Source organism: Rhipicephalus sanguineus, chromosome 2 (assembly GCF_013339695.2).
Source record: "Rhipicephalus sanguineus isolate Rsan-2018 chromosome 2, BIME_Rsan_1.4, whole genome shotgun sequence".
NCBI lineage: Eukaryota > Metazoa > Arthropoda > Arachnida > Ixodida > Ixodidae > Rhipicephalus > Rhipicephalus sanguineus.
This window is the reverse complement of record NC_051177.1, coordinates 94,949,620-95,168,998: the sequence shown is the minus strand read 5'-3', so window position 1 is coordinate 95,168,998 and position 219,379 is coordinate 94,949,620. Positions and strand designations below refer to the sequence as shown.

The following is a 219,379-nucleotide window of genomic DNA, read 5'->3' as shown; positions in this document are numbered from 1 at the left end:
CATAATTCTCATCGAACCTTTAGTATAACGCGCCCGATCTCACGTCGGTGATGTTTACTGGGCAGAATTCACGGAAGATTCACGGTTTACGATGAACCTCCGCAGCTTCGCCCACTCATCATAATTCACTCCGTGGATATGCTGTGATTTTTGAACATCCCTCTACAGGTACTCGTAGCTCGACCGATATAATACGAGCGCTCACGCCAAGACTGTTGCGTGTATAGTAAACGTTGCGTTAACGCATGTAAAGTTACGCGCAGCTGCGTCTCGATCACGGTGTAAGATATATACTCTTTAGGTGAGGACACTCGCGAGACGCGATCGACCAGATAAAGTAACAACGCCGAGAGCCCGTCGGACCGCTGACGGCAGCGGATACCTACCGGCGGGATGATGCAACTTCAACACAAAAACGCGTTCCCGCAGCAACTGGCGCTTCGCGGGAAATCTGAATTTCCTAGTCAGCGAACGCGGCTACGGCACGCCAGCAACTCAAGTTAGAAACGCATACCGCGTTTTTCACGAGCAAAAAACAAGACATGCAGCGGACGCCGGCGTTGCCGCCGACTGCGTCGGTTGCTATAGCAACGGTGCAGAAAGCATTTTCTCTCTTTAGGTTGCGTCTTCCCGCCGCTATCCGCCTCATGCATCGGTATGGTGGCGCCACCGCTCGGCTCCCCTGGTGACTAGCGAGGGAAAGGAAGATGTGCCCTCTCCCACCCCCCAGGATCCATGCATTTTGAATCAAGTTTGCGATTTCGTTGCGCAAAACAAACTAGCGCCATCTCTCGACAATACGCCACACCGACGACGCAACACGTCCTCTTGCTTCCACCGACTGGCCATGCTCCAAGCTAACTCCTCTCTCCACTTTCTTTTATTTCTTTCGGTGGCCGTGAGAGCGCGCGCTGTGCACTGTGCTGTACGTACCCGACAAGACCGGCTGGGCTCGTCGCGTCTTCCTTGAACGTTGCAACGTTAATATTGTGTTAAGGCGGTGGCCACACGTCGGACGACGAGCCCTGATTTCGTTCAGCTGTCATCTCATCAACGGCAATGTTTCAGACGCCGCAGTTGTGTACTTTTGTCCGTTGGTTGCGGGACAAGATGGCCTCCTGCAAGACCGCGTTTTTCCAAGTCAGCTGTGTGCGTAGTTCTCGGCGTCGTAGACGTTTGATGACGCGAGGACGTCAACTGGTGCTACATCGTGGGAACCGCTGAAGTGACTGCAAGCTTGACGACATTGTGCCAGAATATTCTAGCGTACTGTACGCGCACGATTGTGCTACACTTAAAATACCGCGCTTGGCCTCGAGCGTCAACCTGGTACGCTTGTGTGCAACAAGTGTGTTGTTATCGTTGTTGCGTCGGTTAATTTGAATTGCAATTGGAATACCGTTTTTGCAAAGGTGAGTGAAGCTGTAAGTAGTTGCCTGCTATACGCTCGCTACTCCACGAACATTACTTCTAGAATCGCATTTTATTTTGAGCTGCACGTACCAAAGGAGAATCTAGCATACGAGATACATTGCACGCGTGCGCATTTCCTATATAATCTGAGTAATGCCACGCGTGCGCATTTCCTATATAAGTCTGAGTAATGCCATGCTCAATTTAAAGCGCATGTGTTAGAGGATTGTGGCTTCAATGGTGAAAGTGATTAGATTTCTGAAATATGTGATTGCAATGCAGTTAGAACTTTCTCATATGTCAATACGGTCTGTGAACAAAAAAAAAAACGCTGTGCGAATGTTTGTTGGTCATTTGCTACAATACTTTCACGCATTATTATGCAGCTGTGTGACGGCTGTTAAAACGTTCAGTAAGTTAGATTTTGGTTTTCTTGGCCTAGTTGAGTGCTACGAGTGTTGGGCGAAGATAAAATCGCGTGTCTTTTGTGCGTTTCTTAAGCAGGCATACAGCCGTAATAGTCAGTGTTGTACTGTTTGGGGTGTTCAATAAAACAAGAATGCTGTTTTGTACTGCAACAATTTTTATTTCATCTGTGTTAACAGATCACGCAAACAACTTGGACACATGCATGTAAGAAACGTACGCAGTGCATCGCGCGCACGCATTAAAAAACGGGCCTGTCATTTTAAAACAAATAATATAGAACAATGGACGTAACAGACGGCATGGTTGTCTAGTGGAGCAGCGTCGGCAGTACAAATATCAAACCAGAATGAAACATGAATAGAAAAACGGAGAGTAACAGGCGCTTTACCCGCGGCTTCTCTGAGCCGCGCAGATCCACCTATCGCCACCGTCCGCCGTTGGTGGCGCCACCAGTACCACTGAAAGCAGCAGCGCACGAGGCGGATACTCGCGGACAACTTTTCTTGGCAATGAAGGGAAAGCTACGGGGGCGGAGCGTCTGCACATGTACTGCTACGCGAAGTAGTCCGGTTTGGCGCGCGTCTCGTAACGCCGTGGAAAGTGATGGCTAGCGTTGCATTTTGACGCAAACGCTGCTTAGCGTCTAAGGTACGGGTAAAAGGCACGACTTTTTCACGCACTCAAAAACGCAAAGCGACAACGTATAAAGTAAAATAAATACATATATCTCGCTTGTGAGTGCTGCGTTCCGTCTCAAAAAGCTACATGTAGAAAATGAAGGAGTATTTTTTATATCTCACGCAGAAAATATGGACGCAATTGTGGGACTACATTCATTAGCGGTAGGATACGTGCATTGTGGCTCTGTACCTTCGCTTCATTGCCAAGAAAAGTTGTCCGCGAGTATAGATACCCGCTGCGGTCACCGGACCAACAGACGCGCGCCGTTGTTACTTTGTCGAACGCGCTCTGCATGCAAGCCGAGAAGTGTCCACACCTAAACAGTATATATCTTACACCGTGGTCTCGTACACCTTGTCGCTACGTGTTGCCACGGCGAGGCTCGCATTGGCAAGGGGTTCCGAAATCGCACGCTGTGACTGCCTTCTGTGTGTAACTTCCCTGTTGGTTAAAACATGATGCAACTCCTCCGCCCTTGTCGAGTCGAAAAAATACGCTACCTTATAAACCGGTGATGATAAGCCAGAAGTTGCTACCGACAAATACTAAGGAAGAAAGAAAAGTGCTCCAATCATCACGATGCCGATTTGTTTGGCCAGCCCAGTTGTTCACTCTAAGAAAAAGAGTCTTTTGACTCTTTTTCGCGAGTCCTCGCTTGCCACATTGATGATCGTCTTTCAAGAAACACGCGAACTCACGTCAGAGAGTCGTGGGGCTAGAAAGAGAGTTAAAGTGTGTCTTTTTTAAAGCGAGTATATACGTGACGAGTCAGGAGTCACCGGAAGGAGTAGGGCATTCATAGTATTTGGTGTCACCTGATCCGGCAGATCAGGGTGACGTAGCATTTAGTGAATGGGCAATGCGCATGAAATGACTGTAAGGCTTTTAACGCGAGAGCGTTAAAAAGCTCGTTTCGCAGAGATTCCGATGTGAGCGTCGGGGTCGGCGTCTGCAGAAGCGGCGTCGTTGATTGTATGCGGAAAATGCGTTGTTCGTGAGAGAAAATTCTAGACAGATGCAAATGAATAAATAATATAACTCTTCGGTGCTAGTTAGAATGAAACTGAGGCCTTCTGCGTGGCAAGCAGGTGTTCTACCATGAAGCCACGTCAGTGCCTAAAACTGCTTCGTAAAAAAAACGCTATAAGAATACGATGTAGTGGGGGGACTCTCCTTAACCCGTGTAATATTGCATGGTGTCAGAACATGTTAATTGCGCAACGAGTGGGTAATAAGAGTTGAAAGTTGGGCAAGTTGGTCTTCACACGCCTTCACATGTTCCCGTACCATGGCTGAAAGAAATGACGTTTTCGTCAATTCTTGGTGTCGTCCTGCAGCGCGGTTTTTAGGGGCGAAGCTCCTTAAGGCGGCACCCGTTCGTCCCTCGTCGTGGTCGTAGTAGTGAGTAACAAGTCTTACGCTTTGACCTCCAAGGTGGTGCCGGTGGGAGATTTCTCCTGTGCGTTGTTGAACAATAAAAAATTGGCAGCGTGCGCGTTAACTAAAAGCCGAATTATTCTGTCTCTCATTCCCCATTAGCACCATTGGCATGTTCCAGTAGGAAACGTTAGTAGAAGTAGAAGTGTAAGTGTTAGCTAAAAGCCGACTTCTTCTGTCTCTCATTGCCATTAGCAGCCATTGTTTACCTCCAAGGTAGTGCCTGGTGAGATTTCTCCTGTGCGTGATTAAACAATAAAAATTTTGTTCAAAACGCCGTTGATTGATGAAATAAACCAACGAAAGACGCCAGATGTTTTGTAAAAGCAGAACGAAAGAACGCCAGATGTTTTTCTTAAAGTGTAGTAGTTCTATGTAGCCACCTCGCCCGATCGTCAACGGGCGAGGTGGACCGGCAACGGCGCGAGGACCCTGCCGTACGAGAGTTAAATCACACTAAAAGACATACTTTGCGGGCGATACACTCTAGTGAGCTTTCAACTTTTCGTCTTAGTGTACATGATAAAGAAATTATTTCTACGAAAAACGCAAGGCACACCTTGAGCAATATGTTTGGTTTTGGGACGCTAAATGGAACCATGAGGCGATGCGAAGCCGGAGCACTTGCACGATCGCGTTCCGTTGGCTTTCGTTGGGCATGCTACCGACCTCGAGTCGTGGAACGCGCGTCCTGTCTTCCCTCTAGCCTTGCCTTTAATTCGCACAGGGCGAGCGGGGAATGCGGTCGCTCTTGGCGCTCTTTCGCTCGGGAGCGGACTTCTTCTTGCATTTCACCGATCACAAGTGATAATGAAGGGACCACGTAAACCAACTGTACAATAAAAGTTTGATGTTTATATATACACACGATGTTTCACACTCTTTATATATGTACTGGGCGCATTTCACGGAAGAGTTTCACGGTTTACAGATGATTCCCTCCGTAGCTTCGCCCCACTCATCATCATTCACCCCGTGGATATGCTGTGATTTTTTCTGAAGAGCGGTAATGCTGCCCACTCATTGCAAGGCGTTCAGCTGCGCAGTAACTCGTGGTACTTTACGGATATGTAGTGGCTACTTCGCTAATTTGCATAAGGTATAATTATGGCGTAGTCGGCACTTTGCAACTGCCCTTGCAGTAGATATTCTAGGATAGCTTCAAACGGCCAATGTTACGCGCAGCAACGTTCCTATTCATGCGGCATGGTTAAAGGAGATGCACAAGGGGCCCGATTACGCTATCGTGTTCTACTCTTAAAGGCGAAGCTCAAGCGTACTTCAAGTTTTTATGATCTTGTACCTTGATGTTCACGCCACACTCTGGAAGTCTTAAGCAAGGAGGTTTAAAAGTGATTGTTTTAAACCTCCTTGGTACTCACTGGGCGTGCCCTTTCAATGGATATGTCACAATCAGTGCAAGTGGTGTGGTTTGATTTGCGGGTGTTTCTCATCATGATAAATGCATGCGTCGAAAGCTACGTGCATCGTATTGTTTGAAAGCGCCTGGTCATCTATCATGATGCTTTGACACTCATCTTTCTATTCCTGGTTTTAGGCTGAAACATTGAATGTCAAGGCTAACTTCTGCGAAGAATGCTTCAACATTTGGTTAATCTAAGGAGTGTATATTATAGAGTGGGCATTAAGGTGTGTCATCAATAAAAATTAGAGTCACATAATCACTTGGAGTTAGTATAACGCTTTGTCAAAGTGGCACGAAAGTGATGTTTGTGGTTCAAGTGATGAGGTATCTTGTAAGGCAAAATCCTCAGATGACTGATGAAACGAGAAAAATGACCCTAGGCGGCGGTGTCAATACTGTTACGGGGAAAAAGGATACTTAAAACAAATATAGCACTCGGAGGCAGGCATACAATATGGAGCCAAGTCTGCACGAAAAATCACCAAGCGTCGTCTTCTACCGTGCTGTGCACATCTCTGGCGCCCCGTGGCAATACGAACGACAAAGTCAGGTGATCAGTGATTAAGACTTGATGACGTCATGATGTGACACCGTGATGATGCTAGAATGCACCAAAAATTGTGATGTCACTGTGACGTCATCGTGTCATGACTGTGACGTCACGCAAATAATAATCGGATGGTCAAATGTGCACCGGTCACGGAGGCATCGCTATATCAGGTCACGCGCAAACAGCTTGCAATGCTTCCGACCCTCGGGGAAGTGCAAGGCCACGTTTGGTGCAGAAAAATTTAGGGGTGAGGTGGGGGAGCCAGGATAGTTACTTCGACTGACAAGAACAGGGAAGTTCACAGATTACTAACACAGGCATTGCGAGTGCCATTCTCTGACCACCGAGTCTTGCATTGCGGTCGCTTTTTGTTCGCGCTTATGTGGCACTGTTATGATGTCATTTTAATGGTAGAGAATAATTTGAAACGTTGATTGAAAGCATTGCTCAATTTGGGTCGATCCTGCAACAGATATAAAACTTTGCCTACACTATAAGAAAAAAAGAGTTTAGCTGACTCTTTTCGGAGAGTTCTGGCTTTCCACATATACGACGCTCTTTAAAGAGTCACAGTGACTCTCTTGGTGGGTCAGAGTCGGCGCGCTCTAGGAGAGTACCTTGACCCTCTAGGAAGAGTGGAAAGACTCTTATCCGAAATATCACAATACCACTTATGAGGGAGTCAGACGACTCCTCCCGGTAACACTCTTACGGGGGTCAAATGACACGCACCGAAGCGTCAAGCGACTCCACAACAATTTTAAGTTACTCAGTTGACCCATTCTCTACTTTTGCGCGACTACTGTTGGAAATAGTGAAGTATTCATTTTAAGCAATTCTAATCATACTTGCGGTTGTGCCTACCTATTGCAAAAAAAAAGAATTGTTCAATTTTAGCATTCTTTTAATGAAACTCTTCAAAACAACACACCTTTTCCAGCAGAGTAATTCAGATCAGAAAGCAGGAAAAGATGGTCTGTGATTTCTAATTAAGCCGTTGAGGTATTCCTTATTTACGTGCTTGTATGAGTATAGCCAACTATGATGTGTGACAGTGACATGCATAGTGTCATATGGTGCAAAATCAACTGAAGAGATCGGCATCATGTTTCCATATTCATTCCTTATGATTAAGAATAAATCAAAAAGTGGTGATGGCTGGAGGCATCAGACTTGTGGCTTGCTAGGTTGTCGCTCCTGTTCAGCGTGAGCACCATGAAAAACGGTATCTGACAAGCAGAACGTAATATTATGATGAGAAAACGAAGTTGCAGTAAGAGTTTGCAAAGCCTGCACAATAAGTGATTTGCACAGGTATAATGAAGGGTCGCAACAAAACAACAAATGCGAACAGGCATGGTAAGGAACCGAGTTTTTTGCCGTTATCGTGTAAAACACAACATGCAAATAGTAGCTTTTGTAACACGTCACTTCGCGACAAACTTGTGGCACAAGATGATGTCAGCCTCTCCTAAACAACAAACGAAATTAGTTTAGGCTCCTTTGCCTGGGTGCCACTCACCTCTTTTCGTACGTCGTGTTGTCCAACCAAAGGAAATCTAGCACCGACTGCCTCGTTGAGAGGGCAAACGCCGCTGTTGAATTTCCCATCACAAGTGGTGAGATTTTCCCATCACAAGTGGCCCCATTACCATGACGACACCTTCGTTTCCTCGAGTGTGGCTGTCGGGTGGAGTGAACATGAATCCGGGATTCTGGGAATAACCAACGCACACACACGCACAGACGCACACACACACACACACACACACACACACACACACACACACACACCACACCCACACACACACACACGCACGCACACACACCACACACCCACACACACACACACACACACAGAGAGATTTGTATTTAAAACCGCCCTTTGTTCAACATCGTTACCGTACACACATCTGACACGTTTGTTTTGTTTTAAATAATTTCGAAATGAAAACAAATTTTCACGTAAAAGAAGGCGGGAACTTTGTTTCCCAAGTGGCTATGCACGAATGAAAGCACTTGTTTTCTAAGAAATCGCTTCACAAATGGCTTTTAGAATAAGCCCGGCTTTGTGCCGGCATATTCCAACACCCAGGCGCATCTTCCAGCAGTCGGGGGCACGCTGTGAGCGGTTACTGACCGCATGTTTTACAAACGTAACTGATCCTTAAGTACAAAGATGAACACATGCCAGTGCGAGCGCCCGAACGACTCCCAGCACGCGCGGACGCCGTATACATCGAGATCACACATGTCATATGCTGGAATTACCGAACATAACTCCCACAGTCACGTACACTCACTCGATTCTGTTATAACGTCAAACGTAATCGCAGGTGTAGACAAACCACAAAAACAGCAAACAGAAACGAGGAAAAAGACTGCACGGCGGCGTCCGCAACCACGCGCGCCGTCAAAAGTCTCGAACTTTTCACCTTACCGGCAAGGCGTGTCCAGCTTAAGTGACTACCGCGTACGCGCTGGAAACATCGTACTATATCTGCATCTTAAACTGCCATCCTTCAGCCAACAAAACCATTACATATAGCGCGTCTAAGTGTTTTGTACACAGACTTTTTTTTCACGTTCCCATGCGCGGAAGCATGCTGCACACTCAACGTGGATAGAAATGTCATTGTGAAGTAGACTATAGGGCATCTCAAAAGGACATCTTGCCCCTTCAGCAGTGTAGACACAATGCACAATCAGCAAACAATGACTATCTGCACCGCTCATTTTATGGGAGCTTGCACAGCAACACGCATAACGGTGTCAACTCGTTAAGTGAGAGTTTTAGTTAGGCATCCGCAACAGCCCCGCGGACGCAGGCTGCTGTTGGAAATGGCTGGCAGCCTACTTCCGCAGAGCTGCCGCAGACGCCCAGGTAAGGTTGTATCATCAGTACCTACGAAAGCAGTACCCCAGGCAGCACACAACGTCGGGCCGATATTGGTTTTACGGCGGCTGTGCGCGGCCCCACCTCGGGCCAGCATTGCCAGCCTGGCGCCGATATCGGCGGAGCCGTTGACCTTTGCCGGCAAAATAGGGCCGATCTTGCCGCCTTCAGCCGATGTTGGTCTTTCACCGGCAACATTGGGCCGAGTTATCCTGCCTTCTGCCGCCTTCCGGCCGATATCGGCTTAGCCGATTTCTTTCACCGGCAAGATTGGGCCGAGTTTGCCGGCGTTTTGCTGTTCTTCCGCCGATATCGGCTTATCCGATGGCGTTCACCGGCAACATTGGGCCGAGTTAGCCACCGTTTTGCCGTACTTTCGCCGACATCGGCCGTGCCGATGGTTTTCACCGGCAACATTGGGCCGAGCATGCCGTCATTCTGCCGTGCTTCAGCTGACATCGGCGTAGCCGATGGCTTATCGACGATGTTGGAACTTTCTTGTCTCCCTTCAGACAGTTATACATGCCCTGTTGAGAACGTCCTCCTGCGTCGCGGCGCTCGAAAAGTCCTCGTCACCGACAGAGGTACGGCTTTTACGGCAGAGCTAACGCAAACCATCTTGAAATAGAGCCACACAAGTCACCGACGGACATCACCCACAGGCGAATGGCCTCACCGAGCGGCTAAATGAAACCCTCGCCGACATGCTGGCAATGTACTGTACGTCGAACACATGACACGGGACGCCATAATATCTTCCGCACATAACCTGAGGTTAACACGGCAGTGTAAGAAACGGCGCACTATGACGCCGTTCAAACTAGTTCACGGAAGCCCCTCAACGACGCTGGACGCCGTGTTGCCGGCCGTCAGTGACGAGAATAACCTGGACGTTGCGCTCTACCTTTAGCCCGCCGAAGAAGCCCGGCAGCTCGCCTGTCGCGTTACTGCCACCGTGTCGGGGCAGACGCGCAGAAGAAAAAGACAAGAGACGAGCGTTCAAGCCCCAAACCAGAAAAGCCCCCCGTTTATTGTATGTCCTGCTTTTATAGCCTCAGTGGGCGGAGCAGTCACCGGTGTGTTCAGACGCCGCAGCCGTCCAGGAACGCGGGCGTCGCATGGTCGTATGGCGTAGCACGTCGATGCGTTCTCAACGCGTTCCTCGAAGCGCTGGTCGCGTTCGATGCAACGCCACATCTTCCCTTTTTTTTTTTGAGTCACTGTACTGTATCACTGCACAAGTGGAAAAAGTCTCTCACTGAAAACACAATACATTTCAGGCACTGGATACGCTAGAACCACTCACGAATAACGACGCCAAGAATTTTCACTACTAGTAACCGTAACGTTTCGGTGCAATCACTTTTCTTCCCGAGCGTGTCACGTAATCAGCTTGGTTCTTCCGCTGGCAACGAAACAGTTTGTCTGTCATCAGCGACATTTGACTCAGCAGTCTCCTCACTTGGCGGATGGAGCAAATTTTTGGCTGTGCTTGGCGAGCTTACACCCTGTGGGAAGTCATAACTTCCGGTCTCGTCATCAGCCTTCGGCTCGAGCCGCACGAGAGCCCTCCGATTTCTCTCGATTTGTGCGCCAGAGTCCATCCTGACAACGTAGGACCTTGGTCTCCCGGCGTTCCGTATGACTACGCCTGCAGCTTTACAGTCGTTGACCCACACGCTGGTTCCCGGCAGCAGGGGTGGAATATTACGAGCAGCATGCCGGCGATTGAAATTCCTCCTCTGCTTCTCCCTCACAGCACGATCTTTGTCACGAACTCTTTTCATGTTGCTGGCCTTGGGCGAAAGCTTTTTGGGGTGCAGGGGGATCGTAGTACGCAGTCGCCTGCCCATCAAGAGCTCAGCTGGAGTTTTCCCCAAAGGTCCAGGGGTATCCCTGTACCCTAGTAAGGCGAGATATGGGTCACGGGATTTCTGAATGAGGCCTTTTATCGTCTTAACCATCCTCTCTACCTCTCCGTTGGCCTGTGGATATCTCGGGCTCGATGTAACATGCCTGAACCCGTATTCTTGAGAGAAGGAGTGGAAAGCTGATGAGCTAAATTGTGTTCCATTGTCTGAGAACACCATTTCAGGAATACCGTGCCGTGCAAAGATGCTTTTAAGATGGTTTACGACGTGATCGCTAGTAGTTGATGCCAGACGGGCTACTTCTGGATATCGAGACAGGTAATCGACAACGACCAGATAATCTGCACCCTTGATTTGGCAAAGATCAATGCCAACTTTCTGCCAAGGCAGCATCGGGGTATCGGACGGAATCATTGGTTGCGCAGCCTGTTCGCGCGACATACTGCACTCTCGGCAGTTCGTTACTAGCTTTGCTAGTTCTGAGCTTAGTCCCGGCCACCACACCGACTCGCGCGCACGCGCCCGACATTTAGTGATGCCCTGGTGACCATCATGTAGGTGACTCAAGACTTCGGCCCTTTGACGCTGCGGTATGACGAGGCACATGCCTTTCATCAAAACTCCATTACAAACTGAGATTGCCGCCCTGGATTGCCAGTATGGTTGCATCCAGACTTGAAGGGAACGATATCGTGGCCACCCGTTTCGACAGAAACGAACCAAGGTTTGGCACACGGTATCTTCTGCCTGGCCCTGCTTAACTTTCTCAAAGCCGCTAACTTCAGCCACGGTATCCATGCAACCTTGGGCAAAGCGCTCAATCTCGGACACAGACAGAGCTTGAGGATCTTTCTGACTCGATTGGAGCGGAGCCCTTGACAAAGTATCTGCCAAGACCAGATTTTTCCCGGGCACGTACTCCACCTTGAACGTGAAGCGCATTAGCCTCATTCTGAAGCGCTGAATTCGCGGAGGGAGCAAATCAAGCGGCGCTTTGCCCAGCAGCGTTACGAGTGGTTTGTGGTCAGTCTCGAACTTTACTTCGAGTCCTCTGATGTACCCTTCAAACCTCTCCGCAGCCCATGTTAAGGCTAAAGCTTCCTTCTCGATCTGTGCGTACCGAGACTCCGTTGGCGACAATGACCTGGAGGCAAACGCCACTGGACGGCGTTCTCCATCCCCTTGCTCTTGGAATAATACTGCGCCGAGCCCGAATGAAGAGGCATCAGCGGAAACTATTGACGGATGCTTTGGGTCATACTTTGCCATGCAACGATCAGAACATATCTGTTCTTTGATGCTACTCAGAGCAATTTCCTGAGGTTTACCCCATGTCCACTCGCGACCCTTTTGCAAAAGTTCACGCAGTGGTGCGCTTATCTGTGACAAATTTGGAATAAACCTGGCGAGGTGATTAGCCATTCCAAGAAGTCTACGCACACCGCTTACGTCACGAGGTGGATCTAAATTTCTAAGAGCATCCACTTTCTTCGGGTCCGCTTTTATGCCTTCTTTATTGATAAGGCATCCTAGAAACGCCACTTCTTTGACGCCGAAGCAACACTTCGCTTTGTTAAGCGTTATGCCTTCTATTTCCAGCTTTTCCAATGTTTTCTCGAGACGCTGATCATGCTCTGCCTTCGTGCTCCCAAAAATTAATATATCATCAATCAAATTGACAACGCCAGGCATGCCAGTCAAGATTTCTGACATCCTCTTCTGAAAGTACTCTGGCGCCGATGTGATACCAAAGGGCAGCCTTTGAAAGCAGTACCTTCCGTACGGCGTTATAAAAGTGGTCAACAGCTGACTCTCTCTTGACAGCTTAATCTGGTAAAAACCAGAATTCGCGTCTAACTTTGAAGACACTGTTGCTCCACCCAATAACCCTAGCGTCTCATCCACGGTGGGCAGAACATACCGTTCTCTAAGTATATTTTGTTTAGGTGCGTTAAGTCGACACAAATTCGTATTGCTCCTGATGGTTCCACACCGGAACCATTCCAGCGCACCACTCTGAAGGCCCTTCTACTTTCCTTATTACGCCCTGTCTTTCCATGTCGTCCAACTCGTGCTTTACAGCATCTCTCATGGGAAGAGGAACGCGGCGCGCCACGTGAACTGCATAGGGCACAGAGTTCGGCTTCAAGCGGATCGTATACTCTCCCTGATAGCGTACCTAATCCCTGAAACAGCTGAGGGTACCGTGCTCCCACGATCCTGAAGACGTTACGCCGTCAACAAATTTAACAACCCCTAGCCGTTCTGAGGCCTCTATACCGAGGAGAACGGATCGCAACGAAGCAACGACAAATACTGTTTGTTGATAGCTGCCTGCTTCCAACTAATAACCGCGGTGAATTTTCCCAAAACCTTTAGTCGATTACCGCTCGGTCCCGTTAGAACTATACCAGTTCTCTCTAACTTTGATGGGATGCCAGGGAATGTTGGAGGAACTACTGATACCTCAGCGCCCGTGTCTACCTTCGCGGAAGCTGGCGTTCCGTTAATACGCACTTCAATAAACTTGGCACTCGCGGCGCAATTATCAACAGTACCGAGAAAGTACAATGCATTGTCTCTCTGAAGGGAAGACAGTCCTACCTTGCTCGTTGTGAAGCCCTTCTTGCGACAGACCGCAGCTGAAGGTGTCCCTTCACGCTGCAGTGGTAACACTCTGGCTGCCTTCGCCGGGCACATCGGCCTGGGATGCGACGCTTGTCCGCAGGAAGGGACACCGCTGACCTTCAGGTGCCGCGCCCCCGACGCGATGCGTTTGATGCTCCTTTCGAAGAGGGTGTGAAGGCGTGCTCTTCTTTTCGACCGTGTCCACGTCGGTTTCCATTGTAGTAACGGACGAACTGGCGTTGTTTCGCAACTGATGCTGTTGCTCGTGTACTGTTTCCTTGAGACGGGCCTTGGCAACGGCACTTGCTAGCGTGAGGTCGGCGTCCATTTGCAGCGTTTCGGAGAGCTTCGCGTCCCTGAGGCCAACGACAAAGCGGTCGCGAATCATTCTCTCTTTGAATGTGCCGAAGTCGCACCTGTCTGCAAGCGTGTGCAGAACTGTAACGAAGTTGTCGACGGACTCTCCGGGATTCTGGCTTCTGCGGATGAAAGCAAGCACTTTCGTAGACAATGTTGCGAGCAGCAACGAAGTGCTTGTCAAACTTGCTCTTGACGACCTCGTATTTCTTGGCGTCGTCTTCCGACAAGTTGAAGGTTTGGAATATTGTCCTCGCTTGCCTTCCCATTGTGTAAAGCAGCGTCCTGACTTGAGCTTCCTCGCTGCGCTCGTTCAATCCCGAAGCAAACCGGTAGTCGTCAAATTCTTGCGACCATGCCGGCCATTCGGACGTTCTTCGAAGTTGAAGTTTGATGGCGGCTGGATGGCGAACATTCCGGAGCAAGTCCCTGTTGACTCGTCACCAGGCATGTTGGGGTCGTCGTCCTCTGTGCAGAGCGATCCTCAGAGACGAAGAAATACTGCGTGATGCTACTTCTTGACGTCAGCAGAAACTTCTGACACCATGTCGCGTTACTGCCACCGTGTCGGGGCAGACGCGCAGAAGAAAAAGACAAGAGACGAGCGTTCAAGCCCCAAACCAAGAAAGCCCCCCGTTTATTGTCTGCCCTGCTTTTATAGCCTCAGTGGGCGGAGCAGTCACCGGTGAGTTCAGACGCCGCAGCCGTCCAGGAACGCGGGCGTCGCTTGGTCGTAGTGGCGTAGCACGTCGATGCGTTCTGCAACGCGTTCCTCGAAGCGCTGGTCGCGTTCGATGCAACACCACAACCCCCATCTGTTCGCGTTAACCTGAAGAGAAAGTCACAGTTTCGCTGCAAGGGAGAAGCAGTGAATGCGACAAGAAATTCCAATATTATACTGAGGGAGGCTAGCCCCTTACTCTTTCAGCATCCCAACTCACGTAACTAATCAAAACAACGGTGAGAACGCAGCACGTACACTCTAAGAAAAAAAAGAGTATACGGGACTCTTTTCGGACAGTTCTGACTTGCCACGTATAGGACTCTCTTTAAGTAGTCACGGTGACTCTCTTGGTGGTTCAGGGACGGCTCGCTCTAGGAGAGTCCCCTGACCCTCTAGGAAGAGTGCAAAGACTCTCATCGGGAGGATCACGTTACCACTCATAGGGAGTCAGAAGACTCTTGCCGGTAACGCTCCTAGGGGGGTCAAGGGACCCACACCAAGCATCAAGCGACTCCACAAGTATTTTAAGCTACTCATTTGATCCTTGCTCTACTTTTGCGCGACTACTGTTGAAAATAGTGGAGTATTCATTTTAAGCAAGTCCAATAATACTTGCCGTTCTGCCAGCGACTGTAAAAAAGAATAGCTCAGTTTTAGCATTATTTAATAAAACTCGTCAAAACAACACATATTTTCCAACAAAGTTATATAGAAAGCGCGAAAAGATGGTCTGTGATTTCCAATTAAGAAGTTTGGGTATTCCTCATTTACATGCTTCTATGAGTATAGCCAACTAAAATGTGTGACTGTGATGTGCAGTGTCATATGGTGCTAAATGAACAGCAGAAATCGCCATCATGTTTCCATATTTATTCCTTGAGATTAAGAATAAATCAAAAAGTGGTGACGGCTTGAGGCATCAGACTTGTGGCTTGCTAGGTTGTCGCTCCTGTCCAGCGTGAGCACCATGAAAAACGGTATCTGAAAAGCAGAACGTGATATTATGATGAGAAAATGAAATTGCAGTAAAGGTTTGCAAAACCTACACAATAAGTGGTTCACACAGGCATAATAAAGGCTAACAACAAAACAACAAAGCACATCCTCCGGCAGCCAGGGGCATGCCGTGAGCGGTTATTGACCGCACGTTTTACAAACGTAACCCATCCTTAAATACTCAGATAAACAGATGCGAGTAATAGGGCCCGAACGACACCCAGCGCGTGCGTACGCCGTCTACGTCGAGATCAGTCATGTCATATGCTAGAATTAGCGCACGTAAATCCCACAATCACGTACACTCACTCGATTCTGTTATAGCGCCCAACGTCATCGCAGTGTATGCAAACCACGAAAACAGCAAACAGAAACGAGGGAAAATAGTGCACGCCGGCGGCCGCAACAACGCGCGCCGTCGAAAGTCTAGAGCTTTTTCACTTTACCGGTGAGGCGTGTCCAACTAGAATGACTACCGCGTACGTTCTGGAAGCCACCGTACTATATCTGCACCTCAAACTACCGTCTTTAAGCCAACAAAAACCATTACATATAGTCCGTCTGAGCGTTCTGTACACAGGCTTTTTTTTTTTCACGTTCCCACGTGTGGAAGAACGCCGCACACTCAAGGTCGATGGAAATGTTATTATGAAGTAGACTAAACGGCATCTCAAAACGACATCTTGTACCTTCAGTAGTGCAGACACGACGTGCGATCAGCAAGAAATGACCCTCGATTATTGTTTGCATCGCTCACTTTATGGGAGCTTGTACAGCAACGCGCATAACGGTGGCAACTCGTTAACTGACAGCTTTAGTTGGGCATCCGCAACAGCCCCGCGGATACAGGCTACTGTTGGAAATGGCTGGCAGATTCCGCAGAGCTGCTGCAGACGCCCAGCTAAAGCTGTATAATTAGTACCTACGAAAGCAGTACACTCACCGTTAACTGGCGCCCGTTGTCGGTGTCCGCAGCTCCATGAATATCGCCCTCCAAGCGTCACTTCGTGCACGGAGCCGGCGTCAATACCACCGAAGACGCGCAACCAACTCGTCCACGCAACGCATTCCAATAGACCAGGAGACTGAGACGACTGAGACAACTGAGAGAGGAGAGCGGCGCGCCACCCCGGCGCCAACCCCGTCTGCGTCGCCGAGCAAGGCGCCACAACGGCGCCAAAGGGCGAGCGTGTGATATGTATGGCGTATAGACGTCAGACAGGGTTGCCGTTGGTGGCTACTTTGCGCCAAATTGGCTACTTTACGACCCAGTCTGGCGACAAATATTTCAGGTTGGCGCCATGGCTACTTTCTGGCTACTTTGAACCTCTATTTTAGCGCATTAAGTAGCCATTTTTCTCATTATCTGCAGATAAAATACCAAGCAAGCCTGACGACTACGCTTTGTTTCCAAGCTTTTCTGACGTGTCAGCCAGTGTAAGCGCGTGTCCTAGCCTCACCATGAGTCTGGTGCTCATTGAGGCACCTGAACGCAACGCGCGGTGCGCCTGCCGAGACGGAATGATGAAGTTCTTGTTCGCTTAGTCAGTGTCTCACACCCACTATGGGGGATAGGCCATGAATTCGGTGGTTTTAAGAATTTCAATAAACATTCAGAAATTGGAAATATAACTTACAAATAAATTAAAGATGAAATTTAAGTACACCTTTTGGCTGAGATCAAACTGACGAAGTTGCGCGCATGTTGGCAAACGCGTGCCTAGCACGCTGTTCACGCTGCCCGCCATCGATGCTGACGCTACGAGCCAGTTTTGTAGTGCTGATGCACGGCGCGTGTTTTCGGGTGAACTTGACAGACACAGAGATCCGCTACAAAATGAAGCTGGACCGGTCATCTTCAAGCGGATATCGCTACTTGAAGCTGGTCGTGCTTGAAGTCGCAGACTTCAAGCACAACCTTTTTCTGCCATTAGTATTCCTACTGACTGGTTGGCTGGAATGTTTCAATCTTACTGTCTCTCTGGCAATTACTATATCTATTCTACATGAAATGTATACAGGTGCACGGAACTTATAATATGTTCATTTATTTGCAACTTGCTTACAGCTTGAAGACCAAGCATGAAGGAGAAAATAACTGTGCTCGTATGCTATTTTATTGCTGACACAAAATGGTATTATATATTGTTCAATGATAAAACCTCTTTTCATAATACCGCTCTTCTGCCATTTGGCTACAAGTTTGGCGATAAGATTAAAAGACCTGGCTACTTTGGCTACTTTTAGCTTGAATTCTGGCTCCTTTTCAAATCTACCCAACGGCAACCCTGACGTCAGACTCTGCCCAGGCGGCGCTGCGAAAAACACCGCCACCAGCGCCCTCATCGTAGCCCTGGCACTAACTGGGTAGTGCAAGGAGAGCCGCCCGCAAGCGAATGTGCATAGGCCGCAATATAACCCTCCTCTTTCGTTGGTGTCGAGGCGCGGTTTCCTGAAAATCAAGGACCTGGAAAGCTTCTTCCGCCAATCCACGCTTCAGAAACAAAGGAAGCTGATCAAAGCGAACTGGGAGTACAATGCAAAATAAGTTTTAGTTATTCCCGCGCGCTGCAACTCGCAAGTACAAGCGAGCATCACACGACACCGAGTTCGAGGCAAGCCCTCCGACATCCGTTCTCTAGAGCCTAAAAGCGTTAAAATCGGGTATATACGTATGCCACAGCGATAAAGTACCTACATACACGATCAATTTACTTAGCTATGCATCTTACGATCAGTGGTACAAAACTCGGTTCATCAGGGGCGAATGGCTCCGGCGATTTTCGCCTTTTCAGTTGCATTCTCCCTTAATTCATCTCTCGCTCCCTGTGCATTGGAGTGTTTTATTACTCATCCTCAAATGGTCTCTTGATGGTCGTCTTCCGTTTGTATGTACTGCAAATGGGGATACGCGCGTGTCCGTTTTCGCGGGGTACAACCAAAGGCAAAACCATGGCCTCCGAGATAGCTACGGCAACCGCGGAGGAAACGGCCGAAACAAACCTGAAGGGGGTCACGACCAACATTCTGCGATTTACTTGTATGACGCACGTGGTGTTAGCTAGTTAGAACCAGAACTCTGAGCCTTCAAAACGTACATGCGTCCGCGATGCTGTGTTGTGACGACTAAAGTCACTGTAACGGGAAAAGTACCGCGACCGTCCTGCCCGCCGCCATATTTGGTCCAGCGCGGCCGAAGCGGCGGCGGTGCGATGTTGATTTCATGTGGAGTAACGCATGTTTTACGCATTGCGTGCGCTTTTGCAGCCCCGAATGAAGCATACCGTTGTTCTATGACTGATTAGGGAAGAAATAGCGGCAGTTTTCACTAGCCTACATGCGCACGCACGCGTATTAACGCGATAAAGAAATGCGAACTGCGCGGCATTTACGCGCTCGGCTGTCTGCATTTATTAAATGCGAAGCATTTCTTAGCGAATTTTTGCGACTTTGTACGTATCTATCTATCTATCTATCTATCTATCTATCTATCTATCTATCTATCTATCTATCTATCTATCTATCTATCTGTCTGTCTGTCTGTCTGTCTGTCTGTCTGTCTGTCTGTCTGTCTGTCTAGCCGCCCCCGACTTTGTGCTGTCTTGGCTGTTTCGTGAATGGGATATACACCAAATTTTGTATGCATAACATGACTCTATGACGAATATATATTACAGGTGATAACATGAAAATAATGACATGCATGCCATGTATGACATGAGTTACATGCCACGCTCATGGTGCACTCGCGGCCGTTTTGATAGCTTGATAAACAGCAAAATTGGTATGACGTGACAAGAGTGTATGGCGAACATAAGTGACTGGTTATAACGTGCAGATCATCACAGACATGCCATGTGAAACATGATTTACATGACATGGTCTCGGGCCGCTCGCGGTCGTTTATTGAAATGCATATATACAAAAACTTTTATGGCGAGCTATTTCTGCATGACGAACGTGTGATAGGCGGTAACATGAAAATCGTGACTTCCATGTCATGTACGGCATAACTTACTTGCCGTGCTCATGCTGCGATGGCGGGCTGTTCGCTAGCTTGAAATGCACCCAAATTGGTATAGCGTGAGGTGACTGTATGACGAACAGGAATGACAAGTGGTAACGTGAAAATCATGATTTGTGTCATGTATGACATGACTTGGATGGCACGCTCTTGGTATGCTCGCGGCCATTTCGTTAGCTTGATGTATACCAAGATTGGTATTGCGCGCCTTGACTGTACGACGAACATGAATGACAGGCGGTAGCATGAAAATAATAACATGCATGACATTTACGGCATGATTTGCATTACACCGTCTTGGCGCGCTTCCGGCCGTTTTGTTAACTGGATGTATAGCAAATTTGGTATGGCATGACATGGATGCGTGACGAACATATATGACAGGTCATGCGTTGTATATACCATAATATACGTACGTTTCATTCGTGTTGTGATTCAACATGCATGCATGTCAAACATGCAATGTATAGTGAACTAGACCTTGTATGACATGCGTACCAATTTTTCCATGTTACCGCACGGTATTTATGTTCGACATACAGTCACGTCACGCAATACCAATTTTGGTGCATATCAAACAAGCGAACCGGCCGCGAGAGCATCATGAGCATGGCATGTAAATCATGCCTTACATGACATGCGTACCATTATTTTCATGTTACCGCACGGTATTTATGTTGGTCATAGTGACATCACGCAATACCGATTTTGGTGCATATCAAACAAGCGAACCGGCCGCGACAGCATCATGAGCATCGCATGGAAATCATGCCTTACATGACATGCATACCATTATTTTCATGTTACCGCAGGGTATTTATGTTCGTCATACAATCACGTCACGCAATACCGATTTTGGTGCATATCAAACAAGCGAACCGGCTGCGAGAGCATCAGTCATTTTTTTCATGCTACCACCTGTTATTTGTGTTCGTCAAACAGTCACGTCAGGCAGTACCAATCGGTAGCAGTCCGTTTTCATGGCACGCTGAATATTATATGTCAGCCAAAAGGCGTCAATTTTACGCCAAACATAATAAAGAGCCACCCGGCAATGTTATTGTGCGTGAACCTCCTGCGACAACCACGCGAAATAAGCTGCACTAGTGCAGGGTAGCCGCAAACATTCCCCGAAACAACATTCGCGAGTTCTCAATGAAGCGCTTACCTCACAAAGGCGGGTATCAGTCGTGGGAACAAATTTTTCCCGCCTTATTCTGTGCAGCCACACAGCCCGTCGCTTGGCATCCTTTTTCTCGCTGGGAATGGCAAAGAGGGCCTTGCCTGTTTCCCGCCGGTTGGTGCACCCAAAAGCGTAACACCCGGGCATTTTTCGATGCCTCGATAGGCTTTCAATGAAGTCTCAAAACGATACGGGTGTCGTAATGTTTCTGCACGCTTTCCTGAGCCTATAAAAACAATCGCACTCCAAAGCGCCGTGCGTCTGCGGCCGGGAGACACTAGCGAGGCGAGCGAGCTGGACCATTTATGTGGCGAAGCCGTCGAAAGGGCGCGGCGGCGAAGAGAAAAGGAACGCGGTACTTTTCCCGTTCCAGTGACTTTAGTGACGACCAACTCGTCGCGGTGTGCGTATCACGCGTCTCCAGTCTGCCTCTAGCTGCTCACTTCGTGTTACACGACAAGCACCGCAGTCAGAGCCTCTGCTGAGCTTCATAGTCAAGGTTACCACGGTTTTGCATCAGGGCTACGCAAAACAACAGCAGAGCCGCACATTCATGCCACCGGCTGTGGAGAACGCGGGTACTTCGCTTACCCAACACGCTCGCAACGGCCCGTATCCAGCGCTCTCGCCTTTCTTCTTCGTACGACAACTATGGAAATCGGTAAAACTGACCGTTGTTATTCAGTCTTTTACGTCCGTGGCAATTCACAACGCAACAGTGCGTCTTTTGCGGAGTTTCTTCGTAGCGTGCGGAGGGCTCTCGTCTGCTGCTGTTTTCGCCGTCGTCCAGGCGAGTGATCCAGCAAGCACTTCACGACGGTTCGGTGGCGCGTCCGACTAGCGGAGAGCAATTCACAGCTCTCGTTCTGAGTGCTAAATGCGCGAACACACGCGATATTAAGCTCAATCGTTGTCTCGCACTCGCTAGTTGCACCTGGTCCCATAGCAAACTGTACGAGAGAGTCGGTCTATGCACTACTCAATACTTCTCCGACAGGTGGCGCCACACATCTTGGAAACTCCAGAGTCTGACGTCTATACGGCGGCTCTTCCGTATACCGAAGCTGGGCTGACCCTCTTTTGACTCTCCTTTTTCTTAGAGTGTAGTCTGCTGACCCACGTGAAGATAGAGCGCGCGCGACCGCGACCGCGACCGCGACCGCCCATCAATGTACGCGGTTCCTGCTTGAGCAAAGCAGCCTCCCCTTCGATACGCGACGGGCATTTCACACCACGAAAGACGGCAGACACGTTTCCTCTTCGCTTGAGCCGCGATAGTCAACAGCCCTCGCATGCTTTGACTCGCGCATAGAACATATGACGTGCGGGGCGAATGTTATAGTCTTGGAATTTATACGGAACGTGACGGCGACGGCAGAAATTTGCCTCGTCTGTCCGTATAATTGCTAGCGCAATAAAATGTGTGCACAGAGAGGTATACCAGAGGTATAGTTCCAGTCGGCTAACCTTCACGAGGTGGAAGATCCTGTAAACAGTATAATGGAATGCCTCCGTTCTCATGCGCGCCGCCCTTCTCTCTCTCTACTTTTTTTTTTTTTGAACGTAGATGTTCCAACGCCTCAAGCAAGAACAGCCGGGAGCTCTAGAAAAAGTGACTGCAATAGCCGGTGATCTGTCTCAGCCAGGTTTGGGACTCAGTGAATCTGATCGGGACACCTTAGTGAACAATGTGTCTGTCGTATTTCACTCGGGAGCCACGGTGAACTTCGACGAACCTCTCAGGCAAGTAGAATAATGCTTGTAGTTATGCTACAGACACCAGCACGACGGTATCACACGACGGCACAGTTGCATTCTTTATCCATATTCTTTATGCCATCAACATGGCGTGCGTAATACCAAGTGGTGAAACGAATATCACCATGTTTATTTTTTTTTTGCTTATGATTACCGAAGTGTACAAGCAGGCGTCAAAATGTTCACACGTCACGTTTGGTCGAACAGCCGTTCAAAAAACCAATTCATGTGAATGTTCTAAAAGAAGCCTCACATGAATAGATTGACAAGAACAACGCGTAATTCAAAAAGAATAATAATAGTGATGCGTGCATTACAGGGGAAAGTATCTTTCCCAGCTTTGCGAGTCAAGGATATTGAGATTGCAGAAAAAAAACAAGTGCCTTGTATAGTTCCGAAATTGTGGTATGACTTTATTCTAGGAACGCATTCGAACTCAACGTTCTGGGCACTAGAAGACTTCTGGAAATATGTAGGCAAATGCCAAATATTTGCGTAAGTTACAGGTCATATTTCTTCATCTTAATTCAACTGTTTTGAATCTGCCACAGTTTATTTCTCACGCTGCCTTCCTTAGGTATTCGCCATAAGCCTGTAGTCTTCCTTACAGGCCCTTGTCCACGTTTCAACGGCATATTGTAATTGTGACAAGTCGGACGCTGACGAGGTGATAAATCCGCCATCTGAAAATATTCTGAATTTTTTTCAAGAGTAAGTATGTCTCACAGCCGCATTGCTGCCCCCCTTTTTTTTCTCTTCTTACAGAACAAGGTAGTCAATCAGGTTCAGTCGGTAATTTTACAAAGCTAACTGTCTGACAGCTACGCAGCCTCGACGGTCACTGGTTCGACGGCCACTAAGAAGGAGTGCCTGTTTGGCCATCCGAACACGTACACTCTGACCAAGAATATCGCCGAGTCACTGCTGCTGGAAGAACGAGGAAAAGTGCCGGTCGTGATCGTCCGACCTTCCATCGTCACCGCCGCCCTGAGTGAGCCGGTTCCGGTGAGCCGTAACCTTATATCGGTTCCCCGATCAAAATTAGATCAGGGGTATTCGTAGCTGGGTAATCTTGTCGCCTTTCTGGTCAATGCAACTTCTATAACTTTACACAAAAGGGATAACTGCGCTACCTGACGCACACGTAACAACCATACACACACACACAGGCGCAGGTAGCGTGTGTGTCAGGTGTGTGTCAGGTAGCGCAGTTATCCCTTTTGTATTGAGATGCACCAACTCGCCCAGCAACAAGTTATTCTATAACTTTATCGCCTTCCTTAAGTTATCACGCAAGTTGGGCTCACAGATGTGTCGTTTCGAGGTCGAAACACCTCGCGAAACTTCCTGTCTATCGTGTATGTTTGCGTATCGAATGAAGGGGCGGCGTTCCAAAGCTCCCTTCAAGATAAGGCAGTGAGCTACACGACACCCATCACTCTGCTGAACTTCGCGATTTGTCCCGCACATTACGGTGCTAAATCGCAATGAGATAATTGTTCTAATGAGTTCGCTATCGCAATGAATCTTGTGCTTGAGATGCGTATGTAACTAAATAGTCAAAGCATTACTGTGCAAAACATCGACGAGGCAGCTTTCTGACGGCGCACTCGTGGTGGCTAAACTCATAGATTATATTATTATTTTTATTTTTATTTTAGGGCTGGGTCGACAATTACAAAGCCTGCACTGGCATCGTCGTAGCGGTAAGAAACGATCGAATGTTTGAATGGTCCCAATAGTGAGGTCTTAAACTTACACAGTGGACCTTTAGCGAAAGAGATTGCGCTATTGGAGGCATGAAAAAAAAAATGATGTGTTTGTTTTGAAACCTTCGCAGCTAGGTACGGGCCTGCTGTCATCGTTGATTATGGAAAAGAAGTGCCTAGTCGACATCGTTCCAGTAGACATTGTGGCAAATACACTCATATGCGTCGCCTGGCACACTTCTACAACAAGGTAAGCAAAGCCTACATACACCATAGTTAGCCGATATCGCTCAATCACAACATAGCTGATGAGGATAAAATGCGAGAAACTACTTGACCGCAGAATAAAGAGGAACCCGATTGTCTTTCTTTTTTCCTTTCTGCGCTGTGATATACCGTACAGTATGCTGTAAATATTGTGCAAGATACAAATTTGACGCTGAGTTCAAAGGAAGTCACATTGAACAAAATGGAAATTGATTTAACTATTCACATTACGGGCAATGTTAAGATGTGGACCCTTCTTTCGCTTGTAATAAGAAAAACAAATGCGAAGTTGATATAACGTTGAAATTTAACAGTGTCCCTTTGAGCTTGTGGGGTAGCTGCTGTAGCTCATTACACGAGGGGTGGAAGGGGCGGGAGCTGGAAGGTGGTGTACCTCGCTGCCTGTATCTCTTGGCTCAATGTGTTATGAAGATCAAGACGATCTACGTCTTTTGGACGTGTATGTACAGGTAAAGCACGACGCATATTAAAACTAAGCACATGAAAAGTTCTACACCCTATAAGCGGCAGCTATGGCAACTACCGATTCCAGTGGGTTGGTTGAGGATGGGTAAATAACTGTATTGTCGCATATAAAGTGACCTATGTCGTCTATTAATTCCGAAACTTCACTTATCTACGGCGAAACCCAGCAGCTCGAGGAAGTAAAACTGAACGTCAGAGGTGACCGGTGGCTATTGTGTAACAAAGAAAACGTGCGGCCGTCAACTTCGATCGGGTGCATCCAGCTGAAGATAACATCAGGACAATGTTCTCATTTGCACATTTGATGTGATGAAAGAGAGCTTCCGTTATGCGTTTGTGAATTTGTCCATGTTGAACAGAGACTGTGCAGTCATAAACGCAGTCAACTAAGGAACGGCTCCTAAGGCTTGACTGTGTAGTGCTCGGAGTACCCTTCTATAAGTGCAAGTAGGGAGAGTCGGGAGGTTTGCGACAGTTGGAGGAATGGGACAGCTCGTCTATCTCTCCTGCAGTTACTTCAAAGACATTAGCCTCATGAGATGGTGCTAGCATACCGATTGCCTTGCTGTAATGGCGGGAGTCTTCGGCGGATGGAGCCTTCTGTAACTGGAAATTGCCTTTTCCACGTTTCAAAAGTAAGTTTCTGCTATCTCAAATGTAGCTCTCTCAGATTTAAACCGCTTTGCGGACGCTAATGCGAATTTTTCTCTGAAGAAACGCATGAGCGCCGCATTTTTCAAAGATAAAGTTTAGGCCTGACGACTGAACTTTAGCCGTCGAACGTTGTTTAGTTTGGGCAATGTAGCTTCGAAGGAATGGGACAGTCCAGTTGACTGAGGAACGGGACACTGTCCCATTCCTCCCCTCAATAAGGCTGGTGCAGTGATCGGCAAATCAGCTTCGTAGGTAAGCCACATTGGCACATAAAGCGGTTCATTTTATTTATTTCGCATTTTAAGTATATAATTATTTGGTGCCGTGAAAATTAAATTAGACAACACACAGGCTGGTTAGACTACAATTCACGTTAAGAAAGCTAAAGGGGTATTTTAATAAAAAATGTCTCTTTATTTAAAATTCTTTTATTGCACATTTGCGAGCGCTCCGGGATAAGCGCGTGAATTGTAGGCTACTACAGGACTGCTGTCGATTGCCTAAATGAGGTTAAACGAGTTTAAATAAGGAGAACAAAGCTTATGCGCGCTTTGTGTGTGGGAACGTTTACATTTGCAAGTCATTACTTCATTTTCAAGATACCAAGGGTGTACAATAGAGACTATTCCCTTCAACAACCAAACACTTCTCCCCACCCCCTCGACAACCACCACTGGAATTCTTCACTTTAGCATATACACGCACACATACAAACGCATGGACGAACACACATAAAGCTAAGTTGAACACCCCCCACCCCCTTAACCGAAAAGAATTTCTGGCTACCTCCCTGTCAAACAGCATGATACTGGATACTGTGAGATTAATGTGCAACGAAAAGGCATAGGAGACATGACAGAGGCTCTTACACTAAAAACTCATCACTCGGCCGAACAGTGGCGAAGTCCAAGGATTGCGGTGAGAGACGGCATCTTATTCAAGTGTAATTTGGTCCGCGGAATGGTCCTCAAAGCAGATGATGAAGTGCTCTTGAAACAGTATTTGGTGATGGCAAGAAAGATGCATTACGGTCTTACGAGAATTCAGGTGATTTCACAGGCGGACCATTTTGTAACAGCCTTAAACAGGAAGTATCAGGCGTCATGGTAGGTGAACAAATGAACTTGAAACGACTGCTTCATGGGTTTTACAAACCACCATCCTGAGATATCACTTCGATCACCGCAAGTTTTGGACTCCGAGACAAGCACCGACAGATCTCGAAACATCTCTACGGATGTTTTAAGGCCCGCTGTCCACAAAGCCGCCTCGGCGTCAACTGCTTCTCCAGGCAGTACTGTTTCAAATGGCGTTAGGATCCCGCCCTACTGCCACGTGCACCGCGTTACACAGCGCAAAAAGGAAGAAATGTGGGACAAAGGTCCTTAAATATCCATCGGGGAAACATACGATTAAACAAGAATTCGCAGAGGTTAGTACGACACTGTCAGAAAAAAAGGAGGGCTTAAAACAGTCCAGACTGTCGCCGCTACCCGTCCAGAAAAGAAACAGCGTTTGCTGAAGGACTCCAGTCGTTAAAGTGAAGAAGACACACCTGCCGTTGACTTTGATGATTCTGACAATGACATCTCAGGTTTTGATAATGACAGGCATGACATTTGTGAAATTGACATTTGTTACATTTGTCGCCTAACGAATCTATTTAAGTGACAAAAGGCGATGTTGTTCTTGTTAGTTTTAGTAACAAACAATGCGACGTTCATTAAATGGGTAGTCAAGAGCCGTGATAACATGTCAGTGTAAGTGTGCAGTTCCTGTGGAATAAAGAAGAGAGCTCAAAGTTTTACTTTTTTCTTGAGAAAGATATGGGCACTTTACCAATGACGGACATTCTGATGGAGCTGCCAGTGTCAAAAACTATCGGGTGAACAAAGTTTGTGCAATCCTCTTTCAAGCTTGGTGTTGAACTATCGACATATAACCGTCGCTCAAGACGTTTCGACCATTACGTTACATACGTCCTACTCATCCCAAGTGATCGCACTCCACCCACAGAGGCGGTTGGAACGGAACAGATTTTAGATACCATAAACAATTTTTTTGCAGCTGCACCAGGAGTGGCAGGAAGCGCGTCTCAGAAGTTTTGCAGCTTGTTTAGACTTGTATTATAATCTATCAAACATCTTTCTACGTTTATTTAAAGAAAGCTAATAATATAATCGTGAAAGTGTACCAATACTCCCGACTCTCCCTACCATCCTTTCTGTTACCCTTTCGGTACAGTTATAGCCACAGCAATAGAGTGATATGCCGTCGGGACAAACGGTGTACTTTCTCGGGTTAATGATATTCATAGCGGTGCTATCAGCCGCCATGATAATCACTACCGGGAAACAGCTATCTTATGAGTTGTTAATTCACGTTGGTGGCCCTCCTAGTGCTTGCTGTCTAGATGTCCCGATGCGGCATGCGTGACGTTTAGTTTATACGAACTACAACTTAACGTAACAAATCATCAAAATGTTACAGTCACTTTAGGCAACGCTTAGGAGAGCACAGAGGAAAGTCTATGCTATCACGAGAAATTCATTAAACTACTTTGATACGCGTTCGGTCGATTGCACTGTCGCCTATGACCTTTCAGCACCGTACCTGGTGCTACACCGCCTCCAGCATTGGCCCACGAAGATGTCAGGCGAAGACATCATAACATGACGTCATGTGATATTTTTTTATCTTAGCATCATTTGATGCGTCTGTTAGGTCGTGTGACTTTTTGTATACTATTCGCGTTCACGCCACCGACGGTCGCCGGCTGGACATCGGGTCTTTTTTTTTAATCATGAGACATATAAGGCTAACAAAAAAATTAACACCGTCTTGCCAAAGGGAACCCTGATGGGATGCGAAGCAGTAGCGTTGCGCACGGGTGGCGTCACGGGTTGAACGGCGCTAACGCGGGTGTTGCGGTGAGCGCTGGAAGATTCGTTTGAAGCGATGGCTGGTGTAGGTCTTGTCGTTTCTTCAGAGTGGACACGGGCGCTGGATCGGAGCTGGCGCGCGTTTCGCCTTGACTACCCCGGCCTTGTCATCGGTGAAGTGCACGCTGAGAGGTTCCTGCAGACATTCGACGTCGAAGTTGGCAAAGACCAGATCGATGCACGTTCCCCTTATCGTGGTGGGTAGTTTCCGTTCCGCCGACACGCACTTCAGCGAGTGCACGTCACGCATGTAATCGACGAGCCATTCTCCTCCTCCTGCGCTGACGTCAACTTTGAAGTCTCCCGCGACTATAAGAGGCGCGCGTCGACACGCCTCGTCAGTCAGCGCCTCCTCCAGACAGCGCTGAACCTGGTCCTTCGGCAGGTTGGGAGCGAGGTACAGCGCGAGGATCGCGACGTCGCCAACGCGCACGGCAACGCACTCGGAGCAGGAGCGTCTTCGAGAGGTTCCGGGTCGTTCTTCCAGGTCGACGTTAAACGCGCGTAGCGCACGCCGACTCCGAGCGTAAACGACGACTTCTCCCGCCGCCGAACGTTCCAGTAGCGTTCCGGTAGCGGCAGGTGTTGCGGGCGAACGGACGAGGCAGCAGCTGCGGGCGCTGCGGCGAGCGCGCTGCAGGTGAGGGAGAGAGCGACGTCAGCGCGCGCTGCGAGGGGAGCGTGACGTCAACGCCCAGCTGTGGCGTGACCTACTTGGCACCGCTCCGACACCTGCGGCGAGGGGAGCGCGTTCGTACGGACGCACGGAGGGACAGCGTTACACAGGCAAGACAAAGAGCTGCTTCGCATCTAAAACTCACAGGGTCACTTTTTTATGCACCCACCAAAGACTAGTGGCAGACGAAAGCCATCTCCTTTTTCTTCTAAGTCGATGTACTGATCCTGCCCCGCCACCCGCTGAAAGCTTTCTGCAACTAAGGTGGTGTTGCAATGCCTCCAGGATCGGAGACACCTTTGACCTAGCTACAATTTCATGTTATCACGTCTTCATGTGAAGGTATGTCACGTGATATCACGATGACGTCACAAATGTGGTTATTAATGACGTCACGATGACGTCTTGGTGTGACGTCATCTCGCGATCATGATTTCTTGCATCACTTGTGTTGAAGCCGCCGACGAGGGACGCCGGTCATGTTTCGGGTTTGTTTAGGCATTAAGGCTTCCGCCTTAATAACTGTTAGGGTTTTACGTCCCAAAACCACGATATGATCATGAGGGACGCAGTAGTAGAGGGCTCCCGAAATCTTGACCATCTGGTGTTCTTTAACGCGCTCCTAAATCTATGTACACGGGCCTCTAGCATTTCGCCTCCATCGAAATGCGGCCGCTATTCGATCCCACGACCTTCGGGTTAGCAATCCAGCGCCATAATCATTGGAGCATGCACCGCGGCAGGTTGGACATATAAGGCTTTCATCTTAAAGGTACCCACAACTGCCCAGAATATGAAATGAGTTGACTCCATTGATGTAAAGATTGTCCGTCGCACTGATTCAAACCAACCCTGTATTTTTCGTGAGAGATGGATTTATATTTTCATTTCTTAATTGAAAGTCGCGAAAAATGATCTGTGGCGTCTCTGACGGCAAAAACATGAATAATCCGATGAAGGCGGCCACGTGACCGTTGATTGCTGTACGCGGTTGACGATTTTTTGTTAGTATTGAAATATTGTTCGTTTCTTTATATTAAAAGGTATTACTCCATAATAATGTACATATAGGCCTGCGTTATAGTATGCATTAAAGTGGCGCTGCCTTCGCATGACGTAATGATCCCATACTCGTCAGCGCGTCTTGAGCAACTTTTCAGCGTGCTCATGCAACCGTGCACGCAGTTTCCCGGTCGCTAAGATTTTGGAGCGACATAGTTTTGCTACCTACCCTTCGTCTCAGAAATGACGCGCGCTGCTACTCGGTGCGGCCGTGCATATGCACAGTTACGTTTTCGATTACTTGGCTTGGCTCGTGTATCGAGAGAGTAACGACGCCGGCACAAGCCATCCATGACACAGGCGCAGGCAACCTTGGGCGCAGGCGCACACAACGCTGTACAAATACCGGGAAGCTGTATAAAGCCACACATCTCATTGTAACAGCTTGCTATTTTCAAAAATGGTTGGAAAGCTCAAAATAAAGGTGGTTCAGCATAGTTACAGTAACTCCTGCGAAAGCAGAACAACGACAGCTTTCACAACGGCTACCGGCATCGCTATCAATTCTCAGCGTTGCTGGAGCAAGCCTCCATGCGTGTTTGGAGCCTTTCAGATTGAAAAATACTGCTTATAAAATAACTACGTGCTTTTCGGATAAACCACTACAGCTACAAACGCTACGAAGGGTGAGCTTCCTGTCGCGCCGTAAAAAAACTGTGTCGGGAAAAATCAGTTGTCGGTCCCTTTAATAAAGTTGTCGGCTGAGCGGTGACAGTTATCATTCAAGAAGAAACTATACCAACGTGGTGACCGTTTCCCAAATATAAATTAGGCATTTCGCGATGTCCTCACAACACTGGAATGGTATGCGTTACACACCCCTTCACATAGGAAAAGGTCAGGCGAATTGTTATTCCCATCTGCCGCAACGCTTCTCGTAGAAACCTCACCGTGTCGCACATTGTAAACTGGTGTCTTGTTTCAGGCCAACTAGCGTGAAAGTGTACCACTGTGCGAGCGGCACCCTGCAGCAGTACAAGTGGGCTGATCTGGCTGACGCGATGCAGAAAGCCATCCTGCGACACCCGCTGCCAAATATCGCCTACTACCCGAAGTTCGCCGTCACCAACAGCTATCTGTGGCATAACATCAACCTCTACTGCTTCCGTTATCTGCCAGCACATGCCGCAGACCTGGGCTTGATGCTCATCGGAAGGGAGCCAAGGTTGGCATCACTTACCGCACTCTCCTGCGCGCGTTGCTATATTAATGATTCTACCCCGCAAAACAATTGTGGATAACCATTAGTGTGATCAACTGTTCAGAATACAAACATGGACTTTCCGCTCTCAACTTGCTCATTGACCACATCTGCCTCATGGCATACCCGATTCAGTAATGTAATTGCTAATATAATAATTGCTGGGGTTTAACGTCCCAAAACCACGATGAGGGGCGCCGTAGTGGAGGGCTCCGGAAATTTAGACCACCCGGGGTTCTTTAACGTGCACCTAAATAAAAGCACACGGGCCTCCAGCATTTTCGCCTCCACCGAAAATGTGGCCACCGCGGCCGGTCGACCCTCGAGTCACAATTCGAGCACCAAATGTAACGGCTAATAAGTAGCGCACGTATGACAAGAAAAAAAGATACTGAAAGAAATGCACAATAGCTGCACTGACCTTACCCTCCCACCTCCGCACAATTTATTCCTTGCTTAATTTACCTTTCACAGGTGTACACGTGCCGTGTTGGAACAGTGTGATCTGTTTACCAGTATTCCGGGTGATTACATCAATAGTTCGTTTGGACCTTGGCGCTTTGCAATGGTTGTGCGAAGAATGCAATTTGTCGACAATGCTGAGCTCGTCGGCATACTGTTTGCTCGGTTTCTTTTGACTTTATTGTTCTTTGTTCTGCAGATTCGTGCAACGTTACAAGAGGGCTCGCAAGGCCATGGATGTTGCACAGTACTTCATGACCCGCGGCTGGCTTTTCAGAACGAACAACATTGTGAGGCTTGCGCGTGACCTCTCTCCCAAGGATAAGCAGGCAAGTCCAGATATGGAGAGAGAGATAGAGGTTCATATGCCAGAAAAGCTGAGAGGTCGGCCTGAATCCATTTTCTGGCCTGCTACTCAGCTTAGGAAAGAGGAGGGATGGAAAAGATGGGTCTAGAGATGGAGATTTACGAGCATAGTTCTGAAACGAGAATGGTAGAACGAGCAGGAAAAAAACCTCCTCAAAGGTTTGGTGCTATTGGAAATAACTAAGAGTGGTGCTGGGCGTCTACCACGTTCTGAGTAGACGTTCTATCGCGGGCTCTAAGGAGTCTTCAAGGACTCAGCCGCACTTACAGACGTAATCTGCCGTCAGTCATATTGGTGATTAATGAAAGCCGCTGTATTCACGTTGCAGTTGTTCAATACTGACGTGCGGAGCTTCGAATGGTATGCATATTGGGATCTTTACTTGTTGGGAATTCGCAAGTATCTCTTCAAGGCCGAATGTTCGGATCTTCCAAAGGACGGGAGCCGCTTGAACAGGTGAGCACATCTGTAAACACAAATTGCTGCCCGTGTGCCGCCCGATTTGTTCGAAGACGATCTCTTGACTTATTAGTATTAGTAGGGGGAAAGAACGGAACTGAGATGGTTGAAATGATGCAAGAAAAATGAGCTTGCTGTTGTTGATACATGGCGAAACTTGTAGAGCACTAAGAACGACGCGGACGAAGACAGTGAAGACAGGTCGATGCTCATCGACCTGTCTTCACTTTCTTCGTCTATGTCCTTCTTCATGCTCCGCTGATTCCGCCATGAGATGGCTGGATGGTTTATTGATTCCGCCTAATGGATGAATATGAAGGTGAACGGGAAAAAACTGTCCATCGAAGATAATAACATAGTCAAGCAGGCAATTTATATTAAAGTTGCGTTTAACATTCGGCACGGTAAACTTGCTCTGAAGTGTCACCGATGTGCCCCTCTCCCACAGAATGGTTCGACTAGAACAGCTGTTTTTTTTTTTTTTTATAAACTTGTAGGACTGTATATATATAAAATCCTACAAGTTTATCCTCACCAATGTACACAAGGCGGACACTTAGCTACATACATTCTCGATACATATTGAACGAGATAGCGTTAAGGAGCTCGTTTCGCAGAAATTGCGGCACGGTTTAGGTGTTCACCGAGAAGAGAAGCTAGGCTAGCGATTGAGAAGGCGATGCGAAAAGATCCGATTACGCTATCGTCATAGGCGTATACGTAGGGTTCCCCGTCAAGGGGGGGGGGGGGGCGAGGTTCATCGCAGCGCCCCCCTCCCTATTAAGTCTATGTATGGGGCAGATTTTGCCCCCCCCCCCCTTCTTATGTGACTAGGGGGCGCTCCCCCCATCCCCCCGTGCGCACGGCTATGGCTATCGCGTTCTACTCTTGAAGGCGAAGCTCAAGCGTCCTCCAAGCTTGAATGAAGGAAACACATTTACGACAGACATCATTCATCTTTCTTGTCCATCGCAGGCTCTACGTCCTACGCTTGTCCACGCAGGGGATGCTGCTTGCGTTAGCGTGTCTACTGCTGACGACGAAGACAGCATGGAACCTCGGATCTACCGTGGTGACGCTTTCTCTAAAGACATGTGAACTGCTGCTTGACCGGTTGGGTCTGCAGCCACGATAGCAGCGAGCAGTACAAATATACTGCGCCTCATAAAATCATGTAGTAGAAAGTCTACAGAAGTACTTATAGATGTCTAGAATATCTACGTGGACAAACTGTCCAGTGAAGAACCGGTAACTTGGGCCAGTGATCATACTGTTTAAAACCTACTTTCGTAAGCCATTACGCAACAACTAAATGAAATAAATTTCGATGCCTTGAGGAGACAATTGGTAGATTTTATGTGCACTAAGCGACAAATCTACGAAGGAGGAGCAGGAGTGTTCGCGGCAGGTGGATCTAGCTTCATTGAAGTCTTGCCATGCAAAAGTAAAGTCAAAAGTCCACACGAGTGCCGCCTACCTGTATCAAACGCGGTATGATTTGAAGATACTCACCTCTGTAGTACCAACACGTCGCGCCTTATCTAAGTTCTACAGAAGGCAACACAACCTACTGGATTAATATAAAAAGTCTTGAAACTTCTACATTAGCACTATAAGGGACAGCCTCATCGGCATAAATGTACAGCCGCCCAAATCTTTAACTATCGTGCGCGAGCGCCGACTTTTTTGTGCGTCAGCGCCGTACGACGGAGCCCAGTTGCAAACAGGGTGAGAGTAAGCGCAAAAAAAAAAAAAAAGAATTTGCGCCACCAGATAACAAATGAACGATCCACATTTGTCAGCTTATCTCATGCGCAGGGGCGTGTGACGTATCTGCGGATTTCATTTTCTCGGTTGCTTGCTGATCTTCGGAATATAAGATACGAGCAAGACGCGCTGCCTGTTCGTCTGAAGCGAGTTAATGCAGGGTGACGTTCTCACGAAGGAACAGCCAAGCAGACGATGGGCCCAGCTGAGCGCGCTTCGAAGGCATGCGTTTACTCTCGCCCTGTTTGCAACTTGGCTCCGTCGTAAGGCGCTGACGCACAAAAAAGTCGGCGCTCGCGCACGATAGTTAAAGATTTGGGCGGCTGTACCTGCTGTAAACCGCATATTAAGATGTATATCTTAATTTTTGTTGATCAAAAAAATCCACGCATATCCACGAAGTGAATGATCATGAGTGGGCGAAGCACTGGGGATCGTTCGGTAATCGAGAATCTTCCATTTGACGTTTTTGCCGTTTTGCCGCCGCTTCCGTCGCTCTCGCCTCCGGAGTAGTAGCTTGTCGTCGGCGTTCCCGTTGAGCCGCCGCATGCCGCTCCTTACGTTCGTTTTCAACCATGGTACAAAGAGAATGTGTGGTCTGGAGCGCACTTACATACGCATTTGCACCGCAGCATCCTGTCGTGTATTTTCACCCCAGCGTGTATTGTGCTGTCATATGCTTGATTGATGGGTGCTTAATGACAGTATTTTATGGTGGTTTGACCTGTTTATATTGTGGCAGAAAGAGAATGTGTGGTATGGAACGCACCAACAAGAGGTGAATGATGAAGAGTGGGTGAAGCTAGGTCCTAAGGTCCATAATATCTACGTTGTAGTTGCCGACCAGTATAAAAGGTTTGTGCTTGTAGGAATTTTGTATTGTTCTGTCAGTATTGTGATTGATATTAGTGTACTGTTCAACCTTTTTTTGTGTCTCACATATGTTACCCGAGCGTTGCCCCATATAATGTAAATTGAGTGACATAAAGAGTCGTTGACAAAGCTCGGTCAAGGTCGGTGTAGTAGGTGTTTTATGTTGTTTCGTCCCAATTACGATTGTTGATCGTCTATTGTAAACCTTTCTTTTTATCCACATACACACATCTGTTTCAACTATAGCAACTGTTTTCCAACCACCACGACCGCGAACAGTCATCGTCGACGACAAAGCTTGGTCCTAAGGTCCATAATGTCTACGTTGAAATCGCCGACTAGTATAAATGGTTTGTGCTTCTAGGTGTTTTATATTGTAGAGTTAGCTACACTTGCTTAACCGGAGCCGATTTCGCGTGGATCCTCATGAGCCGTGCTGCGCATGCGCGAGGATCACTGATGTCACACAGCTGGCTCACCGGAGCCGGCATCTCACGCGTTCTCCGCCACCACCGCGCGCGGCTCGCCGCTGCTTGTCTGCGCGTTCGGGAGGAGTGGCGTCGTAGCCGCGACAGACAAACTGGCGCCGGAGCGCGCGCAGACTCCGCCACTGCCGCGCGCGACTCGCCGCCGCCGGTCTGCGCTACCATTGGCTTAGATGCCGATATCCCCCAATAATGAATCGCGTTACTTATTGCATTGTTTACGCACACCGGAGGCGGCGGCGGTGGCGGCGGACAACTACGCCGCGAAATTAGGCTGTTGTGATCTCATAACCGCTGTAAAACAATGCATGTTACCGGACAGACAAATTCTACTTTAACCAAAACCTGCTGCCTGCAACCATTCAAATAAGAATGTGAAACATAAAAAAGATTGGGGGACCCTTCAGCTTCGCCTTAAGAGTTGAACGCGATAGCGAAATCCGGCCCTTAGTGTGCACTTCAACCACTAAGTGCATACTTATTAATGTGTATTGTTACACACACACGCACACAGACGCACACACGCGCGCGCGCGATGTATCTATAATAATGCTACAGGTTTTCGAAGAGTCGAGACATATTTCTCACAATGCCTCACAGATATCACATTATCTAGCGTTTGCTGTAGAGGTCCTTAAGGAGCACAAACTGGCACATACAGACCAGGCTGGCGGACTGATCTGCTGGTGTTGCGGCCCCCTCGGTCCCAATCTAACCCCCCGTGCAGCCTGGCTCCCCCATTCCCACTCCCAATTATTGTCAATAAAGTTTATTCCTCCTACTTGCTTGATCAACGCCTCTAGAAAGCAGGCGTCGGCTTGATATGTTTTCCGCTAGATGGACATAGTTGTCCATTTTTAGAGCTGTTTGAAACTTCGTGTGTGTTTTTAGCCCGGCCTTTTTCGTCGCGCAAAAAACGTAGCTTGATGACCTCGCCAATGCGCCTACAAATCGCCGAATGGACTCATTTTCGTCGTGACACCTGCCGAACAAAATACGTTAAGGAGACTCCTTCCACTACATGGCATTTATGTAGTGTTTTTTTTTTTTTTTTTCGAAGCAGCTGCAAGTAACATCGTGGCTTTGTGGTAGGACATCTGCTTGCCACGCAAACGGCCCTGGGTCGATCCTCAATGGGACTGAAGGTTTTTATTTTATTTGCATCTTTCTCGATTTTTCGCCCATGGACGATTTTTCGCTCAAAAGCGTCAGTGATCGGTGCTCGTAAAATTAAGCCGCGATTACAAAACATGTTCAAAGAGGTCGCCATCTGCTGCAATACAACTCTGGCATCTCTTTATCAAATTTTTCGTGACATTCTTGACCATGGTTTCGGGAATGGAGTTGCAAACTTGTCTTATTTTTTTCTTTTAGTTTACCTGATGTTGTGGTTGGTGCCTGGTATACCCGACTCTTGACGTACCCCCAAACAAAAAAATCAAGGGGGTTTAAATCTGGAGACCTTGCTGGCCAATCAATGGGCCCGTGCCGCCCTATCCACTGCTGTGAGAAAACTTCATCCAACTAATTGCACGCTTTGCTGCTTCGTGCGCAGGAGCTCAATCATGCTGATACCAGATATCTTTAATCCTAGCCAGTGAAACTTTGCACAGAAAATTTTGAAGTGGTCCATCCAAGATATCGTTGACATATCATTCGCCTGTAAGTGTGCTGTCGAAGAAGACAGGTCCGATTATAGTACCACCGTAAATGCCACACATTGAAAGACCACCGAAGAACCCTCACAAACCCAGTGAGAGTTCTTGTCACTCCAATAGTGAGCGTTGTGGATGTTCACTTGAGCTTTGCGCGAGAAGTTAGCATCGTCGATCCAAAGTACCTTGTTAACGAAGCCTGGGTCTTCTTCTGTGTTGATTAGGATCCAGTTTGCAAAGTCTGTGCGATTTTGGAAGTCGCGAGGCTCCAATGTTTGGTGCAGCTGCACGTGGTAGGGATGAAGTTGTCTCTTCTTTAGTATTCTCCACGCCGAAGCTTTCAAGACACCAGCTTCAGCACCCACACTACGGACACTTGCCAGGGGGTCTGCAGAAAACTTGGACAGGATATCTCTCTCCACTTCCTCGCCCAAGACTGAAGATTTGTGCCGTTTCGTGGTAAATGTCCCATTCTCTTTCAGCGTTTCATATGTACGCACAATGGTCATTGAACTTGGCCACGTACCTGGATGCCAGCGTTGAAACAGCTTAACTGCCTGCCTTCTGTCTCCGCGTGATGCACCCAGGGCCAGAACCATATCGGCCCGTTGCTCATTCGAGTACGGCATGTCAGCTGCTTACACAGATTAAAACAATGTAACTTTGCTGTCCAGAACTCGAAGGGTTACGGGTGTCTGAGGAGCACCTGAAGAAAGAAAACTCGTCAGGAATAGTTCGCACGACGCAGACGCTTTGTGGGTTTTGTTTTTGTTCAAACTGCGAAATTGCAGCAGCCGTCGAGGCCTCTCATCGTTATGTCGCGCTCCGCCCTATCTACATGAATCAGAATCCAACTGCTGTTTTTTTTTCCACGCAGTCGTCACCGCTTTATCACCGCGGTAGCGCTCGGACAGCAGCGTGTATTTGCACCGTCATTCAACGAAAGACTGACGCCCAAACATCGGCCACTTTCAAAGCACCCTGTCGCTTCCCCGTGGCAGCCGCAGGCGACCTCGTTCACCGGTTTCACGCTTGAGAGCAGCACTATAGGCGCTGGGCTCTCTCCTGGGCGCTCTCCTGGTCTCTGGGCGCTCTCCTGGTCGTCTCCATAATTTGCAATCTACCAAAATTGGCATAGCAGGGGATCAGTGTATGAAGATCACGATTTCCTGGTCATGACATGAATAACGCAAAATACCTGTCGCGTACGTCATGAAACCCTTTCTCTCAGTCACGTGTGGCACATACCCGAATAACAGAACATGTTTGCGGGTAAGTGCCACAGGTGATACAAAGTCTCAACCAACACAGTAACCGCGAACACCCACATTGACACGCAAGGGAAGTGACAACAATAATAATTGTTGGGGTTTTATGTCCCAAAGCCACGATATAATTATGAGAGACGCCGTACCGAAGGGCTCCGGAATTTTGACCATCGCACAGTACACGGGCATCTAGCATTTTGCCTCCATCGAAATGCGACCGCCACGGCCGGGATCGAACCCGCGACCTTCGGGGTCAGCAGCCGAGCACCGTAACCGCTACACCACCGCGGCGGACGCAAGGAAAGTAAGGAAGCTGAAGACAGAACACCCCTGCAAGGCGCTGAACTACCATGCACTCGTTCACGTGGTCCGCAACGTGAACCATGTCGATTTCGCAAAAACCGGGGTCAATGCTTACAATAAATCTGCCGAGAAAACCAGGCCTCTCATCATTACCGCTGACTTCCACATTGATCTATCAAGACCCAATAACGCCTGGTCTTTATACGGCGTGAAAAACCGCTTGAATGCGGACAGGGCATCAAAAGACCTCGCCGCCACGTCCAGACAGGAGGCGTCATCGATCATTTCATTGTAAGAGGCATCCAGGATTTCCACCAGCTGTGCTATACCTCGCACTTCACTACACTTAGACCCCTCGTAGCCGCGATCACGAACGGATCTGATTAACAAGTCCGGTCCAGCTGCTGGTGCTCACTGATCATGGTGGTGATGACCTTGCTCAGGAACTGTCAAGAACCCCTTCTACACATACAGTGATACACACGGGTTCGTGAAACGTGCGTGCGTTCTCCGTCATAACGGACAAGTATAAGCATAACAACTATAACGCAAATGTAATAACTGTAACGTGCGTGCAGTGCGCCTGCGCGTGCCACTCGGGTGTGTGTATGTCCAGGGGAACTTTCCTGAATGAAGCTTAGTTGCGAGTAACGCCTGTCCTGTGCATTTGGGTCTTTTCTTTCTGCTGTTCGGATTCGCGCTATCCAGTATTGAAGAATATAAGAACTGCATATCAGCGTACTGCGTCTGGTGTTGGTAACACCCATGTTGCTGTTGGCATCGTTACGCAACTGTAAACAACTGGTTATATAATACATATGCGACTCTTCAGCATGTGACTGTGTGTATACCACTTCCACATTTCTTTAGCGTCATTCCGTAACGTTTCGCTCAATATGAAAAATTACGCCACAGTCACCATCCCGCGCATGCTTTGCATAACATCGATTCCCAGGGTACGTGGGATCTGCCGAATTTTTTTCCCTTTACACTACTGTTTCTATAACGTCAATGGATGGATGGAAACAACCTTATTGAACATCCGGCTATGTTTAATAGCCCGGGCTCAGGTCTCCCGTGAGGGGACTTCGAGGCTTTGCCTCGTCGCCGCCTCTCGGGCCCGCTGGACTGACCACTCTTATGCGAGGAGCTGCGCAGAACGCCGGCTTTCGACGCAAGAACCTCCGCGGAGCTACTGCCATTTTAGCTGCTATAACAGGACACTCCCACATGTGCGAGTAGATATATTGGTGAGCAGCATCGCCGTCGATGAAGACGAGGAGAACGGCAGCCCATCTGGAAAGCTGTGCCGGTAAAGCGATAACCACAAGAGCGCCGACATCTTGGTACGTGGTTGTTGCCATTATAATACTTTAGAGAAGCGCTAAAATTAGCGCTACACAATGCTCACAATAACAATCATAAATAAGCATTTGCACGAGGAAAGATACAATGGCTGTCTATGCAATTTACTGTGCGCAGAAAGGAGCGTTTTCAGGCCTGTTTGCTATATAGCGCCTTCATATCAACATGAACATTCGAGAGCGCGTGAGTGTAAGCTCGCGGCCAATTGTGCCGGTTTGCACATCGTGCATACATAGCTTGCATTGACGTCACCGTGGCCGACATCTTGAGGTACCAGCTGGTTGAGACGCTGCGTGAACGTTTGCTCGAACACGCGTTGAGCAAGAAACGATGATGGCTCGCCATCAGATTAGTGCCGCGGTGCCCCCCCCGCATCTTTCATACCCAAACCCTCACGTTCCTCTGTGTTCCCCCTTGGCGCGGCTGGCGAAAAGAAAGCGGGGAGAGCACAAAAGAACGCGGGAACCGAACGACTGGGTGTTCTCCTCTGCACTCTCTAATGAGATAAAAAAAAAGGTCACGGTGGCCGCCATCTTGGGGTACCAGCGCAGAGAACCTGTATATGACGTCACGTGAAAGCTATGTATATTGTAGTTGTCGTAGTGTCTCGTCGTGTGCGTTTTATGTCAGCACGTGAAAACTTCAGGGCAAACCAGGACGAAGCACAAAGAAGAGATGAGACAAGCACTGAAAGTTATGTACCATGCTAGTCGCAACGAAAGTTTTTTAAATGCGAAGCATTTCTTAGCGAATCTTTTGCACTTTGAGCTTTTCTATCTACGTATCTATCTATCTAGCCGCCTACGTCTGGAAGCTCTCATGTTCGCCTCCTTAACTTGGTGTATACCAAAATTGGCATAGGAGGGTAAGAGCATTTGACGAATATGACTGTCGGGTCATGAAATGAATAACGTGAAAATCCTGTCGCGTACGTCGTCAAATCTTTTCCTCCAGACACGTGTGGCACACCCGTTTACCATGAGCCGCGGTGTACGGGTATGCGCCACAGGTGATTGATAGTTTATATCTACCCAGGAACGGCGAGAACAAACATTGGTAATTTAAATGCGAGAGCGTTATGAAAAACCGACATGAGCAGCGTTGACCCGACTAATGGAAAGAATCGAAATTGGGATCCCAGCGGGAATCGAACCCAAGCATTCTGCGTGGCAATCACGTATTCTACCACAGAGCCACGCAAGGTCTATAAACATGCTTGTAAAAGCAGCCTATGCAGGCGTAATGTCTGTGCAAGGTCAATTGTGGTTGTGGTGCTGGCTATCTAATTTTACAAGATCACATATGTACTCCTACGATACAGGCGTCATATCAGATTAACGACTGTGGTTCCGGTGTTGGCTACGCTTTTGTAGCAGTCTAATAAACATAACATTTGTGTTCCTATGATTCAGCAAGCTACATTGAAGCATTGCTCGACCCAGGAGGAATACATTAATGAAAGCCACGTATGATATTCACAAGACTGCACCATAAAGTGCATGATACTGACGTATGTACTCTAACGTGAGGGCTCGCACTATAAATTATCCTTCAAACGCCTGTCTCTCGCTAGAAAACGTACTCAGAATTTCTCGGAAACCACTTTCCCGCAAAGTCTTCCGCTTGTGAGATCTTGCAACATTTGAGCAATAAATCATGCGTACCTGAGACTATTTACGAAGAATTGTTACTGATAATTGTTCGATTCATATTATACCTATAGATATATGTCGCGCAAATAAATAGTACTTCACGACGCGCAAATAAATGCGCTCAGTACCTTTATAAATAAAATACACATTTAGTTGACACTGAAGTCAGAGTCGCTGCGTTTTAATTATCCACAATATCATAACAATGTTGAGTTTCCGTACGAGCGAGAGCAAAGAGGAGGACCATGCGGTTCCTCGCTGCCTGAATCAGACAGCTAAAACTCGCCGCGTGCATCTAATTGAGTGCATGTATAAAGAACACTCTACCTCTCAAACAGTTAATCGTTGCGCTAGTTAGTCTGGCATAACTGGCTTAGACATATTAGACACTGATTCGACAGCGCAAGCATTATTATTATTATTATTATTATTATTATTATTATTATTATTATTATTATTATTATTATTATTATTATTATTATTATTATTAGACACTGCTTCACTTCTTACACAACGCTGGTCTAACGGTGCACGTCTATACACATGTGGCGTTTTTTTTTTTGGTTTTTTTTTCCTCTGAAAGATCTACGTGCCTGGTAAGTCCACGATGTGCACACAGCTACTACACTTCCGAAAACACATCGATCCACCTCGTAACGCTTGGCTCAATGCCACAAAATACAGCATAGAAGTACTCGCTGACTGCTTCGCATGAAACCGATTCCCGCAACGCGTGGGATCTGCCGAATTTTTCACCTTTTTCAACGGCGATAAGACCATCGCGCGCAGTGTAATTTTCGTTTTGACTGAATCTTTCGGGTGACGTCTCACACGTTCGCCACTGCATGCTGCAATCGACATTTTTTTTTTTTTTTTACAGCGAAAGCTGTTATGAGATCATTTCAGCGGCCGTTTATGGCGCCGTAGTTGTCCGCCGCCGCCGCCGGTGTCCGTAACCACTATCGCTCGAAATAAGAAAAAAAAACGAAATAAGAATGGAACCAGGTTCGAACCTGGGCCCTCCGCGTGAAAGCCCAGTATTCAACCTCTGAGCCATGCCGGTGCTTGAAATTGCTTTAAGGAACCACATTAACATATGCAATATAGCGTGGTAGAAGAGTACAATAAGCACCAAGCGTCGCACAACGCGAATTCTGTAACCAGGCGTCACACAATGCGAAGTGAACGACGAGTAGGTTGTTGAATGCTGCCGACCCATTACAATGGACTCAGCCATCATTCTTCATCGTCATCAGGCACAGCATCAGCAAAGTGCGTATAATGCCCTACATGCGTTTAGCAGGTACCGTGGCACTCCGTAGAATGACGAAAAATGTCATAGTGCCTGCATCCCTAGTTCTCAAAAATTACGATGATTTATAGCGTAGTGGGCTCCTCGCAATTGCACTTGTATTGGTTGCCAAGGAATCCCATAAGCGCATGATCCATTTCCTCGGGGTCTCAATAAGGTTCTTCGCCCCCCCCCCCCCCCGCATGTTATACAGCATGGCAGGAGAGGGAAATAGCGACCGGGCGTCACCCAATGCAAATTACGTAACTGGTGGGCCATTTAAAGCTTCCAACTCATTACAAAGGGCTGAGCCATAATTCTTCATCGTCAGCAGTCGTCGCTTCAACAAAGTTCACATAATGCCTTACAGACGTGCAGCTGGTGCCTCGCTTCTCCGCAGAATGACAAATAATGGCTTAGAAGGTGCTTCCCACTTTCACAAAAATTGTGATTTATGGCGTATGGGTACCTTTCTAGTGTACTTGTATTGTAGCCCCAAGAGAGCTTACAACGGGCTCTAGAAACGCCGCTCTTCCAGCTTTCGCTGTGACTGTGCTGCGGTTTCAGCGCAGGCCTGGCGTTTTTATTGCGATAGCAATTATATGGACAGTCTCGGCTGGATTTTGCCGTCGCCGTCGCCGTCATGCACCGTATATGTATAAGTATGTATATATCTATAAAGTCCCCACAGAAAAATAACTCAGAAAAATGCTTCCGAAGCGCGGAATCGAACCAGGGACCTCTTGTTCCGCAGCGAGCGGCGCTATCCACTACGCCACGAAACGCCGATCCTCCACGTAGCTAACGGCGAGCGTTATATACACACCATTTAGCGCTGGACGGACTCAGAGACAGCAGGCGATAATAAGCGTTTCTTCAATACCAGCGAGGTGGCGCTAGGAGCCCCACGGGCGCATTTAAAAGTCGTCGGCGAGCTCGCTCGCTTCTTCTTATATTTGCGCATGGGAGAAGCTTGCCCTTCCGCCGTCTGCTCGCGCGGTTTTCTCGTGGCGAGGGGTAGAGGAATGTTTCACCCTTTCACCGTGATGTACGCGCTCATGTTACGGCGCGTACGAATGTCACTCGAGCTCAGGGACGCCGCTAAACGAACAAACAGAAGATGAGCGCGAACTATCAAGTGCCACAGGTCGACACTTGAAGCACGCTAGTTTCCTTCGCTGCTCCGGCCGCCTGTTGCAAGGCGGCCGCCTTCGGCCGCCTTGCAACAGAAGCGCTGTTCAAACTGAGAGTATCCATTGGCGAGCCTCACTTCGTATAGCATTAGTTCCTTGCTATCGGATTCATTGCTTCGCCCTTGCGGCGAAACTGTGACTTTTTTCTCTTTCATGGCTCTCAGCGCTGAAGCACGGCAGCACTGGGGAGAAAAGAATGCGGATACACGCGTCTCGTCATTGCGAGTCGAAGTACCGCGCAACCACGTACGGCCTACGTGTTGTTTGCTTCGAGCTGTGAATCCGTCGAGTGACCCTTGTTCTAGCAAACGGAGAAGCTCTATTCGTTGCGCATTATTGGCATTGCGTGCCCGCTAAAGACCATGCATAAACAGCTGCAAATTTTAAATTTTAACTGCTATCATTCGGGCCAGCTGCACGGAGAACACTACACGAACACACAGCTTCACGCATCACGAAAAAAGGGCGCACAGGTAACTGGAATAGGTTGGCAGAATAAAAGTGAATACTACCGTCAAATCTAGCAAGCGTCTCAGAAGCTGGCAACGTTTGTATCGTTCCATCATGGCGGCACCCAGCCGGTTATGGGTTTCAGGGCATGGGCCCTATGGGGAGCTTTACCTCTAAAGTCAGTATATTAACTCTATGACACAGAACCGTCAGTTTATCAGGTCCGCCGAGGCAACACAACTGCACTATCAACTACTGCCATCTGTTTGGCAAAATACGTTTGTTGCTACTGCGGCTGGAATTTATCACCAACTTTCCAAGCCACAGCATCATCCGCGATTGTGTTCGGATCCCATTTCGGAGGTGTCACGTACGTCCCTATCACGAAAAATATGGGTTTCACAGGAAACGCAGCTGTGGCATTTTCCAGAACATTGAAAAACGGCGTGTCAAAGCACCAACTGTGATGGGCGAAGCATGCGCGAAGATGTGACGTGATGCACGTCACGTGCCAGGCGCTGTGAGCCTGCATCTGTTCGTGAACTTAGCCCGGCTGTAGCGGTCAGATTGGCATGAGGAGGTCGAAGTCGCAAAGCGCGGTGAATAAAGTGTAAAAGCGCACACACAGACAGGTAGTAAAAAAACGCACGCATTTAATCCCGCAATTGCAGTCTGCAGCAGTTGTAAGGGTTGAGCGAACCGAGAGGGCTGCTACTTCCGCTTGCCGAATGTTGCAGCTCATACCATCTTAAAGAAGCGAGAGCAACTACCGTATTTACACGATTGCGTATGTCGACGCATTTTATCTAACTTTGAGGTCTGAAGTTGGGGGGGGGGGTCGACTTACAATCGAAACCTAAACTAGTGCCACCAGTTACGGCGAGACAAACAAGAAATCGGGGATGCTGTGGCATGGTTACGACATTACGCTTGCGTTCTGGCTCTACCTGTAACATATACCATATTTTCTTGCGTATAACCCGCACCGTCAGCAACAATTCGCGGAAAGTTTTCTAAAAATTATCCCCGCGCATTGCCGCGAAGCTAGCTTTCCTGCACAGCTGTAAAGCACTGCCGTGAAGCCGCTTTTGTACCCCGGAATTCGAGTTTTTTTGTCTCGTCCTTACAAATGATGTTTCGGGGCTAGTTGGTTCTACGTTCATAAAATATTCCAGCGCTACCTTTTACGAGGACAGGCCAGTGCGTGACAGCACTGGCGCCCAACTATGGTGTCGCGCCCGCCCTGGCTGCATGGATGAAGCTCCCCCCTCCCCCCCCCTTTTTTTTTGCGCCGTGCGATTTTTGGGCGCATCGACCTACACTCGACTCGCCTTACAAGCGTATAAATACGCTAAATGAATTTGCTTGCTGCTGTTATCGCTGTTCAACAAGCCTGCGTCGTGAATGCCAGAGTTCGGCGGATTCATCGAGTGAGGCGAATTTGTGTCTGCCTGTGCTTGTCAAGCACACAAACGTTTACTGGAATATACGGAACTGATAAAGCTACGAACCCTTTTAGAATAGATTTAGAAGCAATGCTGCCGCTATCGGTGCTTTGCCTTTCGGGCGGAGTTGCCGGTTCCGCTTATAATAAGCGGATTCAGGATTCTTTTTTTCACCGAGTCACTTGTAGAATTTTACAGTCGCTTGTCGCGCTTTTTGGGCTTTTTTGCACTTTTTTCAGCAAATATTCAGTGAGCACCACGTTCACCAATAGTGCATTTGTCGTTCACTAATAGCGCAGTTGTCGATGAATTTGTGTAGCTGAGTGTTGATGTCAAACATACGTTGGGGGAATCAACAAGTGTCGTTAATCATGCACTAGCATACGTGTATTCAACCAAATGGAGACTGCCCTGGAGACAATCTTTAAAGTAAATATGTGCTTTCCTTCATAGTTGCACATATTTTCGCTGTACAAAATAATAAGTGATTTTTTGAACTCCCCTTCGTACTTGAGTGACATACTTTATTACAATTAAAAATATTTTCAAGAATGGGAAAATTAATTAAATTTCCGCTTCTTTTGGGCTTCTTTGTGAAAGTCGCGCCGCTTTTTTGGGGGGGCTTCTTTTGTGATGATTATTTGCTTGTTAGCTCGGTAGCACATGGCAACTCTGCTTTCGGGTGAAAATTTTTGTTTAATGTTAAAATTGCATCTACATAAAAAGGGATGTTCAACATAAAGATAATATTCCGTTTATTATGGACATGGTCAGTTTTATTAACATGGAAGCCCAAAAGTTGAATTCAGTGTGTGAAATCCAAGCAGAAACAGTTCAAAATCATCATTTAGCATCGCCACGTCCATTGCGTCGTGCTCATATCTGTGACACCATTTTCTTGAGAATCTTGACTCAGTGGTGCATGCAACCTCTAAAGGTTTTTCTCATAATTTTTAGAAAAGCCAGCATACTTAATAAGCGACATGCAACATAAACATAATTTTCAATATTTTATGGACGTGGCCAGGCTTTATCAACACCAAAGCCTAAAAATTTAAGTATTTCTGTTCAATCAAGTGGCAACAGTTCACAGATGTCATTTGGTGCTGTCAGATGTGAATGGCGCAAAAATACATTTCACTTAGTTTTTTATTAATAGTGTATTCCTACATACTAAATATCATTTAGTGGCATAGAATGAAGTGAACTTATTTGCTAAACATCAAAGTGTAACATAGTTGCCCACACAATTTGTCAATGTCTTGGCACAACGTAAAATAAGGAAGCAAGTCACAAACAGAAGCAAGGGACTAGACATTATAATTACATTATTCAGCTTCAACATCATCAGATCGGCAGAACTGTCATGTCACAGAAACATCACTGCAGTGGTTGTGACATTGGTACAAATGCAAACGTCACGATAAACTAGAAGAAGAACTTAGATTTGTACTTGCTCGCGACAATAACAGCTACAAATGCATCAATGAACCGTATAAAGCGACGCAAGATAAGGCATGCAACAAAATATTGTAGCCTTTCTTGCAAATGATGAATGCATCAAAAAACAAAACACTGAACCTAGGAGTCACATCAAAGCGTTAAAGAAAATACGTCGTCAAATTACGAAAAATTACGTACGATATACACCAGAGGGCACAACATTCACCACAGCTAGTCACCAGGGTCCCAACACTTGCAACAAGACCCAACATACTGCAAGGTACAAAAATATCAACTTCGAAGTCAAAAATCAAAGTCATGTCACAGGACAATTTCAGAGCTCAACCTGCTGCATTGGCTTCAAGTTTGGTGACACCTAGAAAAGAAACAAAAGAAGTCGGTCTTCATTAGTGGAGAAAGGGCAAAACAGACGGGTACTCTAAAAAAACAGGGTTATCACAAGTAATTCACTTCAGAATTGTTTTATGCTCAAACAGGCACTCATAAACATATGAGTTCGGGTCTTGAAACTTACACCTAACTTGGCAATGTCACCACTATACTACACACATGGCACAGCACAGAACTGCCAAAACTGCATCAGGTTTTTCTCTTTAAAAGGACACCCAAGACATTTTTTTGAAGCGTGGGAGTAACGCATTCTTAATCTGTAGACAACACTGCTGTGAACACACGAGCCAAATATTAATCCTCCGCATATAGCGGGTAACGTTGCCGTGGCCAGTGCCACAGATGGTATTGCATAAAGCACGGTGCCCCACGGATGGCAAAAAGAGGGAAAACATGAACGTTTTTGATTTTCTGGGAAACAGGGAAGCAGTGGCTGTTAATGGATTTCACACTCTTACTGCGCTCGGGCACCTCTGTCTGATGCCAGACTCAAGAGTTGCTGTAGTTGCCATAAGAGCACCATTGAAAACAGAATGAATTAATGAATGAATGAAAATTTTATTGGTGAAACAGTGTTGAATGCAGGACAAAAAAAAAATTAGCAATGGGCATAGGATTAGGCCCTACCTCGGCTGAGTGGGACCAGTGAAGGAACAAGTGAAGCATATATTTCACTATTTAATCAATTTATCTTCAGTTACGCTAAGTCTACTTTTTAATACATTTAACAGGGTTCTCCCCACAGTGTGCGGCAATGGTAATGCCACCCACCACTCCGCATCACCGTCCATCACTCTGATTCACCGTCCACCACTTTTGATAGACTGCCTACTGCTCCGACTGATCCCTTTGAAATGGGCGCCTGAGAAACCAAAAGAATCGTACAGTGCATGCCCAACGCCAGCGAGTAGAGAGCTTACATAAGGGACTCGTATTACAGTGACGTAGTCATACGTGCGCTCTTTACTAAGCAGGCTGTGCCTACCGCCACCTGGACACCTAGAAAGGAGTTTGAACACACAGGCATTGGCCTGGTGTTCTCAAAGATTGCCAACGCCCATGTGAGCACTCAAACACAAGCGTCGTTGCTTCCGTTTTCTATGCACGAATCTCATAGTAGACACTTGTGCATTGGAATTTAATTGGCATAGCATAACAGCTTCTTGTCTCGCTCATTATCTGTAGGAAACCTTACTTTCCCAAGCACACAAGGGTTACCAAAAGCTTCTAATGCACAGAGCCACTGTTCCAGACCTTTATGATGTGCCAGTGCACTCACCTCAAATGGGCAGGCTGTACTATTGGTGATGTCATCTACCTTAAGACCATCTGCAATCTCAACAAGTGTCAGACCTTTCTTTTCACACACTTCAAACACACACTGAAAGTAAAGAGAAATCGGAATGCAACGTCAGCGTTGATTTCAAATGGCAAATTGATATCAACCATAAAAACTAATAAAGGGACATTATCTTCTATAACAAACACCATTTCCACAAGAGTTTGCGATTCGATACTTGAAAGAAATAGGAATTCAGAAGCAGTCATTCTCTTTACAAAATCTGTGCCTCCACACGAGGATATCAAAAGAAAAAGAAATGTCAATTATAAGTCATTATAACGGGCATATAGTTACAGCTGCGAATCAATCACTGTGGCATAATGAAGTGACTGGACAGCTGGTTCAGTCAAAGCACAGAACATACTCTGCCATAATACTAACGAAATTCTTTCTTTTCACTCACTACCTAATGCATGAATAAGACAATTAAATTTGATTGCAATAATGCCAAAGAACAGCTCACAGCATAAGGCAGAAGGGTACATTTAGAAGTAAAGAATGCAACACATTCTCTTCGCTAAGTGAGTCACTTCTCTCTTATTTTTTTTTTTAATTACCCAACCTTGACTGCCGATTCCTTCAAGTACTTCATCAATGTAACCACAATTTCTTTTAATGTTGCACCACAAATTAGCTTGTTTTTGTTTGCAACACTTGAATGATTATTCCATTCACAAAAATGTTTGCTTTGATTGAACAGAGAGGCAAAAGTTCTAAAGAAATAACGTGATTAAAGAATAACGTAATTAGCACCTTCTCAGTGATGATGAGGTCAACACAACGCTCTCCAGTGAGCGGCAATGTGCATTCCTTCTTGATCTTAGGCTTGTTCCCTTTTGCCGAGTGTTCCATGGTGACGACAATTCTGGTGCCAGCTGCCTTGCTGGACACCAAGTCCATGGCACCTCCCATGCCCTTCACCATCTTGCCCTGCACAAAAAAAAAAAAAAGTCAGGAAACGTGACACCAGAAAATACAATGCGCCCAGAACTTTCCATCCGGTTTAATTTAGTAAGGAAAACCACAAGGATTGTGACAAGAGCCAGCGCCGAAAGGTTTGAACTGATTTTAACTACTCGGGGCTCTTTAAAGGGGCCCTGCAATACTTTTTGAGCATGGTCAGGAAACGCTACCGATCGGTAGTCGAGGCTGCTGAGAAGACGCGAGCCAAACATTATAGCGCAGCAGGCGGCCTGGAATTTACAATTAATTCTCAAAGTCAGCTAGAAATCGCTCCCTCTTCTCTCTACAAATGATGCCATATACCCAAATTACTGTGCCATATACATAAACTCCGCGGCCTGATTTGAGCATCGTGAGCTGCATACTTACCGTGGCTGCCACGGGATGCAGCCACGTGCTTGCACGCGCTCTTGTGATCACACTGAAAGTAAGCCATGTGTTCGAAGAAACAAGGTGCTCAAGGTCATGGCGCACGCTGAAGAAGGGACGTATCTTCTTGCCCCCTTGTCATCCCCCTCCCAACATAGCGTTCAGAGCGCTTGCTAGTACTAAAGGAGAGAGAAAGTGCTTGAAGCATGCAAGAAACCCTTGTAACTCTGCTTGTAATTAACGGATTCTAAAAATGTTGGCGGCAGTCGATTCGTGGGGCAATAAGGTCTTTTAATGATGTCATTAGACGATTACCTGGAAAAGTGTTGCAGGGCCTCTTTAATATGCACCTAAAGGTTGGTACAGGCATGCTATTTCATTCTGTCCCATCAGAATGCAAGCATGGTGGACACAGTGACGAACACAAGGAAGGGAAAGGAGGATGCATCCCGAGAAATGCAAGCCATAAGGTGCCCGTAGCACACAGCATCCTAAGCATGCTGCAACTCAACAGGCACCACGGTTAAACAAATCAAACCTTTGCAAAAAGAATGCACTTATCAATTATGATGCCTTTTATACATGAAAAAGACCCGCCTGTGAAAACCCGAGGAAAGTTTTAGCTCTGTGGTAATAAGAATTTTTGTTCCCCGGAATTTTTTTATACTTCAATGAAACCTGCTGGTGTAACAAACATTGCTCAAGAATGTCAAGTTTTATTACCGAACAGCTTTAACTTCCAAAGACATTCTCAGATGAGGTTCTGTTTTTTTTGTCATGGGTCAATCACATCTATATTGATAACTATTTCTTGGAACAACTCGATTTTTTTAAACACCCATTTAGCTGAGTAGCATAGGAAAGGTGCCCACTGACAGAAGTTGCTAGGCACATCACACATCCCATGTCCTGCATTGGCTGCAAGAGTCAGCAGTGCGATGCCACATTAAACAGTCACAAATGCAAAAGCACAGAATGGTACTGACTATCTTGATGACTGAAAGGAAGGAGAAGGCACGTAGCAAAACCACAGTCAATCACAAATTGAGTGACAAAGACAACCAAGCCTGATTTGGTAGATGCTATCATAAACTTTCTTTTCTTTGTAAGATAAAAATTTTACACCTTTACCTACCTACATGACACTGCATGCCACATTGCCAGGCAAAGGCTCTGTTTTTTTGTTAATACTAGTACCACGACACTTTTGAACAGCGAGGTAGTCGAAAAGTTCCCACTAGCGTTTGCAGTCACATTTCATTCCCGCTTTCATAAGCATAGAATTTCAACCCACCGGAATCATCCAGTTAGCAAGGTCCCCATATTGTGATACCTCCATGGCACCAAGCATTGTAAGGTCAATGTGGCCTCTGAAATTGCGAAAAGTAGAGAGGGCAAAGGGGTATCTCAGAATAGAGATAGACTACTTAGCGGGTATTTTCTCGCTGCATAATGCATGATACAGTAACTGTTGGGATTTTATGTCCCAAAACTACAATATGATTATAAGGGACGAAGTAGAAGAGAGCTCCGCAAATTTTGACAACCTGGGTTTCTTTAACGTGCACCTAAATCTAAGGACACGGGAGTCTAGCATTTCAACCTCATCGGAATGCGGCGCCACAGCCGGGATTCGATCCCATGACCTTCGTAACTTAATAATACAGTGGCGGGCAAACACAACTGTTCTCTGCTGCATCATGATCATGAAAAGCCCTTAGCGTGGCCAATTCATGTGCTGCAAAGCCCATTAAAGAACTTGCATTCCAGATTTTAGCTTCACTAGACTTCTGTGCTCTGGTATAGCACAGCTATTATTTGGCATGAACTACCAGAATAGGAGGAAGCTGCACATCTGTCTTGATCACGTAGTTGCCCCTACTATAGACAGATTCACACAATGGGACGTATTGCGAATTCAGTGTCTGTGGACCTTCAGTGAAGCCCCAGCCGTTCTAATCATGCTGGAGTAATTTGCTCATGATGTGATTCAGTGCTCTCTGAGCAGTCATACTCAGTTTCCATTAGTTAGTTCATCAACTTAGTTACCTTCACCATCATTAAGTGGTTCATCATCATTAGTTAGGTTCACCAAGTGAATTTACTTTGGCCAGCTCACCGAGAGAGCTGCACGAGTGGGACTCAAGTGCAGTCATACTTGTGACAATTGACAAATTCTTTACCCTCTAATCATAGCAAACGACTCATCGCTGCCGAAGTAGGAAGCGCCGGGCAGTGCGGTGACCGTCTCCTTGCCTGCGTTAATCAAGTCGGGGTCCACCTCTTCCTCTGTGGGGTATGGACCCTGAAGAAAAAAATGTGTTACTGGGGCAGGTTTCAAATACTTCTTCTTCTTTCATTTATTTAATTATTTAACATAGGCTGGAAGGGGCATAAAGTGAAAAGGACGTACATGTATAAACACCTTCTATGAATATATTGTCACGTGGTCGTGACGTCGACGAAGACAGTAGTCGGCGTTTTCAAGATGAAACTGTTTATTTGGCCGAACTTGTGGCCGGGAAACGGAAAGTTGATTTACAGCAATACACACGGTATGCACTGATAGTGACGAACAGAGCGTCAGCCGTCGATCAACTGACAAGCAGTCAAGCGCGTCGGCTTTCATACAGGCACTATCGAACTTTCCAGCGATATCGTTGGTGGCGGCATTATCTCTTGACAAAGCTGGAACCTTCACGTGCGGCGCGCAATCTTAACGGAACGTTCTAAAACAATCGCAAGCTTCTTACACATCGCGGCGTGGCCTGTACAGCACGTTGCCCACAGTCCTTGTGGGTGAAGCTTCAACTCATGAAAAATTAGACGTGCGGCAATATGATTAAGCATCATTGCTTTTATAAATATATTTTCCTTGCCATAAATGACTGATTAGAAACCATTCAAGAAACGAAAGTGATAATAAGTCATCAATTAACTCAACTGCTTGACTGTCCACTGCAAGAAACAGCACACTGTTATTAATCGAATATACATCCATTACTTCGAAGTACAATTGAATGACGAAGCCGAATAGCCTATTAGTATAGCTTTGATCATAAAAAGGTTGGCTTACGACTCCAAGGATTCCATTTTCACTGTGAAGCACCACGTGAACTCCTTTGGGAATGTAGTTGCTTGCAAGCACGGGGATACCAATGCCAAGGTTGACTGTGCCAGACACAAGCTAAGGACTGTGCAATTCAAGCGTACATTTTTCAATGCTATGACTACTTGGATAAAGGAAAATGATAATCAACACACTTATCATGCAAAAAAAATAAGCAATAAAGCTTTTGAACCCTATGTAAATATCCACTAAGTGACCAACTAAGCAGTGCCGATTGATTGATTGATTGATTGATTGATTGATTGATTGATTGATTGATTGATTGATTGATTGATTGATTGATTGATTGATTGATTGAGTGAGTGAGTGAGTGAGTGAGTGAGTGAGTGAGTGAGTGAGTGAGTGAGTGAGTGAGTGAGTGAGTGAGTGAGTGAGTGAGTGAGTGAGTGAGTGAGTGAGTGAGTGAGTGAGTGAGTTGTGCTTAGGAGGCATTGGGCCAAGGTGGCCATCACGCCACTCACTGGGCACTATTTGTCCATATCGTTCCATCACAGTGATGGAGGCAGATGAGTACCACCCAATATGCACATGTCCAGGCTCTCAATCAAAACGCTCCCTTCCAATACATACACATTAAGAATTATGCCTTAAGGGCAAGTCTTTGTTGCAATAAAATAAAAAGATTGACTGATTGATTGATTTGGCTGAGAAAGGCTAGAAGCCGTGCTTAAAAGCTGCACATCAGCTGCGCTATAGTAGAAGCCATCCTCCAATTAATTTTGGCCACCCCAATATTTTGAGCCAACATATGTTTCTGTATTCCTGTCAACACAGAACTTAACCTGTAGACTAGCAATCAGCAGGAGAGTTAACACATATCCTGCTGAAGTGCTGAAGTACTCCTGTAGTTTCTGGTCAAGCAAGGGAATGAAACACAGCTGCTGGACCTAACACTCTACCTATATCTAACATCCAACATAACAATGCATGTAAAGATTCCACATCGCCCACTTTAAAAGTGAAGATGCTCACATACTTATATAATGCAGAGCCAAGGCATAGCAACCATAAAAAGATACCATACATGCCGTCCTGGAATTCTAACGCTGCCCTTCGGATAATGCGGCTTCTCAGGTCATCTTTTGCACCAGCACCAGCGCCAGCCTTTTCCCTGAGCTTCCTTTTCTGCAATGCAGTGACAAGTCCAAGTTTAGAGACTGGAAAACACAGACAGGGTGGCTAGAATGCTTAAACGGATGGTATATTACCTGTCTCACAATACCCATACAATAAAATAATTCAAAAGCAAATTTGCATGGCTCGGAAAACATGCCTTTAACCTTTCTAGAGCGTTATTCAAAGAAGTATCATGCAACATCTATTCCAACCACAGTGAATGGTAGGAATTCTGCTGTTGACATGCTGTGAAACAATCCGAACATTGTTGCAGTGGTTGCATTATCCCTCATATGAGCAATCCATTCTTGGCATTCCATTATAATACCAAAAAAAAGTTAAATTAAAGAGCACCCTGTGTTTATGCATAATGTTTTATATTTCATGCCGTGTCAATGCAGCAAGCTTACAACTGCACATGGAAGTATTTCGCTACACACTTTGCACACATATTTTTCCACCATATTTTATCACCAACTACAGTATTTTAAAAGTTTTGTATGTGAAATGTTATGAGGAGAAATTCATCTAGCGATAAGCCTAAGTAATTGCACTATATATTCTCACCACATTTGTCTCCTTGCTAAACTGGTTGCCTAAAAGGGGCCCTTCAACACTTTTTAAGCATGGTCAGAAAACACTGCCAACCGGTAGTCGGGGCTCCCGAGAACATGCGAGTCAAACATTACAGTGCAACACGCGGCCTGCAGTTTACAATTAATTCTGAACGTCAGCTAGAAATTGCTAGTCATTCTCTCAACAAATGATGCCATAAACCCAAATGACCGCGCCATAAAACCAAAGTCCACGCCCATTGGCTGATTTGAGCATCATGAGCTGCATAGCTACTGCGGCCGCCAAAGGATGCCGCAACGTGCCCGCACACTCACTCGCGATCACACTGAAAGTAAGCCATGCATTTGAAGAAGAAAAGAAAAGGAAGTGCTCAAGGTGATGACATGCGTTGACGAACGGAAGCCCCCTTGTCATCCGCCACTCCCCCCACGTAGCTTTCAGCGCACTCACTGGTATCAAAGGCGAGAGAAAGCGCTTAAAGCGTGCAACAAATCCTTGTAACTCTGCTCGGACTTCCAAGGATTCTAAAAATTTTTGCGGCAGTCAATTTCTGAGGCAATAAACTCCTTTAATAAAGCCATTCGATGGTTACTTGCAAAAGTATTTAAGGGCCCCTTTAAAATTTTAAATCAGAACAAACACTGCAATGAAGTTCATTAGTAAAATTTAGCTTGCTAGTTGATTCGTCCCAACTGCCAGATACATCCCGACATCAAGTGATTTGCTGTTAAGCACCGGTACATGACATTTGCAGTGAAAACAGTTCAGAATGATTTCCTGCTTCTAATCATTGTCTCTTTAGTCTGTGATATTTCCACTGTCTCCTTAGTCTGTGTAATCCCTACATCAAGATGCTATGATCTGTTTGGTCCAAATTCTGAAATAGTCACCTTAAAAGATGACATAACTGGCTATTTTTCACACACTCGTGACACTGGCATGACACTTTAGTTACGAGCAGCAGCTATCTGAACATTCTTTACAGAAAGAATTGATTGCATTCCTGAAGCAGCTAAAACATGGTTGCAAAATTGGCAATCGCATTACACATAGTACCTCAATCCTCTTCTCAAAGCTCTTTCCTTTATACACGGCATCTACATAGATGCTTGGAATGTGGATGTGGTCGGGAGGCAATGCACCAATCTCGACAATCTCTTCCACCTGATTTGGAGAAAAGAAAAACGGAGACATGCAAATAAGGGCAAAATGTTGAGTAACACATTTTCAGACATGCAAATGAGGCTCGAGAGAAGATATAAATATGGCAATATGGACTTACTTCAGCTATTGTGTACTTTGCCGCTTTGCACATAACTGGATTGAAATTCGATGCTGTTTTCCTAAAGAAGCGCGAGGAACAACATTTAAACTGGTATCAATATAAGCAGTACAAAAGTGACAGCCAATTACAGCACACAAGACTATAAAATGACCAAATCTACAATGGCAAACAAAAGTGACAAAAAATATAGTTACTGCCTATATGCTCCCATTCAGTTTCCAGAAAGGTACGAAGATAACCAGAAGTGGAATTCTATAACAATCCACAAAGTGCACTGCCCATTTTAGAGTGTTCCAACTGGATAGGGCTCAACAATAGTGGTTACGATTGGAGCCAGTCGGCCAGCCTTCGAGCTCTATCCAATCAGCATGCACTGAAATGAACAGATTATCTTAGTTGACTCTTAAAGAACACTCCACCAGCTATAACATGTAGTGTAGTCAAACCCAGACATGCTGAATCTGAAGGGTAACACAGACACAGTTCGATATAGGTAATGGTAATACCATCTGAGAGATACAGGCCTTGGGTAGTATGCTTCACTGCACAACAGCTAATCCTTTCCACTAGTGCAGGCAACTGCTGATGCTCGTACGTTAATCAGGCAAACAGTTAAACAGAACATTTCAACATGTTTGCCACCTTTGCTTTCAGTTGAATATGCACATAATTCAAGTAATGCTCATGCTCCCGTCAAGAATGAGCAAGTGTAGGTCCACAGTATACTGAAAGCTGTTTATAATTGAAATAAAGAAAGAGAAATATGGGGAATAGAACTTGCCTAAAGACTATGTTACCAGCCTTGTCTGCTTTCCATGCCTTAACGAGAGCGAAATCACCTGTGATGGCTTCTTCCATGATGTAGTTCTTGCCGTTGAATACCTGGTGCTGTAAAGTGGAACACAATTCTCTTTGTACAGTCAAACACTGTTATCTCACCTTTACAATTAAAGCTCCTATACTAAAGTCAACAGAGGTGGTCTTGTATTCAGTTTGTTGCTATAAAATGCCATCCACTTAAGGCAGCATTTGTTTCAATCATGCAACATATTTTAAGAAAGAACTTGTTCTAGTATTTCCATTCTCAATAACAAGACAGCTTAACACTGAATGCCAAATGGGTGTGTGTGTTACACATAAACTGGTTCATTCTAGACTGACGTAAGAATCTTTAAGACACATTTTGCCTCGACAGGTCTATGCAGTACAGCAAAAGCTACAGGTCTCATCAGGCAAATAGGCCTCAGATCCAAGAGGAAGGCTAACATATTGTCTGTCGCTAGTCCTTCTGTTGCTCAGATTTGATGAATGGAGGATAATAGGCGCACAATTCACAAGCCCATCTTCTTTTTCCACCCGCAACACGCAGCTAGTCCTCGTTCCTGGACGAAAAAAATTTTTTATTGTGGTGTTTTACATGCAAAACAAGTAGTCTTATTATGAGGTGCACCACAGGGAATGAATTCTGATCAAGTGGTGTTTCCAAATGTGCAGCCAACACACAGTATGCAAGCATCCGTGCGTTCTCCCCCTACTGAAATATGGTCGCTACGGCGAGGACTCAACCTGCAACCTCATACTCAGCAGCACAACACTATGACTACTGAGGTACTACAGCAAGTTATTAATTGCTGGTTGGCTAAAGTTAACAGCAGCCTTCATTGTACTGCACGGAATCACCAAAGCAACTTACTAAGGCGAGTGAACGGTTTTATTGGTTCTGCAGGCCACCTACAACGGTTCCCCATGCCCCATGCTTGCAGACATTTTTAGTTCAATGCGTCTCACCTTCCTCAGTTCACTCTTGATGGCAACATTGCCATTAGAGTCGTATCTGATGGGGGCTCCACCTTTGTGAATCAGTGTGCCATAGGCGGTGGGTGTGAAGAAAGCTGGTATGCCGGCTCCACCAGCACGAAGCCTCTCAGCCAGCGTTCCCTTCAATGAGAAGACACACAGAACGAACATTCAGACATGTCACAGGGTACTTCCACGTACTACACGCATTCTAAACATTGACTGGGTAACTATGTGCTGAAGCTGCACAGTAGGCTACGAAGGGCAGGAAAGTATCGAAAGGCCAAGCTGCTAAGTTACAAGGGCTACTCCAGCAGCCTGTCCTATGCATTTTGCACATCCACTGTTTCTTTCTTTTGTGTGAAAAGGCAGCTCAGTCCAGGGCGACTTCTTTCAGTGCTATTACAAACAGTTGTCACACAGAGGCATCAAGCAGCTTCAAACAGCGTTGTCTCAATCTTCAACGAATGCCCCAAGAAGGGTAAAGACTAAAAAAAGGCCAGGAGGTGATATATTTAACACCAAGTGCAGCATACGACTTACAAAAAAACTATTCTATACGTGTACTAAGCAAACAGCAAAACAACAGTATGTTTCTACGTTATTGTACCAGTCACCACAGATAGAAAGAGAAAACATGAGGCTTCACAACAGAAACGGCAATAAAATAAACAAATGAACATGTAGGATACAGGTAGGAAAAAAAAGTGACGAACCTGCAAAAGAAAAGTTAAGCCACAGATATTTCCCACGCACAGCATGACATCAACACAAGGTCACGGTACGAAACAATGACTCGCCAGCAGCTTTGGTATAAATATGCAACAAATTAGTGCTTCATAAAAGCTCATCTCTTGGGGCAGAGCCACACGAGTTATGACAAATAAAACCCAGAATATGGTGTACACCAACTTCATCCACCACGGTAGCCTATTTGTGGACTTACCTGCGGCACAAATTCCAGTTCTAGTTCGCCCGACAGATACTGTCGCTCAAACTCGGCATTTTCGCCCACATACGACGAGATCATCCGCTTCACCTAGCCAAGAAAAACAGAAATTAACATTTATTGTAATCGTACGACATAAAAGTTCGCACTGTCTGATCGTGCCTGCACTTACAAGCAAATAAAGTGGGCAGGTGCAAGATGCGCAGTTAAAATGCTATTCAGTAGGTCAGCACCTGTGCTCACTCCACAGATGAATGGTATACGATCTGCTGTTAAAGATAGTAACTTTCATATAATGAATTACCTCAGGTGTTCACTACATTACTGAGGTAACAAACACAAACACACAAACGGTGTCACAAAATACACAACGCTTACCAGCGAACTTTTGGCTAAAGGTCCTTTGTAACTCCTGAAATAGGCAGAGACTCCCTTCAACAATTAAAGCACAGGCATCTACAGCGAAGGGTTCGCATAATAGTACACATAATGATGACTACATAGACATAATTGACAATGTGTGAATTCTGAGCATGGTCATAGGTGGAAGTGGGCTGGAGGCTTTTGGAGCAGCTCAGAAAGCATGAATAATGCTGTGTTGGAGCAATAAAAAGGGAGTTCCGGAGCAGCTTCAGAGCACTAAAAGGTACATTTTGGAGCAGTGCAAGCCTATTTTCGAGCAGATTTGTAGGGTCAAACATCACCACTAATTGCAATTTTTTTTTATTTCTGGCACACACAACAAACTAAAATTCAAATAACTTTTTCAACACTGAACCGGCCTCGCTTTCGACATATTAAAAAAATATATGTTACCATCATCGAAACATCACAGCTGACAGAGCAATAACTAAGAGAAAACTCATTTAAACATAACAGCTGTCAGAGGGAAAACCCTAAAGGAAAACCAGAGATAAGAAATGCTTTAGATAGCTAAACCTGACTAGAATTTAGACAAATGAAAAATAAATGTTCATGTTATTAAAACACAGCCGACACGAGCAGAGGCTAGAGATAAGTGAAATGCTTCTGCTATGATCGGTTTCCTACCTGAATACTGCAACCCTGTTCATCTCTCAACAAATAGAACTCCTGTTAAACGGAATATATTTTCTTGGTCCCTTTAGTTTCCTTTTAACGAGAGTCTACTTAAATTTTTTCTCCAAGTTTTGATTATTAGTTCATGTACATATATTGATGATTACTTTAGATATATTTATGGAATATTCAGTAAGCCACATCTTAAAAATGAGCCTTTTGTGATTTCACGAAGTTTTAAACTTTCAATAGCCTGTACAGCTATCTTGTGGATTATAGAGTTCTAGTATGTTACTTTCGGTAGTCATCCACATATATTAGTATGCCATAACGAAAATGTGAATAAGTAAGAGTGTAATGCAATTAAAAGTTTACTTGAATAAGTAAAATGTAACAAAATATATTCAATAAGTTACAGAGCAAGCTACTTAGGTGGAAATAATTTATGTGTCCTGACCACAACATATTTTATGGACATGTGTACAACACCAAGAAACTTGATTTTTGGTTCGTGTGTAGGGTAGGTGGTGCCACATTTCGGGTAGAAATCATTTGCAGTTTCATTCTTCAGTCTCAACATCACACACTTCGTTTTGCTAACATTTAGTTTAATTGATTTCATTTTGGCCACGTTGCGATTTCGGATAACCATACATGGTCACAGCAGTTTGTTATTTAAATCTATTCGCAGCCTATCTGCAGTGCACATCACTTGCACAGAACGCAGGAGTCTGAATGCTTGCGCAAGTTGAGGTTTCAAAAGCAACAGCATATTTTTCTTGAGCTTCCTGACCCAAACAGGGAGCTCTTGCTGGGAGGAATGGCTTGGGCTCTCTGCCAAGAACGTGCGCTGCCGTCCGAGACAGACTCTTATGCACTAGAAACTCGGCAGTATCTACAGTAGATAACACCGTTCACAGTAAGCTCAAGTGGCTGACAATCCGATGCTAACCTAATTTTTTTTCTAGTTTACTGGAGAGGCAAAAATACTGAAACAAGCATCTTTGAATTGGTCAACAAACGAATAAAATAACTGCATGGTCACACTCCATCGAAAGGCACATTCTGAAAGATCTACTTAGGCCATGAGAGACTGCAAAGAAATGAAAATATAATGGATAAACCATTGAGTTTTGTTGTTAATTGTTGGTGAGCTAACCAAAATAGGTGGAATTGTAATCATTTTTCATACCTAAACAATTACTACAAGAGCACATTGGCACTTCTGACATCACAATTTCAGCATCCAAAAAACTAATTCCAGCAAAAAAAAAAAGTTTTCTACCTGTCGTGTGTTGAGGAGTATCCCGAGGCCAAAGCCGTCCACACCAGCATTGTTGCTGACAACAACAAGGTCCTTCACACCCGTCTTTGAGAGTGCGGATATCAAGTTTTCAGGGATCCCACAGAGACCAAATCCTAAAAGATACATCAGGAACTTGTGTGACAGCTGAAGATTTTTCAAGCACTGGCTTTAGGCAATGTTATAGGTAGCAAATGAGACAAAATGTACAGGCTGCACACTGTTTTTTCTAATATACGTATGTTTTCTCACTTATACACTTCCCTTGCTGATACAAGCATTTTGTGATTATATGAATTACGTATACCTATACTTGAAATGAAAACAGCACAAAAGACAGAGGACCGGTAAAAGAAGGACACAGATTGATTACGTGTCATACTGGCCAATTAAGCTTGCACGTAAACTTGTCTTATGCAATTTCTTTAGTTGTGCCAAATTTTCTGAGAAAGTTTTGAGTAAACGTTCAGAAAATGTCCCTTCCTCTACTCCCTGCAAGTGGTGTAAAGAAGCTGCAGTTCGCCCATTATACTCCGGTTTTACATGTGGCTAAAATCACGAGACACTGCAAGGAGAATATTTCATTTGTTCCGCCTATATTCAAGCACATTTTATGAGCGCGCTTTATACAAAGGCTCTTTTTAAACAAACACGCCACGGTGGCGTTTTACGCACCTCCTACAAGCAGCTTGGAACCGCTCTTGATTTCCTTGATCGCCTCCTCAGCCGAGTTGCAAAACTGGGCATTTCTGCTGGATGTTGTACTGATACTCCTCTGTAGTACAAGAGGGAAATATTGGAGAGTCACTAATAATGTTACTAATGTAGACTGCACATGACAGTGTCGGCATGCACACAGAATCACGCCCTTTTTAACTCTCACCGTACGAATATGCAGATACCACTTCGACCAGTCATTAAACAAACCAACAAAACCATTCTGGCTTCAATTTTCATGTTGCGCTGATAAACTAACCAGCTCTTAATTACGCGACAAACGCACACTGAAATCTTCGTAGTACGCTGTGCTCTTGTGATTCGGATCTTGTTCGAATCTTGCACAACGTGCGAAATGCAGATCTTCGAACCCATGGATTTGTGCAGCAAAGCAAAACAGTACCAGTCTTTCAGATATCGTTTACGTATTTCCCATTGTCACTGTTTTGTTCTCCGCGGAAACAGTTGTGCGCGCGTAAATAAGATGCGGGTAGATGTTATCACACGCTAGGCATCTCGCAACGTGCAACCCGAGAGGATGGTAACACGACGTACCGCAGCAAGATGCTGGTTTCTCCCGAAAAAAGGAGCGCAGATCCTGCACAGCGCTAACCTTGCGGCCATCCTTCGTGTATGTGGGCAAACAGTCAAGTTAGCGCTTCCCGTATTACTGCAAAGGCACTCTACGTATGCACATATCTGGAACCGCTCTCACCCGATCTGACGATCATCCGACAGCGCTGGCGGCCGTGTTGTGCCCGCAGGGGGGGTTGGGCCGGGTACGTTTCATAGTACGCGCTTTATCACCTAGATGGCGCAACAAAACTGCACCTATCATCATCATTTGTATACAACACGGCTGCTATCATCATCATGCCATTTTAGCATTTGCAGTATACAGAAGCATAGCCTTAGAGATTTGTAATTACGACTCTCTCTGGAGCATAGTTTCATGCTGTGGAGTAATAGTGAAACATTTTTTTCCTGCTCAAATAAGAATTCTCTTTTTCTTTTCTTGCAAATTTTTCTCGTGGCCTACAACTAGTGAAGTATTCACTGCCCAACTTGCCTTTCTTGTCCAGCGCTCAAAATGTTGGTGAAAAACTCAAAAATGTGTGACATTTGCAAAAACGCAGTGCTTGCGAATGACACAACAAATTATATGGGACTCTGAAAGGTGTGCTGGTTGGTTGATTACTAATGCCAACTTCCCAGCGGAAAAACAGAAGACAAAATGATGAACATCAAATATGCTGGACTTACTATCAATTAAATGGACTGAAGTTAAGTGTGTTCACAAGAAGTAGGAAAGAACAAAGCAAGGAACAAAATTTATCCCATGAATTCATGTCTACTTAATCTACAACTTCCTTCGGTCTTTTTAAGAAGTGTGTTACATGTTTGCTTCGTGTAAATTAAACTGTGGCGGTACAGCATTCTGATATCATGTAATAACTTATGCTGGGTGCTACTTTTATCATGGGTCTGAAAGGGCACTGGGCATGTCAAAATAGCTGCAGTTGGTGAAACAAAGCACTTCTCTGATTGTTTCCAAAAATGTTTCTCTCTGCTTTTTGATAACACTCTCGTGCATGGTATCATATACACGTCAGAATAATAGATCACACCGCAAAAAGCTTTCCACATGAAAAAGAGAAAGAAATAATCGTATTAATATACAACTTCATTATAAGGCGAAGGCGCATCACCTCAGTCAAAGTTTACGCTGATATGCATGTCTGACAAAGTCAAAACTTTTTTCTGTTTTACCTTCCTTCCCTACAACAAGTACTTGCAAATTCATCATCTGGTAAACTTCTTCATTGCTGGAATACATAATGCAGAATACCACAAATAGTTTCAAAAGATACATAGATGTCATCAAACAGAACTTGTATTCCCTGCTTACGTAATTACTTTCCAACTTAATAAGTGGACAATCAAAAGGCCTGAGGTAAGGACAGTCATATTGCACCTTGGTCCAGAAAAGTATTAACACGCATCAATATTATTTTGGGTTCTTTTGTACATGTTTCTTTCAATTTTCAAACAACCTTCTTAACAATCAAATTTTGTGAAAATTGTGCAAAATTTCTGAAAATTTTATTCGATAGTAGTTATGAAAGCAGGGGAATTGTCCGAGGGGCTCGTTTTCTGTGTTATATACAACTAATGAAACCGACAAACAATTAAGCCAAGGAAAGCATAGCGGACATTACTTGTGGTATCTTAACTGTAGTGTAATGATTCTCACTTAAATTGAAAGGAACTAAAAGTGGACAAAAATCATCCTTTCCGTTCATGGATCCGTACCCAAAACCTTCAAATTACACGCCCGCTGGCCAACACTCCCAGGTTTTAAGCACACATAAATACCCCACAAAGAAGTGGACGAGGAAGCGCCCTCCATCATAGTTCAAATGGCAGAGCATTGGACGCGTAATTGAAAGGTTGTGGGTTCAGATCCCACCGACAGAAAGGGTTATTTTTCGTCCACTTTAATTCCTTTCAATTTAAGTGAGAATCATTACACTACAGTTAAGAAACCCCAAATAGTGTTTCCTACGTTTTCCTTAATTGTCTGTTAGTTTCATTAGATCCCATAGTAATGGGATAGAAGGTACTGAAATATTCCATCTTTATTTGAACCGATGCGCTATTAAAAATTGAATTGCATAGACACTGGTTTGTAATGGCTCAAAGATGGCCCAGCGTGTCATCATCATCACTGCCTGAAGCCTTTTCGTACTCACCAAGCCAGACTTAGTCTCCAAGACAAATACAAGGTCTTCAGAAATTCTGAACTCAGAGTGTGAGTCAAATTCAATATCTTCAGCACTGCTGCTGTCGGACTAGAGCCCATTCTGGAGATATGTTTCTCTGACTTCTACACCGCCCTCTAGGGCAGAAAACTGAAGCAAAGGTCAATTGCCAACTGCCATTCATCTCTGGCACTTATGGGAGCACATGTCGGACTGAACAAGTGCGACTCGTCATAGGCGATATTGGTGCAACCTCTGATGAATAGTACAAGGGCCTGGGAGTTAAAAGGTTAATGCAAGGAGAATACATATATCCGCAAATGAAGGCATTCATATGGTAAGAAACCAAAGCATAACTACTAACTATTTCACTAGTCTATCCACAACTGATGCTTAGGATATACATGTGCATATGACAACACGCTCATGGTGTTTAGATACCTGTGTGCATATGCGTGCACTTCTGGTCTTGACTTCAGACTGCCCGTCTAGCCTGTGAAAAAAACAATGATTGCATTGTCTGAAGGTTTCTAACCTTTGCTCACACCTACAAGCCTGCTATATGCAATCACCATTAGTGTTTAAAAAATTGAAACACAATACCTGAAAAACACTATAACAACTCTTCAATACTTTATTGCAATAAATTGCAGCAATTTATATAAAAGTCATATTGCTGCTGCATTTCAATACCACAGGGCACTAAAGCTGCCAGTTCAAAATAGATGTTACCAAAATATTTTACAATTTAACATCCGGCTAACAAACTTTCATTTGGCACTTCAACTGACGATATACTACAATTTAAAAAATAATAATTTGCAACTGCATGCAACAAGTCGCTTTGAGATAAGAAATTTCATTAAATATTTGCATAAATATGACTAACAACCGGTTTCATGTTGGCTATGGCAGTGGCACCACTATCAACAACTGTCACTGTATATAAATATATAGTATCGATTATGTTGGCTGAATCACAAGTTTAGCTCAAAAGCAAAGCAGTGCAAGTGTTTAACAAGAGTGTTGGTGTCGCTTGCATAGAATTAGACATTAATCATGGAGTTTACTACTTAAATCATTTTCAACCATCTATCAATCCCTTATACAAAAGTAGCAGTACATTTAATTCAGAACTTAATTTGTCATTTAATCATTCATAAAGGCTTAAAGGAGCAAACAACTTGGCAATGCAAACCTTTTTTTGTTTCAGTAACTATGTTTCAACTCATTCTATTTAAGCTTTACAAATTTCTGTCATAAGTAGAGAAAGGCACCTCTTAGATTAAGTATCGGTTCTCCACCAGTGGAACTTAAAGCTCCAATAGAAACACACCCCATGACAATATGAAAAAATACCATTCTCTCAAAGCAAGATTCAACTCCTCCCATATACTTCTGAAGCGGCTTTGAGCTAACATTAAACACAAACAAAACAAACACATCCCTGGTCCTGAAGCTGCACAATAGGTGCACGAATATATGAATAAAAACAAACATGCAAACTGTACATTATTCACACTCTTAAGACACAGCAGTGAAGAAAGAAAATACAGCAATGTCAAGAACGCCATAGTGAATTCAAATAGCTCGCAACTTCTCTCTCCTGCTCTTCCGTATTTCTTCCCTTCTCATCATCACAGCACGGCATCGTTTTTAAAACAAGCATCACGGAATTTCAGTGAAGTGCTCGTTTACGTTACTCGAAAGCAGCAACCACGAAACAATTCGGCAAGAAACATCATAACGACTACAGCCAATTAAAATATGTTCAACGCTAATGGGAGCTGTGGAAAAGTGTCATTTCGCTCAGCATGAACCGAAAGCCTGAGATAAAAAAAAAAAGAAAGAGGTGTGTGTGACCAGCACTACATGCCGAGCAGCTGGACTCCAGAAAGCATGTTTCAATTACAGACCACTTTCCTCTGCTCTGATGAAGTAATTCTTTTACACGACAACCTCAAACTAGTGCTTCACCATTATGACTTAAAAAACAAAAACTAGCACAAACGTCCACTAGCAAAAAGCACCACAGTCATGGAGCGACCTCAGTATCTGTCACACAGAATGATGGCCACACAGCGGCAAAAAAATTTTTATGTACCATTAAGCAAATCGATATTATTACAAATACTATTCCTGCCACCTAGTTCTTACTGCTGCCATTCCAGTATGGAAAGAGAGACTTGATAAAGGTACAGCTCTATTATAATGCCTTTTGTTCCTGTTGGCTTGTAAGCATATCACAGTTCATGCCGCTACAATAAGTTTTCAAAAGCTGCATGACAGGTATAAATGTACAAATATCTGTAGCGTAAGTAATTATGCAGATGAGTCGTCATACTGAGAAATCTATCTGTCAGCTAAAATGTGCTGACAGGTAAACAACTTTCAGATAAAAATTGGCGTCTGGCATCAAGAAGTGTCAGCTGATCAACCACAAGATAGCAACGAAGCAACCGCAGTAAACCTACTCAAGCTGCTTTTTTATCTACGAGTGGTTACATACGTTGCGGCACAGGTGTTCATGTATATCAAACTCCATGCATTGTTAACACAAGAGTACAGTGCTCAACAAATGAAAGGAATAATTAGATCACACTATGTTTGGCATATGATGCGACGCAGCGAATACTATTACACCGGGATATGGCAAGCAAAACGTCCACCCTATTCTAGCCGCAATGGGAAGCAGCCAATTAAATTGACATAGGTTTCTGGATGAACCAAAGGCCATGTATGTGCGCTATCACATTTCGTCTGTTGGGCACTTCACAACACCTTAATTTAAGTCTAACACAGAAAACGGTGGTTGCCACCGCAGGGACCTCGCATTGCTACTTGCAAAAGCAAGAATATCCCCCACAAATCTGAAAATGTCTGCACTGCCATCCTATTGCATGACCATTACTGGCGTGCTTCCCGTACGATCGGCAAATGCAAAGATGTGATACATACACCGCATGATAACAAGTGTCACAAAAGAAAGATGCACCTTATGCTGTGAAAACAGCTAAAAGCACTAGCTTGCAGGAGGCGGCTGGCTGGCATCTTCTATCTCTTCGGCTCCAAGCTGGCAACCTTGAGCAGTGCCGTATTTGGCAACGACTTTGAACTTGTTGTCAACTCCCCAACTCTGAAGTTCTGCAGAACCAAGCAAGATAAACTCCAGGGCTGTGATAATGCCTATTGCACTGCCTATGTAGTAAAACAGTGCCCATGCCTCGAGGGGAGTCTGAAAGCAGAAGCAGAGGCAAATTGAACTATGAGCAATGATGTCACTGCAGTCTAGTATTTTGTTTGTAAGAGCCTGCGAAACCAAATGGTGCGACTGATGGATATATGCGAAAGTAGTAAATCCATCCCATGATGCAAATCTGCCACCTACTACATTCTGCCGGGAGCTCCTCGTGCATCACCGTAATGCTCTTTGGACTGTCGTGAAACTACAAGCTCCTACTCAACAGGCCTGAAAAAGCAGCAGCACATGCGCTCTATACTCGCACGAAGCAGCGAAGCGACAAAGCTTTCCCTCTCCGCAACAGAGAGGACCACACAAAAGCGCTGCTTTATAAGACATTTCGCTGGAAACATTAAAAGGCCTAGCACATATTTCCGAACACAACCTAAGACTGCATATGCTGAAATGCTGATGTCCTGTGCGAAATTAATTTTCTGATGCCTGTCCTTGGTGCTACAAAAGATAACACGTGAACATGAGCCTGACAGCCTTGTCTGATATCATCAGACGTTAAACATCCGGCAATAACACTGTCGACACGTACAGCAGCTGACGATTTGTCATTACATCGCAGCCGTAGAATAAGCTGATGTATAAATTTTATTTGTCACACAGATGCCCCTCTGCTACCTTTGCCTACAGATGCACATGAGTATTGTATAACTAGATGAATGACAGAGCTCTGTATACAAGTTATTTATCGCAAAGCCTCTGCGACTCTTAGTCCAGAACTATAAATTGAGCCGGCACTTTCACAGAAGAGAAGTAGGGGAAAGTGAATACCTTAACGGTCTCAATTACTGACCAAATTTATTCTGGACATATGATGTTACAGTATAACGATGGAGTGAACCTTGCGTGAATTAACTTTCAAATTACAATCACGACAGTCACGGGTGTCGGCAGGATTTTGTCTTGGGGGGTGCAAACCCATGTTGCATCGAGGGTGGAGTAGGAGGGGAGCGCTGGTGTGGCTAGGGCGTGGGGGAGGGGGGGGAAGCAATGCCCCTTTTGCACCTCCCTGCAGACACCCACGACGACAATGATTCTGCATGCCTCTCCGCATGCTCTGTGCATGCTCCATTTATTCTGCATGCTCTATAAGAATTTATGGGTGACGATTAGACCGAATGCACACCCAAAAAAATGTGCAACACTAGCTGTATACCTGTTCCTTCAGCAGTTCACCAAGCATGGCTGGTATGGCAAATCCCGGAATGCTGGCGATGACATTGGATATTCCCAGAAGGGTACCTGGTGGAGGCAGACAGTGGTTTTTTTTTTCTTAGACTACTGCTGCTTTTCCTGCATCCTTGCATTTCATTTGCGGCCTTCCCAATATGAAGAGCATGCATGCTATCAAAGTACAACGTCGAATTCCTGGCGTAATTTTGAGAAAACTCATTAATGGCATACATGCAGTCATTTCTGTGATCTCGTTAAGATGTTGCATCAATGAGCCTTTTTGGGAAGGAACGCTCAATCTTTACAGGAACAAAGGAAGTGTTTCTTAGATGTCAACGTAATGATATATATTTTTTTGTTGGTGCATACAAACGTGCATTTTCACATACATACATGAAACATGTGTCCCAATTTTAAAGGGGCCCTTTAACACTTTTTCAGCGTGGTAGAGAATGCTGTCAATCGGTAGTCGTGGCTCCTGAGAACATGCGAGCCAAACATTATAGTGCAGCACACGGCCTGGAATTTGTAATTAATTCTCAAAGTCAGCTAGAAATCGCTCCCTCTTCCCTCGAGAAATGATGTCATGTGCCCAATTCACTGTGCCATATACCCAAGTCCGCGTCCGTTGGCTGATTTCAGCATGGCGAGCAGCATCGTTACCGTGGCCGCTGCAGGATGCCGCCACGTGCCGAAGCACGCTCTCGCGATCACACTAAAAGTAAGCCGTGCGTTCGAAGAAAAATTAAAAGGAAGTCCTCAAGGTCACGATGCGCGCTGAAGAAGGGATGCATCTTCTTACCCCCTTGTCATCCCCTTTCCCTGCGTAGCTTTCAGCGCACTCGCTGGTACAAAGAGAGAGAGAGAAAGCGCTTAAAGCGTGTGGCAAATCCCTGCAACTCCGCTCGTACTTTACGGATTCTAAAAATTTTTGTGGCAGTCGATTCGTGAGGCAATAAGCTCCTTTAATAAAACCATTAGACGGTTACTAGGAAAAGTGTCGCAGGACCCCTTTAACGCAGTTAGTACACGGAATAGTCCAGATCGTTTATTAAACAAGAAAACAAACAACAAAACCTGCAGAAGAGCGGTTACATGCAAGGGATGGACAATGCAGAGGTGATGAAAAGAAATGAAAATAGAGACATGCAAAAAACCCGAAATAAAGTAATAAGCAGTGGAAGCAGAAGAGCAGCATATTTACCTCTCCCGAAAAAAGCAGCCATTAGAAAAGTTCGCTCACTCGCACCCTTTATTTCTTGCAAGGGATGAGGTCAATCTTGTAATCTTTCAGCTTCATATTTAGATCGAGGTGAAATTCATTAGCTTATGTGATACTGAGCAACTTGTTGTTGGGCGAGCGTTAGAACAACCTGGAAGAAATGGGAGATTTCTGTAATATGCTGAGATTTTTAAATGTTAAGGTTCATAAGGAGGCTGTTGGATCGTTTCCATGCTCAAGCTATATAAAAGCTGTTAGAAATCTGTCCATTAAACCGCTTTACATTAACGGCATTTGACAAGTTTCAATATGTCTGCTATGTCACCAGCCCACCCCTACAGTTAAAGTGACGACAGAACCTTTTTTGCAGCACTTTCCCGCATTCACCTCCTTTTTTTACACAGCCAATTTTAGTGAATGTGGCCAACAGAGTAAACAGGGCCAATACAGTAAATGGCTAATACAGTAAAGGTTGTCATACTCTGCAAAATGGGCACACTTTTTCCCTCGTCTGATCCCAGTGTTGAAGAAGTGTTTTCAGTTGTAGTTGATAATAATAATAATAATATCTGTGGTTTAACGTCCCAAAACCACGATATGATTATGAGGCACACTGTAGTGGAGGGCTCCGGAAATTTCGACCACCTGGGGTTCTTTAACGTGCACCTAAATCCAAGTACACGGGCCTCAAACATTTCCGCCTCCACCGAAAATGCAGCCGCCGTGGCCGGGATTTAATCCCGCGACCTTCGGGTCATCAGTCGAACGCCATAACCACTAGACCACCGTGGCGGGGCTCAATTGCAGTTGAATAACCCCTTGGATACAACACATTTCCTTCGTTACTTTATTTTTTTGCTTGCTTGATTGTCGCTCTCTTTTTGAAATTACACTTGAAAATTTGACGAGTTCAGCCTCCACCTAATTAGGTTTTGCTGAAAAGCCGGCTTCTCAATGTGCGAGAGGGGATACAGATGCACAGGCGTGAGAGGGGACAAGATTTTGACGTAGCACCGAAAGGTAAGAAAGCTGGGGCATATCTATAGATGTGGCAATGGGAATGAGTGGTCTAATAACTAGACATAACACCTGACTTTACTACTATACTCTGCAGAGCTTGACTCGCACAGTAGCAAATCGTCTCGGTTACAGTATCATTCGGTGAAACCTGGTCTATATGCTCCAGTTTGTTGCACTTTCTAGGCTAATTAATTCTCTGAAATGCCAGTCTCGCATAATTTATGTAGAGAAATGTGCGTTAACTTCTCATTTTTTACATTTCTATACCTGGTTGTCAGGTCCAAAAATTGTGACGGTGCCTACGCTGACTGCCATGTGTCACTGTTGAAAATGGTCACAGAGGAACAGTCTTTGCGAAGAAGAGCAAAACTGCCTGTCGTTTTTTTTTAATGAGCCTCTAAAAAAACTTAACAATTGGTTTCTACTGTAGTTATGTAAATATATCACTCTAAGCTTTTTGGGGCACTCTGCTACTTTCGAGGTGGAAATCGGTGCAGAGTGGGGGGAGAGCGCGAGTATTTGTGTCAGGAGAAGGTTAGTCGCTCAATGGCAGCACCAGCAGAAAGACAAGATGCCTGCAGATGTCACACAAGGCAAAGAACAGAGCAATGCAATAAGAGTCACGAAAAAGCAATAGGGAAAACAGCAGGAGGCAAGGATGTCAAACACTTTTGACTTCTACAGTCACAGATCTTTTCATACAAAAGGAAAGCAAGTTATTGTAAATATTATTTATTCTTAGTAAGGGTAACAATTCTCAGTTCTGTTAACAAACAGAAGAAAACTGCCACCCATTTTTAGACACCACACAACGCAACTCAGTAAGGACTCGTATGTGTAATTCCTTGCATGTAACTACTAACTACAGTAGAACCCCGCTGATACGTTTTTGAAGGGACCGTAGAAAATAAACGTAAGAAACGGGAAACGCAAGAGCCGAAAAACAGGAAAAACGACAAAATATTTAGTGGTACAGAATTTTATTTCAATGCTTACGAGCAGCACGAAAATTGGCGCGCTCAGCCTCGATCTGGTCGACGGATAGAAACGCGGAGCTGGGGACGGCCTCATCCACAGAAATGTAATCAACGTATGTGATTTTTTTAACACCAACAGCTGTAGGCATGAGAGAACTAAGCACACGCAATCACGACCAGCGCAGCGAGTCCGACCGCGAACCGCGCGCACGACCATGCGAGCTCCAACCAGCTCGAACTCCTCCCATCCTCCAACAAATAACGATGATGATGAGTCTACGCCAACGTGATGGCAGAAGTGAATGCCAATCTCAAAGGCCTTACTTTTTGCAAGCAATTACGTCATAGACGTCATGTTTGTGAAATACAAATCTCAAAGGCTATGCTTTTGCCAATAGTAAATGCCAATCTCGAAGGCCTTGCTTTCGCGAGCAATTACGTCATAGACACCATCTCTGCAGTACGAATCTCGAAGGCGATGCATTTGTTTGCATCAATCGAAAGATCCTGTTGCTTGCACCTCTCATGCGGCTAATGTTACGGCCAAACCAGGCCAAGCTGTGTGAAAATGCACCAATGACCGCTCTCTTCGGTAGTCACTCGGTCTTCTCCAAGCGCACTTCGCGACGTATCATACGGGAAAGGTCCAAGAGTTACGACGTAACAGCGGGGTTCCCAAGACATTTTATCTTATGGGAGCTATGCCGGGACCGGCGGAAAACGACGTAACAGCCGGGAAAACGCAGCAGGGAGGAACGTAACAGTGGGGTTCTACTGTACTAGGTATATATGAATGCTATGTAAGATGACACTGGCTTCCTTCGCAATGCTATGCAATGCCTGGTGTAGGTAATGTGTAGTAATCGTAGCGGGATGTGATTTTCCAAGGTAGCACAGGCATGGGTATTCACATGGATGTACTCGAGTGGTCAATGTTAACCACAATTATGACATTTGAAGTCAGGGTTTTAGTTGCAGTGCCATTCTAATTGACATAGAGACGTTCAGGCTATTCTCAAACGTGCACCACTCTGGGCTCAACAGTCATGTTGAAAGTTTAGACACAGGCCCAGGAAAGGACTTTATAACATGCAGATATTGGTAGAGTAAACAACAGTAGACTTTGCATTACAAGCAAAGTTGTTGGTACATTGATAAGCATGGCACCTAACTCGTAAACCAATCATACTTTTGATGGATCCTAAAATCAATCACACTTTTGATAGAAACTAGCCAGGATCTTTGCCGTGAATTCGCACATGTGCTCGCACTGCTATACTTCTTCTAAAGAAGTTCATTCAGGCAGTCCTTGCTTTAATGCATTCGGTCATTCGTGTTGCTGCAGCACCATTTGTTACGTGAACAAGAGTGCTACCCTAACATTTGTGTTCCACACCAAAACTGTCTGTTCTAGAACAGAACTGTTTTACACAGTTCTGATTCAGAACAGACAAGTCCACTTAACCCCTTAGCGCAGCGTGTGTCTTCAGGCACACAACTGTTGAGATTCCAAGATCTGGCAAACACATCTAAAGACACACAATGGCCACATAGGGGCATGCAACGTATGTCTCCCTGAATGTGTGACAAGCTTAATACATTGTTGCTGCCTATTGTAGCCGACGGCTATGTTTAGTCGTTATGTCAGCCAAGACAAAAGAAAAAAAAAAGAATGGCCACCTATGAAACATTTGCAGCAGGTCCCCACGACATGGCTGATTTGATGAAACTATAACTAAAGGTTCTAACTGCAAAACATGCATTTACGTAAACTCTAATGCTGCAATGGGAACACCGAGTAGTGCTCAAACTCAATGCCAACCTGCAAAGTCTGGTGCGAGGTCAACAAAAGCAGCCATAAAACCGCTGTGTCCCATTCCATGAAAGCCACCTGCCACGGCAAGCAGCACCATGTTCCAAAAACCATTGCAGCCAGCCAAGGGCACCAGCAGCAAAAAGAGGCCTGGGACCATCCCACCTGCAGTTGGAGAGTTGCGAGAGTAGCAGAGACAGTGGAGGGTGATGAGTGAGAGGGATAAACCCAAACAAATGAAGTACACGCTACGTAGTCGCTCCACAGGCACATATCAGAAGCATGTTTTTGTTTTCCCAATACATGGCGAGTGCAGTATTGGCCTCGAGGAGTTACGGAGTCGCCCTCTATCGGACGCGCCTCGATTGCGTGCTAGACAGGATACCGCCGGCGCGCTCCCCATAGGTTTTGCTGTCGGCGCTCTACAAAAACACCTCGCGGAAGCCCTCCAGGGCATTTCTGTAAGTACTTTCGAAATTAACAGTCTTCTTTAATGTCAAAATAATCATTTTCGACGAACTGAAAGCACAAGATAGTCTACAGTCGCTGTCTCTTTGCAGAAAACAGAGCACCCGCTTCACACTGTCACCGCGTTGGAGACCCCTAAACCGGCTTCTTGCGTGAAAGGTAGTCACTCGCTGAGTGCAAACTACGTGAAATATCTCGTTAGAGTAGACTGCCTGTATAACCAAACGGAGCATAACAGAAAGAAGTTTCAAGCCAGCGATCGCACGGGTTCGCGATGACTGACGATGCCTCTGCATGTATGAGCGTCTGCATGTATGTTCGTACTGATGGTTTCGCTTTTGCTACGAGCGCGTTTCGGCACCGCGCTGTGAACTTTAGGCCGCAAAATATGAGAATTTGTGAGTAAACAAACAACTACTGTTGTGCGGACGCTATCAGATCAGTTCAAAAACAATTTCCTTACAACTGCGGCTTCGGTGAGCATGGCAACTTTGTGATCTGCCGTCCCGACGATTCAGTGTTTTTTTTTTTCTTTTTCGGTCTAAATTCGGGTACGTTTCAATGTCATTTGACAAGCTGTCTCGCACTGCGTATTGATCGGACTTCTCAGCGGGCAAATGCCGCTGCTTCTGTTTCTTTATTCAGCGCATTCGTTTTGTTTGGTGCTCACACAAAACGTGAGCAAATGCGACGCCCTTTTTTAATGCTCCTTAATTATCGTTCCGTTTGCATTCCAGTGAACTTGCCGCTCTCTGTCATCAACAAATTCATGGACCAAAGCTTCACCACTTCGAGATTGCTGGTGGAAGAAGAACCAGTCTACGAGACCGAGCATGTAGTAGCATGCGACGCCTAGGAAAAGAAAGAAAATGCAGTAACGTTTGCCGGACTTGTTCTGCAAACGTCGGCTGTGAACTAGGACCCACATGAACTTGAAATAGCGGTGAATAAAATAGAAGTTATTGCAGCAACCAGCAGCCGCAAAACAGGACAGTAATTATTTGGCGAGTACCCCAGCAATTTTGGCAGCAGTGTCGTGTCTAACGCCAACAGGGTGGCATCTTTCCCACGTAAATAAATGAGGTTTCAAGAAAATACATGGGGTTGGCCGGTGGGCCGATCACGGAGGCAATGCAAAATTAATGTAGCTTATGAAGCAATGCATGCCTCATCAAATGGGAAGGTTGCCCGTCGGCGTCCCGCATCGGCGGCGTCAACACGAGTGATGCAAAAAATAATCGTCACGTGATGGTGTCACCATATGACGTCATCATGACGTCACAGATCGTCAAAATATGTAGCGTCATTATGACGTCACATAATGTGACGTCAAATGATGACGTATTCACACGTCATAGTCGCTTTGCATTGCCTCCGTGATCGGAGGGAGGCGCGGGAGAATCAGTACATCGACTGACAAGAAGAAGATGGCTTTTGCCTTCTAGTCATCTTTAACGAATGCATAAGGGACCCTGTGCGTTTTTTTTTAATTTAACGTATCTAAACAATGACTTGCGCATGTGCAGCCGATTTTGTGGACGCTGAGCACGGGGCCAACGATCAAGAGGTCGCATTGGAGGGTTCTGAGATGGCATCGCACGTGGTAAAAGGTAGCGCTTTTACCATCCTGTGGCAGATAAGCATCATTTGCCGGCGGAAAGCACGCGCGAGCCATCGTCTCAGTGCGCACTGTCTGCTACTCACCGAACATCGCAGGCCCGACGCAGTAACAAAAGTCTTCGTCGCGGAAGCGCTCGTTGCACACGAGACTCGTAGCGGATGGCTACTTGTCGGTTCTTAGCTTTACAACCCATGCTTCATGCTGTTTCTTGTCCCGCGGTTACCGGTGCAGGCCGACACTGGGCTCCTTTGCGTAAGCGCGGCACTGCGGCACCGAGCGGTAGAGCCCCATGTTCGTCGCCTTCGGAGGCAGCCACTCTATTACAATGGTTTCAATTGAGTAGAAAATGAGAGAAAACTTCCGAATTTGAACAGACCGCAACGCATGTGGGACTTGAAACTCGTTTTCAAAGCACGCGGCAGTGTGCCACAAGCAGCCAACGCGGCCGCTGAGACCACGTGATCCTGCCAAGCACGTCACGCCGACGGTGGCGCCGGCGCTTCCAGTGGTGGGCCTCGAGGCCAATATTCAGTGTTCACAAAAGTTGAGATCATGGCCCAGAAAACGTGTCAACAAAGCTGCACTATTGCCACCAAATTGAAACAGTGCTCCCACTTGGCCTTTACACTTTGACAGCATAATTGCTGGCTTATTTAACATATCCCCCTCGTTTGATTGTAAACATATTTAAATCATCTGTAATGAAGTTATCATTTAATGGAGCAAAAATAATGAAGCAAATGTTCCACCTCAACATGCGCAAAGCCAGAATGATGTAGACAAGCAAGGACACTTGAGCAGTTCTGAGAATAATGACTAAGCCTGCACTAGTCACCATCTCTGCCGAGTTGCAGGATCTACTGGCCCTCGTAGAGCAGCGAGTCATCTGCATTTTAATGTAGGCGGCGTTTATCTCGCCCCCAAGACCCTCATGCAAGGCAACAATGTTTGCGGCTGCCAGGCAAGAACACACGCACCTAAGGTGTTGAAGAGCTTCCTGTTGTTTGTGATGGACATGGAGCCACGTTTTCTAAGGAAATCGGATGCCACGCTGGCAACGCAGCACAGGAAGGCACCAAGGACGTATGGGACGGAAGAAAGCATTCCATTCTGCAAGACAACACAAGCCCACTTGCGTTCATCAATTATGATAACAAAAGAGCTGCATTTCATAGTGTTTTTCTGCAGGCACGTGTTACGGCAAATCCAGATATTGTATAGAAAGCTAGCTTCACCCTGTGTTTAACAGCTCTAATGCACAAAGACTGCTGCATCAGTCAGGAATAACCAACGCAGTCTCCCATATGTGCACCCAACAACTCAACTTTTGTAACACATATAGTTGAAGCGACAAAAGTCGACAAACAATACAAAATGGACAATACAAAACTTTCATTGTCAGCTGGTATGGACGACATTACATCTAAACTTCTAAAAGACACTAAACATGTTTGTGCAACATATCTATGTCTACTATTTTCACCGTCAATTTCAACAGGCATGCTGCCTCCTGATTGGAAACACAGGAAGGAAGGAAGGAAGGAAGGAAACAGAAAAAGGAGAAGGCAGGGAGGTTAACCAGAAACACTTCCGGTTGGCTACCCTACACTGGGGGGTCGGGGAAGGGGAATAGAAAGACGAGAAATAGAAGGGAGGAAAGAGAAAAAAAAAATAAGAGAGAGAGAAGAGATGCAGTGCATTCACTACAGCGTGCGGGATTGCACCACAAGTCAGAGGCGTTCGCATAAGCCCGTCGTTCTCAAAAAACACAAGAGTGCTTTCACTGCCTTGTGGGCCGCCGAGAGATGTGGACGGTGCTGTAGTAGCACCTGCACGGAAATTGGCCTATCATCCAGTCGCCGCAGTGCGTTGAACAGTACTTGTCGCTCCGAGGAAAAACGAGGACAGTGGCACAGCAGGTGTTCGATGTCTTCTTCGGTGCCGCAAACACCACACGCCGCGCTGTCCGTCATTCCGATTAACATTCTATATGCCTTCGTAAAAGCAACTCCCAACCAAAGGCGATAGAGAAGCGAAGCTTCGCGTCGATGAAGGCCGGATGGAGGTTGGAGTTGCAGTGAAGGGTTCAGTTGATGTAGTCTGGTATGTCTGATGCTTGGTGCGTTCCACTCCGTAAGTGTGAGACTGCGGGCCAGTTGTCGAATCTGCCTTGCAGCGTCTGTCCTTGAAAGCGGAATTGGGACAATGTTTGCTTCCTGGTGTGATGCGCGAGCAGCGTGATCGGCGGAATCATTTCCACTGATTCCACAGTGGCCAGGTAACCACTGGAAGTCAATATCGTGGCCTTTTTGAATTATGTGGTGGTGAAGTTTTACGGTTTCATACGTCAACTGTTCGTGGCATCCTCGTCGGAGAACTGACCGCAGGCACTGTAACGCCGGTTTTGAATCAGAAAACACAGCCCATTTACTTGGTCTTTCAGTATCAATAAATTCTAGTGCGCTGCGCAGAGCCGCGAGTTCTGCCGCCGTAGACATCGTCGCATGTGAAGTTTTAAGACGCAGAGTTATCCCTTGTGATGGTATAACCACCGCACCACCAGAACTGGACGACGTAGTCGAGCCATCCGTATAGATGTGGACGTGGTTACCGTAGTTTTCGTAGAGTAGGAGTAGGCTCAATTGTTTCAGTGCATGTGTCGGTAGGTCTGACTTCTTCCGCACTCCCGGAACCGTTAGGTGAACAGGAAGGTGGTTCCAGTTTACCAATCGGGTAAAAAACACTTCCCATTAAATTATTGCCCCATATTAACCATTGTGCCCTGCAAAATGCTTGAACATATCACCTACACACATATCATGGACTTCATTGATGCTAACCATTTTTTTCATCCAGCGCAGCATGACTTCAGAAAAGGCTTTTCCTGCAGAATGCAGCTAGCTATGTTTGTTCACAACCTGCATGTAAACGTTTATTCTAACTTACAGACTGACGCCACCTTCCTAGATTTCGCCCAAGGTTTTGACAAAGTTCCGCATGAGCGTCTACTACTAAAACTTGCCACGTTACATCTAAATGTTGATATCTTAGCATGGATTAAAGGGTTCTTAAGTAACCATTCACAATCAGTCTTTGTCAACAATCAAATATCTAATGCTACCCCCGTAACTTCAGGCGTCCCTCAAGGGTCCTTACTTGGTCCACTTCTACTTTTGATTTACATTAATGACGTACCAACGCATGTATCCTCTAATATCTGTATGTTTGCAGACAATTGCATAATTTATCGTAAAATTAACAGCGCTTCCGATAACACGTCTCTTCAAAACGACTTGTGAAGTGTGCCAGAACGGTGTAACCTTTGACTCATGAAACTAAACCCCAACAAATGCAAGACTGTCTCCTTCCATTGCCATAGAAATCCACTTACTTTCTCTTAACAAACTGCTGGTGCCAACCTTGAACTAGTTCCTTCCTACAAATATCTCGGAGAGACCCTCTCTAGTGATTAAACCTCGGCAACCCACATTACAAACATCATTTCATCTGGTAAGGAAACACTAAGGTTTTTAAAATGCCATTTGCATTATGCACCTCAAAATGTAAAAAAAAACTAGCCCATTAGTCTCTCATCAGGATGAAATTAGAATACGCATCCCCAATTTGGAACCCGCATTAAGCATATCTCATCAATCCACTCGAATCGCTTCAAAATCGAGCTACAAGATTTATTCATTCTAACTGTTCATACGACGTCAGCATTTCAGCACTGAAAACAGAATTCGGATTATCATTACTCGTATCTCGTTGCCACACGGCTAGTATTTGTCTTTTCCACAAGACTTTCACAGCTCACTTAGCAAGCCACGATACATTCTCCCCCCAACACGCATCTCCGGTAGCCCGGTTCACCCGCAACAAGCTGCGCACACACATGTACACGAACCGTCACTTTTTTTTTCATTCTTTTTTTTGTGCAGCAACAGACGGGAACAATACTTTTTAACACCACAGCCATAACCTGTCCCTCCACATTTTACACCTCCATAACAAATTACTTAGCACTGTAAATAAATATGACTCAATTTTTCATGTATGTGCCCAACCCTTATGTAATACGCCTTAAATGCGGTCTTTATAAGGAATAAAAATTTGGCAGATCCCATGCCTTGTTGGAATCGGTTTCATCCGAAGCAGTCAGTGAGTAATTGTCTATGCTGCATTTTTTGGCTGTGAGCCAAGCGTTGCGAAGTGGATCGACGTGTTTTTGTAAGTGTAGTAGCTGTGTGCACGTCGTGAGCTTACCAGGAACGTCGACTACACAGGCATTCAAAGGGTGACGTATGGTCTGACGTAACGTCAGCACTCACTTGAGAGCATAGACGTCAATATTCTCGAAACGAAGTGCACATTATGGTGCGATGATGTGAATATCATACACAACTTTCATTAGCGTATTCCTCCAGGGTCGGGCAGCGCTTGAATACAGCTTGCTGAATCATAGGAGTATAAATGTAATGTTTATTAGACTGCTATAAAAGTGGAGGCAACACTGGAAACACAAGTGGCGTTAACCTGACATTACGCCTGTATCATAGCAGTACATATGTAATGTTTATTGCTTTGTTATAAAATTAGATAGCCAGCACTGCAACCATAATTGACGTTGCACCGACATTACGCCTGCATAGGGCCTTTTTCCAAAGCAGTTTCAAGACCTGGCGTGGCTCTGTGGCACAATACATCACTGCCACGCAGAATGCTTGGGTTCGATTACTGCTGGGATCCTGATTTTTATTCTCTGTATTCGTTGGGTCAACGCTGCCAATGTCAGTTTTTCTTAAGCTCTCGCATTTAAATTAGCAGTATCTGTTCTCGCTGTTCCTGGTTAGATTTAAACTGTCAATCACCTGTGGCGCACACCCGCATACCGCGGCCCATGGTATAAGGGTATGTGCCAAAGGTGTTTGGAGGAAAGGGTTTGACGACGTAGGCGACAAGATTTTCACACTATTCATGTCATGACCAGACAGTCACATTTGTCAAACCCTTTTACCCTCCCATACCAATTTTGGTCTACACCAAGTTAAAGAGGCAATCACGAGAGCACCCAGATGTAGGTGGCTAGCTTAGGCAAAGACGAGATAGATAGATTTTATAAGGGCCCTTCTTCTATGTAACATCTGCAAAATAAAGTATTCGGGTGTACTTTACATAAATAAATAAATACTGCACACAATGGGTGAGTTTCAACTCCCCGCCACAGTCAGTGGATCAATAGACACCATTAAAACAAGGAGATTATAATATGACTCCCCTCTCATAACTCACATAAATAAGGATAACACCTAGGTCTGAAGAGAAACCGGTGAACTAATTTCCATTACAAAGGGCAACTCACTGCTCCGAGGCTGTAATGCAGCACGGACGTCAGGTACGTGGGCATTTCAGAGAGAAAGATGTAGTGAATCCAGTTGAAACCAAAGTGGGAGAGGACACTGGACCAAACAGGGATGGACAGCAATACCTTGAGCCACGGAACCTTTCGCTTCTGTGGTAATTAGAAACAACAAGAAAAAAAAAAGAGCGCAGTGAACAAGAGCTGCAGAGGCAAAATCAACACCATGGTCGCCGAGAAAAGCATAATGACCTTCATAAAATCTTTGTTCTCTACATAGGCGTGCGCACGAGGCGGGCAGGAGGGTAACCACCCCCCCCAAATCACCTATGAGGGGAGGGCGCGCGAAGCCTGCCCTATACGTTTACTCAGTTATGGCCACACAGGTTTTCAATGATAATGGCAGCCGAAGGCCCTTGATGTTGCATTCCAAAGACTGCTTACTTCCAATCTTTACACCCAGAGAGCCAGGGACCAAAGGCGGGGCATTCACTGCCAGAAGCACGTCATCGCCTCATTTTCATTTTTTAGGGGTGAAGCTCCTTAGGGTGTGGGTCATTCCCTCCACTGTAGTAGTAGTAGTATGTAGCCACCTCTAGTTTATGAATTGCTTAATAGATGGCGTTGTGTGTCCGTACGTGAAATAGACACCGAAGCGTGTCGTCAGGCTGCTACCTCTAGTTTATGAATTGCTCAATAGATGGCGTTGTGTGTATATGTCCTTGGAAATAATATCACTAGATGGTGTTAGTGGTTTTTCGTATACGTTGATGATTAAAGATGATAGATGGCACTGTTATAATAAGAAAAGGGGCTCGCTCTTGGCGCGCTTTTTCTTTCGCTCGGAGTCGCCGGATGGAAGACAAGGCGGCGGAGCGATGAGCGCGCAAGGCGGCGGTAGCACGCGCTCGCAGACAGAATCCGGCCGTGCGAGAACGAGAGGCCGAAGCATGTTGTCAGGCTGCTCGGCGACGCCAGGAAAACCCCCAGTGCTAGAACGGGAGGCCGAAGCGGCACGGCAGCATCGCGAAGATCCAGCCGTTCGAGAACGGGAGGCCGAACGCGCTTTCTCTTTCGCTCGGAGTCGCCGGATGGAGGCAGACAAGGCACTCGCTCTTGGCGTGCTTTCTCTTTTGCTCGGGAGCGGACACTTTCCCTGCATTTCACCGATCACAAAGCGGTGATAATGGAGGGACCACGTAAACCAACAGTACAATAAAAGTTTGATGTCTAATATATACACGGTGTTTCACACTCTTTATATGATGTACTGGGCGAATTTCAAGGACGAGTTTCACGGTTTACCGACGATTCTCTCCGGAGCTTCGCCCCACTCATCATCATTCACCCCGTGGATATGCTGTGATTTTTTTTTACATCCATTCTGAAGCATATTTTTCTTTGGACTCCACCAACAGGGAAGGGGGGGAGAGAGTCCTTACCCACCCCTAACAGGGAATCCTGTGCACGCCTATGGTCCCCTACAACAACTTCAGCTTTGAATGGAGAAAGCAGCAAGCTGGTTCATGTTAATATGCTACCTGCAACATAACTTCGGCTTACGTATGGTTATAAAATACAGCTGTGTGCTACCAAAGTGATCTTTACAAAGCTGCAGAATCAGTAAATGTTATTTACTAAAAGCCTCCACATAACACCTGCACAGACAACACAGGCACATGGTGACTGGTGGATAAGACATATATGCAATATCCCTGGTCCCACTTGAACCGAAGATTTTTTTATTATTTCTTATTTGCATATACCTCGAATTTTCGCTCACGGACAACGCTGATTTTTTGCTCACAACCAAAGCCACCGCCGCCGCCACACCAACACAGACACCGGAATTCCTGTGAAACGAGCTATTTAATGCTATCGCATTAAAAGTGTGGACAGCATGTTAGCTGTGCTGCTGGATGCAGTGATGCTATCACTTTCAGCACTTTCAGCAAGCAGCACTGACGGTTAGTTTCCTTTTCTTGTCTTTCTGTTTCCACTCCGAAAATTGCCTACCTTTTATAGTTTTCTGTGATTACTCCATTCACATTATTATTTTGCAAGAAGTCTACTCTGCGCCTGCATTATCTGGAACCATATACTTCTTGCGGCGCCTTTCTCATTTTGCAGCTGGCCTCCATGTGCCCATTTGAGCTCCATTTGAAGAATTTTTCCCTAAAATTGTTATACTAACAAATTTTGCAGAGGCAGCAAATTTTTTTTTAACGAGATGCTTTGTACATAATTGTGTCCACCACTTGTTTTTGCTTGTCGTATCGACTAGGGGCTAAGAAGGAGTAAGATACATTGACTGTTGGATGAATTGAACCACCTGCGCTTTAACTGCGTCTTCATATAACTTAATTTTGCACTGCACTGTTGCATATGATCACTTTGCTGAAGGCACTATCATGTTCGACGAGTTGCTCGATGTGGTTCTTCCCGGGAGCCACGACAAAAGTATAAAGCCACGATAAAAGTATAAATTTTCTTTGTTAAAATTGAACTAGCGCTGTACTTCTAGCCTGAGATTTGATTCTATTTATGCAAAAAGCAAAGCACAAGTGACTTCAGGATAAATGGATATTTAATGACAATTCAATTTGGATTACTTATTGTAATGCACATAAATCAACATGTTATGACGTTATTTATGTTACAATAGAATACCGGGTGACTTGCAATGATATTGCGGCAATACGACGCATTACAGACAGTTCTCATAGGTGGTGTCTGAAAGGGTTAACTAGGGGTACTGCTATCAGTGACACTGTAAAGCTGAAAATTCTGCCTTTCAACTCTGAATAATGAGAGACATGCCCTCTACAAATGAAACTGTCCTTCAGTGAGGTGGGAAGGACGTGAAGGCACTGTGAATAGAAAAAGAAAAGCTACGAACCAGTTGTGCCTGTTCATTTCCCTGGTTCGCAATTATGAACTCCAGTTCTTCACTTGAGATTCTGGGGTGCTGGCTGGGTGTGTCAAATGCTAGTAAACTCCAGGCTACGAACCAGACAATACCTGCAAAACCTAAAGCAAACAGTACGGTGCACATGTAATGTTTCCAAGTTCAGAACAGACCATTTCAAGGTAACCACACGCCAAGTTATTTGCTCCATAAATGCTAGGCATTTTTAGGAATTTCTCAGCTGTATTATATGCCTTAATTCGATGGTGCAATAACAAGTCCTCTCCAGAGTGCACAAATAAAAAGTGCACATGCTCACATAATAAAGAAAGTGCTGCAAATTAAAAACTTCAATGCAAAGACCTAATTTCCACAAACATCATAATGTAGACTGCAGAACTGCAGGAATGTAAAGGCTGTGCTAGCTTTAAACTATGTGCACTCGCATTTGTCAGAAACTTCCACCCATTCATCTAATAAGTGGTACATGTTGTGCAGAAAAGCTAAGACGGCTATCGCATTCGAAGAAGTAATAATTGTCTCTGATAAGAAATTAGCAGCATTTCACATTAAAATACAGTAACAACTCATTAAAATGAATGCAGTTAAGTCAGCTTTTTCAGTATCAATTACGTAGTGTGTGAACACTTGAACACATCTAAGTTCAAAACGATTGTTTTTTGCATGAATCACTAAGTGAGTTAATTAAGTTTCCATTGTCACCACTGATGCATGTTATTCAGCTCAGCAAAAGGCTTGCCAGACTTGAAAGCGGTGACTGCTAACTAGCCAAGAAGAAAATGGAGTTTCTAGCGGACAAAATACAGCTGTACAAATGCTGATAATTAAGTCAAAGCCTGTAGGGCTTAACACCTGGCCCAAAACCACAAGAATCCTACTTTGTATGAACCTATAATTCAGTCAATTAAAACTTCCACAGTCACCAGTGAAGTCTTATTCGGCAACACTTGAAGCTAGTGACTTCGTTATCTACCTAAGCAGCAAATGGTGTTTTCATAGACAAGAAGAGAGATCAGCCAATCAGTATACACGAACAGGCATTTACACTGACTGTCTTCTGAACACTACATTACCAATCACATGCAAGGGCATCTTCAGGGCTTCAGCACATCACAGATACATCAAGCTACAAGGAACAATGCATAAAATGGCAGCTTTGCATGGAATAAAACTGAAACAATTCCTATAAAGCATGACTCTACAAGAGCTGCATTTATTTGATACAGGCATGCTAAAGTGGACATGCTGAATCATCATGGCAAAAAGCCAGGCATACGGAAAGAGACACCAGTGAATGAAACCAGACTTCACGAATGCCTGTTTCCTTCACTTTCGTCTGTGTGACTCAACTTTTTTTTTTTCCCAGTAAACTTCTAACAACAACCAGCACCACAACTGCAAAAGCAGATTCCAGTGGCAAGCATACAAAAGGATACTTGAGGAAATAATTGCAAGATGCCATTCAGGATGATCTCATAGCTATGAATCGGAATGAGAAATTATTAAGCAAATAGCGCAATGCGAACAAATCTCGCAAAAACAGACCAACATAAAAGTGCGATCTAACTAACGACACCCACCCTAGTCTTAACCGGTTGTCAGGGAACCCGTTGCCTTGATGGTGACCCCCATTTGCCTCTGGGCACAAAAAAGACTTTTTGTCTCTCCACACTGCAGTTCGGCACTTGCCTACTAGTATACTACAGTGCTGGACAGATAAACCATCTCTCACCCATTCAAGACTGTCTATGCTTTACAGACTACCACAACTTCACAAGATGCGCATACGTCTATGCACCAACGACACCCTCAGACATAACAGACCTTTCGGTTCTCACTTCTGTGTCTTCAAACCGAAATGAAAGACCATCAGAAAACAAGAGATACAATCCGTACGCAACGCTTACAAATGACCATTTTGAAAGCCTACTCACCAAAGACATAAAAAATGGAAGGCCATCCACCGAGAAATGTTGATTCAGCTAGGACACCAGATGCCATCATCGCAACCACAGCACCAACATCAGAACCGGATTGGACGATCGAGACAACGCGGCTCCGAGATGTGATTGGCGTCCACAACGCAATCATGGTGTGCATGGCAGGGAATACAAGCCCCTGTGATGTGACACAGACATCTATCACATAAAGTCTTCACATCAATCAGCTTTGCCTCCTGTTTACCCTTTTTAATAACCACGGCTACGCTCCTCCTCCTTCACCAGAACTTATTGTAGCTTAGCCAACCTGTTTGGTACTGTACTGTCTCGTGTTGCCTGTCCGTTAGCTACCATATCAAGCACACCCCTAATATTAGTAGCACCTATAATGTACTGTATATACAGTGAAATCTCGGTATAACGAACTTCAGGGGACCGCGGAAAAATGTTCGTTATTCTGAAAGGTCGTTATAATGAAAGCCCAAAAATTTACCATAACAATAGAATTTCAGTAACGCAAACGTCCTACCTTTGCAACGGTACGTCCTTGAACTCGTTTCTCACAACAATGCACACGTGAACGTCAGACAAGGCACGTTTATTTGAAATAGGCCGTGATCGTTTTTTTGACGGGTGCAGCACAAACTCTGCGTCACGAACGATTCTAGACCGTCCGCATTTTTATCCGCCGTTTCGGTCGCTGTTCCGCTTTTTTCTATGAATATGCGGAGTTTCCTCAAGTAGTCCAACGCATCTGTGGCCGACACGGACTCGTCGCGATCTTCGGGTGCTACCGTGACATCGTCGTCCATGTCATCGCTGCAATCATTTAAGGCCCAACTGCATGCACGCGAGTTTTGAGCGACGGCCGACAGGATTTGCTGTCGCGGAGGGCCATCCATCGCCGTCGCTTGTCGCAGGGGTGCAATAGCGAAACGATGCTATTTCCGATTCCACACGGCTGGCTGATCGCGCTGATAACGCGGACGGACCGTCGTTCTGACCACTGGCCAAGCGCGAAAAGCACGAAAGGCATTGGAATCTGAAATAGAATCGTTCCGCGATAGCATCCCAGGTTTCTGGAAAGCCAGAAAACATCGCTTGTCGCCCGGAAGTGAGCATGACGATATCCAACATGGCAGCATCTCTGACCCTTGCTTCGGTTGCAATTTCCTCGTGATGCTTTCAATCGGCGCGTACTTCAAGGAATGCAAGTTATAGACTACCTTATTTACAGCCCCATCTCACGCGGAGAGCGAGGCAGCGGCCGTATTTTGTCGTTATTTATGATCGACGGTTCGTTTTGATGTTTCGGTGGTAGCTTGCTGCATTGGTGGTAGCTTGCTGCAATGTCAACATCGTCGTCGTGTGAGGTAGCCCTTCTCCCTGCGAAGCAACGATATGAGGCGCTGCGGCTTTTCTTAAACGTTCTATGACAGCAAGAGGAAACTTTGTCGAGATGCGCCTCGTGGACTAACCCCAACATAACGCAGTTTGCAAAGGGCGACGTAGCGTAGGCAGCGGAGGTCGTGAGGCAGCGTACGCTTCCGGGCGCCCCATGGGATCACAGCAGATACTACTGCCGCGGTTAAACATAAGATTGCGAAAAAAGGAAGTCCCGAAACGCTTTTATGGCATCATTATCTCAAACAAGACAATAATAAATTTGGCATGTTGTCATTCATCTACTCTGTAATTTCTTTTTCGTAATTTGCCTGCGTGCGCGCAATAGTTTTCAATCGAGCAGCGCGACGGAGCCCGTTTGTCGCAGTCGCCTTCGCTCGAAAGTCGCGTGCTATGCAATGCATGCGGTTGGGCCTTTACAAAACCTGATGCGTTGTCGCCTCCGCAACGAAGGGGAAAAAAAAAAAAGTTCTCCGCCCGCGTCTTTCTCCTCCCGTGCCATCTCAGGTTTTAGCGGGAGGGCGTCCGCTCTTCGCGCTGCGTCGTCTGCTACCTTACAGCTCCGACTGCCATGACCGATACACTGAAATCTAAGAATCCTCGCATTTCGGGATATAAGTTCGTAGTACTGAGGTGTTGTTAAGATTACACGGGAATTAAATAACGATCGTTATTCTGAAATGTTCGTTATTCTGAAGTTCGTAGTAGTGAAATATTTTTACATTGAAACTATAAGCAGTCGGCACGGGATTTCTTAAAAGTTCGTTAATTTGAAATGTTCGTTAATGTGGTGTTCGTTGTAACGAGATTTGACTGTAGCACTACCAGCCATTTACTCTGTTAACAGTGGTTGAACAGCACATGTCCCAGTCCTGAAGCCAACGTTTCTACAAAGGAACTTGTCTGTGATAATCATTGACGAAGGCAAGTTCACTTGTTGATACATTGGGTTTATGTCATCCTCTGAAACACAAGCCTTGCTTTGACAGCACGTTACCGGTCATTCACTCAGTTTAGCCTGCCTGCTGAGTGGAACATTCCTTAACATTAAGGTGAAATTTTAAAGGGACACTATAATGAAACGCTAGGTCAGTTTAGAATGCGATTCAAAGAATTATCGAAGTTATTATATGATAATTCTATTGTAATTAATTTCACCATCACCGGTTCATCATTAGAGGGTCCAATAAAGGACAAACATTCATTTTTGAATTTCACACCGAAACCACTGCACTGGAAGGTTTGTGTGACATCACGGATTTCAAAGTCTTTTTTTGCATTTTGGCCAAATTGCTTCAATGAAGTTTCCTAAAGCTTACTATGTTATCCTTTTGGGTTCCTTACAACCCACTCTAATTCATTTGTACCGATAAGGACTTACTAATAGAAGAAGCAAGAAGGCTTGCACTCACATGCCAGCACCATTATGCTTATTAAAGGTAGGTACCAGAGGCACAGCCAGGGGGGGATGGGGGGGGGGAGGTGCTCTTTACTACTACTACTACTACTACTATTACTACTACTACTACTACTACTATCTTAATGAAAACCAACAGATAATGATGCCAAGGAAGGTATAGGGGCTGTTAATTGTACTATAATAATAATTATAATAATAATAATAATAATAATAATAATAATAATAATAATAACAACACAACTAAAATACTAAGGTGTGTAAACACTCAAAGAGAAGCATCTAGAAATTTTTCCATAAACTCTACCATAAAATCTACAACTGCCATAAAATCTTGAGCAAGTGCCCCCCCCCCAGTTAAAGATAATCGGACAAGGTTTGGTGGGGCGGCCCTTGTTCAGCAACGGACCAAAATTCAAGACGGTGGCGGAACAGCCTCTACAAAGAATGAACAACCATGCTTCTAGTGAAATGCTTTATTGAATATGCATGCATTTACTGTTTTTACTGAACAGAAGAGAATCCTTTAGTAAATTTCATGTGTTATGACAAAGGGGGGAAAGACATTCCTCCAATGTTCCAACAATTTGTGAGAACTCGGAATGAAACGTCAAGGCACCACAACATAAAAGTGCTAAGAAATCTTGCACATGTCTAAAGACTCTCAAAACTTGGGCTCCTAGAAACCCCTGCTGCAGGATTCTGCAGCGGAGAACAGGCTGAAAAAAAAAATGGCGGGAGGGAAGGGAGGTGGGGCACTTGCTCAGTCATTGGCGCATATTTCAAAACTCCCAAAAAGGAGAAGAGGGCGCATGCTCAGGATTTTAGAGTATACTTTCAATAATGTGCAATTCACAGGCAACATTAGCTGATGTTATTTATACTGTGCAATTGGAGTGGAGTTTAAGAATGCAAGCTTTGAATTTAGTTTATTCCCTTCATATTCAGTTTCTTTTTTTTTCTCAATGAAAGTATAAGTACAGTTTCAAAATAATGTTGTTTGATGTCATAGAGGCTGGAAATCAAAAGTGACATGCGTTTGGTGCCTCTCAGCTTACCTCTGCAAGACCCTGAAGTATGCGGATAACAACCACTATTATGTAGTGCGCATGCGCGGCTGCTGGCAGCACCATCGACAGCAGGCTGGTGATGACGACACCGAGGCCAATGAGCCACTTTGGCCCGAACTGCTCTGCCAGCACACCTCCGGGCAACACTGTCAATATGTAGCCGTAGAAGAAGGAGCCCAGCACCAGGCCTTGCACCTGAGCGTCCCAGTCAAAGCGCTCTGCCTGACCAGGATGCTGCTCTGCCATTCACAACAAGAAAACGGAGGAGAAAAAGCAACGTTCATTGTATGCACAGACAGTGCGAAAGCAAGAGGTTCTCAGTGTTTTAACTTGACCAGTTGTCAGGTCAAGGGATCTGCAGTTTTGCAGATCCCTTGACCTGACATTCAGCACACTGTGAAGTGTGGCTGTAAAGCGCACATGTGCCTCAAGGTCATAGGTCGGCAAACTCACTCATGAGTTGACTCACTCAGACTCAGATCGAGCCGTGAGTCTGTGTCTGAGTGAGTCCAGCTGAACCATACGTTGGTGAGTTTGAGTCCAAGTGAGTCCGGTTGAAGGAAATTTTAGTGAGTCTGAGTACGAGTGAGTCTGGTTGAGGAAAATATTGGTGAGTCCGAGTTCGAGTGAGTCCTAAGCGCGAAATATAATTATTGAGCGAGTCTGAGTGAGCTCCACTTTTCATTGCCGACCAATGGTCCTATCTACTCACCTATTGGCATTACTATGAGCCTTATGGCGGCTTACGTTTATACTCAAATCTCACATGCCTCAACGCACTAGCACTCATGTTCCACCTCAATGTTTATTGATAAGAGGTCTGAGTGGGTGGCGGGGGGATGGTAGGGGGGTGCCCTGACCTCCCCCCGCAATCTCTTTCACGGGAAGTTCTTGATAGAAATATGTCGTGTGAGTCGCACATTTCATAAAAAGGTCCTTACTGGATTGCAACCACTGATAACTCGTATTTCAAGGTATCAGATCAAAAGGTGTATCGTACAGCACCAATTATGTGAGATATTGGTGTTAAAGAGCATTTACACCATGATCGGAAAAGCTAACTTTACACCAGCGGACTCATGAGTCGACTCACTCAGGCTCAGGTCAAGCCGTGAGTCTGAGTGAGTCTGGCTGAGCAATATGTTGGTGAGTTTGAGTCCAAGTGAGTCCAGTTGAGAAAAATTTAATAAGTCTGAGTCCGAGTGAGTCTGATTGAAGAAAATTTCAGTGAGTTTGAGTCCGAGTGAGCTCTCAGAGCAAAATATATTTCTTCAGTGAGTTTGAGTGAGTTCCAATATTTTTGCCGACCTATGCTCAAGGTACATGTGCAGTTCACAGCTGGCATTTACTAAATAATGTTAACCCTTTATGGTCCATTGTCGGGCAACATGGCCGCAGTTTGTCAGTGGTCGGGCACTGCTGGACAAGTTTTCTTCGTGGTTTATTCATGTGCGTGTTTTCTCACTACACTATGCACCGTCTGTAAAAGAGTAAGTAAACTTGTTTTACTTGAACTTTGAGTTTTTTAGTTTCGAACCAGAACGAACGCAAGGTGGGAAAAGATTTCGGACCGCAAAGGGTTAAGGAAGGCAACGAGAAACCCTTTTCAACTACCTATTTCAATGAGAAAGCCCTTTCAACTACCTACTGAAATCACTAAGCAGACCATATTGTTTGCGTTCTTAACACAGCAGGCGACTGCAGAGCAGGAACTGCATTTATCTTCGTCCTTACATGTGAGTGCGCTGCACTGAGCACTATACTCAACAATGCCTGACCAACCTGACCTAATGTCTCTAATGAAGGTCTCTAATGAAGGTCTCTAATGAAGGTCTCTAATGAAGACAGTTAAGTGAGGATGCAAGTGACGCAGACTCTGCAAACAATATGCAGTTCTTCAACTTCACCGCGGTCAACATCCCGTTGTAAACAATGTTTTATGGCTCACATGCATCTGAACATCCAATCATTGGGCACATATACAGTCTCAAAAGCCACACTCTTTAAGCCATCTCCCCTGTCTACATAGGCATGTGCCCTGCACATGCTTATGTAGACAGGGGCGAAATGGACAAAGTTTCAAATGGACAAAGTTTCCCCCGCTCTTTTCGCAACCCCCTCCCACTAAGGCCCTTACATTCGGTACACAGAGCAAAGACGAGGTATTAGGTGGGATGGCTGCCCCCCTGTGCACACGCCAATGCTTGTCTACCACACAGAGGCATACTCAACTATCTGTATGATTGGTGCAGGTGGCAGTGGGGAAAGAATCATGAGTAGCAGTGCAGTTTAACAATCTATAGCACAGTCTATTGCTCTTGAGGAGGTTCACTTAAAAAAAAAGAAAAAATATGCAGAAGAACAGACATTTTTTTAAGGGGTATAACTTGTATCATGTATATCAGCCTTCATTCTAGCTGTTTGAAACTTCATTCAAAAGTTCATGATCGATCAAACAGGCAAAGCTGTGTGCCATCAGTGGGACTGATGCCACAAATAAGGACGGCCAAAATCCAAGTGCTTTTGTTTTATCTATTCTACACTTTGGTTCTGGCTACACCCGAAAAAGCAAGCATGGTTTCATGCAGGTGGGTTGTCACAAATGCCTTGTCAAACATTTCCCTCCCTCTTTTGATAAACGGCCGGCACACATCAAAGTTCCCATAATGACCCCAACATATCCTGTTGAACTCTCTTGAAGAACCCTGAGGCGACGTAAGTCACAGTTTGGGAACAGCTAAAAAGTAAGCTACAGGTCCAAATATTGTGATTTCTCAAAATGAAAAGTGAGAAAAAAAAAAAGATTATCTTAAACCTTCTTATTTTACACATAGCAAAACATAAAATTTAGCTTATGCCGTACGGCATACTGGTGCCAATAAACAAGAAAGAGAGAAAACTTTGGCTAGAATACAACAAATGTTTAATTCAATGCAGTCGAGGAGCCAGGGACATGGTTTTACAAGCCATAGCCAAAAGAAAGCACTAAGCTGGCAGCTTTTTTTTTTTTAACTTGGTCAATTACTGTGTGACATAATAGTGCAAAGAAATTAAATGCAAGCATGTCATAGTACCATTTCATGCAGATGCTGCAAAGGCAACTTAAAGAACCTGTTGTCCATTAGACATCATATATGGTTTTTAGGTTGTTCACCTCTTTCAAGTTTTCAGCTAGCACAGTCCACAACAGTGATGGCTGTTACAACAATCAAGCTTTAGAAATGGGATAATATGTTTCTACTCTAATTATATTTTTTCATTCCATAATTCATCAATAGTCCAAGCAATGCTAGAATATATTTTTGCTAAGATCAGCCAATTGTGAGCAGTGATCCATAAGAAATAGAACTGAGTTAACACTCACATTATAATAGGTTACTGCGGCCTTCCGTCTTCACTGTAGGAAAATCATACTCAATATATACCTTTCATATATTGTACCGACTTTTTGTATTGTCCTCCTGCTACGCTCTCAGCTGAGAGTAGCAGTATTGAAAGTAAAAATAAAAACATCGACAACCATTGTACAAAATACATAAACATGATTACGATAGTCGTAGAAAACACAATGGTGTTGGATGTTGTTAAGCAGTACCTGCTAAAGCACCAGAAGTGCTTAAACGACCATAATCCTCTGGTTGGCACTGGGTGTAATTGACGAAGCTTGTTCCGTTTGTAGGGGTCACCGCATCAGCAGGATGCTTCACCATCGCCACGATGGCCACGCTAAGGCTCACTCTTAGAGTGTAGACATTCACGAGGGCTAAAAAGCCCAGGAGGACAAAAACATGCCTCGCAGGTATCGACAGCCATCCTGTTGGGAGCAAGAAGGAAGGAAATAATAATATGAGAAGGAACATATTTTACGTAAGTGAGTCCACATGTGTATACAGCAGAAATAACGATACTTTCCAGACTACAGCCTGCAAAGCTTGATCATGAGCTAACGACGATGTATTCAACAGGGGTAAAATGTGGCGCATGGGTCCACAGTAGAGAGACGTCCATCCATACACAAAAGTGATGTCATTCATACTCCAACTAGAAACAAGTACCAATCCTCCTGATACAAGACCAGTCACCCATGCCCTAAAGAATCCATGCAGCGCATGTATTTAAGGCTTGAGCCTCCTTGTATCCTGCAATTGCTAAGTAATTTGCGAACAAACTAGAGCTCTTTACTGAAAATGATTAGCAGGTGTCCTCAATGAATGGAAGTATGACCAATGCACCAGCATGACCATGAAGACAGTGGTGCAAGGCACCAAAGCGATTCACCATGGGCACTAATATTAATTATGTGACTCTGAAAACAGCTCCAGTATTTGAAGCCATTTTCAAGTACATTGCTTCATAGCAAAACTCTCAGTAGTACACCCAGCAGCCAACACTACTATGGGAGTCAAAGAAGTGCTGACATAAGTGTCTTTTTTTGTTGTTGTTAAATGAAGGTCCTTGACCTCGGAACCTTTGGAAAACACTGGCAGGCCCCAGAGTGGCCTAAATAGTTTACTACGGTGCTTTTTGCCCCGAAACAGTTTTGATTTTAACGTCAAAGAGGTCGATGCCTTACGACGTAACAATGCACCAGCTCACCTGGTTCCTGCATTTCCTGCAGCTGAAACAAGAGCAGCGCACTCAGTAACCTACCTTTATGGCCACACAAAATCAGTAAATTTTCCTCCACGTCATGTCACAGTGATGTCGATAATGCCAGGCACGCCAGCATTCTGAGACCATCCTTAGTACTAAGATATCTCATTCACCGAACAGCGTTCTTGATACCTGTCACTTGTTTTACATGTAACTTTTCCTAAGGTCTTTCTAGAACTTTATTTGCCATTTCATTCAGCCAAATATTGTACAGCATGATTACTTCTGAAGAGAGTGGAACAAAGACAAAATGGCACAAAGATATCTGACCCTTCCTTTAAGCATCGCAGTCCTAGTCAGCAATGTTTCGTTTACACAGTCCTCCAAATACCTACACATTTGAACTTAAGCCCTCTTTTTTTCTGGTGGGGTAGCTGGAATCTTCCATTCCCAACATCCTCAATATGTAGCAATATATTTTGTACCGTATTTTTTACTGCATGCTGAACAATTTGTGAGATACTAGAAAAAGTAAGTGAAACCTATATTTAATTGTAATTTAGGATGCTTATATTATAAGCAACCTGAAATGTATGTCCTGAACAATTCAGTCTCCAAGCATGAAGCTTCTCATGCGTCCAATTCCTCTGTAATCATTACTTAATAAGGCCTGAAATAACACAGCTCTGTTTCACTGTGCAATGGATTGACAGATTTGGCACACACATGTGCACGGGCAGAAGCCAAAACTCTTGTCGGCGGTACAGACTCCAACATAGTCAATGCAAAGACTTCTTGTGCCTATATAAAACGCTAGCCTATTTCTTACATAACATCAGGGTGACTACCCGTCCCAAAATTCACGAGACAATCCTGCACTAAGGGCTATCATCTCGCACCCCTTAAGAGATGCAAAAAAATCGCAGCATTTCCACGGAGTGAATGATGATGAGTGGGCGAAGCTGCGGAGGTTCATCGGTAAACCGTGAATCTTCCGTGAATTCTGCCCAGTACATCATCACCGACGTGAGATAGGGCGCGTTTATACTAAAGGTTCGATGAGTTATGACGACTTGCAGCTCACTTTAATTTTACATGTACGCTGTGAATTTTCATTGTTTAGAAAACCATTGCTTTAGAAAACATCTGGCGTCTTTCGTTAAGCAGCTGGCGTCTTTTCCTCTTGCTTTAGAAACATCTGGCGTTCTTCCGTTTTGCTTTTACAAAACATCTGGCGTCTTTCGTTGGTTTATTTCATCAATCAACAGCGTTTTGAACAAAATTGTTATTAATTAATCACGCACAGGAGAAATCTCACCAGGCACTACCTTGGAGGTAAAGAATGGCTGCTAGTGGGAATGAGAGACAGAAGAAGTCGGCTTTTAGCTACCGCTGCGAATTTTTTATTGTTCAACAACGCACAGGAAAAATCTCCCACCGGCACCGCCTTGGAGGTCAAAGCGTAAGACTGGCTACGGACTACGACTACGACTACGAGGGACGAACGGGTGCCGCCTTGAGGAGCTTCGCCCCTAAAATCCTCAGAAATGTTCCGCATTTCACATATTATTGTTCAGTATTGTTGAGCACCAACAATTCAGTTGCATATGGCCACCCTGTGTGAGGATAGGTTAGCTGCAAGTGCTCCAAGCTTCCGAACAAGTCAGCTAGCCACGCAGTTGACGAGTGCTTCTGGTGCCAGCTGCGTGCGCCGGCCCACCTTTACACTCGATGTGAGCAACAGTAAGCAGCGAACAGCTAGTCGCAGCGAAATTAAAAGAATTTTCAGGAAACATGAGGAGCAGCTTGCTCAAAAAGGCTACTTTTCAAAATGCGACTGCACTGCTGTCAGTTGTGCCGAGCATTCCAGTGACAAATGCTTTCATGCAGTGAGCTTTTTAACTTGACGGAACTTGCAGCACTGAATGAAGCCGATGCAGCGTGGGCCTGATGAAGGTCGAAATAATGGTAAGGGCAAACTATGAGCAAACCTGCCAGGAGTTGTACCAATTCATGTGACCAGACTGAGTCATTTTAGAAGCGATTCAATCAGACAAGATATACACGACTTAACGAAAGTAAAATAAGCAGTGTCGAGTACTTTTCAGGCTTTTAATCGGTTATGTGTGAAAACTACCCACAGCTGTATTGTGAGCATCTATTGTTTAGTCGCCGAATTGTACGTTGACATTAATAACCTTGTTTCGCATCCCAGCATATTACAGCGATGAATAAATTAGTTTTGTTTAGACAGATATGTAGTTGAACTTCAACTTGTATCAGTTACTCTATTTCCCTGTTTCAAAGATTACAAAATATAGCAGGAAAAAAGCTCTCGCCAGAAGTTAAGCAATTAAATTATCGCAGTTAATTGCTCATCCTGCAGTGTCAATTCCCCTCCCCACTGGTCAGTATGTCCCGCATTTTGATGGTATGAGGGTACCCTAAGCAACTCAAGTTTCTTTTTGTGCATTACATGAATCACTACACTTAAAATTTACAGGTGAAACCAGATTCGCTTTATGCACTATTTCTGTGGCAATCTTGGACACATGAAAGCTAGAAAGTTCCCTGCAAGCGGCTGATACATCGTACATAAGCATTATGTTATGACTGTTATGATGCGGTCAATACAAATTGTACAGTCACACCTTCAGCAGTGTAAGCTCTGTGTGGAGAACAGAAGGATGGCATTTAAATACGTTTCAATCGCAGACCTTGATAAGTTAACAGCTCGTTAGCATATGAATGGGAAAGATCCAGTGGATGTTCTGTGGACACTGTCTTTCATAGGTGCACACTTGTGTCCAGCTAAGATAGCCATCCAATGTTATGCATATACTATTCATGGAATGTGCGCAATGTGTAAACCATCACGTGTGTGTGTGTGTGTGTGTGTGTGTGTGTGTGTGTGTGTGTGTGTGTGTGTGTGTGTGTGTGTGTGTGGAACGTAATAAAGGATATTTGGGTTAATTCCCTCTCCTGGGTAAACGCGATACAGTGGAGGAAACAACAGCAGCAATGGCGATAGTGCGGAAGATTTTGTCGACCTGACAACTGGAATGTTCATAACAAAAGGCAAAAAGTAGTACCAACATGAAAGTGAACTCACCCAGAATGCGTTGCAATCGTCCATGAGTCGGTTCTCTGCTACCTTCTTCCATTTTCGCTCGATATTACGAAGTAGTTTCACTTAAAAGCGCGTAGTAATACGTACGTCTCGACTCCGCTAAGAGCACAACAGAGTCAAATCAAGTAAAGTGTGCCGCACTCCATCACAAGCGGAAGACGCTAAAAAGGCAAAGCCGAATACATGCCCCGACAGCTGCGGTTCTACTAAACGTAGCTAAAAGCCGGTTTCAAAAACGCACAGCCGCGCATGAGGCAGCGCAGACGCAGAAGCTTAATTTGTGAACGATTTTTATTTTTTGCGAGTTGCCCATCCTGCGTGTAAAGCCGCCACAGCTGCTTTCGCTTGCTGTCCTTGACTGGTTCACAATTGCTCAGCGCATTGGGCCAATTGGGCTCCGTAGGCACAGGCTGGTCACACGCATTGCTGCCACATTCACAGAGGCGCGAAAGCACCACAAAACCAAAAGCACAGAACGTATCGCGGTCGATCGGCAAGCAAACGAAACACATGCAATAAAGCGCGTTTCAAGTGTTCAAGCACGAAAGGGGGCAAAGCCTGGCAAAGCGGCGAAACAAGCACAAACACAGCCAAGCAACACAAACACACAACATGATGACACCACGTGTGTGCACCGGTTATGACGTAATCGTCACTTCGGGGCATGATTCGGGGTTTCGTTTGGTTTCGTCAGTTTCGTTTCGCCAATCTCCGCCCCCACGAGCTCCTCTATCAGCCCTTCTGTTGGTTTCGGTAATTTTCGACATGGTGCCGCGGTGTAGTTAGTCGCAAGCGCAGAATACCCAAAAAAATCTTTACGGCTGCTGCGTACCTCGGTATTGTGCGTTTTTCTCTGCTTTCAAATGGCAGTGAGCGAGAACGATGCGTTACGATGTGAGGCAGCTTTTATCGCAGCTCGTTGCCGCCTCGTGACAGCAGCAACGCGATGATTTCTTGGACGCGCCGATCAAAGATGGAAGACGCGTGAGCGAAGTGGATTGAAGGAACAGCCTACTACAAAACGCCTAGAAATGACTGAAGCAAGCCAAGGAATGCGAATGCGCTTGGAGCACTTCGTCGTCGCTGCCGGTGTGGCTCTCACCGCTGTTCGACTCGCCATGGTGGCACAGTCCTTGACTGTGGTGGCTGTACTGATTATCCTGCTCCTACTACTGCGCTGGCAACAGTCGGAAGCGCCAGACTTCAACCAGAGGCCGCACGCCGACAGCGGACTGTGGCTGAGCCTTCTACTGCCTTTCGCATTGCTCACTGCCGGCAACAGCTACGAGCACGGAGATGTTTACACTTTCGCCGAAGTGGTCTGTAGTCAGGCGCTCGTACTGTCTCTCGCCGTCGTCTTCAGGATCACGAACATTTTCGTCTACAGCCTTTCGTCTATATGGACTACGACACTGCTCGTTGCGGCAACTGGGGTTTCTTTCCTGTGGAGTGCAGCGGCTGCGGTGACAACCGCAGGGACCTTCAGTTACCTCGTGACTTCGTTACCGGCTTACTCGCCTAAATCTTTTACTCACGGCGAGCTGTTGCTTGTTTGCCAAGGTATCACTACCTTCGTCGTTGTCGCAGGATGCAGCCTGGCATGCAAAATCGTCTACAGAGACAACTGCGACCTCAAGTGTTCCGCGTCGGCAGGGTTCCTGCAAGCGGGACTCTTCAGTCTTGCCGTGTTTGTGGTGGCTGTAACCAAAATACAAGCGCTGCGAAGACCGACGTGGTTTTACGCGAGTCTTTTTGCTGCGGCAGTTTTGATCGTCTATCCTCTGTGCTTTGCCATGGTAAATGCGGAACCAGTGAGCTGGCTTGCATACCACTGCTTCAGCAGCTACAAGAGACTTTGTCTTATGGTCTCGTGGGTTATCTTGCTAGTAATGGCCGGACTATTCGTGTACTGGTACACTACGAACTACAGCGAAAGTTCCACCGTAGTGCGCAAAGTTTTCCACGCGGCAATTGTGTCAGTGTTTTTACCCGGAGTGATATTAGATCCAGACCTCATGTACCTTGCGTGTGGGGCCACTCTCGGGGTATTTGTGCTCCTGGAGGTATTTCGGACGTTGTCCATTCCACCAGTAGGGCCACACGTACAGAGTGCGTTTGCGATGTTTGTAGACGAGAAAGACGCTGGTGCGTTCATTCTGACGCCTGCCTACCTGTTTATTGGGTGTGCCACAGCCCTGTTACTCTTTCCGGGGCAGTTGGGAGAGCCAGGCAAAATGCCGATTTTACTTAGCGGCACGGTGGTACTCGGCATAGGGGATACTGCGGCATCGGTTGTTGGGTCGAAGCTCGGAAAGCACCAGTGGCCTGGCACATCAAAGACTGCGGAGGGGACTGTTGCCGCTATTGTTGCGCAGTTCGCATTCTACTTCCCACTGCTATTTGTGGCTGTGCCAACTGTGTGGCATTTGAACACGCTACTGTTAATTGTGGTTCTCTGCCTTAACTCGTACCTTGAAGCATTCACAACTCAAGTGGACAATTTAGTGCTTCCGATATTTGTGTACCCTATGATGACAGCCTTGTATGCTTTGCAATGAAAACTTTTAAATGGTAAAGCATTAAGGCTGTCCAGCAGTGTTACTATCTATCACAAGAATAAATGCAAGGCTTTCTTTTCGTGCAATAAAATGATGCGAACTACTGCGTACTTTTATTTACACAATTACACTGCGGTTTTTGCCGCTGGACCCCTTCCTTATCTTGAGGGGAAACAAAAAAAAAAGAGAGAGAAAGGACTGAGACATGCCTACGCAATGCAATCAAACAACTCTGAAAGAACACTGTCATAATGACTAACGTCCGTGGAGGTAGACAGCTCGGAGACATAGCGGTCTAGCTCCACACCAACAGTGGCAGAAGCAGCTTCAGTTGTCGGCTTAGCAGGTGTCACTGCCCTTATCCGTCTACGCTTTGATGCTATCACAGTTGACTTCTTGTCCTCGTTGTAAGGTGGACGAGTTGCAAGTACAGGGTGGTACCCAGGGAACCCACTCCCACTTTCCTCCACTGGGAAGAGACGGTTTTTGATTACTTCCACGTATTCCTCGGCAGACTTGCAACTGCTAATTGATCGCCAAACAGAGTTCCCAGTTTTACAAGTCGATACGGAGCTGGCTGCATTTTTGGAAACCCCAGAAAAGCTGCTTTTGCTTGGTTTTGAGCTTATGGAACTGAGATCGCTGGACGCGGGGCTAAGGACGGGCTGCAAGATGTCTGGAACTACCTGCTCGCTCGGGGCACCACCTTTCCTTTTTCTGCTCGAAGCCTGTTTTGCTTTTTTAGGTAACGCTAGATGCCACTTCTTAGGCTTCTTCTCCTTTTTATTTGTGCAAGTTCGGCCACTTCGCCTCGGCGCTTTTGCATTTATCTTGGAATTCTTTGGTGCACTTTCACTGGTTATCGGTACTGCCAAGGCTTGGTTGATAGAGGCCAACTTATCCATTACTGCACAACCAGTACGACTGACCTTTTGTATCGAAGGCGGAGTAGATTTCTTTTCCTCTTCTGTTGTCTTACTCTTACATGATTCACTTGTAACTGTACTCTCAACTGTGGCAGACAGCTTCTGCCGTTTTGCCCTTGCGTTCTGAGCACGTGCCCGAGTGCTCATTGGATGAACAGCTTCGGTCTGTGTGTCTCCACCTTTGACAACATTGGATGGTATCTTGAGTACAACATTCTGCATGCTTTTCTGTAGACCCGTAACAGAGAAGACAACAGCCTTCCCTGTAGCAGTCGTGCCTATGGTAATTTTCATTGCTTCGCGACCTGATCTAGCTCGCTTAGATACTGTCGTGCCTCCCTCCTGCGCATCAGCACTAGATGGTTTGTTGCTTAAAGCGCTTGTTGATGGCTGTAACAATGCAGTTGAGACGCACTGCTGCAAAGTGCCCGAGCCACCTCCTACATGGGTAGATGGTCGGACAGTATTGCTGAAGGTTGCACTTGGCGAGGGACTCCTCGTTCTCTTGAAACTGCCAGTATGACGCTGAGGTGGGGCAGTAGCACCTTCACCACCTGCATCACCCTTCAACACAGTGTAGTGCTTAACGTTAAGGCCACTGGACTGCAATGGAAGTTTTTGTGTCAATGAGGTATTTGTACATAAATCTTCAGCGCTAGTGGCCTCTAGCATGACAATGTGATGGCCCATATTTGACATGCTCTCTGCAATGGATAATGATGCTGCCAGGGGATCCTCTAAGGGATCCTCTACTGGACCTATTGCACTGTCCCCACTTCTGCCAAACGAACCAGTGGCTTCAGTGATTGCGTTTGGTGCGGAAGAAGGATCAGCGTGATTTATGACCGCCCTCAAAATGTCACTATGTGCAGTCTGTGAAGGCTCCAGCAGCCCCACTGAATAGTATGTTTCACTTGCAACTACCGAGCCTTCCGGTAAGCTTGCCTCACTTCTACTCGGTGAACTGGAGCAATAACTGGCAGCACTCGAGAAATTTTCATCGTGCATGTGCACACCCTCAGTATCTGCTTGTTCATTATGCGAGGTTTGCGACAGTGGTATGGTTTCACTTGCTGCTGGGATATTACCTTGCGAACTTCCCTGAATAATGTTGCTTTCCTTCAATACAGGTCTTGCCGGCTCTGCTGAGGGTGCTGCATTCGTGGCCCCTGGAGAAATTGGTAAGCTTCCCTCAGTTCTGCCTTCCAAAATAGGCAGTCCACAAGGAGCACATGCTGAAGCACCAAGGTCGAGGTAGCAATAAATATTTTCAGTGCTTCTCCAAGATTCTTTCGATGACACAGGCAGATCTAGTGATGCAGTTCCACCTGTTACGGCAGAGGTTTCTGATAAACTTGCCTCGCTGTAGTTCTGTAGGTAAGGCAATTCATCGAGTGTAACAGACGAATCAAGAGAGTTGTTGGATGCAGCAACAGCTTTAGAGCCCTCTCCTTCCTGCGAAGGTCCAACTTGGTCAGTCAAGGTTCCCTCCAATGCTCTCAGGTTTCCCGGTGAGTTTGCCTCACTCCTACTTTGCGAGTTGGAAAACTCACTGTTGGTATTTTCAGTGCCTTGTCCCTCTTTCGCCAAAGACCTGGGCAGCTCCATTGAGGGGATTTCATTCACTACAGCCAACTGTCCTTGCAAGCCTGCCTCACTTTCACTCGGCGATCTGTTTGGGGAACATGAAGGACTAGGAGGAATGTGGCTGGTGACGACACTTTCAGCATCCCCACATTTTTGTGAATGCTCCGGTGGCTCTGTCGACGAAATTTCAATTTTGCTCGCTACTGTGACGTTTTCCATTAAGCTTAGGTCATTCCCATTAGGTAAAGTGAGCGAAGAACATGGCAGATGATGATGAATATCATTGCCCGCAACACTTCCTGCATGCCCACTTTTCTCTAAAGGCTCAGGTGGCTCTGTCGATGAAATTTCAACTTCACTAGCTATTCCGTGGTCTTTTATTAAGCTTTCTTCATTGATGTTATGTAAACTGAGCTGGGAACGTGACAGATGATGAAGGATATTATCGGTGACGACACTTTTCGCATCGTCACTTTTCTGCAAAGGCTTGGGTGGCAATGTCGATGAAGTTTCGATTTCACTAACTGTTGTGAAGTTTTCTATTAAGCTTGCTTCACTCATGTTAGGCAAGCTGAGCGGGGAACATGACAGATGAGGCAGAATGTGGTCGGTGACGACACTTTCTGCAAGCCTGCATTTCTGTAAAGGCTCGTGTGGCGTTGTCGATGAAATTTCAATTTCACTAGCTATTTCGTAATTTTCTACTATGCTTGCTTCACTTCTTGTCGGTAAGCTGAGCACCTTGGTGCTGGAGTCCTTTGCAACAGTGTGGTTCTGTTGATCTGCATTTATGGTGCAGCTTTGCTCTTCTTGATGACGGCCTTCTTGTTCAGCTACATCACTTTCGTCAAGCTGACTCGCCGAATTAATGGTAACCTCTACAACATCAAGCTCATGACTAGTTGTGGGCCCAGCATAAGCCCCAATTTCTTGCAGAGGCTTGGGCAGCTTTAGTGTTTCACCAGCTGGTTGGCCTTCTGTACTTGGCACGCTGCTTTCGTCATCACAATGTCCGGTTGTATCGCTGAAATCAAGAACCACTGCACTTATAGGCTCCTGCTCTTGCGACAAGCCGGACAAACTTATGGAGGAAGTTTCATTGTGTGATGCCATATTACAGCTGTCGTGGAAATATGCGTTCTCCACATTCATTGTATCCAATGCTGCCGCAGAGGAGAAGGCAGCATCGGTCATACAGGCAGTTGAAACGGGTACGACAATATTTTCCTTGTCACTCCATTCCATCGAAGCATCTTCTGTGGTACATGTGCTGCATGCACTTTCGGTGGCAACACCCGTCGATACATGGCCTTCTTCTGAACTTCTTGATGTGCTTTCATCAACTGGTGACACAACGGCTCTCTCCCAATGCTCATGTTCAGGATGGCACTCGACTAAACAAGCAGGGCTTGCAGCTGGTGAGCTCACCATATCCTTGCACTTTACATCTCCGTTTGTGAGTTTGGTTGTAGAGGTGGGGATATTATGACAATGGGCTCTTTTGTGCTCTCCAGATCATGCACATGAATACTATGTACAGCTGGCTCTTGAACTGCATAATTTACTTCATCCTCTAGTTCCTCTGGCAACACCTCTAGCCACGAGTTCATATCGTTTGATGGCAAGAGTGTGGGAGTTGAAACGTTATTGCTGACACCATGAGGAGAAGGCTCCACCTCTGATGTAGCAACAATTTTCACTTTGAGGACTTTCCCCATTCGATGCAAGTTGAACAGGTCACTAGTTCTTTCAATGCGTTCTTCTTTCTTTGACTCTAGGCATGGATTATCAATGGGCAATTCACGCTTAAAGAGAGAGGGACGCCCTTCTGATGAAGCGACAACCTTCACTGCCACCGTCTTAGGCATCAGAGACGTGTAGAAAGTGTGACCTTCACCTGTGCCATTCCATTTCCATGTCTTCACTGCCGATGACAGGTAGGCACTCGGGGGCGTAGTGGGTGGATCGTCAAGATCCGAGTCAGGTGATGAAGCGGTCACCCTCACTGTGGCTTTTACAGCAGTGATAGGAATGTGGACAGCATCATGTGACCTAGACCCATGCTTGTGTGAGTTCACGTGCAGCGCGGCATCGGCACTGAACGAACGAGTTGGCACACTGTCACAAGCAGGAACGTGCACTCTCTCCTTGTCAGCAGTCACACGAATTGCATCACCACAAGTGACGGAAGAATTGTGAGGTGTCCTGTAGACATGCTCCTCTATATCCATGGACACATTAGAGTCTGCACACATCAATCCAGTGTCACAAATGTTGCTGGCGGTCTCCCCTGTATCCACGCGCACATTAGAGTCGGTATAAGACAATGCACTGTCACAAGTGTTGCCGGTCGGCTCCTCTGCATCTACGCACACGCTTAAATCGGCGCTCAGTGATACACTCTCACAAATCTTGCTGGTGGTCTCCACTGCATCCATGGGCACATTAGAATTAGCACACAGCAATGCACTGTCACAAGTGTTTTCGGTCGGCTCCTCTGCATCCATGCACACGCTCAAGTCGGCAGTGAGCGATTCACTCTCACAAATGTTGTTGGTGGGCTCTTGTGCATCCATACACACATTAGAGTCATTACATAGCAACGCACTGTCAAAAATGTTGCTGCTGGGTTCCTCATCATCCGCACACAAACTGAAATCGGCACACAACGATGCACTGTCACAAATATTGCCAGCGGGCTCCTCTGTGTCCATGTGCACATCAGAGTTGGCACACCATGATATACTGTCACAAATGTTGACGGTGGACTCCTCAACCCGTTTGATGAACATCTGTCCCGCATCACCACAGCTGGAGGTAGAAGTTTGACACGCCCTGTACACATGTTCAACCGAGTTAGCGTACACTGAAGGTTCAGCACACACTGCAGCAGTGGATGTGCTGTCACCAATGCTGACAGTGGGCTCTTTGAACGGTTTGGCAGTCACCTGTGCACTGTGACTACTGACGGGGACACCAAAATCTTGACATATTCTGCCAATGTGTTCCTCTGAGAGCAAGCCCAATGAAGGGTTGCCACCTAATGCACCGGGTGCTTTTTCACAAATGTCAATAGAAGTTCTCTGCAGTGGCTCAGTAGCCACTTTTCCCGTGCCAGAGGTGGTGACAGAGGCATGATGTGTTGTGCTGAGATCCTTTGGGCCCAAAGCTGCTGAAGGACTGGCACTTGACGATGAAGTGAGTAGTTTGCTGCAACAGTAGTCAAATTCCTCGTCACTGTCACTCAACTCGTCTGTGAGAGGGGTGGTTGGGTCGGGCAAGAATTCGTGCAGTATGGGCATGATGTCGATCTTGACTATGTCCGACTGTATCTCGCCGTTTACCATGTCTGAACACTGCAGGAAAAAAGAAAAGAGAAGATCAGCGCTTAAACACGTGCTCAAATAAGCACTTTCTTGCTGGCTAGTTGGTTCATTTCGAAATTCGTAAATTTACTGCGCAACAATGTTCTTCTCTTTTCTGCAACTTTTTTCAAGGAGACTGGATTGCGCAGTATGTTACAAACTTGTTTGAAGTAAGGACTGAGAGAACACACTACATAAACTTTCAAAATGTCCGCACTGTGCCTTTGAGTACAGTGATGAAGAAGTAAACCCAAGAATTTCCTCACAATGCGATAAAATGGGATGAACAGCGAAAGGCTTACGCAGTAACAAGAATATGCTACTGTAGTGCTGAGAAATTCCGATCATCTCGTGCTGATAAACTACATACAAAGATGTCAAACGTATCTGCACTCAAATGCTGCATTAGTAAAGACTGACAAACTCTGAGCACTAGTCACAAAAAAAAAAAAACAATATTTGGATCTGGCAGCATTTATGCTGGATCACAGTAGAAATCTCTGACAGCTAAAAGGGACACTAATGAGAAAAAAAAAAAAAAAAGATTTGTTTCATATCACCCTTTCACAATAACAAAAGCACCACTCTTGCCACAAGAAGACCTTTGGTATTCCAGCAAATGCACAAAAAAGGGGAATAAAGGTCACAGCACAGCCTTGACGTTGCCGTGCCACTCACCAAGACATTACAGGTTTTGATGGTGTCTGCTAAGACCTACATAATTCGTAATTGGTAAAAACTATAGTCGGTTATAAACCAAGAATAAATGTAAGCTCTGCCCACAGCCAGCGCTGTCCCACCCAGACAGAATTTGCATAGATGCCCTATCCAGTCGCATTTGCTCATTTCCATGACGTCAAGCAGCTTTCTCGTATTTCACAGGTGATTTTGCCATACAGACGCATGTCAGTGTCACTGGTTCTCACTTGAAAGTTTGAACTTCCTGCCAAATTTGAGCAAGGATTTCGACACCACTGCTCAGCCAAATGTAATATCTTAGGTAGGGGCAATAAACTTTTTATTTTTAGTACGCGTAGTATTTACATTAGCAACCAAAAAAGTACTTAAGGCGTGGATGAAAACAACCTAGCATGACTTGCACAAAGGAATGGCAGGCGTGCCGCAGTTCTGGGGGCGGAGCTTGTACTTTTGTTAGGTTGTAACCAACGATAATTGCATAGCGTTGTAAAAGAGCCACACTTAACATGGGGAGTTTCAGGAAATTGCATTGGGCCACCGTGGCTAAAATATGAAAAAAAAAAAAACCCTTTAAGACCAGCGACAACACGCTGACATACAGAAGCTAGGGTTTTGGTACAAAATCAAAGATTAAACGGTGACTTTATTTTTCTCTTTTAATAATGAACCTATGATGGCAAAATTAGCTACAATATAGTTCCCAAAAAATTATTTATAGGTCCAGACTGATTTATTGTTTCACTTTACTAAAGCCCCATTTAAAGCAGTGAGGCTACACCTGTATTGACATAACTGTATTTGACGTAGCATTATGCCGAATTATACTGAATGTTTCAAAAATGATCAATATACGAAAGACGTAGCCCTTTTTAAGAAAGAGATGGTTCTTTCAAAATTGCAGTGCCACCAGTGGCAAATGTCAAACGACAGGTGCAATACGGTAAATAACAGAATAGTTAACTGAAATCACCATATACTGATGAATCATCATGCATCAACTCATCGAAATTTTGACGTCACCATATAGTATTAACAATTAGTTTTAAGGACCTGGCTGTAATTGAAGTGATTAACTATTGCTTTGGCCAATGCTTTGACAAAAGGACTTCCCTTCATTCTGACAAATGCAGTCCCCGTGGCAGAATGTTAATGCCAGTGAAGCATCTTCTTCAGCCAGGGTTAATCACTTCAATCCTTGATTTTCCTGGGATGTTCTACCTTGCTTGGATTTATTGTAATCGAGATGTTAAAACAAGTTGTCCATGAGTGCTATTAAGGCTTTTATGGGGGGCGAATGCATTTTTTAAAAAGCTGTAGCCACACAAATATGGGTGCTCTGGGCACTGAAACCATAACTTGGTAGCCTGAGAAAATGCATGGCCACATCGGCTGTGGCTGCAAAGCAGAGTACCACAATACGAAGGCCGCCTCATAGATGGAGGCTACGTCTATTGTGATGAAAAACCCCCAAGATCCAACTAAGTGCCACGTACTTATGCATACAAGATATTTCTGCTGCTTCAACTATAGCAAATTAATTATTCTGATCAGACAGGATACACTCTTGTAAAGAAGGCAAGATGATGGGCACTGGCTTAAAGGGGTCATGAAGCACCCCTTGGGCTTGTTGAAAAAACACATCCTGCGGAAAGCTGACACGGCTATGAACTGCTCTGCCAAATACTACAGTCATGCGCGCCGCGTAATGGCCACAAGCGGAGCGCGAAGTTGCCGTTTCCCCAGGCGCCCTCTTTTCAAACAGAGGCCGGTTCTCACTCTCGTCGGTGGGCGGGGCGTCTGGCAGTTTACGTCGCAAGAGACATAGCATGCTTATTGGCCGATAGCCGACGTAAATCGAGAGCGGCGTTCGGATCAGATGCGCTTCTTGCCGCGGGGTGCCGCCACTTGCCGGCGCCGCACTCCTCAGTACACGGTAGCCGCACTCGCGCGAGCGAATCACAGCGGGAGAGCGATCGCGTTTCATGACGCGCGCTGACGTAACTTCTTTCCCCCATGCCATCCCTCCCTGTCTAGCTTCCAGTGCGCTCGTCGGCACAAGAAAAGAGAGAAAGCGCTCGGAGCGCGCGCCAAACCCCCGTAACTCCGCTGATTCTTGACGGATTCGAGAAATTTTTGCGGCAATCGATTCGGGAGGCAGTAAACTCCGATACTGAGGTCATTACATCATTACTTGGAAAAGTGGTTCATGACCCCTTTAATAACAACATTTTCGAGTAATTATGACTATGCTGTATCATTACATCCTACATATAAAGTGCACATAAAACTTGGAGGACGCTTGAGCTTCACCTTCAAGAGTAGAACGTGATAGCATGATCAGGTCCTATTCGCATCTCCTTCTCAATCGCTAGCCTGGCTTTGCTTTTCAGTGGACATCGTCATAGGCGTGCGCAGGGTTCCCCGTCAGGGGGGGCGAAGGTTCATCGCAGCGCCCCCCACCCTACTAAGTCAATGTACGAGGCAGATTTTGCGCCCCCCCCTCTTAGGTGTTAGGGGGGGGCGGCAGACCCCCCCCCCCTGTCCCCCTTGTGCGCACGCCTATGGACATCGTGCCGCAAAGAAAGGAATGTCTGTGCACGTAAAACCATCTTAGAATGTCTACTGAGAGTGGAGTTGCGAAGTGGCCACTACGCCTTTGAAAGGCACCACGCGCACCCACGCAGCTGCATACTTTGTTCATGCTCTTTCTGATAATGATGATTAATTGTGCCTGTGCACTATGTAATTGGCGGGCCTTTAAACCAACCACTCGTTGTGCAATGCACATATTTTGACACTTAGTGCGATTCTACGCGTCTGCCACGCAAAATTACATGCCTTAAGCAGACACTTCGCAGTATATGACATTTGTATGGGGGTTTTTATCCGAAACAGTTTAGACCAGTGGCATGGCTCTGTGATAGAACACCTGCTAGTCATGCAGAATTCCTGGGTTCGATTCCTATTCACACTAAAAAATTTTATTTATTTATTTATTTGCATCAATTTCGAATTTTCACTCACGGACAACGCTGATTTTTCCCTCACAACTAACGACGCTGACATTGGAATTTCTGCGAAACGAGCTCTTTAACACTCTCGTGTTAAAAAAGTCAGACCCGCATAACACAGATTATGACAGAAAATTGTGTCACAGCCCTTTTAATGCATTAGTTCTTCCACCATTCCCTAGAGGGCACCAGAGGTTTTATCACTTTAATGCTTCGAATACACATTTGAAGCATTCAACTGATAAAACTCGTGGCGCCCTCTAGGGAGTGGTGAAAGTACTAATGGATTAAAGTTAGTTCTTCTGCTGCTCCCTAGAGGGCACTAGGGTTTTTTTCAAATTAAGGAGGTGTGCCACATACAGCTCTGTTGTAATAGAGAATCCTTTAGATATTACATATTCGAGATTGTATGCAGCATGTAGGACTTGCACACAAAGTGCCGTACACAACTCAGGTGGAGGAACAACCTAGATTAAAATGGACATTTACGAATAGATAAGCACTTATTGTACAAATGTTGCAATTGATTCGATGACTAAATAAAACCATTTTTGATTCTGACTTCAATACTAATTATGCATTTATTAAAAAGACCTTTAAATGATAATAAATTTTCTGAATTGCATAAAATCAGATGTTCACAGGGAATGTCAATGGTACAGCACGGTTACACAAACTACACAACAACCACTCCCATAGCCACAGCAAAATCTCACCAACCATCTTTGCCCCACATATCTCTTACAGATTTCAATGCTACAAATGACACCTTGAGAGAAATCCTCTCAACTCTGTAGTGCGCGTAAACTCTTTCTAGCAGTGTCTCTTCATAATGCTTAAAGACATGCACAGAACAATCAACACACATAACGTAGGACAGAATGAGTGCCACCAAGTCCTGTGTTGCTGACATTTTGCCAAGTTATGCAAGTATAAATAAATTATGGAATCTTATGCGCCAAAACCACAATATGATTATCAGGCACACTATAGTGGGGATTCTTTTAACATGCACCAAACCTAAATACATGGCTGCTTTCGCTCTTCGCCCCCAATGGCTGGGAATCAAACCCACATCCTCAAGCTTAGGATCAAGACACCATAGTAGCCTTACCAACCACAGGGCAAGGCATGCAAGGGCCCGATTAGGCATGTGGGTCATGTCTCAAGATACTGCTGCGATTTCTTGTGGACTCAGCATAAATGCATTAACAAGACTAGTTTACACTGCTCCAGACAATGTTTGCTTTTGTGATGCTGCCTGCAAGGTAGAATGTACTTGGCGTCATTTATGCATCCCGAAAATGTAGCCTGAGGCTAGAAACAAGACGGAAGAGCTTCTAGCAACTGATCTTTATTTAAAATCCACCCTACATACATGCAGAGATGGGTACATCTTCACACACTGCAATGACTGTGGTTGTAATATTTTATATTCAAAATGTTGCATAGTCAGCAGCCCCAAAGACAAATGCACTCGGGAAATCATAGCAGAGAAAACCATAGCATTACGAAGGGGCGAAATGTGTCAGCACACCATCGATTGTGCTTTCAGAAAAAGAATTGGTCTTTTTAAAGTCGTAGGTACGTTGAAGTTGTCACGTGGCCGAAAAGGGCGGATTTTCAATAAAAATCAGTTGCTAGAGGCGCTTCCGTCTGTGTGTCCGTGTGCCTTTCCCAGTCCAGTCCGTGTTCACAAGCGCTACATTATTCAGAATGCATTTCCAACTCGCCCAAGAAACAGCACTCTAATCAAAATGAGAAGTTCGGGACGTGATTTCTCAACTCACATCCAAATTGCTGCACATCCGTATGGCTTCGTGCGGTCCAATCGGGTACAGCTGTATGGGACTGTCCAGTCCATCGGCCCGACATCGTTCGCACCACCCCACGACCTTCTGAAAAGACATCTGAAAGCAATGACGTTATTAAACACTGCTAAACAGAGCCGAGGTGTCGGCAACCGCGCCCAGAACCTGTCGTACAAGAACCGCTGTTCCGTTTCGTGAACCTATACGCTCCTTCAACCCATTATTTCCAACAATGAAAGCACATATCCGGCAGTGTTCCGTCTTTCGATACATGCTTCAGCGTCAAGACGTTTATCACAACACGCGAGGACGCGACCGGCTTGCAGTTTCTTAAATGAACGCCTACTCGACGCACTACGCGATCTCGCAATTAGGTGAACTGATCTGGCAGAATAACGACACAAAAGGAGAGATGCAAGCAGCGGATCGTCAGAAAAACGCTCAATGAGGTAACTTTTCACTTCTCCAAACAACGCGGGAACGCGAATGCCGGACACGTGCGTTTGTTACAACAAAGTGGGTTTACTTACGATTGATGTTCGTCCCGAGGTACTTCTTGCAGTCACGCAACAGGTCAGTTTCGCTTGCCGACATTACAGCTACCTTTTGGTTAAGGGGACATGTACGTGTCCGTTATTACGAGTCTTAATCACGCGAAAGTTGCGCTCCATGTTTCCAAACGTAAACTCAACGTCGCGGTGCCGGCAGCGTGCGGCTTGGTGCGGCGTCTTGGTAACCACGAAGCTGTGCGCCTGGTGGCGCTGGCATCGCTAGCGTTGTCCGTTTTGGTAGCAGTAAAGCCGGCAAAATGACTTTTTTGAAAAAAAATCTAGGGACTTTAGGTAGCAGAGATGTTCTCTGTCCCCTGAACAAGAGAATACGAATTTTACAGAATTATTAGGCGAAAGCCTTAGATAACTCATCAAACGCGGTAACTGACCGTCGGAGTCTCGCGGCGTCGGAGACAACACAAGATGCGAAAAATCATCACGCGATGATGTTCCCATATATGACGTCACAGATCGCCCAAATTTGAGACATCATTACGACGTCGTTAAACGTCACGTGACGCAACGTTAGGTGATGACGTCATCACATGACATCGTAGCTTGATCAAAGGTGGACCGATCACGCAGAGTGAATCGTCTTATGTGAATGCATAATGGACTCCGTGATTTTCTCCTGGTTGTATCACAAAGCAAATTCAAGAAGTCAAAGCATGTCATAGAAGTCGAACCTTGTGTCTTATTTAAAAGTATTTTAGGTCTTATAAAAAATGATCTTGTGTCTCCTGTTTCTCTTTTTTTTTTATGCATTCACACTCCCACATTCCAGTGAAGGTGCACGAGCACCAAAAAGGTGCTTCAAAAATTACTGCTGGAATGTCAAGCTGTACAGAGTACGGATAGGAAGGGAGAAACGAAAGAGAGGTAGGGATGAGTGTTCAGTGAAAAGGATGGTTTGATCTGCTGTTTTGTGGTCAAGGCCATTTTGGTTCAAAAAATATATCTGCTCACACGTGCACAGTAACATTTTTTTGCGAACTGTCAACTTATCGTCCCTCTAAGAGAAGTTGCCAACAACGAGGACCGAAAAAATGGTGCGTGTTTTCATAAAACGTGCAGTGTACAACGTGGGTTATGTGGGAATCGGAATCTGCATGCGGAACTATTTTTCTGCCAATGTGGCATTAGGAGATGGGGGGGAGATGTGTGTTGCTGGAACTAGTGACTGCGTGGCCAAAAAATTTGCAGCAAGGCCTCTAATAGCATGGTAAGCACGCTTGAAGCCTACAGTGCAGCTTGCTCTCAGAAAGGCTCCAGGCCATCATACCAATCAATTTATGGTCCTGTCAGTGTTCATACCAGCACCAAGAGAGGAAAAAAGATATTTTAACAGTAATAGTGATGACGCTACCATTAAAACGTGCACACTTTGCTGCCATTCGACAATGGCAGTTAACGTGTGCTTGTACTGTTGTAAGCGGAAAAAAAAATGCACACAAATGAGACAAATAATTTAAATCATTTGCCACATAAAAAGTCATTAAAGAGAACTAAATTGTCTTGCGACACTGGGTAACCAAGCCTGTAAAGTGCATTTGGTCTAATGGCCTGTCTGACGTGTATGATCTTGCATGCACATTGGCATGTCATGACCACCACTACTATTTGCTATTCATAAGTCACTGACAAAGTACGTTAAACACAGTTGGGCATTATGGCACCTGAATGCAGCAAAACGCAGGCTCGAATGACATGATACTAGACAACTCACAATATGTCACATGTCTCTAAATCTGGGCAGAGTACAAACACTTGACAGTCTCAATGCTTTGGAGCAGCTTGGTGCAACAAGTCGAGAAAATACCACTTTGGTGCAGTTTGGAGCTGTACCACCCCTGTCAAATGTAGGGGACGTGATGGTACGGCCATCACATACAGGACGTGCCAAATCGGACACCGTGGAACCCTCACAGAGAGATAGGTGGCTATGCCTGTATTCCTCATCAGTAGGCCATAGCAGACACAACAAAATAGGCTTTGCACAAACTGTCCAAACTACAAATATGTTTATTTACACATTTACACATAATGGTTACGCGATACAGCTCAATGATGAATTCACGTGCAGGATCAAGTGACAGGAGGTGCGCTTCACAAGACCGGTTCAAAGTATGCAAATAATTATCTTACACTCCGACAAAACCAAGAAAGCATGATTGGAGAAATGTAAATGGGGTTGGGTAAGCCTTTAAAGCGGATATCCACAATGCCACGCAATGCCTCTCAACTTCAATATACAAAAAAAAAAAGATGACAATGCAGGCAAATTTGATCGAAAGGAAATTTTCTTTTCACACCACAAACACACACACAAACTCCAATGCAACTTGTTCGCGACAATAGTGATCAATTTATCTACAAGAATTTGAAGGAAAGCTTGGGCCGTATATATTTTGTAAAACACACAACTGTTTCTTTATACCACACACACTACATTCCTCTTTGACTCGGATGGTATCATCTGAATGTACGCAAGAAGACAACACTGCTGATGTAGGTGCAGAAAGGAACAACTTCGGGCATCATGACAAAGGAGAGGCATGATTACTGCAGGGGTTTCTCTATTGCAGATGTGAGCAATAAGTCTAATTCAGGTGCTTTGCAGTAATAAAGCCTACTCTGTCAACTGCGCACAATAAGGTAATAAAATTTGCACGAACTTAACTAATCTACAAAGCTGCCATCCATTTTTACTGATTTGGCTGCCCTAAAATGAGATTTTTTTTTTTTCTTTCATGAATAAGTGAAACACTTTTCCTAGTATGTGCCAAATGACAAAACCTCGTTCAAACAACAGCGCTGGAGAAAACTTTCTTTCTGGCGTGTTCAAAAAAATATCAGAGAAGTACTAATAAATTTCAGTAATTCTTCTTCCCTGCTTCTAAAAATGAAAAAAGAAAAGGTTGCCTCTGTGACAAGGGACTGGCTGCTTTGTGTTTTGTGCGCATGTATCAAACATAAAGTGAATTCTTATTTTTAATGAAACAATACATGAAGCAGCAGTGAACGAAAGAAAAAAAAGAAGCAGCACCAGTCAAGGCAGTATGTGATTAAGCTATACACTATGAATTAAATATGTGGCAGCAGTGAATACAATAGTATGTAGAGGTTACAGGGTGATCTAACGACATTAAAAAAAAAACTGAAAGCACATGGATGCAGATGTCTTGCAACTCTGTCTAGTATGAATTGTACCAAAAATGCTTCCGATTAGGATCATTTGTGCATTGCGTGGGCTGTACTCGAAAAAAAAAAAAAAGAAACTCCAGACATACCAACATAAAATCCTGTAATAATTGTTATCTCTATCGGGCCTTACAAACGGCACACGCCATTTAAGAAGTTGTAACCACAGCTCCTACAATCACTCACACACAGTAGCTCAATAAGTATGCTCTTCAGCGCAACACAGCGTAGCTAGAGAATACATGCTTCATGAGGATGTCAAACTGTACAAGACGATCTGATACTGGAGGTACTGACCGCACACAGCAGTTCACAAGGAGCCTACGCCACTGAGGGACTTGCATTTTTATGCATTATCAGAAGTGCAATCTATTTTTGCAATTAAACTAAAATTGCAAAAAAAAAAAGGAAAAAGGAGCACCAAACTTGTCTCTATTTAACATGGTTAAAAAAGTAGAACAACAATGGCTGTGATTAACAGTATAAAGCACAAAGCATGTATCAGCTGCCTTTCGACCCCCCCCCCCCCCCCCCCCCCCCCCAACTTTTTTTGCCCCCTTACACAGGATACCTTTATGTAGCAACTTTCCTTACAAGTTTCTGAACAGCCTTGGTTCTTCAATATTGAAAAGTTAAAACCTGTTAAATCTGCTCAAGCCCAGTAACGTCATCCCCTGCCCAGGCAGTAAACTTTAACTGCTGGAACCTGGGAGCATCTCTTGTGCCAAGATCTTCTGTTTTGCAGTGTACAATGCCAAACCTGAGGCTCCTTGTGAACTAAGCTGAATCATATACAAGAGTGATTATTGCCCACCTTGACATATGCGCAGCCCAATGTAAACAAAACATTCGAATTGCATATGTGTAGGCTCTAGATTTGATAGTCACAAATTCGACAGAATGTTTTCTTCTTGCATCAACAATGCACGCACCGAAGACAACGGGACTGCAACAATGACGGCGCTTTGACCCTTTGTAATTCATGCCTTCCTGTCACAAGCTGCACAACTCTGATAACTGTCCGAGGCGTCCATGGCTACACCGCACCGTTAACGCAGCGAGGAAACGCATTCTCACCGGTCAGGCCTGCTGTATGTGGCAGGAAACGACGCGTCCCCACAAATCTTGCTAGGCCTGGAAGCGTCGCTTCGTCGCACCAAGCATGACTAGACCCCCAGAATCAAGACAGCCTTGGTTGTGAGTTTGCTGTAATAACACTGCTTTCTGCAGAACTCATGCACTGTACTGGTACAAATTGGAATGCAAGGTTGACTTGGAAACTTGTGTAAGCGACACTAAAGAGAAATGGGGTGCCTGGTGTGTGCTTAGCAGCCACAGGATGTTTAACGACATTTGCACTGAACAGAATGGCCCACGGCACTCACACAATGCAACTGTGCCTACTCGATGGGGGAACACAGACAGTGGAAATGTAGCGGTGTTGTAGGTGCAATGGCCATCCCGTTCTCGTTGAAACCCCCTTCTTTCCTCCCAGTCTTTCACCAAAGGCATTCACAGTTTCCATGTAGGCAGTCATGTGCCAAGAGCAAACAAGTGGCCCGTCAAACACTTATATAAAAGTTAAAAGAGACAGCTGTTTTTCCCAGTGAGCATTCACATGACCCTTAAGTCTGATGTGCTGGCCAGGCACCAACTGCTTGTTCCTCCCTAAACACGTCCACTTGCACCAGGAGACTGTCTCGCAGCACAAACGAGCACACGCAAAGACGCCGGTCACTGCACGGTCAGCTGTTGGATGACCTGTGCCTGGCGCGCCGCAGGCCGGTCGTGGCGAATGATGACGTGTCGGCGTAGTGCGTAGCCGTAGCAGGTGCGGTAGTCGCAGTGCGGACAGCACAGGTTGCGGTCACCGTGGGACTTGTAGTGCTCCTTGAGGTGGTGCTTCATGCCAAACTCCTTGGCGCAGACGGTGCAACGGAAGCGTTCGGTGGACTGGCGGGAGGAACGCTGCCGGCGGCCCGAAGAGCGGCCCCCCGTTGCTGCTTGCTGATCCTCCCCCTGGCACAGTCCACACTGAGACCGCTGCCGTTGGGCCTCGAGACATTCGGGGCAGTCTGGCACCGAGGGCAGCAGGTCCCCGCTCCCTAGCAGCGCTGCTGGGTGGCTGCTGCTGCCACGACCGCCACCACCCTCTGCACTTGCTGCAAACAGAGAAAGAAATACGGGGTGTGCTATTTCTAACAGCGAAGCTGTTAAAGCTTGAGGTAAAACGGATGACCACAAGAAACTATCATCATCGTGAATGGGTATGTGCCACAGAAATTGGGAAAATCTCCCTACTTACCCCTGGTCCACTAAAAATGAAGAAGGCAAATAAAGACATAAATAGAAAGAAAAGGAAGAAAGACAGAAAGATACAGAAATAGAGAAAGACAGAGAATCAAAGAAAGAAACATACAGCATATAGCATAAAAGACAGAGAGAAATCGACAGACAGAAAGGGAAGCAAAACAGAAAGAGAGAGAAAGGACTAAAGAGAGAGAGAGAAAAACATAGAAAGAATGCAGGTGGCGTGAGCCAGAAGACTCGAGTATCGACCAGCTTCGTTGTGCCAAGCTTTGTGTGACTTAGTGCAAACTTCCCACAATTTTTTTAGACAATACAGACTTTTTATGAACATGCCACGACAGTCAGGCCCCTGTCGTCTTCCTGACTTGCCGCTTCGCCGTTTTTCCTGACCAGATTCTGCTGAGATGCACCTTTTTTTCAAAGTTTTTCACAAGAACTTCCGCTCTGATGTAACACAACTGCCACATATCCTGCGTATCTGGAGCGATCAGTTTCGATATCGTCGGGGTGAGGGCCTTGAATTTCGGTGATTAATATCTCAAATTACATGAGTCTTCTGGGATTTTTAAAAAATGGGTATGCCATAACTTGTCATGTCCTACAACTTTTCCATATAAACAACTGCCCTCAAATTAATGATTAAAAATTAATGAATAAGTTTTAGTTGATTACTTATTTTAATGTAACTTTAGGTGCAGCAAAGTTCTTATGCCTCGGCGTTGAGTTTGTTTGCGAAGACAACAGGGAGCTGACTGTCATAGCATTTTTATAAAAAAATCTGTATTGTCTAAAAAAAAAATGCCTTGTATAAGTGCTACTTTAGCATAACCAGCTTCTACAGCATGCCATGGCAGTACTCATTCACCTCTGCAGCCAGGGTGACACTGGCTGCAGCATTATTATTGCCATTTCTCTAGCAACCCGGTTATAACAATGGAATTTTCACGGCACTGGAGTATCGTTGCAAGCGGGTTTCACTGAACATTTCTGGCTATCACTGAAGAATTCGCCTGTCAGAGTTGCTGCAATATAATACTTTTTATACTTGAAAGGTTTTCTGGTATCGCTGAAGAATTCACCCGTCAAGAGTAGCTGCATTATAACAGTACTTAAGGTAAAAACTTAAGAGTGATTAAAAAAAAAAGACAACTAGTGGTGCAGCTGCTACAGCCACGTGCAAACAGGAAACGCTCCTATTGGCCGATGCAAATTTATAAATCAATGGAAAGCATTTTGAGGCTTTTTTTTCTTTCATGCTACAAAGAGCCTTGCATTTCTTTTTGTTGAGAAAGTAAGAAAATAAAGGTGGTGTGGGGGGCAACAGCACGACAGCGACGCGGACGCACAGTGTGAGGGAGGGTGCAGTTGCCTAGGCAACGGAGGAAGCCTTTGCTCCAGCCACTTGTCGTGCGCGCGCTTCACTCCGAATGAATGCTCGTGCCCGCATCAACTGCGTGTTACTGCTGCTTGGCTCTTCGCTTTCCTGTCAGGAAAACAGTTGTGTAGTAGGGTGCAGCTATCATGCGTGCAACCTCTATGCCCCCATAGATGACAATGCTTTGAGATTAGATCGAGTTCGAGTGGACTTAGAAGATTGGTTGACTTTTGAAAAGATAGTTGCCATTGCTGTTCTCTTGACCCAGACCAAAATTTCGTTTCACGCAAGCTGCCCTTCGAGAGTGCGATCTCTTCTACGCCCGATGTCCACGTTGTCTTGGGCAAGCTTCTCGCGGCATGCCAAGTCGCAACCCGCACGCTAGGCAAAACGAGCGCTAGCTGCTTCATCAGTAGTGATTGCGAACGATCAAAGCTGCAGTTTGGTGCTAAGTCAACGGGACGTTTTACAGTTGCATTAGGAAAGAGTGACTTACATTTTCAATGAAAACAAGGATGTGCATGTGCAACACTCGAGTGGTGGTTCGTGGTCGTCAATGTTTTCGATATCGCGCATGTGCCTGGGAAATCTAAAGCATGCAGAATTTCAATTGCCGTTCGATGTATAGTTTTTGTGCAGTGCTGTAACGCGGCGAAATCTGCATAAACAAGAGGTTTGATAAGTTAGTCGGTGACTTTCCGCTACGCCGCTTTTTCTTTTCTTCCTGTGTTTATTATGTCGACACCAAAGGGCCGCGGTCGTAACCTTTCAAAATTTGCAAACTTAAGCGGATGCAAATTTATACCTGAGTCGCATGCCCCGATTGTCGGAATCGTGCTGCTGCCTGCATATTTTTTGTCTGCAGCACTCCTCGTAACGCCGCCAACCCGTTGGTTGCAAGATGTCCACCAATTAAACATTTATGGGAAGAACCCTACCAGAAGCTTCAGACCTTTGGGTCTCCCTTCATTTTGATGGTAAATACTCAGCATTGTCATGTGCACGAGAAAGGTGGGGGTGGGGGGGGGGGGGTGTGCCCCCCTGATCACCTAGGAGGGGGGGGGGCAAGGTCTGCCCCATACGTTTACTCAATTATGGCCACGCAGGTTTTTGGCGATAATTGCAGTCAATGGCCCCTAATGCTGCATTCCAAGAACTGTTCACTTCCCATCTTTACTTCAAGAAAACAAGGGCCAAAGGCAGGCCATTGTGAGAAGCATGTCTTCGCAAGCATGTCTTCATTTTCATTTTGTTTTCATCCATTGTGGACCATGTTGTCCTTTGGACTTGACCAATGGGTAGGTGGGGGGGCACTGCAATGAAACTTTGCACCGCCACCCCCAATGGGGAATGCTGCGCGCACGCCTGTGATACTCAGTGAACATAGCACATTCAGAAGGAGCGCAGTCACTCACTGGCGGCATGTAGCAGGGGAGGCCCATCCAGGGCACCGCAGGGCTGTGCACCCGCAGCAGCTGCAAGGCCCTGGTCACGCATAGTCGGGTACGAGGCTGCAAACATCTCGCCTAAGGGGTGGCAGGGTCCCCCATCCAGGAAGCCCTTCTGGCGGCCTCCCCCACCGGACGGGTGACCCCCCTTGCTGCCGCTGCTCCCTCCACTTGCATGATGGCCTTGAGGACCCCCCATGCGGCGGCCCATCAAATTGCTGCTCGGCTCCCCGCCAAAGTAAGGACTCTTGAAGGACGAGCTGGGGTCTTCGGGGTGCGGAGGACGTGCCTGCACAGCAAGAAAAAGGAAACTGGATTAAAGTTTCGGCCCGCATAAAAACCCTAGTTTCAGATAGTGTAGTTGTAAAGGGGTCCTCTAAAAAATTTGCCATTAAGAATACAAGCAGAAGCGCCACGATAATAAACATGGACATTTTTTTGCACCAGAACTAGAGAAAATGCCATCATTACAGCGCGCCAGTAGTGATGCATGATACGAACACGGCCTCCAAGATAAGGTGGCGCTAAATCATCTCGGAGGTGGCATGCCTGGACCTATGTCCCAACAATCACCACCAGGTGCACGTGTCATCTGCTTAGGTGCTGTTTAAAGGCTGCTAACAAGGAAGCTATACCATTACCAGACCTGCAGCCTTGCCAAGATTGCTTCCGTGGCTATACAAGGCTCGCTCGCAACAAATTTAGGCAAAGTAAAATTTCATGGCTTTAAGCGATGGTCTTTAGTCGAACCAGCTATGTGATGCACATGCCGTGTGTGCACACGGAAAGTGACGGCCTTCAAGTGGACCTGCCGTCAAGCAAAGAGTGTAATAAGCTGGGGTGTACTAGTAGATTACACTTACACAATACCAAAAAGCAACTTTTATCGCGAGCGTAGGCTCGGCACGCCACAAAATATGCAAAAACCAAGAAAGGTACGACTGCCACCTTGAACCTCTAACTGATCTCATCGATTTTAAAGGCAGCGATGAACTATACTGTGTTGAAAAGAAGTCAAAGATAAGTTGACAAGCTTCAAGAACTTCTAATATGGCACAATGGCCCGTGAGGTAAAGAAGATACTATCCTGAAAACAATGGCTTCGCACTGATGCACTAACACTAAGAACTTTTAAGTGCGTAGTATACTTCAGGGGCACGGCTTGCCGTCCATCCATAGAGCTCATGTGGCGTGATCACGCTTCCAATCAAGTGGTCAATACAGGCCTAAAGCAAGGCTAGCAATGCTCAAAAGCGGGTTAAAATAAACAAATGAGGTCTAAAATAATATAACTAACCAAAATAAACAAGTAATCGCAATGATTAACTTAAAATCACTAGAAACGCTTCGGAAACATGCGGCTGACACCTGCCCCACGCAAGATAGAGCGCCACCGCCTCGCCAGGCGCGAGACTGCTCTTCCCACCGATGCTTCTCCGGCGCCGGTGTTACGAACTCTTGCGAGAGATCATTCATAGAGAGAGACTAACAATAGCACAGCACCAATCGCTGAGTACCCGTGCTACACAATTTCTCAGGTTTCACAGCAGTGGAGGTGCATTTAGCGCAGGATTTATAACTACGTCATCGCTACACAAGAACGACATTAGCGCTGCATTTGAACTACAGATAGCGCTGGATGTGATCTGTAGCGTCTTTTTTTTTCACATTAATTTCAAGGAAGACAAGACTGGCCTTCATTTTCTGTTTTAGTAAACGACTACAAAGTTAATGAAGAAAAAGCACTTTGACAGAACACCTCACTGCTCCAACTGATCAAGTGTGCCTCTCGAGTGCCCCGTTTGCTTGTGAAGATATATGCGAACCCCAGGTTGTCAAGAGGCAATAATTAATCCTTACACTGTAATCAGTCTCAGTCAAACACTTTCTATATACTTGTTGCAAATATGCAGTTATGTACTAACAAAGCACATGTTGTGCTTCTTTGCCTTACATTAGACAGTGCACAATAAAAGAAACATGCTTTCTAGTACTATTCTACATGTGCAATTTACTAATAAATCCATGCTGATTTTTCTCATTAGAGGACCAAAGCAAGGACGAGGATGACCGACAACAAATGACGATTGACTCAAATGGCAAGGTGCGAAGCATAAGCTTGTCAACCAGAGGCGTCACGTGGCATATGAACTTCTTGAGTGAAGACGACTGACTGATAGGCCCTCTTATGCAACATGAAGGCATCAAAGCTGCTGGAATTGGGTTCCTCACTATGTAATCAATGAGAAGATGAACCACATGGCTCGTTTTCTGTTAATCGCAATCATAACAAAGCCAACGTGCAATGAGAACCAAGGACAGCACAGGCAAAATTACTTATGTTTACTTAGTTTACTTAGCATACGGTAAGAATTCACGAGTCATGACCAGGCAATCCGCAGCTAACATATGGGGCTGAAATTTGGAAGGATAACAAAGAAACTTGAGTTAGGTTAAGGACAATGCAGCGTGCGACAGAACAGAAAATGATAGGTTAGAAAATTCATTCTCCTCTAGTTTCTGCCTGAAATGAAGGTTGTGTATATCGATTTCAGCACCCACTCTTTCAATTTGTATGAATGTCTTGGCGGCAAAAATTTTGTTCCCTATCCCTTTAAGGAGATCAGAAGACAGCAGAATGGGTCGGATAACAAACAAGGGACGCAGCATTCTAGTTCATATTAAAGGGGCCATGCGACACAAATTAAGCGTGTCGTTTCCATCACTTCCTCTGGAACTGTGGATATCGTTGCACAAGTGCCAATGTGAAAAACAAAGCTGTTATATTTTATTTCAACGGAGAAACCACATTGGTTTCGGGCTAGAGCAACACACAACGGCTATTTTTGTGACTGAAGTGACGTTTCATCACACGCGGGTGACGACATTGGCCGGGCATTCTGATTGGTTTGATGCAACAAGTCGCATGTAATATTCACATGGTCCAAGCTAGGCCACACTATTGTCCGCTAAAAATTATAAAAGTACTCTTTATACTTTTCCAGATAGAAAAGATTTTCTGTTTTTAAATATGAAATTTTGAAAACAATTGCAAAACGATGCTACTTGCGCTGCACAATGGCCACCACGAGGTGAGTCTTCTGGCATGTCTCTCTAAGAGGCATGCGGTGATTGGAACCAGCCTTTGACGTTAGTGGAAGAGTGAAATGTGAAAGGGAACGTTTTTTTCTCGCCGTCTGCTGGGGTTTTGAAGTTTGAAGACCAATAACTTCCGTTACTGTGCACCAATTTCAATCACTCTTTTTGCATTCATCTCAGTATTCAGCACTACACACACTCCAGCACTGCAGAATGCAGACGAAAAAACATTGCAGGGCCCCTTTAATTGAAAAAAATGGACCTAGGCTGGCCATGTTAGTGGCTACGACTGACAATCGGTGTTTATGCAGAGAAACGGAACAGGTACCAAGGGATGAAAAATGCAGCTAAGGACGGCAGCGGGTTAAAAAGTCTGCGGGCATAAAATGGTATTGGCTTGCACAAGACAGCGCAAACTGGAGATCATTGAAAGAGGTTTTCACCCAGAAGTGGACATAAAGTAGGCGGAGAATGATGATGATGACTCAGGTGCAAACTCATGTCTTCGCAATTCATGCACGCTGTTCTCACCAATCAGGATACCACAACATCGCAAAGCGTAATCTAAGTACACAAGCCTACCTGCAGCAGGTTGTGGTATCCGACAATGCGCTGCAGGTGACCGTACAGGGCCGTGGCATCCCGCTTCTGGATGTCGTGAGGCACCAGGCAATTGCCGAGGGTGCCGGCTCCCTTCCCGTGCTGCTGGGAACTCGACTGCTGCGACTGTGGATGCGATGACGAAGACGGATGGTGGGCGGGCACATGAGACTGCAGGGCGTGCCCAGAGGTCTGTTGATGAGGTGGTGCGGGCAGTGCCAGCTGTGAAGAGGCCTGAGTAGAGATGGCTGGCGTTGTAGCCGGTGTGGAGGACGAAGACGACGACACATCTAGGGCCACCGGCAGTTTGTCGCCAGAGCGCTTCACCAGGAGACGGGTCTTCTGCTGCTCTCGCTCGCGCTCCCGGAATGCCGGGTCTCGTCGCTTGAGCCTCATTCGCCTGCGCTGCCGCTCCCGTTCCATGGCCCTTCAAGAAAGATAAAAATGCCAGGTTACACTCTTACACCATATGCTTTGTGGCAAACCTACAAAACAATGAAAACACTGCATTGCATTCGAATGTTTGCCACCAGGCTACTAAAGGTGGTAAGCAATGACACCATCAAGGCTGCCATTTTGTTGCACAGCCAGTGCAGCAAAAAGCTGCTCTTTATCTCGATCTTCTTGTCTCAGAAGCACTGTGGAAGCTGCAAATCGGACAACAAAATGGTGTGTGTTGACATCACAAGAATGTTCCCTATGCAGTGATTTCATGTGGTGCTGTGCTATACAGTGACTGTGGCAGTGCCACTTCTGTGCGGGTGACACCAGGTTGTGTATTTCAAGAGCAAGACATTAAAGTGTGCTTAGCAATCTTCGTTCTACCACTGATGCTCAGAAACAGTTGCACTGCTGTTAACATTGCACACTTTTTGTTCTGTTTCCTTGTTGTCCTAAGCAGTTCATTATATCAGGCTTTTCAATTACTGTCTAGTATCAGCCATCAGCCACCGCAACATCAGTAGTGTTATTTATTCATTTTTACTCTCATTCCAGAAAAATATCCTGAGAAGCCCTAGTCCTTGGTGCTTTTGTAAGCTATTTTATCACTGCAGGATGTAACACAAGCTGCAAAATGATGCCTATGGTCAGAGGTGTGCTAACACTACACGGCTGTGTCAGAATAAGAAAAACTGGCAAGCTAGTATACACTGTTCCAATTAACGTAAACCAATTGAACATTTCCTGGAGTGGCTATGCAGACTTGCGGGCCCTTCCTCCATGGACGCCATGTTGAAGCTAGTATGACTGTACCTTTTCTGCATGCATGCAAGCTTTTGTAGGTAACTCATCATGGTTTGTAATCTGCTATCAAAACATGGTCTTTGTTGTTCAGAATTTTGCCACTGTATTATACTTTTTTATGCTTGTATTTATGCATTTACTCCTGCCATGGCTGCTAGAAGGTTAGTGGCAGTAAAGGATCGTTAATCCAACCCCTGTTAATTCGAAAAATTGGATAATTTGGGCGTGTTCTCTGGTCCCAGCAAGCATATGTATTGTTTAATGGTATCAAACTTTCGTTAATTCGGTCATATTTAGCCTCAACCCAGTTAATTCGGACAATCCTCAGAGCGCACCGAGCACCACAAATGTGCGACTCAAAGGAGCGAAAACAGCGTTTGCGAACCACTGAAACAGCAGTGAGCCTTCAGAAAGGCGTGGCCGCCATCCACAATAACCACGCTGTTGGCGACCAAGGCGTCAGAGGCTGCAGCAAACTTGTTTCGTTTTCGATTTTACTCAGCGCACGTGAACTGCGCCAGCCATTTTTTGGCAAAAAAAATTACCGTCACGTGTGCATGGTGGTGTTGGTACGTAATAAGGAATGGGTTCAGAACACGTTTCAGCATAAGACACAGGGGTCGTGAGCCGCGGTCACATTTTGAAGGAAGTCGCGAATGACGAAAATTACAGCTTTTACACTGCACTTATGAAAACCCGGATTTACATATTCATCAAGAAAATGAAAACGCATTGTTGTAATAGACACTTGTTTACTGTTTTCTGGATAAGTTCGATAATTCAGTTTCAGTTAATTTTGGACATTTTTCTCGGTCCTGAGAAATTCGAATTAACAAGCTTTTGCTGTATATGTAAAAAACTAATGACTAAGTAAAACGAAGTTTTTCTGTGGAGCTTGAGCAGCCCAAGCACAACCAAGCGGGCTCGCCAACTCTGTCGCAACAAGCACCACACAAACCTAAAACTTGGGTCCTGCCGGCGCAACTGCATGCGTGCCCGCTGCCGCTCCCGTTCGAGAGCGCGGAAGCTAGGGTCCTGCCGCTTGAGCTGCATCATGCTGCGCTGCCGCAGCCGCTCCATCTCCCGGTACGACGGGTTCTGACGCATTGCCTGCAACCGCTCACGCTGCAGCGCCTTCCTCAGCAGCGGGCTGCAAAGAGGCAAAGAGACGTGTTGCGTGGTTAGACACAGAGCGGCATCCCAATGCATCCCAAGACACATCACTTGATGCACTAGGGCAGGTGTTAAGACAATGAGGCCCCCTACATCCAGGAATGAGCAAAAGGCGCAGAGAGGAGATAAGCACAGGCAAAACAGCCATTTGGGCTAGTTGGTACGATTCATTGTAAATGCAAAAAATGTGTCATCGTTCTCTACTTTTGTTTCTGTTTTGTAGTGCACCCCATTTTTGCAGTTAAAGTGAAGCACAGGCAAGTAACTTAAGAAAAGGCTGGAGCTCGTATCACATGTTGTTTAGTAGATGCCAACTGCTGGTGATGCCACGAGTATGCACATAAGCGCAGGTTCCCCATTTGCCTGGAGAGGCAAGTGGGCGAGGGGTTAACGTCGTTACACAAATTAAATGTGTTGTTGTTGTGATCAAATTATAGATGTTTGTGCAAGGTTCAGTCCAGCATTACACTAGATCACTCAAACAAAATGCAGCCCAAATTATAGCTGCTAAGGTACGCAGCCTGGGGGGTGTAAGGCCTCTAAGCGGGCAAGTTGAGGGAGGAAGGAAATGGGGGGGGGGGGGTGTCTGCCCCCCGTCCCCTGCTCCACCCAATCCCCCCACCCACGCCCAAGAAAAACAAGTGACAGAGTCCTCTAAGTGAATGAACGCCAGTGGGATCTGTTCAACAAGAGTTCGTTAAAGGGGTACAAACACAAAAATTTCCCCCTCATCGTTTTTTTGCATCAAATGACAGGCCAAGCCTCCAAGAGCCTAGGAAATGCTCTGCTAAGCGTGAGTGCACCCTGAAAAAGCAATTGGAGTACATTTCTAAAAGCTAGTTTCGGTTCCTACCGTGCCCCGATGTCACAACACGGTATGAGCTTCTCGTCACGTGCTCGCGCAGCATATCGTGACGTTTCCACGGCAGCTCCACATTGTGGCTTCGTTGGCGACGCACAAGCGGCCATTTTGGAAGTTTTGGTACCTGATGTCATCACAACTACCCAGACTGCTGCATAAAGTCACCAGAATTAGTACTGTAGCCTGACGTCAAGCTAGTGTCGATGTTGATAGGTACGCCATGAGAAAATTGACTTCAATATCAAAATAAAATAGCTTATCAGCATTTGCTGAGCTTCACACTTGCTCACAGCCGTCTCTGTATACAGGAGATTTTTATGGCAGAGTAAACTCGCCTTCAAAAAATGGTGTCAGTACCCCTTTCAAGGAGTATTCCCACAAATTTTAGAAATTTTCGTATTGTTGCACTAAATAAAAACACTTGGGTCAAGAACCCTAAAAAGAGTATTGTGATGTCTCAGAACACAGTGAATATATTTTTAATACCACTACCTTAAAAAAATCACTTACACTTTCGATATCGAGGGGATGGCTTCACAGTGACTTGTCAACAAAGTCTGATGCAGGCCTAAGTCACCAATGCTTCTAGAACTAGAAAATTGCTAGCAGCAGCAGCTCTGTAGTCTGATGTCAGTTGTACATGGTGGACATAAACAATGATGACTGAATTGTGAAAAATCAACTTGCCCTTGGTAGGGAGCAAACCTACAGGTTCGGTTTCTACTAGCGGCAAGTTGATTTTTTCTCCACTTTACTTCCTTTCCATTTATGTCATAATTACTACCACATTACAGCTAAGAACTGCAAATAATATTTCCTATGCCTCCCTTGGGTTCATTGTCTGTTGGCTTAATTAGGTTGTGCACAAGATCTCGTCATGTACACAAGACGAATCTACAACTAGGGAGTTTGCTCCCAGACACAATCTAATTTGTTTAGATATTTTCCCTATAAGTTGGCTTCATGACAGCCGTTAAGCATGGTTTGTCCTAGAAATATTGCAGCAAAAGTACTGACATACCTTTAATAATAATTGGTAATGTAAATAAAAAGAGCCTAGTGGGTGAATGCAAAAGATACTGTGGCATCCATCAGTTTGTACAGTAAAATGACCCAAGAAGTTCACAGCAAGTAAAACTCGATTGCAAGCATGAACATTATAAACCGTCGTAGGAATGCAAAAAGAGATACAGTAAGGTTAGCTCAAAATGTTTCCATTGTGTAGCTGTTTGGATTTTTGTAGACTTTACATTTTGTAAACAAACACGGTCAAACACTTTACGGTGGTGCCTTACTGACTTCGTTGTGCCTCATGCTGTCCCATACACAGAACTGCATTTAAATGTAAACATTTTGACAGATATCTGTCTGGCTGGGTGGAATATTTAGGAGGTTGATATGGCTCCAGCCAAGTTTAAGAGAGCCCGACGTTTCGGGACCGATTCGGTCCCTTCCTCAGGGGTTGACTGGTTTGGTCATGGAAGCTTCTCCGCGACTTGTTCCACCGCAGCTCCGGATTTCCCTTTCCCTCACGTTTCGAAGGCCATGAACGTAAACCGAGGGCATTGCTCCTAGGGACCGGTTCACATTTGCCGGCGTGTTTTGAATGTGCCACGACTCGAGCAAGAGCCTCCTTCCCAGATTCCTTTCTGTTTCCAGAACAGAAGCGCCGTCGAAGTCGATCTTATGGTCGTGCTTTTCACAGTGCTCTGCAAGAGCACTGCGTTGCATTTCCATCTTCCTGACGTCGTTCTTATGTTGGCGCATTCTTTCTCGGAAGCACTTGCTCTCGCCTATGTAGCTAGCTGGGCATTGCGAACACGGCACCCTGTAAACTACGCCCTGGTGTTGTTCCCTCGGGGGTCGATCCTTCGGCCGCGGTAGCAGGCGGGTGAGCGTCGGCGCTGGCTTGTGTATCACCGTGACCCCCTCTTTTCTAAGAATCCTGGCGAGCTCTTCACTGATGAATCAGTGATCAGCAAATCAAAACACTCAATGTGTTTTGATTTGCCATTCAACATTCAGGCTTTCCCATTTGATTATATAAAGAAGCCCAACATGCCAAACACATATGCAAGAGCAGTAAATGGTTACATGTCCGTAACTAAGTAATCAAATTTTTTTTACTCAAGCACAATCTGCAAAGCCTCTTTTCACAGCAACTTTTCCACTTTGTCCATGAGAAATAGTACACCTTGTTTTTAGTGCAAGTACAGCAAGTATGTTGTCCGTCATTGTAGCAGTTTGGATCACTGGTGAATTTGACCAGAAAAAGATATAGGATGGTTTGAAGAACCAAACAGCTCCCCACCCAAGGCATTCACACTGCTTGCCCTAAGTAAAGAGGTAGTCATTCTAAGAGACACGGGTTGCAAATTTGACCAGAAAAAGATATAGGATGGTTTGAAGAACCAAACATCTCCCCACCCAAGGCATTCACACTGCTTGCCCTAAATAAAGAGGTAGTCATTCTAAGAGACACGGGTTGCAAAAACAGACACAGGAAAGTAGTAAAGATGCCACAAACGCTGAATAAATACTTACCAACTAGCTCAGCTCTCTGTTATTATGAGGTAGTCATATTTAAGGATATAAAACTGGGAAATTAAGGATCCAAGTTATAAATTATAACTATGCAAACGTGCACCATGGTCTTATGACATTCTAAATGGTCAAATAACATACCATAATTTCTCGCATATAACCCACCCCTGCATGTAAACACGCACCCCTAACTTTAACTCTAGAAAAAGAAATAACTATGCACATAACACCTGCATATAACCCACACCCCACTTTTTAAAGGTGCCCTGCAACACTTTTTTAAGTAACCATCGAATGGCTTCATTAAACGAGCTTATTGCCTCAGGAATGGACCACCGCAAAAAGTTTTAGAATTCGTCAAGTACGAGCGGAGTTACAGAGATTTGTCATACGCTTTAACTGCTTTCTTCTCTCGTCCCGACGAGTGCGCTGGAAGCTAAGCAGGGAGGGACGGCACAGGGGAAAGATTATTCATCACGCGCGTGTCATGACATTGAGCACTTTTTACAATTTTTTATCTCTTCGAACGGGCGGCCTATCTTCAGTGTGATTGCAAGCGTGTGGCAACCTCCCGCGGCGGCCGCTGCAACTAGGCAGCTCACAATGCTCAAATCAACCAGTGGTCGTGAACTGGGGTATATGGTGCGGTCATTTGTGTACGTGGCATCATTTTGTAGAAAGAAGAGGGAACAACTTCTAGCTGATTTTCATAATTAATCGTAAATTCCAGGTAGCGTGTTGCGCTATAATGTTTGGCTCGCGAGTTCTCAGGAGCCTCGACTACCGATTGGCAGCGTTTTTTGACCATGCTGAAAAGGCGTTGCAGGGCCCCTTTAAGCACATTTTGCCGTTTTTTGGTGTGGGTTATATGCGAGAAAATACGGTATTTACATAGCAAACTGCTGCCCAAATTACCAGGTGAAAATTTATGTTCGGTTATTTACATCTCGGGGATTAAAAAAGCTTAAGGTTTTACGGGATATCAATCCTAAAGCAAATCTGTGTTTAGGAAAGTTTATGAAAAAGTGGTAAGGCATGCAAGCATGGACACATGAGAAGAGAATTTTTTTATCATGAATCCTTACCAACTAGCTCAACTTTCCATCATTACTGGAAAAGTGTTTCTCGCTCTCTTTTTTTTATGGTCTGGGGCCGTTCCCCACTGAACTGTTTGAAACATAAGCCACGAAAAAGCTTAACTGCCTAGTGCATGGAAGGTGAAAAAAAAGAAAGAAAATTCATTTGGTGCATACTGAACCAACATGAAAAGCAACACTTGGTTTGCATTCAATGGTCAATTTTCCTTTCCTCGGTGTTCAAGTGAAAAGCAAGGCACATTGCGGAAAATATGATGCAAGTACCCGCAAGAAGGTTTCTGTAGCGGCCATACTTCTTGATATTCTAATCTTCACAATGAATCATTCCATACGTGTGACTTTATAACATAGGTGGTACATATAACTACTCAATGATGAATACGCAGTGAAAATACTTGAGCTTTCCTTGTTTTTTTAGTGTGTCTTGCGTGCACCAAATGTCTTTACCTTTCTTGAAAGCAGTGCGAGCAGCAAGGTCGAATGGCAAGATAACAAATGTTCAGGGCAGCTGGTTTCCATACGTAACAAAACCACGAAGTGGCACAAATATTATGACAATGTTGCAGGTTGCTGTAGAATGAATCGGTGGGCAAGTTTGGCATTGAATATTCAGTACAAAACCTGGAGCGCAGGAAAGACGACAGACAGATGAATTCGTGCCATACTTTCTTCGTCTCCATACTTAAAAAAATGTAGGGTGCCACTTATTTACGTTCAGCTCGGAGTACCGGAACCTGTCACAGTAGAAGTCACAAAAGCTCAGTGCAAACAAGGCTAAAGGCAATTATCTCTAACCTGAGCTTCATCAATGAACAATTTTGGGGGGTTCATGTCAACTATTACGTGTACCTGCAAAGATTGCAGTCCCACTGCTTGGCTGTGAGGTCTATATCCTTGGGAAGGTTCGAAGACTTTTCAACCGCCACGGAAAGCGCAAACTGCTGCTGTTGCTGTTGTTGCTGCTGCTGCTGCTGCTGCTGCTGCTGCTGTTGTTGTTGTTGTTGCTGCTGTTGCTGCTGTTGTTGCGGCTGCTGCTGCTGCTGCTGTGGCGACGCAGCATCGTTGCTGAGGAACAGCTCTCGCGTCTCCAGGTTCATCATAAGCGAGCCCGATTTGTCGGTTTCGACGGTGATCGGATTAACATCTTCCTTCAGAATCGTCTCCACCGGCACGAAGCTCGGAAGATCACCTGGAAATCGAAAAATAAGAAACGAAGGAGCGGGGGGGGGGGGGGGGCCGGCGGTCACCGACGAACAGCAATTAACAAGACGCGCGATCGCGATAGCTCGAACGCCTGGAAATGCGCGTAAATTTAATACGTTACAAATGCGTCAAGCACACCAAAATACCAACTCAACTTGCGCATCTCAAACGACGTCAAGAACGTGCGCATTTTCGCGCAGGTGAGCGGGCTTGCGAGTTCGCGCTCCAAGCGAAACACCTGGGAGGTGTACGGGGGTTCAAATCGCGATGCAGTTTTTCCGTAGACACCACCAAGCGTTAGCTAGAAAGCTCGAAGCGCATGCCCGCTGCTCTCAACGGTTAAGCGACGTTTTCGGGAAGGGAAGAAAACGATAATCCCGGCTGCGAGCGGCAACAACACGGATGCACCAACTAGTCACGCGAACCTAGAATGGAAGGACGCTTTCTTACCATTCAGAGGCCTGTCGCCTTCCATGTTAGCGTGGGAGATCATACACACGAATCCCCTTGACCTGGACGATGGAAGGATCTTCGGCGGGCCTCTGATGAGCGGATTGAGGGAAATAAGAGGGACGCGATTCGCTTTAAACTCTCGAATAACAATGCAGACAGCAACAATCACGAACACCCTCCATGGAGGCGACTTGTTGATTTTTTTGTTTGTATGTGCTTGCTCCCAGTGTGCGTGCGTGCGTTGCGTGAGAAGCGAAGAGCGGCGTCTGGCGGATTGTTTGGGTTATTCGATTTGTTCCGTATTCGGCGCATTTGTTAAAATAACCTACTCATTCAGGCAAAAATAGTTCAGGCTGCTTATCATTTCGACGAGTTTATCTAGCTGCGACTGCTGCAGATAGGCTAGCACATGACTAGGAATGTTTACACTTCGAAAATGTCTTGCTTTATAATCTTACGATCGTACTTTATGTCATGCTAAGTAAGTGCGCAATTTTAATTAATTTCTTGACTTTGCAAGTACTCAGTTTAATTTGTTGATTTAGTCAAGAAGAACTCTTATTATATTTGCGCATAAGAGAGAAGCCTGAAATGCGACACTAACGTCCAAAAAGAGGCGGCTTTTTGAGATGTTTCCATAGCAACCGATGACGCTGTCGAGCCGGTATTGGCTGTCATGGCGCTTCCGCACTCGCCAGAGTTTGCGATGCCCTCTTGTTATGAATCCTAGTCCGTCGTTACTTTCCACCCGTATTAAAATTTTTGTCACTTTCATAAGGTGATGACATGGGAGGCGTGCCATCTATTCCTCGCTTCTCACGATCATCCGATGGGCTGCTCTGCAATCCCTGAAAAGATTGTTCCATGGACCACATACATGTTTTTTTAACAATTCTACCGGTGCGTATTTTCTTTTACTAACGTTGACTATTAGTCCTTTCTTTACATACAAATCATCGCTTTGTTTAGGAAGTCAGTAGCGCATTCGGAGTTGTAGAAAAAAGACGTCATCTCATATCTCGTGCGCCCCACTGATATTTTGTTACGCAGGGTAGGAAGAAGCCACGGTGCGAACGATTCGCACGCCCGTGCGTTTGTGCCTCCGCAGTACTACGGCATGACGCAGTCAATAGTCGTACAAGGTGGGCTAATCCTTCATTCGAAAGACTTGTCTCGCAGAACTGCCGTCATTCGCAATATGCTGCCAGTACTGAAACAAGCACCTTGACTTTACAGTCGGCCAGTGCGGGAATCAGATCGGCTGTCGATTCTGGGACCTAGTGCTGCGCGAACACATGCTGCTCGAAGATCGAAGCGTAAGAAATCACTCTGGTATCGTACGGGTAATGTAACGCATGAACGAATGTGTCGTGTAGCGTTCGACATCGGTGTCCCATGGCCACGTTTGATCGCGATCGGGGCTGATCCGGGTCGGATTTCTTTATCGTGATTGGTTCCTTTACGCAAGCTGCGGAAGGTAGCCAATGGCTGTGGAGAAATCCGATCCCGATCGAGCGTAATCGTGATCAGCATCGCATCACGTGACACTGGTATGAGTTATGACGCTACGCAGTTGCTGTAATGGTTAATTATAAAATATTGTTTCCCGGAACACTTGGTGGCTTTGTTAAGCGACCACTAGATGTAATGAATAGTGAAATGCGGCACTAAGTTCGAACTTCAATGCAGCAATGTATCTTGTAGCTTTCAGGTTTCAGAGTGTTATAACCGTATTTCGCGCGCGTTTTTGCAGACCACCGACACGGCCGTATGGAATTTTTTTCGCATGGCACAGAATGGCAAAGACGAGCTAAGGGCCAGGGTAAGTCGGAACAACTTCCACATGGCACATCTCGCATTAATGTCTTTTGGCATCACCTGTGGCACAACGTAAAAAAATTTATAAAAAAGAAAAGAGTGCCAGACTTTCAGCTAATTTTATTTCCAGCCCAATATATATGCTTACCAAAGATGCGCACACAAAGGTGCAGCACGTGAAAACACTATCTGACAACAGAATCAAAATACTCACATTCACTTCCGTGCAGGAATATGGAAGGAACATGAAGACAGCCATCGTCTTTCTTCTTAATGTGGTACATATCAAGCACCTCTTGGGCTAATGCTTCCCTGCTTCTTCCTATCACGCATGTGTTCCAAAACAGCAATACACAGCTAAAGAATGGACAGTCGAACTAAAGCATAGTCAAAGAGCTCTGGAGTCATGTGACTAGAAACTTGACCATGATGTGTTCTTGTTTTTTGTTTTTTCCCTCAACAACAAAAGGCGGTCATGGTAGACATGGAGGAGGGTGTGATTAATTCCATCCGGCGAACGCGTCTTGGAGGTATGCTGAGCAACCATCAGTTTGTGACAGACGTCTCTGGCTCTGGAAATAACTGGTGAGAAAAATCATGCTCACAACTCACACTGGCGCTTTTTATGTTGCAATGTGCTATTGATCAAAAGGTTCTGTTCCCGACCTTAACAACCACATTCTGATGGAAATGTGAAAATGTTCGCGCTTTTAGATTTGGGTGCACAGCAGAGCATTCTGCATGGATGAAATTAGTACTAAGCTCCCCACTATAGCATCTCTCATAACCCTAGCAGCATTTTAGGTCACTGGACGTTATAATGAAGAAATTTCATTATCAATGTACAGTGGGCATTTGCAAAGTACTCATAAGTATCTATAAGAAATACTAGGAAAAATGATCATGTTGCAGCTCCAAAGGAATTTTAGTGTTATATACTACATTTAAAAAACACTGCTGCTTCCAACCCATAGATGTACTTAAAAAAGAAAGTGCTTTATTTGCCATAATACATTGTTTTTCACCATAGAAAGTAATAATTTACAAAATTTGTATTGTGAAGCTCAACTTTGTTTTAATTACCAGTGCTTATACTTTCTTTTTAAGAAAGTTGATCCACAGAAATGCCTATGATTAAAATAGATACTCCGACTTAACGCAACAAAATATAACAAAAAAAACTACACAGACGTTTCGCCACCTATGCGGGTGGCATCTTCAGTATGAACTGGCACCGAATGAGCGAAGGTAACCCAGTCTATTTCTAGTCTCGTATGTCTCTGTACACATCCGGTAGGGGGCCACGGTTGCTGTTGCACGCCGACCTGTCACGGCGGATGAACCACGACTCGAGAAGCTTTCTCTTGCCCCACCTTTCTCTTGCTCTTGCTTTCTCTCGCCCCACCTGACAGGTCGGCGTGCAGTGGTTATTAGCTTAGTGATTATTGCATTGCACTGTTGTAGTTGTGGGTTCAATCTCTGCCATAGCAGCTGCATTTCCATGAGCGCGAAACACAAAAGTGCTAGTGTACTTAGATTTAGGTGCATGTTAAAGAACTCTATGTGCTCAAAGTAATCCAGAGTCCTTCGGTACGGTGGGCCTCATAATATGATTATGGTTTTGGCACGTAAAACACCATAATTTAATGTGGAGGTACTAGTATTTGCATGATACCATGTTAGAGTAGTGTTTAGGTATCATGCGCAGGCCTCATCCTTGCTCCTAACATTTCTTGTTTCAGGGCTGTTGGCTTTCACGAGTACGGCGCAAAATATCGGGAAAAAATAGCAGAACACATCAGAAAGGAAGCCGAACATTGTAGTTGTCTACAGACGTTTTTCCTCCTCCACTCCCTGGGTGGTGGTAAGTCTCTTCCGTGCACTCTCTTCGCAGCCACTTGGGTGCGCTCATAACAATGAAGTGTGTCCATATTAATCAACTTGTAAAACATTTCACTGTTACCTAAATGTCACGCTCATTCTGACATTACGTAGACGCTGATTGACAGCTAACGCCGTTCACCTCTTTGTAATAGCAGCTTGCTTCTGCAAGGAAAGGGTAACATGCAATTATGGTAGTGGCTTCCCATTATTGTCGAATGAACCAAGCAAGCAAAGGTGCCAAATGCTGTGCTGAATAACTTAAAGCAAATACCATTTTGCTGTAAACATTTCAATGAAAACAAGGCAGCAATAACAGTTCAATAATCTTATTTTGAAGGTAATGTAAACACTCACATCAGTGTACATGATCAGTTTGATCAGTCGCAAAAAGCGTGTGGAAGTGTTTTGTTTTTACTTATATCACCAATGAATATTTAATACTTTCTATGGTTAGCATTGGTCGATGAAAATGTATGGCATCCAACAAATATAAAGCCCCTGTTGATTCTTTTTTCTGAGGATTCTATTAACTTGGTATTGTGGAGTGATCAACTTTTTTTTTTCTTTTTTTTCAGGTACTGGTTCTGGCTTGGGAACTGCTGTTCTTGAAATGCTAAGCGAAGAATTTCCCAAGGTCTTTAGGTATGAAATCATTTAACACGGCGAATCTTAGGAAAGTTACGCTCACCAAGTCTTTCATTTTTAGGTTTTTGATCACATGACATCAGAGATGTCGGCAGCTGACTTGCATCCGAGCAAGCATTTTAGAAGTACTTTGTATTAGAATGCTTATGATTTTCACGGCATCGTAGTAATTCAAAACAAAGCAAACCTAATTATTCTAATTTTGATGTGTATAAATAAGCGAATTTCTCCAAAAGTTGCGTATTCAGTTTTGTCTTGTGACGTTTTCTTTTCTTCTCTTGCATTAACATGCGCAGATAGGATATGTAATCCACTCGTACACACTTATTGAACCAGGTTCTGCGTACCGGTGCTCCCCTCTGCCGTGGACGACGTTGTGACGTCTCCATACAACACAGTATTTGCCCTTGAGAAGATTGCACGGTTTGCAAACTTTTCCTGTCCAGCCGAAAATGAGGTAAGCTATGGAATTGAGTTCAACTGTTGATTCGGGGTAAGAAGGCACAAAAAAAAAAAGCTCCCTGCCATAAGTTTGTCATAACTTTTGACGATTGTGCCTGTCCTAGAGCTCATTTAGAATTTGTGATTGAACAAAATCTGGCAACAGTGTGCAGCTGTGCCATGCTCTTGTCTATCTGCAGATAATGCTACAGTGTGTGAATCTATAAGATAGTGTTGCAATACTCATTTTGCCATGCAAACTAAAATTGGCCTCATTGAAAATTCAGTGCAAATCTTGAAATTGGTTTCTGAATTTTAATGTGGGTTTCGTATACTGGTGGATGTTTAACATTTATTTCTTGCGTAAGCTATGTGTCATCCGTGTAGGCTGCTGTTTTTGAAGGGTGATCTCCCACTTGTAACAAATCTTTAATGAAAATACTGAACTTATTTAAGCAATTGTAAAACATAATGAGAATAAGTTTTCATGATGAAACCTAGATTGCATGCTGTACTTGTTGGAGGGTAGCATATTTTTAATTGTTTTGTTTGGTTAAGGATTGCATTTAATCATTCTTGCATGGCTAGGAAATTGACTATTGAATGTACATGTTCTAAAGCAGTATGATGGAACATAGAAATTTCAGTAGCAGCTGAATTTAATTATACCATTAAATGGTAATGCGGCAGTTTAGTACCTGCTTTTGCTGTTTTTGACACCAATACTCTACGAAAAGGAAAATTCTTGAAATGATTAGGTAGATTTTGCTTCTGTAACTGAAAAAGTTTTTAAATTAGGGCTTTCCAGATGAAATGAATATTGCCAAGAAAATGTTAATTTTTTTTATGTGTTCTGATGATCTTTATTGCTGAATATTTTTTGTTTAGCTTGTGAGAGCTAATTGTCGCATCTAAATCTTGTCAAAGTACATTGTGTGATGTGGTGCTGCTGAAAAAGAAAAAAAAGGATTTATTTATATCAATCGCATTTTTATATCGTAACAGTATTTGTACTTCAGCACAGTTTTCCCTCTATCAGTCTGTTTTGCTTTATAATAGACATTTGATCACGTGCTATCTGTCAGTATTTGTTTGTTGAGGGCCTGTGCCGTGGTTTATCGCAGGCACTGATTGGTATCTGTGATCGTGTCGCCAAAGGTGGGGCAAGTATTAAGCAGACTATTGCAAGTAGTGCAAGCAGCATCCTAGGACAGAAAGCGAGACCTTTCGATCAAATGAACAACATTGTGGCCAACCTCTTGATCCATATGACAAGGTATGAATAATTATTTCTCTCAAATGTCTCTTGTCTTCCTTTTCACTTGGGAAGCATCCCTAGGGAACTTTCCTTTTGAGAAACGCTGCTAGTATGTTAAAGCGATGCTGAGGCCTCTCAAAAGCAGATGCAAAATGGGGTACCTGTTGGTAACTCCTCTGCGAATAACGGCGCACAACTAAAAGTGGCAGACGTGTCATTGCCAAGGTGGGACATGTCATTTTTGTGGCAGCACTGCGAGTGATGCTGCGAAATAGACGGAATCTGACAAAACAATGCAACAGTGTTGCATAATTTTGCAAGTGCCACCCAGAACAGTGACAGCCATCTTCAAATTGGCGATGACGGCGCAACGGCTCACACAGTGCAAAGCTGCAATTGAATGCATAGCAAACGTGCCACGTGACACGGTGCAATGGTTTGTGGGTGCGTGCTTTCTCCCCGCATCGGTTCTACCTTTAGGATCGTAGTAATCAGGCATGCTGCTACAGTGCATGCAAAATGTTGGTAATAAACTTCTATTAATGTGCAGCTAGTATCACTGTACAAATACCTCCTGGTACCATTTCCAAACGTTATGCACGGGCAGGCCATCCCACCGACCAGGGTAGCGCGAACATTGTGGCCACAAACAACAATCAGACTTCAGATCTCTATTCTAGATCATCGCTAATTCAGATGCCTACTTCCTTGCTGGGACAATGAAAATTTTCCTCCCGGTACATGCAGTGCTTATATCTTTTGTTTAGGCATCTCTGGTATCCTGCACACCTTATATTTCAACACCTTTAACAACAAGCTGTCAAAGGAGAAAGAAATGCAAGTGTATTACTCTGTGTTTGTCCTCGACACAATAAGTGTCACCCTTTTGTATCTTGGTTGCACAAGATGCAATTAAACTGTTGGGTTTTAGAAGTTTGGGTGTTAATACTATATAGTTGATGCATTAAAGGCCACCTGCAACAAAATTTTCCTTTGAGTAAATTTCTTATGAGCGAGCAGTACAGAAGCAATCTTGGCAAAGCCACGGAACTTGTAATGGTATGGTTTTCTTGTGTATTAATGTATTCAGATTTTTATCTTAAAGGTCAAGTTCTGTGCGGACGGTCCTCTGTATCTACACTATCTCAAACTATGTTTTATATGTGGTCTGATTGTTTTAGTTGGCCTTTTAGGGCCTGCTGCATGCCAGCATCAGTGAACTTGTGTAGTGCATGTAATATGGCATTGCCTGCACTTGCAGTTCGGCACGTTTTTCGGGCTCGCTCAACGTGGACATGAACGATGTTTGCACCAACCTGGTGCCTTATCCCAAGCTGCATTTCCTGGTGTCCAGCATCACACCACTGTACTCGCTTCTGGATGTCAACCTACCAGCTCGCAGGTGTGCCTTGCATTTGTTTACTGAAAGGCAGGCAGCTCAATAGTTAGCGTTGACTTAGCGCTTTCTTGATTGGGAAATCTTGGCCATTTTGCAAGGAACATTCTGCCTCACTAATTTACTAATATTGCAGTCATATGTGAGCCAGCTCATTCTTGGCAGCGCATGATTAGGAGAAGTGCCATCGACAAGCTGGGAATTGTTATTAATAATTTTTTACCAGAAACGCCCAGACAAGCCCCACCGTTAACGACACGGAAAGGGATAATGCCTGCTGGAGAATCAGACTTCGTCAGTCACCATTATCAAACTGTCGCTTCTGTACAGTTATGTCCCGGTGATTCGCGTAAACATACTGTCTTAAAACTTCATAAATTTGTGGCAACTGTTCAACATATGTTGTGCGTAGTTTTTGCATGTTTAAGTGAGGATGAAAAAATATAGCGTGGCGTTTTCTTTCACACTCAGGCTGGACCAGATGTTCACGGATGCACTGAGCCCAAACCACCAGCTAGTGCAGTGTGACATCAGGAAAGGAACCATGCTGTCCTGCGCCCTTCTGGCTAGAGGTGATGTCTGCATGGCTGACATGCGCAGGAACCTTGAGAGGCAAGTCTACAAGCTTTGTACTAGTTTATGTCGGACCTCTGTATGAAGTGTCGGAGAACACTACGCCGCATCCGTCTTACATGCATTCAGCTGTTACTTTTGCATAATATCACTGCAGGTTTTGTTGAATTGTAAAGTTTTCCCAACATGGTGCAGTGTTTACATTTATTCCGGTGACTCTGTGAATATAGCACTCTCCCAAGCACGAGTCTGCCGGCTCTGTTTTCAGCATTCCATCTACAGTTCTTGTCTAAAATTCTTGTCAGTAGCAAAACTGTCATGAATTAAGGGTGTACCAAAATAGAAGGTATTAGTTTTACAGTATAACAAGGTGCTTTAGTCTATCCCATTAAATAGTAGTTGTGGTAGTGGTATTTAGTAGTACATCGCAGTAGTAGTAAGTCAAGCTTCGATTCTTCGGACCCCCTAGGGACCGCGAAATCATCCGAATTATCGGGCAGTCCGGAGAAAACGAATTCATGCTTTTTTATTCTGCTCAAGCGGTCAAACTGTCACAGCTGAGTCCGGTATAGCTTTAATGCCACCCAGTACACAATTATCAGGTATTTTGGTTCGCGCCCAGGCTCTCGTGAATACAATCGGAACCTGCCGCGAACCCCGCGTAACTACGTGCCAACCGCCAATCGCAAACTTGCGTCTCGCGATGAGCGCTGCCGGTACTAGCAAAGCGCGGAAAAAATTACGGCTCTCTCGTATGGAGCGTTTGGAAACGATGACTCGGAACACTAAGGCTGTGACGGAAGAGCGGACGACTCCTCCGGCTTTGCCCGATGCTTGTGCGCACGTAAACGAAGCGCTACTGTACGAAAATGTCCGCCGACACTTACTGCGGCGTAAAGACAAACGTACCTAGTTGTGTGCAGCACGTCGCCTACTAAGCTGACGCTGCCCTAGCTGGGGCGCTTCCTTCATCGCGTACGCACGCGTTTGCCGTGAAAGTGTTCGTGATGCCCACTCCATTCCTGGTTCTATAAACGTTGATTCCTGACCGCACACGGGCGCAGCGATGAGGAGCTGCTTTCGTTCGTGAGGGCATCGCGTCAGTAGTGTGGCGCACTTAGCGGTCTCGCACAAAGAAGCAACATGAACGGCGGCGCGACGCGTTTGGGTTGTCGCCTATTAAAAGCGTGCGGTACGCTCACAGCTGTGCTCGGCCACATGCACTAGCGCGCAGTTAACTGAAGATGCTTATCATAAAGGGTTATCAGCGATTAAGTCGTACTGGTGCGTGTGCCGCCTGCTGCCATCATATCTCCGTGCGTTTCCGCTGCTCATCCGGAAAGACATCGCCGCAAAGCGCCATAATTATGGCCCCTTCGAATTATCGGTCTGCTTCACCCCACAACACTTTGGCATTGCAGCAAAGCTGACTTTCGGACACTGCTACGACCGCAAACAGATCGACTCGCGAAAGCGTTGGTTCGAACCTGCGAGATGATAGACGCGGCAGAGGTGGGGGCTTCAATTAATGCCGTTTCGGAACAGCGGTTTGGGTCCGAAAAATTGGATGCCGAAGAGTTTCAGCGTCCGAAATTTCAGGCGTTCCTATACATTGACGCCTATGAGGATTGTGACGGTGCCGCGAAAGCGTCCGAATTTTCAAACAGGTCCGAAAAATGGGCATTTGACTGTAGTTGCAGTAGTAACAGTGGCACCTAGTAATATCTTTCTGTATTCGACTGTAATAGTACTTTCCACATTTTAAGGTTGGCAGGCGAGCTCGTTGCATTTCAACTTTTTTGCCTGTGTGCAGATTGCGAGGAGGCCTCAAGTTTGTTCACTGGAACCAGGATGGCTGGAAGACAGGCCTGTGCTCTGCAGCGCCAGTGCAGCAACCGTACTCCCTGCTGACCCTTTGCAACACCAGCTCCTTCCATCGTGTTCTATGCCGACTCAGGTCGGGATTCCTCAAGCTGTACAATCGCAAGGCAAGTATAAAGCTGTATGTACAGGGTGTTTCAGCTGACTTGCGCCTAGTATTACAAAAACAAACACATGTGCAAAAGATATCTGAAACGTCGGAATATTTCATCCATGCTAAGATAACTGCCAATCCGATAAGCTGGGTAATTAACAAAGATTGCTTTAAATAACCTTTAAAATAGTAACTCTAATGAAAAATAGTCAGTAGAAAAGATGTAATTTGTTCAGCAACATCGCATTATTTTGTCTATGCTAAGATGGCTGCCCTGCTTAATTTTCTTCCAGACTTTTATTTAGAGTGCGCTAAATTAAAAAGTAAAGTTGGCACAAGCTAGGTGAAACACCCTGCATATATGCACACACACATATATGAGCATGTGTGTGCTAAAAGCACATGCGGAAAAAACAAAGAAAACTGGCAAAATTCTTTAAGGCCAGAATGGACTTCTTAGGGCACGACAGGTTCCCATAAAATCATGTCATAATGCTGTTGTGTAAAGTTTATGTGCTTAACTTTTACTTCTTTGTCCCGTGCCAATGCTGTGGCATTCTGCATTATAGTGTTCGTACCAACCTGTCATAACCAGCGATGTTTAATTTGTTTGAATATTCACCGCAGTCACTGTACATCAGCATTCTCGCGTGCAACTCGCACCCTCACCAACGATTCGCAAAAAATTTTCTCAAGAATGATCCCCGCGTATTGCCGTGAATCTATCTTCCCTGCATAGCTGTAAAGCACTGCCGTGAAGCCACCTTTGCACACCGGAATTCGAGTTTTTTAGATGCGAAACATCTCTTGGGCTCGGTGGTATGTCCCGCGGCGTTGGCCTTGGCGTCCGCACTCACGCTACACATGTGCAACTCTCCTCCTTCCCTCTCCAACAGCTGCGCGTTACTCTCTCCACTTCTCTCCCAGCACCTGCTTGCGCTTCTCCTGCGTTCTCGCTTCTGCTCTCGCGGCGCATGCGCTACTCTCCTCCTCTAGTCTCATCTCCTTCAAGTGGTAGAGCGCTGCGCGCGTTCAGTCCAGCGCTTGCTTCGGTTGACTCCTCTGAAATGCGGGCTCGACATGCCGAAATTCTCTCCTGCGCAACGCCGCGAGGAGCGCCAGCGCATGCGCGTCCCCTCCCCCTCCCTCTCCTACGCTGCCCCCCTCTCGCGCGCCTGTCGATCGCGTTCCCCGCTCGCCCTGTGAGAATTAATGGCCATGCTCGAGGGAAGACACGACGCGCGTAGTGTTCCTCTTCGCGTTAAACGACGCGAGGTCGGTAGCATGCCCAACGAACGCCAACGGAACGCGATCGTGCAAGTGCACCAGCTTCGCATCGTCTCCTGGTCCCCTTTAGCGGGAGATGGTGTAATTTTTTTGTTGACGCTAGCTCCAACTTTTCTGTATTTGTGCGGGTTATAACGCGAGGCTAATGAATACCACTAAGCCCAAAGACCACTCCAGATTAGGGAAGATTACAGCATGTGGCTATGTTATGAGTAAATTTCTGCAAATGGCGGCGAAATGAAACCGATTAAAAAGCTAATGCACAGATTAGTGAAGTAATTTGTTTCCAATTCTTTCCACAACTGACGACTCACTCTATGATATAAAAAAAACACGAGTCATATCCTTTGCATCATTCTCCATGCTCACATGAGAATTTGGAGCTATCGAAATTAAACACTAATGATTATATGTTGAGTGTTGTTAATTAACACCTGCAAGGTTTGGCTAGAGTTAGTGCCTCACTTGCAATTATAAATCATTGCCTTGCTTTACAGGCACACATGCACCACTTCCTACAAGTGCCTTCCATGGAGGAATCTCACTTCCAAGAGGCCCTGGCTAGCTTAGCCGAACTGTCAGCTTCGTACCGATCCATGGAAGGCACCGACTTCAGCAAGCTAGCTATTCCCAGGATCAAAGTTTCACTGTAAACCTAAACGTGCCTTTATAGTAGCAGTACTGAGCAGTTTAGTTGGGTGCCAAGGATTTTATACTGCTAGTACTTGCGTTTTTATACCATTGCCATCTCTCGTGCAATACCTATTGACCATCATTGATTGAAATCAAAACAAATTTACACCTAAGGTCGTCATTTTTCAAATGCGTGCTTGTTTGTATTGACATCACGCACACGTTGTTTGGCAGAAAAAAAAAAAAGAGTAGTATTAGTTCGTTTAGGTACTATCTGTGTGCATTAGTGCCAAGTAAAACTTATTCAATGCACCATTTAGTAGCATCAAATATGCAACAGTTTTGTAAAATGATAAAATAGGCATTAGATAAGTTGCCCTTTTATATGGACATTGCATCGGACTACAGTACTGAATTCGAGTGGAAATGCTCACTTGTTTTATACTATTTATACCAGTGAATTCGTGCCGTCTACACATGCCCTATGATGCATTTGTTAGATTAATTTTAATGTTAACCTACGTCTAGATTGCCTTGTCACAAATACGCCATAGAATAGACAAAATACATGCAAATTGTGTTTTTTTTATTTTATGTGCTCTCCGGCACTAGTATCAAGTTTTGGTATCCCCTCGTAGAAGAGCAACCAGTATGCAAAATTACTGGTAATGTGTACTTAAATTGTACTAGTACTATCATATTGCTCCTGGTATTGTAAAGTTGGCCATTTGTGATAATACACTGCCATCATGCCGAATTTGCTTTTTATGCTTACATATGAACGAAGCATTTTATATGTATACACTTTTCCGTAAGTTTGTACATATTATATTTATTATGTACGATGTTTGAATTTTCTTACTTGCAACCAGTGTTTTACACCTGTGACGTCGGGCTGACTCTTGGCTACGACTTGTGTATTTATGTCCATATTTTGCAATAAATCAGCGATATCTGTTTTGCTGTCACAAACGACAATGGTTTGGTTTGCATCTTCTACGACTGCAATAACAAAGAGCCTGCCACACACTTCAAGTAACATTTATTTAACCAGAAGCAGGTGACATGCAGCACAACAGAGCAGGCAGCAAAGTGCCATCAAGCTTATAGTACAGAAATGCCTCCCTCAAGAGGGTTATCACAACTTATGCCAACAAAACGCCTCACATTTTTGGGTAATGCAACCGCACTTTGTCACGCGCTACAGAACAAATTTACAATTGTGAACATTCTTCTTTCACATAACTGGTAGCGTGACTTTTAAAGTTTCTGCAGAGGGGTGAAAACGGCAGTTTGGAACTCGAAAAAACCGCAATAATCGTTCAGCATCAAATTTCTTCCAACTACCACTGGAACTAGATAGACCTGCCTGTGGAAGTGAACAATATCTTTGACATGCAGGTTAAATTCTCACTTCATCAAAAGTTCAAGCTGACCAAAAAAAGAAATGTGTATGCAACAACCTCCTTCAGCAGCACAATTTACAGCAGTGAACAAAAATAAGCCGCATCTAGGAAAATATACGTATTAAGCACAGCCTTGTTCCAGTTTGTAAACGATTTGCAAAATAGGTTCCACAACGTTCTGCTCACTACAATGAACACATTGAGGCTATGGATACCAAGAGCTAATTTAAGGACTTATGGACAGTATATCAAGAGATTCTTTTGAGTGCGCTGTAAGGAAGCAGTTGGCAGTACACATTATGCGCTGGTTTGGTGTGTCCACTAAAATCCTTTAAATTACCACATTTACTCGCCTTTATCCCCAGCAGGTAGCGTTACAGTTATCACTATGCTACATCGGCAACATGCCAGAGGCTACAGGTGCTCTGCTACGCTATGCTCACGTGCAAGTGATTATACACTAACAACGGTAGACATGGCTTCACATATACTGCTAAATACCACAATGACCATTTGTCATGGCAGCCAGCCAAGTTCAATTGTAGTTCACTAAACAGCTGCGCATAGCACAATCTCATTCTAACAGAGATAAAAACATCCACACACAACTCGGACCACTTTACCAAATATTAAAGAGCATTCCACCCCTTACCCCAGTATGTGTGGGAGCTGCATTCTTGAGTAATTACTTTTGGTTACATTTGCTACGTGGCATGGTGTCCTATGCGACTTTTTTACTGGATCGACCAGAAATCAGTCTGCCAGCTTGGCCAATAAACATTAAGTGAAAGCAATATTCTGCCATAAATTATCAATGAAAAGTTATGACCCAAGTACAGCCACCGAACTTCCAAAAATAAAATTTAAAAAAAAGTGCGAGAATCGTTGAGAACATCATAATCTTGATATATTAAATGTAATATGCCAGCTGCCCAATCACAAGTACGAGTGAACACTGAGTAAGTATACTCACTGATGTACTGAATAACATGTCTCTAGAATATTAGCGTTGTATAACAATTAAATAAAAGCAATCCCGAGAGGACCAGATGAAGCCGATTGTATGGAAAACAAGAACACATTCTCCGATCTTCCACGATGACATTCACACATCAAAGACAGACATGACGACTACCACTTCTAAACAATACAAAAATCTCTAGAGCACTCGATATTCACGAGCAGAGCTGTTGTCTAGCTATTACAAAGCGGGACGTGGATATCCAATACTTCAGGGCACCCTAGCTGTGGTGAGGTTGAACTTCTTCATCTGAGAATATTCGCAGTAATCGTGCGTACTCTGACAAAACGATATCAGCAAGTTCAATTTTCAATTTACTTTGGTGAACTTGGTATTTATTACATTCTCGTTTAGTTATGCCCAAGTATACTTACACCTGAATACAAATAAGTTTTACGTGGCATGTTGTATACGTACAAGTTTTACACAGTAGCTGTTTGAGAAAATGCCATCTCAGAAGTCAAGGCTGTCCAGAAGCTTAAAAATGCAGTGAACACATGAACACGCGAGCCAGGTTTCAATGATAAAGTGGCTTACAAAACAAGTGCAGGAACCTAAGGACAAGCAAAACAGAATAGTGTTGTCGTAGATGGAAGCAATGGCAGGGAACAACCTTTAAAATGCAACATGACAAACTACAAAAGAAAGGTTAGCACAGTAACACAGGGAAAAAAAAAGATTAAAAGGACATCATTGACTAGCAGCGTAACTCAGAATGGGTTTACAGAAATCACTGGAAAGAAGAGAAAAAAAGTTTGCCTTTTGAAGAAGCTTCTGTACTGCTGGTTCTTGCCTGACTTGAACGAGTACACAGAAGAAATAAAGCTCCAAAGATGTTTTCGTTTTGGCTAAATCACAGGTATGGACATCATTCTTGCTGACTGAATGTTCCAAATACATGCTCATGCCATCCACGTTCCGTTACTCGATACCTTTATTTGCACTTGATAGAGACCCTCTGTCCCAGTCAAACAAAAATTCCATTATGTTCCTCAGTGTAGACATGTGGAATTAACATGATTAAAACGGCGCTCGCCTCTCAAGGTGTCCATCTGGCACCAGTATTCCTGCGTAAACTAATCACTCGTTTACAGCCATTTACTGGACTATACAGTCACTTTGCAACTCTACTAAGCTAACACAGCAACAGTCTAGAAGTTTAGAACAATGGAACGGAAAGTTGAGCTAGCTGGCAGCTATTCATCATGAAAGCAGGTAAAGCATGCAAAGAAGGACTTGGAAGAGAAGCGGACAACACGAACTGAATTTGTGTTGTCTGGTTCACTTCTCTGTCCGTGTCTGCATTTCTTTCATGACGAGTGTACGAGTCTCAGTTACACCACTGTGGCCTTTCACAAACTATGATGTTACAACAGTTTTATCTATTTGCAGACAAATGCAACAGTCTAGATATAGGAGACAGAAAATGTTCCTATAGACATTGCATGCAAGAGCAAAGGTAGCAAACCGAGGCAGATTTGCATGTAATGCAGTAGTAGCTACATTTTGGGATATAAAAACAAAGTCGTTGCTTGCAAACTTACAGGCAGACATAACAGAAGATCACAAGTTCTGTGGATATACTTGCAACAAGCGTCTGGTTTCAAGTTTCTGATAAACTAGAGCACAGATGCTTCAGTAAACTGGTTTCGCAATTAATGTGGAAAATCCATGCTCACACAGGTCAACAGTGATTTGACAAAGAGGCACAACCGAGCCAGATTCCGAATACCCAGTGTCGGCTGCCTTTGACTTCATTTGCATTATCTTGTGTGACGACAGCTGTTGGCAAATTTCACAGTAAGTGAGAAGGTGCTCACGGCTGCATGAACTGCCCTAGAGTGACAGAAATTACTCCAGCAGTCGTGCTTGTTAGCACCTTATTTGCATAACAATACTGTATGGCAGAGTTCTTTCTTGATGTAGGCAGGTTTCTATTGTTGATCACATCAAGTTCTTTGTAAAGTTCACTTCCTGAGGCCATTTTCAGGCTGTTGGTATTAGAGATATGAGAGTTAGTAAAATGGTAATGCTATGCATATTCGGGAATTCACAAGTCAATTTCGGTGTGGCCTTGAGCACTCATGTAAATCATAACTGTTGCAGAAAAGTAAGCAGTGTTATTACAAAAGTCACTACTTTAATTTGACATTAAAAAACAGTCTTGTAATCAATGTTGATTGCTGGTTCTTTACTTTCTACCCTCAATGTTTTCACCAAATGTTTCTGCATGATAAAAAAGATTCTCATATAAATTTCGAAATTTGCCTTAAATTGAATAGAAAAAATTTTTACTTTTGAATAGACAATAATTCTAGCAATATTCAAGGAAGCCATATCGCTACTATTTCGGTTTGTTTTCACCAGGCTATCCACTTCCACACTAGAATTCATCTGGTGAACCTGACAAGCAGATTATGATAAAAGTCATAGTAACCTTACGCACATCAGCTAAAGAGTATTCTGAAAAGGCCAGCTAAAGATTTCGCAGTAATGCCAAACGGCAGCCTTACGTGAATTGCCACATCTCATTGGAGAAAACAAAACCAGTAGTTCTCTGAACGGTGTAAAACCTTCCACAATGTACTATGTCAATTTACCTACCATAGCAAACCATTGTTCTCATTACACTGCAAGGTTCTCTCCCCAGAGTCGAGATGTTACTTGTCAAGCACAGGTGACCACTCAACAAGCTGTGGGGAGGTAACCAAACGCAAATACATCCCTTCACAACACACTAAAATTACCCTTCTTTTGCAACCCAATACCAAAATGTAAACGCTCTAGAATTTTCTAAACACAAAGACGTTTATGGCGAGTGAAGAAACAAACATGTGGCGCAAAAAGGCAAATCTGCCAAATGAAAACAGCGCACGCCTGCAACGACTGAACAATGACCAGTGGTTCTTGCTGCTGTAATGACAAAGGGCTATGGGGCGACAGTGTGTCATACTTCAATAAGGTTCACCCATGAACATGAAGGAAGAGCAACAAACTGTCAGCTGCTTAGGCTGCACAATGGCAAAGACACTGAGGCGTGAGGGTACTTATGGTTTACTACAGGGTTCTCCCTTATTTCTAGCACAAACACCAAACAACGCATGTCGGTTTTCTGGTGTTATGTAGGAAATTCGGGCACAGTATCACTCGAAGGTAGGCGACGAACAACACACACGCTATCAGCACAATGAGAGAAATGCAAACTCAGGACTCGCATGGGCCACAGGCACCCGAGTACCAGAGTAATCACAGTAATCTCAGGAGCATAACATTTATAATCACAATGCGCAATTCTGCTACTAGTGATTAAACTCCGTGCATCCATTGATTGGCTTTAAACAGCAAATGGTGTCCCGACTCACAAACACGGCTGGCTCCGTTCGTATTCATACCGTGTTGATATGAAGTGTGAAACAATGCATCAGAAACACCATTCTTCATTAGCAGGGGGAACATAGAATCAATTGAACGTAACACCCGTGGCACACATGAACATGAATCTTCAAGCTCCATTGAGATAATGCGCCATCACTACCAAAACAGCTAGCAGGTTTCTACTATACTCAGCGACAACTTTTCTTGACAGCACTGTAGAAGCTACAGAACCGAAAAGCATGCCTGCTACCGCACAAAAGTATAGTACTTAAGTTTACTGATAATTTTCTCATTTGCCTTGCTGAAGTAAAGACTGCTTTATTTATTATGAGACTCAAACAGTTGTGGGAAGACATAGGTAAGATACAGTTATTGTTCACTTTGCAAGGATGCCTTCCTTTGCTTTACATTTCTTAGACAGCGGCACCTTTTCAGCACAGCCATTTTCCAAAGTAAACATGGCAACCATGATGTAACGGATCAGTGCGGCCGCAAACGTGCTGTTTACTTCTCTAAGAAAAATATACTCGTAATATGACACGAAAATGTACACAGAACAATTGAAATGTTTCTCCCATTCATATTTTTCGTGTATATAATTTTGTAAACGTGTTAACGACGTGAGCGAGCAAAACCGAAATAAGCCGCAAGCTGCCGCACTGCTTGCGGAGCAACATGAATGTGGGAAAGCCCCGCCTCCGTAACCTTTGCTCCACTGTCAAGATAAGTTGTCGCTGAGTATAGTTCGAACATTCTCAGGAAGCGCATGTCAGAAGGCAGCGTTAAGGGCCCCTAAATCACCCAGAGGTCGAAATTTACTTGTGGTGTTGCAGTTGTGCATGAGTCTACAATGAACACAGGGCCGCGAAAATTTTTCGATATAGCGATGTCGTAATAGCTGCAATAGCGAAGTTACATAATAGCTGTAATAGCGCAGTTACACGCATTTGATGACCGAAATGCGACCCTCGCTCGTTTTTCTCTTTCCTCGCTACATTCCGTTCGTTTGCTCATCTCTCCTCCTGGCTGAGTGTTCCTCCTCACCATGAGAGGAGGAAGACCAGGGAGCGTGCCTTCATGCGAACAGACAAACGGGTTCGTTCTGCTGCTAACATGACCAGGTTCTCCTGGTGATGTCACGCCCAATGCAGGGGATGCCGAAAGGCCCCGAGAGGAGTGCGGGATTGTTTTTTTTCTGCCATGCTTGGCAGGGTTGATCGTGACAGCACTCTGAACTCAATGCGCGCGTTTACTTGAAATATTAAAAAAAATGTCAGAGGTGGTTTAGGGGCCCTTTAAGGATCGCTCTGAACCAATCAAGAGCCGTGTGCAATCTCAGAACTACCACATTAAGGCGTTGTCCTTCTACTGAGAATTCATGGCCAATACATTCCACTTTTGTTTCAATGTGGCAATGTCTGCTGCGTTCATGGCAGACTTTTATTCAAGGTGAAACAGTAAGCTCTAGTCTGGCCACATTCACTGGCACTAGTAGACAGATGTTTGTGATCCTGAGGCGGGAGGGATGCGGGCAGTTTGGAGAATCACTCGGGTCACTGCAATATCCCGATTGCGCCTGCGTTAACATTTCTCCGGGTGCTGAGAAAACATGCCTAGCGTCTGTTCAACACGGTCCACAAGGGATGGAGGACGGGAGCCACAAGGGTACGCGGGTCGGCGTGCGGTGCTACCGGCGCCGCTCGCCCTTCTGAGTGCGTTTGCGCTCTTTGTCCTTGCGCTCCTGTGCCTGCTGCTTCTGTTTCTCGCGGTTGAGCTTGTCCTGCGCTTTCTTGCGCTCATGCTCCTGCTTGCTATGCTCTCGCTTCTCTTTCTCGGCCTGGGCGACATTCTCGGCGTTTGTGTTCCTCGCAAGCACTACTGGCAATGTTGCAAGCAAGTCAAGGAACATGTCTACAAGGCTGGTTGTTTGTCATTATAAAAGTAAATCCAGATCAGCATGAAACAAACTCGAGGCACAAACAGGGAACAAGCAAAGTGCATTAGCACATCTGCTCTTAGGGCCTTCAGTTTTTATGAGCATCCTACAGTTTGTTTCATGCATAGCAAGCAAAAGTGCAGAAGCGAGGGCAACCTTTGGCACTGTTTGCACCTGCGACCAAAGAACAGTGGATGCTACATGACAGCAGGAAATTCGATGTGCCACATATGGTTCTAGGATGACTTCACAGATTACAGGCCCAAGACGAACCCTAACTTTGCAAGCCAAGAAAGGATACATTTTGGAACGTAATGTTCCTTGTGGGCTACTCCAGAGGCAGCAGGAGGGGCCACCGATTCCGTAGATGACTTTGTTACCACCTCCCTGCATAAATTGTGGTGGGCTATTAAAAGTGCGAACCATGTAAACAATTTCATCTACCCAAAGACAAAAACAATACGGTTCACCTTGTCTATGTAGTCCTGCATGAAATGTGTTAAAACTTGGCCGTAGAGCCAGAGTTTGCACTAGATTTGTTACATATCAACAAGCTCAATGCATGGCACTAAACCCGAATCAAACCGCATAAACCACTTCATGGCTGAAATTAAAAGCAACAAAATGGTAGTTTAGCACGAGCTTGAAAGATGATACAACTCACTGACTACACCACATCTTACGTATGAAACATCGCCTATGTAGGAGGAAGGAAGGAAGGAACAAGCGGGAAGACAGGGAGGTTAGCCAGTTCTTAGACCAGCTGGCTACCCTGTGCTGGGGGAAGGGGTAAGGGGGATAAAATATGATAGAGGAGAGATGTTACAAAAATGAGAGAGCAAGAAAAGGAAAAAGAGAGAAAAAAAAAGGGAAAGGAGAATACGACACTGTTTAGAGTCTGTCTCTAAGACCAGTTGTCCGCAAGAAACGCGCCATCAGGACGTCGGCGGGACCGGGGCTAAACCATATTCCGACCTGGAAGGTCCTAAAGATGAAGGTACTCTACAAGAATACAACAGCTCGTCTCTATATGGGAGCGCGTCATATCCACTACATCGCCTATGTAAAATCATACAGAAGCAATCGCACGAGCATAAGCACAAAACGTTTACTCTTCACAGGTAAGCGTAAGCGCAAGACTATAAATCTGTCACAGTCAATTTCGACAACGTGAAAAGCCGTACCACGTTAGTGCGGTGGAACGAACGACAAGCATCCACACAAGCGCACCAACTTACTCTTCTCCATCCGAAACTTCGCCGTACTGCGCAAGAATGGCCTGTCGTAACTTCTGTTCCTCCGCGGATAGATTCTTTTCGGCGACAACAGACTTGGCCTGTTCCTCCATGAGACTCACTAGCTTCGCTTCGACGTTGTATTTACCTGGGGATCAGGAAAAAAGCAAAGCGAGCCGTCAAGTCCGTTAACATCCGGGCCACAGCCGTCGCGCGAACGCACACATTCAATACAACATGCGCTTCGCACGCTGCCGGCAAGCGCACATGTTTCTCTCAAACCTTGTTCATCATTCACCCGAACGTCTCCCTCGGCTGGCCGCTCGTTATATTCGGACCACTTGTTAAATATCTCGTCTTTCACGTCGCACAGCGCATCCTCCTGTTGACAGAGAAACAAGATCAGCTCGCGTAAATCGGAGAACTATCAATAAATGCGAGCTGGCGCAATGCAACATGCGATTTCTCCTACGCAAACTTCTGTGAGGATGCCTTGGAGCGCCTCCGACTTCTCATCCTCCGTCTCGTTGCCTTCGAGTATGCCTGTGATGTAGCTCCCAAAAACGTCCGGATCGATGTTTAGGGCTCGCAACTTGTCGGCCAGCCAGAGTTCAAAATCACTGTGTACAGCCGCCATTCTGACCGCGGAGCCCAACGCCTTCGCTTGAGCGGGCGGCCGTCTGCTACACTGGCTGCGTCTCCCTCATACTATCCACATCAAGACATGACATCATATGGAAGCGCATTCTTTCTTTTTTTTTTTCTGTCTCTGGCTTGCGCTTTTAATAAAGCTACAGATGATTGCTACTTTAAGTGGTACCTTCGTTGAATTGTTCCAACTAGATTCGACACGCTGTACTTTTTCCTTTCATGGTTTGATAGTTTTTTTTTACTATGTAGTGGCGGAGAAAGACAGCTCCAAAATAGTTTCGGTTTCGGTTTCTCGCCAACGCAATGCGACAGCGACAGCTCCACAGCGTAACTTATTTTTTAGCGCTTAAAAGTTCATGCTTGACACTACAACCGTATAAGAGCTCCACAATTTATTGAATATAGTGCCTGCAATTCCGAATTAGTTTCGTGCTTATTTATTATTCTTGACAAAACCTATGATGCAATTTCCTTCGCGACACGGTAAGCACAGTCACATCGTTTAAAATCTAAATAACCCGAAAATATAAACATAAGTAAACGAGTGATCTCTGAAGTAAAAGGCAGGCTGTTTCGACTCGAATTTTCTCGATGTCGGTGCAACACAAGACATATGTGCTCGTGAATATCCAAAATTTCTGAGGGTTCCCTAGCTGATAATAGTTTCTGTCGTCGCATGATTCTTCAAGCGTGTACTGTTTTATGTTCATTGTGTATGATCTAGCACGACGGTACCCGCTTCATCCCACAATGTTAGCGTACAAAACACATATTTCGGACACTATTCGTTCACATTCACCGCTGCTCTCATACCTCCCTCTATGTGTGCGACATTTTATTTTGCCATATTTACACGCACGTTCCTCGGCGATTGGCCAATCGCACCATATTGTGCTAATTAATCTTACGCTCCATGTTTCGAAGCTGCTCCATCAGAATAACGTTTATAAGTTTTAGCGAGAAAACAGTTCACATGTCCTGTTTAGCTATCTTGCAAACGCCGGAAGCTTGAGATAAAATTAAACACACAGAATGTTAGTGCGGATGATACTAAAATCCGTTATTTTGTAAATCAAAGTACCAGGTATTTTACAATTTACAATATCGAACATATGACTTGGACAAATTCACTGCCTATCTATGAACAACTTATGCTTGAAAGTTCGATTAAATTACTTTTCCTTTTTTTCAGTTCTTCTGATGTCATATTTGTTTACTGCACGTCGTGTTAAACTTACTAGCATTATGCATACATATATGCATAGTTCTTGTTTTTTTTTTTTTCAAACTTATTTTGATTTCTGCATGTCATGCAGAATGAGCGTAATGTACAGGAATTGTATTTCGTACTGTGCGGCTGGCGCTGAAATCTGAGTTCACAATGGGTTATACGACTGCAGGACGGGCCTTCTATTTGAACAATGGCTTCATCATCCTTCTGCCCTTCGAGTCCTCCTCCCCCTTTTTAGTAAGCGCGGCTGAGCACAGCAACTCGCCTACAAGACCGAACGACTAGACGATATTCCAACATGTTACTCTGACGAACACCGCTAGCGAAAGCCCCGAATTAATGTAGAGCGGTCATTTGCCTGCTAATGCATTATGTGTCCTTTCCCCCGATGTCCAGAAAACTGCAGCTTTATTGCTCGCAAATTTTACTATGGCGAGGGCGGTTCAAAGAAACCTAGGGCCATTTTCTAGTGCTTCATGACACCACGCGCACGAAGCATGATGTTCGTGTTTCATATGAGTGCACGTACAATATACATGCGACACCCCAATAAAAGGCAGACACATACATCTTGAACACGCATTGTTTAATTTCAGCCAGATGCAAGACTATTTCAAAGTCTGCAGTCGTCGCCTGCAATCAATAAAGTTTTTTCAATCGATGACGATGATCATGCTGTGGCCGTAACCTTTGCGAGGGTCTGGTGTCACTTGACTCCGGGCCAAAGATAGCAGGGGGAAAAAAAAGGAACCGAGAAAAAGAAAAGTTGAATAGATCGATGTACGCACAACCCATATATGATATATGATAAGTAACCAAGCAATTATGATGTCAAGCCGTCGTAGAACATTATGTGAAAGTGCTTCTATTTTTCGTTATCTGCAGGACAGCGCGGCACTCGCCAAATATTCAAAACTTGGGTTCATTATGCGGCATCTGTTTTCGTTTCGTGAAGCCGTGCTGTTGTACGAGTTTTCCCATTTAAACGATGAAATTATAGTGAACTAGAACATATATATTGGAAACAGGCACGAGACTTTCTCGAGCCACGTTCCAAGCAGCTGCATCTAGCACTGTAGCGATAAACTGCATGCGACTGCCACGTGACTGCGACACACTCGAATGTCACACGCTCATTTCTTGACGCGGGTGCATGGCGATCCTACCACTGCATGCATTTTAAGAAAGAAAAACTTTCGTATCGCATGTCGGCATCATGAAGCTCTGTAACGCCTTCTTTCGGACAGCGTTGCTGATTGCTTCCGGTAAGTAACAACCTTCTGGTCCGTTCTCCAGCATGAGGAATACGCATTCAGTGATTAAACCCTTCTTTTCCTTCGAGTAATACGGCACTGCGTTTACACTAGTGCCATCAGCATGATCAAGCTGTGTTTTGCACTTGCCTATTCGTCAGCAATTCAGGCCTTGTGGCAGGGGCGCAGGCAGACATTTTTTTCCGGGGGAGGGGGGAGGGCACCTTCTTCATCTGGAAATGGGGGCCGTGCAGGCAGATGTGGTCGAGTGTCATTTTGTGCTGTGTATGCTGTGGCAAAACAAAAATATAGGAGGGGGAGGGGTGTCACGGGCCCGGTGTGCCCCCCCCCCCTGGCTACGCCACTGTTCTATAAACGTTGGCCTTGTGCACATAATCAGAACATAATAATTGTTGGGGTTTTACGTCCCAAAACTATATGAGGGACGTCGTAGTGGAGGGCTCCGGAAGTTCGACCACCTGGAGTTCTTTAACGTGCACCTATATAAATATCTATATGCTTATCACCGTGGATCAGATAATTGTGTGCTGTGTACTGTTCAACCTTTTTTTTTTTTTCGTGCTTCTTTCTTTCTTTCTTTCTTTCTTTCTTTCTTTCTTTCTTTCTTTCACAATGACGGAACTTGTATGGACGCCGGAAGTGCGTTGTTTCCAACCACCGCGTCTCGATAGACGCTTGAGAAATCTCAGAACCACATCTTATCCCGTCTTCATCACCATTGCTGGAACACTCGCGCTATCTCCTTTTTTATCATGCAGGGGCGAAACTTGTCGTGGCCAGCAGCTGCGAGAAGCGCCTAGTCCCACCTTCCACCATGCTGCTTGAACCCGAGGTGCACGTCAGGAGCGTCGACAAGGGCAGTCGTGCCGAAATGGCCTGCCGCTTCTGGTCCGTACAACTATAATTTTAATTGTTGGCGTTTTACGTCCCAGAACCATGATATAATTATGAAGGACGCCGTAGTGAACGGCTCTGGAAATTTCGACCGCCTGGGGCTCTTTAACGTACGTGCACCTAAACGTACGTGTACCTAAACGTACGTACACGGGCCTCAAGCATTTTCGCCTCCATCAAAAATGCAGCTGCCGCGACCTTCGGGTCAGCAGTCGAGCGCCATAGCCGCTAGACAACCGTGGCGGGTGGTCCGTTCATCTATACTGTTCCATCTTCCATCTCGACATTGTAAAACTTTATATTAGCAGACGAAAGCGACTTGCGTACGTGCAAGAGCTTTAACTATATATTCTTGCTGGGCCCAAGTGAATTCGATAGATAGATAGATAGATAGATAGATAGATAGATAGATAGATAGATAGATAGATAGATAGATAGATAGATAGATAGATAGATAGATAGATAGATAGATAGATAGATAGATAGATAGATAGATAGATAGATAGATAGATAGATAGATAGATAGATAGATAGATAGATAGATAGATAGATAGATAGATAGATAGATAGATAGATAGATCAGTGAGAGGGAGCTCAACAGTGCGTAAAATAGATTGCAGGCGTAGACGATAGATACGTACGTCACATAAACCTGCACAGATACACTAACACACATGCGTGCGCACGACGGGGGCGGGGGGCGAGGTGCCTAGTCTGCCCCATACCTTCACTCAGTCGGACCTGTCCCGTCATTGTTTAAAGTGCAAGGTTGTGGCCATGCAGGTTTTTGACGATAATGGCGGCCACAGAACACTGATGATGCATTCCAAGAGCTGTTCCCATTTTCACCCCCGGAAAGAGCCGGGGACGAAAGGCAGGCCGTTGTGGAAAGCACGTCGTCGCTTCATTTTCAGTTTTGCATCCACTGCGAAGCTTGGGAGCTCGTATTTTTTTCTTTCGGTAGTGGGGGGGGGGGGGGGTCCGCTGCGGTGAGACTTCGCCCCCTTCCTCCCCTAATGGGAAATCCTGCGCACGCCTATGTACTTACATGCTACTCTGCAGGAATGATACGAGGGAAGAAAAAAGAATGAGTAGGGCAGCAGGAAAGGTGAAATTTTTTTTTATTTTCATTTTGCTTAATTTCAGTCATCAGCGACAGCCTATCGCGAACCTAAACGTACTGGTATTTTATTTTGCACAAACGCATATGAATAGCGTAGAGGATGCTGCTGTGTTAGGGTGCCTCCACATTTTTGGGCGGCTGAACGCGTCAGTGTTCCGAAAGCAGTTTTACCAGCGGCGGTTAGACTACGATCGCTCCAAATTGATAATACGTAGTACACGTACGCACGCACGCTCGCATGCATGCATTTGTAACGCCAGCTGCCATTCAAGTTCGGCCAAGCATTCCCATGAACGTTCTTCAGGGAGAGCGCGCACCACATTCACACACAACACACGAACGCTAACGCACGCGTGCACGCGCGGGGAGACACGAGCAACGCAATGCAACTGTGCACGCAAACCCGTACGTACCTTGCAAGCATGCGCACACGTCTGCGCGCTCATGCATGCTTGCAACCATGCGTGCGTGAGTTTCTCACAGACACATGCACGCATACATACATATACACGCGTACGCACACAAGCACAGTTCCATACACGCTCCTGATGGCAGGAGCTGTAGAAAATGTGTACGTTGTCGCAGCGCAGACGCTCTCACACGCGCGCTCATGCACGCAGTCATGCGCACAGTCATGCGCACGTCTGCGCTTACATAAATCACACGCACGCTCAAGTTTACAGTCACGCACATCACGGTTTCGCATGACGCATGCACACGTGCGCCTCTCATTATTACGCACACGTTCTCACACGCGTATCCACACTCACAAGCGCGGCATGAACGTATGTGCGACTCTGCAAATACGATCCAGCAGCACGGGAAGGTGCAAGGCGAAATCCGGCAACACCACTGTGCGCGGCTGTTCCCCCACTGTCGATTCCGCCCGGCTGCGCTTCGTTATCGCTGTCTTGGCTCAGCAGCCGTCCGAGATGGAGGTGCCCATTGTTGCTCCCGCCAGAGTGCGAGACTCGTTCCGTAATTCGCTTTTTGTACGCCAAAGGGACTTCACTCGTGGATATTCATCGTCAGTTGACATAGGTGCATGGCGACAAGTGCATGTCCGTTCAACACGTCCAAAAGTGGTGCAGGGAGCTTAGTGCCGGTCGGAAGGACGTCCACGGTGAAGAACGGAGTGGAATTGACCGTCCGTTTCGGAGGCAATTGTCGGGTTTGCGGCGGAGGTCTGCGACATTGGAATACTGAAATTTGAGCACCGCCTACAAAAATGCGTAGAAAAAGATAGTGATTATGTCGGAAAATAGAGCGAAGTGTCTTCTTTCCAACGATGTACATTGCTATGAGAATAAACAGTGTTATCTATCTGTAACATTGATGGGAACCTTATTGCTGGATCAGTAACCCTCGTGAAACAAAAGGGAATTCTGGACCTCCGTCGCACAACTAATACTCGATCGCGCGTGGTACGTTACACGGTGCTGCCTCTACAAACTCTGTAACAGAAATAACTGTTGGTATTTTACGTCCCAAAACCACCATACGATTAGGAAAGACGCCGTATAGTGGAGGGCTCCGGAAATTTCGACCAAGCATTTTGCGTCCCTCGAAATGCGGCCGCCGCGGCCGGGATTCGATCCCGAGACCTTCGAGAGAGCAGCCAAGCACCGTGACCATTAGACCAGCGCGGCGGTAAATATTTGTTCTGAATCAGTTTTCTTTATGGGTTATATATATATATATATATATATATATATATATATTCTCGAAACCCAGTAATGCCGGAACGCGGTTCGACAGGAAAGAAAAACCAGGACAGTCTTGGTTGAAAAGGTGCTCAAACAACAAGGACAAACGAAAGGAAGGGCTACACTGGCGCCGTTCATTCCTTTCCTTCAGCTGCGTTGCTTGGGCGTCTTTCCCACAACGATGAATACGTACCAAGTAGCCCAAATGACCGTTTTGTGTGTGTGTGTGTGTGTGTGTGTGTGTGTGTGTGTGTGTGTGTGTGTGTGTGTGTGTGTGTGTGTGTGTGTGTGTGTGTGTGTGTGTGTGTGTGTGTGTGTGTGTGTGTGTGTGTGTGTGTGTGTGTGTGTGTGTGTGTGTGTGTGTGTGTGTGTGTGTGTGTGTGTGTGTGTGTGTTCATCTTATTTTTATTTGTATGAAACGACAGAACGCCATTTTTATGTTACCTATTTATCACGATACGGTTTTCAGTTACGTAGTATAATTCGTTTGCTGATCTAGCCACACCTGAAACACGTATACCTGCAGCTCTCGATATGCGAAGAATACTTTAATGCCATTAGCATTGTTTGGATATTTAGGCAGTTTTCCATTTTCCGGTGCTTTATCCGAGTGACAATTGTTACTCGGGTAATTTAAAACGACGTTGCTCAAATACATTGCGATGAGTATATTGTGATGGAAGTGGAAACTGAGGCCGCACGGACACAGCCAACGTATAGGCGCGGGTTTGAGAGCGACGAGGTGCATCAGTCGCCATTCGGGTACTGCAAGATGATGTTGTTGAAGACAATTCAGCTCAAGGCGGCTAAAAGCAACGAAACATTAATTTCAATTTGGCGCAAAGAAAGTGCGACTGTAATGCGTAAAAGTGACAAGATTTATTTCTCTCGTTCGTTCTTGCACGTACGTTGGTGGTCGGACTTTCAGCGACGATACGAAGGGCAAGGCGATGTGAAGGGCAGGGGCGTAGCCAGAAATTTTTTTCGGGGGGGGTTCAACCATACTTTATGTATGTTCGTGCGTGCGTTTGTATGTGTGCGTGCCTATATACGCAAGCAAAACTGAAAAATTTCGGGGGGGGGGGTTTGAAACCCCCCAACCCCCCCCCCCTTGGCTACGCCCCTGGTGAAGGGCATGTGCTGAACGCCATTACAAGTCTTTTATGAGCAAGTCCTGCTGCTCGAGGACTGTGGGTGAGAGAGAGAGAGGGACAGGGATAGAAATAGAGTAGTTTGAGATTACTAAAGACGCTTACTTCCTCAAGTCATTAGGGTTAAGAGAAATTGTAAATGTGGTTATCGAGTAGATCGCAGTCCAACAAGTGAGACATCCACAACACTCGCTTGTCACCAAAGGAGCGGAGAAATTCGCCATCTGTGGAACTTCCGCGCGGGCTCAAGCGACGACCGACACGTTTTCTGCCCGGAGCAATATGGCGGTCGTCGGCTTCAGCGGCGGCTCGCCGCCTCCACTCCAGAAGTTTTTTTTTCAACCTCCTTGGAGTTTCGTAAGGGCATGCCCTCCACTTTTCAAGCCACTCTCTCCCGTTGCGCGAGGAGAGGAGGCTGACAGCGATGGCGTGCGTCGGAGCTCTCGGCGCCTGTGAAAACAGCACATATATAATGAATCGGCCTATGTACATTGCCACCTCATCATCAGCCTGACTACGCCCACTGCAGGTCAAAGGCCTCTCTCATGTTTCGCCAATCAACCCGGCCCTGCGCTTGCTGCTGCCACGTTATCCTACCTACCTTTCTGCCTGCCCCTCGCGCGCTTGCCTTCTCTTGGAATGCAGTCACCTATTTATTCATTGGTATTTATATGTACATACTGCAGCCCCGTAAGAGGGCTATTGGAGGAGCAGGGTTATAAGATCTTAACGAAACGAAATAAAAAAAAGGAACCACAGCAAAAGTCTTTAAAACATTAGCGACATTAAAGTTTAGCTATACTGGTTTTGAACAAGAGCACTGACAAAATCATTCAACGGGAGCGAACGAATGTAGCCAGGTATGGAATTCCATAGGAATCCCATAGTTCCCCATAGAAATCCATTCTACAGCTCAAGAGATGCGCTGGTTAAAGGCTCTGTTTCTTTACCGAATTACGCGATCAGAAAGCAAAAAACCACTAAAATAATCTGCAGTGCGACAAATGTGCGACTTCAAGTGAATCGTCCCTTTTGTTCGGAGCTTACAGATTTCTTGAAGCGTTCGTCTATTCTCTTACATTGACGACCAATGTCTATGGTTTGACTTTACTGAGTCAACACTAGGAGCGGCGAAGCGGAGACAAAATTGTACGAGATTGTGTGAAGCCAACCGATAATTTATGGCCGCTTTAGCGCAATACCAGCATGTTTGCTAACGCTAACCAATATGCTAGCTAGTGGTGGTTAATATTGGCTTACCTGGAGGCTTACGAAGAGGGTTCAACTTAAATTGAGGAAAATGATAGGTGTAACATTGAGGGACAAGAAGAGAGCAGAGTGGACCAGGGGACAAACGTGTGTGTTAAGGGCATCTTAGTGGAACTCAAGAAGAAAAAATGGACATATGGGTAGGGCCTGTAGCGCGTAGGCAAGATAACCGCTGGTCATTAAGAGTAACAGACTGGATTCCAAGAGAAGGCGAACGCGCGAGGTGGGGACAGAAAGTTAGGTGGGCAGATTAGATTAAGAAGTTTGGGGGTATAAGGTGGGAGCAGCAATCACAGGACCGGGTTGATTGGCAGAATATGGGAGAGGCCTTTGCCATGCAGTGAGCGTATAGTCGGGCTGATGATGATAGTGATTAATATCGGTTTGTGCTGGTTAATGTGGGTGGTCAATGTAACTGAAAGTAGGTTAAGGTACAATTAACGGTAATTCTAACATTTCTCTCACACATATGTCGCTCAATCGCAACTCAATCTTTAAATAAATAAAATTTGTCAAACCGCGCGATGCATGACGATCCAATGGCGGACGTTCTGGACTGTAATTTAAATACAATGGTTTACACCGTGGCGAGCAGCGACGAAGGTGCCTCGCTGACGAGTCGCCAGTGGTTCCGACGCTCAATGGAGGGCGACTTCGAGCGACTCAAGCCCGACGCGCACGACGACCCGGCGCTGGACCGAGTGGCGGTGGCCGCCGACCACACGCTCACGTTGGCCAACGTGAGCGAGGTCGACGTCGGCTTCTACGTGTGCCACGACAACGAGGAACCACCCACGCGTTACAGGATGGAGTACCTGCTCGACGGTGCGGCTCCCTCTCACCTTTTAGCCATTGATTTTTATAAAGCACAGTGAAGCTCGTTATAACGAACTGTGACATAGTGAATTATCGGTTATAGCGAACTAAATACGAGTTTTGTTTGGCCGCGATTCATTTCAGTGACTATTATTTCAAGATGAAACCGAAAACGCGAGCGATGCCGCGATATTGGCTATAACGAAGAAATATTTGGTTTGGGCGAGGGTCAAAACTCAAAAAGTAGCATAGAAAGCAATATAATTATTGACTGACAATTCACAACCCCGTTTTTCAAATTTTGGATGTTACATTAAAAATTTGGTTAAAAATGTGGTCACATCCTTCTTCAAACAAATGTGAACGCAGGCCTGGTCATAGAGGAGGCGCTGGCCTGTTTTAATTGTCAAACGAACTTTGTTCTATTGCAATTTCACCTTCTCATGTTTCGGTCTGTTTAGTTTGAAATGCCACAAGGATATGGGTAAGTATTACCTCGTTTATAGTGGGTTTGAAGCCTAGAATAATTCGTTCTTGTATCTACAATTCTAGTGCGACCCAAATTGCTGGTCTGTTAGCGCCGATTTCTAACTCTACTGTTACAACGGATGCCGGATATAACGAACTAATTTATGGTCGCCATGCTACTTTGTTATAACTCTGTTTGGCTGTACATTCGAAGAAAAAAAGGTGTCCTTTGACTCTTCTTTGTAACACATGTGACTCTCCCATGTATAACCCTCTTTAGAGAATCACGTTGACTCTCTTTAGGAGAGTCGTGGGACGCACGACTCTCCAAAAGAGAGTTAGCGTGCCTTTTTAAAGAGAGTCGTACATTCCACGACTCTCCTAAAGAGAGTCAACGTGACTCTCTAAAGATAATTATACATGCGAGAGTCACATATGTGCAGCAAAGAAGAGTCAAAACGACACTTCTTGTTTTCTTATAGAGTGTATACATAGGTATTTATAAACACGCGATATCTGTTTGGGGTGACAGGATATGGTTATTTACCTTTGTTCGAGAAGGAAGTCGTAGACTATACCGCTTGGGAAGCAAGTAGTGAAGCAGGAAGAACGAACAGAGAAAGGTCGCAGCTGGGACTGTAGTCTCTGTGTGACCGTCTCCGCAGCAGTGCATCATAATGTTTGACCGTCAAGGAGCCTTTAGCTCGAAAAAGCGCAAGGGCATTTTAGGACGAAAGTATTGCTCCGAATGACGGTCTGTATAGTATTTCGATTATCAGAGGCATCGCCAGAATTTTTTTACAGGGAGAGGGGTTAGTGAGTAGCTAAGTATCTCTTAGCTACTCCCTAATTCTTGATGAACGCCAGTGGCCTATACAGAATGAACTTTTCAATGCGGTGCAGCAGTGGCACCTGCATGCGAGAAATGATACAAATGCGGATCACTCCGTCCGTGTCCATTGCATGTGCACTTGTTCTTCCTTCTGTTCTTTCTTTTCTTTTTTTTTTCGCTCTGCACTTTCATGCACTGTTGTGCTTTGTGCAGCGAGATGGATGGCAGAGACAGTAAGAGAAGGTATGAGAGAAAAAATTGAGCGACAGAGGAAGTAGCTTCACCAGCTTCCCAGATCGCTCTGTGCCATATGAGTGCAGGCACACAAATCTTTCATTGCGAATAAAAAGAAATTTCAAGTTTAAATGTCACACGTCCTATTATGCATTTAGCTAAGACTACTGGAAGGCGAAAACCATCTTCATTTTCTCAGCCGACTTTATTGATCCTCCCCCCCCCAAAAAAAAAAAAATAAAGAAAGCTTTCCGCACAACGTGGTTTTTCAGTGCCTCCGTGATCGGCCAACAAAGCGACGATGACGTTATCATGTGATATCACGTTATGTGACGTAATAGTGACTTCGTGATGATGTCATGATGACGCCACAAATTGCGGCGATCTGTGACGTAATGATGGCGTGATAGGGTGACGTAATCCCATGATGATGACTTCTTGAATCACTCGTGTTGACGCCGATAATACCGACGGTCAATTTTTTTTTCGTTTGATTTGAGGCATCAAAGGCTTTCGCCTTAATATATATTATTCGGCGCTTAACCTGTTTTCTACATGTTCTTCAAAAGTCGCCTTTTTGCCGCAGTGGCCGTGCCAAGACAGGCAGAGCCACACACTGGTGAGTAGTCCAGTTGCAGCCGAGGGACTATAGGTGAAGACACGAACAAGGATGGTGTCCTATGATGGCAAGGATGGTGTCCTAAGATTGGTCGGAGCTACACAAGATACCGCGCTAAAATGCTGGGGTCGAATTCACAAGCCTTCTCTTATCGTAATTCCGTTTTCCCACGTTTTCCCATTAGTCAGCCAGCTTCGCTAATGGTATGCCCCGCATTGTGATTGGCTGAAATTTCATCTTACGAAAATTTTTAGCTGTTTTTGTGAATACGGGCCCAGTATCGCTAGGGGCTCCGCGGTGCCGTACGCTTGTAGCGACGCACATGGCAAGAGTTGCAAGCGAGTATGACATCACATCGTTTTGGCCGTGAGCAATAGTCTTGGGAGCTGCAACTTCAACTGGAGAGGCATCCGCACGCATTCTGGGGACGAATCGTGACAGCGCTTAGTGAACGTCGCTGTTATGCTGACGCCATCAACTTGCGTAAGTGCGAGACTTCATGTACATTTCACGTGTGTAACTGCGGTGAATAACACTCTTCGGAATTCATGCGGCTAAGTAATCGGTGACAGATGTCATTGTAAAGTGACGCTCCTCACATCACTTCGCTTTTACAGCGAAAGCTGTTATGAGATCATTTCACCGGCCGTTTTTGGCGCCGTAGTTGTCCGCCGCCGCCGCCGCCGCCGCCGGTGTCCGTAACCAGTATCGCTCGAAATAAGAAAAAAAACGAAATAAGAAAAAAACTCCAGGATGGAACGAGGTTCGAACCTGGGCCCTCTGCGTGGGAGCCCGGTATTCAACCTCTGAGCCATTCCGGTGCTTGGAACTGCTATGCAAAAAGGTCCTATACAGACTTCATGTCGGGAAGGAACCACCTTAGCATATGCAATATAGCGTGGTAGAGAGTAAAATAAGCACCAAGCGTCGCGCAACGCGTCGCACAACGCGAATTCTGTAACCAGGCGTCACACAATGCTAATTGCGCAATGAGTAGGTGTTGAATGCTTCCAACCCATTACAAAGGACTCTGCCATAATTCTTCATCGTCGTCAGGCACAGCATCAACAAAGTGCGCATAATGCCTTACATGCGTTTAGCAGGTACCACGGCTCTTCGTAGAATGACGAAAAATGGTCCAGTGCCAGCTGCCCTACTTCTCAAACATTACAATGATTTATAGCGTAGTGGGTTTCTCGCAAGTGCACTTGTAGTGGTTGCCAAGGAAGCACATAAGCGCATGATCCATTTCCTCGGGTCTCAGATAAATTACAGTGATTTAGAGCGTAGTGGGTTTCTCGCAAGTGCACTTGTATTGGTTGCCAAGGAAGCCCATAAGCGGATGTTCCATTTCCTCGGGGTCTCAGTAAAATTACAATGATTTAGAGCGTAGTGGGTTCCTCGCAAGTGCACTTGTATCGGTTGCCAATGAAGCCCATCAGGGCATGATCCATTTCCTCGGGGTCTCAGTAAAATTACAATGATTTAGAGCGTAGTGGGTTCCTCGCAAGTGCATTTGTATTGGTTGCCAAAGAATCTCATAAGCGCATGACCCATTTACTTGGGGTCTCAGTAAAGTTCTTCACCCCACCCTGTCTCTCTCCCACGGCAACGTATGTGATACAGCATGACGGGAGAGGGAAATAGCAACCGGGCGTCACACACTGCAAATTACATAACTGCTGGGCCGTTTAACGATTCCAACCCATTACAAAGGGATGAGCCATAATCCTTCATCGTCATCAGTCGCCGCGTCAACAAAGTGCACATAATGCATTCCAGACGTGCGGCTGGTGCCTCGCTTCTCCGCAGAATGACGAATAATGGCTTAGTAGGTGCTTCGCAACTTCACAAAAATTGTGATTTATTGCGTAGTGGGTACCTTTCTAGTGTACTTGTATTGTAGCCCCAAGTGAGCTAGCTTACAACGGGCTCTAGAAACGCCGCTCTTCCAGCTTTCGCTGTGACTGTGCTGCGGTTTCAGCGCAGGCCTGGCGTTTTTTTTTTTTTTTTTTGCGCTTTAAAATATCCTTTATGGAGTTTACACTACTTCACCGCCCTACTCGGCTTTCATACAGAGAAGCCAGCTTTCGGTAAATTGCCGAACGCTTACGTTTGTCGTAATCAGTAGGAGAGTAAAACACCACATTATTTGTGATATGCAACGCTTCAGATCAAATTAACGATGGAGAAGAGAGGGATACAAATTTTAATGATATGCTGGAGATGCCAGCCTAGTTTGTCGCCTAGACTGCTACTACAGGTAACGGGCGGCAACCATACGGTATATGCATGCAGTGATCACACAGACACACACACATACAAGAAAGACTTATTAACACAATTCTGTTGACTATAGAAACCCCAGCAGCGACTTCCCTGCGCGTATCGCGTAAGTGGTGATTTTCCACGGGCCGAGAATTTGCAGCGACTCCAAGCTTGAGCGGCGTCGCAAGTGTAGTAGCACCTTCAGAAACGTCGATTCGGCTGCCTGATGAACCTCATTCCGGTCCTATATAATGCTTATCTTTCACACAAGGCACGCGGTGAAGGCAATACTTGTAAACAATCGGGTGGGATCGGTTCGTTGACGTGGTCGTGAGCACATTGACTTAAAATTACTTGCTTTGTCCGTTTTCAGGTGACGAGCAGCAACACAAGAAGTACCTGGAAGAGTTGCAAGAAGCCTACGGTATGGCAGTTCATGTTTCTCCGATAGCTTCTTACTGCGCATCTTGATGAGGGAAAGTAGCGAGCGATAGCGCGCGCGCGCGCGCGCGCGCGCGCGCACGCACGCACGCACGCACGCCGCACACACACACACACACACACAACCACACACACACACACACACACACACACACACACACACACACACACACACACACACACACACACACACACACACACACCCACACACACACACACACACACACACCACACACACACACACACCACACACACACACACACACACACACACACACACACACACCCACACACACCACACCACACCACGCACGCGCACGCACGCACACACACACCCACACACACACACACACACACACACACACACACCACACACCACCAACACACACACACACACACACACACACACACACACACACACACCACACACACACACACACACACCCACACACACACACACACACCACACACACACACCCACACACACACACACACACACGCACGCACGCACGCACACACACACACACACACACACACACACACACACACACACACCACACACACAAACACACAACGCACGCACGCACGCACGCACGCGCGCGCGGTCATACGATGTGTGGCTGCTGTTTTCCGCGCGTCTAACGACGTCCTTTTGCACGGACCACATTTTCTTGCTATAAGTGCGAACAGCATCCAATCTACTTTTTTTTTCATATTTAGTATCGTTGGCTTATACGTGTCTGGGAGGCTACACGTGGCCGGATGAAAGCTGACTGGCGCAGCGTTCGTTGACATTGTCGCTGCTTGTGCACCAGCAAACCTGGACCTCGAGGGCCCTTTGCAGCGGTACAACGTCACCACGAGCTGGGATGACTGGGAGCCTTGCGACCGATGCGGCGAAGTGGGACTGCGCAAGCGCTACGGCCGTTGTCAGTTGCGCACCAGCATCGACGCTCTTTTCGTGCCTCCGGGCGCCCAGGCGAGTCGGAAGAGAGAAAAGCACGGCATCATCAGCGTCGTTATATACTTTAGGGCCACGGTATTGTTAAATGCGTAAGCACTGCTACGCCGAATTAGCGAGTAGACTGCCCGTCCCTCAATCGGTTTGTCTGACCGTCTCTCACGTAAGACGATTATCGTCACAAAGATTTAATGAAAACTCACAGGATCCATTATGGATTCACCTAAGACGACTAGAAGGCGAAAGCAATCTTTTTCTTCTCAGTCGATGTACGGGAAAAAAAGGTAGCATATACAGTAACTCTAGATGTACTGATCCTGCCCCGCCATCATCCTAAAGCTTTCTGCACCTAACGTGGTTTTGCACTGCCTCCGGGATCGGAGGCACCTCACCTGGTCTTGCACTGCCTCCGTGACGATCTTTTGAATCACTCACCCCAGACGCCGCGGGACGCCGACGCCGATGGTAAATTTTCGCGTTTGATGAGGCATCTAAGGGTTTCGTCTTAGAAAGGTCTTACTAGCGCCTGTATAACTCAAGAAAGGCTGTACAGAAGTAAAAAATATTCATTTTTTTCCTTTAATGACACGTGGATGGAACAGACTGGATCCTAGTGTAACAACAAGCGCGACGTTATCTTCCTTTTTAACATTGCTGAAAATCAGCTACAGGCTGCCCAGTTATGAGCCACCTGTATCGCCATTTCTGTATAATTTTTTTTTACATCAGTGATTTTTTACTCCAGCTTTTAAAGTTTAACTTTAGCAAAGTGGCTGGAGACTATTATTTTTCGTATGAAGTTTTCCCTTTGTATGCCTCTTTGATCACTTTTCTTTACTGATATACTGTACCCATAATTCTGTTTATCCTACACACTTTGTTTCGTTTATTTTCACCATTTTTACATCAGTGTGTTTTTTACTCCAGTTTTCCCTTTTGTATGCCTCTTTGATCACCTTTTATTTTTCCGTATTAGGATGTCCTATTATTATGATGTACTATTACGTTTTCTCGTCTGCCTTTATTAACTGCCAATATTTTCTTTATGTGTAACTGAATGTTTGCTATTTGTATTGTTATATTGTAACAGTTTCAATATGCCCTTCCTGTAAGGATCCCTGGTGGGATCGACCGTATAAATAAATAAAACCTTCAGTTCAAGGTCTCGATCGACGTTGGCGGTGTACTCCAGCGCGGCGCTGACTAAACCCGTCAATACTGTCGTAGACAGGCTGCTCGTGTCACCCACTCGGCGGTGGGGAACGGGGCAAGTTTAGTGAGAGATGAGAGGTGATTTTCTACGAAGAATAAGGTGCACGCATGTAGGATGTCGAAGAGGGCAGTGTTAACAACAAAAATACCGGTAACTTACTCAGCGGATTTTAATGGATGATAGGATATTCACCCAGAAAGCCTATAGCAGAATACGACTAAGGTTATCTGACTATAAATGAGTGCGACCCTACATTGCGCGCTAGCTACTTGGATTCCTTAATGTGGGCCCGCATGAACCCCATCTCTCTGTGGTATAGGTAACAGAGAGTGGCAATACGCTTGCGGGTTTTGTGCCAGGATCGTGAAGTCGGGGCAGGGTCCCGTCACGACTTAAACACGTATCAACGAGACATCATCGCGCGAGAGCTGAAATTCTACTTACATGCCTAATCTTTCCGATTATATGAAATCTTTAAAAGGACACTAAAGAGAAAAGCTATTTTTCTCGTATTAGAAAGTTACTCTTTCACAATACGCTTGCCGCGAGAAGACGCGTGGTAAGCGCAAAACGCGCAAAAAAGGAAAAGTGCAAAAGGGAAATGCGTGTGGCGACGCCACATTGAAATTCCCGCACCATTCACTATGACGTCATAGATTTTGACGACGTCTGCTAGGGCCTACGTAGTTCCTAATCGATAAACATGTAGTATACAGTCGAGCGCGATTTGAAGATTATCGCGCAAGCGTCGACCAAGAACTACAACAGCGCCACGGCCCAGAATCCTCTTTCGAGGAGAGGGAGGTATCAGGCACGCTTAGCAAGTCGTTCAAATGAAGCTATGCCAAGCACCAGCTTTAGCATATCTTTCCCATCAATTTCGTTGTCGTCCACGGAGATAAGAGCCAACGAAGTATGCGTTTGATCGCAGCGAATGGAAAGCTTAAAATAGAGAGAAAGGGTGCAGAGTTCGTCGTAGGGGTGATCGTTGTAGCATGGAACAGCCAACGAGGGAGAGAAGATTGCGTAATCTTGATTTTCACATTCCGAAACGTGCCGATAGGTCCCTGGGACGCTAGGCCGGTCGACGCTCGCGCGATAGCCTTCAAATCGCGCTCGACTGCACATTGTCCTCTGATGGGGCCAGAAACTGCACACCAAGTTTCAGGAAATTTCGTTAAGTCAATGTCGCCAAAATACTGCCACGCGAGCCTCTTTTTCTATTTCTATGTAATCGAACCCTTTACACGCCGTAAAGGGTTGCGCACGCCGTGCCGGAATGTCTAGGAACATTCCCGATTATTGTAGATCGTTCTGATAAGCTTTAGCGCACAGCGCGAACAGTATAACAGCTTATTCTGGAACTAACGCGGCCACCAACCATAAGGCTGGAATCTTCGATACCACATGTATCAATGCCGACGCGCCTTACCACTGAGCAGATTACCAATGACCGACGACTGTGATTGCCGCTATCAGTGTATACAAAGCGTGTATTGCTTGTAATTAGACTTTTCATTTCCAGAGCAAAAGCTCGCCCATTAAAGAGCTTCGTCTCTAACAGTGCGACAGCTTCCTTCTTCACCGTAACTACCACGTGACAATAAAAAAAAACACATCCGAAATCCATGACGTCGTGCGCGGAGATTTTGGCGCGAAATTTAAAAACGAAGCTTCGAACTATATTTCCTCGTTTGTTATTAAGGCTATGTGGGTGAAATTAACGACGTTAGAGTTTTCAGGGCAAAACGCATCAATGTAAACCGATTCGTTGTTTCACTTTAGGTGTCCCTTTAATAGTTTTACGCGTCAGATATGCCGAGTTATGACGTTGCTTGCATACTTAATATGCTGCGAAACCTTGATCGATGCTTGATTCACCGTCCACAGGTTGCACTGAACATCACCGTGCCGATGATGGGACCAAGCTGCAGGTCCGCACTGCTACGCCGGTACGCGATGTCTCGGCAGCTATTCGCGTTTCCGGACTTCGTTCAAACCGAATACTGCCAGGAGCCATGCGGTGGGTCGGATTTCCGCAGTCCTTTCGCTGCGTTGCATAAAAGGTGACAACGTAAAAATAAGCTTCGGCAAATGAGTAACGCTGCAGTAGCTCATCTTACTGTACATTGTAAATGTCTTTACTCGTGTTCCACATGCTGCTTTTTTCAGCGATGGCTAGTCTGTGAGAAAGATAGACTACCCTGCTAAAGAATGTGTAGAGTAACATTGCTTAATGGCGTCAGAACTGGCAGTAGAGGGAAAAAAAATCATTTAAAGGTCAACGTCAAGCTTTCGTAAAGCTCGCTTCCTTCAACGTAAAAAAAAGAAGAAAAAACACACAGAAAAACGCCAGGCCTGCGCGGAGCGCGCAGCACGGTCACAGCGAAAGCTGGAAGAGCGGCCTTTCTAGAGCCCGTTCTAAGCTCTCTTGGGGAAACTAATACAAGTACACATGCAAGGTATCCACTTGCCACAAATCATGATTTCTGTGAAGTAGGGAGGCACCCACTATGCCTTTATTCGTCTTTCTGTGGATAAGCGAGATACCCGCTACACATCTGTAAGGCATTATGTGCACTTTGTTGATGCTACATGTGGCTTACTACTACCCCACTGCTGTTGTGATCTGATAACAGCTTTCGCTGTAAAAGAAGCAAAGATGTGCAGCACTCTAATTAAAACATATGTATAATGTACAGGCAAGATCTATCCTGGGAAAATGATTTCATTCCGGACATTTGAGGGGATATGCCACGACATTTAAGTGAGAACATAAAGCGATTACTGCTTCATTTTCTAACAAACTGTACAGCAGGACAGGACACTGCAGTAGGAAGGAGTGTCGGCAACTCGCGCAGAAGTAATGAGTGCGCTTCACTTACCTCGTTGTTTATTTAGAGCGAAAGCTCAACTATGCCGTCTCCCAAGGTCATTCATCGCGTCGCAATGACCTTGAGCTACCGGAGCGCTAGTGTGGCAGGCATGACGTCACGCCACGTGACCCGCTGGGGAGAGGTGCCGCAGCTGCGCTCGCTCGAAGCCTCGCCGCTGCGGTTCCACGTGACCAGACGAAAGTGTAATGAAAGACTGTGTGCTTAGTCTTTGCGAAACCAAGCCAAGGATAACTTTCGCTCGTGATAACCAGGTTTGCAAGAGTTAAAACCTCAGTCATTTTTTTTTTTTTCATTTGACATCTGAAATACCTGTGTTTGGTCTGGGCATTGTTTCAGACGAAGAATTCCAGGCCAAGCACACAATGTCGCCGACCAACAAGTCTTTCTTTGGCCAGATGAGCATCGAGAAGGCCGAAGACGAGGAGGCTGTCGAGCTGGACGTCTCCGAGTTCAAGAGGGTCGAACGACCGGGAACGAACATCAAACTCATCTGTCCAGGGTATAGGAAACCCGTCACTGTGATCTAGTGGTTATCGTGCTCGACTGCTGACCCGAAGGTCGCGGGATCGAATCCCGGCCGCGGCGGCCTCATTTTCGATGGAGGCGAAAATACTTGAGGCTCAAGTATTTAGGTTTATATTAGAGCTGTGCGAATAGCAAAATTTTGGGTGCGAAGCGAATTCGAATATTGAAGTGTGAGTGCGAATCGAATCGAATATTTCTCGAATATTTCTAGAATAGTTTTCGAATACTTCGAAGCGAAACTGCAGAAAAAAAAAGTTAGAGAGGATTCCTAAGCATATTCTTATGAGATAGCAACATGAAAGTTTCTTTTCGCTAGGTTGATGAAGCACTGGCGGGGTGGTGTATCATAGTTGTCTTATCAAGAATAAGGCAATTTAGAGGCCGAATTCTATTTATGTACATGATTTGGTGCAACCAAACTGTTGCCGACAACACTTTACACGTGATAGGCAAAGGTGTCATTTCCTCAGTCTCTCCTCCTCTTTCAACTTCTGTGGAAGCCTAACTGATGTGGCGGACAAGGGTGCGCTCCCTTCAAGTCCGGCGTTCCAAATCTGCCACGTAGAAGTCGATATATAAGAACATCTGAAATTTTGGATGCTAAAAAGCTTCGGCGTCCAATTTTTCGGACTTCCTGCCCAAATTTCAGGCCAGAAACAGCATTAAGTGAGCCCCCAACTCTGCCACATCTTTCATCTCCATGTTGGAATCAGCGTTTTCTTGAGTTAATACATTTGTGACCGTAGCGGAGCTTGAAAGGCAGCTTTGCCGCAATACGGGAATGTAATGAGGTGAAGCATATTGAAAATTTAGTGACCACTTTCAATCGGACGTTGACTCCCTCTTGGCAAAGTTCGACCGTAACGGAGCTTGAAAGACAGCTTTGCCGCAATGCCGTGGTGTAATGAGGTGAAGCATAATGACAATCTAGGGACCACTTTTAATCGGACGTTGACTGTGTCTTGGCAAAGTTCGACCGTAACGGAGCTTGAAAAGCAGCTTTTCCGCAATATGAGAATGTAAGGAGGTGAAGCATATTGAAAATCTGAAGGGGCACTTTATATCGGACGATGACTATATTTGTTTTTGGGAAGTTCGAATAGTTCGAATAGTAAAATTCCAGTGCGAATCGTATCGAATAGCAAACACTAGTCGGAAAATATTCTAAATTTCGAATATTCGCACATCCCCAGTTTATATGCACGTTAAAGAACCCCAGGTGGTCTAAATTTCCGGAGCCCTCCACTACGGCGTCCCTCATAATCATATCGTGGTTTTGGGACGTTAAACCCCAACATTTAGAATATAGGAACACATATCCACTTCACGTGCTCCCACGTTCCATTGTCTTGAAACGTGTTAGACAAACAAGTGCATGTTCGTGTGTCGGGAATAACTCTTCGAGAACTATATGGCAACTTGGCGCATCTCTGAAAGACAGGTGGCCGGATCGCGTCCACTGTCGACAGTGGGCATCACTGTATTCTTTATAGAAACTGAAAAAAAAAAAAAGTAAAGTGCCCTTGCCCTATATGCAAGATGGGGGGCAAGCACAGCTTTGCGTAGGCGTGACTGACGTACTACTTTCTTTCTTTCTTTCTTTCTTTCCTTCTTTCTTTCTTTCTTTAGAGTTGCGCAATGCTCCCTCTTAACCTTTTTTCCTTCCTCCATGCTGGTAATTGGACCTTCATCCATGTGCTTAGCAGCGCAACACTTCAGTCGCTACAGGCATCAACAACGCTTATGCGCTCATATCCAAGCATCAATGAAATGTTACCACGTGAAATGACAAGTCACCTCGATAGAAGATCAAATTGCCCTATCAGAAACGGCTTGATCGCTGAAAAGTCCACGATCGAGAGAGCATCAGTTATTGGAAAACGGCGCGTACACAAATAAGTATGTGACAGGCGCACCTTCGAGGGCCGCATTTCTGTACGCTCGCCGGCGCCGGGTTTTCTGCGTACGACGCTAAAATATGTGAGTTATAAAAGCTAAGCTTGAAACTATACTAAAAGCTCGCCGGCTGGGTTTGCCGTCGTCAGCATTTCTGTGTGCATGCTCATCACGCGTTTGCTTTTCCTTTTGCTTGTTTTTGTTCTTTTGTTTGGTGCGCAAGGCGGTGAATGACTCTTTTGGAACGCCGCCTGGAAGCCTGCGACGCCCCGCTTGTCACAGTGACGTCAGTGCAAGCTGCGCGTTTACGTTTCTTTCTTTTCTTTTTTTCTTCCACTACTGTCTGCAAGACCGAAGCGCCGGTGCAGCCATTCGCCTTCCGCTGCGCACGACAGGGGGCCTTCATGCACCCCCCATGTTCTTCTAAAGACGCCTTAGTTCTTCCATGCGCATACACGTGTACAGTTGGCCTCAAAAGTTTAGGGACCACTAGGTCTGAGAAAACTTTGAACTTCAAAGCAATTTGTGATTATATTAGGTTGAAATGAAACTACATCTTGCTAGCGCGTTCAAGAACACGCCGTGAATCTAAATTCAAGGCTCCCTGCCGAAGCAGCGGGAATATACACCTTTTTCTTGTGTCCCGTTGTCCATAAACTTTTGAGACTGACTGTACGTTCCGAAGCAACACACGCGCTACGAGGAAAGCCGTGGTGGAAAGTTCTCTAATAATTTTGGCAACCGAGCGCTGTTTAATAAGCATATGCAATCTATGAATGATTTCGCATTGTCTCCTGTCGGAATGCGATCGCCGTGTTCGGAAAGCATGGGTGTGGCTTTTGCAGCCACACCCATGGGTTGCCATTCTATGAATGAGAGTTGCCATTGTATGAATGAATGAATGACAAAGCCATATATGAAAAAGCAAAACTGTCGAATGCGTTTACGTTTGAGTGCGTGGGCTTTATTGGAAGATGTGTATGCGCGCCTACATGATGAGTTAACGAAATCTTGACGAAAGACGTTACGGGCGCATCCATTGATCTGGTTTGCGTCAAATCCCTCACCTTCAGTACACGATGTGACAGCTGACGATTGCCCGTTTCTGTAAATAAGCAAACTCCAGGACGTGAAACTACTATAGCAAAACTACTACTATACAAGCGAAACCGGCTCAGCTAAAGGCGACGGCGATCGTGGTGCGATTTTTTTTTTATTTTGTCTACGTGCCTGCGAAACCTCTTCGTTTAGTCATGAAAAACCGAAAGGTGCAAGCACTTTTTTTTAGTTCGAATAATTTTAGAAGTATCGCGATAAAAATAACGTAGGATCTACAGCTGAGTGTGCCAGTGAGTGATGCATCTCCTGCATAGCTACAACTATAGAGTCCTTCAATGTTGAAGGACTCTGCTACAACTTATGTTCTTACAAACGAAACCGGCTCAGCTGAAGGCGACGGCGATGGTGGTTTGATGGTCTCTAAGACGACACAAGGTATATAACGAGGAAATATGTACATGAAAAAAAAAAGAACTTGGCAGTTTCAGGTGTAAACTGGACATGGACCTGTGCTGCGTCTCCAACGTGACCGCGTATTTATATTGCATGTCTCTCGCTAGCACTGGCCACGAGCTGACAGTTTCAAATATTCATTGAACCGGCAGGGCTATCCTAACACGCGCTTAAATTGCGGGCCTGTCCGCACGTTCAAACTATGCTTATTATACAGGGCGAGTTTTCTGCCTTGTCAGCCTAACCCCGGTTCAGGGAACGGATAAGTTTCGTCGTGCAACGTAGCGCCCAAAGTATACGAGAACCAAGAAGCGAGAACCAAGAATGCAAGACAGTGCTTCTATATATCAGCCTCCTTGATGTTATGCGTGAACTTACCTTCTGGTCCAGCAGGCACATAACATTTGATCTGGACTTCACTAATACGCGATTCTAGGTCTGGAGCGAAAAAAAAAATTAGAGCCATTTCCCCGCCTGTGCAATTTGAGTAAACAGCAGAGCTGCCAAGCAAGCGCCAACACCTGGCGAACGCAGATTGGTTTCTTCATCTTCTGCTTCTTTCTTTCATGTTTCTTTCTTTATCTATTTCTCTATTTGCTTGCCTCCTCCTAACCCTCACTTCTCTTTCTCACCCCTTGCTATGCTATATAAAAGTTTATGCTAAGGTTTACCCTCTCACCTCCTCTTTTCCCTCCTCCTCAGCCTCACTTACCTTCCCATCCCCTTGCTAAACTATACTATACAAGGCTATGCAATGTTTACCCTCTCCCCTCCTCTTTTCCTTCCTCCTCACTTCCACATCGCTCCTCCTCACCCGCACGTCCTTTTCCTTTGCTATGCATGGATATATATGCTATGCTATAGGAGTTGCTTGGCACATACCCGCTTTCTGCCAACGCCTCGCGGACCAACCTCGATGTATCCATCAAGTCTTTCGCGTTGCCGCAGCGTGTTGGGCCCCGGCGCAGCAGTGACGTGGTTCCACAACGGCTCTAAGCTTCGCCCCACGTGGAGCCGCGTGTCCCTGAGCGCCGAGAGCCAGGAGGTTCTGTTCAAGCCACTCAAGGAACGCGACGCGGGCATCTACGAGTGCACTGTCATGGGCGTCAAGATGGGACACCTCGAATTATACGGTAATAATAACGGCACGGCGGTATACCTGAGCGCCAGAGGACTATATGCTCTGATGGGCGCGGGTCATTGTGAGCTGATGGCAGCCTGGTGTGACAGACACGAGGACTGCGCGTACACGTAAACAAAAAGTGCGATAAACAAAAGTTCGCTTAAGCACAAATGAATACGATGATCAACGTCTCGGCGCACTGTTACCGTATTTGGAGAATTTTCGGAGATGGCTGTCTATGGCGTCTCTGTAGGCTGCAAGTGCGACATGCTCTATATAAACAACAAAGTCTTGCACCTGGTGGAGTTAGTTCTGGCGTGAAATTATTCGATCATGGATGCTATGTTTCCTTTTCACTTTTTAAATCAGCCATGACGGCCGTCAGCCAGTTGTGCCAGCTACTTCGCTCGAATGTACACTAATGCGCCTGCCTTTCGTACCTCTCTCATAGTTTTCTTTTCTTGGGAACCTATCCACAGGGTTTCGCGAGGTACCGCAAGGCCTCGCCGCTTTTTTTGCAAAGCCTTTCTTTTTTCTTTTAAGTTCGCCGCACTAACTGTGCCAACTAATGTATATTATGAACCATAAGTCAATAGGATATTACACTAGTTAATTGACATTAATAGCATTTACAACACTAGCACTCGAATTAACATGTCAATATGTAGATCTGTCTTGAGTATACCTGTTGAGCTGGTTGCTGACTCCTTTTTTTTTTCTGACTATACGCAATACTAATGCATGACCTCGGCGCAATAGGTATTCGTGTAAAAGAGAACACAATTCGTATCATAAAGCTAACCTCTTTATAACTGCTTGACCAGCTATTAGGCTTGCCCTCTCGCTACTTGCCTGCCGACGCCCTTTTTCTTCCTCTTGATTTCGACTAAGATGTCTTATTAAACACACGTTTGTTCCCTGACCCACTCTGTTCTCTTCTTCGTGCTGCAAGGCGATAACATCCCCCAAATTCCGGCAGCTTTTTTTTTTTGTACTCTTCCGTTTTTTTTTTTTTTGTTTTTTTTTTTTCGTTCTTTGTGGAAGGCTCTTATCCTCTGCATATTGGTTATTTCGTCTAGAGGAATACCACATTCCGGCCGATACGTCGGCTTATTAAACATTGAACCTTTTAATATGTTTCCTAAAATTAACTAGAGGGGACTCTGGCGCTGCGATCGTTCAGCTACCATGGGAATGATAGGCAGTACACAAATTTGCCTAGTCTTCGTGCTTGCGGCTTCAAACGTACTTGTGGCTTTGTTTATTGCTGTGTTTTGGCGTTCGCTTCGGATAAAATAATAGACCGTTGTGAACTTCGTGACCAGGTTTGATTTGGTGAGCCTAAAAAAGTTAAAGCGGTGAAGTGGAACTGCTGACTTTTGCTGAGCTTTGTTTTGCGACAAAGCGTGCAGGCGACGCGCAGCCAAACGGAGCCGAAAGAACGAAGTTTAGACAAATTTGTGTATCATTCCCATGCTGGCTGAAGCGCCATGCGTTGCAGCTCCCATAGACACTAGCGCCAGAGTTCCCTCTAGTAAGTATTGTAGGAAACTAGATCTATGCCTATAGCCGCTTGTTAAACACGATTGTTTTTAATAAGTGAATCAGCTTTTCAGTTATATGTTTACATACACCTTTCAGCCGTTTCGATATGTTTACAATACATTCTGTGTTTTACACCACGATGAAAAATGTAATAAAACGAACATGGAAAGCAAATTTTTGCGGGCATTTTATTGTACGTTTCTCCACTGCGGATGTCAATATTCGACTGTGCTGCTTGGTCATGCCCATTTCATTTCCGCCATTAAAGGGACACTAAAGAGCAAAACGATTTTTCTCATATTAGTAAAGTGCTCTTTCACGATACCAAAAACACCACGCTTGCTGCGAGAAGACGCTTCGTAAGCGAGAAAACGCGCAAAAACAAAATGTGGGTGGCGACGCCACCTTGAAGTTTCCGCACCATTCGCCGTGGCGTCATATGTTTTGACGGCGCCTACTAGGGACTACGTAGTTCCTAATCGGTAAAAATGAAGTACATTGTCCTCTGATGGGGCCATAGACTTAACATACCAAGTTTGGGGTAATTTTGTTGAGCCAATGGCGCCAAAATACGATAAATACGCTTTGAAATCCGTGACGTCACGCGGGGAGATTTTGGCGCGAAATCTAAAAATGAGACTTTGAACTTGATTTTATCTTCTATTAATAAACCTATGATGGCGAAATTAATGACATTAGATTTCTCAGAGCACAATTTATCGATATAAACCGATTCGTTGTTTCACTTTAGTGTCCCCTTAAGAGCTCCACACAAATTACGGCAAAGATGATGAAGTTGTATAACTAGGCGAAAAGATGCATGGCAGGAAAATTTCTGACACTGATAACGTGCAAGGCTGCAAGCGATACATTCATATAGAACACCGCAGACGTGGTAATGGTGTTATTGTACATAGATAGGCAGCCGCGAGATAAGCTAGCAATGAAAAGCTACAAGATGCGCATGGACGAAGTTGCGCGATCAATGGCGCGTCACAAAGTGCGTGGTATATATACCGTAGTCTTGTGCAACACCTACTGATTGCTACTGTTGCCAGACGGCACAGTTACATTGTCGTCTTAACTGCTTCTTGCTCCCGTTCTATTTCATCATGTGTGTGCATTCATTCGTATATTTTTGAAGTGCTCCTTAGATATTCCACGTCTTTTGTTTATGTCATTGTTTGTTTGTTTGTTTTTTTCCCCTAACGGCGCTTACAGTGAAGAAGGCAAAGAAAAGACGAGGTCAGTAACTGCTGTGTTCTTTTATTATGTTTTTTTTTCGTTAGTTATAACGCGGGCGCTTGGACCATTCAGATGGCCGGGCGTAAACGCAAGACTGTTAGGCTCGGCCTATAATTGCTGCTAATCATCTGAACCACTGCCGTGACGGTTTTACCTGCTCAACTTAGACCACCTATCTAGAGTGCCGAGGAAGAGGAAACAAAAGGAATATCTTTTTCCACCGCGTGTGCCGGCGCATGCACCTGCCACAGGGAAGACGAAAGCAATTAAGTTCGCCGAGACTTCACAATCATACGGCTGGTTCGCATAAGTGCGCACAGACCGTGCTCTATATTTATAGCCCGAAAACGCATTCGAGGTGCACGCCTATACTCCTTGACGGCCACATATATAGCCACAGCTCCAGTTGTGTTGCTAGCATCCATCTGCGCCAGTCCCATGCGAGTGTATATCTATAGGACTGACGGTGCAGTAACGGAAGGCATACACAAAACCGCGCAGCTGGTGATACATAGAAAGCTTCTTTGGTTCTCTACGATAACTCAGCTAACGGGTACCGGTGCTTACGTCATAAATGGCAATGCAACATTCGGCGATGAAGTGCAAGGATTGTTCAAAATAAAACAAGCACTCGGCTTGAGTTAAATAATTGAAGTTTTCGGGGCCGCTACGAGCTCTTAATTTTTTTGTTCGCAATGATTAGGAGCGCTAGAGAGGATCTGTTTATTTACGCGATTAGTGGCACTCTGTGCGCGCGTTTATCTCCGCAAGTTCACCCCCGAGGTCCGGTTTATCGCGTGCGTTGCCGATTGGTTATATATAGATACTCTCAAAGGACATGAAGATGGACGCTTCAACGTCCTTGCCACAGCAGGAGAGCCCCAGTCGATGATGTGGATAATACACATTTGATGCTATATTACAGTGATGGTTACAATATGCACGTTTGATGCTAAGGCATTCCGCTTGCGTTGTCTTACCTCATGTTCAAGGGATATATGTTTCAGGACACTTTAAGACAATATATAGTCGGTGACAGCCTATATGAGAATGCAGTCCGCGAATACACGCTGTCTGGCTCAAATAGTACTCGTGCAACTGCTCCAGGTCATTTCCGTGGCTGTTCTTATTTTGCCTCGTCTTTGTCGTCTTCCCGCTTGCCCAGCGCCCCCCTGCAATAACGGCGCTATCTTCCTTTTATATACATATACATATATATCGAATGCAATTGTTGTTTTCACATAAAGAAAACCACAGGCTGCGTACGTCCCTTGCATTCGTTATATAGAAACGTATTATTAAGTGTATAGATGTAATTTGACGAACGCCAGACAGACCGAGGTTCTATACTATTATAGATAAATACGAGAGAGAGTAAATCCGACGTTACAGTTTCTGCACGCGCTGCCATTACATCGCGCTTTACTTTTATATGGAAATGTTGTGTATTACATGGATGAGGCTAAAACGTTCTTTTTGGCTTAGGAGAGCCTGTGGGTCTCTAATATTAGCATAACACGTCATCGAAGTTCGTTGAATGCAATCAGTACCTCCGCCCCCCACCCGCATTTTTGTCCTTATACCTTTTTCAGAACATCAGAGGTAAAAGCAGGCGCCTAAGACATAAGGTCGACATGTTTTAGGACACTTTGAGACTATATATAGTCGGTGACAGCCTATATGAGAATGCAGTCCGCGAATACACACAGTCGGCTCAAACATGCAGCTGATCCAGCTCATTTCCGTGACTTTATATGGCTGAGGTGAACTTCTTTCAAATATTGGCGTTTTACCTTAGGAACTATAATGTCACGGAGCGTGGGAACGCATGCAGAGCCAACGTTTATAGGTGTATATCTACAAACGTTGTGAAGAGCGGCGTATAGTGCGCTTTTGTGGGCGATTCTCATATACTGTATTAAGTCTGTGCGTTGTGACAGACCTTAATTTAAAGATAGGGGGGGGGGGTAAGTTTGCAGGCATATATAAGCGGTATAGGTTCAGCTGCATGACGCAGTGCAGAGGAAATCGTAGACATTTCTTGGAGATGCTTGTATTTGTAGAGTGATCCGAGTTATTGCTTTCCCTCTTCCTTCCATCTCAAAGCCTTGGGCATGTCCGACGCCTCCTGGTTCACTCTCGTCACCGTACTGGTCAACTTTTGCGCCTATCTGGCAGTCGTGTCCGCCAACTGGAACCAGCACTACAGGAGGCTCGAGATACAGGAGTACTTGGCCGCGAAGAGGGCCGAGAAGCATCAGGTCTCGTGAATTTCGAAAAACGGACCCAAATATTTTACATGCCGACACAATGGAAACGGTCAAGACACAGTTATCGCACTCACTACTCATACAAGACGGAATAGTGTTTCTGTAAACGATGTGCAATGTCGGAGGCGGCTGCGCGCATGCGCATGCTTACTGCCGCGCCCCCTGTCGTCACACGTTCCACCTACTGAAGCCGCATGCCCCTTTAAAGGTCTCCCGTCTAAGAGACTCCCTTTTAATGCAGCAGTTATCATATAGAAATCGGCGTCAATTGGCGCATGTTTGTAACAGTTAGGTCTAGAACAGATTTGACTTAATTTCCATGGTGTTATGCAAAGTTCTGCCATTCTCAGTGCGTACTAGAGGACAAGATGAAGACATCTAACACCTCAGCCGGAATACATATCATCGATTCACAAAACGCTGAAAGCCGCGCTCTGTAGACGAAATAAAAAGACCAATCTGTTTCTTTCTTCATTTGTGCTCTTTAGATTGTACTTTTTGCATAAGTATTATATGTTTCGCTCCCTCTCACACATGCAACGATAGAGCAAAAAGAATAGAAAAAAACAAGCAATGCGATTTCAGTTCCGTGCGCGTTGTAAGTGAGAGAATAGAAAAACACAAGTCGCACTTTCACACATATTTAATGCAAATTTTTATATACATACAAAATATTCAAAAACACCGTAGACGATATAACATTCACATCAGTCGCTCTTCGATAGCTTTCTTCCCCAGCTCGCACTGCCCAATACAAATGCACGTAATAATAATAATAATAATTACAAAAGAACACGCAGAGGTGGAGCGAAAAATTTCCATGCTTGGAAAGGAGTTTCGTTTCTGCTGTTGCACATCTTCCCATATTCCTCGCACGAGTAATATCACCCGTCGAGGTATAAGCAAAACGACGGTTGCTCGCAGGCGCGTTTGTTACTGGATTCCAGCAACACGTTCGCGTAACAATACAAAAAAAATGTAGTGAGAAAGAAAACGGGGAAGTACATATAACAATGCATTTGTGCGAGGGCGTCCATTTGTGCATGCAGTGCGACACGCTTTCTTCGCGAACCGGCACAGCGATTCGTCATGAGCGAAAGTGGCTGAAACGCGCTCTGACGGGGTCTCCGGCGCACACGCACGAACATTACGCAAGGGCTTCTTCCTTGCCTCGCACTTTTTTTTTTCTTTTGTTTTTCGCGAGAATGCACACAATTATTTTGCGCGATAATGCGTGCAAAACACAATCGAACTTACAACTCGGACGTTAGAGAATTTTACAACGTGCGTCACGGCTAAAGCAACGCGGCAGCGGAGAGTTTTACGTAAAGTGCTTGATCGATTCAGCATTCGTTCAACCACCGTGTACCGTTAGTACTCGAATTTAAGGAGCCACTACAGCCACTGGGGTCTTGATTTCGAAGTATTCCTTAGTTGTCGGGGCTATTGTGTAGCGCTTGAAATGCTCTAGAAGTTATCCCGGCCTTTATTTAGCTGCCTTAAACTACAATATGGCTCGACAATCCAATATATGTACGAGTTCCGCATCCTGCGATCATTTTACACATGTTCTTCTTGATTTAAACAATTTATCGAGTTAACCGCTGCACTGCAACGCAACAGTCACGCTATCAATACTCGTAATGTATGAGGCTGGCTTATACCGCGCTTTCGCACTGACTATAAACTTCACTCATTGAAATATAACCTCCCATGTATTCTTAATAAGCATAAACATTTACATAAACCTGCGCTAAACACATTACGTGAAATATTTCTGAATTACTAATGTATTCATACATTTCAATTATTTCTTAATGTTGTACTACATTTCACTGTATATTGTTGTATATGATTAGCTACCATGCTTTTCTTTTCTTATATTGTGTTGATATTATTGTTTCGTGTAGTTTACTGCCAGAATTACAGGTGTACTATTGCTGTTTTTTTTTTCTTGTACTTGTAGTATTACAATTTCTTTTCTGTAAATAAATTTGAGTATTCTGTTAGTGTTGTTCGTTGTTAGAAATGTGTTTATTCAAAAATCATTCCCTGTTACGCTTACACGGGTATTGTTATATGCTTTGTTTCTGTAAATATTTTTTTTTTTACCATGTGTGATATATCTTACATTTCGTGCAAATATTTTCACCTGTCACTTGTTGCCATGTAATTGGTCTTCTGGGCCCTAGTCAAGCTGTTTCATTACAGCTTTTAGCCCAGGAGACCATCCAGAATGTAATGTTTTCATTTTATTCTGGAAAATAAAGAGAATGAATGAATGAATGAATGAATGAATGAATGAATGAATGAATGAATGAATGAATGAATGAATGAATGAATGAATGAATGGAAAGCGCGGCAATACTTTCAACGAGCACACTTCATTCGATCGTAATTTAGGAGGCTTATAGCTGCCCGGAGCTACACATAGAAAGGTGTCTATGGAAGCTAAATAAATTTTGGGTTTTAGCACCTCTAAACATCACACTAGTGAACAATTATGGATAATTTTGATCGCCTGTCACTAAGAACTTGCACCTTACACAGAAGCATTGTATTTCAAACCAATTAAATTCGGCAGCCGTGACATGAAAAACGGAGGGAAGGGGCGTGGAAATGGGGGGGGGGGGCTGAAACTTGCCCCACCCCTAATGGGGAACCCTGCGCACGCCTATGCATAACTGTATGAATGGACAAGTAAATCATGACACCGATGCAACCATTCTAGCCTATGCAATACATCTTTACCTGTGATGACTGTGAGTGATGTTGCGAGGCACAAGTCTAACATACAAGTATAGTCGCTCACTTCAGGTATTTAACGGCACCGGAACGGCGTTTCGGCGCTGGGGTAACTCTATACAATACGACTGACATACGCTGAACAGACCATGTTGCCGCAACAAGGAAGATGAAGCGAACGGCCTCCTGGCACTCTCGTAATAGGGTGTTCTTGCTCTTGTAAATAGAGTGTAAATAGTTCTCTGTGTTTCCCTTTACGTAACGCTATGAAAATTTGCTTTCATACTAGACTACTATATAAACATCCCATTTTTAATATGCACATGGCTGCATGACACTGTTTCTTTTTATGTTCACATTACAATGTTAAAGCAATCTGCTATTAATCTCTTTTTTTTTTTCTGCCTCCAACAGGTGAACAGACTTCCAAAGTTTCCTTTGAGTATCGAAGGGCATAAATCCGAACTTCTGCGACCTATTTCTTTTTATCCTTCACCAACGCTTTTTTTTAGGCATACAAGCATACATACACCTCTTACTGTATTATGATGAAGCATTTTGCAAATTTTTGTAGTGGACTTAACTATTTCGCTTTGCACGTCCATTTCAGCCACATTTAAAGACTCAAGTATTGTTTCTGCAGAGTACAATGATTCACTGCAGCAGCAAAGTGCTAAGCACTGAGAAACATCCCTGCCCATTAGAAAATACATGCCCGGTAACAGAGCAATAACTACGCAGAGCGTAGACTCGCACTTCGCTCAATGGTGATAGTAATAAAGATTGCAACAAGTGACATGGGTAGTCTGCAGCTGTCTATAAACTGTCATAATAACTGCCTCACTATCTTGATGAAAGTTACACAATGCTGTGAGAATGCTTGCAAAACACTATTTTCCACGGTGGTTGAACTGCCATGCTGGAGTTGCGAGTACATACTAGTAGCTTCCTATGAGAGCCAATATCTCTGGTCGAATAGCTCTCCACTTGCGACTTTTTGCACAAAACCTTATAAACACATTACTCCACCACACTAAAGGGACACTAAAGGCAAACAGTAAATTAGACATGACTAATGCTTTGCATTTAAGACGCAGTAAAATGCAGTATATGATGGTTAAACTTATGGCCATTACCCTGCACTGTGTGAATTATCTCTCAACATTTTTGCAATTCTAAGCCTGCACTCCTACAAAAAGGAGAAAAAAGAAAGGCCTCCCAAATGTCCCCATTGAAACATACTCAAGGTATGGAGTTAGCTAGCCTGTGCCATCAGTTGTTCATGAGATTTCTGATGTCCAAGAATTCTTCTGAGGGAATTTTAAGCTGGCACTGCCAGTCGTGTTTTTTTTTTTTTTTTTTTGTGAAGCACGATTTCCTAGTTTATGAAACCTCCGCTCTTGGTGAAGCCAACATATTTGCTATGTGTAAAAATATAGCAAACGATCTAGTCTTATGATGCTCCTTTAGTGTCTCTTTACTCTGGTGGTTAACACCACCATAACCCATACTGTGAGACTAAAATACAACGACTAAACATACGCCCACACTAAAATTGACAAGAGAATACAAGAAAACAATTGTTGTATGACACACTCGTGAGACAACTACTTAGAAAACACAAGAATCACAATGCTGAATTGCAATCTCAGAAGCATTTGAGAGCTGCCGACCAGGTAAAATGCCACAGGTAGATGGCAGTACGAAGTAAGGAACTAATATATGTGGCCCTAATCAGAAAATGCCACTGGTATTGTAAAGATCTAAAGATATCAAAGCTGCTCTGTAAAGTTTAAACTCTGGAGTCAATAATGTCCTCAAGACTGCGCCATCAATGTACTAAAATAGCGTAGCATCTTCCATAAATCGACCATGCTCACAGCTTATATGAGCCACAGTCTTTAGTATATATACCATGACTGGCAAAATAGTATCGCGGCATGACAGAAAGAAAACGCTACAATGCCATTACCATGCTTCAGAAAGACGAGTTCTGTGTTACTCTGCAATTTAGTGCTACTTCGGCTAAAACTGTTATCTTGTGCAATCACAGCTGCTCAAGTTTATTACATAATAGTACTGGAGGAAATATTTTATACAATAAACCGTGAATATTTGCTGCAGTGACAAAGGATTACTTTTAGAGTATGTTTTACTTAGCCAATTTTCAACAGACTAAAAACCTGCAACATAGACCTTTCGTGCTGAATACATTTGGACTGAAGTCACAGATTTTTTTTGGAACAGCGCAGCATCGATGTGGGAAACATATATTATATATCACTACAATAGATATGCTATAAGTAAACATAACAGATTTGACTGAAATAGGTATCACTTTAAAATTGATTTAATTTACCAATGGTGTGGTTTCACATACAAAATCGAGAAGTGCACTACAAAAGCTGCACGTATGCATACTATAAATTCCCCCAGTGACTGCATGGCTTCAAACATCTATGCACTTTCCATGTTTAAAAAACTTCTATAAGCAGCACTATACATAGGAACATTCATTATCCTTCACAACAAATTCCTTTGTGCAACTTTGCATGTGAATAGCATCACAACAGCCTTAACAACGTTTATCAAGGCACAGCATCAATTAGGCACTTGCGGTATACATAAAATGCACAATACACATTACTACAAAGCTGCCTTAAGTGGCAGGGAAAAGAAAACTAGGCTGGAAGACTCCTGATGCCCATACAGTCAAAATGTTCAGCCTTGTATAGCTACTTAGGCATTATCACCTCATGTCTACCCTATTCACTTGATTGTCTCATATATATTAAACCAATTTCAGAAACAGTTTTTCTAGAATGATGTCATATGAAAACAGCTGCAACATGTGGTCAATTCTCGCAACAGGGGCTTGTTTGAAATGTGGCGTCATGATCATTTAAGTGACCTAGGATCAAACAACTGGCCTCTTGCACCTTAGTGAAATATATTGTTCGCTACATGCAGTGCTTAGGAGCATGACGAGTCCACAGTCAGGTTTAGTAAAAGATGTGCCAGCTTGTAACACAGCTGCCGTTGCCTAACAGCAGCAAATACAAAATATATCGGGTGCACTGTAATGTCAGGAAACATTATTGAGCAAGACAATGTTACATTGTGCTCAGTCACCAACAGTTCTACATTTCAAAATTTTCACTACCATGAGTGATATTTCGAGTTTATAAAGTGACCTGTTTTTACACATACTGCGGTTACGCTCGTAATTTTTACAACATCTCTTAACGTAAATTTCGCAACAGGATTGCATATTTGTTTTCCGCCATTTAACAGAACACTTGGGATCATGGTTCTCCCAAATATTTAGTTGCTTAGAGGGGGCATTTACTAGTGGCCTCTATAGCAGAAAGGTTCTCAACAACAACGTACACGTAAAATGGTGTTTTTTTTTTCTAAATGAAAAAACCACACATGCAACAAAGCTGTTGTGTTTCTCACTGAAGGATGTGGACCAAAAAAGTGCTGCCGCAAAACGTAACACTGAACAAAACTGTAAGTGGAGATTTTTATGTAAATTAAAACACAGTTCACTGTAAAGGCCACTGCTCTTTTATGAGCATATGTGACATAAGGCACAAAGGTTACAATATCTCCTTGTTCAAAGATTTCAAACACCTCTGGCTGTGTACAGGGCATGACTTAAGGCACTTGCTTTTGGCTAGCAGACCCCATGTTAAAGACTGCATCATAAAAACTGACACCGTCGTCCCTACCAAAAGAGGTTTCTCCAGTTGCAGCTGCAGAACACTTGAGATTAAGAGTATCTGCATGTCAAAAAGCTTCATGTGGATTAGGAAAATACTGTAATCTACAGATGCCACAACATAATTCAGGCACTAGATAGAGCTTTCCTGAAAACAGCTGTCGAAGTGTTTGTGTCGTAGATAACAAGAGTAAGAGCTCAGTGTTATCACGAGCGTAAGGCTGAGTTGACATGTTTGTTTTGCAGTATCTGCACGTGCACTCATCGCACAAAGACCGCCACTAAAAGCACAGGAAGGACAGTCTGCTGCTTTGTCATAAAGCACCAGCAAAAAGGGGCACAGTATGCTTTGAGACTCACACTTATTGGTGTGCTTTTCAAGCACTGCTGAACATTGGCAGAGAGTTTGTAATATTCATTACATGCTGCCAAGGATGTCCCATTCATATCATCCTACATGGGCCTATTGCAATTGCAACAGTCACTAAGATAAAAATCGTATAAAATAGTCAATTTAAGTATAATAAATATATATAACATTTATAACAGCAACTTATTTTTTTATGTTCTGTGCTCTACCATGACACAATCGCTAAGCAATTTAGCCATACTGGTTTTCAAAGCGATATGGCCAGTCTATATTTGAAGAACACGCAGGTCATGTTCCATTGTCTAAATAATACAATTCCTTGCCTCTTTGCTGCCTTCTACAAATATTGCACACAAATCCACCTCTCCACTTGCAATGCATTATTGCTCTACGAATTCTAGAACGCCAACGGTTGCAATCACATACCCAGCAATACTTTGAGATACTTGTATTGATTTTTTTTGTATTCTGCGTAATAGTGTGTTGCTTCATGGGTGCGACTGGCTGCATGTTCAAGTACATATGCCTCAGTGAGTTTACTTTACTGTCGCAAGTAAGCGACTATTAGCGGCAGCATACTCTTCCAGCAGTGATCGGATAGTTACTGGGAGCACTTTAACAGCAGTGCTACAGGGGATTCGCACTTAAAACACGCACTGAACTTGAGCGAAGTTAGGAGCTTAACAACAGGTATAATGCTGCGGAAGGCACACACACACACACACGATAAAACATTGAGTCACCCGTAGGTGCTGCGACAATGGTACTTTGGGCCATCTTCAACCTGCCTTCGTTCAAACGAAAGAAACCCCCAACTGGTGTAGGATTCTTAACAGATCACATGCCGCTTAACGCCAGCCTATCCTTACATTACTGACCTTAAAAAGCGCTGGGAGCGTTATCTCTGTTGCCACGCACGACAAAGAACATGCTCACATTTCCGCCCCGTAGTTGACGATGCGAGACACAGCAGTATAGTCAAACAGGTGCGGCGGCGTCTGACGTCGACGCCACTGAGTCGTTTTCGGCACCACACGGCGAAGCTGCTGCCTTGGTCGGTTCGAACTGAGCATCGAGAAGCGCGATTTGGCGCGCGACAGCCTCGTACCTGAGTTTAGACTCGATCAGCTGAGTGTCGAGCAGCGACATTTCGCCGTCTCCTTCGTTGCCGTCGTCTCCGTCTTGTTGACTTTCCATCCTGGCGAGTGACACCTCGTGGCTCGCCTGGCGAAGTTCGGTCTCTTCGCGGCCCAGGTTTTCCTCCAGCGCGTTGATGCGGTTGCGCAGCGCCGACACTTCGCCCTCGGCGCGCTTGAGCTGCACGTTGGTGATGTTGTGCAGCTCGTTGGCGATCACCCTGAAGCGCATCAGCGTGCTGGACGAGAAGACGGAGCCACCGAACGCCAAACCCGGATAACCGGCGCTGGGCTGCCGAGCGTTGCGTCGGTTGCGCTCGGCGATCACTTGCTCCGTTTGCACGCTTGAACAGCGCAACCGCTCGAGTTCGTCCACGTCCGCGTCCAAGTCACCGTCGGCAGGCGATCGGCTGGGTCTTTCCGAGCCCTCGACCGTCGGTCGCTCAGCGGGCAATCGTTCCGACCGCTTACTCATCGTCGTTGACCGAGCGGAGCTTGCAGCCGCATTAGCTTCGTGCTTCTTGACGCCGTCACGATGCTGTCCAGTAAGGCACACGATAAACACGCTTAACTCGACCTCGACGGACGTCGCTCATTGCACGCATCGTCGTCCCCTTATTTGGGACATTCCTTCGCCCCTGCCCGAGAAACGATAACACAGACAAACAGGCGAAGGAACTGTGCAGCGCCAGCCAAAAAGAAAGACTCCGAGTGTGGTCTTGGATCGGCTTCAAGCTTGACTAATGTACGCTCGGTACGCGCGGTTGGGTGGCCAGACTCTTTCTAAAGAGTGTGCCAGACAATGCGGGCATTTTGGTATCGTTTTCTCAATTATTGGGAGAAACGGTTGTGAGGACTCGGGAACGCCGCTTGTTCCCAAGTACTCACAATCGGGAGCATATTTCACGCATATTTCGTTCAGAACAAGTAAAGGAAATATGCACTTTAGGCTGGATAACAAAGAGCGGGGAAATGTGGACCTTCCGCTGCAGCTCAGTGATCGTGATCATGGCGCCAGGTTCGATCCCGGCCGCGGCGGCAGCATTTCGGTGTTTCTATGAAGGCGCCATGCAAAAACTGTCTTGTACTTCACATCGGGTGCCCTTCATACGGAACACCAGCTGGTCGAAATTAATCTGGAGTCCCCGCGTGCGACGTGGCAATCAGATATCGAGATATAAGCACAGAAATACTACAACTCTCTGGTTTATAGGAAATGAAAGCAACACACTTCGGTAATTGAAGATTAAGTGGCACGGGTCATCATCCTATTGTGCACATACATACGACGATATCTGACGACCACTGAATTTGGGCTAATGGTAAGAACACCAATAGGGGTGTGAAAATATACTCTAATGTCTGGACCGTCCAGAGGTGGACGTTTCGGCCACCGTCACCGGTAGCGTCGACGTCGAGGGACGCCGGCGTACGAAACGCCGGGAAAACGCCGGCAAAAACGCTCTATATGGTTCGGCCTTAAAGCCTCTTGCCTCTCCTTGACGCCCTCTCATAGATCTTTGCAATGCCCTAGGCCACCAAACGCAACTCGATAATAAATAATTACTTACTTATTTCATTTGTTATTGCTGCAGAACATTAGCAAAATTTTGCAACGTAAGAAGTTCATCGGGATTACAGAAATATTAAAATCAGTATGTAACAGTAAAGACCATGATTATGTATTTTGATTAGCATTGTCTCTGTATTCAGCCATTCGAAACAGTACTCGCCTAAACAACCGGAATGGTGCTACAAGAAGCATAACGGCGGGTGCACTCGAAAAGCAAGAAAAATTATTATACAATGATGGAAGTGCGGGCATCCACCGATATCGGCTTCGAGAAAAGGACGTAAAGGTAAAGGGTGAGGAAAGAAAAAAAAATCAAGGCAGCTTCGCCCTAGTGGTGCCAAGCCTGAAGGAAGTGCGGAGTTGGGCGGCCAGCTGCCTTGCTTTCCTTTCTTTCTTCCTCTTTTTCTCTTTCTCTTTTTTCTGCGTCTTCTTTGTGTCTGCTTATTTCTTTCTCTTTCTTGCTCATTGCATTTTTCTTTCTCTTTCTTCCCCTATTTTTCTCTCTCTGTTTCTCGCGTCCTCTCTCTCTTTCTGTCTTGCTCTCTTTTTTATATCTCTTTTTTTGTTTCTCTCTTGGTATCTGTCTTTCTTTCCCTTTCTTTCTCTCTCTCTCTCTGTACTCGTTCTCTTGTCCATCCGTTATTACATCCCACGCCGGACAAATCGGCGTACGTGTTGTGGAGGAAGACGACGAAGAGAGCGCGTGCTGTCGGCGGGGAAGGCAAAATAATTTCGAAAACAGATATGTCTATACAGTGTTAATTCATTCCAGCCTTCGTTCTTTATTTCGCTCTCGCCCCTGAGCAGTCCGACCTATCCTACTGTCACTGTAGTGTTGAGAAATTCGTGAACACGCGGTGTGTCGCTGGAGCCGACGTTCGGACAAGCGGACTTGTCTCCTTGAAGGCTGCAACTGATTTCCTTAGCGCGTAAAGAAACCTCAGCCTTGAAGAAGAAAAGTCCGCGCTTGTCGAAACGCCGCCCAGGCAGCACGCCGGCATTGGACCAATGTCGGAACAACGTTGGTAAACATTGGAAGAAATATTGGTCCTGCGTTGGCTTTTGGGGGTTTGCTACACCTAAATGTGCATTGGTCCAATATTGGATGCCAATGATTTTCCAATAATGGCAAGGATGGCTGGAGCCAACATTGTCCGTCCAACATATCGCCAATAATGGCAAGGATGGCTGTAGCCAACATTGTCCGTCGTACGTATCGCCAACATTGTATAAACATTGGCAGCTCCAATGTTTTTTGACAGCCTTTATCGTTGGCTGCACCATCGTTCTTTCGTTTTCAGCGTTTCACACTTGTTCTTGCCAGCCTTTTTGTTGGCTATGTCAACATCTTTACGACATTTTTCACTGAATCTGTAGTTTAACATGAGGTAGATTTTTGTGCACGTAAATAAATGCATGTTGCCCACGCTTTTGCTTTTTGGCAAGCAGCAGGGATAATCAGCGTAGAAAAGCTGAGAGTACACACAACTTTATTCTGCATGTATACATATGGCAAAGATACTGCAAGTATTGAAAATAATTTCGCATTTCACGCTTTGTTCTGCTGACCGCTTGCACAGAACCTACACTAATTACCTTGGATAACGCTCTTATATTAGAAATCGCGGAAACGGGACCCCTCACAAGCACACACAGCCTCCCTGTTAGCGCTTATTTAAGTTGTCAGTTCACCGAAGGTTCAAAAGGAAATGAGTGAAAAGCGAAGCGTAATGCAAAATGAAATAAATGAACATCTACATGCGAACAAACATTCGACACAGATGAAATCTATAACCATCTTGAACTACCGGAATGTTCATAGCCTATTTGTTAATTAAAAGGTAACTGAGGCAAGAGCTTGAAAGACTGCAACAACTTCAAAACTAATGAAAATTTGTGTGTTACAGATCCATCATTTTTTTGCGCGAAACGAGCGGCGAAGGGAAAATCAAAAACGGATATTGAGCTGGCGCACGACAACGCGATAAAAGAACAAAACAACAATCGCAAATGCTGAAACATCGCTAAGGGCGAGGACTTAACTAACCTGCTTCGACGCGCACAGCAAAGCCCACCACATGGGTATTCACAAAGTAACAATTTTAGAGAAAGTACGCGGTAATGTATACGTTAATAAACGCAGCACATATTTCACGTACGAAAAACACGGAAAGTAACATGCGACTAAGGAACGAAACGACTTACTGAACGCGATACGTACACAAAAATCCGGCGGAAAGTTTGCGATTTGTCAGGACACATCGGCGCTCATCTGCGGATCGCTCTTCAAAAGTCAAAACAATCAAGTCTGATGAAGAACAGGACAGCTGCCTTCTCACTGTGGCATCGTCGTCGAATCTCCGTATCCATAGAATCGCGGCATCCTGTCTCGATATCCGACTTTGTTTTTTCCCGATGACTCTTGACTGAATACTGAGGGGCGCGCGCGCGGCGCCCGCCGATGCTTGGAGCCCGAACGAGGGAAAGTAACCACCACTGACTGACGAAGAATAGCCGCCGGCCAGAAGGGGCCGAAACGCGTACGCGCATCTTCCGAGGTGCCGTCGTCTCCCGCGATCTCCTCACCCCCCACCCTCTCGTTTTCTAAAGCATTGAAAGCCCGGAGCCACGTTTGAACCGTCGTGGGCGGAGCAGCCGTCAAGTGACAAGTGTTTTATGACCAGCCACCCCCGCGCAACTGCCGGGAGGAGAGGATGTAACATTCCTGAGCAAAACATGGCGTCGCGCGGCTTCTCCGGCCTCCCGATCACCGAGAACATTTGTTCGAAGTGAACAACACGTCTGGTTGCATGAAGCGTTGAGAGTGCAAACATAACTCATCGCTCATCTGGAGATTCCGCGGGCGATACTGTAGTCATGGACAGCACGTCGTTGTAGCACGCACACAAAGAAGTTACAATCCTGTAATCCAACCAGTCGTGTAGCAAACACAAAAATGCGTGGTGTGGTTGAAGTGACATGAAATGTTTTGATTGTTCGCCGCTAATAAAGCCGTCAGAAAAATTTCGGTGCGCGTGCGCTAAAGGCGCACCAGCGCAGAGGCCCATTGCGAAGCAGACTAGAATTCTATAGCTTCAATCAATGTAAAGGCAGGGTTTTTTTTATACAGTTGCGTTGTGTACGCTGGCTGTATCACACAACTTTTAACAAGCATTGCAAAGTGAGATGTTGTGTTGTGTTTCCTTTCTCATAGATGTATTTCCAGCAGCGCGAAACTCACTTGAAAACTTGGTACTTATTTTACATTGCTCAACATCTCTAAAACAAATTTTGTCCAACTGTTTGATATATTTTGTGCCACACTAAATGCCAACTTAAAAATCAAGACCCTGTGTGCGCCAATGTTCCCTTTCCTATAGAATGGAATTTCCAGTTTTGTTTGTTGACTGACAGCAATGGACTGTTTTTGCCATATTTATACAGTAAAAGCTCGTTAATTCCACAATCATTATTTCGGAAAATCAGACAATTACAACGTGTTCTCTGGTCCCGCCAAGCATGTTTATTGTTTAATGGCACCGAACTCTCGTTAATTCGGTCATATTGGGGCGCAACTGGGTTAATTCGGACGAACCTCGGAACGCGCCGAGCGCGAAGCGCCGCAAATATGCGATGCAAAGGAGCGAAAACGGCACTCGCGGACGGCCGAAACGGCCGCTGGCTTTCAGAAATGCGGGGTCGTAATCTACAATCGCGTTGTTATACGTAATAAGGAATGGGTTCAGAGCACGTTTCGGATTAGGACTCGACCGGGCCGCTCCCACGTCGGAACAGAAATACCAAGTCTCTTTTGCGTCGCGGGCCCGTTGGACGGCCCATAGCTGTTCTCGAGTCCGGGGCTAGTAAAAACATGCAGCCTCCCAGTTGGACGGCGTGATACCTACGCCGCCGTGTAACGCGGGGCTTTTGTAGAATATTTGTAGAATAAAGCAATGTGATAAGTAACCAGAAATCTTCTTTGAGGTGCGCTGGATGCCGGACAAAGTGATTTTCATATTAGCGTGCATGCGCAGGTGGTGGCTCGATTCGGGCTAACCTTCACTCAGTGATGGTAAAAGGAAAAAAAAAACATTCTTGCCGATATATCATGCATATGCTTGCCAGTGTTTAAGACATTGCAGCGACAACGTGTAAGTCTGGACATATTGTCCGGCGCGTAGCATTGGCCGCCAATATTGTTTAACCAGTCAGATTGGACTGGACAATATATCCGATCTAATTCCATTACTTAACCAATATTGTTTTACCAACGGATAAGCTGGCCCAATATTGCCATCCATACGGCCTGGTTCTGCCAATATTGTATGTACATCGGCTACCATGGACCGTTGTTGCCAACCTCAAAGAATGGCACGACCAATATTGTATGTTGGCTGGCAAAGATGGACCATTATTGGCATCCTTGTAGGCTGGCTTGCCAACATTGGTTTTATAGTGGTTTGTATGGGCCATCATTGGGCCATCGTTTCCCAACGTATAAACAATATTGGACCAATGTGCTGTGCTGCCTGGGCGGCTACGGCGACACACCGCGTGTTCACGAACATTTCATCTCTTCGAGCTGCCGTCTTCCCCTGAACTTCTGAGAGAGAGAGAGAGAAATGTTTTAATGAAAAGCTGGAGATGTTTGCCTGGCTATTCGCCTGACATGCTACTCCAGGTGCTCCAGGGTGATGATTATGATATATACACTGGCTTGTGGCCCGCAAGAAAGTCAGCAGCGCTGTCGTTGCGCGTAACGCACAGGTGCTGTTTTGCCATGGGCCCAGAATGTGCCGCAGTTCTAAACACGAGTCCTGTTGAAGGTGCAAAGCCGCCTTCAGAGATCTTCTTTCTGTTGCGTATCGCCTGCTTCTGCCTGTCAGTGTGGTGTGTTGCACCACGTACCATCCGAGGTGTGCGATGATGCACAATAGAAAAAAAGAATCCCTACGTGAAGTTCACAAAAAAGCTGCACTTTCGATCATCATAGCTAGCCTGTTACAGAAAAGCCAGGGGCCCTGAATTCGTGCTAACGCTTCAATGGGGCAGTGCATGTGAGCAAGGTGGTTCCAATAAATGTTTAATTCTGGAACAATCGCATCTATGTACATCACAGTGTCCTTCTTTCTTTGTTTTATTGGCCATTCGTTCACATAGCAAGTTACTAACAGAAATGAATGGCCGAGAATAAAAGATAAATTTCCGATTAGTCCAATTTCTTTGTCATTTAAAACCTACTAAAAAACGCAACCGATAAAACCACAGAAGGCATGATGAAAATACACTGCTATTTGTGTGCTTATATACACGGTGCCTTCACTGAAATGTTGAAGCTATGCGGAAAAGGGGAATTTAGGGCTATAGAAAACGAATAATCTTCGAAATAAAATTGTGATCTCGGTCATTTGGCAAACATTCCCCAGGAAAGGAACCAGCCAAAAGACGAAGCCCAGAGAAGTGGCTGGAGAAGAAGACTGGACTAACAACAAACAATTCTTAAGTTGTATCCGACTAGAGAGAGAGAGAGAGAAGAAGAAGGGTAAAAGAAAGGCAGAGAGGTTAATCAGGGCTGATCCCAGCAGGTTACCCTGCACTAAGGAAGGGGGGAAGGGTAATAAATGTTAACGTATATCCCTAAAGGGAGCCCTCATATGCGTATACGTGGGCACTTCCTTTAAAACACGTGGTTGTGATGTGATCGGGGGTCTGCCCATAGGACCGGGGAGCAGCCTGGCCTCAGGGAGAAGTCGAGTTCAGGAGCCGGAGTTGATAACAGTAACGTTTATTTTACATGTCGTTTTGGTAGCGTGCCGTAGCGTCGTCTAGCGACGCTGCGCCGCGTCGACGTAGCCTCGACGTGGCCTGTCGAAGCCTCGTCGTAGCATAGCATCCATGGAGCGTGCCGACGCTCGCGTTATAAAGCCTGGGCCTTCCCAGGATTCCCTGCTGGAGGAAACAATCAAGTCCAAGACAGTCCAATCAAAGATGTTGTCTTCATCTCCGCCCATTAAGTAAGCACCGCCTCCTTCGTACTCCGGGAAAGAGAGACCCGGCCTGCAGCCGCTGCGGCGACCCCGAGACCCTTGAGCACCTCCTTTGCACCTGCCTCGGATTGGCAAAAGGACGCTAGACAGTCACCACAGCCTACCGGAGGCAGGGCCTTCCTGCCACTACCCTGGAGCACCTCCTCTTCCCTTCCCGTCCCCATCTACCAGCGCTCCGGAGCCTGGCGGATTTCCTCGAGGAGACGGGAATCGCGGCCTACCACTGAGACCGGGACCCTTGCCACCCCTATCCTTGCTGCCGGCCTGCTGCTCTTCGTACTGATGACCTCTGTGCCTCCACACCTCTAACCCTCTCTCTCCTATCCACTGTCATCCCATCTCCCCTTTCCCGCAGGCGCTGCGCCGTGCTCCCGACCGGGCTGCAGAAATTAGGCGCCTTTTCCTCTTCAAACCACTACCACCACCACCACCACACAAAAGACACTATACACACCAAGAAGGGATCTCGGCGGTACACATTCCTGGAAACGGGCTACGTTGTCAGGTGTGCTGTCAGCTGCAGTCGTTCCTTGCTTCGATAGCGCCGTCGGCGCAGCGGATGGCCAGCTCCTAGTCGGGTCACCATGCCACAAAGGACCAAACTCACAGTGGACGGATTACTGCAGCACACAGCTAATTGTTCGGTGCATCTCGCAGAAGCCTGAACATAACAATGCACAAGTGACTGCCTCCCCCGAGCAGCCTGGACTGTAAATCGCTCATCTTCAGGCCATAAAAGCGTCAAAGTCAGCCAAGCGTGTCCAAGGCGATTGAAGAGGGAACTGACGGCCTTGAAGGGCTCAGGACACTACGGCAGGGTCGTCGCCTCATCTGGTGCGTTTCGGGGAACGTTGAGGGCGAAGAAAGCAGGGCTGATGCCGCCATACCATTTTGACGATCCAGCGGCGCCAAGCCGCGAAGTCCGATCATAACAGTTGCTTGTCTTTCCCTTGGCCAGGCTTTCCGAGACTGCGAGTGGTAGCTCGTCATTGACCCTTGCCTCCTTGAAAGTGGTTGTTTATTGCAGGATATACAAGGAGGGTAGTAAAGGTAAGTGCTGTCTCGCACATATGGGTGTCGCTCAAGACACTACTCAAACAGCCGAGGGCGTTGACAGGGGTCGACCACGGAAGAACAGTGTCCACAGCGCTTCCCCGTTCCATGGCTCGACGACTGGCTGAAAATGAGACTGGTACATGTCACGCAGGCCGCAGCGTGTGATTTGCTACCAGCCGTAACGATCACTTTACGTGTTGTCATTCTACTTTCTGTTTTTTTTTGTGTGTGTGTGTGTGCGTGACTGTGGTCCGCTAGCTGAAGTGAGTTATTTGAGAATCCTGATATAATGCATAAATGCACAGATAACATACATAAGTAAATAAGTGAAAATGCCATAAATACAGCAAATAATGGGAAAATGGAGTGGAAAACACACACACACATCACAGGACGTGATTTGTGTGTGCACTCCATTTTTCCATAATATTTGCTGTATTTATGGCATTTTCACTGTATTTATTTCTCTTATTTGTGCACTTATGTATTATATCAGGATTCTCAAACTCACCTCAGCTAGCGGACCGCAGTCACGAAATTTAGTCCCCAGCAAAGGCCGGGACAGTGAAAAAGGTTGAAGCGGGATGGTGGGGGCAATTTGCGCAAAATGTCAGGTAACTGACAAGTACTGCAGATTGGGCAAGTTGGTGCATTATGATATCGTATTGGTATAACGCAGCTCAGTTTGAGCATGAAGAAAAGAGGCAACATCGAAGAAGGAAACACAGGCAACAGGATGAGCGCTATTTTTTTTTTTACTGGCTTTTTCACAAAACAATGAAAACACACAGAAGCCACCTTCCTTAGCGCTCATCCTGTTGCCTGTGTTTCCTTCTTCGCTGTAACCTCTTTTCTTCATGCTCAAAGAGAGCTGCGCTATACCAATACGATGTCAGGTACCGTTGCCATTTGAAAGAAGCTAGCCTTTCCCATATCTCATATATGGGTCGTTTCTGAAGGGGATTCGACGTCAGGTTTCGAGAAACATATGGATACTGATCTCGATAATGACTGAAATCTGGATGCCGATTCTGAAATATAGAGTTTTTCTTCCAGGGTTATGTTTTACACATGGTGAGCACGTGGGGCGCCTCACGAAAACAATGATTGAGACCAGCCACGTCTGTGTTGCTCAGACAATAATAATAATAATAATAATAATAATAATAATAATAATAATAATAATAATAATAATAATAATAATAATAATAATAATAATAATAATAATAAAAACATCCCCTATACTTTCCTTGGCATTATTGTCTGTTAGTTCTGATTATTATTGTGTATAACAAAGAAAACGAGCCCTTGAAGTTAACACTTCTTTCCTTCATTCATAGCGAGGGTCGCTCTGGCAGACTTGATGCTTTCAGGTAGTATGCGAGGGATTATTGATCAGCTGCCAGCTCGTAATAAGTTCACGTGCTACGTGACGCCAACAAGGCAGAAAAAGAGTGTTCCACACTCGCCGTCATGGCTACTGGCGGCGCTGACTGACGCTCCCACGTTTAAATGCACACATATACCCTATAAAGTGGACGGGGGGATGGCCGCCGCGGTAGCTCAGTTGGTAGAGCATCGGACGCGTTATTCGAAGGTCGCAGGTTCGGTCCCTGCCCGCGGCAAGCTATCTTTTCGTCCACTTTTCTTTCTTCACAATTACCTTACATTTATTACTAAAAACATCCCCTATACTTTCCTTGGCATTATTGTCTGTTAGTTCTGATTATTATTGTGTATAACAAAGAAAATGAGCCCTTGAAATTAACACTTCTTTCCTTCAATAATAATAAGATATGGGATGAAGATAGTCATGCGTGGGTAGGCCGCGAAAGGTCCGTGAGCCGCGTGTTTGAGACATACTGTAATGTATGTAATGCCCCCTACGTAATGCCTATATGGCGATGTAGGTAATCTGTAAATAAATAAAAAATAAATACTGAGTGTAGTGCGGTGTCGTGGTATAGCAACGCCACCTATAGGCGGGGATTGGTGCATTGTCAGCCATTCAGCTGCCTTTTCGCCACCCTTCCCGTTGAACCACTGGATAAGATATGTCTGCTTGAATTGATGGTGAGAGAAAGTTTATTAGGTGGCCAGTAAAATGTTTATTAGGTGGCCAGTAAGTGAATGTGGGAGGGTCCCTTATTCCAGGAACCCTCTGGCATGGACCGCCTGCCGGGCCCGCGTGATGAGTCGGCACTGGCCGACCAGGTCTGGCTTGGAGATCGCAGCCTCCCGAGCTTCATTAAGGAGGTTTGGGTCAGCATCTGCTGCTGCTGCTTGTATGGCTGGGTTGCTGCCTTTGCATTGCAGCAGAAGGTGTGATAGGGTGTCTGCCACATTACAGTGTGGGCAGATGTAGTCGTATGACGTTGGTTGTAGGTGATGCAACAGAACGCCGTGCGTAAATGTGCTGCATTGAAGTCGTCTGTAGTCCGTGCCTTCGTCTCTTGCAAGTTTGGGATGGTGATAAAAAAGATTCGTTGCGCGAAGTTCAGCCCGACTACGGCCATTTTTTTAGCCGTTACGCTCATAAAGAAAGGACGAAAAGTAGGTGTAAACGAGTGTATGCATACTAGACACAATCAAATCTCACTCATTTGCCCATTTCATAATGTCCTTCTTTCACTATGGCCGCGAGATCGAGTGGAGTCGCCGCCTAGCGGCTTCTGGCTGAACCGCGCCTAGTGTGGATTATACCCTGACCCCAACTGCGACTACTGCCAAGCCCCAGCAACCACGGAGCATATCCTCTGGGAATGCCCAATTCACGAATCAAGCCGAGCTGCTTTCATAAAAAGAGCCCAACGTACGCTGCCCCACCTACAGCAAGACATGGAGGAAACCACCCACTGGATACTCGAAGATCCACTCATCAGAGCCAGGCTAAATATATGGTGCAATGACTTGCGCAAGACGGCCATCCCCTGCCCAGCAATAACAAGCACAACAAGCTCACCAGTTTGAGAAAATCACCTTTTTATCTTTTTTTTTCTCTCTTTCCTTTCCCATTTTTTTTTTTACACCATGGTGCTGAAGCAAACAAGCGAGAGCACTTTGTATATATTTCAATAAAGTTTTCAATCAATCAATCAAACCCCCTGCGTCGTCTGCTAGCCCCTTTGTGTTTGCATGTGCGCGTACGTCATGCAGATCCTCAAAAGGCGGTTTGTTCCCTTGCGTTAGTGCAACTTTAACCGCTCGTACGTATGCCTAACACGATGTAAGGAAGCATTCGGCCTTGATTAACTGTAATAAGACCAGAGAGTGCACTTCTCGAGAGTGCTGTGTGTGGTCGTCGTACCCTCCGTTCACGAGAGTCATATCAGTGTAGGTGCCGCTCTGTGGTTCAAGCGCATTGCAAAGTGCACTTGGCGTTGCCCTAAAGATGAGAAGTATTAAATATCATGTGAATATAGCCTTTTAGCGGCGCGGTGGTAAAAAAAAAAGGCTCGCATGTACTTGAGCGTTGTGGTTAGGTGTTTTTTATACGAGCTTTAGTTGTGTACGGTCCTGGTCTCACTAGAGAGAAATATTTCTGTTAAGTCACGTCTCACACTTCGGTACTTAAATTGTCTCCTAAATAGAACAGAAAATGAAATGACACGGAAATCGCAAAACTGAGTTGACTCGCGCAATTTTAACTTGTGGTGAAATTTATACAAAAACACCCGTGTACTTAGATTAAGGTCATGGGCGTCCGCAAGGGGGGGCAAGGGGGGGCATCTACCCCCCCCTGGAATTCGGGATATATATATGAAAGAGAGGGGGGGGGGGTACTTTTAGCCTTGTATCGTTGCCAAAGTTTTCCCAAAGCTGGAGCGGGTCGTATATATCTCTTGTGTGTGTACGGCCCGGCGCCGCGGGCTAACCGCGGAACCATGTGAACTTGGACCATGCGTGTGATGTGTAGAAGCGACAATTCTCTTTTCCCCTTTCCTTGGTCGCTTGCTCAGGCCGCCTTTTTATCTACTCTGCGAAGATAAGGCAGGGATAAGGCCTCACCGCGCTGCCACCGCACGTCCGTTTCCGCTCCGTTTTTCTGCTCCGTTCCGCTTTTCGAGGCGGGAGGCTTCCGCAACAGTCCTCGGTGGGACCGCACGACATGCGTTTCGCCGGAGTCTGGGCTCTCTCGCGAACAATAGATGACGTCACTGCTACGTCACTCACGTGTGACGTCACTTGAAGACTTTCTTTCCCTAAGTTAGTTTTGACTTTTCCCCGTGTCGCCACGGAGTGCCTAGTATGTCACGTGCTTGATGAATTTCGTCCCTATGTGTCCTAGTGTCATCTTCACCTCCGCCGGCGCTGTCTCCGCGCACGTGTCACGAAGTGTCGTCGGTGATGAAATGCGACGTTTGTGGCGTTGGCCTGTCTTCACTGGAAAAATATGTGGAGCACCACATCGCAGCGCACAAATTCGCCGCCGACTACGTGCAGCAGGCGTTCCACAAAGATAAAGGTGAGTACCCATCCTGTTTTAAGTTTATAGTTGTTGGAAAAGACAGTGTCAGTGCATTTTTTATCATCTTTTGTGGTGAGGCTGTACAGCACATGACCGCTTCCACGTGCATTCACTGTGCCAGCTAGTTATAATTCGCATGTGCTTGTCGCGTAGAAAAAAAAAGAAAAGAAGTATGCACAGAGGCACCAATTTTCACAATTTTGCTCGATCACACTGAAAGTACTGCCGCTTGCGTCGCTTTTTTGTTTTCCCTCTAAAAACAAAGCAGAGCAAATATGTCCGGTGGATACATGATGTATTGAAACAGGTGAGCGCACAAGACAGGGACAGTGAAAACGACATATAGAGCGCTACTTCAAACTAACATTTAATGCACTACACTCATCACGTGGTAACATCGAGTGCTTCAGAACAAGACTATAAAAAAAAAATTAATTTTTTTCTTCCTTACGCTTTTTTTTTCTCGCTAAAGATTACAGGCGGTAACGTGCCCATGGAAACAGGGCGACAAAGCGAAAAAACCCTTGATACCATACAGAAGTTTTTGACCGAGCTCATCAGGGGCGTAGCCAGAAATTTTTTTCGGGGGGGGTTCAACCATGCTTTATGTATGTTCGTGCGTGCGTTTGTATGTGTGCATGCCTATATACGCAAGCAAAACTGAAAAATTTCGGGGGGGGTTTGAACCCCCCCAACCCCCCCCCCCCCCCTTGGCTACGCCCCTGGAGCTCATGATCGAATGCGTTATCAACGGCAAAAACGGCTGTGTGATAAATGCGACATGAGATGAACATGGGTTTTAACAAAAAGCGGGTCATCCAAATGAAGAAACAATGATGCAGCTGAACAAAGGAGGCTGTAAAAAGGTATTAAAAATGGCCTTGAAAAAGGTTAACACTTAAAAAGTGAGAACAACAATAAAAGTTTTGCAAAAACGCAGACTCTTTCTTCGAGAGTGACACAGAGGGCATGCTGACACAGCTGGGTCCGAGCTGTTCTGCACATGATGCATCATATATTTCTCGAGCTATGACAGCCTGGTCAAGAAAGGGGGTACAACCGCAAGCTGCACAGTGTAAGGCCATGTTGCCGTCAGACTTTTAAATTGTTGGCGTGTTCACGCAAGCGATCGTTAATACATTGGCCAGTTTGGCCGATGTAAACACATCCACAAGAGAGCGGAATCTTATACACGATGCCGCATTTGCAAGACAAAAACCGCGTGGTGTGCTTCTTTCAGCATGTCAGGCCTTTCACTGTTCACGTTTACACGCTTGCACAGGCCTCCAAAGTTTGTTGTGGGCGGTAAACACTACACTGACTCCTGCGCACCCTGCAGCCTTCTTAATCCTATGTGACACTTGGTGCACGTATGGGATAACAGCAGTTTTTGTCCCATCTCTGTTTTTTGGAGGCACATCACTGGTTTTCTTGAGTCTGTGCAACAAGGTCTCCGCAAGGTCACACAAAACTCTGGAAAACGTGTGCTCTCGAAGAAAGATTTTGTGTTTTTGCAAAACCTGTTGACTTTTATTGTTCTTACTTTTTAAGTTTTAACCTTTTAAAGGCCTTTTTTAATACCTTTTGATGACCTCCGCTGTTAAGCCGTATACTTTGTTTCTTCATTTGTATGACCCATTTTTGTTAAAACCCATGTTCATCTCATGTCACATTTATCACCCAGTCGTTTTTGCCGTTGATAGCACATTCGTAAGCTCGGTCAAAAACTTATGCTTCAGAAGTTTTTCAGAAGGAATATCAGTGCACTGAATGAGATGAAGGTTAGCTGAAGGACTTAATTTATTTTGTGAAGCAGAGAGTGAGGGAGCAAAATAAACATATATTAATCTATGTCTAAGGCCTATTTTTGTTGGTTTAATGTCTCTCTCTGATACTATGTTGTATTTGTATTACAGAATTCAGTGAATGGAAAGCTCAGGAAGAGGCGAATGAGAACTGTTGGTTTATTTATTCTTCACATGGCTCCTAAAAAGCTGGCCAGTGGGGAAACGAGGAGCCACTACTACTCTAATAGATCAGGAGTGGCTAGGCCAAAGGAAGGTCATGGTAATCGTCGAGAGAAAAGTCAGGGTACCTGCAAGTCCGCTAAGATATGTCTTTCATTTATTACTGTGACGAAGAAGGAGAACACTCAGAGCCCGGCACCTGAAGATATCACCATAAATGTAAGGTACCAAAGAAAGCATTATGGCCATAAAGCAGAAATTCAGCACTTGAGGATGAGTGACAAAGAAAAGGCCAACGTTAACCAACGTAGCAGAGGACCTGGAGCGTGGTGTGCCCATGAAAACCATATTGAATAATATAAGAACATCTGTTGCATGTAAGCTGAGGCCAGCACATTTGGCAGAACGCATAACTCTGCATAACATCAAACGGCAGTTTCACATCGCTGCTCCTGAACAGTGTCACACCAATGATGCTGTCAGTGTAGATATGTGGGTGAAAGCAATGTAAGACAAAGGTGAAACACTTGTCTGTCTGTATAAGGCACAAGGTGCAGTGGACCCAACTGGTACTTTTGGTGCAACAGATTTTGCCCTTGCTTTGATGACAGAGCCACAAAAAGAGCTGTTAGAAGAATTGGGCACGGGCACTGTGTGTCTTGACTCAACACATGGAACTACAGGGTACCAGTTTGAGCTGATCACTCTTCTAGTGCTAGATGAAGTGGGATAAGGTATACCTATAGCCTATTTCATCTGCAACAGGATGAATGAGGAAAACTTGGCAGCTTTTTTCAGGTCTCTTGAGTGTGCCATCAACAAAAAAGTGGCTGCTAAGACATTTATGTCTGATGACGCCTCACAATTTTACAAGGCATGGTCGTCAGTTATGGGTGTCCCTCAGCAGAAACTTCTCTGCACCTGGCATGTGGATAGGAATTGGCAGAAGAAGATACATGAGTGTGTAGAAAAACAACTGAGGCCAGACATGTACCACAACGTGCGACTCCTTTTAGAGTTCCTTGACCAGCAAGAATTTGAAAAGTATCTTCAATCATTCCTTGACACTGAGGAAGAAAAACAGGGATTTTTCTGAAGTACTTCAAGGACAACTATGCAGTTAGACCTCAAGAGCGGGCCTACTGCTTTAGGACGAGGACAGGTATCAACACCAACATGCACCTTGAGAGCATGCACAGGACGTTGAAGCACAGCATGCTGGAGGGAAAGAAGAATAAGCGTGTTGATAAACTAATTTCTGCCCTCATGGACTTGACATATCATTTTTGATGAAGAGGGCAATCCAGATGATCAAAGGGCAAGAAGTTGAGTGCAGTTGAAAGGTACCACAGATCTGGCACTGAAATGGCAGGTTGTGCCAAATTAAACGAAGACGGCACGTGGAATGTGCCATCTCAGTCTACTAAAGGGCACTCTTATACAGTGACAAAAGTCGGGGATGCTGCTTGCTGTCCCTTGAGATGCAATGAATGTGCAGTGTGTGCGCACCTGATACAGTTCAAAGTGTGCAAGCACATTCACTGTGTCGTCATTGCTAACACATTGTCAAGCAGTGACAATAACGACTATGAGAGCCCACCTGAAACAGTAACTGAAACGAGTCGGGCATTGCACATAGTGCAAAGCATTGCAAAGCTGGAGGCGGCCACAACAGTGCCGAGCCAAAAGTCATGGATCGATCTCGGCCGCGGCGGTCACATTTCGATGGAGGCGAAATGGTAGAAGCCCGTGTACGTACGATGGCAGTGCACGTTAAAGAACACCAGATGGTCTATAGAACACCAGATGGTCAAAATTTCCGGAGCCCTCGACTACAGCGTGCCTCATCATATCCTGGTTTTGGCACGTAAAACCCCAGAAATTATTATTATTATTGCCAATGATGACCACATGCCTCAACAAATATGAAAAGTACTATGCGTTGATGTTGGCACTGGACCGAGGTTTCCACTAAATATAAAATTTAAGTCACTCATATGTCTCATCTGCTCTATCTGACACAACTGCTGCTGTAATTAATAATTGACTGGAATGCAAAGTGTTCGATTGGTGAATGGTGCTGACCTGCCCATTTCTCACTTATGATTTCTCATTTCAGATATTGTAGAGACTGATTGTAGAGGTGTTAAATGACATTGATTTCCCAAAGCTATGGAGGAACCAAACCAGCATTTTAATAAAGCCTTATTGTCAAAGCTTAACCTGGTTGTGTCTTCCTGTGTTGATAATGCATACTTGTGCATGCGGTTTCTGCACTACGTTCATTACAGTTATGCAATGCAGTTTCATTTCAAGCCACGAGGACAGAGTCAGAATCGATTTAGATCTGTTTCTTTCTTTATGAATGCTTAGATTATTATATTGTTATTATTATTACTATTATTATTATTATTGCAGCGGTATCTGCACACGTTTTCTGGCTACGGCGCGAATCCTTTATTACAGAGGAGAGCTCGATCAACATCGACATCGTCTGCAATGGCGGATTGTTTATTTGCAATTTGCAGCGTTTGCGCGATGTAAATTGTTCTTTCGCTAGTTTCTTGTACGCGGTAATGTTAACATTAACGCTCGCTATCGAGTTTTAGGGTATGTCTTCTCACACGTGAAGGTGTGGTGCCTTTTTCACCCGTGGATATTCGTACTCCACCACAGCAGGTGAGGTCATTGGTAAGATACACGTTCCGATGCAACTTCCAATTCAATATTGTGCTTTGTAGAGTGTCATGCTCTGCGCTTTCGATAGGTATCGAGCTCTTTGATCGTTCACTTGCGCTAGATGTGGTATCGAGCCAGTCGAGCTCTGAAAATTCATTTCCGATGATCGGGACACGATCGTGAACGCGCGGGTACCACACAAAATATAAGCTAAAGCTATGCAGCAAATTCAAATTTACTAGGTATTGCCGCGAACAAATATTGCTTTGCTAATGGAAGTCGATGACTGCCCAGCCCCCCCCCCCCTTTTTTTTTTTGTACATGTAAACCGTGATTTCAATTTGACAGCTTTGCTTTGAAGGCGCTTTTAGTGCTATAATGGAAGCGATAGCTTGCTTTTGATGACCTCTGCGCTGTCAGTGCATCAGGACATTGCATTATTGATAAGACAGAATTGTTCACGTCCAACACCCCTCGCAACGTAAAGCTTTTGAAAATTCTTGCGCTACACTTGCTCGTTTTCACGGAAGGGGGTGTTTTTGGAAGAGTTCAAGTCACCCTGACCTAAAGGACGCTGATTTCTTCTTATCAGTGCTAGAGTTACTGACTACGCTACCTAAAGGTAGCATATGCGAGTAACTAATCAGTGCCTTGCCAGCAGCTCACCAATTGAGGGTGTGTTCTGTACAACTTCGTGCAAAAAAAGAAAAAAAATCAGAACTAAATGCACAGTAGAACTTGCTACAACCGAGCTGCAAGTCGGGTTGAACTTTCAATTCAAGTGCGAAATTTCATTTGACTACATTAACCCTTTCAGACACGATCTGGAAGAACTGCCTGTAATTCGTCAGTGTTGCACATTATCTCAAGGGACTCGACGTGCAACAAAAATATTGTCATGTATGTGCTTTATAGTAACTAATCTTGATTAAACCGGAATTGCGTGTGAACCTGAAGTCATTCATGTTCTGCTTTTTGCAAAATAGAATGAAATCTCAGGCTAGAAATATAGTACTAATTTTTCTTTTTTTTTTTTTGGTTATGATCATTTCAAGCAAAGATAAATTGTACTTTTTAGGTGACCTTGGAGAAAGCGGAACATCGAACATGGTAGTGCCTTCTGCTAATTGACTATATTTAAACAGTACACTGCAAAATGAAGTTGAAAACAGATCTATTACACAGGAGGTTCAATTATTCCACTCTTAAAATGTATCTTGTTTCTTTCTTAGCCACTAGTCAACACGACTAGCGAAAACATGTGATGTAGACAGTTGTATACAAAGCGTCTCAAACAGTTATGGAAAGAATGGTGTGCTAAAAGCTTGCAGCAAGACAGAGTACGACTTTGCGAAGCTGCAGTCGTAAGTGCCCGCCGCTTTAGGTTTACAGGTTGATCCATCCACGGCTTGGATGTAGACCATACCTCAGAAACTAACATCGGATGATACCGTTGTCACATGGTGCCACTGCTGATCGCAATTAAGCCCAATCAGGGTCAGATTTCTCAACAGTGATTGACTCGTTTCTGCAACTTGCATATCAGTAAATAATCACAGTAGAGAAATTCTACCCAGTCAGGTCCCATCGTGATCAAATTGACATATGACACCCATAATACATATTTGTCTGGGAGGCCAACTTTTGGATATACAGGTCTTACTAGAAAAGAAAAACTAGATACATTGTTTCGATGGCAGCCTATTAACATGTTGGCTCACGCCCTTTTTTCAAGCACATTCAAGACGTGGCATGAAACTCTTGCTAAACTCTTCTCACTCAGTTTGTACCAATCAGCTTATTTGCCATGTTATATACAAACAGATGCGGTCACCTACAGTGCACACTATGGGCTCACTTTCTTGAGCTAAATTTTCGTGACGTACAGCTTGACACTTAGAAACACCATGTGGCTCTCTTGTTTGCAGTTCATCTGCCTTGGTGCAGTTGGCCTGCCTTGCAAACTCATAAACAGCATTGTGTGTTGCTGCCATGTCTTCCGTTGCTTTCTCTCAGTAGCATGAACTATCCGCACTCGTTTTGTCTGCACTACAACGGAGATGCCTCAACTTCAGCCTATGTTAACCCCCACTGCCTTTCAAGGAACTATGTCAACAATGCCAGCACTATGTGCTACTGGGCCTCATAACATAAGCTTGCTCAGTGGCACAAACTGTCCATATACTTTTGCCCCACAATGCAACTGTGCCATTCTCAGTGGTCCGTATTGGGAAGCACTCCAGATCTACAAACACTATGATGTGCTGTTGGCTGCTAGAAAATGACTCGTTTATAACAGCGAGTTTTGCACAACGTAGAAGGGGTTATGAATGTAAAAATGGCCATTCACTCCCATTTGTCCATCCGCTCCCATTTGTTGCACAAAGCTACGATAAAATTCATATGGATTTCTCATAAGAACAGCATTTTAGTTGGCAAAAAATTTGACATGGTCCACAGTTTGAACTCGAGAACGACTTTTTTTTCGGGGTGGTCGCTCTACCATTTAAGCTAACCAGTATGCTAGTAATCAAAGTGCGAGGGCGAATTCAATTTGAAGTGCATGGACACTGAATATGACAAATGAGTTCTGTGGAAAGCACAGTAGGTATAAGTAGCTTATAACCAGCTGCAAGTAATGTTTTTTCTTTCAAGTTTGATTTTCACAAATACATATTAAAGCAGAATCTTCTGCTAAAAGCTGCTGCACGTTTCCACGGGACCCATTTGCCACATTCTGTGTGCTTTGACTTTTCAACTAATTGGCCCTTAACACTGCCCATTGCTAGCCTACTGGCTATCTCAGTTGTAGAGAAACAGCCCTGGAAAGGTGTTGGTTCCAGGCTTGAGCCCAGGAACAGTACAAATTTTTGTCTGCCTTTCTGAGAAATCAGTATGGATTTCCTGGTAGCCTTGTGCAAAACAGGTGGATGGCCATTTTTCAATTCAAAATAACTTGTTCTCTACACAGATGATGTATGCGAACACAACTTGATGCCTTGAATCATGTCTGGATGAGCTGGGCTTGGAGCATGTAGCCAAATGTGATGTAGGAGCTCCAAGTGAATGTTCTCAAATGTTCATTGTTCAGTGCTCCCAGAACGAGGAAAAAGCTGGGACACAGCACTGTGTGCCTTGGCTTCTTTCCTCGCACTTGTACATAATGAAGTAGTACCAACTAGCCCAGTTCATTGCGCTCTAAAATGTGTTTAGCTACTTGTGATGCCGTTCAGACCAATCTGCTTGGCACATTCACAGGTAGCAATAGAACAGAGGGCTGCCGAGATAGCAAAGCCATAAATGCAAGGCCTGCGCGTGCACATCTGAGCTTGCAGAGATAGTGTCCTGTGTGCAATAAATGCAATTTTTTGGGCAATAAAGGTGTGATGACATATGCAATTTCTACATTTATTTGCTGCAATACAGAAACGTTCTCGATTTGTTCGAGTAGTGATCAGCATTTATGAAAGATTATTAATGCAAGGTCATGCTATATGTATTACTTTCAATTGAAAGACCCTGCGGCACAATCTTAATTATACAAAAGTATATACAGCCAGCAGAGTCAACATGCGGCGCACAACTCCTCTCAAGTTTCAAGGAGGCTATCAGTGCTATCTTGTTAACAGTGGGAGCATTCGCAACCAGCCGGACAACACATGGGTGGCCCTGAAAAGGGCCGTTTCATGGCAGGCAGCATTTGGCAAGTTCAGTAAGGTTGAAAGTCGGGTGAATTGGTGACAGAGCATCTGAACACGTAAAGCAGCGCACAGAAAAAAGACACAAGAGGATTAATATGATTCAACAGGACAACTGTTGCACTTGCCACTAGTTTATTCTTTTAAAAAATATGTATATACATACCCACAAGTGCACCACATGCAACAATGACTTTTGCTCATAACGGTGCTTAAAAAAAATTTGAATGTTGTGCACTTGTGCATATGTGTATTACCCCCTCCTTTTTTTCCCTTCAAAATAAGCTAATTGCAAGTGCAGTGGTTGGCCTGTTGAATTGTATTCCTCCTTTCATGTCTTGTTTTTGTGTGCTGCTTCACACATAAGATGATCTAAAGCAGTCTTGGTTCATGTTGGGAAGGTAGGCGAAGGAATTTGCTGCACTCGCAGGACTTCGTGGCCTTTTGTGTTGCAGTGGCTGCACTTCAGCACCCTGTAGCAGATACCCAGCTCGCTGTGTCCATGTGACTTCACTCCAGGTCCGAAGTCACGGGCAAGAGAACTGACGATGATTTTGGCCAGCTGATCGATCCCTTGGCCTCTGTGCACATGGTACCCATCAATTGCTAAGAGCGCACGTCGTGGCTCTTTCGAGAATTGAAACCGATGCTGTGGGAACAAAAAAAAATTAGTGCAATTAGGAAAAATGTGATGCATTGAGACAAGAAGAACTTGCAGATCAACTGAAGTCACTAAACAAAAAGAAAGGGAAGAACAACATGGGACCACAGCCTACAGTTTCATAAGATAATGGAAAAATTTGGCAACATAACGTGTTGCTAGTATGCTGCAATGTGAAAATTTTTCACTGCTAGATGGGGCTCAGCCGAACTTTTGAAATCAATACACGCTCCTTTGAAAGTTTGCATTGCCCCTGTATATGTGGCTTGCACCAGTATCACAGCTTGAAATTACATAGCCATCCACCCCGTGTGTCGAAAACGAAACTAAAACGGACTAAAACCAAAAAACAACAACAAAAAAGATATTTTTGGCCGGAACGAAAATAACAAACGTTATCTATTATTTCGTTCCAGAGTGAAACCGAAATTTTTTTATCAGTTTTCAGTTCCTGGGAAAACTTGGTGATCTGGAACAACCGAGGTCATGCAATGTGAGCAATAATACATATGTCAGGGTATAGTGTTAGCGCTTATCTCATGCAAGAATTCTCATACAAGACAACCAATTGGTCAGGCTGGCTTCAGCTGGGTTCCCTGGCTCGCTCGTCACCGGAGTCGCTGAAAGCCTCTTGCAAAAAATGAAGGGCTCCTAGGGCCGCTGCTGAGGTCCCTCGTGAAGAGGGCAGACCCGTGGCCGTGCCGTATGTGCACAAGTTGGCCCATAACCTGGAAAAGGTTGCGAGCAGACATGGTGTTCCGCTCGTTTTTTCTGCGCCCAGGAAGCTCGGAGGGCTTTGCTCTCAAATAGGAAAAGAAAAAGAAAAAGACCTTCAGAATGTAAGAGGCTGTGGAACTCGACATGGCTATTCTACACGAATGTGCTGAAGGGGTAGTATACGAGATTCCTCTTGCGTGCGGCTGCTCCTATATTGGACAAACCGGCAGATGCCTAAATGAGCGAATCAGGGAGCACGAACGAAATGTAGAGCAAAATAAACAGGGCCCCAATTTACCTAAGCACATTAGGCATGCCCGTTAAGCTCTGTGGACCGCGATTTACTGACGTGCGGGTTATCGCTAAAAGCTCAGACCAAAGTGCCAGAGAATTAATGGAAGCATTTTTTATCGATAAAAGGTGACATGTGCGTCAGCGACACGTCTATAGTATTGTACAAATCAGAGAAAAAGTTCATGAACATGCTTTATCCCGCCCCCTGATGGCAATACAACTTTCTGCGCACGCGCTGAGGACGACATATATTATATGTGAATTTCTGCGAATAAACTTCAGTTGTTAGTGGCGCTCCGTCCCGTGTCCTTTCTTGTGTTGTCCTGCTTTGCGCCTTAAAAATCATTATGAAGAATTCCAAGTTAAGATGTTCAAATTTTATGAAAAATGAAAAGAGTGGCAACCAGAGCTGTTTATTTAATGCAAGTGGACTTTCATGTGCCAGTCACACTAGTGTGGAGAGGGCATTCTCGGTGCTGAAGTTTGTTTTATCAGAACAGCGGTCTTGCACCCTCGATGACGGGCTGCTTCTGAGAAAATGCTCACTCCCTTGACACAAAACATAGAACCTGCTCAGAAAATTTGTAATTCACTTTTGGAGAAATTTAAATACAGTAACTTGGAAGGGTGCTAGTTTTGGGGTTTTTGTGTGGCTGGCCCAGAAGCCCCTCAGGGACGAGACAAGACAGACCAGCAACCATCTTTACTCTGCCGAGCCTCGGCCGCAACTGCCCGCTGCCAGTGGCTGCTGAGTGCGAGCTGCGAGGAGCGCACCATCGCTCATCATTCTCTTCTTCTACGGCCAGCACGCTCGCAACCACCGCTTCTATACTGCCCCCTCCCCTCCGGTGAAACTGGGGAGGAGGGCGCAGTAGCCACTATCCTTGGCCACAGCGGACAGCATGTGGCGTGCACGACCCACGTCGGCACGGTTCGTCCACACGTACCAGGTCCCGGTGTTGTCCGTGGCAACTGGGGGCTCCGGGGCTCCGCATCCTTTTCGGGTTAGCAGTCGTCGTGGCAGCCGCCTTGCTGCCACCATTTTGTGTTGCCTGCTCTTTCCTGTTGCTGACCCTCTGGTTCTTCCTTCCTATAAGTGTATAGAAGCGTATAGACAAGTATAAAAGCGCGGCTGCAAGCGCGTCGTCCGTAGAGAAGAAAAACAACGATACACGCTCGCAGCTCGCAGTTGTGGCCGAGACTCGCGGAGTAAAGATGTTGCTGGTTTGTCTTGGTCTCCTCCCTGACGGGTTTCTGGCCAGCCACAGCCACAACACCCCACATAGCTCGCGCTAGCCTGTAGAAATTCGTCGTACAGTTACTTGCGCTCCTCTGAAGAATGCGGGGAAGAACGTGTTTACCCATCCACGTTCTTAAGGAGCGCAAGTTTACCACCAAATCTATGTTTTTATCGTACTTTACCTTCAATTTTCGCATAAAAATAAGAACCGTTACAAAACATTTTTTTTTAGTTCCGGAACAGAAACGGAACTTTTTTCGGTGGAACGAAACTAAAACCGAAACGAAAAACATTTCGTTCCGACACCTGCATCCACCATTGCGATGAATCACTACTGAAAGCTGACCAACCACCACTGAAGCTATAATGACAGTACTAGAATATGTACCGTACTTACTCGAATCTAGGCCGCTCTCGATTGTAGGCCGACACTCGAAATTCGCAAGGCCAGAAAAAAAAAAACTAATCATGGTACTCGAATCTAAGCAACCCCCCACTTTCGCACTTGTTTTTTATAAAAAAAACATCAGCTTAGATTCGAGTAAATACGGCACATGCATTTCAGATTCAATTAATGGTTGCCTGCACATTTGTATAATGCCCCAACTGCTTTGACACTAACTCAAGGAAGCAGCAGCCAACGAAAATAAATATGAATATTTCAGCCTGCCATAAATGGAGAAACACGTCAATGTTCATATGTGAAAGACAACAGTGTTAAAGGAGAGAGCCTGGTGCGGATAATAGAAGAATTTTGACACAGCAAGCCTGTGATGTACACTTCACTACATAGTCAAAGTCTGATAAAAACTTGTCAGATGGGGAAGGGAAGGTACCAGATTAATATTAGAACGCGCCTCAAATTTTTAAAAGTACATAAAATTGATGCTTCGGACCACTATGGCCCCATTGCTCACACTAAAAAAAGCATCAGTGGGGCGCCTATGTATAGCGTTTGTGCCACAGCGTGCAGGTAGGGCAAATTACCAAATGTACAGCTAGTTCCACATTTTTCCGATTTCATAAAGATTCCATGAGCAAACATGAGATTACTACTTTGTAGCAGATGGAGTGTATTCAGATAACATCGGTGCATGTCTGTGGACCCTTTAATTTCGCTGAAAAAAAAAAATATTTTTGCTGTATGAGTCCCTAGGGCCACGAAACCAATGTTAGTTTTGCGAAAAAAAAAATTTGCCTAAGTCAAAAAAATTTGGACGGAAGTCTTCACTCAGTAGAACTGCTTTTCGCGAATTTCCCGAAAATACGATTTTGACGAGATCCTACAAAGAAATTATTGCAGCTGGAGTCAATTTTTCTTGGCTTACTGTGAGTAACATGCATTTATAAGATGTTATGTTGCAGTTCTGTTGCCCATAACTTATGCAAAAGAAGTTGCAAATATGGCACCTGTGAGGAAGAAGATCGGCAAGCATGAAGGCCCATCGCCATCGGCTGGCACACACGACAATTCGCTCTCTGGCTACGCCCTGCGCGCGCTGCTACGATCGTCGCCTCGTAGAATCCTCAATAAACCCCCGTAGCAATGAATTGTGTAGAATAAACGATGCAACGTCTTTTGCTGTTGAAGCAGGCAAGGCGGCGGTTTCAGCATACCTTGTCAAATGATCTACGGCAACGACAATCCATCGGTTTCCAGCACCAGTGCATGGAAGGGGCCCGTATAAATCGATGCCGACGCGGTTCAAACGGGAGGGGGGGCATGGGAGTGGCTGGAGAGGTGCTGTGGAGAGGTGCGAGACTGGTTTGCGTCGTTGGCAGGGGATGCAAGAGCGGACGTACTTGCAGACGAAGTTGTACATGCCCCGCCAATAATATCGTCGA

At 45.3% G+C, this 219,379-nt stretch overlaps 10 protein-coding genes across 14 annotated transcripts; 4 read left to right on the top strand and 6 right to left on the bottom strand.

The window, feature by feature from the left end:
• Positions 1 to 47,136: 47,136 nt before the first annotated feature.
• On the bottom strand, positions 47,137 to 63,615 carry LOC119383428 (succinyl-CoA:3-ketoacid coenzyme A transferase 1, mitochondrial). The gene is made up of 16 exons (XM_049412510.1): positions 63,560 to 63,615; positions 63,400 to 63,469; positions 62,803 to 62,902; positions 62,110 to 62,243; positions 59,784 to 59,876; positions 58,829 to 58,978; positions 57,822 to 57,928; positions 57,038 to 57,098; positions 56,812 to 56,919; positions 55,083 to 55,188; positions 54,010 to 54,104; positions 53,117 to 53,238; positions 52,228 to 52,303; positions 50,355 to 50,531; positions 49,539 to 49,640; positions 47,137 to 48,224 (listed from the first exon to the last, which is right to left on the bottom strand). Exons 2-16 carry the CDS (start codon positions 63,466 to 63,468, stop codon positions 48,183 to 48,185), a joined length of 1,542 nt encoding a protein of 513 aa, XP_049268467.1. The 5' UTR covers position 63,469; positions 63,560 to 63,615; the 3' UTR covers positions 47,137 to 48,182.
• Positions 63,616 to 66,226: 2,611 nt separating this feature from the next.
• Positions 66,227 to 99,704, bottom strand: LOC119383426 (sialin). 2 transcript variants are annotated; one of them, XM_037651547.2, is made up of 10 exons: positions 98,978 to 99,704; positions 94,868 to 95,086; positions 91,261 to 91,511; positions 87,376 to 87,559; positions 85,412 to 85,542; positions 82,516 to 82,665; positions 78,131 to 78,263; positions 75,074 to 75,229; positions 70,016 to 70,101; positions 66,227 to 68,841 (listed from the first exon to the last, which is right to left on the bottom strand). In XM_037651547.2, the coding sequence occupies exons 1-10, from the start codon at positions 99,027 to 99,029 to the stop codon at positions 68,629 to 68,631; spliced, it is 1,575 nt and encodes a 524-aa protein (XP_037507475.1). In that variant the 5' UTR covers positions 99,030 to 99,704; the 3' UTR covers positions 66,227 to 68,628. The 2 variants fall into 2 exon arrangements, with proteins under 2 accessions (XP_037507475.1, XP_049268466.1); XM_049412509.1 differs by lacking the exons at positions 66,227 to 68,841; positions 70,016 to 70,101 and adding an exon at positions 71,260 to 71,405.
• A 68-nt stretch (positions 99,705 to 99,772) lies between these two features.
• On the top strand, positions 99,773 to 101,573 carry LOC119383427 (dolichol kinase). The gene has a single exon (XM_037651550.2). The coding sequence runs from the start codon at positions 100,027 to 100,029 to the stop codon at positions 101,551 to 101,553; it is 1,527 nt and encodes a 508-aa protein (XP_037507478.1). The 5' UTR covers positions 99,773 to 100,026; the 3' UTR covers positions 101,554 to 101,573.
• Positions 101,574 to 105,507: 3,934 nt separating this feature from the next.
• LOC119383425 (uncharacterized) lies at positions 105,508 to 113,682 on the bottom strand. The gene is made up of 3 exons (XM_037651546.2): positions 113,483 to 113,682; positions 112,932 to 113,051; positions 105,508 to 107,422 (listed from the first exon to the last, which is right to left on the bottom strand). Exons 2-3 carry the CDS (start codon positions 113,049 to 113,051, stop codon positions 105,509 to 105,511), a joined length of 2,034 nt encoding a protein of 677 aa, XP_037507474.1. The 5' UTR covers positions 113,483 to 113,682; the 3' UTR covers position 105,508.
• Positions 113,683 to 115,502: 1,820 nt separating this feature from the next.
• Positions 115,503 to 134,399, bottom strand: LOC119383424 (histone-lysine N-methyltransferase 2D). The gene is made up of 6 exons (XM_037651545.2): positions 134,111 to 134,399; positions 133,307 to 133,646; positions 127,740 to 127,931; positions 125,519 to 125,963; positions 121,805 to 122,126; positions 115,503 to 118,866 (listed from the first exon to the last, which is right to left on the bottom strand). Exons 1-6 carry the CDS (start codon positions 134,151 to 134,153, stop codon positions 118,439 to 118,441), a joined length of 1,770 nt encoding a protein of 589 aa, XP_037507473.1. The 5' UTR covers positions 134,154 to 134,399; the 3' UTR covers positions 115,503 to 118,438.
• Positions 134,400 to 134,765: 366 nt separating this feature from the next.
• LOC119383422 (tubulin epsilon chain) lies at positions 134,766 to 146,248 on the top strand. Of its 2 annotated transcripts, none has more exons than XM_037651541.2 (13): positions 134,766 to 135,013; positions 135,169 to 135,255; positions 135,350 to 135,429; positions 135,867 to 135,935; positions 136,401 to 136,516; positions 137,674 to 137,795; positions 138,391 to 138,457; positions 138,797 to 138,917; positions 140,026 to 140,177; positions 141,421 to 141,561; positions 142,027 to 142,167; positions 143,942 to 144,116; positions 145,888 to 146,248. In XM_037651541.2, exons 2-13 carry the CDS (start codon positions 135,231 to 135,233, stop codon positions 146,041 to 146,043), a joined length of 1,365 nt encoding a protein of 454 aa, XP_037507469.1. In that variant the 5' UTR covers positions 134,766 to 135,013; positions 135,169 to 135,230; the 3' UTR covers positions 146,044 to 146,248. The 2 variants fall into 2 exon arrangements, with proteins under 2 accessions (XP_037507469.1, XP_037507468.1); XM_037651540.2 differs by having other exon boundaries at positions 135,164 to 135,255.
• Positions 146,249 to 147,048: 800 nt separating this feature from the next.
• On the bottom strand, positions 147,049 to 155,714 carry LOC119383423 (coiled-coil domain-containing protein 43). 2 transcript variants are annotated; one of them, XM_037651542.1, is made up of 5 exons: positions 155,469 to 155,714; positions 155,279 to 155,378; positions 155,000 to 155,144; positions 154,063 to 154,148; positions 147,049 to 153,703 (listed from the first exon to the last, which is right to left on the bottom strand). In XM_037651542.1, the coding sequence occupies exons 1-5, from the start codon at positions 155,631 to 155,633 to the stop codon at positions 153,513 to 153,515; spliced, it is 687 nt and encodes a 228-aa protein (XP_037507470.1). In that variant the 5' UTR covers positions 155,634 to 155,714; the 3' UTR covers positions 147,049 to 153,512. The 2 variants fall into 2 exon arrangements, with proteins under 2 accessions (XP_037507470.1, XP_037507471.1); XM_037651543.1 differs by having other exon boundaries at positions 147,049 to 153,700.
• A 2,329-nt stretch (positions 155,715 to 158,043) lies between these two features.
• Positions 158,044 to 165,170, top strand: LOC119381754 (uncharacterized). Its single transcript, XM_037649519.2, has 3 exons — positions 158,044 to 158,143; positions 158,911 to 159,040; positions 164,891 to 165,170. Exons 1-3 carry the CDS (start codon positions 158,095 to 158,097, stop codon positions 165,168 to 165,170), a joined length of 459 nt encoding a protein of 152 aa, XP_037505447.1. The 5' UTR covers positions 158,044 to 158,094.
• An 8,803-nt stretch (positions 165,171 to 173,973) lies between these two features.
• On the top strand, positions 173,974 to 186,158 carry LOC119381753 (uncharacterized). 2 transcript variants are annotated; one of them, XM_037649518.2, is made up of 5 exons: positions 173,974 to 174,169; positions 175,380 to 175,542; positions 179,925 to 180,109; positions 182,866 to 182,889; positions 184,996 to 186,158. In XM_037649518.2, exons 1-5 carry the CDS (start codon positions 173,995 to 173,997, stop codon positions 185,157 to 185,159), a joined length of 711 nt encoding a protein of 236 aa, XP_037505446.2. In that variant the 5' UTR covers positions 173,974 to 173,994; the 3' UTR covers positions 185,160 to 186,158. The 2 variants fall into 2 exon arrangements, with proteins under 2 accessions (XP_037505446.2, XP_049268464.1); XM_049412507.1 differs by lacking the exon at positions 182,866 to 182,889.
• A 241-nt stretch (positions 186,159 to 186,399) lies between these two features.
• Positions 186,400 to 193,831, bottom strand: LOC119383420 (uncharacterized). Its single transcript, XM_037651539.2, has one exon. It carries the CDS (start codon positions 193,607 to 193,609, stop codon positions 192,977 to 192,979), a length of 633 nt encoding a protein of 210 aa, XP_037507467.1. The 5' UTR covers positions 193,610 to 193,831; the 3' UTR covers positions 186,400 to 192,976.
• Positions 193,832 to 219,379: the final 25,548 nt, after the last annotated feature.

Bases quoted from the DNA above. Each gene is read 5' to 3' on its own strand.
- LOC119383428 (XM_049412510.1), bottom strand. From the start codon at position 63,468: ATGGCCGCAAGGTTAGCGCTGTGCAGGATCTGCGCTCCTTTTTTCGGG. The intron at 59,877-62,109 runs GTAGAAAACTTT...TTTCTTGGCTAG, and splicing joins TACTCCTCAACACACGACAG to GTGAAGCGGATGATCTCGTC. The intron at 52,304-53,116 runs GTAAAGAATTTG...TCGCAATTTCAG, and splicing joins TCGTTTGCTATGATTAGAGG to AGGCCACATTGACCTTACAA.
- LOC119383426 (XM_037651547.2), bottom strand. From the start codon at position 99,029: ATGGAAGAAGGTAGCAGAGAACCGACTCATGGACGATTGCAACGCATT. The intron at 95,087-98,977 runs GTGAGTTCACTT...TGCTCCCAACAG, and splicing joins ACGATTGCAACGCATTCTGG to GATGGCTGTCGATACCTGCG. The intron at 70,102-75,073 runs GTTGGCATTGAG...TGCCTCCACCAG, and splicing joins CCTCGCACCAGACTTTGCAG to GTACCCTTCTGGGAATATCC.
- LOC119383427 (XM_037651550.2), top strand. From the start codon at position 100,027: ATGACTGAAGCAAGCCAAGGAATGCGAATGCGCTTGGAGCACTTCGTC.
- LOC119383425 (XM_037651546.2), bottom strand. From the start codon at position 113,051: ATGTCTTTTCAGAAGGTCGTGGGGTGGTGCGAACGATGTCGGGCCGAT. The intron at 107,423-112,931 runs GTGAGTTGAGAA...TTTTTCCTGCAG, and splicing joins GGATGTGCAGCAATTTGGAT to TGTTCAGACATGGTAAACGG.
- LOC119383424 (XM_037651545.2), bottom strand. From the start codon at position 134,153: ATGATCTCCCACGCTAACATGGAAGGCGACAGGCCTCTGAATG. The intron at 127,932-133,306 runs GTACACGTAATA...GCCTCTTTGCAG, and splicing joins TGGGACTGCAATCTTTGCAG to CCCGCTGCTGAGGAAGGCGC. The intron at 118,867-121,804 runs GTGAGTGACTGC...CTCTGTTTGCAG, and splicing joins TCCCCTGCTACATGCCGCCA to CAAGTGCAGAGGGTGGTGGC.
- LOC119383422 (XM_037651541.2), top strand. From the start codon at position 135,231: ATGACGCAGTCAATAGTCGTACAAG. The intron at 135,936-136,400 runs GTAAGTCGGAAC...CAACAACAAAAG, and splicing joins AAGACGAGCTAAGGGCCAGG to GCGGTCATGGTAGACATGGA. The intron at 136,517-137,673 runs GTGAGAAAAATC...TTCTTGTTTCAG, and splicing joins TCTGGCTCTGGAAATAACTG to GGCTGTTGGCTTTCACGAGT.
- LOC119383423 (XM_037651542.1), bottom strand. From the start codon at position 155,633: ATGGCGGCTGTACACAGTGATTTTGAACTCTGGCTGGCCGACAAGTTG. The intron at 155,379-155,468 runs GTAGGAGAAATC...CTCTGTCAACAG, and splicing joins GCATCCTCACAGAAGTTTGC to GAGGATGCGCTGTGCGACGT. The intron at 153,704-154,062 runs GTATCCTTTCTT...CAACATTGCCAG, and splicing joins GGAACATTACGTTCCAAAAT to TAGTGCTTGCGAGGAACACA.
- LOC119381754 (XM_037649519.2), top strand. From the start codon at position 158,095: ATGAAGCTCTGTAACGCCTTCTTTCGGACAGCGTTGCTGATTGCTTCC. The intron at 158,144-158,910 runs GTAAGTAACAAC...TTTATCATGCAG, and splicing joins AGCGTTGCTGATTGCTTCCG to GGGCGAAACTTGTCGTGGCC. The intron at 159,041-164,890 runs GTCCGTACAACT...CGTGGCGAGCAG, and splicing joins GAAATGGCCTGCCGCTTCTG to CGACGAAGGTGCCTCGCTGA.
- LOC119381753 (XM_037649518.2), top strand. From the start codon at position 173,995: ATGCTGCGAAACCTTGATCGATGCTTGATTCACCGTCCACAGGTTGCA. The intron at 175,543-179,924 runs GTATAGGAAACC...GCGTTGCCGCAG, and splicing joins ATCAAACTCATCTGTCCAGG to CGTGTTGGGCCCCGGCGCAG. The intron at 182,890-184,995 runs GTCAGTAACTGC...TCCATCTCAAAG, and splicing joins GAAGGCAAAGAAAAGACGAG to CCTTGGGCATGTCCGACGCC.
- LOC119383420 (XM_037651539.2), bottom strand. From the start codon at position 193,609: ATGAGTAAGCGGTCGGAACGATTGCCCGCTGAGCGACCGACGGTCGAG.